Genomic DNA, 288,358 nt, shown 5'->3' with positions numbered 1-288,358 from the left:
TTCTGGAGGGAGAAGGTAAAGTAGACATAGCAGAAGCTGTCCTGAATTTTTTAATGGAGTTAAAAACTAATGCCAAAATATTGAAAGAAAAAATGGAGCAGAATATCAAACAGATGGCAGATCTATTGGGACAGATGAAAGAATTAACAACCAAGACCTCAGAATTAGAAAAATCAATATCAGAGTTAAAGATGAAACCAGGGGCTTGAGGAATTGATAAAGAAAACACAGGCTCAAAGCAAAGAATTGAGAAAAGACCATGAACCTATGGTCAGTGGACCAAGGGTTTTAGAACAATTTTTTGAATTTGTAGAGGTAGCAGTTTTCAAACTTAACAAAAATAAGACAAAAATTATGGTGAAAAGTATGACAAAAATTGTGGTCAAAAATATTAATGACCAGATTAAAAAAAATGATCTGCAGTTATGAGCAGGGTTAGTGATTGAAAATAAAACTAAATGTTTATGAGTGTGGTTAACTCCGAGGAATATATGTGAAAGTTTGGAGAGAGGTTAAGAAGAACCTAGGAATTTGGGGAAGGATGAACTTGTCACTTATGGGGAGGATAATTGTGATAAAAATGAATGTGCTACCAAAATGTTATTTCTGTTTCAAACAGTACCAGTAATCAGCAATACAAGATGCTTTGAAGAATGGCAGAAAGATATCACTAGATTTATCTGGCAGGGGAAGAAACGAAGAATAGAGTATAAATTATTGACATGCTCAAGAAAGAGGTGGATTCTCCTTACCAGATCTGAAATTATATTTTGAGGCATCTTGTCTTTGCTGGTTAAAGGAATGGATATTATTGGAAAGTGGTTCCATATTAGATCTTGAAGGACATGATAAAAGATTTGGCTGGCATGCCTATTTATGCTATGACAAGGTTAAAGTTAATAAAGCTTTTTTTGAATCATGTTATAAGGAAACTGGTGTATGAAGTATGGGATAAATACAAAAAAAAATACTGGAACACAAAATATCTGGTGGCTCTCTCTACCTGAAGCAGTATCAGTGGAAAAAAAGGAATATGAGAAATGATTGGGCAACATATAAAGAATTATTAATAGAAGTAGATCAAGATTTAAAATTAAGGAGGTTTGAAGATATAAGGGAATTGGTTACTGATTGGTTGCAATCTCACCAACTTAATGATGTGTTTAAGTTGGACAAAAGAAGGTTTTTTTTTTAAAAAAAATGAAACCTCCCAGTTTGAAAGGGAATTGTTAGAAAATAAAATAAATTTCTAAAATGTATAAACTTTTATTAGACTGGGAAACGAAAGAAGTACAGCTCAGATTGGTTATGATCCTCTGGGAGAAGGATCTTGGTTATAATATTGAATTAGCAGCATGGGAGAGACTATGGACAACAGGATTAAAATTTATAGCTTGTTATACTTTGAAGGAGAACTATATGAAATGATGTATTGTTGGTAGTTAACTCCTAATAAATTAGCTAAAATGTATAAATCAAAGTCTAAAACATGCTGGAAATGTAAAGGTACAGAGTACTTTTTATCACATGTGGTGGTTATTTACGGTAAATGATAAAAGATTTCTGGGAAATGATATATAATGAACTGAAAAAAATATTGAAAATAAATTGTCCTAAGAAACCAGAAGTTTTTCTTTTAGGTATTATAGGCCCAGAGAATCTGAAGGGCCAGATGAAACTATTCATGTATGCTGCGTGGATTCTGTTAGCCCAGAAATGGAAAGATGGTACAACTCCGACCAAAGAAAAGTGGCAGATAAAATTGATGAACTATGCTGTGAGATGGAAAAATTTACAGGAAGAATTAGAAACCAGGAAGAGATGGTCTTTAATAAAGAATGGAGAAAGTTCCTAATCTATTTGAAAAACTATTGTAAACAATTACACACATTGGTAGGATTGACAGAAAACTTTTAGCAAAAATTAGAACTATGGAATGATAAAGAATTTATAAGAATAGAGTTATGAGAGAGATGCAGAGGGGGAAATCATTATATTAAGATCCACAATGGGGAGGAGGGAAGTCAAAGGTGATTATATGTTTGTGTTTTAATTTCGCTTGTATATGTGTAATAGAAAATGCATGTATATGTATATGTATATGTATATCACATGGTTATATGAGGCAAATCAAACATTACATTAGAGATGTATGAATAATATCCCCATGATCTGAGGGCTTAAAACAAACAGTACAGAACAGCTTGAGACTGCAACAGGGCATAGAAGAGAAGGAAGGCTGCTTAATTCTTTCTTTTCTTGCCATTAGTTCTCTCAAAATTCATTTAATGCCACAGGTAAGATCTCCAGATTGGCATCTGGTAGGCCCAGTACTCAAAGGTGATATCCACACCATAGATTCAAAGGAAATGCTTATAAGACTGTAACCATTATCCAAACTAGTACTTATGTTCAAAACCAAATTGTGAAGGGAAAGCCAACAAGTTTTAGGAACAAGACAGATGTAGAGAAGATGTCAAGCAGTTCTGGAATGTTTTATGCTTGGCACTAATACGTTGCCATGGGTATGGGTAATAATGTCACCCTTTTATGTCATAACAATTGTTTGTTTTCCATTCATTTCATTTTCTATGTACTTTTAAGTATTAGTCACCAGCCTTTTTATATAGGGACATCTTTTTATAGAGCTAGCCTTTTCCCCCTTGCTTATGCTTTTTTATTTTTTAAAAAACAATAACACTGCGTGACAACCAGCTAGTTGGTGAAATTCAGTACTGTATAATACAGTCAACAAGAAAAAAGGCTCCCTCTCTCTTATCTCTCCTTTTTACCTTCTGCTCCCAGTGTGAAGGAAGATCCATTTTAGAGAAAGGGAGAATACATTAAGAAAGAATGGGGGGGGGTGTTGCGCAAAATTTACTCTGCTTTGCAATATTCACATAAAATGATCTTGCTTTGAAAGCCATTTGAAAATATTTGCCATCATTTTGACAATAACTATTGTAAAGATGGGTGGGTACATTTAAGTTCCATTGATTTCTCTGGAAGAAGCAAGCACGTTGATTGTTAATTTGCTTCGAGGCCTAATTGATGCTGTTTTGGGCCACGAAAGGTCTGAAGCATCCCAGGACCAGGGATGTAAAACATAGCTATTTTAGCTACAAGCCACCAATACCTTTATTCTCAGAGATTTGTCTAATGCTCTTTTGAAGGGGTCCAAATTGGTGGATATCATGACATCTTGTGAGTGTGAATTGCATAGTTTAACTATGAACTGTGTGAAGTACCACCCCCTTTTGTCTGGACTGAATCTTCAGCTTCGTACGATGACCCCGGGTTCTAGTATTATGAGAGGGGAAAACACTTCCCTCTGTCCACTTCCCTCCACATTATGCAGAACCTTTTTTATTTTTATTTGAAAATACCTACTGCAGTGCACTTTTGAAATGTATTTCAGTTGATTGGGTTATAGTTGAATGATACTATAATACAGCGCTATTCTTCTAGAAAAGGAGTTGCCAGAACTCCATGAGAGGTCCAGGGTGTCAACACAAGAACCGGCCTTTTCTGCAGTGGCTCCCCATCTATGGGATGCTTCTGCAGGGAGGTTTGCCTGGCACCTTCATTGTACATCTTTAGGTGCCAGGCAAAAACATTCCTCTTTAACCAGGCCTTGGGATGATTGATATCCTATGCCCTTTTATTATGTGTTGGGGGGGGGGTTATTGGGTTTGTTTTTATTTTGATTGTATATTTTATGGTTTTATATTCTGATTTTATCTGGTGAGCTGCCCTGAGACTTGTGGGTATAGGGTGGTATACAAACAACAACAACAACAGCAACAATTCACCATGAACACCTCCCTTGTTATCTTCCAATGGCAGCCACCTAAGAGGTTCCAACGAGTTATTTCTGATAAACTACAACCCTGCTATAATGAGGTGATTTGGTAATGCTTCAACCCTGCTTTAAATCGTACTTGGCATTTGAAGATTATGTGAGCCATGTTGGATATTTTCTAAATCATTATGGGGGGTGCATGTACACATGTACAGCAAAATAATTTGGTTGACTAACCATATTTCATTGGAAGACATTGGTCTTACAACTATTTCATGCTGGCTGGGTTGTATGCACAGTATTTCATACAAAAATGACAACGCAATCTCTAGTGCTTACTAACTGTGGAAGCGAAATAGTCTCCTCAATAGTGGGGCACCTGGTTTTAGCCCTCAGGTTTCTGCCATTTGACATCTTAAAAGAACAAACCAGCCCTGAAGATTGCTAGGTAAGTTTTTCAATTATGCAACAAACCATTTAAAAACCTGCTTTATGTTTTCTCTCTAAGGAGCAGTAAAGCCTCCAAAATATACACTTGAATCAATTTTTAATATAGTTCTGTATAAGAGGTGTTTCCCGCCCTCCTCTGAAGTGATAAGCACTTGGCTTCCTTACAGATCATAGCTACTAGCTGGCCTAGGGTTTCCTCCGAGAGTGAGGGGGGGGGGATTTATCTGTGAAATCTTTACCAAAAAAACACCCCTTCTAATATAGGCTAGTTCCTTAGCTCAAAATATTTCCTGCTAAAGAGAATATGGAACTTATTTCCTTAAGAATATAGCTTGCTCCAGGATTTCTTTTGAGCAAGTCCTAAAGATATTTCTTTTTCGATCTGCTTTAGATAAGGCACATTGGGGCTGCCTGTTAATGTGGATACTGGTCTTGTATTGGGAACTGGTGGAGCTGGTTTGGTGATTTTATGTGGATGTCACCATCTGTTGCTACATTTGCTTTTACATTTAAAGAATTTTAAATTCTGCATTGATTTTAACCATGGAGTTAGTAAAAGGTAAAGGGACCCCTGACCATTAGGTCCAGTCGCAGATAACTCTGGGGTTGCGGCGCTCATCTCGCTTTATTGGCTGAGGGAGCCGGTGTACAGTTTTCAGGTAATGTGGCCAGCATGACTAAGCCACTTCTGGTGAACCAGAGCAGCGCACAGAAACGCCGTTTACCTTTCCGCCGGAGCGGTACCTATTTATCTACTTGCACTTTGATGTGCTTTCGAACTGCTAGGTTGGCAGGAGCTGGGACCGAGCAACGGGAGCTCACCACGTCGCGGGGATTCAAACCACTGACCTTCTGATCAGCAAGCCCTAGGCTCTGTGGTTTAACCCACAGCGCCACTCGCATCCCACATATGGAGTTAGTAAACATTGCTTTATCGGTTTTGTCAGTGATTCTTCTATTAACAGCTGCTTTGAGAGGTTCTGTGATCCTAAAAAGTAACACAAAATTCATTTAAATAAATACTAGCCATTTTTATATTTAATTTCTAGGTGTAACTTCATGAATTAAAGAAGGCTAATACCAGTCTTAAGGTGTAAGATACTCATCATTTTTGACAGCATGGGCTTATATGTCTGACTTATTTTGCATTGCTTTAAAGTTACGTGCCAAGGCCCTGTGACCTGCAGTTCCCTAGTGGATAATAAACACATGGACACGAGTATTTAGGTTTATGGGTTCAAATATGCCACAGTTTTATTGGTTATAGATGTGAGCTGTTTGGCTTAGGCACTAAGTGAAGCCAGGCTATATCTCGACTTCTGCCCACCTGCAGGGAGTCCGTCTAAGGGTAAATCACCAATAGGGGGAGCCCTATGACTTGCACGAAATCAGGGCCCCCCCCCCCCGAGGGATCCCTGTTGGGATTGCGGCATGGTCCTAGCCCACGTCTGGGCATCAGACAGAATCCACACCCCCAGATCCCTTTAACAGAATACCCGTAATGAGGAGGGGCAGGCAGAGGCTACAACCATCCCTCCATCCAAACAAAGGCTTACCCAATGCCTAGACTCACAAAGTTGTGGCGATTGCTACAAGGTAGGCAAAAACCAAATGGCTGGTGCCAATTTGCCAAGTGGAAAAAAATGCCTACCCAGCACCAACCATGTGGCAGTATGATGTTTGTTCATAGCAAGGTTGTTTTAAAGCAAAGCAGAAAAAGAGGGTGTGTGGGTTGGAAGATCTGGCAAAGGGTGAAAGAGGAGGTGTCCTTAGCTGCACCATGGTTTAAATCTTCCATGACCATGCTACCAAGCAGTATTGATTGGTCACCGGGGCCTCGCCTGGGTGGAGCCCTGCCCAGCACTGGTGGTGCTGCCAGGATAGCAACGAGGGGGGCGTTAATTCCCTCCCCCTGCCAGATCACTGCAGGGCCCTGGATGCCTGGCCTCAATGCCGCCCACCAGGAAAGATGAGTGAACTTATTACAAAGGAAACCAGAGACGACGCATTCAGGAATGCGTTGGTGTCTTACTTGCTTTACAACAACCAGTGTTGCTACCTAAAGTACCAATGGAATAGGACCCACATCACTCAAACAAATGTCATTCTGATTTTGGAACCAGTACAAAACTCTGCCCAAATATTTTTCAGAAGCATAAATCCTGTTATGTCATCAATTAACTATAAATAACTTTTCAGGTGTAGACATAGGTGCTTGGTCAAAAAGGGTGAAGGGAGAGATCAACTAAAAACTAACAAAATAGCAAAGGAACATAAAAGGAGCCTGCTGGATCAGGCTAATGGCCCATCTAGTCCAGAGTCTTGTTCTCGCTATGGCCAGCACAATGCCTGTAGGAAACCCATAAGCAAGACCTGAGCATAACAACACTCTCTTCCCCTGCAGTTTCCAGCAACTGGTATTCAGAAGTATACACTTCCAACCATGGAGACGAAGCATAGCAATCATGGGTAACAGTCACTGATAGCCTTAGCATTATGTGCATCATTTCCTTATGACCTGCCACTAACCTAGTGACTTGTCACTGGCAGAAAGATGTTTCAAGTATATATTGCAACTAAGCACCATATATTAAAATACAGTCTATGCTGCTTAGCCTTGATCGTTCACTTCTCAGATAACCTCTTGGTTGCCCTTTTCCATCATGTTTGCTTAGGTTTGTAGTCATTAGATCTGACATTCATTCCATAAATTGCATACTTCAGAGAAATGTACAACCAGACAAGCAAAGGGCTCTCCATGTCCTTAAGGGAAGAGAAAGACTGAATAATGCTTATTACCCATTAAGCACTGAAATGCTTGTCCTTCAGATGATTTTCTCCCCCTAAGATGCTTTGCTCTTCTGTAAGGGTACAGGTTATGTTTCAAAATCCAATGGAATCACTTGGAAGGGGTATTAATAGCATCTGGATCAGACAACATGAACGGATACTTAAAATGTAGCAAACAGAAACCCTTCTTTGGTGTGACACTGAAAGGTTAATTAAACCACAAGGTGGTCAGTGAGGCTGGGTGCACAAACTCCATCCATTGCCACTGTTTCTGGCGGAAGGGAGCCATCTGCAAGGAGCAGCTTTTTGTAACTATGGAGACTCCCCATGCATTGGAGACCCTGGAAAATCAGACTTCTAAACTGAATGGTGACTTCTGGATACAAAACCTCCTGCCTGCAGAGGTTCATCTTTCATGAGTTGGAAGCTGAGCGGAACAGCAATGGGGGTGGAGCTAGCATGTTCACTTTGGCTGCTATAACCTCATAAGGTAACAAAACCAACTGTATGTCTGAAGAAAGGACCACAATGGGAGTTACACTGTTTCTCCAAGGGAGTTCCTTTCTCTTGAGCTTTGCTATGCATTTAGTCTTTGTCCTCAGGTGACTACATCCAATTCATACATGACAATATTCTGTTGTGCTGTATTTACTACAAGTTCTTTACATCAGTAGGGAATCTAACTAATTTATGATTTGTGAGACAATAGACACATCAAAACACAGTTGCCCATCAAAATTCACACTTTCTGAATTTTGCAATGCAGTTCTTCTCTCAAGCAGTGTGGACAAAAACGTATATGCCAAGTAATGTGTGCCTAAAAATGCACATATTGGTGAAAATAACATCCAAAACTTTATTATATTGGGGAAAATTGCTTGCAAAAAATGTATATATTATTTAAAAAATGCTTACAAAAATATGTATATTTGGAAAAACTAAAACTAAAATGCTAATGAATTTTCATGAGGTTTTCCAAAAAAAATGAAAGAAAGAAAGAAAGGAAAGGAAAGGAAAGGAAACTATTGTGAAAATATGAAGAAATGAACTTAAGAGTAGAGAAATGGGAAACCGAGTGAAACCAAAAATGACAGATTCTCCCATCCGTACAAATCCGTGAGTCAATTACTGCAAGTTTTCTTCAAAAATGGCTCTGTAGCACTCACAAGTATTCCATGACAGTTAGCCCTTCATGGCTGCCCATAATCGATCAAACAGCCATTCATTTTGTTCAAACTTACTAAAGTATTCCCAGTCTGTTCCCACCACTGCATGTGCCTTTCCCTTCAGTTTCCAATTCAGGCGATTGCCTTGATAGACCCTGGTCTAAGTTTTACATTTATCAGAAACCCCTTAAACAAAAGATTTAGCAGGTAGGCTCAGGTGCTATAATGAGCCAGGTTCACAGGAAGTCAAGCAATCTGGACTTGCCCTTGCCATCCTTCCGGTGACATTTACAGCAACAATCTTACAGGGTTCACAGGTACTGAATGGGAACACAGCTTGCCCTACGACTTCCTTATCAAGCAGGGCACCTGAAGTGCATTCAGAACTAGCTCCTTGTGTTTCCCCGTTGCATTTATGATATGCAAAGCCAGTCATACGGTGAACATAAGAAGAGCTCTGCTAGATCACACCAAATGCCTATCAATCCCAGCAACTTGTTCCCACACTGGCCAGCCAAAAGGCTATGGAGGGACCACAAGCAGGCTCTGGGTGCAACAGCACTCTCTCAGTCTCCCCCACCTGTGATTCTCAGCAACTCGTATTCTGAGACACAGTGCCCCTGATACTGGAGGTAATGTATTGTGACTTTTGCATAATCTCTTCAACCATACACCAATTGTTTTCCATTTTAAAATTTCACTGTATAATTCATGTAAGTAGTACTTGTTACAGTGCAGTTCACACTACTTGCTCCCTAAAACTGGTTACCGTATTTATATCATGTTTCATCCTCATCCTCCTCCCAGTTTTGTGCAGTCCAGAACAAATATTTCCCAGATTGAGAAAATGTTGTCAGATACTGTACTTTTAGCAGACAAAATGGCAAAAACAAAATAAAACAGAATCTCATTACTGGTGAATTCCTGTTCCTGAGTCCATATATGAATTAATAAACCATTGGGATGTGCAACAAAATGTTGATGTGTGAAGTTCTGTTTAGGGTTCCAAGGCAGCAGCCAATACTCACCAAGATGTTCCATTAAATTTCCCCTCCCCCAACTTTCTGTCACCCCACTCTACAAACATTCAGTATTCCATATCCACTGAACATGCACAATGCTTATAAGGCTGTTTTGGGGGGGGGGTGTCTCCTCTTAGTTCCCCCCTCTTAAAGATTTTTTCATTCATCTAAAAAACTCATGGTTTCCTCCAGCCTCCTAAGACCTCCCACTTCTATATGGATTTTGAGAAAATGAGTTCATATATGATGAAAATGAGTTCATATATGATCAATACTGAGCTGTTCTACCAAAAATAAGGGCAGATAAAACATTGTCCCCTTCCATCAAAAGTAATGGCATATCTGGCAGAATCCAAAGTACTTACCCACTAGACAGATAACAAGTGTCTTCTGCTCTGCAGAACTCTAATTGTTATTTCCTTTTCCCTCACTGATGCATGAGGGGAAGGTTTCCATTTCCTTAGTTTCATTAGCCAAAAGAAATTACTGTACAGATTCTGCATCAGTGAAAACTTTTGAGACTCCATTAAGACTAACCTTGAGCACTGCTAAGTGAAAAATTCTTTCTGTGAAGCTCATCCACATTCTTTCAGAATAAAATGCACACAGGCAAGAGATGGTTGTTCCAGTTGTTATGGCAATGGGGGTGTATTGCCCCTGACCCCATTGCCTTAACATCTGCCCCAATGCTGTTTCATGAAGTAGTGTGAAAAATTACCCCAAATGAGGCGCTTTTCACAGGGAAATGAAATAGTTTGTAAGCCATGTGCCTCCATTTTTGCTACCTTCAAAACTTGAAGAATGCACCTGCTATGGCTGCTGCAATGGTCACCTTGCCCATACTCCTGAACATGTGTTGCATTATGATAAAATAGCCAGAATTCAGATTAATCTTCAGCCATGCCTGAAATTTCATTCTTTTTCTACTTTTCAGCTCCAGATCATATTTCAGCAGATACATAGTGAATCATTCCAAGACAGAAACGATAGCATTCAAGAGGGTCAGGAAGGACCAATGGTAAAGTTTTCATTTTTCACTGTCTTCCTTGCTTTATAAATGGCACACAAAAGACACAACCTGGCAGAAAACAAGACTGCAAAAACAAATTAATACTTGTTTGCTATCCTTTCATCTAACTTTGAAGTTAACGGACTAAAAGTAAATCTCATACAGTTCCTAGTACCTTTCACTAAAATACTATGTAACAAAGCATTTGTGTTTCACCTTTGCAGCCAAACATTTCCATTTCTACTACAACCATATTGTGATAGAGGTTTAATCATACAGATCCAAATATATGGCTTGACAGTTTGTAGAAGTAACTTTGCACCATAGGTACTACCTCTATGGGTCCTGAGCCCTTTGCCCCAATAAAATATTTAGGGGGGCCACCGCCAAGATTTTCTGCAGGCTGGCACCTTTGTCACTTGTGTTTGGAATCAGTGAACCTGGTTGTGGTGATTTTGACAGTTCCAATTGTCATCTATCTTCTGTCCCTCATCTCCCACTTATACTCCTTTGACTTTCTATTTGGGAACAGGTCCAACTGGATAGCTTATTCTTATCTTAACACTTTCTTCTTAACAAGGTTAAGTCCAAGTATTTCTGATTCCTCAGAATACAGTGGTACCTTGCAAGATGAATGCCTCGCGCAACGAAAAACTCGCTAGACGAAAGGGTTTTGCGATTTTTTAGGTGACTCGCAAGACAAATTTTTCTATGGTCGTGCTTCGCAAGATGAAAATTTCAATGCATTCCTATGGGAAACCGTGCTTCGCAAGACGAAATTTTCGCAATACGAAACGACTCACGGAACGAATTAATTTCATCTTGCGAGGCACCACTGTATAACTATAACATAGTCGTGGCTTTGTTGTCAGCTTTTAATTTTTGTTACTTTGGGGTCAAGAAGTTTATCACGCTGCCACAGGGCCCAAAAACTACAAAACAAACACCTGCTGGATTTGTCGAGATGGAACAGAATGTGCCAGAAACAGAGTAGACATAGTCAGGCCAATTGTCAGTTTTGATCAATGGGGCCCATGACACCATCCTGGGAACATGCTGAATAGCAGGCGATAATCCTGACAAATAAATTATAATATTTCAATATGCCCAATTCAATTGTAAATATATTTCTGTTGTTTAAATATTTCTTAGATAACATTTCAAAAAGCAGGAATTGTTTGTCAATGCGAAAGAAAATCTAACCTACAAATGTTTACCTCACATTTTAATGACAGGTATTAAAAGTGTGCATCTGTGAAAATCTACATAGTACCAGCTCTAAACTCAAAAGAAAGTATTTTTGGCAAGACCACATTTACAAGATAGGCAGCAGCAGAATATTGTCACATATGTTAGCTATTTTAGGAATGAACCATAATCAAACATTGTTTCCAAGCAACAAGCATTTAAAGCAGTTAATTGAACTGATGGTGAATGGATTTTGGGGGCGGGGGTGTCTTTCTAGGGTGCATTTTAAAAAACAGCTCATGAATACCTGCAAATAACAAGGTTCACAATGTTACAAAGCCACAATTTTGGGCTGCTGAGTTTATAAAAGATTAACTACAGTCTTTAATTCCCACTTCCCTTTCCTAAGCAGTGAATGGAAATCCAGCTGACAATTAACATTTTTTGCTTAGTTTGGTGTGTGTTGGTTCATTCAATATTATCAATTTCCTTTAATTATTCATTTGTGTTTCTCTTGTAGTAAAAAAGGCTTTGATTTTTTAAGACTACATAAATCATTACTTTCACACATGTATTGCTGTATCAACAATGTAAATATTGTGAATGGAAATGGAAGTGCTATGATTAGGGTTGAGGTCATTTTCCCAATCTTAAATTCAATTCTCCACATTTCCACAGAAATTTTCAATTTTAAAAAAATCTTCAAGAACCTTTGTCAGCATTTTAGTGTGAATTTCTCCTAATTTACAACAACAACAATCTTTATTACGGTCCAGAGACCCAACAATTACACATTTGTGCTATTTTACACATTTGTGCTATTTTGATTAATGTATACATTTTTGCAAGCATTTTTCCTAATATATTTTTGCATTCATTAATGTGGAAGATTTGTTGCATTTCTGTATGTTATTTTCAGAAATATATGCATTTTTTGCACATTTCCCCCTAACATACGCATTTTGTACATGCTGTTTGATTTGAGAACTTTATGAAAAAAAAATCAAAGTGTACATTTTCAACGACAACTGATTTAAAAATTAGGTAGTTTCTCATTGATCTGCAAGCACAACCAAACTTCTCTGTCAAATTGATGTATCATAAGAACAAACAAAGAATATGTATGTTACCCATTTCAACAAGCAACTTGGAATCAGACACATTGAAAGTATCATGGATTTAGTACTGTGCTGAAAATATCAGCAGCAGCAGCAGCAGCAGTAGTAGTACTTAACACAATCATTTGCTATCAATTCAAAAGGAAAGAAATCACATTCAAAAGTTGTGAAAGGGAAGGAAACAATATAATGAAATTTTCAAGGATGGGTTGCAGGGTTTTTGTTGTGCTTGCCTAACTTTCAAATGGGCCGAGGGGTGTTTGAGACTGCAGACTTCTGGGATGCTTACTGCTAACTTGCAACTATACATTTTGGCACAACTGCTATGAAACCGCGGGAGTTGGAGGAGGCTTGAGAAATGGAATCCAAAGATCAGGTCCAAAATTGGTATAGTGCAAAGATAATTCATTCATCAGACGAAACCCCACTTCTCTACTCTAGCTTTTCCTCTCACGCACAACATAAATTGTTGCAGGGGAGCCAGAATTGTAGGGATACAGAAGTTTCAACTTAGCATATACAGTGGTACCTCTAGTTATGAACTTAATTAGTTTTGGAGGTCCGTTCTTAACCTGAAACTGTTCTTAACTAGAGGCGTGCTTCTGCTAATGAGGCCTCTTGCTGCCGCTGCACCGTGGGCACACGATTTCCGTTCTCATCCTAGGGCAAAGTTCTCAACTCAAGTCAAAACAAAATTAAAAAATCCTTCCAGTAGCACCCTAGAGACCAACTAAGTTTGTTCTTGGTATGAACTTTCATGTGCATGCACACTTCTTCAAGGTAACTCTTCCAGGTTAGCGGAGTTTGTAACCTGAAGCGTTTGTAACTCAAGGTACCACTGTACTACAAAAATACATACTTAAAACCTCATGTGCATTTCTCACAACCACACAGATATCCTTAACCTCCAGACTAGTTCCTCCAAGGATTCACTACCATCAGTTCCTCTCCCTGTTCCAACTAGGCATCCCACCATGTAAACAATGGGAAACAGAGCCATATCTATCTTCCCTCCTCTGTGAAGATAAAAACCCTCCTGGGAGAGAATCTTGGCATTCATATTTGACTCCTAATAAGTGAATGTTTCCCCTCTCCACCCCCACCCCCTAGCCATGTCAAGGAACAGATACAAAATATGGTGTGAACTTTAGCAACTGAGACACTCCCCCCCCCCCAGATGAGAAGCCTTTTCTGCTAGGAATCCTAAGGAGAGGAAAACATCCTTTATACCAAAGCACCTCAACAAAGAGTCATCTGAACAAATGAGCAAGTGCTCAACCTTGCTAGATCATCACAAGTTTTTATTTATCCCTGCTCTGCTGGGAGATTTCAATAATCCAAAAAACAAAACAAAACAAAACAAAACACCACCACCACCACCACCAACAACAACAACAACAACAACAACTAGGAACAGCAAATGAATGCAGATCAGTATTTCAGACCCAAATATTCCTAAGCGTTTTTAGTGTATAGAAGTTGAAGTCAAAACTTTTGTCAACTAGGCTCTAACCACAGGCTCAGCGAAAAGTAGCAATTCAGAGAGCTTTGAACACCAGGGAACATGAATTGGGGTTTGAGATCAAAATCCTAAAATTGCCACTTGGATACATCCCTGGCTTCAACGTTAGATATACAAGGGGATGATTCTGCATCATTTAAAGCTATTATACCTGTCCCGCTGATTAAACAATAGAATTTGAGGCTTTTGCTGTGATGAGAAGGGGGAAATCATGCACCAGGGTGTTCAATATATTCCGTTCCCTAACGCACTGTGGTACATTGTGCTGCTGAAGTCTGACAAGGGCAACCTTTTGTATTAATCCACATGGAGTGCCAAACAGGATAACATTGAAAAGTTTTCAGTACACTCTGTAGCCTTTTTTTTTTTAAAGCAATCACACAGGAGGTCTGAGGAGGTTGTACTGGATGTAATAATGAACCGGATTAGAAGCACCTGCTGCTCGCTCGTAAACAGGAGCAAACCACAGGCCTGCTGTTAACATTCCACTTGGTGGAACTTGGAGCTTGATCAGATAAATCAGTTTATTAGTATTAAGCAAATGCTGCTTATATGACAGGAAAATCAGTAGGTATGTCTTGATAGTTTGCCTCAAAACGCTTATCATTTGTAGGCTGCCCTGTCATTTTCTTTAAATGGAACACTACCGCGGCTTGAGAAGACAAACAGGAAATGCAGATAGAAGGAAGTTAATGAAGGCACACAAAAAAGCCGTTTGGATTGGTTTTGATACGTTCTTGATCCATAAAACAGTTTCTCTTCTAGAGAACAGATCTCAAATAAAATGTTTATTATTGTTAATAACAGTTAGTTATTAACTATTATTGTTAGTTGTTGTTAGCTGGCATTATTTAATTTATATACTCCTTATTGCCAAAATAAGGTTCTAAGCAGTTTACAAGTATAAAGTCCTAGTAACAGCAGTAAGGCAGTAACATAAGAGGAGCCTGCTGGAACAGGCAGTGGCCCATTTAGTTCAGCATTCTATTGCAGTGGCCAACAAGATGCTTGTGGGAAGCCAGTTGTTTTCCCCCCTACTCCCTTAGCCTACAGACAGACAGCTCCTTTGAATATTGGCTTGGCTTCCTCATCACCCCTAACAATGAAATGACATTAATGGTATAGTCTCAGAGTAATAGGACTGTACCTTTAAGGCCAAACTTGTAAACTGTTTGGAAGCTTATTTTGGCATTAAGCTATAAATTAAATAATAATGCTAATTAATACTAATAATAAATTAATTATGAAGAGCATTTTATTTAAGAGCTCTTAGTGCCCCTTTCCAGGAATGACCATTAAATCACACAGTCTTAGAAGAGAATCCTTGCCACTGCTGCCCAGCCCATTTCAGACCAGAAGACAATCTACTCTAGGAATGGCTAACCTGGTACTGTACCTTCCAGATGTTGTTGAACTACCACTGCCACCATCCCTGACTACTGGCCATGCTGGCTGGGGCTGAGATGAGCTGGAATCCAGCAACATCTCTTAGGTGTGTTATAAAGGGCACTAGAGAGGCTTGGGAGGGCTCCAGTAAAGCCATTTCTAAGAGACCAGAGAAAAATCCTGGGTGCAGTTTCAGGGATTTCTGCTTAGTTTCATCTATAGAAGATTAGTTTTAGTATTTTAACTTATGTATGTTTTAAAGGATGGTTGTAATTTTTGCTTGATTTTCAAGTTTGATCTTTTTGTAAACCACTTTGAGACATTTCTTTTACAATCAAGAGGTGCATAAATTTTATGGAATAAATAATTTCGTAAATAAAGAAGATGAAATAATCTTGACTTCCCATTGGGTGTGGAACACTTCCTTAAATATTTTCAGTTTAGAGGAATATAACTTGAAAGAACTGAACTTGTACTTATTTGAACCTATTCAAGTTCAACAGGGCTTGTGAGGAGATAATGAAACCACCCTACCAATCTCCATTGTTCACTAGGTGTTACGGGGTTATTGTCTGCAGCAGGGAATCCTCCCGTACTCATGGAAGCGCCTGCACATTTTGAAACCCTCAGAAATCACAGCTGTTGATGTCCAACCTCTATGCCCAAGCTCTACTCGCCCAAAGGTCTGCAGCCACAACTAGTTTCCTCAGCAGTGTCCTAATTGCAGCATCATTTACTGGAGCAAGAGTTGTCACAGATACCTGCTAAGGGGGCATGGGAATGAGACATATGCCTTGCTTATTGGAGTGAGTGATTGTCTCAATTAAGTATAGAAGGCTGAAGAGATTAGTGACAATATGAAAGTCTAATGAGCAGAGATCAAGAGGGCTGCCATTTTCTCCCCATGTGTACAACATCTGATGGTCATATCAATCTTCCTGTAAGCTGCTTTGATGCCTGAGAGGTGGATTGAAATGAGATAATGAACCTAACCTCATAGGAACCTCCATTCAGCTATGTACTGTTTACAAGACCTGGCAGCATCTCTCTAGGGTTTCCCAGCCCTACCTGGAGATGCCAGGGATTGAACCTGGGATCTTCTGCATGCAAAGCTGATTCTCTGCATCCCCTATCCTTTTACTCTACTTTGCCCCTTTCCCAGTGCAGATACACTTCATAGAGTCTTCTTTAGTTTAGTATAGGCATAGGCAAACTCAGCCCTCCAGATGTTTTGGGACTACAACTCACATCATCCCTAGATAACAGGACCAAAACATCTGGAGGGCCGAGTTTGCCTATTTTGTTTCTTTCTCTAAAAACGAGGTGCGCCCTATGGTCCGGTGCGCCCTATGGTGTGAAAAATACGGTAGATTAGAATGAAAACTACCTGGTCCAGTCAGATGCCTTTGAGAAGTCCACAAGCATAGCATGGAAGCCATAAACCTCCCTAAGCAACTGATATTCAGAGGCATATTGTTTCTGACTATATAACCAGGTACAGCCATAGCTGCAAAGGAACAATCAGGAGCATTAAAGTGCACTCCCAATTATTCCTCTGTAAGCAGTGCTTACGTTCACTGACTTTTAAATTAGGCACCAACTAGGAACCTTGCCATTATGGTTTCTCTTGGGAGCCTCCCATTACAGCCAGTTCCTGCTGCAAGCATGGCTTGCTTTTGACACTGGATTCACATTCAGCACTGGATATAAGATATATATGCCCAATAATTCCATCTTTATTAATATTTTTCTAACAAGTTACCTGAAACACACATTTACCGGTAGCTAACTGGCCTCTAACTTCCTCCTGCTGATTCCAGACCTAAAGTTTGCTACTCTGTACCCTGTTAAACAGATAAGTTTTAGTGACATCAGTACTTCAGAGTTCTTTAAGCACTCAAATATTAAGTGATTTCTTAACTTAACTATAACTTCATGCCTTACACCTCTATTAGATTCATTTCCTCCAATGTCCATTGGGGGGGAGGTATCGGTAATAGTATTAGTTACTGGCTGGTTATGCTGCTCAACCAAATACCACAGCAGCCCACCAACAAGGCATACAGATGACAGCGCTCTCCTACTTTTGCTCCCTAGGAATTGGCATTTGGTGGCATATTGGCACAGCAGATCAGGCTCCATTCCACTACTTCTGTAGCAAAGACAGGTAGAAATTGTTCAGTTTACCTGTAATCTCACCATCCTCCTTTAGGAATCCCTTTACTCCTTTGTTGTCCACCTGTAAAGGTCATTTACAGTTGCCTGCACATTCCTTTGTGCTGCACCACCAAGAAATGTAGGCTTCAGAAGTTGTGTTGGATAGCAGGCGGTGCAGTTCTGACCTTTATATTCCATCAACATTGTGATTTATTTTTAAAATCATGATGGCAATTCTCTCTACTAACCTATTTTATATCTCATGTGCAAGCTGGAATATATTGTGAAATGCAATGCGTTTGCTATCATTTTCCCTAACACAAAATCAATGGTAAGATACACACATTGGAACATGGTTGTTGTCATAGCTCCTGTGAATGCACAGCACTACATATTTCTGCAACTTATGCATTATCAAGCTGTGTGGTGCCTGGAAAACTGCCAGGATTTTCACTCCTTTATGTAATGGAGCCAGTGTGGTGTAGTGGTTAAGAGTGGTAGACTCGTAATCTGGGGAACCGGGTTTGTGTCTCCGCTCCTCCACATGCAGCTGCTGGGTGACCTTGGGCTAGTCACACTTCTTTGAAGTCTCTCAGCCCCACTCACCTCACAGAGTGTTTGTTGTGGGGGAGGAAGGGAAAAGGAGAATGTTAGCCGCTTTGAGACTCCTTCGGGTAGTGAAAAGCGGGATATCAAATCCAAACTCTTCTTCTTCTAATGGTTCTCCATTTGGGTAGTCACAATGGTCACTGGGATTTGCTGAGCTGCATCACATCATAACTCCCATAATTACATTTCCTAATCATTTCATGTGGCAGAGGTTATGGAAAACATAAATTTGAAGTGAATATTATCAAACTCCAAAATTGTTTTTCCCCCAAAGGAAGTTACCCCTTTCCTGTTCTGTTGATTCTTGTGTATTAACAGACCCAATAAAAATATCTTTTTTAAAAAAAAAACCAAACAACTTAACTACAGATTGCCACCATACCGTAGTTACATATAATGTAGAACACCCTGTTCTATCTGCTGAAAGTACATCAGGCAGAAGTGCACTTAGCAGGAAGGAGAGCAGGGCAAAGGTTGGGTATAAATGCAATACACACATAAGTTAAAAATCTCAACCTGGTGTACAAAAATATAGCATTCAAGAACAACACATTTGTGCTATAAAAACAAAAATTGGGTGATACTGAGGTCCAATTTTACGAGTCAAGGAAAGATGGGTCTTTACAAGACACGTGAAACAGCTGGAGGATAGTATTTCATGCATTCTCTGTTGAAAGCATGGAATGATGTGAGAGTCATCACGACAATTCTGTGGGATTTTATTCTGTGTCTATTGACACACATAGAGGTTTTAAGGCTGACATTTTAATTCTACCGCTGCCTACATTCAGGTTCCTTAGCCACATGCTGAGTGAATGGCAATTGAACATTAGAGTGCTCTGTCATGCTCCTAGGGAAGCAGACTGATAGGATTACTTAGTGACAAGCTATAAAAATCCTATCTAGTACAATCCAGCATGTATGACTAGGAGTGGATTTCCCTTTTTTCTTTCTTTCTTTGTCTCCAAGCTTTATTAACATAATTCTATCACATAGTCTTCTAAGAGGCAGAAATCATTGTCATAAACCCAACGAGGATCTCACTTTCTGTGGGTTACAAACATTTCCATGTGTCAATAACCATTACTGTTTGCATGTGAAATGGCAAAACATGCAGATACAAGAAATCCTATTTAAACAGCTTCGGCTATTACTTAAAACAATCATAGGATAAATCCAGAGAAAATATTGCATTTGAAAGGATGCTGTACTAGGTAGGGGTGGGTAATCCATAGCTTAATAAGTATTTCCGCTTAAGTTTATCTTTATCACTGACCATTTATTGTAATGCAATGAGGAAAACATGCTGGACACATAATATGGATTTACAGTGAGAACCTTTACAACTTTAAACTTGATCCTTTTCAGCTCTGGCCCTGGCCTGGTGGAACGCCCTACAGCAAGAGATCAGGGCCCTGCGGGATTTGACATCTTTCCACAGGGCCTGCAAGATGGAGCTGTTCTGCCTGGCCTTTGGGCTGGACTCAGTCTAACCCCCCCCCATTCATTCATTCATTCATTCATTTTTTGATGGAACCCCTTATATGGGATTTGTATATAAATTTTCCCTCGCCTCTTTTTGCTGGCCCATGTAAGACCAGCATGGATAGTTGACCCCAGTGAATATTTGACGTTTTCTCCCCTTATGGCTTTGATCTATAGGCTACCACTAAAACGAGGCTGCATTTTAAGCTGCATTTTAAACTGTATTCTAGCATATTTTAATCAACTGTTGTTGGTTCTTTTAAATGTTTTTACTGTATTTATATTCAGTGTTAGCCACCCTGAGCCCGGTTTTGGCTGAGGAGGGCGGGGTATAAATAAAGTATTATTATCATCTTCATCATCATCATCATCATCATCTAAAATGATGCATAAAGGACCCGGGTGGTGCTGTGGGTTAAACCACTAAGCCTCTTGGGTTTGCCGATCGAAAGTCGATGGTTCGAATCCCCACAATGGGGTGAGCTCCTGTTCCTCTGTCCCAGCTTCTGCCAACCTAGCAGTTCGAAAGCACACAGTGCAAGTAGATAAATAGGTACCACTCCGGCGGGAAGGTAAATGGCATTTCCGTGTGCTTATCTGGTTTTGCCAGAAGCAGCTTAGTCATGCTGGCCACATGACCTGGAAAAACTTTCTGCAGAAGCAGACGAACGCCGGCTCCCTCAGCCTGTAAAGCAAGATGAGCACCGCAACCCCAGAGTCGTTCATGACTGGACTAAATTGTCAGGGGTCCCTTTACCTTTTACCTTTAAAATGAAGCATATTTTTCTGGGATCTGGGAAAAGAGCATAATCAATCATTAGGTGCCACTGATAATAATTATGCATGTTGATTTATGCAAAAGAGGATGAGAGGTTCTGAAAGACAAGTCTTTTTTTTTTAAAAAAAATACAGAAGTAAGCTCCGTGTTACTGAGAGTGATTTAACATCTCCTAACACAAGTAGTTCACAGCTTCCCTCTCAGAAAATGTCAAAAAGTGAAATAAACCATTTGCTACCTAATCTTCCTCTCCTTGTACCACTGTCTGCTTCTGACAGTAATCCTCCAAGTCTAATAGCATGATCCACCTCCAAACAAAGGACAAGGTAAAAGTAAGCCTCCTATTGGAAGCAAAGGTGCAGTTCTGAAACTAGATCCAAAGATTGGTATAGGTGGGAGATGCGTCATCGTCTAGACTGGAATTGATTGTGTTGACAGTAAGAGATACTTGGCTCCTGTTTGCACTAAGCATACCATTCCTGAGCTTAACAGTATATTTGCCCCCATAAAGGACCCTTAACCATGGTATTCATCACAATAGCACAGCATAAAAATTAGTCACTGTGTTGAGGGTCTTTGGGGCTCCATGTTTCAAACTGGTTAAGAAAGAGATGCCAATAGTGTAACACTGGACAGAATAACTATTCTTTTGTTCATCAGTCAGCAACAAAGAGACATAACTCTAGCCAACTACCAACAAGTGGCAATACCGAAGATCAAAACTGGAAGCTTGTCATGGTGAACTGGAGAATTCGTGACAACCTGAAGCTCAGGCCTGTCTTGTAAAGAGCTCACACTGATCCACCTTACTTGCCCAATTCATCTGCCACAGTTGGTTGGTGGCTGCAGGGATAGGAAGGCCTGTCTGCAGCAGTTCCACTACTTTCAGGGTCAAGGAATACTGGAATTTGCAGCATCTCAGGGTGCCAGGGACCCTGGGACACAGAGTTTTCCATGGCACCTGAGTACTTGGTAAGGATGTCGAACTCCTGGAAGCTACATGTTCCATTTGTCCTTTCCTGCAGGATGCTGTCATGAGGATGAGCAGCAGCACCCCAGACTTAAGGAGCCATGGGACATGCAGTTTGCAGGGTACCTAAAATTACTCTTTTGAACCTGTGGTGGGAAAGCAAGGTTAAATATGCTTGACTAAACAACAACAACAATTATTGGGGTATTCAAAAAAAGACATGGAATGTGTTGTTTTGATTGGCACCTTTGGATTTTTAGATAAGAACAGGGGGAAAGCCTTGAATCCATTTTATAGAGAAATAATTATTAGCATTTCTCATGATAGTTGGATATAGTAATTATTCATTATTTGCTTTTTATGCATAAGTAATCTCCTTTTTTCCTGACACATGATAGATAATTGTCCTTAAGAATTTGCAAGTAAAATGTGGCATTTGCATAAAGGTTTCCTTTTTAACTTGCTTTCACCTCCACGCTGCTGAGTTTCAGTCTGATGGAGAAAGGCACCTGGAAAGCAAAGTGGCTTTTAATGAGGGCATGTCTGATGGTGGAATAAATCAAGTAACCTTTGACTTCTGATGGATAGCTTGTCGCCTTGTACTAGAATGCAAACTCTGTGTAATTGTAATTCTGTGACAGTTGCCTCCATTGAGTAATATACTATAATACACTTGAAAGGAGGCCACTGGAGGCCTAAAGATGGAACAGGAAGCTTTAAAACCACATCCAGAGTCTGTTTATGATTTTTTGAGCATAATGAGAATAGAGGCAGGAGATGGTAGAAACCCCAAGTCAGTTCCTAAGCTCCTTCCTGAACAATTACATGCTGTTGAAACATGCACATCACACATTTAATCAGGAACAGGAGCCCTTTGGGTGAGAGCAATCTATCATCTGATAGACATGGATTGTGATAGATGGTGGAATTTAGGAGAACCTGTTGCCCAGCTTGCATTCCAAGAGGTACCCACTTCTTTGAAGCATCCTTAAGGCTGTTTTCACACCAGGCAGTTAATGAGAAATTTAGCGTGAGGCCTCTTGCATCCTATTTTGCCTCACTTTAAAATATCTTTAGATTCAACAAGGTGTGCACAGCACACATGCTGTCACCTTTGGAAACAAAAATGATTGGAACTGAACGAATGTTCATTAATTCTCACATGGAGTCATACGTAATCACTATGGGCAAAAGCAAATTATCAGAGCTGTCATATGAGTGTTCTAGGATTGTGCCAGCTGAAACAACAGCAGGAAAAAACCTAATGTGCACCACACACTGGCCAAAAACCTTTCGTCAAAGAGAATAAGATCATTATCATCACCAGCACTACTACTACCACCACCACCACCACCATGATTAAGATGTGTGTGGTGTAGTGGTTAAGCGCAGTAGACTCGTAATCTGGTGAACCGGGTTCGATTCCCTGCTCCTCCACATGCAGCTGCTGGGTGTCCTTGGTCTAGTCACACTTCTCTGAAGTCTCTCAGCCCCACTCACCTCACAGAGTCTTTGTTGTGGGGGAGGAAGGGAAAGGAGAATGTTAGCTGCTTTGAGACTCCTTAGAGTAGTGATAAAGTGGGATATCAAATCCAAACGCTGCTTCTTCTTCTTCTTCTTCTTCTTCTTCTTCTTCTTCTTCTTCTTCTTCTTCTTCTTCCTACAAAAATCAAACCAATTTAGGAGAATAACCAAGCTAAATATTGGCCCTGGAAATAAGTGTCAGCTAAGGAAAATACCGTCTGGAAATTGGCAACACCTTTGGGGAATAAAGTTGTCAACCCAGAGACCTTAAGCAAGGACAGCAATGGAATCAAAGGAAAAAATCCCTAAAACAATTGCAAGATGGAGCCCCTTTAGATGCAACATCTGCCAGTTAAAATCGATAGCACAAAAACAGGACATGATGGTATGACAGCCATTTGAAATCATAGGACTATCTTATATTTATGAAGAGAAACACAATACTGAGTCTTTTCAGCTGGTCACATGCAAAGAAATGCAAAAGGGTCTGAGCTTATATGGTTCCAAAGACTGCACAGTGCACCAGTTTGGGGTATTTCAGTGGTGCAAAAGCACAGACAAAGTCCCACTGGCAGCACTGTTAGCCTCAATCCTTTCACAAACCACTTGAAGATGGGGCTTTATGCTCTGGCAAGGATGAAGCCATCCCACGTTAACATCATCTAACAATGAACTACAAAAAAAAATAAAAATAGAAAAAGGGAACCAAAGGCAGTGCCAGACCGACTGTGTAGCAGCTATGGCAGCGCAAGACACTTAATGGAACTAAGAGGTGTTCTTTAAGTAATACTTCAAAAGCTGAGGCTTGCCACTTAAGAATATCAGCTAAGATTACTTCCTTCCCCACCCTGCACCAAAGTACAGGCTAAATTGATGTGAAGAACTATCACTTTTAGAAACTAATGGTGAGATTAACTCTTGACTAAGTGGTTATGGAGGAACATTGGCTATTTAATATTCCAATGGCAATTTTCTAATTATCTAAGCAAGGAAACATTAAACAGGTCAGTGTGTGCATTCGTGTGTGTGTGTGTGTGTGGGTCTCACACACAGCTTGCTGGTGCTGAATCATTCTTTCTTTTTTAGCACTCCATTAACACCCTAGATTTTTAAGTAGAAATGAGCTAAAACTTCTAAAAAGGCTTTTTTCTTTTCTTTACTGAAAAATGTTTTGAGATTTTATTTTATTTTTTCTCAGCCCTGCTAGAAAGAAGCAGCTACTTTGCAGCATTTTATCCAATAATTCTCTATCACCTTTTTTTGGGGGGGGAGTGTGTGTTGGGGGGGTAACAACTACCACTTCCTCCACCACCACTCCTACTGTCCTGGAATAGCACAAATCTGAAGTAGCAGCAGCAACAAAAATAGACAAAGGCCTTGGGGTAAAAGAAACTGCAGCCATTCCCTTGCCGATGAGCCTCATCCATGAAAAATTGTTGAAAATTTTCTCCTTCCCTGAACAAATTCGGTGACTTTGAATTTTGAAGTTATTCTAACTTATATTTGGATGTGGTTCTTTAAATGCTCAAAATTTGATAAAGTTAAGTTTGCAAAGGCAGGATATAGAGCTTAATGTGCATCCTCACTTCAGTGAAGTGTTTTCAGTTTAACTATATTTAATTTAAAGTGTTTATTAAGAAACAGTGTTAATAAACACGATTGTAAAATCCTTTGAATACTCAAAGCTAGTGATTTTAAAAACGAACTGAATGATTGAATTTTTGAGCTATTTGTTGTCCTGGCTGTTAGAATTATCATGAAGTAGATGCTTTGAATTAAATATGTTATTGGTTATGTTTCAATGTATATTTGTAAGCCATTGTATTAAGGTTGTCTCTTTAAAAGCAGGTTATTAATCTGGTAAACAAAGAAACAACAGTTTCACTTCAAAATGAAAGTTTATTATGAATGCCACTTTTAAACTTTGGGTGCAATTTTAAAACACATCCACTATGGAGTAAGTCTTACTGCAAACATAGGATTGTGATTGTGTGTTTGTGTGCGATATCTGTCCTTTTACTACTGTTTCAGTTGAGAACTTACGTAGCGAAAGAAAAAGGAGAAATCTAAAGCAGTGGCCTGTGAGAACCTCCTCCCGCTATTAGTGATGGGGCAAATGAAAATGATGGATCAGACCCAAGACCTAATGAAAAATAGTTCTGCTGTTCTCTCATCATACAAAGCACTACTTTTGAAATGCATCAATTGTAACCTAGGCTTGAATTATTTCTCTCCTCAATACACCCTTTGGTTGTTTGAAAAATGGGGGGTGGTGGTGGAGGGAGAATCACTTTTGTCAGTCACTCTTTGAATAGGGGTCCTTATGTTAAATCGTCGTCTTGGTTTGCTAATGGCTGCTAAGTCAGCACTGTGTGAACCTTTTAGCAGACAAGTAGAAAATTAGATAGTTTGCTTTTTAACACGCACCTTTTCCCCAGTACCCTGAAGGAGCGTGAAAAGTGGACTTTAAAGAGCATTGATGGTTTGCTTTTCTGTGGGGCAAAGCTATAAATATGCAGGAAAATAGAAGTAGGGGTCAGTTGGGTTGTCTGAAAATCAGCAGAGGCGAAGAGGTGGCTCTTAAAGCATATGTGTGGTTACAGACTAAATTGGTTAGGGATAGAGATGGCACGAGACTCTGCCTGAACCTGGCTCAGATTTGAACTCAGGGAGTTCAAACAACCCAAGTTCAAAGCAGATGTTGACCTTTAAGCAGGCCCTAGAGGTTGTGGGCCCCAGCCATGAGTCATTTGTGGCCATTTAAAGATATTCAAGAAAGTAAGGCATACATTTCCACTTCTACGTGTAAAGCTGCAATGAAAGTAGGCATTCCTCACTCCATAAGAGAAATATATAAAAGCTGGTTAGAATTTATAATTTAGCCCTTCCTGCATTGAGAACCTGAGATCTCGTTGGAGGAAGGGGAGAAGCAGAGGGAAGAGGACACTGCAACACATCTCCACATTGACAGTGACCCTGAAAAGACAGGCACCCCTCCTAGGATTGGGCCTTACCACACCAGCTACCCATTACTGGGTAGCCCATACACTGCTCCCCTTCTCTCCCCAGGCACACAGGAGCAAAGGAGGAGACTAGTGGGGTAGGAGCTTCAGCACCACTGCTGAAGTGACCAGCTGCATGTCTGGCTTACTCAGGAGGAGAGAGAAGCACATTGAAGTACCTGCCCAGATCCTGGCGAAGAGCCAAGAAGGAAGGGGTGGAGCCTTCAGATTCTATACTTAACTCCCAGTCTGAGATGCTTCTTGTTGAAGCAACAGCTTCCGTGCATCTCCAAGATTCCTGATCCAGGGAACTGGGCAGAGCCTTATTTTAATCTGCACTTCCACTAATCCTACCATTTAATCTCTATCCCCTAGTTCATGTATCTAGAAGCAGCCATGTTCATGGCCCACTCCTAGCCAGACCTATTAAAATGGCTGAGAAGTCTGTAGAAAATACATCAGGAGGAGGGATAGAAATGTCCCCCTCATACCCAATGACAACAACAAAGCCAAAAGTTCAAGACTAATTTAATCAGAAATATTTAAAATCAAGTAGGATTTTTGTTGTTGTTGTTTTAGCTTGGCCTTTTCAAGAAAAAAAGCTTTGAAATAACAATTTACTCTTTCTCGTGTAATGGAGGGGGGTGGGACTAGGAATTCTGAGATGATTTTGTTAACTGTCTCTTTCCTGACAGATGAAAATGATTACTTTCCCCCACATTTCACGCATCCCTTCCAATCTTACTCATAAAAGGTACCAATTGCATGTGAGTCTGCTGCTTCCTCAAGTCGTAGCCTTGTATTTTAAGTGTCACAAAGCATAAATATTCTGAAGTATGTTTGATGATGCCTAACCACAACTCCAAGAAGGTCACACCAATTACCTCATTCAGAGTAATAAACAAAGTAGAACAAAGCCTTTTTCACATCGAGTTTGCTTGATGGGAAAATGTGAACAATCAGCTTTTTCTTAAATGAGTGTTTTGCAAATATATGTCAAAGATGCCTCAGACCATGTCCATTCTAAGTTCACTTCTCTAATGGTGTTGTCAAGAGGTTAGACCCTGATATGCTACAATTTTAAAGCAATACTTTCAAAGATTGAACGTGGGCAACAACATTTGCAGAAAGCCAGCTAACAAATTGTCTCCCAATTTGGCCAAAGAGGTTATTTTGGCCAAGCCTTGCCCACATGCCCCAAGCCTGAGATATTAGGATACCAGGCAGATAAAGATGTGTTTGAGCTGGACAAGGGGTTACACCTGCACATTCCTCTGCATAGCGCTCTGGTCTCTTTGCGCACCCCAGCAACCAGCTGATCAGTACCTGTGCAGTGCTTTGAAGCCCCTGCAATTTGGTTGCTGGGGCTTCAAAGTGCTATGCTTTCCACACAGGTTAATGTCAAATTGTGCAGATGAAAATGGGTTACCTGGCATTATTGTAAAATCAGGGGACAGACAGGTGGGCAGCCCTATCCACTTGTCAAACTTAACTCCCAGGGTAGGGGTGGGGAGATCTGGGCCCAGCCCGCCCACCAGATCCAGTTGCCCTTCCCTGGCCTGGTGAATACAATTAAAGCTTTATGCCCTGATTACAATAATAATCCTCTTCTGGTGTTCAGCCTCAAGTGATAAGAGGAGTACAGTGATAAGAGGAGTACAGGACCCTCGTACCTATGGGACCACCTCTCCTGGTATGCCCCGCGGAGGACCTTAAGGTCCATAAACAGCAACACCCTAGAGGTCCCGGGCCTTAAGGAAGTCAGATTAGGCTCAACCAGAGCCAGGGCCTTTTCAACACTGGCTCCAGCCTGGTGGAACACTCTGTCTCATGAGACCAGGGCCCTGCAGGATCTGATTTCTTTCAGCAGGGCCTGTAAGACAGAGTTGTTCCGCCTGGCCTTTAGCTTGAAATCAACTTGATCCCCTCCCCCTCTTTCCTTTTTCCTTCTGTGACAGAACTCCTATTGGGGACTTCCAGGGCTTTTTTTCTGGCCCACGTAGGACCAGTCTGGATAGTTGGTCTTGTAAAGATTTGACGTTTTCTTCCCCAAACAGTTTTTGATTTGAGTTTCTACTGAAATGAGGCTGCATTTTAATGTTGTGTTTTAATCTTGTTTTTAAGTTGTATTTTAATTTAAAAAAATTATACCTGGTGTTAGCCGCCCTGAGCCCAGTCTTGGCTGGGAGGGTGGGGTATAAATTATTATTATTATTATTATTATATTATTATTATTATTATTATTATTAGCCCTCTGGCCTCATATGTTGAGAAGAGAGCTTTTTCTCTTCCTGGAGCCTTCATATACAATTGAAAACCCTGGAAACATACCAGTGTTTATAAATCATGTGAGAAGTCGACGGGACTACAAAAAGGGGCCTTGCTCTACATTCAGCCCTCCATCTCATGGGGGGATGAGGGGACTGCTGACGGAGGAGTGGAGCTGGCATGCTTCTCCTTGCACACAATACCAATCACATGGGGAATTTGAACTCCAAATAGGGCTAAAATAAATCATTCTACTCTTCTGTTTACTAAGAACCAGGTCATATGAAAGGTTCACGGAAAGGAGAAATGGGCATTTAGCAAAACAAAGCAAAGAAAGAAGTGTGCATGCACACGAAAGCTCATACCAGAACAAACTTAGTTGGTCTCTAAGGTGCTACTGGAAAGGATTTCTTTATTTTATTTTGTTTTGTTTTGACAACAAAGAAACGGTAATTCACCAGAGCAAAATGCATTTGTCAGAGGGAACATTTACCCTCTCCTTTATGCAACCTGAGGGCAGAAATCACTCTGAGGCACCTGCCACAAAAGGTCTCCAGAAGAACCAAGTCTGTGTATACATCACATCCAAATGCACCATAGGCTAGGTTTCCTAGGAACGCTCCGAGTGCTAAATGGTGCTATTTTGTTGAAGGATTCACAAAATAGACACAATTTTTTTTTATTTTAAAAACCCTCTAATTCCCAAACTATCCTGGTTCTTTTGATAGACAGTAAAACTGTTGTGTCGTGGGTTCTGGTAGCAAGAAGTCCAGCTACACGTCTTAGTGAAAACAGCTCTTTATTGTAGGATTAGACAAGACTGGGGATAGGGGGTAGGGAAAGCTCTATTTATAGACACATTGGGACTGAGGGAAAAGATACATTTTAGCGGGAACCAATAATATTCAAACTTTCTGGCGGGACCCAATCAGGCTGTGGATTGTGATTGTACACTTCAAATTGACCAATAACAATACTTTACCCTGCTGCCAGAATATCTTATTTAATACACAACACTCCCCCGCACCCAGTTGATACTATACACATAATCTTTCAAGTGTTGCGGAGGTCTTCGAGTCCTACCGGATCGCCTAACCCCCGGTGTGTCACTCCTTGGACTGTCCGTGGTCAGACTTCTCTCCCCAATAACCTCGGGTACCTCAGCTGGAGCTGTGTCACTAGCTGACTCTCTAGGCTGACTAGTTGTCCCCGGGTTAGGTTCATCAGTGGTGATCTCGGTTTCCTGACTCTCTGAGCCCTCCACCTCCTGTGGCCCGGAGTCATCCTGACTAGACTGCTGCGATTCACTGGACGCCGGCAGAGTTGTGGCGCGGCTCCTCCCCACTCGGGCTTACCCTGCTTGAACCCGGCGCCTTAGCTGGTCAATGTGGCGGCGCATTACTCTGCCATCCTCTAACGTCACAAAATATGACACTGGCCCACTGGGTCGGGTGACCACCCCCGGCACCCATGCTGGTCCCCTTGCATAGTTCCGGACCCAAACCAAATCCTCTGTTGTCAGGTATCGGGTTCTGTCACCCTCGGCAGCCGGTGGTTCTCTTGTATCGCGGCCCGGCACCTTGTCAGGGTGGACATAGTCTAGGATTGTGGCCAACCTCCTTCCCATTAATAATTCAGCTGGGGACTTGCCTGTGGATGCACACGGCGTTGTGTGCTGCAGGAACAACATCCTTGCAATGCGAGCAGACCAATCCCCTTCCAAGAGGCGTGCTATTGCACCCTTGGCTGTGCGCACCATCCGTTCGGCTTGGCCGTTCGTGGATGGATGAAAGGGAGCCGAAGTTACCCCCCTAATGAAGTTATCAGCCAGGAATGCCCTGAACTCTTGGGACACAAAAGCCGCCCCGTGTCTGATACTATGGTCGGGTAACCCATGCGTTGCAAACAAAATGTGAAGGGCCCTGATTACAGCAGCTGAGGACATGTTTGGCACAATTGAGACCTCCAGCCATTTCGAGTAGGCGTCTACTACAATTAAGAACACCTTTCCCTGATACGGCCCTGCAAAATCTACATGGAGCCGACTCCACGGTTTCTTAGCCCGCTCCCACCAATGCACTGGTGCTCTGGGCATTTCTGGGTGCACCTCCTGGCACGCTCGACAGGTGCGCACCCATTGTTCAATGTCCTTGTCCATCCCTGGCCACCACACATAGCACCTGGCTAACGATTTCATCCGAACCATGCCCGGATGACCCATGTGTAATGTGTCTAACACCTCATTCTGTAGCGACCTTGGAATAACCACCCTATCGCCCCACAATATGCAACCCTTATGGAGGGACAGCTCATTTTGTCTTGCCATGAAAGGTCTAAATTTCTCTTCCTGAGTCCCACTTGGCCATCCCCTCCCCACCCACACAAGGACACGGGCGAGGACGGGGTCCCTTTTAGTTCTCGCGGCGATGTCGACGGCAGTCACGGGTGGTCCGGGAAGTGTCTCCATCATCATGACGTGCTCGGCCGGAGCTGGGTCGTCGTCGGCTGCTCCAGGTAGTGGTAGACGACTCAGCGCGTCCGCATGGCACAACAGCTTACCCTTCACATGACACAGTTCGTATTGAAATCCATTCAAAAAGATGGACCATCGGAGCATGCGTGGGGACAAGATTTGAGGAGTTTGTTTACGCGGGCTGAACAAACCCAGCAAAGGCTTGTGGTCCGTTTGAATTGTGAAAGGGCGGCCGTACACGTAGTCATGGAACTTCTTGATTCCTGTGACTATAGCCAGTGCCTCCTTATCAATCTGGGCATAGTTCCGCTCTGTGGGGCTCAAGGTTCTGGAATAGAATGAGATTGGACGCTCCGACCCATCCGCCTCCCTGTGACTCAAGACAGCCCCCACGCCATATTGTGAGGCATCACACGCCAGCACCAATGGTTTAGCAGCATCATAGTGGGCGAGTGTACTTTCCTTTGACAGCACGCCCCGCAGCGTTTCAAAAGCTCTCTGTTGCGGTTGCCCCCAACGCCATGCACACTTCTTTTGGAGTAGCCGATGCAGTGGTTCGGCTATCGATGCCTTGTGTGGCACAAAGGCGTGATAGAAATTGACGAGGCCCAAGAAGGACTGCAGCTCAGCCTTGTTACTAGGTGTCGGTGCTGCGGCGATAGCCTTAACCTTGTCTTCCATGGGGTGGATGCCAGCAGCATCAATTCTGTACCCTAAGAAGTTCACAGCTGCTACCCCAAAACTACATTTCTCTTTTTTAAGTTTCAACCCCGCATCCCGGAATTTGCATAGGACTGCCTGGATGCGTCCCAGTAGTTCTTGAGCATCCTTGCCCGCGATTAACACATCATCAAAATACGGCAGGACACCTGGCAGGCCCCGTAACAGGCGCTCCATAAGACTTTGAAATATGCCAGGTGCCACGCAGACTCCAAACTGCAGCCTATTCACCTTAAAGGCGCCCTTGTGCGTCACAAATGTCTGGATTTCTGCGGACGCTGGAGTCATTGGAAGCTGTTGGTATGCCTGTGCCAAGTCAATCTTTGCAAACACCTTGCCCCCAGCCAGCTTCGCTAATAGTTGGGACACTACTGGGATTGGATAAGAGTTGCCCCTGATGGCCTTATTAATCGTACATTTGTAATCCGCACAAATTCGTATTTCCCCGTTAGCCTTCAGGGGTGGACAATGGGTGTTTCCCATTTAGCAGAGTCCACTGGTGAAAGCACCCCTTGCTGTATTAGCTTCTCCAATTCAGTCTCTATTTTAGGCTGTAGCGCAAATGGAACCCGCCTGGGTTTGAGGCGGATTGGCGCAACCCCCGGGTCCAGTTCTAAGTCAATTGGAGGCCCTTTATAACATCCTAACTCTCCATTAAATAGCTCCCCAAATTCCGTGTACAGGGTGCTAAATGTCTCGGAAGCTATCTGGACCGTGTTCAGCCCTGAGATTCCCAACCCTAAGGCCGGGAACCAGTCCGTACCCAGCAGGCTAGTGCGCTTCCCTTTTGCGATCACAAGCTTTAATACGGCCTCCCTCTCGCGGAACTGTACGTTCACTGCGCACATCCCCAAAATGTCAATGCGGCCGGCGGAGTAGGATTGTAGAGTAGCCGGGAAGGGCTCCAATCTCGGAAGCTTACCTCTAGGAAATAACGATCTGGCCGTGTCCTCCGAGACGATGGAGAATCCGGATTCGGAGTCCACCTCCATGTTACACGGCTTCCCTTCGATTAGGACCCGCACAGCTGGTTTCCCTTGGGCTGGGAATGGCACAGTTCTGCCCTGGATTTGCGTGAGGTAGTTGCAATCGTCGAGTTGGTGCGTCGCTGTGGATGTCCTCTGACCTCTTGATTTCGCAGACCCCGACGTGCCACTCGACTTGCAGACCCTGGCTATGTGCCCCATTTTCCCACAAGCATGACACGTAGCATCTCGGAACCGGCACTTTCTTCTCTCATGTGATCCGCCGCAGCCAGGGCAGACCCCCTGCCGACCTTTATTGCTGTGCTCTCCTGTCGCACCATCTCTATTCCCCACAGGGCTTTGGTTGGGGCTGACATCCTGGTTGTCCACGGTGTTGGTTGACTCTCCAGCTCGCTTTTCGGCTCGCTGGCCCGGGTTTTGCTCCTCTCTCTCAGCACTTTCTGTCGCAATGGCCTCACGGAGCGCTGTCGCGAGATCCATGTCTTGTTTTGCTGCAATCCGCCTGCGGCCCTTGCTGCTGCGAAGACCACACACAAACCGATCCAGCAGGGCCTCCTCCAAGTTAGCGAATTTGCAGTGTCTCGCCAGCTTTCTTAATTCGGTGAGAAAAACTGCTACCGTCTCGCCAGGTCGTTGTTGCCTCTTATGGAATTCGATGCGCCATGTCATCTTCGACGCTGTAGGATTAAGGTGACTCGAGAGGTGTTCCGTAATGCTCGCGAACGACGCCTCCCGCAGGGTTGTGGGGGCCAGAATTGCCCGAGCCAACTCAAAGGTCTCTGCCCCGCAGCAACTCAGGAACAACGCCTTTTTCCTTTCCTCGTCGGTGACCCCTTTTGCAGCCACGCTGAATTCAAAGCGCTCGAGGTAAGCATCCCAGGCCTCAGTTGCTCCGGGCTTAAATGGTTCCATGAACCGTGATGCAGCCATCTTAGTGGACTGATCTGTCCTGTCAGTCACAGGGAGTCTTGTCGCCAGAATCAGGTCGCTAGGGTCAACAGCCCTCAGCCGGCCTAATTCAATCCCATCCTCGTCGCCAGTATGTTGTGTCGTGGGTTCTGGTAGCAAGAAGTCCAGCTACACGTCTTAGTGAAAACAGCTCTTTATTGTAGGGATTAGACAAGACTGGGGATAGGGGGTAGGGAAAGCTCTATTTATAGACACATTGGGACTGAGGGAAAATACATTTTAGCGGGAACCAATAATATTCAAACTTTCCGGCGGGACCCAATCAGGCTGTGGATTGTGATTGTACACTTCAAATTGACCAATAACAATACTTTACCCTGCTGCCAGAATATCTTATTTAATACACAACAAAAACTACCTCCTTTCTCTGTATTTGGCTTTGGATTAGAAGGGGTTCCCCCCCTCACCCCTCGCCCTTCATTTCCCCAAGCAGATGAATGTCTAGAAGGATGTAGCTTGACAGTGCTGAGATTTCTGGCAAATTATTCTGGGGAGCTTTAATTGCAATGCAAAAGGGAAACCAGCCACTGCCCCTATGCCCGGGACACAAGTGAGCAATGTTCATCACTGCTTACTTTCAATTGATACAAGAAAATTCCTAGGCAGGAGCTTTCCCAATTAATGCATGCGAAGTAGTGTCACATGTCTCCAGGTAACTAGTCGCTTTTATGATTGTTTCCTGCAGGCATTAAAATGCAAATGTCCGTCTATGTGCTCCCATAGGATGAAAAATAAACTGCTTAATCAATGGCGGCGTGATGGGTAGCAATTAAAGAAAGGCCTCCCTTATGTCAGTTGTAGCACAGAGGCCGTTCCAAGGGCTGCATTTAGAGCGGTCTATTTTCGCATGTCTGTCATAACATACTTTTAAAATGTTCTCCGACCCAGAGCCATCAAACTACGTGCCTTCCATATGCTTTGCATTGCGCCGAGGTCTGTTCTCATGCTGATAAAAAGAAAATTAAATGCATTCTATGCTCAGGTTCTCCATACCCACCCCCCTCACTCTCATAAGAGCTGCCTGAAAAGAGTCAAAGTGAATAGCAGAGTCAAATCTGAATCAATTTTAGTTAAAGGGAGAACTAATTATTGAAGGTTGATTTTTTTTATTTTTTGAGGAAGCATTTTTCAGGGATGACAATAAAAGGTATCATCCAAAGGAAAATGCCAGGGGAGGTGGGAGAGAACGGTTTCATTTTTAGGTAGTAGCACTCAGTGTCTAAAAGGTGTTTGATATTCATTAAAAGAGGGCGGCAGCTCATAGTAACTGATGTGTGATTAAACTTGCATAGAAGTACAAGATTAAATTTGGTCTGAATAGGAAAAACTCTTTAACCAGAGCTGTGCTAAATTGCTTAGGCAGTAAATGAAATGAATATGTGTTGCATGTAATCATTTTGCTCTGGCAAAACAACAGATTACTTCCTGAAAGAACTTGCGGTAATAAGTCAAATAGCTCTAGCTGGGGCGTAGAGGAGAGCCCGAATGGGGACCTGATGTTTGCTGACATTTTTACAAGCTCCTATCAAGCATCCCATTTCTCTGCAATTACTCAAAGTATGAAAATGTTTGTGGAAGAGGAAACATTTCTCCAGTGTTAACAGAGCTAAAACACAGTGCTCACTGAAACAGGGAATGTTGTCTTGGTTATACTGGTCTCTGGGATATGCTTCTTCTTCCCCACACTGTGTATGGGCAGATAACTGAACACATCTGCCATCAGAGAAGTCATCAAATATCCAAATATGATTGGCAATGTGGCCACACGACACGCTGGCTACATGATTCCTGATTGGCTGGGATTATCTCCTGAGAAAAATGACTGCCTTTTATCCAAGTGATGATCTGCACCACAATTTCAGTTCCACATGTACTTGAATATACTGAATTGTCACTAAAAACTGCTGCCTACGCATACCTTGTCACATAGAAACTGAGAAAAATCCCACAAACCACACAGTAAGTTTGCAAACGACATAGTCACAAACTGAGAATTTAAAAATGGTAGCAACTTCCTTCCACCTATTTAGTACAGAAAGAGAACAATTATTTTATTTAAGGCCCTACAATACATTCCCCACCCAAGGAAGGACATTTACCCCATTAAATGTACTAGCTATATAATTTGTAGAAATTTTTAGAATTTGATTACCAGTTTAAAACTAGTCATGTCAGTCTGAAGACTAAAATTAGTAATTATTTCACTTACCAATTTCTTATTTAGCCTGTAGACTCTGCAGTGTAGAGTAACATCTTAATAACAGTAGTTCAAATGACATTATTAATAGGTAGCATAAAAAGGGAAGCACGTGCACAACCCAACACTTAAAACAACCCACTTAAATTAAGTGAATCAGATTATGGATTGAATATGCAATTTATACATAGTTTGAAGTTGTGTAAAGCTATTCAGGCATCTATTCTTAACACAACTTGTGAGACACCATGGATAGTCTCTGCAACTATATTGAATATGCATGAGGGTAATTTACACACAGAACCCTTGATAGGTCCAATTCACCCTTGCTTTCAAAGGCAGCAAAATCTACATTCATTAACCTTATTGCCTTTTTCACATTGGAGTTTGTGTTACTTGTTGAATTCATGGGAGAAGCCTGGATACGGATGTAAAAAGCAAGAGTAGGACAGTTATTCAAATCCTGCCGCTGCTGCCCTGCAAGTACCTCTGCATGTGTACACCAAAGGGAGTCAACCATGCCTCCATTCATAACTTGAAAAGAAGGAATATGAGATTACAGCTACTGTACATTTTGGGAAATTTAACATTCTTCTTTATGGTGTTGGGAGATTTAACATATAACTGCACAATCACTATGTCTTCAATTATGTATTCAATTTATTTATTGTGTGCTATGTAAAGCATTCCAACGTGGCTTACAAAATCTTAAAATCATGAAGCATAGCATAAAAGCCAGAAATTATTGGGGGGCATGTCAAATTTTGAGCTTGGACAGGGTATCATATCCATGGTCCATCCCTGTGCTGAGTTTTGCTTTTCTGAACAGAAATATGTAACCCATCAATAATACCTCCCATTCTTTCACCTTAGTTAGAGAGTTGTCATTTGTATGGAATTTAAATCTGAGGATGCATTCAGATTTGAGGGTTACTGTATCAGTTCTCCCAATTATAATGCTAGCGCTTCTATCCCACATTTCGACATTCCTTTTAAATTGCATTATTTGTGGGACCATGGCTTCTTGATCAATATACTGCCACGTTGTGCTAAACTTTAAATGGCGGGAAAGAACTGTATGCCAGGATACCACCCCAAACTTCATTATTTGAAATTACAATGCAAAACTCCTGCAATTTTCTGGGTTAATGGGGCTGCAAATGGATTTTTTCTGGAAGGAAATAACACAGAAATGAATGCTAAGCTTCCACTAGATTCCACTAGTTTTCCAGAAGTAGCTTTTACCTTGTGTGAAGGATAACGTAAAATGTTGACATTATCAAGCAAGGAGACACCAGGAAAATGGAATGAAATGCTATCTGAATGCAGCCGAATTCTTTCCTTTGAAATGACTTCTTGTGGGAGTCATTTACTCTTGGCTGCAGTATTAAGCGCATAATGTTCCACTCGAAATCATATGAACTATTGAATGACTTTGCTCGCAAATTTTCGTCCACTGACTTCATAGGAATTACATTCTTTGGATTGGGATCATACATATTTCCAGCAAGGCAGGATATCTACTTATCAAAGTCCTTGGGACCACCACTTGCTTCTACATTGATTAGGTTATTTTGTAACCTCTCCACAAACAACAAAACACCCCCTCCTTCCCCCGTCTCTCCCTAATGGCTCAACAACCAAAATTGATCTGTAAAAATGTTACATGGAAAAATGCGAGAGACATTGTACCACTTTTAAAACCAAGAAAATCTTTAAATTAAAAAATTAAAACACATAAGAACAAACTGGATTTTTAGATGAAATGTGCCTAATTTCTAAGTGTAAAAGTGTAAAAATTAAGATTTTTTTTTTAAAAAGCATAATATCCATGATATCCCTGCTCTGGATATTTTGGTCTAGTGTATAATCTCTATACACACTGCTTCTCTTCCGCTCAAGTTGCCTAATATTATGTTGCAGTTCACATGTTCTAAATTATCCTTAGGCGATGACACCCATGTGTCATATTGTGCATGTAATTCAAGTGAAATTCATTCATGTTGCAGGAAGTACCAAGCCCCAGATCATAATGAAGTTGACTGCAAACCAGCAAATTGCTCTATTTACAACAGAGAGAAAATGTTTTCTCTCTTTCCTGTCTCGAAACACTAGAACTTAGCATAAATGAATGTTACTGGATTACTCTAGGTTCAGAACAGCACAAGTACACCCTTATGCTCATAGAACTCAGGGGTCTTGGCCATGATGGCTAAAAACAGAACCTCCTTGTAATTCATTTATTTAGATGAATTATATACCGTCCTGTGAAATAACTGCAGGGCAGTTTACAACGAAGGCAACTAGCATAAAACACTGTAAAATAACAACACATGACTCAAAACAAATCACACAACAGCAATTTCCTAATAGTTGCACTAGCAACTAATCCAATTATCTCATCATTTCTCTGCTCCTGCAAATTTCATACAGCAGCCTAAAACTATAGAGAGATGGGACTGGACACTTCTCAATAGGGAAAGATATCCTCACGCAAGGTGCTACTACTGAAAAGGCACTGGGCAAGTAACATGGGATGCCATCATAATCATCTGATTTGTAGTTTCCCAGAGTGAATGGCTATTACTGGAGTCACAATGCTGAACTAAAAAGTGAGACCAAATGAGGTTCTCAGTTCAGAAGTTTAACAGCCCCTAGGCAGTGTCGCTGAGGGGCTCCTAGAGTCTGAGGGTTACCTTCTTGTGTGCAAAACATGAGGTCCACTTTCATAAGTGCCCTGGAGGGTAGTGCCATTGTGGCTCAGCAAGGGGACTATGCCTAGGGCTGTAAAACTTCTGAACTGAGCTCAGTGGAGTGGGAGGCCAGCCAACCAGTCTCTGAGGTGTATTTGCCTGGAGGCAGGGTCTGCATCCGAAGTCAGGTCCAGTCCTAGGGTCAGCCGAACAGCAATCCACGTGGTCAGATGGTCCAGGGGTCGGGGAATCTAATGGTCAAGGGTCAAGGTGAGTAGGAAGCAGCAATGTAGCACCAGGAACTACAAGTGTGTTACAAGCATTTGGCTACTGCTAGAAGCTCTTCTTGAGGAGGCTGGAGCCAGCTGGTTCTCATCAGTGCCTTCTTCTCTGTGTCCTTGAAGGCCAAACAGCTGCAGGTGGAGTCACTCTGCCTTCTTCCCCTTCAGGATGTTGTTCAGCAGGCGAAGCTGACTCCTGGCCCATGACAGGCAGCAGAAATCTCCACCACTGTTGTTCTCCCATGAAGGGAAAAACTGACTGTGGTGGACCCTGAAATGGGACAATTCTAGAGGAGGCCATGGATCCAGAGAATCCTGCACCTCTTTGTTCCTCCGCATTCCAAAGAAAAAGGCCAGTCCCAAACCCAGTGCACCTTAAATGACCTTGCCAAGAAAGAGAAGTGGGGGACAAAAACCAGCAGACTGTAGGAAGTGGCAATTTCCTGTACCACATAATTTCTGTTCCAGGACCTTTGGATTGCTCTGTCCATTAACTGCATCAAATCCCCGCTGTAATAAATGATCTGTACATTAGACATGACTAATTTATTTCAAGGGGACCGAAGTGTGACTAATTTCTGGATCTAGCCCAGTGTTTTATGTGCTGCTATTCAGGCTAACATGATAGACTACAACTGTGTACACACATGCATTAAATATTCAGTTATTATTATTTCTTATTTTAATAATAAAGTTCATACCCCTCCCTTTCTTATAATGGAGCCTAGAATGAGATAAAATAGCACATTTAGAGAAAAAGCCTGGGAACTATAGTTTACCTCTCACAGAGCCTCAGTTCCCAGGATTATTTGAGGGAAGTCACACATGGGATGCACACAGCTTGTTTACCACTGAAACCTGCTTCTGGTTTAATGAAAATGATGACCTGTATTCCTTGTTCATGAAACATTTTCTCCCTTCCATAAAGTTAAAATTATGCATTAGCTGAGCCTTGCCGTATTCCGATGCAGTGTTCCCTCCATCTCTATTTAATCCTCAAATATAAAATAAAATGGTGGGACAATAAAAACAGTAGCAGAATCTCTAATTTCAGTACCCAAGTATGTCAACAGTGCATAAGGACATAAAAACTACAGAGCTAAACAGAAGTAGGTGTACATAAGCCCACATCTGGTACATAAAAGGAATATAGTTGTGGGAAGTCCAGATAAATGAGGTGTTACTTTATGTACAAATGCAAAACATTGCAGAATAGTCAAATTGCCAAACAGTCCCTTAATGCTGTAAAGACCCTGCATAGGCACTTCCAAATATTCATTCTTCAGTTGCATTCATCTTTAGAGTATAGATTTATAGAACAGTAGAGTTGGAAGGGACCCCAAGGATCAACTAGTCCAACATCCATCCCATCTGCCAGCAGTGCTATGGAGCCATAGTGTGAGATAGCATTCCCATCTTCAATCTCCTTGAATTATTTCCATTTGCTCTCCAATATTTTTTGGATCCATGTCGGTGATAACAGAATACTAACTGTAAAGTGGAAGCGCCCCCCCAGGGCCTTGCTGCTTGTACCTTCTCCTTTTGAGAACCTGGTGTCTCTAAGCTGTGGCGGACTTTGGCTCTCAAATTCAGCGGTGCCTTGTGTGAAGCCAAAATTTGTGCCCCCTCACCTCTTGCCTTCCATGCTACATCATTGTTGTAGGCGCCCCCTGTGGCAGTTTCTCAACTCGGCACCCAGCCGGCTGAATTGGTTACGCTCCCCTAAATGTGCCTCTGCTCCGAGTTAGGAAATTCCTGTAGATTCCAAGGTCTGAAAACATGTTGCACTCTTGGCCAGCTGATAACATTGCCCCTCTTCCAGGGGTGCAACTTATGGGTTCAATTATGCCTATGGTTAGATACTGACAGCCAAGGTCCACTTCTCCCTGCAACTTTCCTTGTATTCAAACCTCCATCCACAGGCAACTGTCACTTGGAGCAAGAGTAAATGTGGGGGTGGAGCAGATATTGGTGTGGGGAAGCCTAGGGCACAACTGCGGCACGTTGCCATGGCCACAGAATGGGAGCCGATTGTTGACATGCTTCATTGCTATGTGAACCTCCTCCTGGTTTTCTTGTGTGGAAGATTAGAACTGTAGGACAATCATACTGGGTGTGCATGCTGTAATCTGTTGCCAAAATCATTTTTCATATTGCCCAGCCAGAAGAAAACACACAGTGCCAAATCTGAAATGAAAAAAGGACCACTGCTGTTTCCATTACTATAGCAACAACACTGTAGTCTAATATTGTTAGGCTATGGAGAAACCAATGCCTCAACCTACTCAACCTTTTCTCTATATCTGATGTATCACTTTAGTCTCCCCTTTAAACCTTGTGACCTATTCTGGCATGTTGCTGAAATCTGCACATCAAATTCATTGATCTGTGTGCTAGTCATTTCTTAAGCAGTGGATCATGAAGAGATAATACCTGTCTTGTATCTGAATAGTTTTAATGTTTTATTTAACTATAGTAATGCGAAAACGCTTTCCCCTTTATGCAGATTTCACACATCACTACATGTAGTGATTGTGCAAGCAGTAATGGATTATCTCTCATAAGGGAATGGTTGTAGCTCAGTGATAGAACAATTGCTTTGCATGCAGAAGGTCCCAGTTTCAATCTCCAGAGAGATGCCCCATGCCTGAAACCCCAGAGATCCACTCCTAGCAAGTTTAGACTGTATTTGGCTAAATATACCAATGAGGGCTAAATCCAACCAAAGTTAACCTCTTTTAAAGTTTTGCTGGTTTCAATGGGAGAAATATAAATGTGCGCCTAACTCTTCAAGGTAAATAACAGCAGTTGAACCATCTGAATTGTGCTCTGTATTTCATTTCTACATTGGCAGTTGTCTTCATGACTAAGCAGAATATGACATCAATTGCACACATCACTATAGTTAAAAAGTACCACTGCTGGTTGCAGAATCTATTATTTAAACAATACTCAAAGTATCAGATCATATTCAGAAACAGCCAGACAATTTTTTCTCAGTGCCTCAGATATTATACATTCCAGTCTGTTTCATGCATTTTGAACTTTGCTTTAGAGTCTAAAAGGATTGCCTACCCAATTTCTGACATTTTGCTTTGGGGAACAACATTTCTCAAGGAATCTTTTTACTGTCTGCATCCACCATTGATGGTGGATGTTAATAGTACAGCAGAAGTAGCTAACATTTTAGAGCCTCTATTTTGTAGTGTAAGCATCCCTGCTGATCTGCTTTGGAGCAAAGAGGCCTCCCTTACCCATAAAAAATCATCCCCCATTTTCACCTGTCAAAACAGAGTGAGCTAATGGGCCACTCTGATAAAGCAGAGGAAGAATGGTCCCTTTTTCACATTTATTTTTATTTCTTCTACTCTTCCTTGGCCTTTTACAGGCAATAAAACACATAACAAACCTTTTTCTGGAAGTGCAAGAAGTTTTAGAGGTTTTATTTGAACCAAAATCCATGCTTTAACAAGAAAGGTGTTACTAAGTTTCCCTTATAGGTCAGGCTTACTGTTCAACTAAGCACATGTTGTGAAGGATTAGTAAAGGTGAACATAGCTGTTTCTCTTCAATTCTTAAATAGTTTAAATTTTGCTTGAGGCTGAAGATCCCTAGTATTCTATGGACTGAGAAAAGATAAGAGGGTATTCTATTTTGGTACCATTTGTCCCACTTTGAGACGTGATCTTCCAGAAGTTACATACGTAAAAACCAAGACAGAAACTGTTTAAGTGTCACTATCAACATTCAGGAGGAATTAAATACATTAAAAAATGAGAATGATGGAATGCCCATTGGACTCCACAACAAATTCTCATCAGACAGATGTAGAAATGTAGTTTGTGTGCCTTTTGCCAGCTCCATCTGGTTCACCAACTGTGACCATTCCTGAACAGGGATAGCCTAACTGTTGTGGTACATATGTTGATAACTTAAAAGCTGGACTGTTGTGATGTGCTCTGTCTGGGACTGCCCTTTAAACACCTGCTGAAAATGTTCTATTCTGCCAGTGCAGGAAACTTTTCTATTCTTCCAGGCCTTGGCAGGCAATTAAGAATACACCTTTCCACAATAGTTTACCGATGTCTGGTTTTAACTTCTTTATTGTTAAGGTTTAAAGTTCTATTGTCATGATACATTTTTACGTATAGCAACATACAAATATTTCTTATACATAAATGAAGTCTATTGAATATTCTTTCAAAGACATTCAGGTAAGTTTTCTTCCTTTTATTTTAACAAGAAAAGAAGAGAGAAAAGCACATGTATTTGTGATTTGCTTAGATTTTGTTTTTTTTAAAAAATACATTTTTATTGGATTTAACAGAGTATAACAAGAACAAACATATAAACCTAAACACATAAACAATAGAAACAATACTACAAATAAAACACTTAAATCTTAATAAACCTATCTTCCTTTCTTATCATTGTAGATTGACTTCCTCACGTCCTCTCTTCCTGCGTTCCATGAAAATCATCTTTAGTAATTTCTTTACATTATTAAAATCATTTTTTATTTCTTAACCTTAACATCTCTTCTTTTTTTCCTACTATCCTTATTGTTTATTCAAACAGTTATAAACCTTAAATCTATCTTCTGGATCTACAGCCTATCTTATCTTTCAGCTTACTTCTAATCTTTAATCTTACAATAGTTTTTTAAATAGAGTTTAAATTTCTTCCAATCTTCTTCCACCGCATTGTCTCTCTGGTCACAAAGTTTCCCTGTCAGCTCAGCAAGTTCCATATAGTCCATCATTTTCATCTGCCAATCTTCTATCGTTGGTAACTCCTCTGTCTTCCAGTTTTTAGCTATCAAAATTCTAGCTGCTGTCGTGGCATACATAAAGAAAACCCTATCACATTTTGGGATTTCCTGATTTACAATACCAAGTAAAAAGACTTCTGGTATCTTACTGAAAGTGTTTTGCAACACCTTTTTCAATTCATTATAAATCCTCTCCCAGAAGTCTTTTATCTTTGGGCACGACCACCACATATGGAAAAATGTTCCTTCTACTTGCTTACATTTCCAGCATTTATTACTATGTCCATGATACATTTTTGCTAATTTAACCGGTGTTAAATACCACCTATAAATCATCTTCATAACATTCTCTCTAAGAATATTACATGCTGAAAATTTTAAACGTGTTCTCCACAATTTTTCCCAATCCTCCATCATGATGTTGTGCCCCACATCCTTAGCCCAATCTATCATTGTTGATTTTAGCATTTCATCTTTTGTATGCCACTGTGATTTGCTTAGATTTTGAAGGCAGAATTAGATATGACAGATATACAGGCAGCTGGTGATGAAAACATAAGCTGTGTCTCCCCAATCGTTTTCTCTAATACAAATTATCCTTGTTTGTGTGCTTCTCTGGCCCATTTTAAATCATTGGCTACTAACAGAATATGGCACAGCACACAATGTTATGAAATCCGCACATGAGTATGTGTACTAGACATTATGGAAGAATGGGGAAACCAAACACACAGCTGCTATTTTTGGTGCCAGATGCCTGTATACCATCAAGTTTAGTTCCAGCCTACAGTGCTTTCAAGATCACAGTTTAATTTTAATTTGCTGAACTTCTGACAAAGACTAATTAAACAACACAAAAACCTTATCTATTCATATGCATCTGAATACCATCCACTGCTCTCCCTCTGCTGTTCGTCGCTGACTGAATGATGTACATCGGAAAATTAAATTGCCAAAGTCCTTGATATAAGAAGCACTGTAATGTAGACACGAATCATAAAGATGTTTACCCTGGAGAAATTGTGTCCTAGAATGCACTTGAAAGTTATATGCAAGCTGACCCATAGAGTGAAATCTCTTTAAACACTGCCCTGGGCAATGGCATGACCTTAAAGCATATTACAGCTCCAATAACTTGCTTTGCATTTTATGGAACTGCTTGGAAGAAATAATGCTAAAACAAAGAATGCAGCCTAGATCATAACAAGCACAACACTAACAATGAGAAATAGGAGACTAATTTTGTTTGGTTATTTTAATTTGAAACATCCTAATTCACACTTTCTAAAACAATATGTAAACTGGCACACAGCTATCCTTTGAAATTCACTCTTATCTGAATTTGTGTTGCTGTTCTCCAAATATTGTGTACAAAAATATGTGTGTGGATTAGGGGGAAGTCTTCATTAAAACTGAATATTTTGGTGAAAATAGCAGACAAAAATGCATATTTTGGTAGTTAGAAAAATGTGTATTTTGGTGACCACGCTCCTACTATGGGCATAGACATTGCCACTTGAGTCAAAGGATCATAAACTATCACAGAATGGATTTACTGGGAAAATCCATAATCAAATTCTGTAGAATCCCTTCCAAAGTAGTTTAGAATCTAAAAAAAGAAGTCAAAACCAAAATGGAAAATAAAGGCAAAGAACAAAACTCTGTGATTGATGGAATACTTATACAGTATTGAGTTTGGGAAGTGGAGTGCATCAACCACAACATTATATTTAGATTCCCAGTTGTTGCTGGGAAATGTTTAAAAACACTTTAGCACATACAAAGAAGAGAAAGGCATCCTATTGAGTATAAGCCAATTTGATCAGCAGTAAATAGAAAGGTATTATTAATAATGTGACGAGGTCTGCATGCTCAGGGACAGATGAGATTTTATTTGTGTAACCATTGTGAGAAGCTTCTGGGAGAACAATGAAGAGGTCCTCAGAAGGCCTTGTTTACGCACTATCACCATACCATAGAAAGAGAAAAACATGATAAATCAGATGGGGGAAAAGAAGTTTTTGGAACTTCAGAATACAGGAAGATTTGGGTTTATTAACAAGCAAGAAACATGAGCCAATTAGGATCTTGATGCAATTCTGTTCTTCAACAGAAAATGAACAAGAAAAACAATGATGTGCTTCTCAAAAATAGCATGCTACATAAAGGAAGGCACAGATCTGATAAATATGGATGTACTCAAAACTGGAAGGAATAGCAGTATTTTTCACACACACTCCAGAAGTAGTAACATAAAAAGACTTGGTTATGCACAGCATAAGCTGATGCCAATGGAAATTTGAGCATTTCAAAAAGGACTTTTGCTTCCATCTTTGGAATATACTTCTCTGTTCCTCTGCTCTGACAAGATATTACAGAGAAGAGAACCACTGGCATGATTGATGTATTTGGAGGGCATGCTTATTTTAGAAAACAAAAAGAAACGACAAGAAGCCTGCTTTCCACAGTAAATTGAGATAGGGAAACAACCATATTGGATGAACATCTCAGAAGAATGATTGAGCTATCTGAATTTTGGTCGAGGAAATATGGGGAGTGTTGGGGGTTTTAAGGAAGGTTACAGCTGCACTGTGAACACACCTCTGTATACAATAACAACAATATGAACAATTTCAAAACGAGGCATAAACACTTATTATCTGAACCTTCCCAGAAACAGTCAAGTTGGGTTTTGAGTGTGATTACTTCATCCTCTCTTCTTATTTATAACAATAGCATCTACTGGTAGCACCCTTCCGAAAAATTGTTCTAGCTGGTTATGAGCTTAAATGATGAGCCTGGTGCCTACTATTAGATGCGAAGTGACCTCACCAGATGCTAAGTGACCTTGCTCTTTCTTCAGTTAACCCTTTCCTTCCTTGATTTGCCACTGTGGTAGCTAGCCCCAGAATTGCTGCCTTTTTCTTCCTCTCCCACTGCAGTAAGTCTCCTGCTGTTCCTTCCCTGCCCTTTGCTTTCTTCCTGCTTGGAACCCATACTGAACGCTCTGCCCTCCACACCTTTATACTACTGCTAGTTGAGTGTGTCCCTTCCAGTACAGTTGCCCAGCCCAGCCTTCTCCGGTCTGTTTGGCTCACTTCCACAGCTGACTGTAGGACTGAGAGCATGGGCAGGAGGCTGCTGCACCACCAACCACTACTGACCATCAGCCATTATGGCCACTGTCACTTAACCTAACCTATCTCAACAAAGCTGTTACCAGGATCAAATGACGACGACAACAAAATAATACTACTAATAATAATTTATTATTTGTACCCCGCCCATCTGGCTGAGTTTCCCCAGCCACTCTGGGCAGCTTCCAATTGAGTGTTAAAACAATACAGCATTAAATATTAAAAACTTCCCTAAACAGGGTTGCCTTCAGATGTCTCTTGAAAATAGGATACCTGCTTATTTCCTTGACATCTGATGGAAGGGTGCTCCACAGAGTGGGCACCACTAGCAAGAAGGCCCTCTGCCTGGTTCCCTGTAACCTCACTTCTCACAATGAGGGAACTGCCAGAAGGCCCTTGGCGCTGGATCTCAGTGTCCAGGCTGAACGATGGGGGTGGAGACGCTTCTTCAGGTATACATGACCGAGGCCGTTTAGGGCTTTAAAGGTCAGCACCAACACTTTGAACTGTGCTTGGAACCATACTGGAAGCCAATGTAGATCTCTCAGGACCGGTGTTATGTGGTCCCGGCAGCCACACCCAGTCACCAGTCTAGCTGCTGCATTCTGGATTAATTGCACTTTCCGGGTCACCTTCAAAGGTAGCCCAACATAGAGCGGATTGCAGTAGTCCAAGCGGGAGATAACTAGAGCATGCACCACTCTGGTAGGGTCGCAGCCTGCGTACCAGATGGAGCTGGTAGACAGCCGCCCTGGACACAGAATTAACCTGTGCCTCCATGGACAGCTGTGAGTCCAAAATGACTCCCAGGCTGCACACCTGGTCCTTCAGGGGCACAGTTACCCCATTCCAGACCAGGGAGTCCCCCACACCCGCCCACCCCCCGTCCCCCCAAAACAGTACTTCTGTCTTGTCAGGATTCAATCTCAATGAATGAGAGTTTATGAATAAGGACGCAAATGGATGGATGGTAGGCCCTCCATCTTATGCTACAGTATGGCTTACCGGTATATGAAAAGATTATCACCAAGATACAAAACACCCATGCTTTTTTATTTTCTCTTCTGTTATCAGATTTTATTCTTACTATATCTCTAACATATGAGGTACAAATGATAAGAAAGCAAGGGAATCAAGATCAACATTTTTGTTTGATCCACCTTGCATTTGGTGTATTAGTAATGACTGTGGTATTTTCTTTTTCAAATATGTAGAATTTCTGAAACCACAACAATGTTTATGCTCTCATCATGTTCCATGTTTGCACTGATGCTTCATCATGCTTTTATTCTTGGGGCTTCTCTTCCCCTCTTCACTTTCTTATATTATTTTCATAAATCTTCATTTTCTTCTAATTTTAAAACCTCAATAAAAATTATCTGAAAAAATGAAAGGGGTTGGAGTTAATCACCTATGCCACCTTGAGATCTTTGGAGGGTGTACTTGAGAAAAATTATGAATACTGTAAATTAGATTTGTCACAATATGGCAAAGTATACCTGATGGGCTAGCAAGTGAGAAGATAAATTTCTGGTTCCCTGAATTTCTTGTTCGTTGGACCTTCTCTTGTTCATTTATACCCTCTTCTCCCCACCACCTACCAGTAGAAACACATGCAAAGCTGTAGTCACAGAAAGAAAAGAAATCAAGTAGCTGTAAGGCCACTGTTTGAGAAAAAGGGAGAAGAGGTTTTAAAGTGTTATACAGATAGTGACTGGGGAAATTTGCCTGACAGGAAATCTGTAACTGGTACTGTGATCATGTTTGGAAAGTCACTTTTTGGCTGGAAATCTAGGAAGCAAAGTTTGGTCAGCATGTCTTCAACAGAAGCCGAATATGCTGCGTTAAGCGAGCTGTGTAATGAGCTTGTGTTTTATAAACAGCTGCTGCTGGATTTGGGTTTTGAAAATGTTTGTCCTGTTAAAGTGTTTGTAGACAATCGAGCATGTATAACTCTGAGTGGGATAGAACAGTTCAAAAGCAAAAGTAAACATGTTCATTTGAAATACCAAAACGTCAAGTTTAATGTACAGAATAATACCATTGTGTGTGAGTACAGTGGTACCTCGGGTTAAGTACGCTTCAGGTTAAGTACACTTCAGGTTAAGAACTCCACTTAAGAACAGAAATCGTGCTCTGGCAGCACAGCGGCAGCGGGAGGTCCCATTAGCTAAAGTGGTGCTTCAGGTTAAGTACGCTTCAGGTTAAGAACGGACCTCCGGAACGAATTAAGTACTTAACCCAAGGTATCACTGTATGTGCAAAGTGCTGAAAATGTTGCCGACGTCATTTGTAAATTGGAATATGCTGTGTCAGAGCATGGGTTTGGAGATCAAAGTCGGAGATAATATTTTGTCTATGCTCAAAGACTAATTGCACTTTGTAAGCTGTGAGGGGGTGTTGAGTTTTTGTGATGAGAGTTCTGAGAGTCTGTATATAATAAAAGCTACTACAAAGCAAGTGACTGTTCAGCAAGTTCTGTTCCTGAGTCCTGGATTACACCACCACACTGTACGCTATGCAATGAAGGTTGTGTTGAGCTGCTAAATTCTCTGCTACATCAACAAGATGTGTGCTTCCTGCATCTGCAAATAAAGACAAAATAAATTCTGCTCCAGAAGTTGCAAATCTCTTGAACACTCTCTTCACTATTCCTTCCCTCCTCTACATTAGAAGTATTCACTATTATAAGTTATGAAAAAGCATCAGATGATGTGATGGCTAATAAACCGAGCAACTTCATTTCCACCACCACAACTCCAACATAACTTAAATGTGGATGTGGTAAATTACATTTGTTTGAGATAACCCGTGAGGTAGACTTGGACATCTTGAGAGTCCTATATGCCGTAGAGTCACTATTTGTTTCAGTTTAGCAAACACCTTCAGGGTCCTGATGAAAAGTAGAAGAGAAAATCTTCTCTGAAATCCTGCAAAGTGTCCTTAATGAAACCTCTTGATATCATGTACCTGTGATCTGATTGGCAAGACAAGGGACAGGTTACTTGGCTTCTGCTCTCAAGCATGGGTGCTGATAAGTTCACATGATTGTGTATAAGAAGGTGGAGATGACTCATACTAGCCTTTGAAGCCCACTCTTAAAATTATTTCAGAGCCTTCCAAATAAAAGCAAAGCAAAATAACACATGAGGACAAGGAATCTTAACCAACAATAAGAGCTAGTGGAGGCACCCACATTCATGTAGGTAGATAATAGCACAATTGTCATCATGGAAACGCGATTTGTAAGCATACCACTTCATTCTCTCTGTCCTATTGATCTTGAAGGGCCATTATCTCTTCCATGCTTACTAAAATATAAAGTTTTACAAGCTCATATTTATTCACAGTTGTCAACCACTTATGCAACTTTAGGTATGTGCCATAGAATAACCTCTGTTTATAGTGACTCAAGAGTACAGAGACCTATAATATGAAGATAGCTGAAGTCACTATTTCTCAAGCCAATATTCAAGACCTCTTACAAGTTTTGTTTGTCTGTTGTTATATTTTCCTTTCAATTTTTAAAACAAAGCAGACTAGAAGGGTTTGGAATAGGTACATTAGCTTTGGGAGAATTGTCAATTTGACTATGGTAAGAGAGCAAAGGTGACTTTTACCCCACCTAAGATCTTGTTTGCCAGACTGGGGAGTAATTATAACAATATAACTTACTGAGATTTCTAGATATTAATACACCCAGGTAGCTAAATAATTCCACTCAAGGCAGTCAAAGGCCTTCAGAATGTCAAGAGCCATGTCTGTCATAGAGGACCTTTTTTTTCCTTTTTCCTTTTTTGCTATTTTCAATGACATTTAGCAATTTTCTAATTGGGTCCATTATGTATTGGCATGAAACAAAGTCAGCCTCATGCAAGGCAACCAATTTGTTCCAGAAGTGTTTTATATGATTGGCTAGCACAAAAGTAAATATCTTGTAATCCTGATTTGTAATTATCCTTGTAATCATCCTTTGGAGGACTTTTTAGGTATAGTAACTATTTTAGAGAGAAACCAGGTTCTGGGAATTTGAGTTTCTTTTAATCTATCATTAAAGAGATGGAGCACATAAGGCATTAATATATCCTTGAATATTTTGTAGAATTTGGAGCTAAAACCATCAGGTCAAGGAGTTTTGTGTAGTTTCAGGTTTTTAAAGGTGGCCTCAATTTCTTTTAGATAAATAGGGCTATCAAGAAATTGTTGTTCACCGCTGACAACTTTGACTAAGTTGTCAGAGATAAGTCTGCTAAGAATTGATTAATGTCTTAACTATTCTGACTATGCGAAGTATGATTGAAATAAAAAGCAGAACTTTCAGAACATATATCTTTTGATGAAAATGTTATGCTACCATCTTTTTGTGATTCTATGTACTTTTGTTTTGTATTTTTTTTTCTACATCTATTAGCAAGCAATCTTGAGTTTTTGTTTCCATATTCATAAGAGCGCCTCTTACAAGTTGGCAGCACTTATTTTGGGGAGTTTGTTTGTTTTTGCTTCTCTCGTTTTGCAGCTGTTATTCCTATTTATTGAACACATTTCTCCCGACTCTCTTTTTCGTTCCTTATGATCTGCATTGCATTTCTCCCTTCCTCTGAATATATTCAATGACAAACCTCAGCTGTTAGCCCAGGCAGAAGGATCATTAGTGATGAAAAAGCTAATCCGTCACAGATATAATGCACTATGTATGTTTCATATGTCTCATAAATCATCAATTAGTCTAAAGAACCTGAAGTCCTCCCTAGAGGGTAGCAAATTCACAGGATGTTCTCAGACGGTTCATTTAGAACTTTAAATGAGAATGCAGTGCAGTATGTGTGCTCAGCTATGCATCTTCCAGGGAATTTTTTTTGGGGGGTGGGGTGGGAGTCATTTACCTGCAAACATTTTCTGCTGCCTCCAATGTATCTGTCTGTGTCTTCAGAAAGGTACATCACGGTCACCAAGGTTGGATGGACAAGTAGTTAAATCCCTATGAAAAGGTCTCATGTGAACCAACCAGCAATCACCAAATTACCAATTCAGATGACGTTCAAATAGCATAAACTGGCAAATAGCTCTTCCTATTGAATCAGCACAGAATCAAGGGTAAATGAAATAGTAAACATCTCATGTTCCAAAATTCTTGTCTCTCACTTCCATGCTTGAAGCCTGTTGGGAATGTTTACATGTAGAAGAATGACTACATGGCACAGTCTGCAAGTTTCTGCTGTTTCAGTCCAACTTTGGAAAGTCAATAACCCACATCACTCATGGGCACAGACGGTGTTCTGGATATTGCCCATGGTATCAGTGGAGAGCCCTGAAGACATAATTGCCCTGCATGTTCCCAAAGGCTATCATATGGTAGGCTATCATATGATACAGGACAAGCAATTTAGATTACAGCTCAGGTGCATTTTAGCTAGCTTTACAAGCTCCCTTTTACTCATCTTTCTACCCCCCCAAAAAAAATTAGATTTCAACCTGAACACACACCCTAAAAGCATGCCTTTACATAATAGCCCTCCATAATGCTCCAAAATGATTAGTACATCTATTCTGCTCAGAACTACTGTACTGTACTTCCAAACAATTCCCAGTCTCCCTAGCAGTAACTCATTCATGATGCAACTTTGAGCATATGGTTCAAAGTAGATAGATACAGAAAATAATATTTTATTTAAAAATATTTTAATGAAAAATAAGAACAGTCCTGGTCTATATTTCAAGCCATAATTTGGTCCTTATCACTCTTTTCTTGCTTTTTGAAAACTTAATTTCAGATTGGGATAACTTGCTTACTCCTTACAGCCCTGCCCTGCTTCATAATGGAAGCAAATACCTAGCAATATAGGCCAGTGAAGCCTGGATGTGAAGAAAGCTGTGGCAACTGTCTGCTGTGATTTCTAAATGTTATTTTCCCAGAAATGCAGGCTCTCGAAGAATGAACAAGAAGATCCTCAACCCCCACCTCATCACTGATGGTTCAGTGGTAAAAGTATATATATGGTTCTGACCTTTAGATGACTCCCTTCAGGATTCCGTCCTTGCCATTTCTTTTGAAATATGAAATTAAATTCTGAGTCTAGCTATTGAACTCTTGTCCTACAATTGACGAGCTTGGTTCGGAACAGTGGCGGGCAAAACTCATCTGCTTTTGCTGGCAGCCCTTATGCTTCCGGGTGGAGCAGCTGGGAGTGGGAATCCCCATCACAACTCAAGAGGCGTTTTGATGCCCTGCTTCAGTCTGATCCTCCAAGAAGACACTAAGAGAAGTGCATTTCAATCCATGCCCAAGGACACCCACTGTGCTAGAGAACGAATTTTAACCTGATTTCCTCACTTCCAAATTCAGCACATCACTCACAAGGGGGCAGAAACCTTTCTGTGCCTATAGGTCACATTTGCAAACCATAGAAACTGTCTTGGCACCATACACACTCTGCAACGAGTGTGCGGCAGTGTGATGTAATGGTTGGAGTGTGGAACTCAGACCTGGAAGATCAGGGCTTTAAGCCAGTGTAAAGCCAGTGTAATACACTATTTAAGAATAGAATTAGAATAGAATAGAATTAGAAGGGACCTTGGAAGCAAACTATTTAATTAAATCACTAACAGTTTTATATATTGCCCTTCGCTAATAAGGCCAACATTGGTTTACATCAATTAAAATATAATACAATTCAAATCATGTATAACTTTAAAAGAGCGCCAAAGTTCTGCAACTCCAACAAAAAGAAAAATTCTGCATTACTTTTATTTATAAAAGTATTTATAAAATACCATGGCAGTTGTACAGTAACATAAAAACATAAAAACCATTAATTGCAGTTCAATAGAATTGTGAAAATGACTGGCTACTCAAGAAAAGTTCCTCACTTCTGTACATATCTAACTGTGAAAAGAAATCAGTTAGCAAATCTTCACCCCCAACTCCTCCTACAAGTATATATATAATGTATATGTGTGTGTATATATGAGTCCAGAGATACCTCAGTGAAGAGAGAATTTCACAGAAGTGGAGCAATCACCAAAAAGGCCCTTCTCCAGACCCCCTCACTGCATACTTCACCCTACACAGGGACCACCAGGAGGGTCTCAGAAGTTAGTTAAATTCCTGCACAAGGAATGAGATTACTTGCAGAAAACTAGATTCTGTAGATAATATGCTGTGTGGTTCCTTCGCTGCAAACATTTTGGAGCATGTGGACTTGTCTACCCCGGCCCCGACCCCACATTTTCATGAAGGTAGAAAATATATATGGTGATGACACGACCTTCGTAAATGCTAGTTTATGAAATATTACAGGTCTCAATGTGTCAAGGTAGAATCTTCCTAGAGAACAACTCTCAAATGTTTTGCTGTAACTGGCAGCTCATACTCTGAAAGATTTTTCATGGAAAAGTAGTGAAATCAAACATATGGGCAATGTGTTTGCTTGCCATCTGGATTCACAGGTTCGGGTTTGGACTGTGAAGGCTTTAATAGGATTAGGTTTCTCTGTTGATACGAGATTATAGTACAGAAGAACAGCCCACAATAATCATCGTAATCATTATGAGCTTGTCAGGGATGGTCCTTTGTTGGCTGCATCTTAACCTATTGCATGCCCATTCTTGTATCTTAAGGCCAACAATATTATTAGCCTTCTCACATAGAAGCTATTCTTTGGGTGCCTATTTCTCACCACTATTTTACGGAGCAGAAAGAAGAGCAGAGGAACTGCCAAGCCCTACAACATTCTGGGGGAGATTTTCTGTTGAAAGGCAATGGACAGAAACCCCTTTCCCAATATGACTCTCTAGACTAGGGATGGGGGAATCTGTGGCCCTCCAGATGTCGTTGAACTACAATTCCCATCACTACTATTGACTCTCTTGGCTGGTGTTGATGGATGCTGAATGCCATCCATCATTGGGGGCCACAGGTTCCCCAGCCCTGCTCTAGACTATATCATATGTATAAAAGTGACACCATTTCTAATTTTATGAGGCTGTCACCCTTATGTGAATGAGCACACTGAAGTCATCAGGTGTCTGAGAGGTCTTAAGGTCAGGTTCATTGAGAATTTTTTCAGAAGATTCTCAGATCCCCAAGTAATGAATCCATTCCCACCCCCAGATTGATTATTAATCAAACTGTGCTCCACACATCATGACCTTTAAGGAAAACCTAATAAAATATTGTAAACTGCCTTTGAATTTGATTATGGTATTATATAAATATTTAGTTTATAAAGAACAGAGTAAGTGATAGCTCCAAGTAGAAGAGATTCCCTCATACCTGTTATGTGCATCATGTTTGGAAAGAAAGAAGTTACTGTTACATTTCAAAGGGCAATTCAAAACACACTGACTGTAGGCAGTGTATGGTGGTCACCTTGCAATTCTTGTGTGAGTAACATGTAATATTAACAAATTGAGAATGTATTTGTTAAAGATTTACAATACCTTTATAAACATTCCTTTGGGGAAAGTTCATAAATGAGACATGCCCTGGCTGTTGCATTCCAGACATAGTAAATGGTAAATATACTTTGAAAAAGTTATTAATTATGACTTATTAGAGTTTGTTCCACTTAACAAGTTCCCAGTTGGACTCAAGGAATTATGGAGGAAAGGGATCCCAAGGGGCACCTGTTTTACACTTGAAAGCTTTCTCCAGATAGTGACATTAGCTAATGGATCAAAAGTGTGATTCAATTCCTGTGCCTGGCAACACAAAAAGTTGAAATTTGAGTGGAATGCTTTCTTTGAAATAATATGGCTAAAACAAGAATCCCTCTATGTGAAATCAGCCTTGCAAATACTTAGCTGGCCACACACAGTGAACAAAAATTGCTCCCAATTGATTAGGATGTGTTGGGGGATATGAGAGAGAGAGAGAGAGAGAGAGAGAGAGAGAGAGAGAGAGAGGAACTCAGAGACTATTTTGTTGGAGTATCAGATGGTGACTAATTACTGCTGAGCAGGACATTAGGATTATAAAATTATTTTAATATCAGCAAAAGAAGTCCACTATTCCATAATAAAACAAATTTGTACACCAAAATACATGAAATTCATTTTAAAGTTTTCTATTTTAATGCAGCTGGTGCTTCCTTTTGTCATTTTTAGAAATAACCTCATGCTTTACAAACTAATATCATAAGTTGCCTCCAAAATCTGGCATATACTATTGTTGCTGCTGATAAAAGGCTGCCTGGCTTTTGAGGGGGCAGAAGAGGCAGGATTTCATCATCTATATCAGGGGTAGGGAACAGAATACAGCCAGCAGGCCACATCCTCTCATCCCCCACCATAGACATCTTTTGTAGGTGGCTTGGGCCTTCCACCTCCAATCATCTGACATCACCATGGTGTCAGATAACCCAAATTCAAAGGAAAGAATTAGAAGTCCACTTGAGTGTAGAGTCATACCTTGGAATCCGTTCCTCAAGTCCGTTTGACTTCCAAAATGTTTGGAAACTTCTGATAGGTTGCTGGAAGCTCCTGCAGCCAATTGGAAGCTGCAGAAGCCCCGTTGGATGTTCGGCTTCCAAAAATAGTTTGCAAACCAGAACAGTCACGTCCAGGTTTGCAGCGTTCAGGAGCCGAAATGTTTGCGAACTAAGCTGTTTGAAAACCAATTCTTTTCATTCTTCTATTGCAGCCCAGCATGAACTCAAGCTGGGGTGCAAATGACGATCACTGCCCGTCAGTACTGACTGAAAACCTTGCTTTTGGCAAGGGACTGGCCACACTCAGGAAATCCTTAAGATTGTACAATAACGCTATGAAACAATAGAACTTATATAAGGGATGTTTCTTTTTCACTGAGGCTTTTTCAATTCACGTTCTCCATTTCTTTATTCTATGCTGCAAAGGCGCCGCCGTTTTGCATGCCACTTCCTAAATGCAGCCTTGTTTAAAAAACAGGAGAGTTCTTAGGGCTGTGAGTAGTTCTTTTACCTTCAGGATGTAAAGTTATGAGGAAGGGTGACCTTCTTTCCAACCTTGCACCTAGCAGATCTGAAAGGACCCCCTGCAGTAGAAAAAGGTATGGATGCACACATTGCAAAGAATTCCATTACCAGACTTGGAGGAATTAAGATGCAGAAGGCTGTGTAAAGCTTTTTGAGCTATATAAATAGCTACATAAAGGTGTGATATAAATAGTTCCATTAAAGGCAAATTGTCCTAGGTAATGCATGGTTAATGGGCCCGGAAGAAAATTTGAATTAAATAATTTCTGAAAAACTGAGGCACTGATGTCCGTTAAGTATCAAGCAGTACAAAACATTCCAACATGAAGATACCCAGGGCTTTCTTTTTCAGCTGGAACTCACAAGAACTCAGTTCTAGCATCTCTCAGGTGGGTGCCACTGCTATTATAAGAGAACAAGGGAGGTGTTCATGGTGAGTTCCAGCACCTCTTTTTCCAGAAAAATAGCACTGAAGATACCTTCTTCCAAACTATAGCTATGAAGAGCCTAATACAGGAGCTTCATTCAAGTGGTCCATAGTTTGGGTGTAAAAATAGTGTTAAATCATACAGCATCTAGCACAATGTGCTATAATTGTTGCAACAGACAGAAAAAAATTAGTAGGACCACTTAAAAGGTTTGGGAACCACTGGTCTAATGGATAACACTTGAGTTTCACTGTGTTACAAATCTCAGCTCCGTGGACTCAGAGTGGCATTGGGTGCACCATTCCAAATAGTCGTCTTCTTCTTTGGCGATCACTCGTAGCTGAGTAAGATTGCCTTCCATGAACATGGATTTAACAGTGAGTCCATAAGACACTATGCAGGCCAATTCTGGATCCACATGTCCTTCCACAGTGGGGACATAGGTTTTTGGGTGGGAGTTGATCACAGTGAGGATTTGCCAAGTGTGCCTTCCTCTTAGCACACTTCTCCCTTTCAAAGCCCATGACACCTTTGGTAAAAGGCTGTTCTCCAAGGAGCGCTCGCAGGCCAGTGTTTCCCAGTTGTCGGTGCTTAAACTACATTTTAAAGATTTGCCTTGAGGGAGTCTTTAAAGACTCTCTCTAAATAGTACTGACCAAGTAGCCTATAATCATGTAGGTGGGAAAACAAATGTATAAAAGCTTTAGGGTAGTGAAGTTTTCAGTTGAGGTGATCACACTTTGTGACTTGGTATAAGGCACAATATTGTATAACATCATAAAATCCACAATCCTTCCCCCCCCCTTAAAAAATGCCCCCTTTAGCAATAAGCTTGAGAACATATGGGTGGTATCAGGTGAACTTTCAAGAAGCTAGAGCAGGATATCCAGGAAGCGATCCTCACCACTCTACCTGGTTCACTGTTCATTCTCTCTGGGATAACAGAAATGGAATTACAGAGAAGAAAAACAAAAAAACAAAAAATTGAAAACACTTTGATAGGCAGACTTTATTTAAATTCAATAATTTGCTTTTTCCTGATAAAGAATTTGAATATGGGTCAGTGCTAGGTACATACAATTCTGTTTTCCATAGGCAACATTGCAGATGCCATCTCAAGGCATGTGAGGATGGTGCTGTTCCGGTCAAAGCATCAGAAAAGACAACAATGAAAACGTCACCCAGAAAACTGAATCTGAACAAATGATGCAATCACAAAGTCACCAGACACGGTTAATCAAGATAAATAGGGAGAAGTAGAAGTAGAACTGTTTTGGCACTTAGCAGAGGGATCCTGAAGCTAGCAAGAGACTTTTTCCTCTACCACTGGGAAAGGAAAAATCACAATGAAAATAAAAACAGAACAGCAAAGGAACATGGCCAGTCTGTGCAAGCAAAGACAACGACAAGAGAAATAATTTGCTGGGCTGGTAGCAACTGTATGAAGGAATTATAATAACACAACTAAAACAATTACTTTGAAAGAAACGTTCAAATTAGCAGAGTCCTGCCTGCAGTCTTACAACCTGTTTGTCTGGCTTTGATCCAGGCAAGTAAGAATTTTGCAACAGATTTTGTATCATGATATCTCCCATTCAAGATGAAGCCAGAACATTATAGAAATGCAGAATTTCAAGCAAGGCAGAAAAAAAACAAGACATAATTCAAGGCCCATTTAGACACAGTAAAGGAACCTGCATATACTGCTTTTCCTTATACTGCTTTTAGGGATGAGGGAATAATTGATTTGGTTTCTTGTTTTGTTTTTTGGAATGGTCCAACCCAACCTGACACACCTGAACTTGCAGGTGGATTGGAATGCCCGGTCAGATTATGCACTTCTCCAGATTTTGCATTTTCTGTGCACAAAAGTACACAATTTATGTAAAAGATGTGTACAAACTGCATATTTTACAGATGAAGAGCACTGAAAAATGTGCACTTAATGTAAAAAGGGCAGGCAAAATGTGTACAATGGGACAGAATGAGTCTGAACAGATGGGCTAGACCAATGATTCAGTGCCAATGAGACCTAAACAGAATGGAAATAGTTGCTCAGCCAATCCCTAACTCCATGATGGCCTATCCTTTCCTTTGCAGCCATCATCCCAATGTCTGGCACCAATGAGAACTTTGTGCCTAATTGCTGTCTGAGTGGGATACATTTCTTCGCGATCACAGCTGATATGCTGCAATCCCTATGAAAACTGACCTCCTGTGTTTAGTACTGGGTGGGCCTTTTGAGTTCCCATCTAAGTGGCTATAAGTTTCAAGGGCAAGGTGTCTGGTGTACAATCTTTCCATCTGTGCAATTTTAATATATGAGATCTTCAGTAAAGTCTAATAATAAAAGTGGAACATATTATTACAATAGTCTAAAAAGCCTTTCCCCCCTGAAATCAATATGGCTAAATTAAAATGTTTTAAAAATTAAACTATTCTCAATCAAATGGTGGTAAACCGAACAATTCTGGTTTGAAATCAGCCATCGACTTGAGTACTAGAGTTGCTTCTTTTGTAAGATCTTTGTTCAGGTTTTCATCTGGAATCATCACCACTTGCATTCCTGCTGTCAGTGATGCCTTGACTCCATTGGGGGCATCTTCAAATACAAGACACTGAGAAGTAGAAAGAAAACAGAGTACCATAATCAGAAAATTGATTCTACGTGTATCCAGCAAATGAAAATTATTTGGCTTTAATTCCTAGGTCAAATACACATATTTTACAGTCTTTGGGGAATACTTAGGAAATAGTTTAAGAATGCAATTTTTAAACATATGCATATACGCCAAAAGAGATTTATTCACACAAGTGCATAGTTAACCTATGGAATTACCTGTTGAATTGTGGAACTGTGGCTTTTTTTATCAACATACCACAATGTTACACTTAATTTCATTAACGTTAGTAGCCGTAGTGTGACACAAAAGCGGACATCATTCAAAAAGTCACCATTTCCTTTTCTGTGCATGTGTGCTTCTGTTTCCCCATGATTCACTCATGAAAAGGCAGGAAATAACTATATGCCAGGATACTGCCCCCAATTTCATCCTGCAGTTTTCCTTCTTAAACAGGTTGCAAACAGATTCCTTTGGGAAGCAATTAACATGGAAATGAGCACTAAACTTTCCAGATTTCCAGAAGTGGCTTTCACGTCATGTGAAAGATCACATAAAATGTGGAAATGATCCACTAAGAAAACATTGGGAAAATGAAATAAAGTGGTGTCTGAATGCAGTTGTAATGATGACCACCAACTTATCATGGAGCTTAAAGCTATCATTGGCTACTAGCCATGATGGCTATGCTATGCCTTCATGGTCAGAGGCAGCATGTTTCTGAATATCAGTGGCTGAAAAGTGTAGGAGGGGATAATGATGTTGTGCTCAGGTCCTGCTTATAGATTTCTCAAAGGCATGTGGCTGGTCATCGTGAGAACAGGATGCAGGACTAGATGGGCCATCGGCCCAGTCCAACAGGCTTTCCTCCTGTTCTTAGCTTCAGACAATGATGCAGCAGAAGCAGGGAAAGGCAGCGAGTAAAGTCCTTCAGACTCGTTTGGGTAAACAGCTTCTAACAACAACAACAACAACAATAGTAATAGTAATAATAATAATAATAATAATAATAATAATAATAATAATAATATATTATTTGTACCCCACCCATCTGGCTGAGTTTCCCCAGCCACTCTGGGTGGCTCCCAATCAAGTGTTAAAAACAATACAGCATTAAATATTAAAAACTTCCCTAAACAGCACTGCCTTTAGATGTCTCTTGAAAATAGGATAGCTGCATATTTCCTTGACCTCTGATGGAAGGGTGTTCCACAGGGTGGGCACCACTACCAAGAAGGCCCTCTGTCTGGTTCCCTGTAACCTCACTTCTCACAATGAGGGAACCGCCAGAAGGCCCTCGGCGCTGGATCTCAGTGTCCGGGCTGAACGATGGGGGTGGAGACGCTTCTTCAGGTATACAGGACCGAGGCCGTTTAAGGCTTTAAAGGTCAGCACCAACACTTTGAATTGTGCTCGGAAACGTACTGGGAGCCAATGTAGATCTCCCAGGACCGGTGTTATGTGGTCCCGGCGGCCACTCCATCACCAGTCTAGCTGCTGCATTCTGGATTAATTGCAGTTTCCAGGGCACCTTCAAAGGTAGCTCATTAATGTGCCAGCTCCTACATGCCAGTTCCTTATAGAATCGTAGAGATGGAAGGACCTTAAGGGTCATCTAGCCCAACCGGCTGCAATATAGGAATCCTGCCCACAGCTATCCCTGGGTGGGCTAAAACCACCAACCTTCTGGTTAACAGCCAGAAGCACTGACCCATTTCTCTACAGGCTCTCATGCCAATTACACTACTGACTGACTGCAGCCTCCACACTCAATGCTGTTCATGGACAATTATGACAGATTTCACCATAAAAACATTTGATCTAATAAGACAAGCGGCTTTTTCACATAACATTATTGCAGTGCTGTGGCGAGAACTGTGCATTATTGTTGTCATTACAAAACAAGAACATTATAGCTGAAATATTTCTTATTCTTTTACTTATGTATTCCTCAGTTCTCAACCAGATACAAATTTTAAGAGGGACAACATTTTATTTCAGTCATTCTTATTCTTTAATAGGGAACCAATTCTTTATTAAGCAATAAATACACATCAGACCTGTATTGTGAAAATTAAATGAGCTCATTTTGTTACTAAAATATCACTGTTCTGTATCCTCTCCCTTCAGTTAAGTTGTAAATATTAGAGATTTATATCACCACAAGAGAACAGAATCTCTTGGTCTACAGTTTGTCTCAAATGATGTGTTAGGACTGTAGAAAGAAAAGGTCAGAATAAAACAATTTAAGTGCTAACTATGAATTTATAAATTGAAAAGGCAAGGCAAATATTTCAGTAAAGCATACTACACACTTATGGTTTTTTAATACAACAGTTTAGCTACCATTGCATACTACAATCTGAAGCAAAACATTCCATATTAATAGACAACGTTTCATTTGAATGCGACAAAAATTCAGTGCCTATTTTTCTTCCGATTTCCTGAAAAAAATAATAGAAACCAACAAATGCATTTGCTCAACAATCTTATGGAAGGTTTGCATAAGATGTAGAAGTCCTTCAGAAGCTATTTCTTCATGTGTTGAAATGAATTTTTGTGGGGGGGGGGGCTATGTGTGCTGGCCTCATTCCCACTGTTCCTGCCAGCTCAATCCCCAACTTTTGTGTGTTGACTGAAAAGTCTGAAAAGCAAAGCTATGAATGCATGTAGGCTCTTCCACACAATCTGAAATTTTGCAAGGGCTTTTAGGAAGAGAATGATCTCTGAACTTCTTGTCGTCGTCCCCCCCACCATTTTGGGAATGCTTTCAAAGACTCAAGGGTTTGACTCAAAGGTGGGGAGCCTCTGGCATGTGGATGAAATTAGACCAACCAGATTAGAAAATTTGGCCCGTGCAGCCGCTTTTGGCGATGCCCACCTGCCACTTACCTGTGCAGGACAGGTAAAACAGCAGCTGCCAAGAGACCATCGACATCACACCTGTGCACTCCCAATGATTCCTCGGCAGCAAGGATTACATTTTGTACTCTTTAAACCTGGCACTGAGTACAAGACCTGCTGGGATTGGTTTCAATTCCCCAATTCTGGTTTCAGTGCTTGCAAGAAAAGAGCACAAAGAGAGAAAGCAAACGGGGGGGGGGAGCCATGCACGAGTGCTTTGAACAGCTACAGTCGGCATCCTTCAGCCTTACCTATTGCGCAGGGCTGCTAAGAAAAAATGGGCTAGCTCCAAGTACACTGCTCTGAGCTCCTAGTTGGAAGGCAAGTGATAGTGATGTGATAGATAAACTGATAACCTTGTTCAGAAGGCATCTGAGGAACTCTGGTGGTTCGCCTCACATTGATTTTATAGAACAAATTAATTATGTCAGGTGCTAAATATGTCAGTACAGGAAGGTGCAATATATTAAGCAGTAATTAATTTCACTTAAATGTGAAAGTTTCTAAAAGCTTTATAATATTCCCTGAAATACGGATGTTCCTTAATAAATTAGTAATCAAACCAACATCTAGTATTCAAGCTTGGCCATTCAGTGCTTTGGTAAGACGTTTGCCTGTATCTGTGCATTGCTAAAAGGGTGTTCTGTTCTCGTTGATAACTCTATTTGACTTTTCCTTTCCACAGCCTAATGTGGCAGTCAACAGTACCCTTAAGGATGCAAAATACTGATACATGAAAGTATTTTAGTCCTGGATCAAAATTAAGAAACACGGCATTTCCCTCACAGACTTTAAATTGACTCCTTTGTGAATAAATGTAAGAAGTGTTTTCCTTGCAGACTGTAAATTGTCCCCATTGTGACTAATTATTCATATAAAAAATTCTTGGAGAAAAGGAAGAGGACATCTGGGACACTGATTAGAATCCATATGTATTCGGGGCAAACATTCTCCCCAACAGGGAAGCAACACTTCTGAACGGCATTGATAAGAGGGTAACAGGATGTCTGTAGGAACAATCATGCCCCCTGCCATTAAAAGATTCTCATGCTTCTACAAAGCCAGGGCACAATGAATCTTCTGTTTTCATGAATGCTGCATCACAGGTGAACCTGCAACAACCTAGCTACAGTGATTGTGCAGCCTGCTGTAGGGATGCAGCAATCTGTTCATTTGCAGATCATAATAAGGCAGGGCCAGCACTGGACAAAATTCAATTCCTCTGAGTTGGATGCATTTCAGAGTCTATCCAGCTAGAATCTGGGCCCTAAGCTTGTGCTCATGTAAACATGTTGTAAGGAAGGAAGGAAACTTTGCTTCTACCACCCAGGTCTGAAATTTCCAGAGGTTCAAACTAGGAGTAGAATATGCTCAGTAACTGGGAACAGCAGCATATAGTTCAACAAAACTACAGCTATAAATCTATTTGATTTTAAAGTGGAAGGGTGATTCCTGGCAGCGACACTGGGGAAAACAGAATTTTGCAAATCGAAACTGCTGAATTTCCATGCAAACTTTGAGGATGACTCAATACTGACTTGTCTCTGAGTTTGGCTGGCAATACCAATCTGAGCACATGTCGGAAATACAAGGACATGGCTTTAAGTGATGAAACATCCCAAGGAGATGGATAATCAGAGAAGCACAAAGGAATTTAGAAGCATGCACCCCAAAGAGCCAAAGATATTGAATAGAGAATAAACAGGATTTTAGTTCACCATCTTTGGAAATAATACTTTATCCTTCAAAAGAAAATCGAAAATTCTTTCTAGTAGCACCTTAGAGACCAACTGAGTTTGTTCCTGGTATGAGCTTTCGTGTGCATGCACACTTCTTCAGATGAAGAATGCACACGAAAGCTCATACCAGGAACAAACTCAGTTGGTCTCTAAGGTGCTACTAGAAAGAATTTTCGATTTTTTTTTGACTATGGCAGACCAACACGGCTACCCACCTGTAACTGGAACTTTATCCTTCAGTTGGTGAGGTTACCATCAGTGGCGAAGCTGCATGGTATGGCGCGGTGCGGGGTGTGGCACGTGTCCAGGGGGGCAGCCATGGTGGTACCCCCTCCCCAATGGTGCCGGGGGCGGTGCGCTCCCCCTGCCTCCCGCCAGTGGTTACCAGCTATGTCTACTTAATCAAGCCATAGTATGGCAGAGTTTCACTTAAAAGGTGCATGAATTCCTGACCCAGTCATGACCATAAAATATATATCTCCCATATTGCTCAAACATGGTTTTAGCCCAACCTGTGGAAACTGCAACTGGCGCTGCTGAGGGGGAAAGAGAGAGGCATAAAAGAAGTGAAGTTTGAAGGATATGGATGGAGATGTCCTCATGCTATTTGCAACCACTTCATTTAATGCCCAATCTTTTTACATGGACTTATCGAGGTTCAGTCTTGCTAAGGTGTTCCCCAGGAAGTCTCAAGTATCTAAGCCAGTCTTCCCCAGCCTGGTACCTTTGAGATCCCTTCGGCCACTGGCCAATGTGTTCAATAGTGAGGGATGGTGGATCCCCTTCCCACAGGAGGCAATATGGCCACCAACTTGGATGGCTTTAAAAGAGGACTGGGAAAATTCATGGAGGAACAGGCTATCAATGGATACTAGTGGTGAGGACTATGTTCTGCCTCTGTAATCTGAATAGCAGTTGTTGAAAATGCTCTTGTGCTTTCAGGTTTCCTACAGGCATCTGGTTGGCCACTGTGAAAACAGGATGTTTTTGGAATAGATGGGTCACTGGCCTGATCCAGCAGGCTCTTCTTATGCTCGTATGATGGAAGTTGAAGTCCAAAACGTCTAGAAGACACCATGTTGCAGAAGGGTGCTCTAGGTGCTCTTGCTATTAGTCTCAGTGGAAAAAAACTCTCAAAAAATATCACCTGTTTCTAAGCAAAACCCAGGACCATCACATCTCTTCTCCAGGCATTTCCTGTTCCCTGCCATAACTTGGCACTCTCGGACAAGTGCTTCTTTTGCTCATGCTGAGATTACAATATGAGAAACACACACAAAAAGGCCAGACCCATACCGACACATTTATTAATCATCAAGTTTCAAAAGTATGCATCTAAATGGATATAAATGCCATAGAGTCATGGAGTTATATAATAGTAGTGTTGGAATGAACCACAAGGGTCAACTAGTCCAATACTCTCCAATTCAACCCAAAACCCAGAGATTAAGAGTCATCAGAGATTAAGACTCATCCTCTACTGACTGAGCTATCCCATCAACGGTTATCAGCCCAGAAACTGCACACAGCACATTTATTTGTGCCTTATCCATCTAAGGACAGGCTTCTTGTGTCCATCGATATATCGGCGAACAACAATGAAATGAAATTGATTTCTAAAGAAGTCTTCTCAAAAAAATACAACAAACTGAGACACAAAACCTTACAATCTGCTAATATGAGTTCTTTTCAACTTTTTAACTTCTCCCTTCACAAAGCATCTTTCCATTTTCACTAAATTCTCTTACTTACATTTTCATTTCAAGTTGAAGATTAAAGACATTTTCACAAGAGATACTAAGAATGCTTTAAAAATATCTCAACTTAGCCACTGGCAAATATTAATTTTAAAATATTAACATACATTCTGGGTAATGTGGGGTTTTAATTTGGATTACAAATGCCAGCCGTCCCTACCAACATCCCTGGAAATAACTGAGGAATTCCTTGTGATAATGCCTTAATATTCTTTCAGTCAGAGACTACTGACTGTTGGTATTGCCAATAATAAGGACCCAACAAACACTGCTAGGCTTTGAACAGCTGCTGTAAAATTCTGGAAGAGTTCTCCTGTCTGTGGGCTTTGTGAACAATCTAGCTAGTCTGAGACATAAATCCACACTCTTCAATTTCCCACTGCATTCAGAAAGCAGAAAAGGGAACAACTCTGACATACTTGGCCTTTAGATCCTTCTGCGTTGAACAAAACACCATTATCAAGGCTGTTCAGAAACTTTTTCTTTAATCCACAGTATAAATAAATATACTTCCGTGCGTCCCTTGAAAGATCTAATTGACTTCCATGATGTCATTAAGCTTATTGTATGAAAAACGACAATGACTGTGGAATGCAATATGCATAATGGAAAAGCTTAACTAATTCTTTGGAACCGGAGGCAATTAAAACACTTAATTACCAATAAGCTGGGAAAATGACCCATAATTACGGTGCCTTTAATGCTGCAACAAATAAATGCACCTAATCTTCCTTCAGTTTTTATTGGTAATGACACCTATTGTCAACATCCCAGCAGTATTTTGAATCAAATGATGGGAGTCTTGCAGAGGTCACTAAAAATAAAAATAAAAAATGGACTCACAGTGATGACCAACTGCCCTTTTCCCCTCCCTATTAATATACTAAATCCAAGTATATGAACAGTTAATAAGAGTGCAAGCTGGAATGCTACTTTGCCTATCAAACTGATATACTTATATTTTGCTTGTTGATGTTTTCTTTCTCTGTACCTGAATCCAACATGACTCCTTTGCCTATTGTAAGAATAACAGTTGGGTTTAATAACACTTTTTCTTATAACAACAAAGCACAGAGCCAAGACAATTAAGCATCATTTTGTGGTATCAAATATGTCCTCCACATTGGTTCTTTGCTCCAACTGAGGCTTCTGTCACTGGAATGGAGAGGGAGGCAAGTTCTGCCAATTCCCCCTGGCACCACTGCAGCACCTCCAATGCTTCCTGGAACAGATTTTGAGGAGACAGAAGGTGTGCTGAGCAGCTAATTCCATCCCTGACACTTTATCATAGATTTGTCCTGTCCTGATGTGTGCCACAACATTCAATCTACACAAAAGTTAGGCATTTCAGGTTTGACTCTGAACTGTATCCTGCCTGATGGACTTCAGACTTGGTTACTTGGATTGACCCTGAACCTCGTTTCCTGACCTTTTGACTTTGGATCAAACCTCAGATTTCGAACTTTGGACTTGGCATACCGACTTGCTGCCAGGTAGGCCAGGGGTTCTGGACAGAGTGCTTTAAACATATAGTGTGTATGCAGCCGCATATCTTTTTCTCAGCTAGTCTATATGTTCAGAGTTTTTATTGTCGATAAAATCTTCCCACCTCCAAAGCAGATTCTGCAACATCTAGTGGGGCTGTACAATGATCAAAGCATCTGTTGATTAAAGTAGGAGTCCTCAAGCTTTTTGGGCCAGTGAGCCCAAATTTTAAGAAAGTGTAGCTGCCATGTCAAAAAAAGCAGAAGAAAGAAAACAAATGCTGTTTGTGTTTGTTTGTTTTTTCATTAGCAGCAAAAAGTTACCTACATAAACCACTGCTGCATTGATTCGCCCAGCCTTTGCTCAGAATGGAAGGGAGGTGGGTGTCTGATTTTGCATCCAATGAAACGCGAGCATGTTTAAAGAGGTTTTGAGACATGTGGAAGAGTCTGAGCCTGTGCAAATGGGACCTCAGCAGGAGTAAACAGTCTCTTATACACTGAGAATTCTGAGATTATATTTACTGAGAACTTTCCCAGTGGTGGCACACTGGCACTCACAGGTGACCCACAACAGTTTTTAAAACATGGAATTTGATTTTGAAATAGAACTAAAATAATGACAACAAAAACAAAAGAAGAAAAATAAGTGACAGTACAACAGGACCACTGATTTAGCAGGAATGTAAACTCACTGATTACAGATCTTGGGTAAAGGGACCCCTGACCGTTAGGTTCAGTCGCGAACGACTCTGGGGTTGTGGCGCTCATCTCGCTTTACTGGCCGAGGGAGCCCGCGCTTGTCCGCAGACAGCTTCTGGGTCATGTGGCCAGCATGACTAAGCTGCTTCTGGCGAACAAGAGCAGCGCACGGAAACGCCGTTTACCTTCCCACTGGAGCGGTACTTATTTATCTACTTGCACTTTGATGTGCTAGGTTGGCAGGATCTTAGTATAACATTAATAAAGTTGTGGGACAATTAGAGTAAAATCCTAAAGAGAATCACTGACCATTGACAGAGTTTGAATGTGTAAGTTACGCAGCTAAAGCATACTCAGAAACAGGTATTTAATTTAGTAGCTATGTACCTCCAATTTTACAACTGTAGGAGGATATAAGGACGGAAAAATGCCTAGTGAAACCTAGCAAGGCTACTTCTTCCGCACAGTAATTTATAAACACTATTTTCCATTTTTTAAAAAATAAATAAATAATATTTTTGCTAGGCTGTGTACTAACTCTTTCCAGCATTGGGATGCATAGAAAACAAAATGAGAAAAAGTTGATGTCTAGTTTATTGGGAAACTCATAAATGGCTTTAAAGACTCTTAAACAGAACAATCTTACTTTCTTAGTAATCTCACTCTTAATTTTATTTTAGTGCTTTCTAGACAAGTTATTCATATCTAGTACCAAGAACAATCTTAGTTTTCAGTGCTGTCCTTCACTGTGGAGGGATAGAATACTGCGATAGTTTAACTGGATTTCATCTAGTCCTGCTTGAGTGCTATGATTAACAGCTATTGTTTTTCATAATTTGAAAAAAGGCAATAGGAGAGGCCTAGAAATGTAAGTGTAAAGCCAGGGAATGGGTGGGGGAAATGGTTTTGGTATACCGAATACAGTATGATCGCATCTTGTGCGAGGGGATGGTGCATATATGCCAAAACACATATACTCAAAGTGCCCCTTGGAGCTGTCCCCATGTGAGCATCCTTGTTTTCTGGAGCTGGCATACCAAGCGGGCTCGGGGATGCTCTCGCGAGATCTCACAGGGTCATCCGAGTTCCCACGGAATCTCACGAGAGCATTCCAGAGCCCGTATGCTGAGCGGGACTTGGCTTTGTAAGCAAGGAGGAAAACTTAGACGCACTTTCTGTGCTGGGAAAACCCATCCCCAAAAGAGCTTCTAAGCTCCTCACCTTGCAAGCATTTAATTTGCCCAGTTTCAACCAGCTGGCCTTCAACCGCACAAGGTTGAAATCATGCAAGTGAATTGTGCCGAAGATGCAACTGTACTATATACTGCAATAATTGTGGGATCGTGGATCTATAGAAACCAGGCTCATTAGCTTAAAAAGTGAAAAATGTATTTTTACATTTTATTATTACTACTACTCTTAATATCATAAATTAGGTAAAGAGCATACAGCTTTTTTCAATCAGCCTAGTAGCTACCTTCTATAGAGCTACACTGCTGATATATATATTAAGCTCAATAACATGGTTTGATAGCTATGAAAGCTAAGATTGTTCTTGATACTGGATATGAATAGCTTTTGTCTAGAAAGCATTAAAATAAATTAAGAGTGAGATTACTAAGGAAGTAAGATTGTTCTGCTTCGAGTCTTTAAAGCCATTTATGAATGGCCCAATAAACACTGAGAAGGTATAGTAGACATTCCATTAAGCTTTCGATAAGAGTGCAGACACAATGAACATCTCTATGCAGCTATGACAATAATTTGGAAGTACTGCATCAAAGCAATTGTGCAGTGGGGAAAAATTCTCCCAGCTGTTTCATATCTGAAAATTGGTCTTAAACCTGAAGAAGTTTTTAAGACACTTTGGAAAAAAGATGAATTTAGGCACTGGCACAAGCAGTGGGAATGAATTTAAAAAAGTTGCTATACTGATACAAGACCTAATTTATACTGATATAAATTTGCTATACTGATACAAGACCTAAGGATATGTTGACAGAGAGGGACACGACATCAGAAATACAGCTTGTTCACCAACCATGATAGCACACTGATAGCACGGTATGTATCATTTTCTATTAATCACTAAAGTCCTTTGCAACAAGAGCTGTATAAATAGTGTAGTGTGGGGGAATTGGTGAATTCTACTAGCGCAGTACCCTACCAGTTGATTACTATGTCACCTGCAATTCTACAAAGAGCCATGTATACCACCTTGAGCCCCGTGAGGTGGGCTGCTACAATCTAGTCGTCAAAGCGCTTTTTGGATCTTCTGCTGGGTCCAACTCTGGAGAAGTAAAAGGGGAAGGGTCGAAATGCATTTTTTACCTTTTAAATCAAGGATTCCATTAAGACGGAAACAGTCAGCTGCCTAGATCCTGTAACTAAGACTACATCAACATGCAAGGCATCACAGTATGACTTCATATTGGCACACAGTTGTAGAACACCCAGTATATGCGTTGTAGATACACCACCATTTGTGGGTCTAGCTATTGATCATCTCCCCTCACATAGTTTGTTGAAGCCAATCATTACACCACAGTCACAATCCTCCTGCAAAAAATTATTCAGTGCCCTTTCCTAATCACATACTCACTGTGAAAACTTTTTTTTTTTAAATGCCAGTGCTCTGTAACCTATGGGCAATTAAATGACTAGCTAAAACCATAAGCTCCCACGCACATACAGGCTATATTTGATATTTGGCGAGGAGATAGTTCAGAGAACTCCTACCTAAAATAGAGTCAGGAGTTTGAAGTTAATATTCTCTACAAAATTCTTTTTAAAAAAAAGACCTTGGAGACAGCAATTTCAAAATGAGCCTATACAATCTGTTTCAATCTAGAGCTGTGCAAGTTTCTTTAACTGCTTGCAATGTTTTGCTATTCAAAAGGTATAGACATGTGCCCGAGTATCTTTTCATTCCTCAAGAGCAACTACAAAATGCTTGGCCCAGTTCCATTTGGTCAAATTTCAACCTAAAAGATGTAACACATGATTTTGGAGCTGGAGGCTATGTAATCCTAGACATATGACAACAGATTAAAATGCTATTTGAATGAGCTCTGGGTTACTGTTAAGATAGTTTTGAGATAATTTAAAAATAAAGAGCTGTGCGCTGCCAAGATGTGCAAAAATAGTTATTTGTACATTATTTAAGAAGATACAAAATGGAAATTTGAAGTGCACAGTTTTAGTAATGTCATGATAAACCTTTGTATTATTCAAGTTCTGCTTTTGATGTATCTAGAAAAAAAAAAGGGAGAATGTGTTTGAGTGACCCACTTAACAGCAGTCCTATTGAAGTAGTAACGAATAAATGAATTTTAAATAGCTACAATATTTGCAATTTGGGGCTCCTGCTGTGTAAAGCGTCTGAAGAATTAGGTTTTAAAAGAACAAAAATGCTGCTTATTTTGGTTCCCCAAAGGGTGCGTCTCTCTGTTTGTGTGTGTATGTTTCTGAACTTTCTCCCTGTCCAAGACGAGTCTGTAAACCCACATAAAACTAAATGTGTGTTCCTGAACATTCTAACAAGGGATTGAATATTAGGAAGGAAGGAATAGCAAAAGCGACCCAAATAGAGCTTCATATACAGATGGACAGAACCAGGCTCTTGAGTATGTGGGAATAATCCTATAGACTTTTGAGGTGGAAACCGATTTCCACAGAACTGCCAAGGGACCTGTCAGATTCCAAGAGAATCTATAAAGAAGCTGCGTGCTCCACTAAAATAACCCCAAAGTGGAAGGTTGAACAAGGGGGGTGAGTGCAGTCATTGAGTCAATTTAGGTGAAGGCTTCACCTTAAAGGCTGAAATCTTTGAAGAACAGTAAGCTGTCGAAACCTTGAGTTGGCTACAGGACTCCAATCTGTTTCTTTTGCATACTCTGTTGTTATTGCTGAAGCCTATGTGACTGTCAGGGGATATTTTCTATACCATGTCCATAGCCATCATGTATGTATGAAATGTAGCCTGGCTGAATCAGGATGTTTTTGTTGTGCACTTGGGGTTCCACAGATTGCACAGAACCATTGTTGTGACGCTGCCCTTTTGACCATCCACTGGAGCTGCAGCGCTCTCTTATCTCCAGGAATATAGCCATTCCTTTCAGTCAGCATCTGAAGTCCAATATATCAAAATGCACACTTCATAAACAAACATGAGGAATTCCCATAATCAACTCACAATGTGTAAATCATAGAAAGGTAAAACTGTTTCATAATTGCTGGATTACTCTGATAATCAGATGTTTACATAAAGGTGATATTTAGGTAACTGCACATCGTTCTTTTGATCTCTATATTGAGTTACTGGCACTATACAATGGGGAAACTCCATGAAAACAAACTAAGCAGTAGCACAGATGCAAGTTTAAGGTGAGCATCATTTGAAGAAAACAAGTCAGCAGCACAGAAATAGAAATCTTTACATTTGCATGTCTTGAATGCCCTTCAGTGAGCTGTTAATTACAATACTCGGCAATATTCGCTGTTGCATAAACACCACTCCATTTTGAGGGGAAAATAAGCAGCTTTTTTTGTACAGAGGAATTCACAGAATGTATTCTTACAAAGGTGTAAGGAGGGAGTCAGAAATAGGGTGCAGGGAGAAGAAATGCTAACTTTATTGTGTCTATTTGTGATGTAATCAAGTGAAAGGATGTATTTCTTGAGTGGCAGTTGGATAGAAATGATGTGATTCTAAAGTAACGAGGTCATATTACAAACGAGGTTATCCTGATTCTTCCAGATGGTTGCCACGTATTGCTTAGAAGACAGCACTCTCAAATTTATTTGAGACATTGCGTGTGAGGAGTCCCTGCAATATTTCTATGACTTTCTGGGTCAACATTTAATTATGCCAGTAGCTTTCCAAACTGTATTTCAGGAAACAAAGGGGTTTCTCAGGAGCATATGGGGCAGATATGTTTCTCTGAATGGTGCCTTGCTATTGCTCTTTCCTTGGAATTCACATCTGCAGGGCAGTGTTTATGACCAGTTCATGAATAACTGCAATGAGGTCCAATGGTAATGGCAATGTCCTAAATGAATTGAAAAGGGGATAAGAATATTGCTCAGTGGTAGATAAACCAGCTGGAACCAGTCATAGCTACTCTTATCCCTTCACAAAGCTACATTTCCCAGAGTCATCTGGAAAGGGGACTTGATTGTTAAACCACTCTGTCAATTGTTACTCTGTGAGGGGAATAGGGATCTCCTAACAACTCCCAGCTCTCTTGATAAACTACCAGTTGCCAGGATTCTTTGGGAGAAGCCTTGACTGTTTAAAGTGGTACAGTGCTGCTTTAAATGAGTGCAGATGAAAAGCTACTTTTAAAACTGAGGAAATATTTGAAGGCCAGTTTGTGATGACTGTGTGGAAGGCCTGAACTCTAGATCATGACATTTTTTCCACTTACAAAGATACTGGAAAACGTATGTCACAACGCAGGAACCTTGAAGTAAGAAACTGGAAAACTCTGGTCAAGACAAGGTTCAGGCTGATCACGACAAGGTTCATGGGTGGATGGGGAAACTGTCTTGTCTGAAGGGCTCTCCCAGCCAGATAACACAGCTGATGCAGTACTTCAGTCTCCCTGACCTTAAGAAGGGAAAGATTACAGAATAAGTCAAAGGCCCCTTAACAAGCCAACGAAGCTTGCGTGGCGATGTCCCGACCCTCCCCGTGGTAAATAAAGACACAGGACACAAGAAGTAAGGTTAATGGGCATAAAAGACCACAACTTTATTGGTTACGGATGATGAGCGGTATTGGCTTAGGCATTGGAACTAACTGACTATATCTGACTCCAGCCCGTTGTGCTGGAAGTCCGGGAAGGGTTAGCCACCAAGAGGTGAGCCCTGCTGATGCACACTCTGGGACCACCGATAGGGGGCATGCCTTTGGCCCTAACCTCCCTAGGCTTCGGACAGGGATGGGAGCGGGAAGCAGGAGGGAGAGTCCCGTCCGTGCCCCCGCTTAAATGCAGCAGGCCACACCCCCAGAACAACCGGATTGGTCATTCTGAGCATTGACGCGGCCGGGGCTCCCCCAATAGCACAGGGGCTGGCCAGCCATCCCCTGTGCACATGAAGGGATCGTGCACGCCCGCAACCCCATTTCCTCGCTAGGGCAGAAATGGCTTTCTCAAAGGAAAAAGAACCTTCCACATTCCAGGTCTTGTCTGCCTACATTTCCATTTCCATGCAAAGAAAACATCTCCTGTAGCATGGCCCTTTGGTGCTGTCCAAGGTACTGTTCCTTTTTGGTCTCTTGCTTCACTGGAATTTTGAGCAGAACATTGACAGCTTTCCCAGAAAACCTCAAGCTCTCACAAGAAACATCTCCCATTTTTCTGTGTGTGTGTGTGTGTGTGTGTGTTCAGAAGTCTGCATTTTTTGTAAGCCCCCTTCATGACCAACCTCTCATTTTCTCCCTCCCCATTTTTGGCAGGGGAAACTTTCAGAAAAAAGACAGACTGTACACAGTACCAATCATGCATTGATTTAAAATAATTTGCACATTTCCCTCTGATAATTCACGTTTTATGAGAATTTCCCCCTCCCTGGGGTTTCTATTATTTTAAGTTCCGAATTCACTTACAGAATTTGTAAGACAGTTAGCACCTTCGAACGTGATGGCATAGAGGCAGTACCACTGGTTTGGGTATGATGTTTGCATGGTGACAACTGCTACAAATGCTTCATACATTCTGCTTGCTGTGTGGGAACTAATTCAACTACAGCCTAACATTCTTAAAATATGAAGCATTCACAGAACTGGCACATATAAAAACTGCCATAGATGAATCCTTCCAATGTCTGCAGGAAATTAGATTAGAACAAATACATGCTGATATTAGTATGAGATTTATAAACAAATGTTGTTCTCCATCATTCACATCTTGCTCTTCAGAAAATGCTTACTGCTAAGTATATCAGCTCTTATGCTTGACACACCAAGCCTGCAGACATAATTAGAATCTATTACACAGAAAGAAATATTGTTTAAGAAGTACATAAAGTTGTGTGCATACAGAAAGTTATATCCCTCTAAAATTTTATTTTCTCATCCTTGAAACAGATGCATCAAAATGCCTTTTCTATAACTATACCAAGCTATGGTATTCACTATTTATTTTTAGATACGATTTTATTGTGCACAAGGACAGTGGCCTTGAAGAACCAGAAGCCTGGATCTAAATTTGCAGCAAGGAAGTCATGGGATTTCCTGTAGATATATTGACTGACCTTCACATATTTCTCCATTCATTCTTATATCATTTTAATGCCATGGTGCTAAAAAGCAGTGTAATTTTCATTAGTTTCCTCCTCTAGCATTTAGATGACAATTATGTTCAGTCTTCAATGTTTTGGGTTTTCTTATCACAAAGTCTATTTATTGACCTTCCCAGTTGCTTGTCTCAAAAGAGATTTGCTTCCTTGCAGGGGATTATTAAATTCCTATTCTCTTTTATAGGTGCGTTTATTTTATGCTGCCTTTACGGTCAGTTTGAAGTCAGTGAGCCATTAACAGGGGATCAAGGACACAAGTTTCCTTAAACATTTACAAGGGCAAGGTACCGAAAGGGACAAAATGAATAGGAGACAAAATGAATAGGAGATAAAAAGGTCTTAACTCTTAAAGCAATGGGTGTCATGCCATTTGTTCAGGTGAAATGGAAGCATTCGGAGGCATGCGAATATCAGGTACTTGAAACAAACGATGGGGAAGAACTGTTGTTGATTGGGGAAGAACTGTTGTCGTTGATGCCACTCTTCTTGAAGGCATTCTTGCTGGTCACTGTTCAAAAGACCTTCTTGAGAAGAGATGACTGTTTTGCTCATCTCCAAAGAAAAGGTTCAGCTGTGCTTTGAGTTGGAAGCTACCCCAGAAGCATCTTACCCAAGCACGGGAAGTTAGCAATCCATCAACAGGAAAAATGAAAGAAAGACACTTGCCACCTGCCATAAGCAGAGCTGAATATAGCAGACATATATACTCCTAACCAAGAACACTTCTGTCTTGTTTGGACTGAGTACCAGTTTATTAAGTCACATGATTCAGTTCATTAGTGATTCCAGGTACCTGTTCACAACATCCACAGCTTCAACTGAATTAGATGGAAAGTGAAATAGAGTTTATCAGTGTGGAGATGGTATCTCAGTTAAAATCCCTAGGAAGACTTCATCACTAGTTTCATGTAGATGCTAACCAGATTATGATAGAAGTCAATCTTGTGAACACCCACAATCTTGTGGGAGAAGACCAGTAGGACCTCTATAGGAATACTCCTGTAGGCTGAATGGAAGTGAAGTACAGTGCCCCAGCTTCTATCTTAATCTAGAAGATACTTGAATTGTGTTGAAAACTGCCCAGAGAGATACAAAATCAACATAGACACATTCTCATTGTCATTCTTCCAATATAGGATGCCCACGTATGGTGGTCAAATATAGATGGGATATTTTCTTAGCTTAGATAACAGGTTTCATCCAGGAATGTTTGATGCTTGATGACTAGCATTCACTGAAGTAGTAGCAAAGGCTAGCAAATTCAACAATAAGGAAGATGGTCTGGGTTCAAGAAGAAGAAATTAAGGAAATGACATGTTGTTGAATATAAGAAGCTGTCCAGCAACAAAGAAAGCATATGATTCTTCCATTATTTAAAACCTTACTTATCATACAAAGTTTAACTCAACAATCTTGAATTGCAAACAGAAAACCTGGGAAGGAAACTGTAGAATAAATTTTAGAAGTTGCAAGAGAGGCTGTTTTACTAACCGTATTTCTGAAGAGCAAATTAAAACTCAAATATCAGAGTTGACAGGTTCGTGCAAAAGCTGCTGAAACAAACTGTGACTGAAAATTACATGACTAGCCTTTATTTTTTTAAGCCCTCAAAAACGTGAGGTTGCCAAGGAAATATCCTTGCTCCCAATAGCATTATAGGAATAGCTGTGGAAAGGGGGATGAGAAAAAAGAAATTAGGCATGTGATTCCCTAGAACTACAAAAAACATTTCTGAGATCAATGAGGCTTTACATTTCTCATATAGCAATCCCAAAATTAAATAGCCATGTGTTTTGAATCTAAGGGGAGTCTTCAAAAGCAGCAAATATGCAAGTCCCATGTATGAGTCTGGGTAGGAAACTAAATCATGCCCCTTGATATCATGTCACTGAACAGTGCAAAAGAATTTAAGATGAAAATTCTTAACCAATAATAAAAAAGATAGGAACTTTCAAACACACAAGGGGAGAATATTGAAGCAAGCCTTGATTATCAATCACTTTAGGTAGACTAGGAAGATTTTTTCCCAAAAGCTTGAAATATATTAATTCTACCACCATGTCTAGGCATTAAAAAGGGCAGAAAAACATTGTTTTCAAAAACATTTACAAAGTAAATCAAATATTTTTTGGCTAACAAAAAATGTCTATATATCTATAATGGCAAAATGCAAACATTCTCTTTAAAAATCTAACATACTGACAATTGTTTATGAAAGTGATCAAGTTGTTCCACAGCGATTTTTAGAAGTAGTTCATGTAAAAAGCTCAAAGGTTTAGATATTGCTTTATATATCTTTAAGCTTCTCAAAGCCATACCTCATAATAGTTGGCTTTTGCAGTTCCAGAGATGGCAACAGCAAAGATAAAATCTGTGATTACACAGAGGTAAAGAGCAGTGCTAGTGTTTCTGTTCTTAAAAATAAAATAAAATGTTATCCTAGCAGTATTGAAGGGCGGAATTTTTATCATTTAAAACAAACTTTTCCAGGCTGCAGTGTATTTAATCTGATACATGAAACAAAACAATTAAAGCTTGTAGCAAATAATATTATGGATAAGCTTTCAAGGAGGAAAATAAAACATGAGCTGGATAACTCAGCTGGTTAGAGCTGGTGCTGATAACACCAAGGTGCTGGTTTGATCCCCGTATGGGGCAACTGCTATTCCGGCATTGCAGGGAGTTGGACCAGATTATCCTCAGGATCCCTTCCAACTCTACAATTCTCTTATTCTATGTGGAAGCTTCTTTGTGAGGTTTGCTTTGTGTAAGAAGGGATGTTTACACTGTTTGGGCTAACATAATCCATACCGGTAAATACACCCCACTGTATATAAATTTAATTGTGTTCACTTCTCGGGAAACACAAAGCTAGCTGGATCAGGTGACTGGGCATCTAGTCCAGCATCCTGTTCTCGCAACTGTGGCTCACAGCCAGATGTCTATGGGAAGCCCCAAGCAGGGGTTGTGAACTAACAGCACCCCTGCGTGGTGTAGTGGTTAAGAGCGGTAGCTCGTACTATGCTTTGCAAGAGAACACTCGACAGTATTTAACAGGGTGCCTGAAATCTGGCTTCTTAGGGGTGTCCACGGGGATTTTTTCTTTGCTAAATTAGGACACTGAGCAGAGGTTTCCCACCACCAAAGCTACAGTTCCCCACAAGAATGACCACAGCCTAGTATCACTATGCAGTTTACCCACAAAGTAATTCAGCAAGATTCTTCATAGTAACGATACATGAGCTTTGACCACAGTGACAACATCAGTTGTCTAGGATTTCTTCTATGGCCAGAATTGATACAAAAATGGACTAAGAGCAAGGTGACCACAAGGCAGCATTGTCCTGTAATTACACATTCTTATAAATGTACCACTATGCAAGGAAATATAAAACCACAGGGGAACATTTACTGAGCACCAACTTTGCATTTCCTGTACTTCTGTCTCCAACATAAATTTGTTTCATTTCCCAGCCCCAGATATTCTGCAGTGCAACGGTCATCTCAAAGAAAGATTTCCCTGGGAAACCGATTGTATACTCATGCTCTAAAATGAAGCAAGCAACAGAAACTGGCCTTGTTAAAGCAGGTAATTAGAATCACACTTTTTGATACGAGGTGCTTAAATCATGGGCAAAAAGTATACTGGTTTAAATACCCTGGGCTAAGGGGTGAAATCCTATGCACACTCAACCTGGGAGCAAAGTCTATTGAACTGTGAGTAGATATGTACAGAATTGCACTGTTAATTTCCTTTAAAGCTATATCAAGTTAGTGGCAATCATGCAGAATTGGGTGAACCAGTACTTTTTCTCAATTAGTCACTGCCACTATTATATTTTTTTTTAAAAAAGCTTTGGATTAATCTAATCAATTTAAGCATGCAATCATAACCAGAACAACCCTATAAACCACTTACATATAGCATTTCTTATTTCACTAACCTTCTCAAGCTGTTCTATTTCTGGTGGAATTGAAGTGTTTGTAGCAAAAAAAAAAAAAAAAAAAACTTCTTGCAAAGCATAAATGGAAGCAAACTTTATAACACTGGTGAAACCTCCCCCTTAATAATAATAAAAACCCCTGATCTATTCTTCTGTTCCACTCAAAATGTGTTACAATTCCATTCCTACAGATGCATACACAGTGACAAAAACAAATTCTTTGGAACAGGCAATGTCAAATTCTGAAAGGTTGGTAGAGTTAATTTTTTTTTTACAGTTCACAACACAACTGATCCTGGAAAGACCTTATAATGTCAACAGAAGGTCAGCATTTGAACATCTGTACTGAGTATGTGTGATCTGGGTGTTCAAGAACAGCAGTATTTTAAAGAGAGTTTGCCAATTAATGTCATCTGGTGTTTTGTACCAAAACTGCAAATCAGGAGGAATCTCTGCAAATAGTAGTGGAAACATTATTGTGTGGTGTATTTATTAAGAAACACAAAAAGAGTAGCAAACAAAAAAGTAGTGGAAACGTTATTGTGTGGTGTATTTATTAAGAAACACAAAAAGAGTAGCAAACATTGTTGTTTTGTCAGGCTATGCAAGCTTTTAATATCTCTAGTCATTCAGACTTTCAATTGAGATTTATTAACCTGTCAAAACAAAAAGCAATTTTAGAACATACACAATTGCAGTTCATTTTAGCACATTTATTGCTCTATAAACAGTACATCCAGTCTTGTCTTTTAAGGGGGCTAAACTCAGGTTTCTCTTCTTGAAACAAGCAATTTCTATAATAGGAAAGTTCTGAGGGGGATGCCAAACACAAAAGCAATGCAATGCACAAGGTACATATTAAAATAAATTGAATTATATTTTTTCAGAATTTCTAATACAGAATCAACTCGGATTTTATAGGCCTACTTTCAGGGCATATTAACAACGTAATCCTAAACATACCTACTTGGAAGAGAAATCAATAGAACCAGGGAATCTGTGTCATATAACTTTCAGAATATGGGGGGAAAGCCAAGCAATAGTAATTCTTACATCACAGAAGCAACCCAGGTTATTGCTTCTATGTAAGCATGCACAGGATTGAGGCTAAAGTGATATATTGAAATAGGTACCCCTAGGCCATCATGCAGCAATTAAAGAACATCATGCACAGTATTTTGAATACTGAACATGGATATCCATTATATTGAAGTACAGGTATCCCTTGTTCTTCCAACACCTGCTCTGCTCCTAAAGCTACTATTCTTATACGCCAAGGTTTTGTTCTGTACTGACACCAAAATCCTTTTATTAGAATATAAAACTTTCACAGATGAATTTCTTCATCCTTGGAGTGACATTGAGCCTGAAGCGCTTTCCCAGTAATCGCTTTACGCAAAGCCAAAAAATCACATACTAGTCTCGCGTGGTGAATCGAAGGATCAGTCATAGCGATTGCTTCTGTTTTTAACAACTGGGTGAAAGAGGAACTTTAGATCTTTTAAAAACTGTTTTGAGAAACAGCACTTTCCTTGCTCAAAAACATTCATTGTTTAGAAAGAGGTGGTTTAAACCATTTCACATCTCTCTTCTTCCTTGTGTGTATCTTAACAACTCTGCTAGGAAAGGAACAGCTCGATAGAATTTTAGAAAAAAAATTATCTAAAATACGCAACACAAATACGACCCAGCATAACCAAAATCCACATATTTTTGCTTGTTTCAATAACCAGCTTTTTTGGTTGCCACCCACCCAGCCCCCATATTCCCTGGCATGCATATGCTTGCTGACTGAGAGAGGTCTTTCATGCTCTGTGATACTTAGTGGGGTGTTTTTCATATTCTGCTGGGCTTTGGGGCAGGTGGCAGCTGCACTTCTGTTAGCTCCAAAGAACAGCATGACATAAGGCAATTCAGGGAGTCAACAGGCCAGGGCCAGGAATTGATAGATGCCTTCTATTTGCAAATAGAAGTCTTGCAAATATTCGTTGAGGCATTTTGTAACTTGACCTTCCTCCAAAAGGAGCTAAAGTAATAGGCTGCGCACAGCTCCCCGCTGCAACAATCCATCTCATGGTTCCAACAGTGCAGTGTGTGTGTGGGGGGGTTAACCCACCCTGGGTTGACCTGGGAACCAACCCGACCCAGGGGGAGCAAGGGGGCGTTGAGGGTGGTCCGCCCCGGGTGCCACCCTGGAGGGGGGTGACACTCGGCACCACCCCCGCGACTCCCAAGCTGAGCCCTGCCGCCTGGCACCCCATCCATGCTGCTGCTCGCGCCCGGGAGCCTTGTGAGCGGCAGCCCGGACAGACTGCACTCCGTAACGCACATGCGTCGTGACGTCACAATGCATGCACACTACGGAGTGGCACCCCGCCCCCTGGGGGAGCCCCCGCGTTTGCCGCTCTGGGTGGCCAAGCGGCTCCATACGCCACTGATCCCACCCTGGACCCTGTTCCTTGTATCTCCTCCATCCCTCCCAACCAAGATCAGGGGTGCCTCCCTGCTCAGAATCAACCCTCTGCTCAACAGCTGCAGAGGAAAATAATGTGTACATTTTCAGAAGAATGGGAGCAAGGACTAGGCTTGTGTTCTACTCAACTGGCACCAAAAGTCACAACTAAGCCCAAAGCTAATTTGACCCAAGGGGATATAGAGGCATGTGACACAGAGGCAGGAGACTTGATTATCTAGCATTTTCCAAACAAGCAGCAGAACTAGAAAAAAAGCACAGAACAGACAAGAACAAGGTGATACTTTAACATCCCTTCCCCCAAATTTCTATGGTGGGAAAGTTCAAGATATGATCTCTTCAGTTAGATGGTTGGTCACTAAAAAGCATTCCCTCCCCTCACTATTGTGCTTTCCTTATAAAGATTGAAAAAATCTTTCGGTTTTTCAGACTCATGATACGCAACATTTTTTAAAACGTACAAATCTCTGCAGCACTTTGCCTCAAGATCCCACTTCAGCTCTAATAAGCGCCAAATCTTTCCTAAGTGGCCCTGCTTCATTTTTTGATTCGGGATTTGTACAAATATTTTGCATATACAACTATACAGAGCCAGATATTTATGTATCCATCTATATACAAACACAAAAACTGAATAATGGATAACAATGCAAGCAGAATAAAGTAGGGTTTCGGCTTGGTGAAGGGGGCTCCATTCCTAATCCCAGTTACTTGGATTAAACTCCATTGAATTCAATAGGATTTAGGTCTGCATAGACATGGTCAACATTGTGCTGCTACTTCTTTCTTTATATTTAGAACTCATCTAACACAAAAGAATTGTTCGGGTGGGAAAACCAACGTCTCTAGACTGTCAGCAAAACTAAATAAAGTTTAATATAATTTAAAATCTGTGATATTTATTCCCTGATTTAACCCTGGCCAAACAAGCAGGTTTCTCTAGCTTGGATTTTGGTGGCCCCAGAATAGGAGGAGGTTCCGTAACTGGGGACCAGCCACCCAAAACACATTTCTTATGGTCTTTCTGCTTGAATCTGCTTCACAGATAATAGTATTAAGGTGAAGGGTTTGATGGATCAGGTATTATTATACAAATAGGAACAGGGAAGATCTCTGGGCTCTTCAGTGATTATTATTACAACTATTCAAATTATTATTATTATTGTTCAAATCCCATTATGAAAAATTTCAGGCCTTTCCCATATGTACAGTACATAGCAAAGAGAATTTCCCAGGTTTCATAAAACTGAAGCCTAGGACGCCTTTGGCCGTCACAGTACTTTATAAATTACAATTTACAATCATCTTATAATTGCACTATATTCATGGCTGCTGTCTACTGAACTAATATAAGATAAGATACTTTGCCCTCTTTACACAATAAATAGTTTGTTAGTGTTAATAAACTATACTGTGTATGCAGCTTTGTTGCCAACTAAGAGACAGTAATATAGAACAATAATAATAAATATAGCCTTGGCACCTCATAAACTGCAGACATGTAAGAGAGAAACACGGAAACCCAAATATGAGGATACTTTTAAAAGCAAGTTTTTGCAATATGAAATTGCTATTTTAAAAAAAGGTATTAAAATAAAGGCTACGGCAACAAAACAAAATGCATTTGGCCTTTCTGAGTTTTCTGCAGACCCCTCTGGAATAATAAATTAAGAAAACAATAAAAATAACGCTTACAGAGCAATTCCTTGTTTTAGTCGGCCTTTGTTCTAAACCTGTGGAGATGCGCGGTTATGACAAGCACTGGGGCAATTAAAAAAGCAACTTCACCTATAGAGGGAAGATCAATACCCTGAATCTTTTTAAGAAGAGGATTAATTCATTGCTTGCCACAACCCAGAGCACCTCTTAAAACATTTTATGAGAGAATTCCTGTAAATTAAACCTAACTATTCAATGATTGTTCTGTTGGCAATGCCAGAAGTGCTAAGGGCCTTGGAAAGAGGAAAAGCACAACTCAGTGAGTAGTTTATCATGAAATAAAGTGGGTTTTTTGTTTGCTTTTGCTTCCCCCACCCTCCCTCCACAGCTTCCTATGGATAATATGCGATAATATATGTAACGAGCTCCCTAAAACCATTAGTAGCGTATCTCCAGCGACCTGCTAATCTGAATATAATGTTGTTTTTTTACCAACCACTGCATGCTTTCACACCCACATCACGTAGAAGGGGAAGAGGGTTACAAAATGTAATTTAGTATTCTGCCTCATATTTCATCAAGTCCCTTACCAGCTGCTTGATGTATTATCAAGACGAACGCAAGCACATTCTCCCCCCTTGACAGGGGCACCCCAAAGAATATAAGCAAATTGTAACTCTTTCCTTACATCACCACTAGCACCTAAGAGCATGGTAATGTTGACCATACTTTCGCTTTAACAATGGCTGGCGTATTGTGGATATGTAACAGAACCTAGGCCAATGGTTAAATTGCTTTCAATGCAGGCAATATCTCATCCCACCACTCAAATAAATAAAAAGCAGGCCAGCTGGAGGTGAGGTATTTTGTAGCTGAAAGTCTTATAATTGAAATGAATTGCAAATGCCTCCAAAGTCAGTTTAGATCAGGGTGGTCCAACACATGGCCCTTGAGACCTTTTTTTTGTGCCCCTTGGCAACTTTCGGTGCCCTCACGTTGTCTTCCCAAGTTGGGCTGCTGGGCTTTGGGAATGAGGCGTGAACGGTAACAATGATGATGAATGCAAGCTTTAAAACACAAGTCAATGTCAGGTACAAAGATAACCTACAAAGCTTTGAATAACTCTTCTGTTGGGCATTTGGTTGTGGAATGAGGCGTTGCATTGGAAAAGGGAAATAGTCTCAAACTGGGGAGATAAACTTTTCACTGACAGCTCAAAACTGGTAGGGATTTTTTCTCCAAAGGGAAAAGACATGCGGCTCTCATATCAATTTTCTATAGGTGAAAAAAACTGCTTGAGGTGGGAAATTTTAAGTTTAAAAAGGACACAAAATGGTTCAAAAGCCATTTTCATCAGCTCACACACAGCATACCCCAGGTTGCTTTGGGTTGGAGTAGAGAATCCAGAACTCTGGTATTCATGTGGTTTAAGCCCAAGTGCCTCAATTCCTATCTTTAAAATGGGAATGAATACAACAAATTCTACAGTTTTAGGCTGAATGTGAATAAGGTAAAAATAGTGAAGGAGCATATGAAAATGTTTTCTGCTCTGCTACCAAGTTAGGCAACTGCTTCTTCCTTGCAGTACCCTGCGTTAGGTTTACGATTTGCCAGTTTCTGCTAATTCTGAAGAAGTGTGCATGCACACGAAAGCTCATACCAAGAACAAACTCAGTTGGTCTCTAAGGTGCTACTGTAAAGAATTTTTTTATTTTGTTTCGACTATGGCAGACCAACACGGCTACCTACCTGTAACTGCTAATTCTTAGTACTCAATAGTGACAAGCTCTTGTGAAACTGAGGCAGTGAAAGATATTGGAGGAAAACATTCCATATTAAAAACCAAGCGTTGCACTCGATTTAAAATTTAAAGTGGGAAATGTAATTGTCAGAAAGTTTTAATGGCTACAACTAACGGGAGTTGCATTAGGGCAGCACAAATCAGCCCATTATACACAGCTTGCAAACCATGCATCCAGAGGCATATAAATAAAAAGGTTTGGAATGGAGAACATGCCTGCAAAATTAAGACATTTATTTAGTGCCAACTTGCATTCAACAGTTCAGTTCAGCTCTCTGATCCAATGCAGAGTTTCCCAAACTTGGGTCTCCAGCTGTTCTCATCATCCCTAACCACTGGTTCTGCTAGCTAGGGATGGTGGGAGTTGTGGTCCAAAACCAGAGATCCAAGTTTGGGAAACCCTAGTCTGATGCAATCTATTCAAGGGATTATATAAATAAGTAAAAATGAGTTTTTGACTTAAGCTTCATACTGTTTCAAGCACTGTGGGGCAGGGTTGACATGGACAGGGCTCCCTTGTTCCAGCTATAAGTAATAAGCCCCAAACCAGGGACAACACTTGCCTAGAAAGGGGTGAGGAGACTTGGTTCAACGTCTTGAACTAGTGGTAGCCAGCCTGGTGCCCTCTAGATACTACCACCACCCCCAAAAAAATCCCTGACTACTGGCCCTGCTGGTAAGGGGCTGATTAGATTTTCTGAGTCCACCATGTTGAGAGTACCATATTGCCTTCAGCCAACTGAAACCTACACTGCAGAACAGAAATTTTGAACCATATTATTTCTCTCAAAGAATTCTGAGCATTGTAATCTGCCCTTCAGAGAGTTATAATTCCAAGCAACACTTAGCGAACTGTAGAAAAGAAATTTAGTATCTATCATCTAATCAATCACAAATGCTTTAAAAAGTTACAGCTAATGAAGTTGTTGCCCATTTGAAAACCCAATTTTGCATTTTGTTTCTTTACTGTTGGGCTCAGGAGGCAAACGTCTTTACTCTGTTTCAGATACAGGACATACAGAAATAATGTCATGTTCAACACTCAAAACAAAAACATCATGAAACATGTTACAAAATGTCCTATTCTGAACATTTAGAAGAGATTGCTTGCACTCATACACAAGATCTCAAATGTTGCAGGTGGAAAACTCGGTGTCCAAACAGTTAGCACCCAGATTTATAAATATATTGGACACACTTAAAACACTCCTGTTCATTTGTAGTGTACAGCAGCAAATCGATACACATTTGCATTGCAAACCATTATACACAACGAAGAAACAGAATCTTTGCCAATACTTTCCCACTTGTTTTTTATAGCTGCTATCAAATCTCACATAGAACTTACTATATTATATAAAAAATGAAAATCAAAGCATGACCTGGTATTATACACTGCCGCTTTTATTACTATGATTATTCCTACCTTTTCTGGAGGCGGAGGAGGGTTAAATCTCTTTGCACAGACTAAAAACACATCAGGCTGTGGCTTGCCAGCCTTCACTTCAGGGTCATCTCCCAACACAATATGATGAAATAAATTAAAGAAGTCTTTGTGTCGACTTGTTTTCATTTCAAATGTCACCCGAGATGAGCTGGTGGCAACAGCTATGGGTATGTTGTGTTGATGTAGATGGCGGATTAGTTTTTCAACACCTGTGAAACAGAAATATGAAAGTGTTAAAATACACTTGTATGAGCAAAAACAGAGGAGCTAGATTTACTGGAGTTGTTCACCCCACCTGCTGAACTTGATTTAGTTAGTTCTCTCTCCTGCCTTTGTCAAAAGACTAATGGTTGATAATAGACCTATTTGGATGTTTGTACCTTGTGTTTTCGTTGCTGCCTCCTGTATAACTCTGTATAGCTCTTGAGAGTCCCATGGACTGCAAGAAGATCAAACCTATCCATTCTTAAGGAAATCAGCCCTGAGTGCTCACTCAGGAAGGACAGAAGCTGAGGCTCCAATACTTTGGCCACTTCATGAGACAAAGACTCTGTGGAAAAGACCCTGATGTTGGGAAAGATTGAGGGCACAAGGAGAAGGGGCTGGCAGAGGACGAGATGGTTGGACAGTGTTCTCGAAGCTACTAACATGAGTTTGACCAAACTGCAGGAGGCAGTGGAAGACAGGAGTGCCTGGCGTGCTCTGGTCCATGGGGTCAAAAAGAGTCGGACACGACTAAACGACAACAACCTTGTGTGGATTTTAACTGTGTGAGGGGTAATATGTGGCTGCACCTTCTGCCACTGACGTTACATCATCACTGGCTGCACCACCCACCACCCATTTATTTTATTCCTTGTCCATAGAAGTTCCATCTCTCTAGTCTTGCATAGGCTTTAAAAAAAATAATTCAGCAGTCCCTAGGGCTGCTAGTGGTGGAAAAATGCCCCCTCCACAGAAAGAATCCTGTTGCCCTAACAGTCCCTTGATGCTGGGCTGCATTCCTCATACATCAGTTAATCCCTGTCTAAGTCAATGGAGAGTCTGTCTCAATAAACTTGCACAAGGGGAGGGAGTTTGTAACCCAAAAATTGGTGGAGCAAATGCCCCTAAGGACCTTTAAAGCAACAGAAATCTTCATCCCTACAAGCTGATTTCAGCACTATAGCATTGCTTCTGTTTAGCAAGTGGAAATACACAGTACAAATGAACTGAATCCGAACTTTTTTTTAAAAAAAAAAATAGGTGATGGATTTTTTTTTAATGAAAAAAGAAATAGCAAAAACAATTTTGAATATGAAACATGAAAGTAAAAAAGCAAAGTTTTCTACTGCACATCCCTGCAGGTGTATAGAAACCACGAAGTGCATCATACTACATAAAATCAAGATAGTATGCAGAGAAGACATCTGTAGAATAGGAGGAACTGTGTTGTAATACATGAACTTCTGGCCAAAAAAAAACCCAAATAAAAGGAAGGGGCGTAATGCATATTTAGTAGGTCTGATGTAGTTAATTAAGCTGAAAGGATCAAAATTAAACCTCAAGAACTTTAAACAATAATTAGTCACATGCCAAATTTAGAACTCTGAACACAGATGTATTTTTTTTTTTAACAATCCTGACAGAATTGAAGTATTTCTCATGGGACAATAGGAGCTTTCAGAAAGGAATAATTCAGCATTTTCCATTTGACAGCTCTGAAAAATACATAAAATAACACAAATTAAACTTTTTCTTGTGGCTTTATTTTCCCCCTGGTGCTTCTGCTTTCTAGTCTGCTAAAACTCAAGCAGCAGCAATTATTTTGGTGAGAACGATTCTCTTATTTACATATTTTGCTTTCCACAATGTATTTGCATTTATCCTCTGATATTAAGGATACATGTGGGGCTCCTCAATTCAATGGGGGCTTTCTTTTGATTTGGAATGCACAGCATTACACCGCAAAGCATGCCCAAAAAATTTGTGTTCATTTATGTATTATTTCCATATATAGACAGCTTGCTGCCTGAAGATCTTGAAGCAGTTCGCAATAAATAAAATACATATATAAACACAGTACGTACAATAAAAACCGTGTCAAATTATTCAAATAAAAACTGAAATATAACCGTATACATAAACACAGTATCACTATAAAAGGTCGAAGAGCTTCACACAGCAGCAAAATGTAAAATTCCAACAAACCAACTTTTCGCACAACCACTCACTCAATCTCATTCACCACTACTTTCGCACAACCACTACAATCATTCACTGCTTCATACATTATCTCTGAGACCAGCTAGCACATACAATATACCACTTGTACTCAACAATATGACATACAAATTTATTGAAATGTTAGTATTATAAGCTTTTTTCTAGCAACTGGTCTGTCCTTGTTTTTAATGTTGCAATGCATATCAGTATGCTTTCTGGGGCCCTCCAAAACAGCAAAATAAGTTTAAAAACCCAATTGCATGTCTTGACAGCAGAAAATCCAGGTCCCTTTTGTTTAAAAAGGAGGGGGAGAATGTTTAGGAGGCATTCACCCTCTATGCAGACTATAATTAATGCAGTGACCACTTTACAGAGGTCATTAAACTTCTTTGCCAACTGTTATTGGAAAGAAAAACTATCACTTTATTCAAAAAGGAATAGTTTAGCTAATGTTACCAGTCTTTCCACTTGGGACTTTTGCAACCCAGGTGAACGGATAAAAGAATTACTACATAAAGCCTCAGGATACATACATGAAAAATGAAGCAGTCTGCACATCACTTAGAATTGATTTAAACACTTTAAAACCCCTTCACCTTTTTTTTCTTGTCAAGCGGGTCTCTGTTAAACATTTAAGGTATTTACAAATACTGTTGTATCTGTGAAGCTGTTGGGGATAAAACATAACTGATTAATGCCAGGGTGGGTTGATTTAAATCATGCCCTTTTAAATAAATGATTCCAGTCAGGTTTCCCACAATATTATTTTTCAACCAAGTATGGGTACTAATTACTTCCTGTAGCAATTTTTGAATATTGGTATGCAACTAAATATATCCTGTATACTACCTAGGAACATAATGCAGAACTTTAATCATACGCCCCCATGTGCCTTTTGCACTACAAACGTATCTGAGTAGTTGGGGGCAGCTGAATTCTGAAATGAGTGGATTTCTGAGCAAATCCAGGAGCACGCAAGTGCCAAGAGATTTCTAGAAAGGGCTTGTAGTTATTGGGCATAACATGAGATCACAATCAATAGGCCGCCTTGTTTGCTTAGCAGTCACAGATAATCAAAACTGATTATATTGCAGACCTCATCTATTTACATGGATCTTCCAGGTTTCTCTTTCATTTACTTAAAAAACCTGGTTTTGACTAACTTTGTTTTCTATTGTGTCAATGATTCAAAATAGACTTCAACATGTTTCCATTACATTTAAATTTCACTGCCGGGGTGGGGGACAGGGACGGGGACACCGTGGGGTTTTTAAAGAAGGAAAGCAGGTTTTGTTTTGTTTTTACAAAAGCAATTCTGATTTCCAGTGCCGGATTTATGTCTAAGCTAAACAAGCTATAGCTTAGGGCCCCACTCTCTTGGGTGCCCCACCAAAATTAAATATTAATATACTTCTTCTTAATTGTATTTCAGTTCAGCAATTACTTGGATAAAATACATATTATGTTATGTGCAAATGGCATTTAGATACCTATAAGGTCCATAAATTACCATATAGCATATATTCAACACAAAAAACAGCGACAATTTGTTGTTGGCAAAGGACAGCTGGACATATAAAGTGCCCCATTACCTTCAGTAGCTTAGGGCCTCATCAAACCTAAATCTGGCCCTGCTGATTTCTGATTGACATGAGCTTGCTCTATACTTGATCAGTTTGGAGCATCAGTAGGAGTAGGTACGAAACTAGCATCACATCCCACACCATAACTAGAAGGAGTGGGTATCTCAGATTTTAGGATCACAAATGCAGCACTCCCAGACTTCTATAATTATTAGCCCTTTGGACCTCTCCCAGACTGTAGTCCATCTCCTTAGAGAACTTCACTGGCACTGCCCCATTCTTCTGCCTAGCTAGAATGTGTCCCTGAGATATGATAATGTCCCTGAGCTATGACAATGCATCTTCTTTAAAGGTATATTGTTTGCACAAGGGTCTGGTTGGGGGATCTTCAAGTTCCAGGAAAAACAAAGTAGATTTGGCACACCTTTAACGGCCCATATTCTGAAAGATCTACAAACAATTTCTACAAGCTGATGTTATGTTAACAATACTAGTTAACACATATTTTTCTCTTTCTTATATCTCACATTTACACCTTTGAATTGCATGGAGCATACGATGTGTACAAGTCATGTATTTTCAGTCCACCAGATGACCCAAAATCCTGCCACTATAGCATTAATGTTTGATGCTTAATTTTTCTAATGCTCAGATTCTCCCAGCTACAGCAAACATCACTATGAAACTTTGCTTACAGGCATATTCAGCATTGCACTGACTTTGGTAGAGGGTCGATTTTTTTCAGCTAGAGAAACAGAAGTGGAGATAATATTGAGAGGAGTAATTTGTTTCTGACACTTAAAAACACACAATTTACTAGCTTTACTTATGATTCAGCTGGGCTAAACAAGCAGTCTTTAAAGGGTATTCACATCCTTTAACATATCAAAAGCAAGTCTCTAGCACAATTTTTGACCAGACAGTAAGTTAAGATAATGTGGCACCAGGCGCTGTGCAGTTGGTGCTGACCCGTGACAGGGCCTTTTCGGTGGTGGCTGCATGTGCTCCCTAGTGATGTCCATAAGTCTCCAACATTATCAATTTCAGGACAAATACTCAGGCATGAAAGGATTTTAAAACTATTAACTGTTTTAGTAAGTTTTTAAAAAACAAAAATGTGGATGTGTTTGCTACCCTGGGCTCCTTTGGAAGGGAAGGATACAAGTTCAATAACAATATCTATATAGGAAGGCCGATACAAAATATGGGAACACTGAACTTCCATCATGTTCTTACTTGTTGACCAATCAGACTTAATTTCTCTGTCAGTCTCTGTCTCTCTGCATTTCCTATCAGATAGGGCTGCTAGGCTAAAATTAGAAATCTAGATAAGTTTGTGTAAGAGGCACTTAGTCATATTCTGCTGCTTAAGACAGATGATTAAAAACTGTGTCTTGGTGGTGCAATAGCTCCCAGGGATTTAGACATCAGTATAATAGAAAATGTAAAAACCGTAGAATCTGTTATGCTTTGGTCTTAAATAGGAACAGATGCACCAGAGATGGATTCTCAACAGGAACACAATCAATTATCTATTTCTTCTGTTTCTTTTAAAGTAAAAAAAAATAAAAATAAAACAGTCTTCATCTACAACAAATCTATGCAAATCCCTAGAACTGCAGGCTTGAAGCAGAGAGCCACCATTTTTAAATGTGTGACAAAGTATCACAAAGTAGTTCTTGGAAAATCATTAACACATCCATTTGGAAAGTTACTCACATTTCAACAAGCAATATAAATTAAAGCATTATTCCCAGTGGAAAATCCAGTAAGCAGCAATTGTCTTTTTAACTAGCTTAGGAAGTAGAACACAATAAACAGCACCAACAGAAAACATGGAAATGATGGCAGTATTGTGGTATAGTTCTCTGCTATATCCTGTAGTTTGCCAAACACCACTTTATAGGACAATTACAGGTTCAAGTTGGGGGGGCTGGGGCGCATAGGTTCCCATAATTTTGGAGAGAGGCAGACTAGTAGCTGCTGAGTTGCATATTGGTTTCCCATCACCAAGGTAAAATAAATTTAAAACTATTTGGAAAGTGCAATGGCCTTAAATAATCTTTCCAGAAAATCAGTATTTTCTGCTATCATCATCATCATCATCATCATAATCAAAACTCCCATTAAAAAGTCAAATATAGGCATATTATTGCATATTGTCTTTTTTGCACCTTTCAAAAAGCATTACTTTATTATGCATGACACTGGCTTTCAGATTCTGGCATGTAGAAACTTTGCATAAGAAGTGGTGAATTAAGAAGTTTAAATGCTCCATACTTGATTTCCCAATTATTCTTTAATGTAGAGTGACTCTTGGATATGACAAGAGTTAATTACAGTAGTACCTCAGGTTACATACGCTTCAGGTTACATACAGTTCAGGTTACAGACTCCACTAAGCCAGAAATAACGCTTCAGGTTAAGAACTTTGCTTCAGGATAAGAACAGAAATCGTGCTCTGGCGGTGCAGCGGCAGACCCCATTAGGTAAAGTGGTGCTTTAGGTTAAGTACAGTTTTAGGTTAAGAACGGACCTCCGGAACAAATTGAGTACGTAACCCGAGGTACCACTGTATTTGTATGTAGGGGTCAATCCACAGACAGGCTATATGGCCTATTTATGTCCGTGTGATGTTTATGCACGTGAGTAGGAAAACATCTGAGTGAAACGACTGCAGCCATTTTCATGAACTGGAAAACATGCAGAAAGGGAGAACAGAAGCATCTTCCATTCCATAAACTTTCTTAACATACACTTAATATATCTGCATTCATTTTATATATAAATTGATTTTTTTAATGAAAGAGCAATAGTTTATTTGCTTAATATAGCTATTCAAGCCCTAATTAATACATGGTGTGAACTCAAAGGTCTAGAAATGTGAGCATAGCTTACTAGCTGTGCATTATTTTTACTCATCACTGATGCCTTCCTTCTTCCAAGTCCTCTGGAATAAGCAGAGAGCTTGAGCAAGGGAAGCTGGGGTCTCTCATATTATGATAAACTTTGGCAGGAGGCAGAAGCCAGGAGCAGGGGGACTTATGCCACTTCTCTTCTTCAATGCCCAGAACAAAGAGAGAGAATAGACAATCTCTGTCAGGGATTACCCGGGGCAGAGGTATTCCTTGTGAGGAGCGAGGGGAGAGAGGTCCTCCTCCTGAGGAGAGGGACAGGAGGACTACTCAAGAGGAAGGGCTGGGAGGAGGTCTTGCTCATGAGGAGGGCAGGGAGAGAGGTCCTCCTCGGGAGGAGGACTGGGAGAGCAGCCCTTCGTGAGAGGAAGTCTCTCTAAGTTACAGGGAACCCCAGCCACTTCTGTTGACGCACTCCTCCTCCTCTAGCCTTTCGCCTGAGCTCTCTCCAAGGGAGGAGGAGGTGCAGAGGCTTGGATACTCTGGGCAAAGACCCAGCAACACCAGCCAGAGAGGATCTGAGGAAGAGCTGCCGCTTCCGGCACCAGCACAACATTGGGGGGTCAGGAGACACCGCAGATGTCGTTTTAGGGTGCCGAGACTTTGGTGCTGGGCGGGAAACAGGAGAGCGGCACTTCCGGATTCTCAAGTGACTGAGCGGTCATGTTTGGAACTAACTCTACACTGTACGGTAAATAGAAATGCACAATAATAGTCTTAGTAACTGAAGGCTCTGTTGTTACTCATGAGCAACCCTGGAAGGATCCTGACAATCTCCTTCTCCGAAGTTCTTTTCCCCCCCAAGTTTGTGATGTGTTTTTAAGAAAGCAGGAATGATGCAAGTCACTCTTGTTGCTTCTGCAAAAACCCAGCCAAATTAGTTATGTTTCCGTTGTATTCTGCCCGGCTGGCACTGACCCTTAAAAGGACTTTCTCATTGGTGGTTTCCCATTTGTGGAATATCCTACCTGGTGAGCTGGACCCCTCACTGTTAACATTCAGGGCGAATTTAAAAACATTCTTTTTCACCCAGGCATTTGGTAGCTTTGAGATATAAATTGAGAGAATGTACAACATGTTGTTAAAAGTTTTTTAAATGTTTTAATTGCACTGTTTGCTGTTTTGTAGGTCCTCCCCCCCCCAAGATTCCTTTGGGAGGAAGAGCCAGCAGTACAAGTCACCCCTCCCAATGCACATGCCAAAATACTTGACAGTGGGGTCATGCCTGACAATGTGGAAAATGAACACAGACACACACCCTAAAGACAGAATTCCCTTTCATAGGTAGAGGGCAGCTGGGGAACTTTGTTTCTGGGCATCCATGGGAAACTACAGAAGGTGTGGAGAGGCCTGTGAAACAGCTATCAACAGCTTAAAAACACACGGCAACTAACCATACACATATTCAGAGCTGTTGAGTAGAACAATATCACATGTTCTCTCCCTCCCATATGCAAGAGACAGATGGCATTGCTGAAAAGTGCATCATATTTATTCTTAGAAGACACCTCAGTGGGTTTTTTTGAGAAATAATAATAAAAAATTTAATCTTCCAAGGTGACGAGGAAACAACCAGGCACCAGAGGAAAGCATTTTGTGAATGCAACTATTCAAATTCAAACTGCAAAATTTAATTGGATATTCACACATTTGATTAGAGGAATACAACCTGGCATCAATGCAGCTGTGGGGAACACTTTTTCTTGCTTCGTTTTACTTTCATGCAGTAGTTCTTCTATGGTTATCGGAAGGTCCAGGGCATCTCGCATGATCGTTAATCCCTCCAGTGTCTTTTTACCCATTGCTAAGGATTTTACATCCAGGTATAGGTTTTTCCAAAGCGGTTGCAGATTTCTTGGAATACAATAGTATAAAGGCGTTCAGTATCTGAGGAAAGAAAAGGAAAAAAAACAATATTAGTGGCATGATGTCAGAAAGGGGCGGAATTACATAGTGTGCTTATGTGGCATTCTTGGAGGGAAAAGACAGCGCCCCTATTGGTGAACATGTTGGCAAGGATAAAAGACAATACAATAGGGTCTTGAACTGTTGACCATAAGAAATTCATCTTGAACATCATGTAAGCCTTTTCTGACAGGCAAAACTAATAACTTCTGACTTAAGGTCACAGCCAGGCCACCCAAATCAGGGTGCCACACAACCTTTACCATTAAATACACGGCCACAAGATTATAAATTCACATCCACACTGCTATAGAAGGCAAACCCTCATATTTTCAAAACACACTATTGCGGTCTGCAATGCACAATTATGTGTTTGGAACATACCGGGTATTTGGGCAAGAAAAGGAATGCCTTAATTGGGAGGTAATCTTTATCTTGGAACTGAAGATAACAAATGAAGAAGGAAATCTGGTACTCAGGGGATGTTATTACATATTCTATTTAAACTATAAAGTAATTTATTTGCAAGCCTTTGAACAGGACTTTACAAGTTCTTCAAAAGATGCCACAGTCTGTATTATATTGCCAGTGGCACTGTTACATTTACATCTGACTAGATTTCCATTGCAACCTATAACCTATAATCAAGGGGGTTTAAGAGCAAGTAAGTTCTCTTCAGGCCACACTCATGCATATAAAGTTGCAACCCAAGGAACCAACCTTCTCCTGAATTCATTAGTTCGAAAAAGGCGAGCAAACATAGCCATTATGGTACAGTTTTATTGCGGGTCTTAAAAGCAAAGTTGTTGAGCACTTGTCCCCCAGTAAGGTTAAGGGGTCTATTTAAAAAAAAAAAAAACCTGAGGCCTACTATGCAAAAACACAAGGGTAGGTTAACACCACTGGTTCACGTGACGAAGATTCATTGCTATCCATTAGTCAATTATCATGGCACATTGGCCATAGCATTCTTGAATTCTTCTTAGCATTGCCTGAATGTACCAGTAAGTGTTCAATTATACCACCGCAACTGGCAGTGGTCAGTTTCCAGTTCTTGAAATATGAAATGACATAACTGGATGTCAAAGGATCTCATTACCTTCAGCATCATCTTGAATGCTGACAATGTAGACCATTTCTTATACTGTAATTCCTTGGAGAAAATAAATATAGTTTCCCCCAAAAAGCATGTCCAACTAATCCATTAACAGTCATTTCTATTTGGCTGCAGTAGAGCTGAAGACCAGCTTAGCTGAAGTGTCATTGGCTCTTCCTCTTCTCAAACTGTCTCCCTCAATGGCCATATAACTTTAACAAGTATTAGTTCCTGAATTCGCTTGTCTTCCTGTTCCCTTCCCATCTTCCCCTCACCTCTGCTGTATTATAATCTATTTATGAAAAATCTACAATAAGCAACAACAACAAACGGTGCATGAGCGCCACCTGTTTACTTCATGCAAGTTTCCAACTCCCAAGTGGCTCGCAACTCAACATTTCTAGATTCTGCATTCTTATCATGAACCTGACCTTAGCTGCAATAATTTTATGCAGTAAGCATTTGAGGTCATTTCAGCAGGTCAATTTGCTAGTGCCCAATGGAAGGGTGATCCATATACCTCACAGAAGCCATTACATCAGACTGTGATAGAGTAGTGAAAAGACAAAAGTGCAGGGCCACCATCAGCTCTGCTGAGAAGCTGTCATCTGGCAGCAGACATTACATCAGGCTGCAACAGAAGGAGGAAGAGAAGGGATGCAGCCTCACTCTGTCATCACAGCTGAAAGACCAGCAACTCTTGAATCCTCTCCCTGAACTTTTACAACTTTTGCTATCAGAATCATGGATTCCTCCAAAGATCACAAAGTCTCAGTCAGCACTATACCAGTGACTAGGCTCAAAAAGATGCCATGACTGATAGCCTGATGATGCATGCAATAAACAAACAAACAAACAAACAAACTCATACCCTGTTCATTTGGCACTGCATGATGCTCTCAGCAAGCTTATGTGGAAAGGAATTGGCAACATCATTAAGATATTTCATTCTGAATTGTATTCTTATTTTTAGTGCTGAAAAAGTTTTGCTTCAATCTTGGTTGTAGGGAATCACTGATCTACCAAGAGATTGAGGATGACGCCTTTCTATTCTTATGCTCTTCAACAATATACCAAAATATAATGATCACACAGAAATGACAATAAATCCTAGATTTCATATTCAGTCTAGATGCAGGCCTATTCATAGAAGCAAAACTCTCATGATGAAAAAAAATAACAATCTCCTAAATCTGGGTTTGAAAATAGATGGCCTTTAATTTCGGAAATTTGTTCAGAAGCATCTTCTGCTAGATTAAAACAATTACACCAGAGAGACCCAACAGGCGCAATGACAAGAAAGAAGATTCCACCTAAACATTAGGAAAAACTTCCTGACAGTGAGAGCTGTTCGGCAGTGGAATTTGCTACCAAGGAGTGTGATGAAGTCTCCTTCTTTGGAGGTCTTTAAGCAGAGGCTTGACAGCCATCTGTCAGGAATGCTTTGATGGTGTTTCCTGCTTGGCAGGGGGTTGGACTGGGTGGCCCTTGTGGTCTCTTCCAACTCTATGATTCTATGATTCTATTAACACTAATTTCCTCAGTTGGGTTGTGTGATAAACTGCCCCCAGTGTAACAAGCATATCTGAATTCTGAATATTGTTTCAAAGTTCCTGTAGCACATGCTACACATATATTGTGAGTGGTTTAGTTTAAAACCATTAAACAGGATGGAACCTCAAAACAATTAGCAACCTTTGAATGATGAGTGAAAATTCTCCAACAATATATTAAAAGACAGGTGCAAGCTACACATATTGCAGCACTTTTTTGATAAATCACTTCTGAAATAAATAATAATAATGTGATTGCCAGCAACTAAGGATTGCAACTAATTTAATCAAGCAATGATTTGAAATTAAGCTTTTTGATTAACACTCAACATAATTCAATGAAAGTATCTATAACTCATCCTTATGGGGAGCAAGTATTGTAATCTTTTAGGCTTTAGCTGCTGCAAACAAGTTTTTTGCCATATTATTCAAGGCAGCAGAAGTACTTGCTATAAATACCGGTAGATGCTACTGTATGCACATTATGTTTACTGTTGGTTGGGTGTAAAAAAATGTTTGTAGTTTGCTTCTTGATTTATTAAAAATGTAATTCACTACTGCAAGAGTTAAGTTGTTCAAATACTGTAGTATTGTCACCAACTGTTGTCCCAAGAAGGCTCAAGAAGAGAATTATTATTCTTATATAGTTAATCCTTAAAATATAAAGCATAATCACACAAATTTAAAGCGTACTCACACTAATTCATTTAACTATTTTTACTGTATACAATGGTGTTTGGCTAAGGAAGTTTGTAAATTTAAGAATTTTTCAACCAGGCAGCTTTTTGAATAGTCAGGTCTCTTAAAAGGCAGAATGGGGACTATTCATACTTTTTCCTACTTGCATCTCCTGGTAAGGGGGTATTGGTAAAGGATAGCCATGATTCTGGTATCATGAAGGTTCAAATTTTGACTTAGATCTGCACCACAGTTATCAATTGATGATCTTATATCTGAGGGTTGGGACAAAATCACAAAAAAATATTTATTTTCAGTAGGATAAAACTTTCCCACCACACGCCCAACAATGACAATACTGGTTACAAAGTAACCAATGAACAAAGTAGCACATTGCAAACAAGCCATGTGCTTCAGCCCCTTATAATCCTTTATGCAGTTTGGTGATCTTTCCTCTCTCTGGTCCCAGAGAGAGATCCTAAGCTTGTTCATCATTGCAGACCTTTTCTGTTACTAGCTGCCTCTGAATTCAAGTTCTGCTATGAGATCTGCAGCTCAGGTTTCTGGGGATGAGTCACCATGGATTCTTTAGCACTGCAGGGAGGTGAACTAGATCAGCCTTGTGGTCCTTTCCCCACTCTACAGTATAATTCTATGATTCCAATATTAAGCTGTGATTATTAGCCATTTTAAAAGATCTATAATGCCTCAGTGGTGCTTTTTATTTAGTTATCACTTTAAGGATATAGTAATTATTATTTAATTGTACAATGATTGTCACCCTCAAATCCTTTTAAGGAAGAGCAGTGTAACAATGTTTAAAATAATAAAATGCGAAGCACATTCTACCCATGTAAAATGGGCTACTTCAAAATCATCTTACCCAACCCCCCCCCCCTGCAAGCCAAAACAACCAGTTTCAGATTAATGTGAACCAATGATTCATCCACCTTCACGCAGAAGTAAAAAGAGCCAAGTGAGAAAAAGGAAAACAAGACCACAGTTCTTACAGATATATATTAACACTTAGATTCAGACGGTGGTGCTGTAAGACAAGGAGAAGAACTGCTAGAAGTCTCAAAAGCTAGGTTTACAGTGCTGATTTGCCCTTGCCCAAAGCACACTGGGGAGCTATTGTAAAGCTGAATGTGCACAAGTTAAATGTGCGTAGATTGCAGGCTTGCTCTGTACCAAAAGCCAGAAACCAACCAAATAGCCACTTGAACCACTGGATAACAATGCACAAAGGAGGACAGAGTGAATGGACAAAAACCTCAATGTTTATCTTCATCTTGATAGAGGCTGGAGAAATACCCATATTATAACTGTTGTTGGGGAAGGTAATGGAGGGATTACATCAAGCTAAGATGAAAAAGAACTTGTGACAAAACCATATCAACAAATTTCCAGACCCATATGACATTTGTTCTTTTTATTTGTCCAAGCCTTTTAGAAGAGCTTTATTTGAAGTATTTTTTACCTGGCTCTTAAATATTAACAAAGAGCAGCAGGAAAGTTATTTGACATTGCTAAATTTTGTTATTCTAATGTTTTGTTTTGTTTTTTTAAAAAAAGTGTTAGCCAATTGGGAAGGCTATTCCCCTGAATTTAATATATAAAATAAATAAATGATATTTTTACATTCTTAAAAGAGAGATGAAATTACTTGTGATTTTTAAAAGGGAAGATTTTAGCCAACTAACCAACTACATGATTGGAAGTTAGCTTAAATAAAACTTACTTTTAAAATGTGCTTGACACATTTTAAATGAATCGCAAACAGAAGAACAAATTATCCCGTATCACTAACATGTTGATATTCTTTTGAGTGTCAACATGTATGTATGGAAGGACAATGTGGTATATACAATATATACTTGCAGAGAGTCCTTCACCAAACGCTCCTAAGAAGACTTAGCACTCCGGCATGGGATAAGAGGAGAGAAAACTGGATAATGAATGAGAAGCAATGGGCTTCCTTTTGTCTGGTTATGTGAGTAAGTGACCATTGCAATTGCTTCACACAGCCTTACATACAGTGATATTAAACACACTAGTGTTTAAGACCCTAAACAACATAGGCCCCAAATATTTGAAATACCACTTCCTTCTGTACTGACCCCACCAGGTATTAAGATCAGCAGAGAAGGCCTTCTTGGTAGCTCTGGTGTTCTTAGAGGTTCAGGGTGGGTGGTGGCTCAGAAGAGGGCATTGTCTATGAAAGCTCCTAAATTGTGGAATTCCTTCCTCACAGGTGTGTCTGGCACCTTTACTACAGTTTTCAGCAAATGATGGAAGATATACATCTTCATTCTGACCTTTGACTCCCGGCATGTGCGTTTTTAAGAACCACACTATTCCCGTGACTGCAATTATTTTTAGCTGTTTTTAAACACTGATTTTTAAATTGTGGTAACCTGCCCTGGAACCTGCTAGTGAAGGGCAGGTAATAAATTGAATACTACTACCATTAATCCCTGTTGGATCGAAAGTCCCATCAACTAAATTCAAATTATGCACTAGTTTCTTGTCAATTAGAATTCCTTTGCAGATACCAAATCAATGTTCTAGAAATATTTTGCATGTACCCGCCATTTCAAGCAGGCCCCACTCTAGTATCTGCATGCAAACATAATCGGAGGGGAACAGTCAGTACAAAAAATTACTCAATGAAATAAGAGGAAAAATACTGCAGCAGGCACCTTTTTTTGCTTCAAAAACAGGCATGCAGAGCTTTTACTGGCCTAACCTTAACAAGATGAGAGTCTCATAGGCCATCTATTTCCATTAATTAGGCCTCTAGGCAGCAGTTCTCAGAGAGAGATGGGAAACTGAAGCACAAAATAATTATAACAAATTCCATTAACAAAATTGTTCGGTGTGAGGGCTTTTTCCAACTGCAGCTCTAGATGATATTAGTATACTCTAAGGAATAAATGTCTACAATACAAAGAAAGAATACCTGAACATTATGGGAAAACCTTCTACTTTGTTCTCCCTGCTGCTATATAAAGGATAATTTTAATCACCATTTTTGTTCAAAGCTTCTAAAGATATATTTTTTTTCCTTTTACAATACAGACAGTTTCATGTGGTTATCCTTGATGTTGTGTCAGCAAGTCCTTTATAAACTGCTATTGTATTAAGATGTTTATCACTTGGTAATAAGAAGCAAAACAACATTTTTAAGAGTATGGGGAGGCATTTAAGACAAGCTAGTTAATTCAGAAAGGTGTATTACTCTGCCACCACTGCATTTTTAGTATAGAAAAGGGGGGGGAAAGGATCTAATTCATAGATCTGATTTAACTGGTACTTATTACAATGGGAGTCCGATTAATGGCTCAATGGATGATAGCTGGATTGCCATAATAGACAAAATCATTACACTGTACCATTCAACAATATTCAAAGAAAAATTTACTGGGCAGCATAACTGATCAATGAGCTTCATTTTAGCCAGCCAGCTGAATAACCCTTATGGCTTTGCTTTACTATAACAACTCTCTATCATATATACCCGGTACTCACAACAAATAGCTTCTGAAGTTATCTGCATTTAGTAGACTGGTGGAGCTCTGCTTGTCTGTTACTGTCAAGAACTAATTCTACTCTGGGGGACATTTCAAAACACCAGAATTTCTCAGTGTGTGTCAAATAAAATTTCAAAACAACTTAAGACATAGCTCTATAATTTCCTACTTCAGCAACCCTCCACTGTGATTGTCCTTTGGAATTACTGCACCTTTATACATTACAGGAAGTCCTTAAGATACATAAGGAAGGCGCCAGACGAACCTCCCTGGGGAGAGCACCCCACAATTCTACATTCTCGTTCTCGGGTTACCACCCTCTGGACCTTACATGGAGGAGACACACAAAGAAGGGCCTCGGATGATGAATGCAGAGTCCTGGTTTGTTTATATGGGGAGAGGTGGTCTTGGGCCACTTATTGCCAGTGCTTGCAAACCTCCTTTGGGCCAAGCAAGTTTTTTTCTCTGCCCTGCAACTGGTGACATAAAATGCCAGGAGCAGGACAGATGAATGTGGCTTGGCCAAAATAGCCTTGCAGGTCAAATGGGGAGGACTGGGAGGTCCAATTAGGCATCAGGCTGGAGATTCCACACCCATGCTCCAAAGGATACTGTACTTTTCACCAGCAAAGTTCAGATCATCAGATTATTATTTTTTTAGGCTTGGTTATGTATAGAGTAGACTTTTGGGGCCGAATTTAGGTGTGTTAGCAGGAGCCAGTAAAATGAAGTCTCCCTCTCCACACACACCGCTCATAGCAATCAGAGAACACGAAATGTTTGTGTTGGTGGGACAATTCAAAGTGTGTGCCACTAATTCATTCCCTTTGAAATAATTGTGGCTTATGACATATGGTCTTAACAGTGTGTTACTCACAACTAACTAAAGTCCCACTGATTTCAGTGGGTCTTTCCTAAGAATGGCTAAACCTAGACCCAACTCATTCTGTTTCAAGAATTTATTCAAAATACCCGCTTGCATGAGATGAAATGTAATTGCCCACAGATAATTAGTCTATTGGCAACATGAACTTCTGCCTTCCCTTCCCACCACACAATGCAGACTGTCAGCCCAACAGTTCCAAACCCATCAAGCCAAGACAGGTATTTGAGAAGGCTGTGGAAACAGAAGCATTATTGTTGCTTGCTGTAATGAGCCAGTGGAGAGAGCACCTTTGCCCTTTAAAGCCAGGAGAGAATATGTGCTTGGTTCTTGCAGTACTACTATGCCCATTTCAATTTACCACATCATAAAACTAGAGCTACCAAGACAAAAAGACTGCAACAGTGACAAAAAGATGTGAACCTTTTTAGCCATTCAACACAGTGGTTGAAGTCTTAAAACTGTCTCAAGGTTTACATTACAATTAGTTTTTGCTACCAAATACATGCTTTGGAAAGCAGAAACTTCCGACTTCTGAAAAGTTAAGAGACAGAAGCCCTAGTCTTAACTTTTCTTTCAAGGCAGTGGGATTGAGTCATATGGCATTGTATCCCCAACCTGCAGTTTAGGGTTGAAGGTTAGAAAAGGCTATACACATGTCACTGTTCCTAATTGTGCATTTAGTAGTATACGCAGCCTTCTCTTGTTTTCAGCCTAACCCAAGGAGGTTGGAAGGTCCATTTAAAAAAATAAAACCCCACAAATATCTGTTAGGCGCATTTCTAACCCACTCTTCATCCTAGGGTACCAGAGTAAAGTGTAATAATTCAGCAAAACAATAGAACAATTAAAAATTCAATCAAACAACCAACAAATTAACATATACCATAAAACATTAATGCATTGAACATGATGATGATGAAAAGTTTAGATAAGAACTAACATTCCTCTTTAACTAGGTCTTTGGCTTATTAACATCTGATGTCCTTTTAAATGTGTTGTGGAATGAGAAATAATTGGGTTGTCTTTGTCCTTATTCTTACTATGCATTTTTTTGCTTTTATATTGTAATTTTATGTTGTGAACCACCCTGAGAACTAGAGGTAGAGGGCAGTATACAAATTTATCGAATAATAATAATAAGAGGCAATTCACACATTTATGACAACAGGAGTGACTGCCTGCCTCTATGATGGGCTGGGTGTTGTTAATGTTAATTTGGTTGACTGACCAAACCCAAAGAGTACTCATTAACAGTTCCTCATTATCCTGGAAAAAAAATGACAAGTGGGGTGCCGCAGGGTTCTGTCCTGGGTCCAATGCTGTTCAACAACTTTAAAAATGACTTGCATGAAAGAATTGAGGGGATGCTCATTAAATTTGCAGATGTCACCAAACTGGGAGGCAGGAAGAACCAGATGCACAAATATAGGATGGGGGGCCACTAGCAGTACATGTGAAAAGTATCTAGGGGTCTTGGTGGACCACAAGCTTAACATGAGTCAACAGTGTGATGCAGCAGCAAAAAAAGCTAATGCTATTCTAGGCTGCATCAACCGAAGCCTAGTGTCCATATCAAGGAAAGTAATAGTACCACATTATTCTGCCTTAGTCAGACCACACTTGGAATACTGTGTCCAATTCTGGGCACCACAATTTAAAAAAGATGTTGACAAGCTGGAACGTGTGCAGAGGAGGGCAACCAAGATGATCAAGGGTCTCAAAACAAAGCCTTTTGAGAAGCGCTTGAAGGAGCTGGGTATGTTTAGCCTGGAAAAGAGGAGAGTGAGAGGAGATATGATAGCCATCTTCAAATATCTTAAGGGCTATCACGTGGAGGAGGGAGCATGCTTGTTTTCTCCTGCTCTGGAGGGTAGGACTCAAACCAATGGCGTCAAGGTGCAAGAAAGGAGATTCCGACTAAACATTTGTAAAAACTTTCTGACAGTAAGAGCTGTGGAACAGACTCTCATGGAAGATAATGGACTCCATTTCCTTGGAAATTTTAAAACAGAGGTTGGATAGCCATCTGTCATGGATGCTTTAGCTGAGATTCCAGCATTGCAGGGGTTGAACTAGATTACGCTTGGCGTCCCTTCCAACTCCCAAGATTCCATGATTCTATGATTCTATGTATTGTTTCAGAAGCCAGGAGAAGAAAGCATTTCTCAGGGCAGAACCACACAACTGTAACTTCTCCATACAAAGCAAATTTCTCACGTCTGCCCTTTATAAGCTAGAAGAAATCAAAGAGATGGCTATACCTATAACTTAGGACTGCAAGTGTAAAAACAGTGGCAATGTGGGCAAACATAGCAGGGTGGGCATTAGTAACTTTATTATTTACTTCCTGAGATATATGCATAATGGCAAGGTGGAGAACTATGGAAACATGCAATGCACTGCATTTTCTGTACAGTAAAGGGGGCAGATAATTACGATTATTGATGGGAAATGTGTGTGTGAAAGGACTGAATAGCCCATTCTGGATCATATTAAATGAAAATGCCTCACCTGAAAATAATTACCTAATAATTGCATCATTTGTAAAAACCAAGAGAAAATCAAGGGCTTATTCAGTTACAAAGAACTTTGTTAAGTACAGGGTCAATGTTTGTAGTTAGGATAATTTAAGCTTCACTGTCAGTTTTAATGCCTTTGATTGTCACGGCGAAGGTAAGCTTAAAATCGCCAAAAAGAAAAAAGCACTGTGTGAAAAGTCCCTCAGAGATGTATTCAGATTAAATCAAAATGTAAAAACTACAGCAAAAAGAGAACCCATGAGTGCATAACGGAGGAGGGTCAGTTTATTTATTGATCGGGGCTTAGGTTCATTCCCTTTCATTTGCTCTAATACTACATTACAGCATTTTCTGCTGTTTGATTCTTTTCACCTGCTGACTACAGTCTCTTTGCAAATCTATACCCTTCAACGGATTTCTTTAAAAAAACAAACCAAACAAACAGGTAAGGCAATCTGTCAAATCTTCACGAAGTATAGAAATATGCCTCTTAGTCCAAAATCAAATCAGAGGAAGGCGAAACGATGATTTACAAACCCCCTTAAATTGATGCAGTTACGACCCTTTCAATGGCTGACACTTTATTTCAGTGGAAACCGGGACCGCTTCAGACATTACTTGTATCGCTATTGCCGCAGGGCCAACTGCTATCAGGGATTTCAAGTTGTGCTGCTGTTACTCATTAGCAACAAAGGTTTGCCTCTTCAGAACATAAAAACACTGTATCCATTCCAGCAAGTCACTTGCCCAGGGTTATCAGCAGCAAGGCAAGCAGCATGCCAAGACTATCATTCTCTGATAAATAGGTCAGCATGGACGGATGAGCTGCTAACGTTTTTGATCATTTTGTTTTCTTTTCGTCAGTCGTTACTTAAAAAGTAACTCTGAGTTTTCTGCTACAAGTACAGAAAGTCAACTAACTCAATTTCCCATGCTTATGGAAAATACCAGAACTATCTTCTGATTAGAGATGGGAAGGCCTGGAAAAAACCCGGGAATTTTTTTTTGGGGGGGGGAATCCGGGTTTTTTCAAGGCCTTCCCATCTCTACTTCTGATACACTCCTAAATAAGGAAAAGGGACACAGTTATGTTATTCAGCCACCTGAACAGAACAATGAGGAACACAATTTATGAAGACTGCTACTTTAAAGCTTAACAAGATTAATTGCATAATAAAGAGCAATTTACAAAGAAAGGTGAACTTAAACTGAATTGGTACTATTTGCTATGCTGCAGGAGAAAATTCACCTAGGAACCAAACTCCCACATAGAAACGCATACTAACTTGATACACAATAAGACTGTTATCCATTTCCTTCTTAAACAGCCTCTAGCACAAGTTCCGTAGAAGTAAGAGGCCTAATGAAATTCATTTGTTTGAGTCAAGTAGGATAACTGTATTGATAAAAGAAAAAAAGAAAATGGATAATTCAAATTAAATACACATGTAGAAGAGAGCTATTTCTGTAAACAAGACTGCTGTAATTTTTTCCCCATTCTGGTTCTTTTCGCATTAGCTATAGCAACAAAAGCGAGCTAATAATGTGAACGCCAGGCTGAGCTAAGCTTAAGCATAGTGCACTTACACTTTTCACTGAAAGATACAATATCTCAATAAGCAAAGCAGCTCTTAATGTCCACAATTTCATCTCCACCCTAGGAATACAGAAATGTTGGCTTGGTTGACCAGCTGATTGCATAAAGCTAACTCCTCTATTCTGCAATGCCCATCAGAACATGCAGAGGACTTGGAAATAGGTATGGTCTTCTTTAACTTGAGAAGGTAAGGAACTTAGGGAGTCTCTCATTAAAGACACATCAATTAAGAATAAGTAGCTCTAATCAGGAAACTAGAAGAACTTGATCAGGTGCTCTATTACTCCAGCTACGATCCATTTATAAACTTCATAAGAGATTAGCCAACTAAGTTATACTCACTCGACCTACTAAAATCAATGGATAAGTGAGCCATGACTAACTTTGATTTTAATAAGTATATTCACAGTATGAATTAGTCAGATATTACCTGAAGCTTTTGGGGTCCTGCTGTTAACATGTTCGCAAAATTACCTTTCTTTTGTATTGTTCAAATACACATTAAAAGCAAGTGGTCCCACCTGTCCTCATCAGGGCTCCAAAAATGATTTACTAGTTTGTATGCGTGCATTAACTGGGAACAGCAGAAAACTGATTCTGATTACTCTAGCTCTACGTAGAAAGGTATCCACAGAACCAACATTTAATGACATGCCCTCTGCTTTTTGGATAGCCACTATATGAAATTACCCTTGGAACAGCATCGTTGTGCCTTTTGTAAAACTGACACAGAAGATGTTATCCATTATATAATACTAGTGGGTATTATGCCCGTTAAATTAACGGGCGCTAGAACATATGTGGTCAAACATCTTGCTGCGTCCCTGTTGACAAGCGAAAAAGGACACTGCATCACGCTCGGCTGCACGATCTCGAGCCGCAGGCGGGGCTGCGAGAAGCGAGCGGCGCTGTTGCTGGGGAGGGGGAGGCGACGTTGACGCTCTCAGCCCGGCCTCTTCGGCGTGCGTGCCCAGCCTTGCAGACACGCCCCCTCGCTCTCGTCCCCGCCCCTTCCCGCTCTCACGTCCGGGCATTCCCTGGCTGGCTTGCCGCCTCCTCGCTTACTGACAGCCAGCCGGCCCCACCCTTCCTTCCTCCCTCCCTCCCACCTTCTCCTCGCGCCGACCTTTCCCGAAGTGTCTCTGCATTCCAAATCCCAACGGCTGTTTGTGGGGCACATGCACAGTAGCGCAAACCCACGGACACAGGGACTGGACACAGAGACACTTGGGACTTTATTATAGTGGATTATTCAGTGTCCACTTTACAAAGGTCCCCATGAAAAATACTTGCCGGAGATTAGTTGCAGGAAGAACTTTGCATGTTTTTGATGTTTTGATAGTTTTCATTATATTACTTTGTGTGCTTCTTAATTTACACTGATAGCCAGGAAATTAAGACCTAAATTTCAGACTCAGCTCTGGTTTGTTTGTTTATTTTGCTTCCTATTTTGTTGAGGTTTATAGCTAAACAAATATAATTAGTACTTACTCAGCACTGGATGCTTGACACTGATACCATTGACAGAACCATTCCCTCCAATTTGTCATGGGACTGAACGACAGCATATTTCATAACATTAAAAAAAGGAAATTTAGATTTTCATTCACTTAGGGATTTTGAAGAGCAGTTGCTGTGCATCATTATGTTGGTCTCTACAGCCAGACACATGCACCAAGTGCTAATTTCATCATACTACTTTCTATCCAAATCTTCAATGTCAGTTTCACATTCAAATGTCTAGATTAGCCAGAGATTCCATAAACCCCAAGTGCTATAGAAAAAAAATGTTGCTGCAAGCTTTGGAAAGCTCCAGCACTTACTTGGGATTCCATTTTATCCAGCCAGCCCACAGAGTAAAAGTGAACATACAAATATGCTGTTAAATTTAATTGTAGTGCAACCTAACAATTTTTTCCTCGGTTGGGGGGCTGCTCTTGTAAAATGTAACTTACCACCTATGCTACAAGTATTTACTAAGAATCGAAATGTTTGCCTTTCTTCTTCCGCCCCTTCTCCCCTGCCCACATATACATAAAGATCAGCTTCTCTTCTTTAAAATTATTCAGCAGTACATCAAAATTTTAATTCAGTTATTCCTACTCCCCTGGCGCTGTGCTACACAGTAAAGTGTGCTCTGCTTTTAAGCTGCCTAGCTAAATCTTGTTGCATATGCATTATAGAAATTAGACTTTGAACAGAATTTTAAAACAGCATATTAGAATTCAGATAGACTTGTTCTGCAATTATAGAACTATTCAGGTTTCCACTAATAATAAAACACTAATAATCTTAGAAAAAGTGGGAAGCTGATGTAGCATGTTTTCTTAGCTCTAAAAGTTTAAGGATTTTTATCATTTAATCCAGTGTTCCTTCTAATTACTTATAATGAGAAGGGTGCAATCAGATATCTTAGGGGTAGTGTGCCTCATCTAAGGGAGGGAGGGGGAGAAAAATAGAGAGAGAGAGATCTGGCTTTTTCCTGATTTGAATGTGGTCACAACATTTTTTCCTGTGTCCAAAGAATAAGAACTGTAATACAGGTGAAACTCGAAAAATTAGAATATCGTGGAAAGGTTCATTTCTTTCAGTAATTCAACTTAAAAGGTGAAACTAATATATGAGATAGACTCATGACATGCAAAGCGAGATACGTCAAGCCTTTACTTGTTATAATTGTGATAATTATGGCGTACAGCTGATGAGAACCCCAATTTAACAATTTCAAATTTGGGGTTTTCATCAGCTGCACGCCATAATCATCACAATTATAACAAACAAAGGCTTGACATATCTCGCTTTGCATGTCTTGAGTCTATCTCATCTATTAAACTCCAGTAGCTAATGAAAACAATTGCTTACATAAATGGACTTTTCCACGATATTCTAATTTTTCGAGTTTTACCTGTATTTATCCAAGATGTTCAGGAAGAAAACCCTATAACGAAAAGAAGTCCATGTAAACACAGAGCAGCACCAAGTCTGGAAAAGAAGTCCAAAAGTATGGAAAGATCAGAAATCAGTTTGAATGAAGAAGAGGGATGCTAGAAGAAGAAGAAGAAGAAGAAGAAGAAGAAGAAGAAGAGGAGGAGGAGTTTGGATTTGATATCCCGCTTTCCACTACCCGAAGGAGTCTCAAAGCGGCTAACATTCTCCTTTCCCTTCCTCCCCCACAACAAACACTCTGTGAGGTGAGTGGGGCTGAGAGACGTCAAAGAAGTGTGACTAGCCCAAGGTCACCCAGCAGCTGCATGTGGAGGAGTGGAGACACGAACCCGATTCCCCAGATTACGAGTCTACCGCTCTTAACCACTACACCACACTGGCTTAAATACAGAGAGCAACCAAATGCCAAACAGTTATGGAACCCCTAGCAGACTGGGCCTGATGAGAGGGGAAAGAGAGGCAAACACCAGCTACTGAGAACATGGAAAACATGGACTTTTCAATCAGCATCATAGCTGAGAAGCACTGGGTCTGTATAAATTAAGTAAGAAAGATTAAGTGATATTAGGAAATTAAATAACTATTTTATCCAAATTGCACTCCCACAACCACAAATTCCCACAAACATCTGTGAAAAGCATATCGCATTCTTTGACAGTATAGCACTCTCTTCAACAGTGGATTTAAACAATGGAGTTGTGGTTGTTTTTAACCATTGCACATATTGTTTAATTAATGTATGCAAATATTGTCATTAAATATACATTCTTTATTGAAGAATATGCTGCAACACTTGCACCAATACAAGATTCACTAGAAACCAGCTCTCTATAACATCCGAACAACTGGATAAAACAAGTTTTCACAACACTGGCAGTGTCCAAGATGCACCACATTTTGCAGAAACATCAACTCCTTATTTTACCTACTTACAAAAAAATACCGGTACTTGGTTGAAGTTGTCAAAGAGCTCAATAATCCATATGTTATTCAGTACCTGCTTAGATATATATTCAAGTCATTATCACAGCATCCTATTGTGTCTGTGTATTTGGAATAATGTGGTACATTCTAACCCCAGTTATGAACACTCTCATTTCCCCATCATAAATATTGGTTTAATTATGTTTATAATGTATTTTTGGTAAATAAAAATGGAAAAACTAGTGAATCAGTTCTTCAAACATAAAGAACCACCCAAACAAAAGAAAGAAAGAACACTATTTCAACCTAACCTATGTGTTAATTCAGGCTTCCTCAACTTCGCCCTCCAGATGTTTTTGGCCTACCACTCCCATGATCCCTAGCTAGCAGGACCAGTGGTCAGGGATGATGAGAATTGTAGTCTCAAAACATCTGGAGGGTCGAGGTTGAGGAAGCCTGTGTTAATTCATACACTGAATGAGTAAGAAAGTATCAAGGCTAATTGTGGCTCAGTGTTTGCGAAGTTATGGAAGAAGAAGAAGAAGAAGAAGAAGAAGAAGAAGAAGAAGAAGAAGAAGAGTTTGGATTTGATATCCCACTTTATCACTACCAGAAGGAGTCTCAAAGCGGCTAACATTCTCATTTCCGTTCCTCCCCCACAACAAACACTCTATGAGGTGAGTGGGGCTGAGAGACTTCAAAGAAGTGTGACTAGCCCAAGGTTACCCAGGAGCTGCATGTGGAGGAGCAGAGACACGAACCCGGTTCCCCAGATTACGAGACTACCGCTCCTAACCACTACACCACACTGGCTCTCAATATGAATAATGATCATTGCCAAGTAATAATCCTATGGAGGTTTGGGATTAGGGATTGGCATGGCTATGGTTTCTATGTGGATTTTTAAGAAGGTTGGTTCAGAACCATTTAGGCATAAATAACTGGACATTGTTGGGTCCTGAGTTGAGTTTCATGGTCCTGAGCAGATTTCTGAAAAAGTTGGTGCAAGGTATACTAGAAGCAGCTTCTCAGGCTACTCCTGAATAGAAGTAACTGGAATACAATTCCATGGTGGACAGATTGATGCAGTAGGGAGCACAAAGCAGCTTTCTAAAAGGTCAGGCATATGTTGGAGGGGAAGTTTTAATGGAATACCAATGACAAACAGCTATAGTTAAAAGTGTTCTCAAGAAGGCTAAACAATATAGCTGGAGGCAAGTTTGTGGAAACCTCTTTATAGATACACCAATTGTGTTGCTTTACAGGCAGATAAGGAAACTGAACGTTATCCAGTATTTTAACTTTGATTACCGAGGATAAGAAACTGCATATAGCAAATGTAGAGAAAACTGAGGTGCTGGTGGCTGTTCGAATGCACAAATATCTGCATACACACTCAGTAGGAATGTGTTCATAGCAAGATGGATAAAGTGGCCAAGAGGAAATTAAATTGAAGATTTAAGTTAGGAGAAAGGGTTGTGGGATTCTAATTTTATCTGCGCAAAACTCTGGGTATGATGCTTTCTAGGGAGATTACATTCTAGGGAGATTACCTGAGGGGATTGCATTGAATCTTTGTTTGGAAAACAGATACATATAGTCTCAAGTTACAAATTTCTAAGTCATACACACACACACACACTTGGAAGCAGCATATTTTGTATACAATAAATAGATGTAAAGTGTTACCAAATCCAACGAAGAGCTTTTCAGTTAGTACATGATGGTGGATAGGAAAACACTATTGATGTTCTAGTGTGCATTTATTATATCTATTAAGGAGTACTGCTGTCAGGCACATGTATCTGCCTCAGGGTCCTTATTGTGGAAACTTAATTCTATTCATACAAAGGTGTGATATAATGTGTATAGGTGTGGTATAATGTGGTGCAAAATCAGATTGCCCTTTAAATGCCTGGTTGTTTGCTTTATGGGTGGGGATGGGTGCTTTTGATTTGAGTTGTGAACTGAGGGGTCAAAAGTCATTGTAGACCAGTAGGGTCCAATAATAACCATAAAGTATATTTTTTCCTGGTGGGATGAATGGTGTTTAACATATACAGATGGGTCCTGGAAGCCATGGCATGCACAGCTGAGTATAGCTTTTCTATGTCCCAATGTTTAGGATTCTATTATCCGATTGCTTTTCAATAGCAATGGTCAGGATGCTGGTTAGGGAAGGAAATATGGTTGCCGAATTCAGAATTACAGTTAATGGGTCTTTGAGTCTGCTTCTTTTAAATTCTAACTCACGTAGCAATTGCTAGTAATGAGATAGCAAATCAGACATGACACTGTGTTGCCTTTGCCCTCTCTGAAAGTAAAATTTTGGGTCAAGAGGATGAGTGATGATAAAAAATTATGGAAAGTAGATCTCACAAGTGAGAGGTAATTTTCTTTGCGGAGATTTCTGGATCTTTAACCAGCAGGAAAAGATAAAACAAGTGGGCCTGTTTAGGATTTTGGCATGGCACTGTACGCTTTTGGAGTAATTTATTCAATGTCAGATAGACTGACACTTTTCTTGTGACATCTGTGAGATGGAAGGAACAGTTGACCATGTGGTATGGGATTGCTTGAGAAACAGGGGATGAGAAGAAGCCTCTCCCCTGGAAGCTGAATGGCCTGGGCATTATACATTTAACTTTAAGACTATTGCACAGAAAGGGGGCAATATTTGAGATCCATTTTGTCAATTTTGTGGACATTCTTAGGTGATAAAGTACTATACTTTTTGAACAACTGTAGCTGAGTATTATATTATAACAAGGGTCTGGCAATAACAGGCATTCTCCTTTTTGCTATTAAAATCTGAGGAGGAGGATGGGGAGATTTCAAGTTGTTTGTTTGCTTCTACTGTCTTAAGTTTTGCACCCACCTTGTGTTTGTATCTCATGGCAATGAACATGGCTCATCATTTGGGATCTGGAAGGTTTTTTTGTTTTTTTAAATCAACCAGCTAATTAGGACTGGACACATCACATTTTTCACCTTTCCCAGAGCCAAGGAGGGCTTCTGTTGCACTTGGTTGCCTAATAATTCATCACAACTTGGCAGATGTGCTGGTGGTGGATGAAGAGCCAGCGAGCTGATTAAAAGGCAGGAAATATCACTTGTGGCATGTAGAAGAAGTTAGGACAGCTAGCTGACCTGTTGTTGCTTTGATAGTGGGGAAAATGTCAGACAGGTGGCATTGCTGGGTAGCTGTCATATCCTCACAGAATGTTAGCGGACTTGTCAACAGGAGCAGCTCAGCTCTGTGCCAGCCCCTGGAGGCCATTTTTGGTGGGACAGCCAGGCCACAGGGGCAAGAGCTCCATCAATGGCCTAAATTGTTTGGGCAAATCTTGTGTAATTAATACCTTGCCTATTAATTAAATTAATAGAACTGTTTCCCATTACAATCCAATTAATTTATGTGTGTCTTTCAATGGTACGCTTAAATCATTAATACCCAACATGGGTTTACCCAAGGCTTTTTATTTGCACTTAAGGAGATATCCTCAAGCACAAAGCAAACATACATTGTAGCATGTACAAAGGGGAAAACCTGCTCCAAATGCAGCTGGTCTTTCAAAGGACTGCAAAAAAGTAGCCCTATAATTTACCACTTTAAGGAATTTTAAGCCGTATCTGTAAACCATGTGTTGCAGCCTTCAAAACAGATGCAATGTGTAAAAATCTTGTAGTAATTATGAATGATCATAATTGTATGATGTATCTGAAGAAGTGTGCATGCACACGAAAGCTCATACCAAGAACAAACTCAGTTGGTCTCTAAGGTGCTACTGGAAAGAATTTCCTATTTTGTTTCGACTATGAATGATCAAGTACAAGAAATACTCCTTTGTTGCAATATTGCTGCTTCCCCAATTTGAGATTTTAAGGCAAAGCAGGTCAATAAATTACCTAAATAAATAACATGTTAATACCATACTGACAAGTATCGACCATACAAAATTTCTATCTTCTACAAATAGCTTTGCTAATATTTCTATGTTAAGTATATATGGGGAGAAACTTGTTTTCACTATATTCTGTGGGCACAGCATACTTACTACAAGAGTGCCATCCAGCAAACAATTACACGGATATTCTATTCCCAAAGTGAACCAATGCCCTGGTTAGCATTGCAATCCTGAAGGCCATTTAATCGCAACTGCAAATTTTTCAAGCAAGCGCTCTCATTGTGATCAATACCAAACAAATGCAAGACTATCTTTTCTGTTTACAACTCTATAATCAAATACTAGGAAACATGCTGCCATTGCTGCCTACTTCACAACCTTATGTGAACAAGTGAATACAGTATAGGATTACAGCATCTGTTTAGAATTGTAATCCTAGACACGTAATTGCTATCAAAAGTCCTGTTCATTTCAGCAGAACTAAAACTACCATTTTAAAAGTCTAAAGTCGCCTCCAGATGACCCATTTATTTATTATTTTATTTCATAAAATTTAGATGCTGCTAGATTGTAAAAAAAAAAGTTCAAAACAGTTTACAGAAGGAATAAAATTATGAATAAAAACAGTTTAAAACATTCAAAAGATAATAAAATCAACAATAAGCTAAATACAAATCAAAACACTTGTCAACAATTTACATATATAACATATATAAACAATAATGTTTTAGCAGGTGCCAAAAGGAGTACACGTAGCTGTCAACTTTCCCTTTTTTTGCGGGAAATTCCCTTATTCCAGCGCCATTTCCCAATGCAAAAAAAGGAAGGTTGACAGCTCTGGAGTACAGTGAAGGCCTGATGTCAATAGGCAGTGAGTTCCAATGTGTGAGAGCCGACACACTAAAAGGCAGATTTCTTATAAATACAGAGCAAGTATTATGTGGAACCTTTACAGTTCCAGTTTATTGTGCATTTCTTAATTTGTCAAACCTGCGTTAAATCAGCTCTTTGTTGAGCCTCCATTCTGAGTGTTTGCAGGGAGGTGAGAGGGCACTGCATCATGAATCATTGCTATCCAGTGCTACGTCCCCACCCACCCTATCAACTTTCTTTGCTATAAAAAGATAGATTTGGAGAGGGAGGCGGAGAGCAGGAAAGAGAGAAGCTCCCTTTCATTCCAGTTCAATCGGGCAAGCTGCGTTTGCCGCTACGTGACCGAATCCCATCCAAAAAAAACCATGCAAGAAGAAGCACCCCAAGTGACCAAACCGGGTTATCGCGATCCCCATCCACCCCACCCCTGTAAGCGTGTGCACCGTTCTCCAAAACCTGTCCTTCCTTTTATCTCCTGTTTGCGGAAGTCACGCTCTAGATAGGCGCAAAACCATTTGCACAGCCCCTAAAAATAAATGCAGTGGGACGACGACGACGGCGACGACAGCCTGGGCAAATGCATTAAAATTCCTGGAATTGGGCGCGGGGGGGGGGGGCGGGGAGTGAGCATGTCCACACACTACTCATCTGCATTTTCAGACCAGCGCCTAAGAAATGGGAAGTAGGGCCGGGTGGTGCGGGGTGGGGAACTGAAGAAGCACCACATGAGGAGGAGGAATATCGCCGCCCTTCTTTGCACTTCTGCTCCGTGACCCCGCCGCCGAGGGCAGCCCGAAAGCCGCGCGCCCGAGCTCTCCACAAGCCCCGCGGCGGCGAGAGGCAGCGCGCGCTACTTAAGTCCCAGTTACTATTACTACCCGGGAGCAAGAGTGTGGGGGGGGGGGGAAGGGAGCAGAGAGGGCGGCGCGCTACACACCCAGGAGGAGACCGTCCATGTCAAAGATGAGGTGAGTGACGGGCTGAGGCGACGCCGGAGCAGGGCGAGCGGGAGAGGCCATAGCGCTGCAACAGCGACCCCCCCGCCAACAGCAGAGAGAGCGGTAAAGAGAGCGCCAGGCTCGCGGAGGGAGGGAAAGGGGGCGGAGCGCTGCGGGGAGGCGAGGAGGAGATGGGCGGCCGGAAAGGCTCTGAAGTGCGCGTGCGCCTCTGGCGGTTCCACTCGCGTCCCGCAGATAGTGGGGGGGGGGGGGAGGGAGCGGGGAATAAGGGAACGCCGAGCGGTGGTTTGCTGGCATGCTGCGCATGCGTGCGTGCTTGCTTGCCTGCACTGCCCGGCGGCTCTGCTTTTTTCAGAGACTAAGCGTCGCGGTGGCAATTTCAAGATGAGGAGGAACTGGAAGGGCGTCCGGTTTCGCTGCGCGCGTGCGCACGGGATGGGACTATTAGCATTCGGCGGCCGCTGCTGCTGCAAACGCGCCTTTGGGAGGCGAGGCTGCGGGGGAGGGGGAATGGATAAATAAATGAATGAATACTGTAAATGCTGCGCTGGAGGAGGGGGAAGGGGGGCTTCGCCATCGACACGCAATGCACAAATGCGTAACGCGCGCCTCAAATGCAGTTGCATCGTATAAGCTAGAAACAGCCCAAGGAAGACACATAACAGTTAGACGCTAGGGCATGGATACAGGGAAGTAGTAAGCGGCGTTTTAGGTCCCACAGGTTTTAATCGCAAGTGAATGAACTTGGGAACGTAGCGCTAAGGGACAATAGCGTTTAACTTCGGGGTGTTTTCAGGTGAGCGTGAAGGCAGCGTGTTCCAAAAGCATTATTATGCAAAGGGTGAGATCCGCGGCTGCTTAAGTGTGGGCAGGTGGAGCTCTCAAACCAGGAGAGCTAATGTGGTTTGAACTACCGTATGTGCTTTTCCTTGGGTGCAGAGATGCTACCTAACAGTGCAATCCTATACATGTCAGCTTAGCAGTAAAACCCAGGTGAGCAAGTTTAGGATTTCAGTTTTGCATATCAGAAATTAACGATAAAAGACTTCTAAGGTTGCAGTCCTAAATACACTTCTCAGGAACTGAGCTGAACACAGGGATGTGTCCTTAGGAGCAAATGTGCAATCTGCTCAAAAATAAAGTTGCCTAATTTCTCGCACAGAGCCAGCAGCACCCCCGCCGCCGCAGATGCTTCGTTTCATTATCTCACTATCGTTTGAATCCCATTTGCCCCCGAGTAACTCAAGGCATTTATAAAGGGGTGTTTCATACACAACAGCTGAATACTGAGATACTTAGGTTGAAAGATTGTGAAATGAACTGGTAAGGCTGCAGACTTAAAAAAAACAACTCATCAGTAAGTCTCTTCGGTGACGCTCCCTTCTGAATGAAATGTAAGGTAGGCTACCCAGTGAGTTGTGGAGCTGATCAGGAACTTAAACCTTGGATTTGTGTACCCACACACCCACACCCCAACACCACATCTATCTTTACAGAAGGATGGTCTTTTATTTTAAGAGGCACATTGTGTGGATTGGGCAGCAGTTGCCAGCTTTGGGGTCCTTGGGGCACCATTGGATATTGAAGAAACTGCCATGATGAACACCCCACCCCACTACAACCAAGGACACACACTGCAACCTATTCTGCCTACAATGGAATATTTGTTTCAAGTCTGATTTTAGTGGTGGGAGAGGGATCCTTCAAGAAGCAAGGAAGACTTCTGTGGGTATTTGAGTGCCTGCAGGTACCTCACTGGCAACCCCTGGTTACTGTGATAATTGTGATTACACTGTGATAATAAAATGGGCGGAACTCATGAGTTCCTTGGGTGGAACTCATGAGTGCATTTAGAGCACTATGATACCATATGATTTAGCCATAGCTTCCCGCAAATAATTATATGAACTCTAGTTTGTTAGGAATGATGAGGGTTGTTAGGAGACCTCCTGTTGCCCTCTCAGAGCTACAAGTCCCAGAATTCACTATGAAGAGGGATTGATGGTTAAACCACTCTGAGAATTTCAGGTCTTTTAGGGTCTCCTAACAACTCTCAGCATTCTTGACAAACAACAGCTCCCAGATTTATTTCTATCAAGATTTTATGTGGTGGTATGGTGCTTTAAATGTATGGCATGAATGTGGCAAAGGATTGACTGAAAATGATGCAGGTAGAAAATTAAATGCATGTGAATGAATTCTATACATGCAGTCGGCCCTTTAGAAAGTGTCTTCTTTATAAAATTGCTTGGGGAGGAATAACTCCCTTCTGCATCATTCTGTTAACTAGAGATGGAATATAATAGGTTATGATGTAGCACCCTCTCCCTCACCAAAATATCTTTTTGAGTGTTTGCTACATAATAATTCTTTGTTTTGGATCTTGGCTTTGATCCAGAGAACAAGGGACATATTTATGGGCCATTGCTGCCTCCAGGAAACAAAAAACCACGAGTGCCTGCTGTTGCATAGTAGTAACATTTATAGGTAACTACTAGCTTCATTTATGGAAGAGTCAAATAGGACTGTGGACTTTAGCCACTGTATTCTTCTTGCTTCCCTCTTTCAGAGGGAAATGTTTCGAAATGTGTTTGTTTTCCTTTGGAAGAATGCCAGTCATTGCTTTGAGTAGGGGCATGACTTGTCACAGAGAGAGAAGGAGGGATTAAATTGGTTTCCATTAGTTCAGGTTGGCTGTGTGGGGCTGTTTTCACAGAAGAGGTAAGATAATTACATCAATGAAGCTTCAAAGTGTGCTGTGTGCTGTTCTGTCTTTTCAGATTCTGGACTTAATCGTCTTACTGGGCAGGGAGTAGGATAGGGGAGTCTCTAAGTGGTAACGTATATTACTTTTTTGTTATTCAAAATGCTTTGTTTTGGGGCTCTCCTCATTCTGCTGAGTGAGACCCAGGGCATCTTCTACCGAAGTCTTCCCTTGATGGCACCACTGAAAGCATGTTTAGTATTTGTTGCTTTCACAGAAAACAGCCGTCATGTGAAGTAAATGCAGCTGCCCAGAAAATGAGCCCCAGACCTGGAGGTTATCGCTAGAAAATTCTTTTATGTCCAAGCAATCCTGAATATGTCATCTAGCTTTTATCGGAGCGATGGCTACAACTTGATAGCATGGCACGAATACAGAAAACTTTTCCTTAGGATATAATGAGGCATGACCTGTTTCAATAACAGTTGTGGGAACATTCGGTGTAGGGAGAGAAGTAGAATAACATCTAATGAGCTATAGCTAATGAGCCATACCCCTTTACCTGTTGTGTGCTCAGTGAGATAGATGGACATGAGCTACAGAAATATAATTTTGTATTTATTCTCTATTGGCAGGTCACATCTGAAAACTCATTTATATTTTGCCCCATATGTGCAACGCTTTTTAAGCATTTAAATTTTATGTCATCAGCTTTCAACGTGTAATGTACATCCCGATCCTATGCATGTTTACTTGGAAGTAAGTCCCACTGTGTTGAGTGGCATTTTCTTGCAGTAAGAGGATTGAAATCATACTTGGCATTTGGATACCACCTTTTAATGGCAAAAAAAACCCCACCAGCTAGGCAGTTTTGAAAGAAATGGAAGATTTTACTTTTTAAAAAACTCCTCCAAAAAAACGCTTCTAATAAAATCAAAATAATCAAGGCAGATAATTAAATCAGAGGACAAGGGGAGGAAAAACATCACCAGGAATAACATAATCTTGCATGCCTATGAATTTAGCTAAATAAAAATGTATTGCAGTACAATATTGTGTGTATCCTACTGTGCCCAATGAGGCCATACACCTAGTTAAAATTACAGTCTGAATAAGCCTTCTAAAGATTCTAAGATGCTAAACTTGGTAGACCCTACTAGAGAGGCATTCCCTAGAAATTCCCATAGCTGTGGTTTCATCACAATAGGACATGGGTACCCAACATGGTGTTCTCTAGTGGTTGGACTCTGGGGGCAAAGTCAAACCGCTGTAGAATCACAGCACTCACCATGGCTGCAGAGACCCATAACTCATAACTGCTGCCTCCCTTGTTGCTTTTGCTGCAGGGAAATGTGTATGGAGCTCCTGGGCTGCCCAGATGACAATACTCTTTTCTGGCCTCACTGATGTGGTCCAAAGGAAAGCAGACCAATACATTTGGCACCAGGTTGGGTGAAGGAGTTGCCAGAAGGAGGCAAACAAGACACCACCCAATCATCTTAGGGATTGTGTAGGGTTTACTCCTTTGCCTTCTCTTCTTTCAAGTATGTCCCACAAGGCAGTGGGAACAAATTTTTCCTTGGGTTTACTCCCAAAGCCTTTCTCACAAAAGACTATAGCCACAAGGCAATGGAGGTTTAGAATCAGAGTTTCCCTTTTCCTGGGCTACCTTCCCAGGTTTACATGCCCCATCTGCCCCTCATTTCCCTTTACAGCACATGCTTCAACTGACTTCTTGACTGTTGGACGCACTGTTAGTCTTCTACTGTCTTCACATGCAGAGGAAGTTCTTTACTCACCAAGGGTTTGAGACCCATTGGCTATCCAGTCAAAGCCATTCCCAGGGTGTGTCACATGCTGACAGCTTCTAGGAGCCAAAGGTGAGAACTGAGTGCATGTTGAGGAGCCAAAGGTGGACAAACTTTCAAGAACTTCTGTATGTACTGATGGGCCAACATAGGTCTTTGGGTGTGTAGAGACAATTTGGACCTGTGTTCAGTGTGACATGTGAACAAGCCTAGAATTATGGTATATCAAGTGGTAGTTTCCTCTTTGGAGCAGATGCAGAGCTCCTTAAGGAAGACAAATGTCTGAGGCAAGAGGCTTCCAGCACAAGCTGCACATTCTCTATATACCAAGTGCTCGTACTTCAACAAATGGCTATTGTGCCTGACATAGGATCTGCTGATGGTGCAAATGCTGATGGCTAACTACCATGGTCATTAAGATTATTAATTGAATATTGCCCCTTGTTAAAAGTGATCACAGTTAACCAAGCACTTAATATGAAATATAAAATAATTTGTTTAAGCATCAAATATGATTGATGAATTTATTATCAATATCATGATGTAGCTATCTCTCTCATACCCGGAGCTGCTACAATAATGATGTGTTGTATAATTATTTCATAAATGTTAGACATGCCATTTAAACCAGTCCTTACCAGAAGCTGTAACAAATTAGTGTTGTGTTTAACAACTATATTTGACAGCTTTCTTTCACATTCTAACATAATAGTTTTCAATTGAACATTTTAGCCTAACAACTTTGCCCTTGTCTGGAGCAAAAACAAATTAGGTTAATGTAATTTTTAAAAGATGAATTAAATAGCAAGATGTTCAACATTAATATTGATATATGTTCTAATGAAGTAGGAAGACCAACATCCCGAGGCCAACTTCCTGTGTTATGATTATCCTTTCTTATATTGTGAACTGCTTAGAAAGTAGGAAAATGAGATATTTTGAAAAGGAAATTTCAAACCTAAACAGGCTCTTCTATCAGTCTTACCAGACATTTTCTGGCAGACATCCTATTCCTTCAAAAGCTATATAACCAACAAAAACATCATGCTTTTCCAGTTACTGTCTATCCATGCTGGAGAATGTTTTACACATCAAATCTATGTCTCTCATACAGTCGTTAAAGATATTTCCTTGTCAGAAATTGTTACTGATGCGTATGATCTGTCAACAGCAGCAGCAGTAAAATCTTGGTGGTTCATTTTAGGCAGGAGGCAGATGTTTTTTTTACAGAGAAGTAGTTTGAGTAGAGGCATCACCTCCTATAATGTACAATGCACAATTGTTTTGTCCAGCTGTTGACTTTGGTTAAAAAGATTTTTTTCAGGATTTTGTCACAATTCAAAAACTGTTTACCAGAGTAAAGTTGGTTTGAATGCATCTGCCAGATTAAGATGAATGTATTGCTGAAAATGTTATTTTTATTTCAATGAGTCCCGGTGATAAGTAACACAAATTGTTTTAAGGATTGGCAGGGAGACATTTCAAGATTTATCTGGAGAGACAAGAAGCCAAGGATAAAATATAAGCTATTAACGGATCTTAAAGAAAGAGGAGGCTTCTCGCTACCAGATACAAAACTGTACTATGAAGCCCCTTGTCTGTGCTGGATATGGGATTGGATAACATTGAAGAATGTAGATTTACTAGATTTAGAAGGACATGACAATAGATTTGGATGGCATGCATATCTGTGGTATCAGAAGGCTGAGGTACACAGAAGCTTCCAGAATCATATAATAAGAAAGGCAATCTTTAAAGTTTGGGGAAAATATAAATATCTACTGGAACATAAAACACCATGATGGCTTTCACCACTGGAAGCAATAGCATTGAAAAAAGTAAATATGAAACCCAACTGGGGAACATATAGAGAGCTGTTAATGGAAATGGATAATAAATTAAAATTGAAATAATATAATGAAATAAAAGAAAAGGTAACAGATTGGTTACAATATTTTCAATTATATGAAACATTTAAAAAATGATAAAAAGAAAGGATTTGCATATGAAACCTCAAAATTTCAGAGAGAAATAATAGAAAGTGATTATAAATTATTATCAAAAATGTATAATATACTGTTGAAATGGGAGACAGGAGGAAGAGGTCAAATGTGTAATGATAAAATGGGCAAAAGATGTGGGACACAATATACAGTTGACAGACAGATTATGGAGAAATGATATAGTATTCACGACATGTACGGCACTTAAGGAGAACTATATGAAAATGATGTATAGATGTTATTTAACACTGGCTAAACTATCAAAAATGTATGAAACAAAAGATAATAAATGTTGGAAGGGTAAAGAGGTAGAAGGTACATTTTACCATATGTGGTGGCAATGTAAGGACACAATATACAGTTGACAGACAGATTATGGAGAAATGATATAGTATTCACGACATGTACGGCACTTAAGGAGAACTATATGAAAATGATGTATAGATGTTATTTAACACTGGCTAAACTATCAAAAATGTATGAAACAAAAGATAATAAATGTTGGAAGGGTAAAGAGGTAGAAGGTACATTTTACCATATGTGGTGGCAATGCAAGGTCATAAAAAGCTTTTCAGAAATGATTTATAACAAATTGAAAAAAAAAAAGTTTAAAATAACCTTTGTTAAAAAACCGGAAGCGTTTTTAATGGTATAATTGAAACAGATATACCAAAAGAATATAAAGGTTTATTTATGTATCCAACAACAACCGCATGAACATTGATAGCCCAACAATGGAAAGAAGAACGAGTCCCAACTAGAGATGTGAAGGCCTGAAAAGAAACCAGAAAAATTCAGAAAAACCCCGTCTGTCCCCCGTCCCCGTTTTTTTCTGAAGCCTCTTTTGTTTTTTTTCCAAAAAAAATGGAAAAATGGAAAAAATAAAAAATAGATTATGGAAAGTTTTATTTTAACATGATGAATAAAATATTTTAAGATAAGGGGTTCAAATATTTTATAAATCATTTCTAAAAAGTATGTATGGTATGTCAGATTATTCTAATTTCTGTGAGGACAAGCAAGTCCTAGGTTACAAACTGAACTCTCCAATGCAAGAACAAGATACATTTCTTCCTTTATTGTTGTCACCAGAAAAGAAAAAGGTTTCAGTTTTGTTTTTGCAAGTGTGTGGTATGCATTGGTTCTGTTCCTCTTCACTAAGCCTCAAAGCATTGGAAGAAAATATAGAGCAACAAAAAGGGCCTAAAAGTATATACTTAATTACAGCTCAGAAAATGACTATGATTAAATTTCATGCCCATTTATTGAAACTTACTCCCACTTATTAAAAATTGTTTTGTGGAGTTTTTTATTTTATTTTGTTCCACATAAACTAGTAAACAGTTCAGGAGATTGTTGCTCCATTTGTTACAAATACAAATAAATATTATTTTTAAAGTAAATTCTGTTTGTATTGTTTGGATACACTATATTTTTAATATGCTAGTTGTGATAATTTTATGCCCAATGAAAAATGTCCATAGTTATATTTTATGTTTCTAAAGTAACAGAATGACTTTCACTCTGCAAAAGAAAAAAGAAGTGCTAATGTAGCATTTTTTTTCAATTTTTCCAAAAAATTTCGTTTCGCTTCAAAATTTCCGGAAATTTTACATCTCTAGTCCCAACTAAGGAAGATTGGCAATGTAAATTAATGGAATATGCTGAAATGGCCAAATTAACTGGAGGACTAAGAAATCAAGAGGACAGCAAATATAAAATAGAATGGAAAATGTTTATTGCATATTTACAAAAGCATTGTAAAGAGGTTAACACAATAGCAGGGTTTTTAAAAACACTTGTAATATTAAGTACAATGTTTGATTTTGGAAATATTTAAAGATAAGAAAATTATAGACATGTATAACACAAAATAACAGAAAAGAACTGGGGAAGGGAATGGAGGGAAGTCAAAGGATCAAAGGAATCCCAAAATATGGATTTAATATGGTATGTAAATGTCTTATTTTTTATTTTTATTTTTATTGCATTTGTTTATTAATGTAATGTTTGATTGTGAAAAAATATTTATATATATATATCAACCATTGGCTGTGGCAGCACAGGAACTCTCTGTCTCCTCCCCAACATGATGACCAAATTGTCATGCTGATGGTTTGTTTTGAATTGTTCCAGGAAGCGTTCAGCTGCTGCCAGGACCATATAACACTGGTCCTAAAAGATCTACATTGGCTCCCAGTACGTTTCTGAACACAATTCAAAGTGTTAGTGTTGACCTTTAAAGTCCTAAATGGCTTTGGCCTTGTATACCTGAGGGAATGTCTCCACCCCCATCATTTAGCCCAGACACTGAAGTCCAGTTCTGAGGGCCTTCTCGGTAGTTGCAACCATCCTGTGGAATGCCCTCCAATCAGATGCCAAGGAGATAAAAGACATCTGAAGGCAGCCCTGTATAGGGAAGTTTTTTAATGTTTGATGATTGACTGTGTTTGATGTTTTAATTATTTGGATGCTTACTAGAGTGGCCGGGGCAACCCAGTCAGATGGGTGGCATATAAAGAAATGATGATGATGATGATGATGATGATGATAGGTCTATGATTATTTCATCATTTCACTTGTTCAGTTTCCAACTCAGTCATGTTTACTAGGCTTTCTCTTCTTCTCTCAAACCAGTTTTGGTAATCTTGCAACCGTATTGTAAATATGAAATTAAATGAAATTTATTACGGTCCCAGACCAGATTCACATACCATACAAAGCGAACATAAAACACAATAGAATTAAGTTTGAATTAACAATTGAATATGGCAATAAACAATACGAATATGACAGCCATTAGAAAAGGCTACCTGTTGTAAATATGGGTTCAGAGCAACGGGCCAAAATCTTCATGGATTATTAAACTCATATTGGAAACAACCCAGTTCAGTCGTGTGGGTCTGATGCTTCCTTCCAAATGTGCAACAGTCAGGAAAGTGGCTAGGTGCAACACAGTCCATCAGAGGCTGCTCCATGAGGCATATCATCAGCTTCTCCTTGCATACTTATGGTTTTATGACACCACTTGCACTTTCCCCCCAAATGTGATTATGCCATGGTATGGTGGTACTGCAATAGGCACATACAGAAACACTTTATGAAATCAGGTTGCCAGCTCTGTACTATTACCTTGCTATGATTCTATGTGATCCCAAATGGGGTCATTATTTCTGTGAATCAGTCATAAATGAAGCTGTGGGGAGGTTTTATGTGACTCTGTGTTTCTTTGTTTTGTTTTTATATCTGGTATCCATAAGGACTAAGTTCAGGAATCCTGATCAGCCTTGAGCTGAAACTGATGCTTTAGATGAGTTTCCTGCACTGCAGGGGGTTGGACTAGATGACCCTTGTGATCCCTTCCAACTCTACAATTCTATGTCAGAAAGGTGGCAAGGAACCCATTTCTTTGCCTCCTTTCTTTATTTCTTTCAACTGGAAATGTTATGTGATGTAAACAACCCCTTTATTATCCCACTAACGCTGCCACCAAATGTGGAAGATTATTATAGCTACCATTGTGTATTGCTTATTATGTTCTATATTTCTCCACTGCCAGCGTATATTTAAAATACCATCCAATAATAAACCTTAGTTCACTCACCGTGGGCTATGATTAACTGTGGTACAAAACACTACAGGCAGGCCCAGCTTAAAGCACACAAAAATGTAAGTTGTATGTTATTATTGATTAACTGAGAATATAAGCAGGTGGTTATGTTTAGCTGGGAAGGTTACTAATCATTTTATCCGTATCCCATCTTTCTACAAAAGAACTGTGCTCAAAATGGCTTACACAAGACAGAAGAGCAATAGTAAGACAAGAACATAATAGCCACACACATAACAACATACAAAGATATTTCAGTAATATAAATGTAACATTAGACCTCCAAGCAGAAGCAAAAATAACAAAGGAGCTGGACAGTTTCATCTTCCATGCTCTCATCTTGGACACCCATTCTGTGGCCAGAGGATAGCCATTTTGCAGCTCCAAAGACAAAGTGTGGCTCATGACTATCCTACTTCTGTGCATCACATTCCTCCAGGGAGGTGAGTCTATTGCAATGGGCAATCTTCCTCCTCCCTAGGGGGCACCACATCTGTGGTGTTGTTCCATCACAGTCAGCTCAGCTCTATTGAGATACACTGCAGGTTGTCCTGTAGCTCAAAGTGTGACTAGGCAGGCCTCAAGTTGCTGTACTTTCTCTTCCAGCAAGACAACCAGCTTGCACTTGCTGCAAGTGTACTGTTGCATGTTCTCCGGCAGAAAGACAAACATAGCATAGGTGTTGCAGGTCACTGGAGCAGCTCCCTCACCCTCCATGTCTCTTGGTCCTATACACACTGTGAGACAGTACTCTGGACCTCCCTTAAACTCCTTCACTGTGAGTGGAAGAGGACCCTCTTCCCATCCTTTGGATCCCCTGGGGAAACTCAACAAGCCTGATGTACCTGGAACTGGGTGTGGAGAGTGCAGCTGAATTGGACACAGCTGTGGACAACCTAAGGAAGTATCATCCACCTTGGGCCTGCCCATAAAAAGCAAATCTAGAGAATTCAAAGAGAGGACTCAGCTAAACTGAGGCAGGTATAGGCCACTGAGATTAAGCTTCCTTTTTGGACTAGTGGTCCTAATGCTTAGCACCAGCCTTCACTATCATTTCTAACCAAAGCCACTGGTATAAAAAATATGGCTTATAGAATTTGTGCAAACAATGCATTTTGTTATTGATTACAGCTTTATTCTTATACTTAATTGTCTGGGAATAAGCCCTATGGAACTCTGTTTTGCACTCACTTTTGAATAGACTAGCGTAAGATGTCTACAAAGCAAAAATATATGATACAATTCATCACTGCTTTTATGTTTACCAACTGTTTTTTCCTGCTTTCACTTAGTTCTAATCCTGCAGGTAACTTGCAAATCCTAGATCAGATCAAATCAGATCAGATACAGTTTGGGAACAGGTTTTATGAAAGATCGTGGATCCATGAAACCAACCTCATCCTTTTGTAGGCCACCTAGATAATTTTATTTATGGACAGTTATCTAAAATTAAATAAGAGTAATTATAGTAAAAGACTTCAGCTTGTGAAAAATCAGGTTTGGGATAATAAATAGTATCTCTTGATTTTTGTTTTTTTTATTATTTCAAATTGGACATTAATAATAAAAAACCCATAGAAAAATATCTAGAAAAAAGCACTGAGTACATTCCAGTAGTTCCATCTGTTGGGAAGATTCCAAATTATCTTCTCAGAAACTTCTCCTATACCCCATGGCAATTGGTATATGGAATGCCACATTTTCCCATCTTGTCTCCAAAGCTATTTAGCATCTATATGAAACTGCTTGGGGAAAGTGTGTGGGATTCTGAAGTGTCATCAGTATGCTAATAACACCATGCTCTGTTAATCTTTTTCATCTAATCCAGACATAGCAGCTGACATTCTGAGCAGGTATTTGGAGTCAGTAATGAACTGGGTGAGAAAATAAACTGAAGCATAACCCAAACAAGACAGAGGCGTTGGTGGTAAGTAGTTCAACAGTTCTGGATTTTTGTTTTCACTTCTGAATGGGTTTTGCTCTTCCCTTTAAGGATTGGGTTTTGTAGTTTGGGAGTGCTTCTGGACCCTGCTCCATGTTGTTCAGGTGGCATCCGTGACCAGGTGTGATTTTAATCAGCTTTTGTTGATTCACCAGCTGCGTCTTCTCCTGGGAAAAGAAAATAGTCATCCATGCCTTAGTAACTCTAGGTTAGAATACAATAACATGCTTTCTGTGAGTCTGCCTTCAAAGCTTCTATTTCCCCACACCTGGTCCAAAATGTGGAAGCCAGGGTAGAACAGAGAGGAATCATTGCTTTGAACATATTGCAATAGTGCTCAAAGATCTGAATTGGGTATAATTTTGCTTCCAGGCACATTTAAATTGATGTCTACCCTAAGCGTAGTGGGCCCAGGTGCTTGAAGAGTCACCATATAAATCTACTGGTGTGTTAAAGTTGTCACTGGAGGGCTTTAAAAAATATTCACCTGACATCAGAAGTGAGGGGGATAGCCAAAAGTGAGGGATAGTGATGAGGAATACAGCCTTCTCAGTGTCTGGATGGAAGTTACTTCCTAGAGATGTACCAAAGACACCTCCTTTCTCTCCATCCAACAATAAGATAAGGTTGCGTGCCAGGGTCCTGTACCCCACAGTTCCCCTAGCCCATGTTCAGGCTTTGGACAGGATCCACACACCCAGATCCCTTTGACAGGATACCCTTATCGAGGAGGGGCAGGCAGAGCCTACAACCTCCTCTCCCTTAAACAAAGACTTACCCAATGCCTAACCTTACAAAGTTGTGATGATTGCTAGGTAGGCGAAACCCAAATGGCCGGTGCCAATTTGCCAAGTGGAAAAATTCCTACCCGGCCTCACCAGTAAGGCAGCCGACATTTTTCCATAGCAAGGTCGTATCATCCCAAAGCTTAAAAAGAGGGTGGGTGGCTTGGGAGATTCAGCAAGGAGGTGAGAGAGGGTAGCCCTCCCAGCCATGCCATTTCAATGACTGGCATTCAGAGACACATTGCCTCTGATATGTTCCCTGTAAAATTTCATTTTACGTAATTTTTTTGGTGAAACTCAGTTTTGGCAGTTAGAATCTGAGGGTGGATTATTGTTATTGTTGTTATTGTTGTTGTTGTTGTTATTATTATTATTTTGGTAATTCCAGTTACAGGTAGGTAACCATGGTGTTGGTCTGCCATAGTCAAAACAAAATAAAAAATAAAAAAAAATTCCTTCCAGTAGCACCTTAGAGACCAACTAAGTTTGTTCTTGGTATGAGCTTTTGTGTGTATGCATGGTATCTGAAGAAGTGTGCATGCACACGAAAGCTCATACCAAGAACAAACTTAGTTGGTCTCTAAGGTGCTACTGGAAGGAATTTTTATTTATTTTTTATTTTGTTTTGATTATTTTGGTAAGTTACTTTTTAAGTTACTGTGGCTTGCCCTGGGACCTTATGGTGAAGGGCAACAAATAAATAATAATTATTTCAAAGGTTTTCTAATGGTAACGTGTCAAAGTTGAAATAATTCCCATGTTCCCTTCAAAAAGTCACATCTTAAAAAGCATTGATCATCAAAGTAAATTTCCCAGATAAAAAGATATTCTGACAGCCCATTCTTGTGCAGAATTATGCATGCTCAAGTTGGTTGTTCTAGAGCAAAATAAGGTAACCAGAGAAAAATCCAATACAAAACAGTGTTGGGTGTGTTGGGTGTTTTGTGTTACAAGAGGCAGAAAACCCTTTCATAACTTTTTAGTCTGATGGTAGAGATATATGGAAAAAGCAGTGGGATTCCTAAGAATAGCTATTGCCTGCTGTGAGACACTGATTTTTTTCCAACATTTATACCATCATATGCTCAAAAGGGTGGGGGAGTTATATTCAAGAAATGTGTAATTTTTACCTGGAGATTGATTTTCCTCAGAGTGAAAGCTAGTAGGTTGTAATGTGCTTTCTTAAGATATGCTGTGTCACAAGCCTTAAGTTGTGAAATATGTAATGTTCCTTGACTACATATGTTATATAACAAAGTTAATGTGTAATGTGACCTACCCAAGGCTTTCTGATCACGAATTGGTAATAAAAACAGATTTGACATTGTTACATTATGTGCATGGTTTTGGAATTTGGACTGTTCTTTCTCTTACAGGTCAAAGCAAGATAAGTACAGTAACTGTATTGAGAAATTGTCCATAAAATGTGTTAATAGAGCAGAAGAGGAAAAGGTGAATAGATTTTTTTAAAATAGAGGATGTTTTAGTACACATGCAAAAATGCCAAAAATACTTACATATATCTTTCATCAAAATGGAGAAAGAAGTTCTAAAAGAGAGCACGGTGTATTTTATCATCTTTAGGGAAAAGTGGAACCAACATATTGTCATTTCAAGTAAAGTGACTCCCATGATGTAATCGAGATCTTAGAAACAAAAAAGACACAATAATGCATGTAGGTGTTTTCAGAATGGGACTATATTATTTGGTTTTGTTTATTATATTATTTATTATTTTGATTATTATTTATTAAATTTATATGCTACCCCATACCCGTAGATCCCAGAGTGGTTCACAACCTAAAATTACAAAAATTGTTTAACATTTTTATGTTGTTGTTGTTGTTGTAAAACCACCAGCAACAACAGCTCTAGGATGTATCTAGAATGACACTAATCAAAACAGGTGCCATGGGGGGGGGAGCCGAGTGCCCCCCAAAAAATTTTTTCAATGAGGATGCCACCCCCTACCCCCGATATTCTGCTGCCTTTGGCTGGCTTCCAATTAATCCCTCTCTCAAACATAAATTAATTCACAGTGGCACCATAGCCAATTGTTTTCTTACTATTTCTGAACTATTGTTTCAATATACGTAAAGGCCTATTTGTGTCATAAAGAACTGATAAAACTCTCTGCTAACTCTGTCAAACTTCTTAATGAGAGAAGTGAAGCAATGCATTTTCACTCTTGAATCTTCCAAAGAAATATGTAAATCTTAATACCATAAAGATATTGTTCATTTCTGGATAGAATCGGTTTTGTTTTGTTTCGTTTTTAATATGTTTTATTATGGCTTATTTCTTCCAGGCTTCGCAATACCTATTTGGCCTTTCTTCTGATTCTTTACTTATGGAACTTATTTATTATCTTAAAGACCTTAATACTTTAATTCTTGGGTTTATTTTCCTAATCCTATTATGTTTTCATTTTTATTTAGCTAATAGTTTGCCTAGTTAAACAGATTCAGTCATTTTATTATTCATAAATAAGAGAGTAAGCCTATGAATTCATTTTTTTCGCCAGTGTTCTATAGCTCAGGAATATGGAGTTCATTTAGGAAGCAATCCTGCATATACAGGCACCCCCCAAGTTACACAGGGGTTACGTTCCAGGCCCCTGAGCACATAAGTAAAATTGCGTAATGTGGGGAGGACACTCTAAACATACTTTAAACACCCTAGCTGCTGTTCTGTCTTCAATCCATAACCAAAAAAATGCACCCATTAATATCCACAACTAGAATTGAAGCTCTGAGGCTGGCAGAAGCATGGTGGATGCACGGGAAAGTGGGGGCTGCTGTTAGGCAGAGAGGCTGAGCAGCCTAAGTAAAGCCCCACTGTGCCTCTAGTCTCTTTGGGGCTCCCTTCACCCTCACTGATGTCCTCTTTGGGCTCCATGGAGGGTCTGCTCACGAGCCACAAGGACTCTCCAGCTCTCTCCCACCATTGGGGGGAGGGGGATTGAACAATTAAATTATTTCCTGGCACAGCACGTATACTTATACGTATACGTATACATGGTCATATGCAAGTCAATCATGTGTAAGTGGGGGGGGGGGGGAGGCGGACGGCACACCTGTACTTATCTCCAGATAAAGCCACACAGAATTCAAGAGGACTTACATCTGAGCAGGCATGTATAGGATTGTGATCTTAAATGGATTGGATCCATTCATGCCCAGCGCAGATCCACTGAAAGCAATGGGTCTTGTCAGTCATGACTGGATTCAGCCCAGTGTGTTTATTCGAAACTTAAGGGGCTTAGGTTTTGTTGTTCAGTCGTTCAGTCGTGTCCGACTCTTCGTGACCCCATGGACCAGAGCACGCCAGGCACGCCTATTTTCCACTGCCTCCCGCAGTTTGGCCAAACTCAGGCCAGTCGCTTCGAGAACACTGTCCAACCATCTCGTCCTCGTCGCCCCCTTCTCCTTGTGCCCTCCATCTTTCCCAACATCAGGGTCTTTTCCAGGGAGTCTTCTCTTCTCACGAGGTGGCCAAAGTACTGGAGCCTCAGCTTCAGGATCTGCCCTTCCAGTGAGCACTCAGGGCTGATTTCTTTAAGGATGGATAAGTTTGATCTTTTTGCAGTCCATGGGACTCTCAAGAGTCTCCTCCAGCACCATAATTCAAAAGCATCAATTCTTCGGCGATCAGTCTTCTTTATGGTCCAGCTCTCACTTCCATACATTACTACTGGGAAAACCATAGCTTTAACTATACGGACCTTTGTCGCCAAGGTGATGTCTCTGCTTTTTAAGATGCTGTCTAGGTTTGTCATTGCTTTCCTCCCAAGAAGCAGGCGTCTTTTAATTTTGTGACTGCTGTCACCATCTGCAGTGATTATGGAGCCCAAGAAAGTAAAATCTCTCACTGCCCCCATTTCTTCCCCTTCTATTTGCCAGGAGGTGATGGGACCAGGGGCTTAGGTTAGTCCCAACCAACAAGGATCACTGCTTTCAAACTTATTTTCCACAAAGCAATGCTGCCATCTGGGGGTTGCGGGGTGGGCAGAGGGGGTGCCAAATCCCTCGTTTAACTATCCGGGCAAGTCCTGGGTAACAGAATCATTTTACATTCTTAAACATACATTGTGTTTCTTAGATGGCAGACTCAACTTAATTGCTACAGTTTTATGGATTATTGTGTGGCTTTCTTTGTAAGTCTCTCCCCCCCCCCAAAAAAAATTAAGTCATATTTCAGGTGTAGGAAATAATAATAATAATAATTTATTTGTACCCCGCCCATCCGGCTGGGTTTTCCCAGCCACTTTGGGTGGCTTCCAACAAAGATTAAAATACATTAAAATGTTACACATTTAAAACTTACCTAAACAGGGCTGCCTTCAGACCTTTGACCATGCAGATATTGCTAAACCTCAACTCCCAACATTCCTAGCCATTAACTATGCTTGCTGGGACTGATGGGAGTTGTAGTTGAGCAATATCTGCAGGGCAGGCTAAGTCAGTTTATTGTGTTTTAGCAGACAGCCATTATACACATGAAAATGATAATGATGATGATGATGATGATAAAGATTTACATTTCTGCTTCTTAACCTATAAATGTTCCTTATATCTGTTACACTTCATGCTCTTAAAATTTTGCAACAAGTGACTAAGAAATTAAATGTGTTGTTATTGGTGTTGTTGTTTAGAAATTCTTTCTACCCACAGTTTTGTTGAGCTCTTTGCAATTGGCAAGTTGAAATATGTATGTCTTATGTAGTTTAACATTTGTTTAATTAAAGATTGGTTTAAAAGCTGACAATGATTTCTTCCTTGGATATTTTCCATAATATAAAACAGCCATAATCTCTTTTCTAATGTATATATGTAATTATAGCTGTAGTTTACAGGTAATTAATAGTGTTTATGTTAATTGGGCTCCATACTGTCTACTGAAACATTCTTTTAGAAGGTTTGTTTGTAGAATCAGGATATTAACAGGACTTTTAATTAAATTGTGCTTTGATGAATATCAAATTCACATTTTATTTGGGCAACACAACAAATGATTCTTTGCTTGTGGAAGGCAGAGGTTGAGTCTCCGGTTTTTCAACCCGGGACTAATTTGCACTGCAAATAAACATATTTGGATTAATGTATTTGGTGTTTTCTGCGAACAGGTTTTTGTTGGTTTTGTATTTTGAAACAAAGTGGTGCACCAGCAAAGCATGTCCACTTGTGTCTTGAATTAATGATGCATCTCCTTTAATGGAAACATACAAACATTAAATGTCTAGACAGATTACAACATTCTGTATTATTGTAGAATTATGCAAGCCAACTGGTGCCATTGCTTTGACTATACACCCATCTACTTTGGCAAAGTTGTTTAAGACATTAAAATTCCCAGGACGTCAAAGGAATGTGAGTCTGTTGTTATTCATATAAATCTGCCTTTCCCAAGCTGGTGCTCTCAATGTACTTTGGTCAACTTCCATCAGCATCCCACAGCAAAAGCAATAGACAGGGGTGGTGGCAGTTATAGTTCAAACAAGGTTGGGGAAGATATAAAATCTGAGGCTGCTCCATATATCTGATTAAATGAGCATTTGTTGATTTATTTATATAATAAATGTTCACTCTTGTCTCTCTTGATACCACAGTGTTGTTGTACAACTGTAAATCAGATCTAAGGCATTCCATATAGCCTGGAAGTCCAGTAGGTGCATGGAATTTCATTTGGCTTCTCCATCATGGATTCTTCTCCTTTCCCCTAAGAGTAATTTAGTATTTTCATAAGATTCTTCTTTTATCATGCAATTCTGTCTTTCAGCAGTCACAAGCCTGACATAAGCACTCTTAAGATTCTCCTCAAGGCTAGTTGCCCAACCTCATATTCAGGCACTGGAACCAGACTGGCATGAGTGAGAGGTGGCCAACAGCCCAGAGGAATAGGGCAGGGCCATAATAAGGAGGTTATTCATTTCATCCAGATGCTGAGGAAATTACATTGGAGAAGAATATCCTTGAGAGCAGCAGGTAGTCTCCTACAAGGGCAGAGACTGTGAGGATAAGCTCTGAGACTGGCTATATCCAGAATTTAAACTCTGTCCTGCCTGTAGTATTTTTAGGACTGGATGACATGTCGGATATGGACAGAGCCTTCTAAAGGTAGGATTGATCAGCTCCTATTCTAGAATTCTGAAGGGTTGAATGCTCACCATCTCTATACTCTATGCTAACCAGAGCCACAAATTGAGTCTAATCGGCTCCTTCTCAGCCAAGACTTACTGAAGAGTTCACATACACTAGGGGTGGACAACATGCTGCTGTCCAGATGTTAGAGTACAATTCCCACTTTCCCTGACCTTTGGCCATGCTGGCTGGTGTTGATGGGAATTGTAGTCCAACAACATTCTGGCTATCCATGACACTGGCTGATCTGATCTTTTCGACTCGGTGTAGAGAGAAGTGGCAGTATATTTTGAAAATTTGCTGATGCTCATTTGTTTTGTGGAGTGGATTAAAACACATACACAAATGTGCACTCACCTGAATGCTTTCTACATTTGTTACCTTATATTGTAACGTGCTCCATGCTTCCCTGAGTATAATGTTTATAGACCAACACTTACTTCAGTGTGGCCTCCTGTGGAAGGAGATGCACACATCACTCCCCTCTGACATGGTTTTGCCCCAATGCCTTCTCTATCAGGAAAAGAAAAAAAAAAACCTGTGTTTGTATTACGGTGATGACATTGGTTGAAGCCACATGTGAATCTTGAATGTATGCCCTAGGAGTAGACCAGTGAGAGAATAGTCCCTCCTATGTCCTGCCCCACAGTGCCCCAGGATGCCATCTGTGTCATGTGATTGGCACCTGAGGTGACTTTGAGTTACAGCACAGCCAGATCCTGCCACAGATCATGCATGGGAGACAGTCTTCTAATTGCTTCCTTAAAATGAACTCCCTAGATAAGAGGATACCCAGAACCTAGCTTCACATGTCCCAATGGGCAGAACATAATAAGCATATTTGTTCAAACAAACAGATGCCCATTTTTGGGTGTGTGGCCCAATTCTTATTCACTCCATGTCACTCCATGTACATTTTTTAATTCAAAAATTAATTATATGTGATGGTTAGTTATAGGCATTCCTAGTGTAGTATGGAATATTTTATTTTGTCAAATCTGACAAATTTAATACTTGCCTTTCCTAGATACTCTTGATAACTCCTTGAACCTATTAATTTCTCATGGTTCCTTCTGTATTTATATGTTGATGTATTCCTCTGAATATTGATTCTCTTAGTAATAACATCTTACATGCTAAACAAGAAAGCCAGGAGCAACACATCTAAAACACTTATGCGGAATATTGAATTAAAGAAACATTGTAAAAATCAGGCAGTTATTCATTGCTTTGAAAAATGTGTTAGGGGGTGAAAATGGATTTGAAGGTTCTTCAAAACAAAGTGGGCTGCATCTGCTATGTGTTTCTGGAATGATCAAGTGATGACAAGCAGCTAATAGGTGAGAAGACTGAGCTTACTACTTTCTCAGCCTGTGGAAGTATGTGTACAGGATTGCAGATACTAATGAAGTGTCAATTTATTGTGTAGAAGACCAGAGGGGAGTGGGAAGATAGCAAATATTAGAGAGATCATTGTAAAGGAAAAAATAGTATAGTGTGGCGTGATGGAATCAATCTCTGAGCATTCTTAGACACAGGAGAAGGGGAGAAAGGTTTTGTATTATAGGTTGAACATAACACTTCCCATGTAGCATCTTGTATTGTTTGTGCTATGTTGGCTCAAGGGTGGTTTCTATCAATGGGGGTATTTCAGTAACTGATGCTGGGACTATACAGTAATATTTGTTTGAAAGCAGGTTTACTATCCCCGATATCAAATGTATATTCAACAGGTTGCAATAACATTGATCCCTCCTGCCCTTATCCCTGGGCTCATAAATCTGTTTGGGATATCAATATCCTTTATACTAATAGCAGACCCATTATCTGAGTACTGATCCGTATTAAGCCAACATGGCAACATCAACACAAAAGGGAAATATAGCAACAGGCTTGGAGAAAACTCAAGCTTTGCATAACTACAAAAAAACTGTAGAAAAATATTGAATATCATAGTACCCACATTTGAATAATATGATCCTGCATTGCAGAGATGCTGTGTGAATAATGTTATGCAACCACATGAACAGGTCGGATCATGTGGCTATTTGCCACTTGATTGGCAACTTCCTTCCCTGCATCCCTTCTCTCCAGGGTCCATATTGCATGAAAAAAGACCCACGCAATCAATCCCTTCTATGTGTTCATGCTATCTGCACACCTAAACCTGACTGGTGGGATAGTACTACAAAGAATAGATTTCTCATTGCACTAACACGTGTGTGAAACAGCAGCATAGTTTGCCTTCAGCTGTGGCATCCCCCCCCCCAACATTTTATTAAAACTGGGAATCCTGTCCACCACCAGAAAAGTGCATTGCTTCTGGTGAAAGTCTTACACTAGAAGTGGTTTCGTTACAGGATAAGTTAGCAGCTAATGCTTTTGCTTGCTTGTGAATGTATCATTTTGCTTAGAGTGTGGCAGACGTCAATTATTTTTAATTTGACTGGCAAGCCCTTTTCCTTGAGGCTGACACAGTGACACCTACGAGGAATATTGTGCTTCTCAAACAGAGGCATTCTTTGCTGTCATCAAGTATGCACATTGCTTTATTGTTATGGAACATTGTGCAGTACTGTGCAAACCGTGCTCTTCAAAAGATCTGGCTGGTCTTCAGGACTGCAGTTTTCTTCCCCAGAAAATATGAAAGGAAAAGGAAGACGAAGCAATTGCTTCTTGCTGAATCAACATTCACTGCCAAGAGTATTTCAAGTTTTTCATCCCCTTTCTTCAGGCACAAAACACACCCAAACTTGAACCTGCTTCAGATGATTGTTTATTATGTTATCCATCTATCGTGTCCCTCCCTTGCTTCAGCCTGATTTTATGCATGGATGTTTGAGTAGGGAAAATCTGCAAGCATACAGCTGTAGGCACATAAACTTCCATGTGATCTGAAACACCAAATACTGTAAGTGGAACCCAGTTCACATGGAAGCTGACACATGTAGGTTTTTCTTTCCCTTTGATGCCCCTCTGTTTAATTTTGCAAGCCCTCTGTCTGTCTCACACATGTGACCCCTGATCACATCTTTAGTACAAGTTCAGTGCACAATGTACGTTTTTTAGACTGCCGTGTGCTCCCTAATCTTCCATTCCAAGAGAATGGTCTGTTTAGGTCTTCATATCCTGCTCCTGTGTTTGGGGTTTCACAATTTTATGGGCAATTCTATGGAGCTCTCAAGAAGCTGTTTGTTCACTAGTTTGGACTGCACTACTTTGGGCTTGGGCAATGCCTTGCGTGTCAAGGCCCTGAGCGCCCCCCCCCCCATTTGATGAATAATAAAACACATGGACACCAGTATTTTAGGTTAATGGGAGAATCAAGGCCACAACTTTATTGGTTACAGAATGTTAGCGGTATTGGCTTAGGCATTGGAATTGAACCGACTATATCTGACTCCTGCCTGCCATTCAGGTATCCCAGTAAGGGTCAACCACCAGTAGGGGGAGCCCTGTTGATGTACATCAACTGAGAGCTCCCCCAGGGTCCCTGATAGCGTCGTGGCATGGCCCTAGCCCATACCCGGGCTTCGGACAAGATCCACAACCCCATATCCCTTTAACGGCTTACCCTTAAAGAGGAGGGGCAGGTGATGGCCACACCCTCCCCTCCCATGAACCAGGTTTTACCAGTGCCTAACCTTACAAAGTTGTGACAATTGCTACGAGGTAGGCGAAAACCAAATGGCTGGTGCCAATTTGCCAACTGGAAAAATTCCTACCAGGCCCCCTCATCAGGTGACCAGCTGAGGTCCATAGCAAGGCCAAGATGTCGAACGCATGAAGTGAGAGTGGGAAATCTGCAGAAGCAGGAACCAATAGGAAGTTTCCCGGCCGTGTGGTTGCTTAAATGCTGTAAGCCACGCCCCCTGGCAAACTGGATTGGTTAGCCGGGGAGTGTGATGTGGCCGGGACTCCCCTATGACGCGGGGGTACTTCCAAGCCCCCACTGTGCACGGGGAGAGCACGTGGCCTGCCCACAACACCATCCCACAGGGAAGTAGAGTGGCCGCCTCAGCTTCCTTAAACAGACTATCATTATCACCAGCATAAACAACTATTGGATTCTTTAGGAACCCAATGCCCTGTTCATATGGATGACCATATGCTGGTATGGTCATGGCATTGTCACCACCTGGCCTGCCTCTCATTTTGTGATATTTGTAAATATGTGATATCCTAAAATGATGTCCTCCCCTTCACCTAGATGGAAAATGTGAATATACCTTAATACTCCTTTATGTCAGATGGTAATTCCACATACATATATTTTTTTTTGCCAAGAAAGAACATTTCGGAAAAAAGTATTCAAAAGTCCTTGAACGTCATATAATATGTGCAAGATTGTTTGCTACATTTCAGCTTTTCTCTTTCAGCAAAACTATGAAAGGAAATATATTAAAATGTTTTCAAATGCAAAAGGTCAGATTCAACAGGCTGCTTCTAAACTTTAATAACACGAGTAATTGCTAGAACTATTAAGAACTGTGTTTCCTTTTCATGGTGTTCTCATTGTAATGGCAAGTTCAATTATTATGCCGATTATGAAAATAAATATAAAGCAACATTTTATATTGTTTTATATAAATGTATAAAACAACGTTATTTTATCAAGCAGGTAACTTTTTGAAGCACCCTTGCCCTAAAACAGCAGAATGATTATCCTCCTTCCTGTGATGCTTTATCTGTGGCCTGTAAGCAATGCTATTAATGAAAGGATTTCAAAGCCCAATATTGTATTATTCATGGCTGATGATCTTGGCATTGGAGACCTGGGATGCTATGGAAACACAACTTCAAGGTTTGCCAACACACTTGATTATATATATGTACATAAGGCTTTAGCTTCAAAAGAGATTGTTCTGGGCAGAGAGCTTGTGGAAGATCACAACCACAAATTGTATTAGGAAATAGAAACATGTCCCATGGTTTGGTTGACTATGCCTGATTCTTGCAAGTGCTGGATTGGTGGTAGTCCGATCCTAATCCAAGTAAGGATTGGTGATACTGGTCTCTTTCCCTCCACTCATGCCACTACTGATAAAAAAAAACAAGAGTAAAAATCCAAAGGGCAGCTACCTAAGCAGCAGAAAATAGCACAATATTATTATTATTATTTAAAAAAGGTGTAGCAACAGACCCTCCAAGTGTCCCTATTTTCCAGGGACAGCTCCGAATTTATAAAACCCATCCCGGTTTCTGATTTGATCCTAGAATGTCCCACTTTTCCTTAGAACATCCCTATTTTCAATGGAGAAATGTTGGAGGGTATGGAATTATATGACCCCCTGAGCCAAGGAGATAAGTAACTATACAACCTTTAGAAGACGTCTGAAGACAGCCCTGTATAGGGAAGTTTGTTTAAAGTTTAATGTTTTATTATGTTTTTATATGTAGGAAGCTGCCCAGAATGGTTGTGCCAACCCAGTCAGATGGGTAGGGAATAATTATTATTAATAATAATAATAATAACAACAACAACAATAATAATAATGGAATATGAAATCCCAATTTTCATTGGAGAAATGTTGGAGCGTATGTAGTCAATTAAAAAGCTGCTTTACCTAGATGCGAAGCACATGAGAGTAGGCACCAGGTGAGCTTCCCTGGTGAGCACATCTTACAAGACAGCTGCCACCACTAAGAAGGTCCATTCTCGCAATGCTACCTATCTCACCTGAGGAAAGGCCACCAAATATTATCTCAGTGCATAGGCAGGCTTGTGTTGGAGGTGATCCGTCAGGTAACCAGGCCCCAAGCTGTTTTAGACTTCAAAAGTAAGCATGATATTACTGTATTTATTTGTTCATAAAATTTATACACTGCTTGATTGTTAAAAAAAACAACCACAACCTAAAAGCTCAAAACACTTTACAAAAAGATAAAACCAGGGAAAATTTACAATTCATTAAAATGTACAAGAGTTAAAATTCTAAAACAGATTAAAATTCACACCAACATTTATAAGCATTAGGAGTTTGAATCATGCCCAGAAAGGGATTGGAAGGGCAGTGCAGCTGTTTAAGTTCTGGCAATATAATATGTTTCCATATTCAATCTAGCAGCTGGATTTTGAACTAACTGCAGAAATTCCAAACTGTCCTCAAAGATAACCCCATGTACATTACAGTAGTCAGAGCACAAACACACACATATAGACTGAGAGAACAAAATTGTATCAAGAAAATACATCTTCCTCTCCCAAATATTTGAGCATAGACTAGAAGAGTGAAGAAATACAATGGATTGGGAAATATGAGTTACAGTTTGTTTCAGGACATATAGCCCTTAAAATTTAGATTCACTTCATGCATCAGGTTGCAAGATTAAAACACAGACATACAGTATAGGTTCTTAGTGTATTGATTTTGATTCGATGATTGAAATGTTAAAAGAAAAAAGGACTATGGTCTCAGCTATACAGCTGCAAATAAAAAAATCTGAAGTGTGTTGTAAAGTTCAATATACAAATGTGAAAATAGATTGAGCCAGTGAGCTATGCCAAATTCAATGTATTTTTCAAAATGTTTTTTTAAAGCATTTTCACAGTGTTTTTTTATATGTGTGTAGATTCCACCTATAACTGGCTGCAACCCTAGACAAACCCTAGACAAATGTAGATACACCTAATTGCATTCACTCCAATGATCAAAGGTGCACTCAATTCACCATAAAATTTGGCTTCATTTTGGATTTTTATGACACCAACTGATACACTATAAGCCATAACGAGAACTTTAAATAGTCTGAACTTACTCGTGTTTACATATTCAGAATAAAATGCCCCTGAATGTGTCTTCTTCTTTTTCCCCTCCAGGACTCCTAACATTGACAAGTTATCTAAAGAAGGAGCAACACTGACCCAACACATAGCAGCCTCACCACTATGTACCCCAAGCAGGGCATCTTTCTTGACAGGCCGCTATTCTGTCAGATCAGGTAAAGGATTTTCTTGCGCCTTTGTTAGATATCAGGGCACAGCAATTCAAAGTAGGGGTGGAGAGGAACAAAGACCCACTACTGCATCCCTTGTACTGCTGGCTCTTGGCCAACACAGAAGGCCACCACACCAGCTCCAGGCTGGCATAGCTGAGGAGTCTGATGATCAGATCCAAACTTGCCCTTGCCCTTGCCCTTGCCCTTGCCCTTGCCCTTGCCACTGCCCTTGCCCTGCCCCCAGCCCAGAACACCTTGTTTGGGGGCTGTCAGTGGTAGCTTTCTGGCTTGGCACAGTTGGGGCTTTTGATGTGAAAGAGCCCCCACCAATACTGGTGCTCCTCACTAGTAGGCGTGCATCTACGCGGGTGGTGCTGTAGGTTAAACCACTGAGCCTCTTGGGCTTGCTGATCAGAAGGTCAGCAGTTCGAATCCCCATGACGGAGTTAGCTCCCGTTGCTCGGTCCCAGCTCCTGCCATCCTAGCAGTTCGAAAACATGCCAAAAGTGCAAGTAGATAAATAGGTACCGCTGCGGCGGGAAGGTAAACAGCATTTCCATGCGCTCTGGTTTCCGTCACAGTGTTCCGTTGCGCCAGAAGCGGTTTAGTCATGCTGGCAGATGACCCGGAAAGCTGTCTGCGGCCTGAAAGCAAGATGAGCACTGCAACCCCATAGCCGCCTTTGACTGGACTTAACCATTTAGGGGTCCTTTACTTTTACCTTAGACATGCATCCATTGGTTTCAGTGGGTCTCGTCATCTGACTATGACCAGTGTTATATATCACCCAAAGTGTGTGCTAATGAAAACTGGTTTGCCTCCTATTTGAGAGTAATTTTTGATTCCTTCAGGAATGGCTAGCCTGCACAAAGTTGGGGTCTTCTTGTTTTCTGCTTCTTCTGGTGGACTCCCTATGGAAGAAATAACATTTGCTAAACTTCTCCAGCAGAAGGGTTATTCTACAGCTCTCATAGGTATGACCGATTAACATGCATCCTTTTTCTATTCGTCTCAAGAAATTTGTATCCTGCTTTTCTAATCCAGAATTGTCCCTCAAAGCAATCTACATATTAAAGATGGGCTATCAACTAAGTAAATGAAGCAATTAAGGGGAAAAAACTGGAAATGCCTACAGCAATTCCAAATAATAAAATATAGTCACTGAGACCTTCTGAAATAACTCTTTTTTGAAAATGACTTTTCAGTGCAGGAGACAATTGTTTGGGGTGAGGTTAGCCATTAGTGTAGGGATACGGGTGGTGCTGTGGTCTAAACCACTGAGCCTCTTGGGCTTGCCGATCAGAAGGTCTGCGGTTCAAATCCCCGTGATGGGGTGAACTCCCGTTGCTTGGTCCCTGCTCCTGCCAACCTAGCAGTTTGAAAGCATGCCAAAAATGTGCAAGTAGATAAATAGGTACCGCTCCAGTGGGAAGGAAAACAACGTTTCCGTGCGCTGCTCTGCTTTCACCAGAAGCAGCTTAGTCATGCTGGCCACATGACCTGGAAAAACTGTCTGCGGACAAACGTTGGCTCCCTTGGCCTGTAAAGTGAGATGAGCGCCGCAACCCCAGAGTTGTCCGTGACTGGACTTAACTGTCAGGGGTCCTTTACCTTTACCTTAGCCATTAGTAGTAACAGCAGCCCCACACCTTGCCTAAACAGGAAATGACAGCATTGGATCTGTGAGATGGTTATAGTCCACCTGAAAAGAAGATAAAAAGCATCACATCCCACTGTGATCAGTGATCAGGAATACCTAAGCCAAAACTAAGCTTAACGGGAAACAGAACATTCAGTGGCTGTGCCCCCTTTTCTAGGATCAGATACATTAACAACCAAAAATACTGGCCTAACTTTTCCAACCTGATTTACTTTCTACCATGAGGGTAAAAAATAAAAATAAAATAAAAAATAAGGGCATCTGCATTTCCAAATGCTTTTGAGGAAACTAGGCACAAATTTAAAAATGAGAATGTTCACTGAAAACAACTGATAGCCTTTGCATTTGCTTGTGGATTCAAAAGTGAACACACTCTGCAGTTTGCATGGATATTATGGTCATGGAATAAAAAGGTGGGGAGCGCTGCAGGTATAAAGGTACTGGATCCATATGTTAGTAAACTTAATCTTGAGTTACTGTTTCAAGATCCTATATGATTTGTTTGCTTCATTTATTTACATTTGAAGAGTTTATACGTTGCTCTCCAAAGAGTAGTCCTTTTGCTTGGCTAACATACCTCTCAGTCAACGTGACAACAATAAAACATTGATCGCTCACATAAACAGAACCAGAGAATAATAGTAGCAAGATTAAAAGAATGGTTTGTTCTTGCTAAAATATTAGATAAATATCTGTAATTTATCCTGTTTTATTAAATCTTTTCTAAAGCATTTACAAACTGCTCAATGTTTTAAAATCCCTATGCAGTATGCAACATGAAAAACCCAATATCATTAAAAACAAACATGCAGCATAAAAGCAGTAAAACAGTAGTATAAAAACAAAGAAAGGGTCTGATCTAGTGGATCAGCGAAAGCCTGGGCAAAACGTATGTCTTTACAAGATTTCTGAAGCAACTAATTGTAACAGCTTGATTGCAGCCCATATAACCCAAATGTATCACATATGGAAGATGGAAGGGCATATAAGGGAAACAGCAGAAAATGCTCATTTTTTTATAACTGCCCTATGATGCTGTACTGCAAGTAGAATTTTCCCCAGAATATTCTAATTTACTCTCTGGAAGCTAAATAGATGTAATGCTCAAGTTGTCCTTGGGTTACTAAATCATGTGTGCTTTCTTGATGGGAAAACTATAGTATGGATCTTGAAAGCTCTGTTAATTTCATTATTACAGTCATCTACATTCACTTCAATTAACTTATTCATGGAAGCAGCTTACAACTCACCTTGCCATCTAGCTGGCTTTAAATTTACTTGCACAAAAGCAGTCATTTTAACTTGAAATGTAATGTTGATATAGCGCTGCACTTTGATGATATGCGGCGTTACTGCTCTGCCTGATACCCTGTGAAATTCCAAATTAATCGTAAGAATCGGAAAATTCTCTGAAGTGTAAGAACAAAGACCAGGAGCATTAGAAGAGCCCTGCTGAATCAGGCCAAAGCTATCTAGCTCAGTATCCTGTTCTCACAGTGGCAAACCAGTTGCCTGTGGGAAGCCAGCAAGCAGGATTGAGCATAGTAGTTCTGTAATGTCCTGTAGAGTGATGAAAATTTGCACAAAAGAGGAAAGAGGTGTATATCAATAAATATATACATACAGTGGAAAGGTTACAAGTCTACATTTTATTTAAATATCTGTGAAATATGTGTGTTTCCCCTGCATTTAGGAAAATGGCATCTTGGGATTAACTGCAACAGCAGTGATGACTTCTGCCACCACCCTTTAAATCATGGATTTGATTACTTTTACGGGGTGCCTGTGAACAATCTCAGGGACTGTAAACCTGGTCACGGAAGCGTGTTTAGCGCTGGACTGAAGATGCACACTCGTGCAGCACTCCAGACCACGGCGGTTGCTCTGATCTCTTTGGCGGTTCTGAATTACGTTGGCTTTGTCAGAGTTCCCCACAGAGTGCTGGGCTACTTCTTCTTAATAGCTGCAGTGATAGTTGGAGTTTTGCTGCTCTTCTTTTATAACTTCCAGAATCTTAACTGCTTCTTGATGCGGAATCACAGTATTATCCAGCAACCCTGGAACTATGAGAACCTCACTCAGAGATTCACAGAGGAAGCCAAAAGATTCATAGGAAGGTAAGGGTGTTCAGTTTTAAAGTGTCTGAATTTCAGAGTGATGGCTTGTTTACAGAGGTGCCTGTGACTTGGCAGGTGAACAAAGCACCACTCATTTCCCATCCCTTTGTGTCGTTATTGTTGCTGATATTAATTTGATGGTGCAGTGAACCGGACTTTGAGAGCCAACCCAGACTTCCTCCAAAATTTCATGGGAATGCAATATGGAGGGAGATACCCTGAACAGAACCAACCCCCTGTTTAGAGATACAGGTGTGGCTTCCCAGTAGGCTTGTCATTTTTATTTATGCAAGAGAAAGTGGTCTAGGACAGGCATAGGCAAACTCGGCCCTCCAGATGTTTTGGGACTACAACTCCCATCATCCCTAGCTAACAGGACCAGTGGTCAGGGATGATGGGAGTTGTAGTCCAAAAACATCTGGAGGGCTGAGTTTGCCTATGCCTGTTCTAGGAGGTAAGTGTGGTGTAGTGGTTAAGAGCGGTAGACTCGTTATCTGGGGAACCGGGTTCGCGTCTCCGCTCCTCCACATGCAGCTGCTGGGTGACCTTGGGCTAGTCACACTTCTCTGAAGTCTTTCAGCCCCACTCACCTCACAGAGTGTTTGTTGTTGGGGAGGAAGGGAAAGGAGAATGTTAGCCGCTTTGAGACTCCTTCGGGTAGTGAAAAGCGGAATATCAAATTCAAACTATTCTTCTTCTTCTTCTACTCTGCCAGAAAACTATAATTTGGAATAGCATTGCACCCTGGAAGTTGTGTTTGATATCATGGTTTTGACTCTGGCACAAAAAATGAGATGCCTCTGAGCATGTGCAGAGTACTTTCCCCACTGTACTGCAGAACCACAGCCAACCCTCATAGATCTGCAATTAGAGAAAATGACTTTTGGGATTTGACTTCCCAGCTCTGGGCTTCTGGGAGGTGTCTTCTACCTACACATTTGCCATCAACCTGAATCTCTAATGTCTTCGCCACCATCCTGACTTGCCATCCCAGTCCTGTAAGCAGCAACACTGCTGTACCCAGCCTCATGCACCATTGTTGCTCTTTTGTATCACCTGTTTTGCTAGCCATTGAACCTGGGGTCTCCTGCATGCAAAGCATATATTCCAGGTATGGCCCATAGCTGTCAACTTTTCCCTTTTTAAAAGGGAAATTCCCTTATTCTCAATAGGATTCCTCACAAGAAAAGGGAAAAGTTGACAGCTATGGTATGGCCCCATGCTGGGGTAGCTGCTAAAAACTAGCACGGTGAAGATGCATTTTGCTAAAGTGAGCACCTCTCTAAAAAGGAAGACAAACTAGATATACACGAGTCCCAGTTATATCCAACAGAACTTATTATTTTCCATCTATATAGCACATTAATTTCAATTTACAAGTGGTTAATGGTGTAAAGACAGCAGCCCTCATGTGTTAATTATTTTAATTAACACTATAGTCAGTGCATTTGACACTCATGCCTTACTAGAGCAGTCTTTAGGAGATGTTACCACATTTAAAGGGAATTTACTTCTTTCGAATTAGTCTAGAAGCTATTGTTTTCTCAGTGCATTTCTGCACTGGGATGACAAGCCACTACTGTTGGAGAAAAAGAAACGAAATCACATTCACCTAAATCTAAATAGAAAAAAAAGAATGCTTGTTAAGAACTTTCCTTTTAAATATTGGTGAAGCTTCTGATTTCTCTGAAATTTTGTGTGGCAAAAGCTTAGAAAACCGTCGGTGGGGTAGCCCACAAGAATTATGAGTAAAACATTTGTTTTATATTTGGGATAATAGAGAAAGGAGTGTGTGTGTGCCTTTGCAAGAAGAAGAAAAGTTGGACATTTGCTTGAGACTGACAAAGCCTGTTTATAGTCTCACAGATAGCAAAGCATATATCATTCTCTGGTGCTGTATATCTGAAGATTTAAGGCTGTGAAATAGGGATGAAAAAGTAAACGTCAAAAATGCATGTAGCAGTTTGAAGGCATAGAAAAATGACTCTGCATAGGAATAGATAACTGAGGCATACAATTATTTTGTTTAAAAATATATAAATCTTAACCTTTGAATGGAAGCCAAGCTCTTCTCATTTCTATTCTATATTTGAGCAAGATAGTAAAACTCAGCCTTTATTTGTTCCTGACACTTCAGGTTTTTATTTTACACTCATGTTTTAAATTTAGTCCTACTTTTAAATGCCATTTTGATACGACATACTTAAAGCTATAAAATAGGAGCTGTACCAACACCAAACTCTCTTTGGCTTAAATAATATTTTGTTTAAATGGCACACTTTTCAGTTTTATAGTTACAAGCAGGGTGTTTTTTTCAGCCGGAACTTGCTGGAGCTCAAGAAGGTGCCATTGCCATTGTAGGAGAACAAGGGAGGCGCTCATGTTGAGTTCCCGTGCCTCTTTTTCTAGAAAAATAGCACTGCTTACAAGTATATGTAGTTTACTAGTGAGAAGGCCATAAAGCGTTTCTTTTTGAGGTATGAGCTTTTAAAAATAATAGGATATAACAAGCAATTCCATAATTAAAGAGTGCAAAATGAGTACATAGGGAGGGCATTATTGGAACCTGGCAAGTCTCATATCCTGGCCTGCTGTTCTGCTTTGCTATTTCTGCCTATTCACCTGCCCTCTACCAGTGAGAGAAACAAACAAACAAACAGAGAGTGCAGCAGGGTCTCCATGCCTTTTCTTACTATGTGACATTGTGACAACTGTGCCCTTTAACAAAGAAATAAAGGGAAGTGAGAGCACTTAGGAAGAGGAGGAACCCAAACATGGAGAAGGTGTACCAACAGCATCCTATGGTACCCTCCAGTTGGCATGGTAGAGGCATTCCGTAAGTCTACAAATCTACATTAACCCATAACCAGTGGACCCAAAATCCATTTTCCAGGTACTTTCTTCCATCCCTTGCAAGGCCTCCAAATATTTATCGTGAGGCATTTTAATCCAATTATCAAAAAGGGAAATGGTCAAACTTTGACCTTTAAATTCAATTCAAGTTGGAATTCAGAATGTATTTTTGAGAAAAATTAACAGGATTCCCCCCCCTTAGTATTCTTACTTTAAACAAAACAAAAAAATAAATAAATAATTCCTTCCAGTAGCACCTTAGAGACCGACTAAGTTTGTTCTTGGTATGAGCTTTTGTGTGTTATCTGAAGAAGTGTGCATGCACATGCAAGCTCATACCAAGAACAAACTTAGTCGGTCTCTAAGGTGCTACTGGAAGGAATTTTTTTTAATTTTTTGACTATGGCAGACCAACACGCCTACCTACCTGTAACTGGAACTATTCTTACTTTATTTATATTTGTATTGTTTTGCTGCTTTGCCATTCACCTGTCTGGTGTCCTTAGGTAGTAAGTGCGAGATTGAAATGTACTAAATAATATTAATAAGGATAGCAATATGGCTCTTGGCAGATTATGTCTGAGGGAATGCAGGTCTCGATAGAAGAATTGTTGCTAATCTCTGTTGTAACGTCACCTTTATTTGGTTTAAGGAAGCTTGGCGCCAGTTTCAACAGGCCTGGCACTCACTAGACATAAGCAGTACGAGGGAGAGTAACTACAGCTACTTGCTGAAACAGCAGCTTGAAGGTTCCTTTCCTCCATTCAAGCTTTGGGACAGTAATAATAGGAGCCATGTTGGACACCAGAATGGTACAATTCTCAGAACCCTTAACAAACATAGTTCTCAGGATTCTTTAAGGGAAGCAATATTGCTCTTTAAATTTGCCTTGAAGGTATGGTGTAAATGTAAACCATTGCTAATGGAGACCACTTCATTTCAGACTTATTGATGCTTCTTTCCTTTCCATAAAACAAGACATACATGAGAAAGAAGGGGGGTTAGTCAGGTTCTTTTTATCTCAGAAATATGACACACAAACACACACACACACACACACACAGAGAGAGAGAGAGCCCCAGAGACAGCGCGCGAGACACAGAGAGACACAGAGAGAGAGCGAAATGTATTTAACCACCATGAAGAAGAATTATTTGTATGTTAAACAATGTTGTACTGGGCTTCTAAGGTTTCATGGCCATATGAATGTGTATGATGTTTTCTTTATTCAAGCTCAGAGTTTACTTTATTGTCCCCTCAATGAATAAAACTTAAGATGTGTTGAGAAAGGAAGGTCTGTCTTGGTAAATTGTGTAGAAGGGAATGGCAATAAATTTTCAAAGGAGCTGTTTGCTGAAGTGCTTCAGTTAATAAAACAGGACTTTAACTGTTATTGTCAAATCTCCCTCCCACTTACAAGCCGGTGTGCCATCCTATTTTCAAGGTTACAGAAGAGGTAATCAGTCATGATTCCCCACCAGGGTGTGGTGTAAGAAAAATAGCCACCTCTGATTTTCTAATCTAAAGGATATTAATAGGTGAGATTCTTCACCTGAAAGCTAGCTGTCAATCAGCGCTGGTAGACTGAAAAAAAGCAAAAGCAGTGAATGATTTTAAATCCATTGGTATGAACCATTGATTAGATACCTGTTCTTGGAGTAAGAACTCTGTGTTGTAGTGGCATCCTTTATATTGCTTCTGAGGTTGTTATCTCCTGAAAATGGGCATTTGTAATAGAAGTGGTGACTTGTACCTGTCTTGTATTTATCGCTGTAATCCTATGTTCCCATTAGATGCCTGTTGCAAGAGATATAAGTCCTCCTTTGCTACTGTTTTTAATCAACCTGCCTTAGTTATTTGGTCCTACTACATGGGAAATGGGATTGCTGTCTTGCAGTTTTAGCTTTGGGCTCTCAAGATCTCTGTTTGATTCATTACTATGTGGTAGATGACAAGAGTTAAGCCTTTCCATTCCCAGTCACAACTTCTTGCATGGGAAGGAAGATGATAGGAACATCGCTGTCTGGATTATGTGTATAAAATGATTTTTCTGTACAAGGCAAATTATGCAATATGTAATTGTTTGTGTATTGTGTTCATTATTATTTATAGTGCAATCCTATACAGGTCTACTCAGAAAAAGATTTCACAGGTTTCACTAAGACTTATGGGTATAGGATTAGAATCTTTATCAATTAATAAAATGTACTTATTTTCAAAATGTATGCCCTGCATCTCAAGGCAAAGAACCCTTCCATTGGTGGGTGGTGTGAGAAATTCAGGTCTTGATCCTCAGTGTGAGAGAAGGGATATGTTATGAATCATTGTTCTCACTCCTGGAACACTCCTGGAGCATGATTTCCAATGAGAAAGCCATTTACTTTGTTGCATGGAACTTGTTGTTTTGGGTTCCTTCAGGCGGAAAGGTTGGATATAAATTAAATAAATAAATAAATGGGAGTCAAGTCACAGAGAAATGACCTCAAACATATCTGAATGGTGGAACCAGAATGACCCAAGAAGGTTGCTCTAGAAGGTGACCAAGAGAAAAACTCCAAAAGCTGGCTTTTATTTGTATAAGGGTGGCAATGGTTTTTATGTATGCCTTGCATTGCAATTCACTGCATATTACATTCTCTCCTCTCTCTTTCTCTGTTTCAGGAACACCAATGCACCATTTCTTCTGTTTGTGGCTTATACTCAGGTCCACACAGCTCTTTATGCATCCCAAGCTTTCAGAGGAAAAAGCAAACACGGTTTATATGGAGATGCCCTGGAAGAAATGGACTGGAGTGTAGGTATGTTATGTGGCTTTACATCACCTGAGTTAATTGCCTTTTAGAAATATACGTAGCTTTTTATTTATTTATCTGAAAGCATTGCTAAACTGCTTAATATGTCAGAATTCTCCAAGTGGTATTTATTTCACAACATGTATACAGCCCTTGGTTGTAATAAAACCTCAGAGTGCTTTTACGAAAAGAGTAAAACAATAGAATTATCAGTAAAAAGCAGTTAAAACAAGTATTCAGAAAATTAGAAAAATAATTAAAATCAACAATAAACTAAAAACCAGATAGAAACACAGGACGGCTTCTGAACTTGTCTGAACAAGGCTCGCCTGAGCAAAAATCTTAAGCAGGTACAGAGGAGGCGCCTGCCTGATGTCAATAGGCAAGGAGTTCCAAAGTTCCTGTGCTGCACACTAAAAGATCTATTTGTTACAGCCTTCCCTACTGTATCCCTTTTCACACATACAAATGAAGCACCGGCGGTCAGCTGGTAGAGATTGCACAGGTCTCTGCCGGCACTTGCAGCATCTAAACCTACCGTCAGCCTAAGTTCCCTTTTGAAATCAATGGCAGCTAAGTGTGCTTCTCCTTCTGCTAGACTGTATCCATTAGTTAATGCTAGTTATTATTTTGAATTCTAACATACAAATTGGTGACTTTTCACAAAGGATGGCATAAGACAAACAAGAAAGAGCAAGAAATTGCTCAGGGCACAGAGTCTCGCAGTGCACAGGCTTCCGAGGAGTGCTAATCTACCCATTTCTGCAAAGGGTCCTGATTTATTTGTCAGCGTATTGTAACGGCTCTCCATTTCTAGAGGTAATCATCTGTGAAAACAAGTTCGTGCTTGAAACAATCAAGCTGAAGAACAGCAGCACTAAAAGATAATATTCACCTTTCATTCCTCCCACCCGTTCACCTCCAACTCATTTCTGGTTCAATAAAGCAAAGTACAAAATTATTTTCAGTAAACAATGCCATATTTATTAAATTACCGCAAACTGACTTTCACCTCTGCAGTAGATGCCTGCTTTATAAGGAACGTTGAAATGGCACGCTTTGATTGCAAGTGCACAGAGTTCAACCTCATTCACATTTCTAGTCCAAATTTAGCACCAAACGCCCGCTTATGAATTGCAAGAGCAGTAGAAGGCTACAGAGATGGGTCCCCCCCCCATAAAAAGAATGTAGTTTTCTCATGGCAACTAGTCTTAATATAGGAATGTAGGAAGATGCAGGAACGTAGGAGATGACGAGGATTGATGCTCTACCCAAAATTACTGTGTAATCTTTATTGAAACACAGGAAATAGTTGTCTACCTCTCAGTATTCAGTAATTTTACCAATTTTACCAATAATTTCTCCACGATTTAGTTGGCTAATACTGTAAATCTTCTAACTCATATGTTTCTGGTGCTCCTTCTCTTTTAGTCAGGAAAGCAGTAGCACTCCTTATCCAGTTTTTCAGGTAAACCCATAACTATACTGCAAGGTTTTGAATACAGGGACCTGTGTGCATTCTCCCATTTCATTGTAAAATCAAGTTACAGTTTTTGCAGAGAAATTGTAATGATACCAGTTCAGTGTGGAAATATATCATTCGTGAACATTCAGGCTTACTGAGTTTTATTTTTATTTTTGAAATTCCTCTGTAGCATGTGTGATAGTAAAAAAAATGTATATTGGGCAGATTGGATAATATCACTGAGTACTGTGGTAGCAATTAATCTTGAACAAATCTGACAAATAGTTGTATTGTTCAGAAAAAAAATGGGAGGCACATTTTTGTTTGCATAGTCATTTATCAAATCAAGAGACTTTTTGATACAATTGAAAACAGCCAGTGAGTGATGAGATGACCAATAAATTGGAAGGGAATAAACCAACATATCCAAAGCTATGATGGATGTTCCCACTCCCTGACTGTTAAGGTATTTATGAATTGCGATTTGAAGTAGTTTGAAAAGTGAGACTACAGTCATCAAACAATGACTCTTGTAAGCAGTGCTGGATTTACATATAAGCTAAATAAGCTATAGTTTAGGGCCCCACTCTCTTGGGGACCCCCAAAAAAATTAAAGTAAAAAAACCTGGTTGTACATTTCCAAAATATAAGATCAAAAACAAATAAAATAAAACCTACATACAGCAACAGTGTTTTGTGTTGTGTAGGCTCCTATGATGTAAGTAATGGGCCCCGCCTGCTAGCCTGCTCCCTAAAATATCACTGAATTGCTCATTTCTATATATAGGGTGCCTACATTCTGCATGTGCAAATGGCTTTATATACCTATTAGGTCCATAAATTACCATATAGCATATATTCAACACAAAAAACAGTGACAATTTGTTGTTGACCAAGGACAGCTGGACATATAAAGGGCCCCATTACCTTCAGTAGCTTAGGGCCTCATCAAACCTAAATCTGGCCCTGCTTGTAAGATTACTGAAGAGCAAGTAACTTGAATATAACTATTGCTCAATACCACCATTCATCGTTGTATTAATATTTGGTTAAAACTTTCATTGGTTGTAGATCTGTTTCTTTAAAAACCTACATTTCTATGGCCAGAAATGAGCGTACTTGTGTACTACGTAGCAGCACTCATGACATTGTTCTGCTGGTATATATTTTTCCTCCTTTTCATTCCCTGAGAGAAACTAGAGGATTAAGCAGTCTCTGATGGTGATAATCTATTCTAAAAGTGCTAAAGTCTGCGACAGCCCCAGTGGTATCCATTGCAAAGCTGTCAGCTTGAACGCCTTTGCTCAAGCATGCTCAGTTTTTCCCAAAGAATAGCAATGACCGAATTCAAGTGAGTGCAATCTGTAAAGGTTGTGAATGCTTATTTTTGTACTGGGGTCAGAAGCAGTGCACAGCTATAGGTACCATCAACCACCTAAAACAGGAAAGCACATAGAGTCCGTTGTGAAGGCCAGCTTTCCACCTGCAGTTCATAGGATAGGATTGCAGATATGACAATGTTATAGCTGTTTCTACTGTTTCAATGGCAGTTACAGTTCTGGGTTGTGCAATATGGTATAGGTCCTCTGAATATTTGTGGCCTGTTGTTTTATTTAAAGCATTTGAACCTTTACACCATAAGATATTTTGCAGTTATATTTTTTAAATGATTTAAAACAACAACAACAACACCCATATACATTTAAAGAATTCTAGGGATCATGCAGTCATGAGATAGTCCTTTCCACAACGTCAACTTAACAGTGAACATAAACAATGGTTCCACATACAAAAAAATTGAACCGGTGGAATCCTTTTCATGGGAAACAAAAGCTCTTCTTGTAGACCATTAAGGGCTTTATTCATCATGCATCCAAGTCACAGTTTTGTAAGATTAGGCATTGGCTCATTGGTTTGTGGGGGAGGGGAGGTCAGCCATCGCTTGCCCCTCCATTGATCAAAGGTATTCCATTAAAGGAATCCAGGGCCTGGATCCTGTCCGAAGTCCGCTTGAGGGGCTAGGGCCATGCCAGGCCTCTGGGGACACCGAGGAGAGCTACAGGCTGGTCCCCCCCCCAATGTGGCATCCTCTTTGGGTGGTTTACCCTTAATGACTGCCTGCAAAGGGGGCAGGAGTCCGATATAGTCCTTTGCCAATGCCTAAGCCATTACCGCTCACATTTTTGTAATCAATAAAATTGTGGCCTAAAATTTTGCTCAGTAACCTTAAACCAAAATTCTGTGTCAGTGTGAATTTTATTCTAACGAGGGGCTGGTTTGGGGGCCTTGCCACGCAAAAGGATAAACTTTGGACAGCCAGTGATGTCTTAGTTCTGAACTTTAGAAACTTGAAGTTAGAATTTGCCTGTCAACTAGTTTGATATACAAGGCTATTTTTTTGCTGACAGGTTGCATCAGTGATGATATCCTAACAAATGTATTCATACATTTGCTTTTAAAAGTTGGAGTATTTTTTTAAAGGACATGGTAAAGTGAATCAAAGCAAGCTATTATGATACTGCCAAAAACCTCAAAGCTGTTTTGTAAGAACGAGAGCTTGGGGGTGGGGGGTTGTATTTAAGATTCCTTCTTGACACAGCTTTGCTTTTGTTAATTGAGTTACTCTGTAAACAGTGGACAAACGGAATCTTCACTTTGCTGTATCAATAATGCAAAAGCATGGTTCAATTTTGTTTTTTTGTTTTTGTTTTTGTTTTTTTAAAAAATACAGAACTTTTGCAGTCCTGTGCATGCTTCCACAACCTGATGCTTCTTTGGACTGCACTGAATGGTTCAGTGAGCATTTCCTGGAAAAACTTTATGTGCTTCACGAGGGTGGGGAGGATGTGTTCTGAAAACTCATTGCTCTTACATTTCCCCGCAGCATTATTTTCAGATGTTCATAGCTCAAATTTCAGCGGTGCCCTGTGCAACAGTGAAATCTGGTGCCCACCCCCACCTTCCATCCTGCATCATAATTGTGGCACCCATGAAACTCTGTACTCAGCAGGTTGCACTCCCCTAAATCTGATTCTGTTAGCATGAATTGGATGTATAAGTTGAACTAGAAAAACAATAATACGTGTACTGGACAAATTTTTGCAAATATTTATTTGTTGCTGACATCTGTAGAATTGGTTGTTGCTATCTCTAGAAAATTAGATTCCGATTGCTCCATTGCTGAGGATTTTTACTCAGAAATGCTCTTTCCCTTTTCAGTCAGCACACAGGGATTCTTCAGATTGCGGAGAACACATATGTGTTCTATGGTACATCCTGTAGGCTATTCATTGCCCATCTGATGAAACAGTTCCCTGTATAGAGAACCAACTATAGTAATTAATCTGTTCATGCATAGATGTTTATTCGGGGGAAAGAGTAAGATGTATTTGAACTATATACCTTAAAGCAAAATGATCAGATCACATAAAACTAATATAACACCAGTGATTTGGGATGACCTGTCCCATCTCAAATTTGGCTGTCTTGTAAAATGCACAGCATTCCTTTAAGAGAGCTTTGAAATGCACGAGGCATGAGTGGTGCTTATTTGGCTTCGAGGTACAGCAATAAAGTCAGTGGTGTGACAACCAAGTAATGTGACCTTCCAAAAAATATGTCCAAGATTGTGCAAGGTCTATTTCTGTCAAGGATTGGCGAGGAAGATAAAGCAATACACGAGCAGCTTTTTGTGGATAGTTTGCAAGAAGCAACACACATATAGCTGCCAGATCCCTTGTCATTAGAGGTTGAAAGTATGCTACTTAGCTCTATAGAGAAGTATGTGCTTTGCATATAGAGGGTCGCAGGTTCAAATCTCCAGCATCACCATTTCAAAAGATATTTTGTGGGAGGGCTGGGGCAGAACTTGATCGGCCAGTGCTGTCAGTCAGAGGTTCAGACAGAGCTTGGCAGCTTCACCTATGTTTGAAAGGGGGGAAATAGAAAACTGAGATCAGAGCAGCAATATGATCAGTCATAGAGCTTGAGTTTGAGATGCCATTATTTTATTCTTGCTGTAGGGATCCAAGGCAAAAGCAATTCACACATAAATCGTGCCATAGGTTGCAACTCATCCTGCAGGCCTATCCTTGGTGGCACGGGTGCCAGCTTGAATAAAATATTGGCAGGGGGGCAGGTAAGCCCCACCCCACATAATCACAAGACATGGCACCATTTGAATTGCAATGCCCATCAACTTTGGGAGGGCGGCCCCTTCAAACATTTTGTTGGGGGAGGGAGGGACCTTGACCCTTAGGAGTGTGCTTCTTTGCTTGGGGGGGGGGGAATCATGCTGTATGTGGGCCTTCATCTCTCCCCCTGCCACCCCTCATTCTCTTCAAAGTGATGGGGGCAGTGGTGGTGCCTCCTCCAACCCCCAGCTAACTTTTTGTGGTTGGTTTGCTGGTACTTCAGCAAAGGCAGCATCTTTCTGTTATTTTTCCACACAACCTGATGTTGTGACCCTCCAGCACACATACTTACCCAACATCCACATAGGAGTAGCTGCCATGCTCCCCTAAGGTGAGTAGTGTTGTCCTGAAAGATCTCCTGGGAGCAGTCTGGAGCAGATGGAGTATGCAAAGCGACTCTTGGTATACAGATAAATTTGGTACAACGAGCATCTCCCTATTTTTTTTCCTGGAAAATATGTGGAAGGCATGCTTCTGCCTACCTAGACTTCTGCTGTCTTCTTTATGAAGTCGATTTCTTTCCTACTCCTTCTTCCCTAGATCATATTGGCCGCCCTCTGTGATGGTAGAGAAGTTTTGCCAATATCTGCTGGAGTGTCACCATCACTACTGCAACCAAATCCTTTAGCACATATGTTGGAGTGCTTTGGCAGATAAGAAACTGAATGCAGCTAAATCTATTGCTGCTTCTTGCTTCTTCCTAAATCCAAATGTCAACCAGAAAGACAGAGAGCAAAGTTTACCTTCAGCAATGTGAGACTCCCCAGAGGGGAATTCATGATTAGGCTTCATTTTTTCCCCTTCTTAACAATGTCTGCAAAGAAATTCATTCACAGCTTGCATTGTATACAGATGGCAAGTACAGAACAAGCTTCAAGTGTCTAACAGCATTAAGATATACAAAGCTAATAGGGCAGTGTAGTGCAAGGCAAAGATGCAACAGTGTCGGCACCTTTGTGAACAGAAGGGCAAATTAAGGGAGGGAAACACAAAAGCTGGCCACAGTTTCTGCGCCAGAGTTACACACTGATGGTAATGAGAGTGATAAGGAGAAATAGGGAGGTGGGGTGTAAACTAGCAGCAAGATTTTATAAATAGTATAAATATTGCATAAGTTGTTTGCATATGCAAAGCAGAAACTTATTTCTAGATATACACACAACAAATATGGATTACACAGCGATTGCAACAATAAATATTCAACCTGCTTCCCTAGCTCTGTATTACAAGGTATCTGTGGGTATCCTCATTCATGAACATCCCCTGTGGGTGTTTTCTGTTGCATATTGATAGTCAGTTTGAGTCCCACTGTGTATTGGGCCACATATAAGACCACATATTAGACCTATGGAGGACTGCTCAGTGCATGCTGCTTGCTTTGAGATAAATAAGGGTTGTAATAGATGAGCTCCTAAATAAATAACTGTGATGTGTACAGGATGCCTTCATTATGTCAGTAGGCTCAGTGTTGTCGTGACTTAATGAGAAATTAATGTAAGATCTTCTTGAATTCAGCTTTTCTCACCATAACCAGGTATGATGGAGTTGTAGTCCACCCAGAGGCTAACAGGTTCCCCATCCCTGCTCTAATACACAAGGAGCCATGACACATTCATGGAAACACAGGAACAGCCAACACTTTCTCCATTGATTCTTATATATAATTATATAGGCTGGAGGCAAATGAAGCTTTGCTAAACTGATTTCTTCTGTTTATCAGTGATTTGCATGCAAAGATGCTGAGATTTATGATTTAGAAACCTGAAATGCAACCACTGAAGAAAGGGTTGTATCCTCCAGAGGTTTGTGTTGTAGTTGGGGATTCTGTTCCTTGACAGGTTCTAATCATGGAAGAAATGGACAACCTAAGCTGGGAAGGTCATGTCTTTGGGGGCAAATCTTAAGAACAACTAATATTGACTGATGTGTAGGGGAGCCTTCATGTGCCTTCTCAAGAGGACGGTGAGGGAAAGAGTGGTGTACACTTTGGCCCGCTAAAACACTTCCAGTTTACAAGAAATTGTACTGAATCATAGAACTGTGGAGTTGGAAGGGACCCCAAGGGTCATCTATTCCAACCCCCTGTAATGCAGGAAGGTCAAGTAGACAGATGGCCAGCCAACCTCTGCTTAAAAACCTCCAAGGAAGGAGAGTCCAGCACCTCTCATGGGAGTTTGTTCCACTGTCAAACAGTTCTCATTGTCAGAAAGTTCATCCTGATGTTTAGTCGGAATCTCCTTTCTTGTCACTTGAAGGCATTGACCCAGTTGCAGAAAAGGAGATCCATGATACTGATTCTGCTATTGGAGCCATGACAGTGTCTCCCTTGAGAAAGGTCTCGGTGAGTTGCCTCTGTCTTGCAATTATCCCGCCACCTTCAAATCTCATAAGGAGATTGCCATACTCAAGGGCATTTCTTCACTGTACTTTCCTTTCAAAAGCACTGCCCATCTTCCCCTCTGTAATTCCTCTTGATTCTTCAAGAGATACTTCAGAGTAGATGAAACTGCAAAGCTTTCCACTGAGGGGGAAAAAAAATCAGTACTAGAGCTTTATGTGCATCGAATAGCATTGAAGAAGAAATAATTTTAGTATGTGCTGCTCGTCAACTTCCAGTGCTATGGTGCATTGAAAAAGCGTACTTGCCATAATTCCAAGCCCTGGTATTTTAACTTTCCTTGGTATATCTTTTCCCCTTCCATATGCACAGGACTGAACTCATCTGTATATATCAGGGATGAGGAACATGTTGCCTTCCAGATGTTGTTGGACTTTAGGGCTCCAACAGCTCCAGTGGTCAGGGATGCTAGAAGTTTCAGTCCTACAACATCTTGAGAGGTTCCTCATCTTTGGCACATATTCATCTTTCCTCTCTACTTCAAGTGCATACATCTGAATATGTTAAGGTTTTGTTTACAGTAGCTGATGCCTCAACACAATTTTAGCTAATGAAATGCAAAAATGTTCTTGCGTGAAAATGAAGTATTTAAGCGTCAGAAGTTCTTCTGTATCAGTACTGGGCTTAAGGAATTTTGCCATTCTTATTCTTAGCATGCAAAAAGAGTTGCCATTTAGAAAGGTAGCCTTTCCTCCCCTTTCCCATCCTGTCACTGTGTCATCGTCTTAGGTCTGTGGGTGGTTATTTCCCAGGAGTGCCCCAATCTCTAGGCAGTTCCACAAACTGGTAAGTGCATAATGAAAGTAAGGATATAAATGGTCCAGCAAAATAGCTCAGTTGGTCAGAACATGGTGCTGATAATGTAAAGGTTGCAGGTTCAATCCCCATATGGGAAGCTGCATTTTCCTGCACTATGGGGGGTTGGACTAGATGATCCTCAGGATCCCTTCCAACTCTATTGTTCGTTGATTCAACACACAAAGAATTCCAAATGCATTAATCATTTTTCCTACAAAGAAAACTGTGCACTTTGCACTTAAGCACTGTGTTAAGAAGTCTAATGTAGTTATTGTTCGATTGTTGTTTTAAAACTATTACAATAACAGAGCAGGGCTTTCGTAGCATTATATCAGAATCTGGACAAACTGTGGTTACTCTTACTTATGGTTGAAGGAAGCCAACTTCAAACCACGGTTTATATGAAGCTAACTTGTATCAATAGAATCTAGTTTAAATTAGTCATAGTTTAGCACTGTGTACAAATCCTAAACTAATGTGAACTGAAGATTGCAGCAAAACATTCTGATCTCCCACTTAGAGATGCACCAGAGGTGGAGAGAGTAGGTGTGAGTGCAAGAATCTGAAGCTCACTCACGATCCATTAAGGTTAGATCATAGTTTAGCATTAACTCAGAATGAGGCCATAGAGTATCTTGGCCTATGGGCACCTTTATGAATTGTACCCGCTCTACCTTTCTGTGGGTGGTGCTGTGGTCTAAACCACTGAGCCTAGGGCTTGCCGATCAGAAGGTTGGTGGTTCGAATCCCTGTGATGGGGTGCGCTCACATTGCTCAGTCCCAGCTCCTGCCAACCTAGCAGTTTGAAAGCATGTCCGAGTGCAAGTAGGTAAATAGGTACCTCTTCAACGGGAAAGTAAACGGTGTTTCCATGCACTGCTCTGGTTCGCCAGAAGCGGCTTAGTCATGCTGGCCACATGACCCACAAGCTGTCTGCGGACTCCCTCGGCCAGTAAAGCGAGATGAGCGCACAACCCCAGAGTCGTCCATGACTGGACCTAATGGTCAGGGGTACCTTTACCTTTTACCTTTGTGCCAAAAATCTTTGGATATAGATTGTTGTGAGAAGGGCCAGTGGTTAGATAATCTGGGCTTGCAGCAGAATGTTGGACTCTGTGGTGTTTTCTTCTTCCAGTCCAATCTTTGAATGTATCTATTTTTCTAGGTGTATTTTTGAGTGTATTACATTTCTTCCTTGGATAATAATGTAAAAGTGAAACATTCTCCAAGCCATCCCAGAGGCCTCTTTAGGTTCTATTGTGTCACAGTTCTTCACTCTAAAAACTAATGAAATTCAGGCGCAAAGAGACTTTTCATGAAACACCACCTGCAGGTCTGCCACCTCGTCATAATTTAAGCAAATGTGAAGTAGGATTTAAAGAGACTGCAGGAATGATATTTTCTCCTTCAGCACTTTGAGAAGGGATGTACTTCTTACTGCTTTAATTCTTTAATTCTTACTGCTATTACTGACATCAAAGTCAAGCTTTTAAATACCCAACCCACTCCATTAATGTATCTACTAATTAATAGAACTATATTTTAGTAGTATGTGCTCCAGTTTGAGATATTTAAATCATGGGCCAACTACTCAAAGGAAAATCTCAATACCACAACCTGTTTACTCAGTGAATTGTGTCCTTCATGATGTGTGCCTTGCTCACATAGGGTGTGTGTGTGAGGAGGGGGAGAGATATTTGCAACTTTTTGTTTTCAGAATTTTTGCTGAAGAATAAGTGTTATTAATGGATGGAATAACACAACTGCCACATCTAACACTTATTCCTTCAAATTTGCATTTGGTCTTGCCTATATTCATTTTAGGTTTTATACTTTTAGAACATAGCATTTGTAACTTAAAAAGCATTTATCTAATAAAAGCAAGGGAAGAAAAAACAAAGATGAAATGCAACAAAAGACAGGGGTGAGCATTTTATGTCAGTATCACATATATTCAAAAATATATCCTTTATGGTTCCCCCACCACCACCATCACCACCATAATATGGAAAAATGTAAAGCTGTCATTGCACAGCTCTCACTGGACAATTTGTTATACTGCATCACAATCCTGAATTTACATGAAGTCAGGATGGGATAAGGGAGCAAAAGGGAAGGCAGACTACATAACAACACTAGCGGTCATGGTATGGAAGTGAGGAAGGGGAGCCATAGAGGGGAAAGTGCTGGTTTAAAACAATGACAGAAGTTTAATTAAAACAGGGGTGGAGGAAATTGAAAATAAAGTGGCAGCTTTAAACAGTAATAGATGTTTGACTAAAGCAGGGATTGAGGAAATTGAGCAGAAATAAGTGGTAATTTTAACCAATGACAGGGGTTTGAGCAGAGTGAACAGGGAAAGACTCTGAGGGGGAAGAGGCAGTTTAAAATGAGGTTTGAGTACAGCAATATGGAAGTTATGAAAGGCTCTGTTGTATGAGCTTTTTGGTTTTAGCTTCTGTGTTGAACCCATTTCTGCTATCACAAACTGGTTTGTTTGTGTTTTGTTGGGGTCTCTGCCTTCTACCCTACTAGTTTCAATAAACACCAGCTACCACTGGGCACAGGGACGCAGGTGGTGCTGTGGGTTAAACCACAGAGCCTAGGGCTTGCCGATCAGAAGGTTGGCAGTTTGAATCCCCATGTCAAGGTGAGCTCCCCCCCCCCGTTGTTTGGTCCCAGCTCCTGCTCACCTAGCAGTTCGAAAGCACGTCAAAGTGCAAGTAGATAAAGAGGTACCGCTCCAGCGGGAAGGTAAATGCCATTTCCGTGCGCTGCTCTGGTTCGCCAGAAGCGGCTTAGTCATGCTGGCCACATGACCTGGAAGCTGTACGCCGGCTCCCTCGGCCAGTAAAGCGAGATGAGCGCCGCAACCACAGAGTTGTCTGTGACTGGACCTAACGGCCAGGGGTCCTTTTACCTTTACCTTATTGCTGGCCACAGCTTTTCCTATATGTTTCTCCCCATGCAGGACAGCGACTTTTCTCTCCCTTTGTTGGGCAAAACTATAGTCCTCTTTACTTCAGCAGGTGGAAGTGAAGTACCAGGCTTTGGAGAGAAGCTTCTGGGTTGTACCCACTTCAAACATATTTTGACATCTTCATAGTGACAGGAAGAGTATGTGATTGTACTTTTTCAGGAAGCAATCCTTTGTGATTTGATATGTGACAAATTCTCTTAGACTGCAAACAATCCATGCCCACTCCCCTGGGGGCAAGCCCAACTGAAGTAACCTGTATAGGTTATTATACAGCGATTGTGCTATCATTGACAGAAAGCTTCCTTAACTATTTATTCTTGAGAAAGAGCCATATGAACAAAATGCGTTAAAATTTACACAATTGTAAATGTTGTAAAATGACTTTATTTATTTTTTAAAGTGAACATAAAACATTTACAATAGGACTATGAATATTGTTACCAGTATTGTGTCACTGCTATATAAGTAATAGTTGTAAAAGCACTTAAAGGGCATTCCTATATAGTGTGTGTGTGTTTGTAATGCATTCATCACAGAGGCTCATGTATTACATTTCTATAATGTTGCTCATTCCACCTGTCACCTCGCAATACTTCTAAGCTCATTGTATATAGCATGATCATAAAAAACACCCATTAGATTTATTTTCACTTACAAGATGCAGACATTGTCTTATTTGTCCTTTGTTCATCCACCCCAGTGTTCACAAAGGAAATAAAGAGGCAAGTTCTATCTTATTTTCATGACACCTATTTCTGGGGAGCAACAAAATGTGCAGTTTTGAATGTCGTCACATGTCAAATACAGATGAGAAATGATTGCTTCTAAAAATAACTTGTCACTTTATCAGGGTTTTTTTTTTATTCTTCACTCTACTGCGTCATAACGAGTTCACTTGCTTCTTTCTTGTGTTACTGGGGCCATTGGTAAAACAAATACAGAAGCCAATGAATTGCCCTTTGATTGTTTTTCATGAAATACTGAGGTCCTGACCAGGTCATACTTCAACAATATATTCTTTCCGCATCTGTAACATGTCTAGAATGTGGAGATGTGAAAGAAATTTGTTTCGGTTTACACCTCAAGGTAAACCTGCCTACAGTAATTCACACTTTCTGAAACAAAAGTCCTCATGAATATTCACCAGCATTTTAGCACAAAATTGTGCTAAAACACTGATGAATGTTCATAAGGACTTAGAAAAGAATAAGATATGCAAATGTGGAGAACTGAATTTAAGATTCGAAAAATGAGAACAAAGAGAAACCAAAGTTGACAGTTTCTCCCATCTGTACTAGTATGTTATGGCCAAGCCAATATTGGCAACGGCATTGCTGCCAAGGAGATGTAATGATCTCCATTCAGGGAAGGAATTTCATCCTAACCTTTTCCCCAGCACCTGGATTATTATTTGTTATTTATAGTATTTATTCATCATCTTTTCCACAAAGTAACCCAAAGTGACTTAGACAATAGTATAAACATTAAAGCCAATTATAAGAAACCAGAGCATATTAAAAACCTAAATAAATAAGTAAATTCCATACATATAAATGACAGGTCTAATGCATACAAGCCTGAATTTCACTGAACACTAATGGGAATAAGATACACTTCCAAACATCTAATCTGCCTGATCATTTACAGAGAAGTGATCCATCTAGCTCTTGTGGATCCATATCAACCAGCTACAGAATGTTTCTCTTTTCACCTATACACACACACACACACACACACACACATATGAAAAAGCTGATGTGGTAAGTCTCTTACTGCTCATTTATGGAGTACTTGGTTGTTGTTGTTGTTGTTGTTGTTGTTGTTGTTGTTGTTGTTGTTGTTGTTTTATTGATATCTATGGTAAGGTAAGTGTTACCGGTCCCCACTGGAGATGCATAGTTCCACAAAACAACGAAATGGGCAAAGAGAGAGAAATGTAACAAGTCTATGTGACAAGGAACTGCCTGGCAGAATAAAAAGTGAAAAAGCTATTAGGTCTGCACTCTTCTGTGAGGAAGAATGCTGGGCTCTGAAGTTGGATGGGAACTGGCTTGAAATGGAGTACAAATGGAAATGTCATGATGAATCCTGAGAAGTCTGAAGATGCACTACATTTAAGCTGAAACAATTAATAGAATTGTGAATGTAGCAGTAAATGCAGAAAAAAGGGAAGGATCTTTTTTGGGCATGCAAAAAGATACACACACGATGAAATACTATACAGTCTTACTTTGGAAGTATAACAGCCTAGTTCTTGAACGTTTTGGCTCCCAAACAATCAAAGCCCGGAAGTGTCTGTTCAGGTTTTCGAATGTTCTTTTGGAAGCCAAACATCTGATGGGGCTTCTGCACCTTCTGCTGGCTGCAGGAGCTTTTGAATGTTTTGAAAGTCGAATGAACTTCCGGAACGGATTCCATTCGACTTCCAAGGTACGACTGTATATCTATTTAAAAGTAAGTCTCATTGTGTTCCATGGGGGTAAATTCCCAAATAATGGGGTTGTAGCCTAAGCATAGATTACAGGAAAGACTAAAAATTAAATAGATTTGATTCCCTCCCCTCATGTATTAGAAGTAGTGTAACTACTGGCTGGAAAGAGCATATGCATAAAAGGCTGCTCTCTCCATCAGATATACTTATATGACATTATATCTTTATTTTTTGGCTACATGTTGTAGTGCCTAGAATGCAGGCTTTACAGCAAGGTTCAAAGGTCTTCTCGGATATATAGCACTTATTTACTTCATGGGGTATCTTTTCGGCCATTTTATTTCTAATCAGCTTATTACAAAAGCATTTATCTTCATTCTGTCACGTTAAACACTAACGTCTAGGGAGCTTTATCCTGAGATGGTGTTTGGGCTGGTGTTTGGGACTGGGATGTTTGAGCAAATGCTGAGGCCCCAAAATCAGGCACCAGAAACTGAATCCACCCACCTCCAGACTTCTAGACTTAAGCATCCACTTCTACATGACACCTCCAAATTTCCTGAGATTTTAGTACCTCTTTCAGGATGCTAGAATCCAGGGTCATCCAATGACGCTGAATGTTGAAAGGTTCAGGGCAGACAAAAGAAGGTAGTGCATGGTTAAACTATGGGATTCGCTCAGTTGGTTACAGCATGGTACTGATAGCACCAAGGTTGCAGGTTCAATCCCCAAAAGGGACAGCTGCATATTCCTGCATTGTAGGGGGTTGGACTAGATTATCGTTAGGATCCCTTCCAACTCTGATTCCATAATTCTAAGATTCTAAGAAGTATTGATGTTAACAATTTGAATGGCTTTAAAAGTGGATTAGACAAATTAGTGAAATTTAAGGTTATCTGTGGCTACTGGCAAGGATGGCTATGTTCTCCTTCCACTGACAGAGGGATTTGATAAGTTTTTATCACCCCCACTTTTCCTTATATTTTTAAAGGGCAAATACTCCATGCGTTAGATCAATGGCACCTACGTGAGCAGACTCTTGTGTACTTCACATCTGATCATGGGGCACATGTGGAAGAAATATCAGCCAATGGAGAAGTCCAGGGTGGTTACAATGGAATATATAAAGGTATGAGCCATTTACTGTTCTTACTATTGTGTTTTACAAGAGCTGGAAAAAAATTGTTTGATTAGAACTTTCTTCTTTGGTGATCACTCGTAGCCAAGTAAGAACATGGTCTTAACAGTGTTCCATAAGTGACTGTGGATGCCAATTTTGGATCCATACATCCTTCCACAGTGGGGACATGGGTTTCTGGGTGGGAGTTGATCGTGGTCAGGGTTTGCCAAACGTGTCTTCCTCTTAGCACGTTTCTCCCTTTTGCCCTGAGTGTGAGCATCTTCTATGTCCATTACGCCTTTGGTAAAGGCTATTCTGCTATCAGGCCAGTGTTTCCCAATTGTCGGTGTTTATACTACATTTTTTAAGATTTGCCTTGAGAGAGTCTTTAAACCTCTTTTGTTGAGCACCAGCATTACGCTTTCCATTTTTAAGTTCAGAATGGAGTAGTTGCTTGCTTTGGAAGATGATAATCAGGCATCTGAATAACATGACCAGTCCAACGAAGTTGATGTTGAAGAATCATTGCTTCAACACTGGTGATCTTTGCATCTTCCAGTACACTGGCATTAGTTTCCCTGTCTTCCCAAGTGATGTGAAAATTTTTCAGAGACACCGTTAATGAAAACTTTCGAGGATTAGAACCATACTCGAATGCTCTATGTTTTTTCATGAAAGTGAATATACATTTAGTATAAGACTGTGAATATTATTGCTTTTGGGATGTCACAGACATATAAATAATAGTTGTAAAGCTTGAAGCACATATATTAAGTATGTGCATTTAAGTAGCACATTTATCACTGATATTCAAGTGATAAATTTTATACAATGTTGTTTATTTTAACCCAGCTTCTAGTATTCTTACTGTGTAGCTTCTGTTAACATGCATAAAATCTTAAAAAGACACCCATTAGATTTACTTTCTCTCAGAATAAGCACATGCTCTCTTACAGTGTAATTCTAATGACCTCCACTCAGAATGACCGTTCCCCACATCAAATGGGGGGAGACGTTTGCATGGTCACACGCAGCTCCCTGGATTCCAGTGTGACTCCTGGTAGTTCGGGCTGGCGTCGCCTTCCCCTAGGCAGGATACCTGGGGTCTCCGCCTACCTCAGTTAACCGCCCAATCCCGCCTGGGGAGGTGTTGCCAGAGGATTGGCCAGGTAAGGGGAGGGACCACCCAGCCCACACAATAGAAGGCATAGCCTGCCCAGGAAGCGGCATGCTCTCTTACGGTGTAATCCTAATGCTTCATCTTTTATTGGTGGGTTATTTTGAAATTGAGACCTGCAGTTTTAATTGAATTTTAAATTTGTATTTTAATCTGTTATTTTAAATTGATCGTTTTTATGTTTTTTGTTGTGATTTTAATTGATGTTAGCCGCCCTGAGCCCGGTTCTCTGGCTGGGAAGGGCGGGGTATAAATAAAATTATTATTATTATTATTATTATTATTATTATTATTATTATTATTATTAATGACCTCCACTCAGAAAGAAATCCTGTTAAATTCAATGGGGCTTACAACCATATGAGTGGGGTTAGAAGTTTAGGTTTATTTGTTTGTATCTCACTGATCCATCCAAATCTCATTCTACAGGAAGCAAATAGTGATGCAGATTGTGCGTTATTTGGGGAGAATGCCTTGCCTAATGAGACCGGCTGCCCAAAGAACTGCAATCTTGAACAGCCTTTTCCTAACTTCAGGCTCCTAGATGTTGTTGGACTACAACTCCCATTATTCCTGACTACTGCCCCTACTGGCTAGGGATGATCAGAGTTATAGTCCATCAGGATCTGGAGACTCACGGTTGGGGAAGGCTGATCAAGATAGTAGCATGAATTTGTAAAAAACATCAGCAGTAACAAAAACTCTTGATTTGAGAGGACTCTGTCCAGCCAATAGCCCATCGAGTCCAGCATCCTGTTCTCACAATGGCCAACCAGATGCATCTTGGGAAACCTGCAAGCAGGATTCAAGCACAAGGGCACTCTCCCCTCCTGCGGTTTCCAGCAATTGGTACTCAAAGGCATTACCGCCTCCAACTGGGGAGGCAGGTCATAGTCATCATGGCTAGTAGCCTTTGATAGCCCTCTCCACCATGTATTTGTATAAAACTTCTTTAAGACCATCTTGGTTGATGGCAATCACTGCTTCCTATAGGAATGAGTTCCATGCTTTAACTATGTGCTACATAGCTTTTACCTGTCTTGAATCTTCCAACATTCCACTTCATTTGATGCCCACGAGCTCTAGTGTTATGAAAGAGGGAGAAACATCTTTCTCTATTTACCTTCTCCATGCCAGGCATAATTTTTATAAACTTCTATCATGTCAACTCTTACTCTCTTTTTCTTTAACTAAAAAGTTCCTAACTCTGCAATCTTCATAGGGGAATTGCTTCATCACCTTGATCATTTTGACCGCCCTTTTCTGAACGTTTTCCAACTTACCCTTTTTGAAGTGACACAACCAGAACTGTATACAGCATGGCTATTTGATATTTAATAAGCATACAAAAATCACAGTAAACCACAAACGTTCATCCACTAGTATTAATTCCATTTTCACTTCTTACATTATTTTTTTACTGTAACATTTCATACATTTAAATTCATAAATTAATGTAAGGCTTGTTTTTTTTCTTTCCTATCAGAAGAAGCAGAACTACATCAGCATCTGAATTGAGTACCTAATTAGTTTAATGAGCTTCCCAAGCTCGAGAGAAAGTTTAGAAAGCTATATAAAAATCTGGTTGTGCCTGTTTATATAGAGTATTTTTGGAATTTAATTTTATTTAAAAAATTAAACAAATGAATGGCTGTGTAATTCCATATGATCCAACGTTTGTATGATTAGGTAATTAAAAAGGACATTTTGGAAAACGTGATCCAAATGTTTGAATAAAATTGCTAATTGCTGCTAGAAAAGTAAAACAGAGGGTCCCATCTCTTAAGTGTGAATTTGTATGTTACCATAGTGACATGGTTGCTATTTCCCTGTGGAAACAGCACTGCTCTGTTAATGTCTATAAATAAATAAGAACATGAGTTGGATGAATTACACTATTCCTTTCTATACTAGCTTTGCTCCTCTAACAACAAATGAGTTAGCACTATAGAATTTTGGATATCGTGATAACAGTGGCCAGAATAACATAAGAAGGCCGATGATAGATCAGAACAAATGCCTATCTATTCCATCATGCTGGTCTCACAGTGGCCAACCATATGACTATGGGAATCCCACAATCAGACCATTAACTCAAAGCACTCTCCCAGTCAGGTTTCTGGCATCTGGTAATTAGAGGGGCATATTACCTCTGTTACTGGAAGTAATATGTCCATTGTGTTGTTGGATGACTAGAGTGGAATTCAGCACCACATTATTACTGTTGTTCCAATGATGATGAAACAATCTCTACTCACCTCTTCCCTTGTGCTGATCTGGGGGTTCCCTCAACCCTCAAGAGATTATTTGGGGTGGGGTGGGGGAGTCTGGAAAGCCCCATTGAACTAGTGGAGCTCGTTATGCTGACTCCTGCTAGCGCTACTGTTTAATCGACTCCTCCCCAAAGCTCCAATATCCCTAACCATTGATTGGCCTTGCTGGCTGGGGCTGTTGCGTATTGAGTCCAACAACATATGGAGACCCATAGATTCATCACCTCCATCATAGGTGCCAACTCCCTGGGGCCCTGGTTGCCTGAGCACCTGCAAATTTACCCATGAAGGGACCAGGCACCCACAAATTTTGGTGCCAGGGCAATGCATGCTGTATGGCACCCACAGCCCAGGGCACCCACAGTCGCAGGGCCAAGTTCGAACTCCTGACCTCTAGCATCCACAAACATCTATTTTTCTGTACATTTTCTGGCCACCCAGAGTCAGACATAGAAGGCAGGTTTCGCAGTCATTGCATCAGTGTTGCCAAGTCCTTGACTTTACTTTTCCATGAAGATATGACTGCCACCCATTCCTTTTATAGGAGAAAGTAAAGGATTGCACACTATTCGGTTGGGGCTTAAAGCTGCTCTTTGCCCCGTGACTCCAAATCTGCTCCTATATTATTATTTATTAAATTTATCTACCACCCTTCATCCAAGGATCACATGGCAGTTTACAATATAATGACAGAAAATATATGACATAGTAACAAACGAAACACACACACTTCCAGCAATTTAAAAGGGCATAGATTGTTTAATTAGCCAAAGGCCTGGGAGAAGAAGAATGTTTTTGCCTGGCACCTAAGATGGTGCCAGATGAGTCACCCTGAGGAGAGCATTCCATAAGTGAGGAGGCACCACAGAAAAGGCTCATTCTTGTGTTTCCGCCCTCCAGAACTCTTGTGAAGGAGGGACATGAAGGAGGGCCTCAGCTGATGATCACATAAGCCAGCAATTTATACCATTCTGTCCCATTCTGAGTTATTTTTCTTGGTCATGCTAGGATGAGGAAGACTGCTGGGAGCCGTTCAGCTACTCATTCTATTTTCTTTGCTTTGAATGATGTTCACCAATCCTGGGAATAGTCGCTCACCACACATTTCTGTTTAAATATTCAGAACCATATTTACCTTTTCCTTTGTCTTGTACCATTTGCTCAATATCAAAATATAATTTCATCTTCAATGTTTAGATTAAGAAGATTGATTTCAGAAAGGTCTCTGCGTGTAGTTAAATGTTTAACTAAGTATGCCCAAGTTTATACCGATATGTTTTCCCTTGGAAATAATGATTATTAAGGCCTAAGGTCCAACATATCATACATTTTCTACTCTGGACTATAGAAAACCAGAAGAGAAAATAAAATAAAATATTGCATATGTATTGTTTGTGAGTTGAACCATGTGGTTATCGGTTTCTGTAAACAGAAATTGTAGCATAATCTTCTATAAGTATAGTGTTTGCGATGAGGATTCTCAATAATGTATCTTCCATATATGAGTATGTGAAGATCAATCCAATCAATTAACCCTCTCATCGGAGATGCCACTATCTGCTCAATAGTAATTGGCACTAGCCTAACTCAAAAGCTCTCAGTGTATCTTCACAATTTGAACTCAATCATTTATCATCATACACAGCCAGATCAGAACCAATAATGAAGCATAAGAGCTTTTGGAAATAAAGTGCCTGGCTGCAGCTAGTGGGAATCGGATAAAACGAAATGGCATCAGTTGTGTGGACTGAAAACTCTGGTTGTGGGGATAGTCTCAACGGAACATTTTCAGCTGAATTTATTTATTTGTAAAATCAATTATATCTTGCCATTTGGCACCCAAAGGTTCCAAGGAGGCATGCCATAATTTTTTATATATATATACATGGTTAATATAATAACACCTGAGAGCACAGTTCATCATCATATATGCATTAAACCAGGAGCCAGAGCATTATAACCAAAAACTGTAGAGAAGAAGAAAAAAATCAGCACAGGTCCAAAGCCCAGCAAAACAAGAACTTCTGGACATTACTTAAAAATGAATTCCTTCTGTGCTTATGAAACATTGTTCATCTTGAATTTCTATTTTGCACATTTGGGATACCTTGAATAATCTCTAGTCTCTTTCAAAGTCTGGTTAGTTTGGTTTCAATGCTGTTGTTGTTGCAACTGCTGTTTTTATTGCTGCTGTGAATATCATGCCATTATCATCTGTGTTCTCTTTCATGGTTATTCTAGTACTTGCTCATGAGACCGGATATCCTAAGTATCTCAATGTTAGTTGAGTCAGAGGTTATTTAGACATAACCTGGTCATAAACACAATTATTGTCAATTTTATTTCCATTCTGTTGAATCCAGTCAAGGTTCATTGAACCTAATCAGATCATTAGAGCTTAATTAAAACAGTATTTTACATTTTATTTTCCCCTACTTTGTGACTGAAAAGCAACTCCAGCTGTCTCCGTCCCTGTATTCTTATGAATGCCTTGCATTATCTTTCACTTTCTGTACACTAGAATTAAGTGTTCAAAAGCCCCAATGGCAGGACTTCAGGGTTTCGTGAATTCCCTGACATACCTCAGGGATGACTCCCCCCCCCCATCAGGTAAAGCTGTGTCAGATGTTGGGGGAGCAGGAGAAGCTCCCCTGTCATTCCAGTCTGTTGGAGGAACGAGCTGGGTATGTTAAATGACCTGTACTTGTTATGCTGCTGTCACAATTACAGCAAAGAGCCCTCTCATGTCACCAGTGCTGAAGTAATATTCCGCTGCCACTCCAGTGGGCTTTTGCATGTGGAATGCGGGGGAAACGATGTTGCCTTTTGCCTCAGGCAACAATATGTCTTGGGCCGCCCTGACACAGCTCAAGGGCATTCCTGAGACTTGTGAGCAAAGCAGTTTGGCATTCCATGAGCTTCGCAGACCATGCTCAGGGTAGATTTATGTATTTCAACATTAGTGTGATGTCTTTCACATCTGACCCTGCCAGTGCAGCTCGCAACGTATTAAAACTATAAAACTCAGCAGAACAATAAGGGTCACCATCTACAGTACAACACACATAAACACACAATTGCACCACCAGCCATTTAAAGCATTATATACCTTCAGTCAGCACAGCGATAAAATCTCTAAACCATGGAACCAAAATTATGACAGATATTATATTTATGTACAGTGGTGCTCCGCTAGACGAATGCCTCGCTAGACGAAAAACTCGCTAGACGAACAGCATTCGTCTAGCGGAAGCTGCCCTGCAAGACGAAAAAGTCTATGGGTTTGCCTCGCAAGACGAATTTTTTTTTTCGTCTAGCGAAAACTGCTATTTGCATTGGTGCTTTGCTAGACAAAAAAATCGCTAGATGAAAATACTCGCAGAACGAATTATTTTCGTCTAGCGAGGCACCACTGTATTATGTAAACCTGGCCCTGCTAACAGTTTTGCCTTACCCTGACACTAAGGCTGGACTGAGGTGTGTTACAGAGTGCCTAAACTCTGCCAGAAAAACTCTGGAATTACATAGCTCATTTGTCCTGAAAACATGGCAGCCTCTTTGGGCTGTGGGTTTGGGCTATCTCAGGATTACACAGTTCCCAGAGCAACAGGGTTGTATTCAGCTAAATCATGACGCACATGGGACAACTTCTTCAAGTACCATGGAATGTCCCCTCCCTCTCCTCTTCCTGTGAACCCCTGCACTACTCCCAAATATCCTCCAGATAGTTGGGGGAACCCCTAGAGCAAATCTGAGGAGTTGCAAGTGGGGGGGGAGGCTGGGGCAGCATAGGGGAGGGAAATTCTGTTGTGCTTGTGGAAGTTGCTCAATGCACACAATGATTTAGTTGCATTCAACCCTTGGAACCAACCTTTGAACATTTTTGTCTGAGCTATGATTGGTCTTCAGGACTTTGGCAAGAAAAAACAAATGCACAGCTTGATTCTGATACAGCTTGCATAGCCGTTCGACAATAGTTTCTCCCTTATCAAACAGGAAGGTTCACACTGAAATTCAAATTGAAACTACTAAATATTCAGTGCCTTAACTGCCCAATAAGAGAGATTGAAAGCAGCTGAAATTTTCACATTGGGATGTTCCCCCCTTTTAAAATTAGTTTAGATTTTTAAAGGCATTTTTATGGGTTTGATCCTTAACATAGTTGTCATCTTCAAACTGCACACAATGTACTATTTGTGATCAAAATATAACAACACAGCTGAAATGAAATAACTCGTGGACTTCACTGGCCCTGATTAATTCTTTTAAATTTCCCTGTTCATTTCTACCGGGCTAGATAATAGAGTAGTTGGAACATTGCTTTGAACATTTTTTTAGTGTGGTTTTAACTCCTAAACTTCTCAGCTGTTTCCACTTGTGATAATTGCTATATTGACATGAAATGAAAGACTGCCCTTGATTCAACATTTTAACTCACTGAAGAATATTGTGTTCCTAACCCCACATTCAGCCACAGCAAAAAGAAACACAAACTACTAGCATATTGAGTCTAAATTTAATTCATATTATACTGTCAAGAGGATACACCTATTGTTGCTATCACTTGCTGAAAAATATGGCACAAATAAGCCTTTTCATTTCCTGAAATAATTGATCTTTCTACCAGTTCTTTGGTTGCCTTTCGTGAAATTCTGTTCAGATTTTTTTTCTGGCCAACACATTCCAAGCAGATTGTGTGTGTGTGTGTGTTTGTGTTTGTGTGTGTCTTTGAAATAATGCATATTCTGTGTCCATTCTACATTCTCATACTGTGTTGTTGTCTGCCTCACAAAAGAATGCTTGCTATTCATTCTCACTCATGAAGTGGGGCTTTTCAGTTTTGCTTCTTTCTCTCTTCACCCCTCATGGGGTGTTGGCACTGAAGGTGACATGCTGAAGGAATGTTTGGTAAGGTACAGAAATGCAGCAAACAAAGGTTTTGGCTGCAGTCACACCCCAAATGAAGAAAGAGAAGCCCTTCTTAAATTGCATTAAATAATGTTAAGTGTGTAAAATGCATTTGCCAGTGTTCTTTTTGTTGTTGTTTTTTGTTTGGAGACAATTAATTAACTACCTTACTGGTTCAGACCAAAGACCCTTAGGCTGCAATCTTATACTCATGTTCCTGAGGGTAAGTCGTTTTGAAATCACTGGTGCATACATTTGAGTACACATAGGTAGGGTTTCACTGATAGTCCACTATTATATCTGACATCTAGTTGGTTTTGGAAGGTCAGTCTGACACTAACATGTGGAATTAAGAGGTATTGTAGCTCTGTAAACACGGACAGAGTTCTTTCTAATCCCCTTTCAATGTGTGTGTGTACTCTTTCCAAACATCCATAATTTTAATAAATCTCTAGTATATTTCTTGTGGGATAATTGAGAGAAGGCAGCTCATGCAACTATGCTTTTATTGTCATCATCTCCTCTAAAGAACCCAATACACCCCCCCCCAAAAAAAAAACCACTCTCTGTCAGCATGCTGTCAGCGGCTCCCGGCTGGTTGCCCGGGAAATTATAAAGACAAGGGATACTTTCTTACCATCCTTTTTTATTTCAATCTTTACAGAGAGAGGCTATAGAACCCAGCCTCTTGGATAATGGTGTTGCCTGAGTGAATCTCCACCGCCCCCCGTCTCTCCCACTTCCTCATTTGTCATTCTCATCATCTCTATGAGTGTTGTTACATGCACTCTGTCTTTGAGCTCTTTGCTCTCCTACTTTTAAGGCTCGCCAGGTTCTGGGAGATAGAGGGGTCTGGAATGCTTTCTAATAACAACGTGTCAGCTGGGTGTTGTTCCAGCTGTCCCATGATTTCCCAGCTTTTCCCTTCATCTGCCTCTGAGCTGCTACCTCCCTCACCCCCCCTGTTGTAAATGTATACTGTATTCCTCTTCCTCCTCCCTGGAAGGGTTAGGATGGGGAGACAGTTTCCACCATTCCTCCTCTGCCCAGTCCTTGACATTCTCCAAGGTCAGTTCCTCACCCATCCAGCAGTGCATCATACAGGGCTGCAGTGGGAGGTAGGGATCACTAAAAACTGGACAAAGGGGTCATGTGTCAATAGACAACTAGAACAAGATGCCTTCTCCCCATTTCAGGCAATGCTCTCCTTGTATTACAGTCTCAGCCTCTCTCCTGATAAGCACAGCAATGCTGTTGATGTGGTACCCTTCCCTGGCAGCTACCTCCTGCTTGAATGTGGGTGGTGGCCAACCCCCTGGAGAAGGTTTTTCAGAGGAAGGAAGGGAAAATAAAGATACACAACCATCAAAAACCATCTCTGAGCAAGGTCCTGGCTTACCATTAGGCAGAATGAAGCAGCCACCTCAGGGGGCAGATACTGGGAAGTGGGCAGCAGCCATGAAGTGTTGAAGAACAGAACTGCCTTGCAGCCCCTGAGTAGTTTGCTCTCTGAGCTGTCTTGGAGAACACTGTCCCATCATCAATGCTAAATTAAGGTTCAATTAACAGTCCAATTGTCTTATTTATGCAGCATGTGGGAGGGGGCAGACTCCATCTTTTCCTTCAATGCAGTCAGCAAAACATATTGAGCTTGCATCGCCTCATGGTCATCTTTATTCTAAATAGCCACAATTTCTTGGCAGGAAAAGATCTCAGTCTCCTCCCCACAATAATCATCATCTCATTATATTATATCCTTTAAAAAGAAAAGAAAAGTGGGTGATGGCAACTGCACACAGTTCAGTGTTCCAAGTGTTGCTGCAGCATAGATTTATAGAATGCAATTATAATACTTGCTGCTTTGTTTTTTCCAATCCACTCTAATATTTCCCATCATTTTCAGTGCTGCGGCACATAGAGAGGTAATTTTTGGCCAGCTAATAGCATCACAACCCTAGGATTACTTTTGTGTGGGGTCACGGACAATTCAGCTCACAACAGTATTTAAGTTAAATAAGCATTTTGTGGCCCTTTTGGGAGAGATGCAAAATAAGCTGGAGTTTGTACTTAAAAAAATAATAATTCTTCAGTTGGGCAAAACTTCCACTTTTTAAAGGACGTAATTTTGCCATTGTGGGACGCGGGTGGCACTGTGGTCTAAACCACAGAGCCTAGGGCTTGCCAATCAGAAGGTCAGTGGTTCGAATCGCTGCGGTGGGGTGAGCTCCCGTTGCTCGGTCCCTCCTCCTGCCAACCTAGAAGTTTGAAAGCACATCAAAGTGCAAGTAGATAAATAGGTACCACTCTGGCGGGAAGGTAAACAGCATTTCCGTGCACTGCTCTGGTTCGCCAGAATTGGCTTAGTCATGCTGGCCACATGACCCGGAAGCTGTCTGTGGACAAACACTAGCTCCCTCCGCCAGTAAAGCAAGATGAGTGCTGCAACCACAGAGTCATCCGCGACTGGTCTTAACGGTCAGGGGTCTCTTTACCTTTACTTTTAATCTCGCCATTGCTTCCTTGCTTCTGGTACATAGGCTTGTGTCTTTTGGCAAAAATCATCAATCAGGGTTGCAGTAATGATGAAAAACTATATAGCTCATCAGGTGGTGGAATCCATTATCTTAAATATTTTTATTCAAGATGCTGCCAGAATGGTGGCCTTACTTATGTGAACAGAAATTTGGATTATATAGCCTTCATGAGGGATGGACATGAAAAACCCACCCATCCTTTTTTGGTACTTAGACTTCTCTCTACATGGTGATGTTGTTGTTTTGAAGTATGTCTCACTATGGCTAGGCTGCAAAAGGTTTATCAATTAGGAAACAATGCAAAAACCAGAAACCTAGTTTCCCCTTGAAATTTCAGCTTTCCACTACAATTATTACAATATCAGTGGGTCCACACTAAATAAAACTTAGTTGACTACCTTCCTTTGTGCCCACTTGCAGATTGGGCAAGCTGCATGTTTTATCTTTTCAGAAGAGATGTATAAGAGTGCAACCTGATTTAATAAATCATGAATTGATTATTCATTTGAGTTTGGGCTGATTTGTCCATTGATTAAATTTATGCAAGCAAAAATAATCACTGTAAAGCCAAAAGTGTGCATCCTTTGTTAGTAGGCGGTGTATGGGAAACATTTTCTTCCTTTGTGGGGGGAAAAAGGAGAATGTCTCTTTTAAGGTAGTGCTTGCATCTTCAAGTTTCCAAGGACTTTTTATTAAAAACAATGCTGTTTTTTTTAAAAAGATCTGCTTCATGATTAATCATGGTGCTGTATCTAATCATTGAGACAAGAGTAAGACATCAAACATTTTACTGTAAAAGCTCAAAGGCAGAAACAACAGCAAGACTGACTTCTAAACAGTGGCTCATAATCCTGTCCTTAAACTAGCGAGGCTCCCAGTTGTGCTACAAAGTTAACAAACAGGGTACCAGTTACAGGTGGGTAGCCGTGTTGGTCTGCCATAGTCGTTTGGGTTGATAACAAGGTTAATGGATCAATCTGGCAAATTGTTTGATTGGAATACAGGGATGGAGAACCTGTGGCCTGCCAGATGTTGTTGGACTACAGCTCCCATCACCCCTGACCATTGGCCATGCTCTCCGTGTATGATGGGAATTGGAGTCCTATAACATCTAGATGTCTTCAAGTTGCCCGTCCCTAATCTTGACCAATTGAATGCTGCAGTGTTAATAGCTGGAGGATTTTTGTGATCCTTTTTCTCTAGGTGGAAAGTCTACAAGTTGGGAAGGAGGGATTCGAGTTCCTGGTCTTCTCCGCTGGCCTGGAGTGTTTAAGCCTGGTACACATATTGATGAGCCCACAAGTAATATGGATATATTCCCCACAATAGTTAAACTTGCTGGAGCATCACTGCCCAGTGACAGGTATGGAATGTCATGTTTCATTTGTCATATTTATTTATCATGTCTTAAACCAGTATGTGTCAGGCATTTCTTCAACTAATAACTGGTTCATAGTTGCCGCTTCTTCTTTCACATTGTTTCAAAACCTTCTCTGTTGTCTCATTCTGAATTTCGTTGTTTCAGCTCCATAATAATTGCATTACTTAAAATTACCCCAAATCAACTGCTCACCTTAGATGTCTCACTACTAACAGGAGATGATGTATCCTGTGAGGCAAGTGGTCATATATAATGTGTAAATATCTCCATATTCATAAAGCGGGCTGAATGGCCCTGTGGGATGTTCTATGCACACAGGTCATCATAACTGCTTCAAATGGGTTTTTTTTTGGGGGGGGGGGTTACAGTCAAGCTGCATATAAATTTTATTAAACAAATAAATACAACCAGACAGTAAAACTTTTTTTCTGGGATTCAGCAAGCAGGTATTGCTGAAATTCCTCCATATAACTTCCTGCACATTTAGCATGGGAAGTCAAGGACAAGGATTACAGTTTACCTTTCTCTATGATGTGTTGAATTTCTATGGGAATTGTATATACATTTTACTTTCTTATGTCTTTTGTTAGTACTTGCAAAACATAGCAGTCAAGTCATTACTTCATTATTACTATAGTTTCCTCACTGGGGCTATGATGGGCAAAGCAAAGTAAGTTTCCATATTTTATTTTACTTTATTGGTGGTAGTAGTAGTAGGATTTGCCTAAGGGGGCAGTCACTCATCTAACTAACCCCGCTTTCCCCCACTGAAGTCATTTTGAATGCTGCAGGGCTATTCTAGAGTGAAAGGTTATCTACTGCTGCTTTATTAGTACAGTTATGTTTAAGCTGCAATCCTATATCCACTTAGATGGGAGTAAGCCCAGCTGAGCTCTTTGGGACTCAGATCTGAGCAGTCATGCATATGATTGCACTGTCAATAAGCATGTTGTAGTGTAATACATGATGTAATCCCCGGGATGTTGGGTTTAATTTTGGTGGTTTAGGTTCAAATGCTTTCTGATTCTGGATCACACATGCAGGTCTACCACTGGTTGTTGTTGTTGTTTAATCGTTTAGTCGTGTCCGACTCCTCGTGACCCCATGGACCAGAGCATGCCAGGCACTCCTGTCTTCCACTGCCTCCCCCAGTTTGGTCAAATTCATGTTAGTAGCTTTGAGAACACTGTCCAACCATCTCGTCCTCCGTCGTCCCCTTCTCTTTGTGCCCTCAATCTTTCCCAACATCAGGGTCTTTTCCAGGGCATCATTTGATGATTTTGCGAACATTGAAAAATGAGGTTGACATGAAGCTTCTATCTGTACTGTATTCTCTCTGATGGCTCTTTCATGCAGACCATTTTGCTTGATTTTGCACTTGTCAAGTGCTTAGGTTGCATTTGAAAATTCATTGTAATCATTAAACAGAAGGAGTAAACACTGAAGAAGTCACTGTCTCAGGCCAAACTATGCTAGAGGGTTGATGTGAAGATAAAATGCAATAAGGTTAGGTGGTATACCATAATGTTACCTGAACCTTTTGTACAGGACATCAAATGAGAACATGCAGCATTAGACCTGCCTTTAACTTTGCTATGGCCATATCATACGCAACACTATTTTTAAAGCTGTTCTTGCCAACTGCAATGATTTGTCATTTCCACAGCATGCTAAATAGCTGAACTTTTAGGTTCTCTATAAGCCCTTCAGGTGCTTTGATCTTTGAGTTCCGTAATAGCATCAGTAGGAGTGTTTTAATTACTTTTTCTCTTCTTCGCTGCAGAAGATGGGTCTTTCTTCCTGACAGTACTCTATACCTACCTTACACATTCCTTTTGATCAAGTCATAGATGCTTGGGCGTGACGCCAACATCATTCTGCTCTTTCTTATATACACTCAATAAATCACCAGCTGTGAACTTTCCCCCTGCAGATCTAAAGTAATACTAGCCTGACAACTGGTGTTCATTTACATCATGCAAATTTAAAAGTCATCCCCCTGATCTAAATTCAGAATATCTTTTCTACTCTTTGCTTCAGCTAGCAAGCTCGTTCAGAGCAGACTTGCCATATGCTGCTCTAGGCTGTTTTTCGGGTTCAGTCATTTCTCCAATTACCAGTGCACAGATAGGTGACATTTGGTTAGGACTCTAATAGTTCATGGCAGAGTCCTGGGAATCCCAGAAATGAAAGCTTTGTCAAGAGGGTGGAAATGTAGCTCTTATGGTTGTAGGTGAAAAGTGAGAAAAAATGTGTTTTAAAAGTTAGTTTGCTCTTGTTATGAACCCATTGTCCTGCCTGACATTAACATATTTGGGCCTAAAACTTATTGGGTGCTATTCAAGTAAGTAAACTTTTTAAATTATTAGACCTGACTTAGTAATATTGAATAATTTCAATGGGTCTTAGGTGAATACCACCAATGAGGAATGGAAAACTACACATATCTGGCACATTCTATTTTTGAAGTCCCATGCCCAATAATTGACAATGCAATTACTATTAATATTTAAAAGATGATCTATTTATTTCTTATTTACAAAATGTCAGTACTCAACACATCTTAGGAGTAGCTTCTTTGGAGATCACCTGTAGCTAAGATTTATGTCCTTTAGCTCTCTATATTTTACAAACAGGCCAAACCCTACGCCAAAGGATAAAAAGGTAAAGGTAAAGGGACCCCTGACCATTAGGTCCAGTCGCAGGGATTCGAACCACCAACCTTCTGATCAGCAAGCCATAGGCTCTGTGGTTTAACCCACAGTGCCACCCGTGTCCCTTACACCAAAGGATAAATGGACATAAATCTGACATCAGGAATCACAAGACAGAGAAACCAGTAGGAGAACACTTCAGTCTCCCAGGACATTCTATACAAGATCTCAAAGTAGCTGTCTTATTACAAAAGAATTTCAGAAATAGACTGGAAAGAGAAGTTGCTGAAATGCAACTTATTACCATACTTAAAACCAAGACGAGACCTGGTCTGAATAGAGACATTGGATTCTTATCTCATTATACATGATATAACTATTTTTAGCCATCTCACCCCTTGCTTTTTCCTGTCAGACCAATTGCATTCGTTAACAGTTGTCAACAGGTTTACCACACCTATCAGCCAATCGCCCATTCCCACCACCCTTCTGAGTAATACCCCTCCCCACCCTCTCACTATATATAAGGGTCTGGTGACTTCTGTTTCAGTTTATCTGAAGAAGTGTGCATGCAAACGAAAGCTCATACCAAGAACAAACTTAGTTGGTCTCTACGGTGCTACTGGAAGGAATTTTTTATATTTTGTTTCAACTATGGCAGACCAACACAGCTACCTACCTACAGAATTGAGGGACCATTTCTTTGGGCTGCCGGTGGTCCTGGCTCTAATAATTGAGCTGCCTGAAGCAGAGTCCATATGATGCTCCCCTTCAGGGCTAACACAACTGCTCTGAGAGTGCTCCACTCTCCAGGCACCAATTAATCTCCCTTCATGGTATCACCTGAATCAGACCATTTCAAACTGATGCATAGCAGGCTGCTCCTAGACAGTATCTGTACCACCAGCTGCCCCCAAGTCCATCTGCAGCTCTTTTGCTTCCTCTGTCTAGAGGTCACAGCCTGGAATCTGGACCATATTGCCAGAAACTAGAATAGGCTGCCACATAAACCTTCATATTCTTTTAACATATAGCGCTCCTGTTTGTGGATTATAATTGCAAGCTGTTTTGTCTGAAATCTTGGCTAAAATGTGAGATAATAAATATAATGACTAAATGAAGCATAAAACACACACACAGAGGAGATATTGCAAAATCCATTATGGACTTGAACACAGTATTCTTGAAGTCACTAGTGAGGGTTGGTGCACCACTATGTGATATTTTCAGGACAAAAAAAAAATCCTTCCAGTAGCACCTTAGAGACCAACTAAGATTGTTCTTGGTATGAGCTTTCGTGTGCATGCACACTTCTTCAGATACACTGGAATGGAAGTCACCAGAACAAACTTAGTTGGTCTCTGAGGTGCTACTGGAAGGATTTTTTTTATTTTATTTTGTTTTGACTATGGCAGACCAACTATGGCTACCTACCTGTAACTGATATTTTCAGGGTTTATGTTAAATTGGTTAGGGCCATTCTTTACACTTGTTTATTTTCCTTTTTGCCAATCATTGACTTGCATTCTTGAAAAGTTCTACTGGTTTCTCTGTCTTGTGATTCCTAATGTCAGATTTATGTCCATTTATCATTTGGCGTAAGGGACGCGGGTGGCGCTGTGGGTTAAACCACAGAGCCTAGGGCTTGCTGTTGGTGATGTGTTCAACCAAGCATTCTGACCGTTTTCTCCCATTGTTTTTGGGGATAATAGACTCTGAATCGCCCCTCTTCTTCCCATTTAACAGATTGAAATATTGATTCCAATCCAGCATTGCAATGGGTTGGCCTAGATGACCATTGGTCCACTTCCGATTCTACAATTCTATGATTTGATAATATAGACTGTGCTAAACCACACAGAGAATTCTTGCTGATGCTTAAGCACCTGATCATTGCAGAGCACAACCCTTTATGATGGTTTACTTCTTTCAGTGTTGATTTATTCATAACACAGTTTTAATGACTCCAAACAAATTATCCAAGCATTGGCAGTCCTTCTTAATCCCACTCTCAAATGTGACTGCTCCAAAGGCTGCTTGCCATGCAACCAATTATAAGATGCCCACTTCAGCAGCCAATTAGCTTTCAGGTGACCTAGTCCATCCCGTTTTGCTAGGGTATCAAACTATACTGAGGGCAAAAAGGGCAAGGTCACTTTTACTTTTATGCAACACACACATATACAAAGCACCAGCTGACAGACCAGACAGTGGCATTTCAGCAGAATTGCAGTCAAGAGACACTCTCGTACAACTGATGATTTATCAAATGCCTGTGGGAAAAGACAGGACTGGAAGGGTACAGGATATGAAAGATTAGATCCATCATTGCCTTGGGACATCCAATATAAATAGTAATTCTGTCATGCTTTCATTTGTCCAGTCATCTCGATGTGTACAGATTTCATGGAAATACAATGCCTTTCTTCCTTATGCTGCAACACTGTAATCATCACTCTATTTTTTTTTCAAAGAGGCAGTCACAGCACTAGAAAAAGTGCTTTCCCTATTATTTGTTATTCCCTATTTCCCTATTATTTGTTCCATGCATTTGTTAAGAAAGCGGTGATTTAATTTGAGACATTGAGAGACATTGGGAGTAGGCATTCTTGGACACCTGAAAAGGCCCACACCTATGCAGGATGCCCGCTGTCAACTCTCAGAACCTTCATTTGCAAAAGTAAGGAGATGGAGAAGGATCCTCTTGCTCTTCTCTGGGTGACTGCACTATCAAATGGGCAACAGTCAGTGACAGTGGGATGGATCTTGGCCCACGGGGGGAATCTTAGCCAAGGTCACCCAGACCTGAAGCCAGCACTGCGTATATATGAAATCTATTACATTGGTCCTGGGGTGCAAGCCCTGAGTGCACGATTTGCATCCAATATGCTTCAGAGCATCTTCAGACTTTTAATATACAATACGCTTCAATCAAAACATGTTCCAGATTGAGTTAATTCTCTGTAAACAGTTGTAAATGTTGTGATTCGCACCATGCCAAAACTGTAGCTTCATTTCCGTCCTGTGAGTAAATATTAGATATTTGAGAATTTAATGAATGGAAACATGTTTGGTTTGCTTATAACTTCGACTCCTACCTTCTCTGCCAACAAATAGAATGCTGTACTCTCTTATTGAATGCATGAAGCAATTTGTTATGTTATGAATTGCATGGGGCTTATGCATGAGTATGAGGGGTTTTTTTAAAGCCAAAATGAGCCCTATAATCAGGAATATGAAGGGAAGACATAGCCAATATTTTAAAATGTACACCTCAAATGTATCCTATGAATGGGACAGATGCATCTCTGGAAACACATGAATTATACTGATCAAAAAGAGTTAGGCTTGGCTAACAACCCCTACAAATTCTAACATCTCCCAGCTCCCTATTTATTGATTTTCTTACACAGAGGTTAGATTATATTTGGACTTTATTGAGCATTCCTTCTCATTTGTTTCAGAGGTGGTTATGCATTCATCTTGATTTGCTTGTGGGATGTTTACACATCATCCTATTAATCAATCTCTTTATTATCAGTGTTTATACAAAGAAAGTTTGTATAAATGCATAAATAATACTAAGCAAAACAAAATAGAGAGCCGTAACAATAAAATGGCTAATAACTGTATTATATTATAGAATGCCAGGAATATAAAACAAAATTTCAAGTTTGCTAAAATTAGTTCTTGGTGGGTGGTTGTTTTTTTTACATGCAGCAGCGCAATATTTAGCTACCCTGGAAGAAATGAATATGTTCTGATGTGAAAGGAACAACAACAACAACAACAGAAACCTCACAAAATGCATCTGGGAATTTCCATAAAAATGGTTCAATAAAAATCTTATGTATATCATGATAAAAAAGAGCAGTAGATAAGGACATGAGTTGTGGATTCTATCTCTTCAGAGGCACAGGGACATTTGCATTGATAATAGGGGAATTTTGGGGGGAACTTCCCTCCAGAACTGCTGACATCTTCCCATTAGTCATTCATCAACTCCACACTTTTGACTACATTTCCCTTTCACTTTACAAACTGGAAAATGTCTGGAGTTTTTTGCTTATTTTTTTTAAAAGAGGACTTGTTTAATCCACTTGAAATGTGCAAACTGAGAGTTCTTGTTGCATCTGAATTACTTAATCCTGATAGACTGGAGGTGACCTAACTTGGTGCATGAAACTCAGGTTTGCTTTAATGTAGTGTGATGACTGTTCCTAACACTCTTGGTGCAATGGTAGCTGTAATATTTATTTGTTAAGAAATGGAATTGCATACTTGGAATTTCTTTTCAGGCAGGCAGCTTATGGGTTCTGCTCCCTGATTTTGAAATGCTTTCTCATTCAGAATTATTGATGGACATGATCTGATGCCCTTGCTTCGAGGTATTGCTCTCCGATCCAAGCATGAATTTCTCTTCCATTACTGTAATGCATATTTAAATGCAGTGCGCTGGCATCCAGGAAACAGTAAGTAAAATTGTCTGCTCCCGTTTTAAATATTTTATGCAATTTTTATTGCGGCTTGAAAAGAATTGGGGGCGGGAGAGAAGGAAGGCCTTGGGCTATGGTTACAAATAAATTGCTTGAAGTGCCTAACCCTTCTCCTTATTTCCTTTATCTCTGCTATTCTTTTATCTTAGTGAAAAAAGCCTGTTTCTATAAAGGAAACAATTTGGTATTGGATAATTAATTTCATGCAGTGTAACAAAGTTTAACATTGTCACTGTGCTAAAGCCTCTAGTATCAGAATAAATTTTAAAACTTTGGGCAGAGTCTGTTACATGGGAATACGGGAAGCTGCCCTATGCCACCTCAGCAATGAAGAGGCCTTCTCCACCTGGAGATTTTGGTTCCTTTTTAGTAAATCCCTGAAGGCCCACTAGGTGTGATATACTGTACTTTTTAGTCTGGTTTATTTTGACCTCTGCCTTTCAACCCAGAGGTTTCCACGGCCAACAGCATAACAAAACAGCAGCAGCAAATAAAATAAAAAAGTAAAACCTAATTATAGTTAAAAACTTTAAATTACAATGAGATAAAAGCAAAAACAGCAGAGCAGCAAAACGATAGCCATAAATGCAGAAGACTATAATGACAATAACAACAGTAAGTGCAATCAAAGCACAAGGCAGCATGTAAAATATCATGCAGTAAAAGAGAATGGGATTTAATTTTAGCTGGCAGCCAACAGGGTGAGCACCAGCTGGATGTTCCTGGGCAGAGATTTAGATCCCAGGGTTCCACAACATTGAAAGGTCTATATTCAGTCACCATCTGCCTAACTGGGAGGATCCTCAGAAGATCCTGAGAAGATTATCATAAGAGGTGGACAGGTTTGCATAAGGGCAAGTGATCCTTCACATACCTATCCCCAAGCCATGTATTAGGAATGCCTTCCACCAGCTTTGGATGGTAAGACAGCTACAGCTGTTTCTGGACTGGTATAGCATCCAGGCTGGATTATTGCAATGTGTTCTATGTTGGGACGTCCTTGAGGTTAGTCTGGAAGTTGCAACTGGTGCAAAATATGGTGGCCTGACTGCTTGTTGGGTCAGGATATCACCAACACAGCAACCCACCGTTGAAATAATTGCACTGCATGCTAATTAGCTAACGGGCTTTATTCAATGTGCTATTTTTACCATATAAACCCCTATACAGCTTGGGATCAGGATACCTGAAAGATAATCATGCCACTTATGTACTCAATCCATCACTGCACTCTGCAGTTGAGGAGTTGAAGATGTCCATTCTGCACAATGTAGGAATTGTGCCTTTAGTGTTGTGGCACCAGCCTTTGGAATCCTCTGTTGCATCTGTCAGGAATGCTTTGATGGTGTTTCCTGCTTGGCAGGGGGTTGGACTGGATGGCCCTTGTGGTCTCTTCCAACTCTATGATTCTATGATTCTATGATTTCTGGTGCTCACTGAAGACCTTTCTCATACAACAAGCCTTTTAACTCAAGTCCTTACCCATTCTGCATCTGTATTGTAATTATTTTTAAGTTGTTTCTTATTGTTTTATCGCTTCTGTTTTGCTACCCTACGCTTCTGTTTTGCTACCCTACGCTTCCAATTACCGCTTAAGCCAAAGTGCTGGCCACCATATTCTCACTCAGTTGATGGTTTGACTGCATTGTACATAAGTCTTGAATCGCCATCCTATGTGCAATGCATTTCAATAATCATCTGGATATTGCCAGGGTGTGGATAATTGTGGCAACCCTACTTCTACCCAGGGGGGACTGCAGCTGGTGTTTTAAAACTGTCGAAAACTACTTTGTACCAAAGGTGTTGCTTGACTTCCAACATTAAGACCAGTTCTAACTCATCCTTCAAATTTTATCTTGACTTCCAACATTAAGACCAGTTCTAACTCACTCTGCAAATTTGATCTTTATGGGGGACTATTGAATTATCTACTGTTGTCTGGGTTAATCACTCTCTCTCCTGTTTACTGCATTTTAGCATCTATATAAAGCTACTAAGAGATGTCAGTCAGGGAATTTGGAACATGGTGTCCCCAATATATGTGGATGACACTCAGTGCTGTCTTTCTATACTCTGCATATTTTCATAGGCATCTGACTGGCCATCTGATTGACCACTGTGAGAACAGGATGGTGGATTAGATGGACCAGGGATGAGGGAGATGGCCTGTTCTAGATTGAGTTACATTCCCTCATATACCAGTTAGGGTCTTCTTGATAATAGCACCACACCTGTGGGATTCTCTCCTCTTGAAAGTATGGCTGTCACCCTCACTACTGAGTGTTCAACAGTACCTTAAGACATATCTCTTCACTCTACCCTTTGGAAGTATTTTAGGTCAGATATATCTATGTTGCCTTCTGCTGTAGTGGTTTAGACACTGCTTTACAGTAATGATCAAGGTTTAAACATTTAAAAAAATAAAAATAAAAATGGATGTATAGTATTAACTATATTTTGTAAACTACTCGGGAACCTTAAAAGTTGAAGTGTGGTTTAAAAACTGAACAAATAAATGCATTATTGATCCTAGGCATCTGCTTCGCACTTCTATACCCACACATGTGTTGGATGAAAAGGAGTGAAAGAGTTGTGCAAGCTTGGAAATGAGATGTCATGAATATCAACAAGCATGCTAATGACATCTCACTCCAAATCCAAACTTGTCAGTAGGCAGAGCCAGGTCACCAGTTCTCACAAGTTCACAGAGACTGGGAGAGAGAAGTACAGGGACCTAGGAAGAGGAAAATGATGGCAGGGTATGTGTAGGGGTAGAGATTTAGCCTCTCCTAAAGAACACAACAAAAAGATCCAGGATTCAATCATTCTCCTCCACTTCCCTTTTTGATTCCTCTGAATGGTTTCACCATAAGTATCATTTGCTGCAAGAGAGAGAGGGATGTTCTTCAGACATCCTTCTGAGTTCAGTAATATGTTTCTAGGAAGCCACAGTGGGGAAAAGAGCCTTTCCTTGGCCTCGTCTCAGGTCTTTTGGAAAGACATAGCAGATTTCCTCCCAGCATGTTCCCAAGTGCAGAACCTGCTATTCTTCTTCGTCCGCTTGAGCTTCTTCACACTGTGTAACAGATAGATGCCTGGCCGATTGTAGCCCTGATATTTTCACATTGCTTTATCTTGGGAGCAGAGGCAAGCAGTAAAACATTGTTCATGCCTCTTTCAAGCTTCTAGCCTCCAGAGAGAACTTGAGCGACTGGTCTCTTGTCCAGTACTGATCTTCATTAAGAAAAAAACACCTTTCCCCTGTGGACACAATAGAAAAATGTTCACAGAGAACATTCTCAAGATACCAAAAGGTCCTCCATCTGGGCTTATCTCCTTCCAGCACACTACAGTTATACAAAGGAAATATCTCTGCAGTTCCTTAGCTCTCTTATTCTGATGTGTGGTTGATTTTATCAGTGTGGGCATTCACAGAATTGCTCTTTGTGATGGTTTTGTTGTCATCTCTCTGCCTTTCCAGTTTTTCAGCTCTACTGTACAACACCGCTGTCATGCTGCAAAATGCTGTTGGTAAAGAATAAGAAAACCGCAGCATAAAATTATGGCAAGGAAAGGCATTGCTCGCAAGTAAAGGCACTGAATAGATATGGTACCAAATTTGTTGTTGCTACCAAAATGGCAGCCGTGCACTTCGTTCTCCCACCCTCTCTTTAAAAAACTGAGCATCAATACATTACCTTGCTGTTGGTTTTTGTTAGGGGCCATGCATTAAGTGTCTCATTTACTTTTGCCCCCACCTCTAAACACATTTACATCAAAGTAAACCTTACACTGATATCAGCAGATGCTACGTCCAGGTAAATTGTGTTTAGGAACACATATCCTTAGCTTTTCAAATGTGATGTACAAGTTTTAGTCATCGTCATCTGTTTATTTCAGCACCATCTGTTTATTTGTATGTTACGTCCCTAAAAAATTGTGCCCCAAGTGGCTAACAGGCAGCATATCAAATGAAGGATAATAATAATGATAATGATAATAATAATAATAATAATAATAATAATAATAATAATAATAATAATTTTTAAAAAGACCCATTGAACAGGACTTTCCCAGATAAGCATGTATAGAATTTCAGCCTTCAGGTGTTTTTTTTTGTAACTTACCTAATGTGCGGTATGCATTCTGTATATGATAATGGTTTTGAAAATTATCCAAACATCCTAGAAACATTTGACTCTCCTCATTCTCCCTTTAAATGTAACTTTTAATTTTTCTATTTTTTTCTAAGTTTCTTTTCTTTTCTTTTCTTGAAGTTAACTGTGAACACAGTGGACTTTCTGGGCAACTTCTCACTTCCATATATTAGATCAAATTTCATAATGTTATGCTAAGCATTCAAAAGTGACTGACAACACATACATCTTCCACCAAATCTTGCTCTTAGGCATGGTCATTTATCATATCTAATAATCATAGTATGTGTGTCAGGCTTGCTCAGGATTCCTCTCACAGGGTACTGAGAACACATGTTCCTTAGGCTACACTCATGTTCACCATGCATAGGTGGTTGCTAATATCTGCACCAGCTTCTTCCCCAACCCACCCCGCCTGGATGACGCAGATGCTTTAGGCTGTAACAGTCCAGAGCCACAATGGGAGAATTTCAGAGCTCCTATTAGAACAGTGCTGGGGCTAAGACTCTACCAAATAAGGAATACAATAATAAGTTGTTAGCGCAGATCTGCCTGAATGATTCAACTTGTTCTAAGATGAGAATGCTTCCCCCATTTTCATTGTTCTCTCTTCAGTGCAGATTGCGCCATTGTTGTATATGCTGTGCTCATCGTGTATCAGAAACTCAGACAATCTTTTCCTCTTGTGGTATAATATAGGGTGCCCGAGGCTGTGTGCGCCTTTCCATTTGCAGTGCAAAGAAATCGTTTTTCTTAGTATGGAATTGTGCCTGCACATCTTCAACATGCTGCTTTTAATCTAGATTGGTTTTAGATCCTGCCATCTACAACGATGGCTGTGGTTACTTGATATGCATATGAAAACCCTCCCCTTGATTAAGTTCTCCACACCACTTCTTCCCTGCACTTGCCCCAGATGAATGAGGAAGGAAGTGGTAACTGTGAGCGTGGTATACACCCACCCACAATGCCAATGGACAGTCTGGATATACTCCTCCATCTATTTTCAAATATACCCACTGGGAATCAATCTGCACTGACATTTTATTTTTTGAACAAAACTAACTTTTTCTAATGTGCTTTTCAGGGGCATAAAATGTGCACCAGGTCCAGATTGTGTGTGGACTAGGTAGAAGAAAAGATATTCATGTACACTGAATGTGGAGTGTAATGTCATGTATAGCTTTTTATTCTTCTTCTTCCAAGTGCCTTAGTGAAAGGAGAAACTGCATGTGGTAATTCCCCCATAACTATTTTTTCAGCCTTTTTTTGTACCCAATCCTTTTCAAGGTCTGCATTTCCCTGTTCTCAGATGCGATTTTTATGTTATGGTTGAAAAAATTAAAATAAAGGAGTAGGGTTTTAAAATACCATGAGCAAAAGCTCTGGAACTTTATTGGCCTATGAATCAGAGTTATTAAAAATGTATTGCTTTGACAACTTCATTACAAGGAGAGCAGTCACCCGATAAGGAGCAGATCTGTGGTTACGTGGGACATTTGCATCACTCAAACTCAGGGGATCGTTTAATGGCCATTTACAGAGTTGTACTCATATTGGAGCAAATGAGTCTATACTAATGTGTATGGCCGCTGAATCTCATTTTCTTAGGTATTTTTTTCTCACTGAAGACAAACAAAGTTAACATAAACAGATATACCCAATAATTCCTTTGTGTCTTGTAAACATTCTTTGGAACTATGCATCAAAAAGATTTAATAAGTCTAACTGGTTTAGTATTCATAAGAAAAGCATTATTGTAATGCTGATAAATGCCAAGACAATTGATTCATCAACAACAGTATATCTGGGTTTATGTTACCTATCAAGATTCCTTTTCTATACTACAAAATTCTATTTTATTAAGAAGAAATAAATATATTTCTCTTTTATAGCACATGCTTATATCCTTGGGGGGGGAAAACAAGCAACACATTTTTTTAAAAAAAAAATCCAGCATAATGTAATCATTAGTGCCAAAACAGGATTGAGAAGCCTTGGTTCAAATTCCTACTCAGTCACAGTGTGTGTGTGTGTGTGTGTGTGTGTGTGTGTGATTTATTTAAAAGAATTATACTCTGTGTTCCCCTTCCAGAAAGGAGTTGCTCAAAGTGGCTTAAAGACATAAATGGAAATGTAAAAACAACCCTAATTCCACCCAATAAAACAAATTATCAAACCAGGAACATCAGTGGAACACAGGAACACAAATTGCATCATTCACAAACAGTACATTAACCAGTAACAGAATCAAAAGCTTGTTTGAATAGAATTGGGTTGTATCCAGGGCTTTTTTTCAGCTGTGACTCACTGGAACTCTCAGGTGGGTGCCATTGCCATTATAAGACAACAAGGGAGGTGTTCATGGTGAGCTCTTGCACCTCTTTTTCTAGAAAAATAGCACTGGTTGTATCCAATGCTGTGCACAGTGGGACTTCAATTTCCTTTTCTTCCCGTTTTGGAGGGGTCATGTTATGAACTGCCCTGAGACCTCCAGGTATAGGGCAGTATATAAATTCATTCAATCATTCAATCAAAATATGGAGGGCACACAAGGGGCTCAGGGGGATAGGAGAGAAAGTGGAAATTCCAACCAAAGTGGAACCACATCAGTGAAGCCACCTGGGAAGGCCAGGACCTCCTTTCACACTGCCCAGGCTTGCTCCCCAGGGAGGTCACTTCGGTGCTGCTAATGCAGCGGTTTGACTTCTCCCCTGGAGGCACACTCCATCATCTCTCAAGACAGATGGATGCCAGCACAACTGGGGAATGCTCCCTTTTGTTATTAGATAGTAATGCCCTCTCTCTCTGTTTGTGTAATCAATAATATGTGATTTCCACAATCAGGACATAGCTGACTTCCTATGGTAAACAGAAGTTTGTCAGGTTTGGTTGTCTCTCTAATTTTGTGTTATGCCATGTTCTCCCTGGCAGCAATTTTGGGTTATACCATGCCCCCCATAGCAGTCTTAGCTTAGGCCATACATTGCATGGCAGCCATTTTGGGACTCCCTCCGTGACAACCTTCTGCCTAAACTTGAAATATTCTCACTAGTCCAAAACAATTAGTGACCCCTGAGATACCAGGTGCCACCACAAAGAAAGACTTCTCATGCATTGCCACCAACTGTGGCTTGCACACATGAGTGGGATGCAACAGCTGATCTTAAACAACAGATTCCTTGACGAGGAGAGAGTCCTTCAAGTACCTTGGCCTCAATCTGTATAGATTGTATAGAGACATACAAAGGCCAGTGTGGTCAAGAAATATTCAGCCCATACACTATAGCTAGCCATGTTATCTGTTTTCGATTACCAGCAGTCACTGGTAACTGCTAGTAGTACTAGTTGCAGCAAGCTGATAAATTCCCATTTCTGTCTAGTCCAGTTCAGTCCTTCCGGCTGACTGTTCATCTTAATAGAAAAAACACAGTTACTAGAGCATACTTTTGCTTCCTTGAACTTTATCTAATATTTTGGTCCATCAAATGCAAGAGTAAGAAATAAGGAAGCAGTACATTTGATTCACAAAAAGCAGATGAAGTTCTAAGGATATGATATACCGAAAGGTTGTTAATTGTACTTGCTGTCATCTGGCAAATGAATGCTACAGTAGTTTCATATGTGAAATGTCAAATGTATTCATTATGTTTACATTACTACACAACACAGCTGAACGGTGCAACAGGCTTCTCAGAATGGATATTGCCTCTCTCTTTTTGTTGTTGTTTCAGTTTTCATTAATCTCTTTTAGAGTTTTCATTAATCTCTTTTAGAGAAGCAACTTCTCCCCCCACCCTAGGATTGTTGTTACACTGATGCTGGGCTACTGGGGATGAAGCACAAAAAAATATCGAGCTTATCTGGTTTTCAGGTGTTGGTTAGGGCTCCACATGTAGCCAGAGATAAGCTAGCAGGTGAAGACAGGAAAGGAAAGGGGAAAGACGATGGACTATCCATTCCACTTCTGGATCTTCTGCATGGGTGAGAACAACATAACCCTTGGCTTTTTAGTTTTGTAGCAGAAAATTTCTGTTGGCATGAGTTGTTCCTGTATGGTAGCACATTGTTTAGGGGCCTATGCATATGCCATCTGGCTGTGTTCTTCCTGGAAGTACCTACAAAATGCAGGCATGTTTCACTTGCAATAGTATAATGATATTCCAGACATTCCCCTTCAAAGTTGCCATCTGGATATACTCTAAGGAGCTTCCAGGAGATGTTTTTCTCCTGGGTAGCTACAGGCTGACTTTGCAGCTGCCCTGGAGAAGCTAACCAGGAAGGTGTTCAGACTTCCCAGTGTCTGTTCCACAAGGCCAAGAGAGCATATCTATAATTTAAAATATGGGTAGTCTGGAAATGGCCTGAGATACTCCCACTGTGCCATGCTATTCCTCAACAATTAGAAACAAGTAAGTATAATGAAGGTGGAGGTGTACCTCAATAATATGAAGAGGATCTAACACATTAGAGAAACAAAGTGGAACTTATTATATAGAACCTGGCAGGGTTGTTGATGACAGCCATACAACAGTGCTTTAAAATTCATTTATTAGTGATATTTACTGAGGCACTGAATGGGTTCTGAATTAACACAGCATAATTAATTGATTAAAGTTTAACGCAGTGGGGAAGTGCTTTAGAACTAAATACTGTTTCTAGCATCAGTTTGAATTAAAACCACCCTGAGCTAAAACCATCCAAAGCTAAATTAGGAATGTCTGTGAGGAGAGAGAAATGTTGACAGGTCTGAATTATCATACATCAACACAGATGTTTTAAGGAGGCTATTTCATTTTTAAAAAAAGAAAAAAACACTGGCACTGTAAAATATATTTGTGAAATTTTCTTTCTTTCTTTTTAAGTCCAGCCTGTTGAATTGTAGATTTACATAATAGAGTTTAAAATAAAATAAATCATTCACAGGCATTTGTTGCAAACCAGAAAGGACAACAAACATAATTAATAACTGTGTAAATTATTTATTTTACACCATTAATTATATCATTGTACATTATTACTTGAACAATTTATATATCAGTTTCCTCTCGACGAGTTCCCCGGGAACAATATGCTGGTATGTTGAATACAGAGCCTTATTAACAGCAGAGTTCATTTCAAGCATTTGAGATGCAGATATTTACAAGTGGAAATCTCCCACTCATTCCTCTTTCCCAATACTGATACTTTTAACCTGACATATTGCTCTGTGCACAGTTCTTCCCTGATTTTCTGAATTAACTCTATTAGCACCATTTTCAAACTTAAAGTGCAGTAGATCCTGTGCACTTTTCCAAAATATATTTAATATTTTTTCTATAAAGCCTTATCTAATACCTAAATACTTTTCTATATAAAAACAAGTTCTATGTAGCTGTTGATTTTGGAAAGATTGTTTTATTTCTACCAGGAAATTGTCACAAATGCCACAAAATGTACATCAAAACCTATATATATTAGGAGAGATTTACATGCTGATGAATTTTGATGTATATTTTAAAACAAATAAAATTGTTAGATTCAGCCACCCCTGCTTCCAAAAATAGATTTGTGCATAATCCACTTTTGTGAACAGGGGATGGAGTTACTATAGATGAATATCTTTTCCATGGTCTAACAGTTGAATTAAACAGGGTTTTAGTTAAACCTATAAATTCTTCCCGAGCCTTGCTTCTCAAATCTACTAATTTGGAACTTACGAGATACTAAATTAACCAAATGGCTTTTAGTTGCTATATTGGCCAGGTGGGTTTTTCTAAAAGTGCTGCACGAATTCATGGAGATGAGGAAGTCCACTTTGAGCCTTTATGAGATTAAAGTGAAATGAAAGAACTCTGCCAATAAAACGTAAGCACCACTATCTTCCACAATAAAAGGAAATGAAATATAGTAACCTGAAAGCTTTATTAGAAATCTTCATCCATCAAGGTAGACTAGGCAATGTAGTGTGAGAACTGCAAGTGGGATTTACCAGGAAAATAATAGTGTGTTCCAGTTCTGTAACCCTTAAAAAATGTATAGTGTATTTTATTTACATGCACAGTTTTAATAAACTAGTAGAACATAACTGACGGCGGGAATGGGGGCTGTCCAAGGAATGGATTCTTGCATGCAAATTTTCATTTTTAGGGGTGGGTTATGTTGAGAGTGTCAAGTTCAACTAAGTTTCAATTAGAATAGACCCATTGAAATTAACAAACATGACTAAGTTAGGTCCATTCATGTCAGTGGGTCTACTCTGAGTAACACTTAGTTGAATGCTGCTTAAGAATTGCAAAAGGGACAGTAGCATTTAATGCCAGGCAATTCATTTAACCTATTGGGGTGGGTAACGAGTAAAAAGTTAGGGAGAGGTTGTAGCTGAATGGCAGAGCACCTTCTCTGCCTCCTAATGGTCTCATGTTCAAAAATGAAAGCATCTTTCATGGCTTCAAATAATATTCATATATTAGGGAAATCATGGACATAAATCTTTACATAAACTTATTTAGTGCAACATTATTGTTTAAAAGAAAAGATTGACTGAATTACAGAATGTCTGGATGCACATTCAACAGCATAAACTATGGAATGAAGAAACTTAGAGATTTGTGTAATATCCCTTTACCACAACCACACCAAGAAGCAAATGAGTCTTGGGGTGCATGCCGTGTTTGCCTTCAGATGCTTGAGTCACCTGGGCACCACTCATTCTACAATTGTTATTTTTATTGTACTTTAAATTTAATACAGTCGTACCTTGGAAGTCGAGCAGAATCCGTTCCAGAAGTCTGTTCGACATCCAAAACGTTTGGAAACCAAGGCGCGGCTTCCAATTGGCTGTGGAAGCTCCTGATTGGAAGCTCCTGCAGCCAACAGGAAACCGGGGAAGCCATGCCGGACGTTCGGGTTCCAAAGAATGTTCACAAACCAGAACACTCACTTCCAGGTTTGCGACGTTCGGGGGCCAAAACGTTTGACTCACAAGGCGTTCGTCAACCAAGGTATGACTATACGGAAATTTAATGGTTGAAGGTTTGGCACTGGACTTAAAAGACTCTCTCTCTCTCTCTCTCTCTCTGTGTGTGTGTGTGTGTGTCGGTGTGTGTGTGTGTGTGTGTGTTTCTGTGAAGAGCTATGCCAGTGTAACCTTATATAATTGGAAGTTTCTTATTTCTGAATGTCTGGTTATCCCATGGGCTATTTTGAGATAAATGAGTTCCAAAGCTTCTGTTCTACCTCCACAGGCATGTCTGGTCAACATTTTTTCTTAGAAACATGCTCTTCTCTTGTTTTCTTTTCTTTTTGAATTCTTTCCTTGACCCCATAGGAGCTTAGTTTTAGTTTTCCTCTACATGAGAAATGAGGACTCGTAGCCCTCCAAATGTTGCAATCCAGCTCCCATCAGCTCCAGCCAGCATGGCAAAGAGTCAGGGATTATGGGAGTTGTAGTACAACAACATCTGGGGGAACCACAGGTTACCCCTCTGTTCTCTGGACCTTGACTTCAGCCTAAACTTGTCTAGAAAACAGAAAAGTTAGCATAAGTATCAGAAAACCCAAGCATGACCCTCACTGTCAAAACAGCTAAAAGAGGCAAAGCAAATGGGAGTGCAGCTTAGCTAAGATTCCTTATTATGCTTTTTAATTTTTCCATTTAATGGCCACCGTGAAGCAGCCATGGAGGAATTTGTGTGACACATTTTGGATATTTGACTTGGTAACTGTGAAATTACATAACTGTCAAAGGGGGAGGAGAGCATTTCTAGTTAAGCAGATATTGTCAAACTGCCGAGATGGAGTCTAAGAAAAATTTCCTCTAATCAACTGATGCATACTTCTTCTCACGCTATTTTCTGTGGAAATGTGTTTCTCTTGACAAGCATGAAAAGCCGTCATATGATAGTTTATTGACTTTGCTCTGTGTTATCAGAGGCATTGCAATTGTTCAGCCTTGAGGAAGACTTATTTATATCCTGATGCATTCTGGTCTTATTTGACTGCTGGTCATCTTCCCTCTGTTTCAGGAAAGTAGCATACCTAAAAATAATTAAATTGTAGTTTAATTATATGGATGCCGGTTATATTAAAAAAAAATTGGCAGACCTCAAATAAATGTATTTTTTCTCCACACTAATGCTGTTTATTACCATCTTCAACTTCAAACAAGCAAATGCACATAAGACATTTTCCTGCTTTCCATTTGCTGGTCTGTGGATGCCGAATATCATGTGTGAATACTGTTAATGAGTGAGTGGAGAAGTAGATAGGGTAGACCCAGAAAGTTTTGCTGACATCCCATAGATTAGAGCAACCCTGGTTTGGTTTGGTTTTGTTTTTCTTTCCTGAAAGCCTGCCTAAGGCTGTAGTCCTAACACAATTGCCTAGGGCTGGGAGTAGGCCCCATTGAATAGAATAGGACTGATTTCTGAGTAATGTGGCTAGGATTGTGTAGTCATTTTGCACCTATTCATTTAAGTTGGTGCTCAATGAAGTAGTTCCATTTGTACAAGGATGTCCATTTGTGCAACAGAGCTTCCCCTCCCTTTCTTCTCTCTGTGCAGCCCTGCAACCCCCCTCCCCCAATTTTTTTCTGGAAAAAGCAAAAAACACTTTTAGGGGGCACACAGGGAGACAAGCGTGCCAGCTTGCACCCACAGTTGAGGGGAATGGGGCCGTACGCATGCCGTGCATGCTGACATCACTCGTGCACGCTGCGTGGCATCCTGACATGTCATGTGCACAACCGCCGTGAATTTTTATGGGGGTGCTGGTCCCCTCCTTGAAAATTTTGGGAGGCATGGTCCACCGCCCCACTAGATGGCACCTTCAGGGAGAGGAGAGGAAGGGACACTCTTTAGCACATCCATAAGTCCTCGCACTAATGGAACTACTTTACTGTATGTTGTATATGCAACTTTGTGTCATGGGCCTTCTGCCCCAAGTCTTCGACTTGACATGCTGGTTTAAGACACTTATGGAACAACCTACTGAAAGCCAGGGGTGCCCTGATGCACCTGATGCCATTTTCGAAAACAGAGAACATTTTTCTATTTCTTTTTTGCAGACTACAGTGGCACACTAGGAAGTAAGTCTATGTGTTAAAATAGTTTGATTCTTCGTTTACGATTGCAGATTTCATTAAATAATGGCATTGAACAATTCCAGTATCTAATGAAGCCTCCCTCTTAACAGGAATTTACCAGAACAAAGGGATTATTAATTGCTGGAAGATTAATTCAATCCTTGCAATGATCTTCTGACACAATGAGATTATATACCAGCTGGGAGACGTACAGAGAGCAGCCTTCCTTTTAATGACCAGCCTTATAACAGTTCATCAAATTTACAGATTACAATTCTGACAGCTCTTTGTGTCTGACAGCGTATTATATTGGTCATTCCACTAAAGCAGCATACAGCTAATGCATTTTACTTTTCTATAATGACGAGAAAGGCATCTATTAATGCTCTGTTGCTGTTGTCAAGCATCACAGCAGCATTTCACAATCACATAATGCAGTGGAGCATTATGACATTGCTGTGGAGCTGAAGTTTATTTCCCCCTCACACTCCTTGTCCAGGTCTTACACTGTTTTGCTGCAGCTCCTACCTAAACCAGTTTCTCTGGGCTTTTAGCAGGCTTCTTATCTTCCCTCTTGAATCCCTTATGAAGCTTTATAGATTGTTTGCTGCTTCCTTTGACTCCACTTACGGGTATGTTCAGCCTACTTTATAACTGTCTGGATTTTGAAGACAGTTCGAACTCTAGAGAAGAGAAAACTCAGAATAACACTGCTTGTCCAACACAACAGTACTTTTCAATGCATTGCCATATCTCTGTCATTGACCACCTAGATGTTTAAATAGTTTTTAGCTAATACTGTAGGGACGCGGGTGGCACTGTGGTCTAAACCACAGAGCCTAGGGCTTGCCGATCAGAAGGTTGGCGGTTCGAATCCCCGCAACGGGGTGAGCTCCCGTTGTTCAGTCCCAGCTCCTGCCCACCTAGCAGTTCGAAAGCACGTCAAAGTACAAGTAGATAAATAGGTACCACTCCGGCGGGAAGGTAAATGGCATTTCCGTGCACTGCTCTGGATCGCCAGAAGCGGCTTAGTCATGTTGGCCACATGACCCGGAAGCTGTACGCCGGCTCCCTCAGCCAATAATGCGAGAAGAGCGCCGCAACCCCAGAGTCGTCCGCGACTGGACCTAATGGTCAGGAGTCCCTTTACCTAGCTAATACTGTACAAGTGACAGTTTAAGAAGCAGCATGAATTGCCATGCAGTGAAGGATTCTCCAACACCCACACACCCCACTCATACCTTTTCAGTTGGCATAAAGGGGGTAACACAGGACTGAGCCTTCAGAATTGGCTCCTTGAAAAGGAACAGGCTTGCTTGGCATAGGAAGAAGGGGCTTGCCTTTTATTTGTAAATAGGCTGTTTTCGAACCTAATTACAGTGGGAGAATGTTTCTAGTGGAGTGGTTAATGTGCCCCATTAACCCTTCCCTTCCCAGATGTGACCCCAACTCCAAAATCTCCCCACACTTCAATTTGGCTTGCAAAAACCTTCCTATATGGCTTTCCCCCACCACACACCTGGTGCTGTGTAGGACCTGGTGCTGTGTAGCTGGTTGGAGAGGCACCAGTGCTGCATCGGCCCCAAAGGGTTATCAATTCCCTACCCCTTCCCTAAGATGACTGTTATTGTCAAAGCTGACCATACTGGCAGTCCTGTTTTAGGATTTAGGGTCCACCTTCCCCACATAACCATCTAATAAGTGAGCGTTGTTTTTGAAGTTTTACAATCCCAATCATTTATTTGGCGCAGCATTGCATGTGAGGGTCACTGTTTCTGTACCAACTTCTTAGTGTCTGCATGGGCAGGAATACAATAATTACCCAGTTTTCATTCTTAGCACAGTTTTAAAGGCACAAAGCAGCACCTAAAACACACTTTTCTCCATAGACATTTATTTCCTCTACCTCCTGTTATTCTGAAAGTCTCTTGAACAAAGAAAGAACATGAATTAATATGTGGGAAATAATCTATCTCGATGGCCTGGCATGCTTTTTCAGAATAGGAGGGCAGAAGAGAATGCTGCTTACATTTGTTCCAGCAAGGCAACAAGTGAAACCTTGTTAATGCCCCTTAGGATTTTAAAAGTGTGATTTATTGTCTGCACGGGCAATTCAGTCTCAGAGATCCTCTGCATTTTCAGATATCCAAGCTGCGACCAGGGCTTTTGTTCCCTCATCTCCTGTAGCCCTCTCACCCACAAGACCTTGATTATTGAGTGTAAGTGCAAAGCGAGTCAACGAGAAATTTCTAAGCTCTGTCAGCTTGTCACTGAAAAACTTTCCCATAGCTTACATTGAGAGCAATGATGTATGATAGAAAAATGTCTCATGTGGAATTAACTCTTGAAATACATTCACTGTGAGTATTCCGAGCTCACATTTTCATTTGATTAAAAAAGAAGAAGAAGGCAGTTTGCAAATCTAATGTTAAAACCAGCTCCAGCTTAATCCACTTCATCTGTTGGGAAAGGGAGAGACGTGGTGTTGTGATGTTCCCAGTTGTATAAATAGTTTAAGGCACAGCTTAAAAAATGCATTTGTTTTCATTTTTGATTTAAATATACAAAATACAAAAATCCATCTAAAATGCCTCAAGTACAACAAAAACATATTAAAATAACAATAGATTAACTGCCTTGGAAAGTCAAAACCATATTCACCTGATGCTAAAAAGATAGTAATGTTGGCGCCAGGCACACGTCTTCGTGGAGGAAGTTTCATAAATGAAATTCAGCTCTTCTCTTTCTAGTCACCATCTAGATCCTCTCAAGTGATAGGGGCACCTGAAGGAAACTCCCAATTGAACTCCCAATTTCTTACTTCCTTTTCTCTCCCACTTTGTGTGTTGCATAGTGAATCATAATTTTTGGACAAGACCATTTAGGGGGGAAAATATTAACATTATAGTTGCTTAGCAGATTGCAGGGGTTCGGTGCTGGAGCTCCCCGTGCGTGAGCCTAAGCTGCCCACGCACGAGGTACCAGTTGCGGGGGGAAAGCGGCCAGCGTTCCACGTGCTTATGAGCACGGGCGCCGGCCAAGTCTCACAATCTGAAGGAAGCTGAGTAAGACGGAAAATGACTCCGAAGGTGCGTAAGTTGATGAATGCCTCGGAACTAAAATGATGCCTCGAAAACTAATGGATGCCTCGAAAAGTAATGGATGCCCTGAATCTGAACTGGGAAAACCAAACCAAGGACGTTATCTAAGTTTTGGTTAAAATTAAAAAATCCTTAAAACCTTTACCCTTTTCCCCAAAGGACGACAGACACCGAGTATATCTTTAGTGGCTTTGGCAAAACCCGCGTAGGCTCGTTTCTTGCCCTAAGCTAAGTTTCCCTGAGCTCTCAGTCCCTGCGCGCCCAATCTTCCGCGATACTAAACTAAATAATACTAAACTGAATATCTTCCGCGAATCTAGCCCTAAGCTAAACCTAAAAGCCTAACTAAAATCTCACCGAAATATCTTCCGCAAACTAAACCTTAACTAAAGGAAAAACCCATCCAGCCCATCCAGCCCGCTCCCAAAACCCTTAAACTAAACTTGACCTAACTGAAATCCAACTAAACAAAACGTGCCCAAGCGGGGAGCCTCAGCCTTTTATTAGGGAACAGATGTGACATCACGATCAACACCCCAACCAATAAAACCACTGTTGCTACCCTCCAAAAAGGCGGGAAGCAGGGTTAACGTTCATAGATAACTTTGAAACATTACCGGGACTACAAATTAAAGGCGGATTAATCTTATTGGCAAACCGACTGTTCATTCTTACTTTCACTTTCGCTTTTACGCGTAAGGATACTAAAAGTAGTTCTCAATAACCATTAAAATAAACAATTAACCGCGGATCTTTTAACGGATCCACGCAGTGTATTCCGACAGCAGATAATAAGCATGCATTAGCTGTGGTTCTAGTAGTATAATGCAGGATTCCTATCTGTATAATTTACACAAGTAACCTTACTCTTTGGAGATCTTAAAACACAAAAACAGTTACTTGGGGAGATTGGAGAAGCTGTGATTAAAATGCGATATTCATAAATGTGAATAGTAGACATGTTGTTCCTGTGAAGACACCATGGAGGGCAGATAGGATTAAGTGCAATGGAGTTTGAGATTACAAGATGGTGAGGGAGATCTCTTGCAATAGAAGTGGCGTAAGAAGTTTTTGGGGAAATCCCCCCATTTGATCAAGTACTTTCTCCCCCCCCCCCTTTTTAAAGAAACAACAGCTTTATGAAAACACAGCTCCACTCACCTTCTTCACTGCTGCTGCCTGCTGTTCACAGTACAGTGCTGGCAGCAGTGTCAGTGGCTCTTGGGGAAGTGAACATTTTAGAGGACTCCTGTTAGCTACTGAATGTCAGAAGCAGGAAAGGAGAGGAAAGAGATCTTGATCTCCCCCGCCCCCCCAGCCCCGATGGTCAGAACACCATCCTATCAGTGACTAGATATATGGGGTTGGGAGGCAGGGAGAGGAGCCTTGGAGGACTGATCAATGGTTGGGTTGGGGAAAGGGGTTCAAAGTGTGCAAGAGGATCTGAGGAATCGTTGGCCTACAGATTCATTCTTCATTGGCTCAGATAAAAATCTGAGCTGCACAAAAATGGTTGTACAGTAATGCTTTCCTTTCCATTTGTTTCCTACCCTTGCCATCCCCAATGACAATGTTCTCTCAGGACATGACATCTGTGTGTTCAGTGGAAAGGAGATTCTATGCACATGCAAAGGAGTGAGCAGTCCCGTAGAGAGATTTTTCTCATGGAGATGTTTCTGTTCTTTCTGAGTAGTGTTGTGGGAGCAGATAAGAGCATAAGAAGAGTCTTGCTTGTTCAGACCAAATGCCTGTCTAGTTCAGCAACCTGTTCTCGCAGGTTGTGAGGGCAAAGACACACAAAGAGGTTTGAAGGGGAGGTTGAATGGATAGTCCACACGGCTTGCTTTCATGTGTCAAACACTAAAGCCTAAAACTGAAAATCTGCCAAACACTCACATCCCTTGAGTCTTTTCAAGAACTGGTGATAACCAAATCATAGCTTCACATTGAAAATCATTGATTGTTTGTCAGAATGAAAGATGCACACACAAGAGAATTTTATATATGGCTAATGTGTGTGTTCTTTCATTTCTGATTGTTCGCATTTCTGAATATAACTTTGTGACATATCTTCTATGGTTATTTCTCTTTCCCTCTACTCTATTCTTACAGGTAAATCTATCTGGAAAGCATTTTTTTTCACTCCAAATTTCAGTCCACGAGATTCCAATGGCTGCCATGATGATCATGTGTGTTTTTGCTATGGAAATTCAGTCGCGTACCATGACCCACCATTGCTTTTTGAACTTTCCAAGGACCCAGAAGAAAAAAACCCACTGACACCAGAAACTGAGAGTCATTTCCATGAAATCATTCAAGTCATTCAACAGGCAGTGAGCAACCACACCAAGTCACTGGTCATGGTTCCAAACCAGCTTTCCCTGGAAAATATTTTGTGGAAGCCTTGGCTTCAGCAATGTTGTTCTTCTTTCCTCCAGTTTTGCTATTGTGACCGTGAGTCAAGAGAAAACAAGAAATTGCCAGAAGCATGACATCGCTAATGTACAATCACACCGATGCTTTAGGGATAAACAAGATGAGGGTGGGGAGCAGATCATACTTTGACCTTAAAAAAATGTAAGGATGCAGTATGGTTTTGCTCGGTGGTTTTGCTCAAATAGTCAGTGGTGTGCAGTGATACTGTGCTGTGCAAAGATTGCTCTCTCAGATTCACAGTTCCATAAACAGGTTGTGCGTTTTCAAGGATGCTTGCAGAGGGACTGATGAAAGTGTATACATTTTCAGAGAAAAGCAGGTATCCAAGGAATGGAGCAAGTAGCAGCAGCATTATTATTAACACAGTGGGGACACCATCTTTTTTTTATCCACAATGCTTCGGTGTCATGTCATGATGTAGCATCATTCCCAACAAGTTATTATAGGAATATATGGCAGCCTGGCTGACTGGCTGCAGGGCACAGCTGCTTCCACCCTATTAAAATGGCCAAGACATTTTTATTTTTTATTTTGTGTCGACTACGGCAGACAAACACAGCTACCTACCTGTAACTAGCATCAGAAGAGTCTGCTGAATCAGGCCAATGGCCCATTTAGTCCAGCATCCTGTTTTCACAGTAGCCAACCAGATGCCTTTGGGAAGCCTGAAAAGCAGGACCTGTGTGCAACAGCATTCTCCCCACAGCCCCCTTTAAGGACCATCAACTGCAAGGACATTAACATATTATCAAGCATTAGGTTCAAAGGGTCAATGCAACTATCTTTGTGGTGGCCAAATGACTTGAAGGGATGTTCATAGTTGAGTCAACCAGATTCCTATTCCCTTGTTACCATATCCCTTCTACTAACTTCAGTGTCACGCCACCCAAAGGCATCTTATATAAAGACAAGGGCTTGCCAAAAACATTTGTTACCTGAGGCAATGGACAAGATGCTTCGTCTCCCTAATTCCTGATTACACAGGCAGCAGAATTTTATTTCCACAGTGAACTTGAAGGCAGCAGGACAGTTTAGGGTGAGCACGGCAGGCTGTGAGACACACATAGACCCGTCTCCCATGCCCAATCCCCATCACCCAGCATTTGCACCCGAAGGTGGCCACCTCATTCTACCTAATTTTAGGGTTGGCTTTGTAACTTGAAAAATGAACATACATACTTTCTTCACAGTTTGAAAACAAAATAGGGGAAAGCATCAACTTATGACTAGGATGAATAATATTTCATTAGATGATTGGCACTGTTGGAGAATGGCAGATAATATTAATTATTCACAATCATCTCTGAACAATGTTATAAGCACTTTATTTTACAACACGAGGCATTTTCATTATTTTGTAGTGCAGAGTGCCAAAACGCATAGCTATTTGTAAATCTCTTACCTAACTAATGTAAATTATTCAAACTATTGGGTCATATTCAGTGGCTTTTGGAAATGAAATTTTCAGGACATGGACAGTGCATGGCTACTCAGAAGTAAGTGCTATGGAGTTCAGTGGAACTTGCTCCCAAATAAGTGCACCTAGGAATTCAGCCTAAGGGAAAGGCAAAATTAATAAGCACTTATTTTAAAAGCCTAAACGTAAAACTGCTCATATTGTTGAAATTAAATAATGGTCATATCATAATAAATTGACAGATGCTGTGATTATGCAGCCTCTCTTAATAGTTTACAGAGAAATATCATGGTAGACAAACTGGTTGCTATTGGATGAGTTGTTCTTATCCAAGATAAAGGATGGGAGAGGATAAGAGAAAAGAAAAGAAGTAATAGCTGAGAAAGTGGTTGCAAAAGAGAGCAGAAAGGCCTAAGAAAGGGAGGCTGGTCCTTGAATCATCCCACCACACTTGTCATCCTCTCCCATCACATCAGTGTGGTGTGTCACACTTTTGAGAACCACTGCCTTAACCTAAACCAAAGCTTTCCAAACTGTGTATCATGACATGTTAGTGTGTCAGCTACAGTGTGTAGGTGTGTTGTACAAATACTCCCTGCGCTAGGAAAACTGAATTACTGTGTCACAAAATTATGCATGTCTAAAAAGTGTGGCACCAACATGAAAAGTTTGGAAAGCTCTGACCTAAACCCTTGTCATTCCAGATGCATACCAGGCAGGTAATTATGATATCACAAAATAATTCTCGGGTAACCAACGCAGTCTTTTCATATATTGCCATTGAAACATAGGTGACGACCATTCAGCTTGCTTGAATGCTTTATTTAATCACAGGATACATTGACTACATGGAGCCTTGATGTTTGTTTTCTCTTCTTGCCAGAATTGTAAGTGCTTTCCTGCTGTTATCTGTGTATAGATGCAGTAGGTGTTTAAAAAAGGCATTGTGCACCTTCTTAGCTTATTGTGCTTACATCCAAAAAAAGTAAACAACAGCAAAAGCTGCATATCTTTGGAAAACCCACTTGCACTCGTTGAAGCAAAAAAACAAACATTTTGTGGATTCTCCCTGTGGTCTTCCTGACATCCTACTTGGAATACGATACCCTAGTTTGATACAAAAGAATATGCAACAAGCAGGAAATTCCCATTACAAAAAAAAAAGATATGGCACATTTATTTCACTTGCAAAGCTTCAGATCAAATTCCAATCAAGTTCAGGTACCTGTATTTCTTCCTGATGCCAATGTGTATGTCATATATAACTTATATATGATACGATTAGTGAGCTTCTCCTTAGGGTGTTTATTCTAGGGGGCTCACAAGGCTGAAAGACTAACTGTGCGATCCGATTCATGTCTACTGAGAAGGAAATCCCATTAAGTACTGTGAGGCTTGCGCCCAAGTCAGTGAGTATAGGATTGCAGCCAAGAGATTGAAATGGGTGAGCTTTTTCATTCTTGTTAGTGATTATATTGTATTATTCTCTTTGTGTGAATTCTGTTGCCTGTTTTTAACTTTATTTCAAAATAAAATAGTGTGATGAAGAAGAAGAGGATAACGAGGAGGAGGAGTGCTTCGTTTGTCAGAGGTTTGCTTGATTTAACATTTGATTTTGTTTTCAAAGGCCTCTGCAGCACCCTGTCCTGAATAGCCTGCCCAGCTCCATGCTGGAGATTTTAAGCCAAGAAGAAATAAATTCTTGTTACGCTGAGAGAACCATGATAGTGCTGAGCTTTAAAGCCCTAAATGGCCTCAGTCCTGTATACCTGAAGGAGCTTCTCCACCCCCATCCTTCAACCTGGACACTGAGGTCCAACTCTGAGGGCCTTTTAGCAGTTCCCTCAATGCGAGAAGTGAGGTTACAGGGAACCAGGCAGAGGGCCTTCTCGGTAGTGGCACCCACCCTGTGGAATGCCCTCCCTTCAGAAGTCAAGGAAATAAACAACTCTCTTACTTTTAGAAGACATCTGAAGCCAGCCCTGATAAGGGAAGTTTTTAATGTTTAATGCTGTATCATGTTTTTAATATTTGGTTGGGAGCCACCCAGAGTGGCTGGGGAATGAATGAATGAATGAATAAATAAATAAAATTATAATTATATATGCTGAGGAGTCCTGCTTCTTGTAAAGAGTTATCATGGTCACTCCAAACATTCATGGGAATTTGGATGAAGTGGTTGCTTTTTCTGTAGAGGATGACAACCACTTATACAATGAGCTTATGCAGCCAACCGAGTGACATTTCTTTTTCCACATAGAACTTTGAAAGCAAGTAAATAATGGGTGAGAACCAAACTTAGCCATACAGCGGGGCCATTGAAAGCAATTGATTTAAGCTATTCCAAGTACAGTCGTTGGATATCACTCAAAGTGGCTAAATAATATTCATCAGAAACCTCAATTTCTTCTTCATTGCTATTATAAATACTTTTTTCTCAAACTTATAAAATAAATTTAATTGCCATTTTATTGGAATGATTTTTCTTCCATACACTAAATTAATTCAAAGCCTTCTATGTCTAATGCCCTCCCTTGCGCCGACATACCAATATAATGCAAGTATTACAAAGAACTAGACAATAAAGCAAATGCAAAACACAATATCAATATTTTAAAGAGCTTGTGGTGTATTTGTGCTGTAGTGACATATTCAACATGGAAAGATGAAGGGAGGAAATAAATATTAATTAGTCAAATAGAATAGCGATAACTTGTTTCATGCTTCGCCACTGGTGAATAAATCCAAATTTTTAAAAGGATGTGTATGTTTGCATATGTGTTGTCTGGTTTGATATGAATAAAATGATCATTCTAAGGGTTTTTAATATGCAAATGTTTATGTCTTCAGCAGTTCCTTTTCATTTTTAGGAAAGGAAGAATTGTAATGGAGGCTAAGAAAATGAACACAATCTATTGCCACTTGGCAAGAGTCTGCAAGAGTCGATCTTAGATAACATGTTGGGAACATTTGATAAATGCCCTTGTCCATGTAAGTGTTTAAGCTCCGGAGAGATGGTTAGGAATAGGAAATCCAGGCCATAGCACCTCTCTGTCAGCTACATATGAAAAGTGCAGCAATTCATTGTCATCTCATCATTCACTGGGCTTTTAAGAGACATATTACTTTGCCGAAGGACCATCTCGGTGTTCCAGCCGTCTTCATTCTGATGATTGCTAAAAATGAATGGTGATCCTTTCTGAGGCGCTGAGATTTATGCAGCTGAACGGCAACCCTCTTTGATTATCTTTCAATGAGATGCTGTCATGAGCAGGCGTCCCTGGAAGCTAGATGGCATGCTGCCCTCTCTGGAAATTCATGACAATGACAAAAGTGTTTCCCCATATACCAAACAACTGCTTTCATGTGAACTGTGCAAGCAGCGAATTATATTTCATTCCCCACTTCACAGTTTAAATCATCATCATCATCATCATCATCAACCTTTTATTGGCATCAAGCAAAGAAACATACATACATATAGAACAGTAGCGAAATAATACTTTCACAGTGGGGCAAACTGTATTAGAAGAGGAAAGAGACAAGACTCCACTGTCCACGATCACATCTCTGGGACTCCTGATAACTCAGACGACTGCAGAGCATTACGACGAGAAAAGAGCAGATGAAGGTATTGAGCTACCAGTTTGGTAAGCTCCTGGTCAGATCCCTTTAGTAGGAAATGCAATACTTCCCGCTCTGGTCTCCTTCTAGGGATACAGAGCTGGTCCAGGAATTGGTGGCGGAGATCGACGTAAAGTTTGCAGTGAAAAACCATATGAATGAGGCTTTCCACCTGATGGTCATCGCATGGACAAATCCTCTCGCCCTCCACCCTGCCCGAGAACCTTCCCCATAGGAGGTTCGATGGATTTGCGTTGAACCTGGCCAACGAAAAAGCCCTTCTTTCTGGGGGGTTCAGTAGAAAAACAAGATAATTACAATTTGTTTCGTGTGCCCACGGAAGATGAAAATAGAGAGGGGAACATGTTTTGTCTGCTGCCTCTATGAGTTCTTGGCGCTCGATGTCCCACAACCTAGTTTTTATTGTGGCCTTAGCAGATAGTAAGGGCATTGAGCGCAGAAATTCCACTGATAGCCCCAGTTGTTGAACCTTCCTTTTGAAGAGTTGTAACCCCGAGGGGAGGAAGGTGTCCAATAACATTGCCTGGAGGAGAGGGTCTCTATCAGAGTCAAGGCAGATATTTAGCCAGAATGAGAGAAATCTTACCCAGGCAACAGACTCCACCTTATGTTGTGCTCCCTCTAGGCATAAAACTGCATATGGTACACATCGTGGGACTGAAAAAATCTTGTAGAGAAAGATTGATTGCACTCGTTCTACTGTCTGAGTGAACCCTGGGATCCAGACTGGAATGCCATAGAGCAATTGTGCGATAATTTTGGCATTAAAAACCTTGAGAGCAGAGGGTATATATGAATTACCCCTTGTTGTAAAAAAGCGCATTATGGCCTGCATAGCCAGCTTACTGGCATTCACCGCCGAGTCTCGGTGTGGAGACCAAAGGAGCCTATGGTGGAAGGTGATTCCTAGATAATTGAATTTAAAGACCTGCTGGATGGAGTTACTTCCAAATACCCAGCTGTAATTCTTGCATGAATTACCAAACACCAGGATTTTACTTTTTTCAAAGTTCAATCGTAATTTCATTTTGGACAAGTACTCAATACAGGCGTTTACCAGTCGCTTTAGGCCTATTCTGGTCCGTGACAGCAAAACCATCTCATCCGCATAGAGAAGAATGGGCGTACTTATGGCTTGTAGCTTCGGACTGTGAGCGTCCACCTGCTTTAGTAAGGGGGCAAGGTCATTAAGAAAAAGATTAAAGAGCGTAGGAGCAAGTACACAGCCCTGTTTTACTTAAATCAACAATTGCTGGAATATACAAGGGATCTATACCATAGATAGATAGATAGATAGATAGATAGATAGATAGATAGATAGATAGATAGATTATAGATAGATAGATAGATGATAGATAGATAGATAGATAGATAGATAGATAGATAGACAGAGAGACAGACAGACAGACAGACATACAGACAGATGCATATATATCCTGGATAGTTCTTTTACTTCCAGGCACAAAACCTCAACGTATCAACAACCAAATCATATTCAAAAAAGCAACTTCACTTGACTGTTCATCTTCATAAGAAATAATATGAAGAAATATGCATGTTAAAGTGTTTCCCCACAAATACCATTGCATGAGGAGGAGAGTGGAAATACACTCATAGGGCCTTCACTATATGAAATTGAAACAGTAATAGTATTTGACATCCTAATGAATGAAAACATAACACAAGTTGTCCTAGTCTTTCTTTCTCCAGGTTTTTTTTTTTTTTTTTGGCTGTATCCGTTCTTATCAGTTTCCTGTGAAGTAATTTGGACTAAGCTGATTGAACATCCATACCTTAAATTTTATAGTCTGGATCAGACTCTTTAATGGTGGGTGACCTTGGGCTAGTCACACTTCTTTAATGGTGGGTGACCTTGGGCTAGTCTCTCAGCCCCACTCACCTCACAGAGTGTTTGTTGTGGGGGAGGACGGGAAAGGAGATTGGTAGCTGCTTTGAGACTCCTTAAGGGGAGTGAAAGGCAGGATATCAAGTCCAAACTCCTCCTCCTCCTCCTCCTCTTCTTCTCCTCATTCTTCTACCCTAGCAGAGATTAGGAACCTGTAATCCACCCAACGTTGTTGTACTTCCACTGGAAACATGGCCAGTGGTCAGGGATGATGGCATTTGTAGCCAGCAGCACAAGGAGATTCACAGATTCCTGCCTCTGGTCTAGGCATAGCAATGATATCCCTGAGGGTTAGGTCTCGGAAGCTTCAATACCTGCTGCACAATGATAAAGGAACATGGTTTCCAGTTGTCCCTGTGCATGTGCACCCCTCAATGTGGCCTTTAGCTCCACAATCAGTGTTTCTCTGGTCATCCTTTTGAAGTGGAGGGCTCAAATGGGGAAACTAATGCTTGTAGAATTAAAGGACCATCAGGGAGTGAGGCCTTTCATAGGATCAACTCTTTCTGCTTGCATGAGTATTCACCGGAGAAATGGATAATCTCTTTGGCATTCTGGCCATGTTGCAATTGAAATAAACAATGGTTTTTTTTAATCCAACAGAGTTGTCCCTTTACTGCAAGGACTTCTGTCTACCCAGTGGGACTTCCTCTTCCTTTTCTCTCTCCACATGCCCCCTGAGCTCTCTCCACTTCCCACAATTTGCTCCAGAGTGTTGAGGAAACACCCAGAAGAGATTTGGGGTTACACAGGGAGAGAAGAGGAAGATATAACTCTTTGCACTAACAAGATGACTTTATCAGATACATCTTGAAGAATGTAAGTGGCAGCAACTTGACAAATAAACGTGCTATATCTCTGAATAAGAAATCGGGGACTTTCCCAGTATGAGATGTTCAAAATACTGTTTATGGAGAAGAAGATAAACACACCAGAATATATTGGCAGAACCTGGCATGGTGGAACAGAAAGGACTCAACCCACTATTCAAATACTCAGAGTATCATTAACTTCAGTGGCACTAGTATAGAGTAAATTTGTTGTGCTTAGCTGCTTAAGGATCTAAGAAATTATACTAGCTCGTGTGCCTTTGAAATCATTATAGAAGATATTAGTGACAGAATTTTAAAGAAGGGCTGCAATTATGTAGGTCAGGCAATTTGTTTTTAAGGTCATTCTAATCATTCAGTATGCCAACATTTTAATTGGGGCACTAAGATGAGTTATTTCAGACAGAATAGAGTTTGGCCCATAGTAAATTAAGATCTTTTCAAATTTACATTAGCTGTTAACATTAATTATAAACAGGAGTCGTAGTGATGCCATCCATTCATCCACGCAAACAGACATTTTGTTCCTTAGCTGACTATTTTAATTTTTTATTCTTATCATAGAAAGGGAGATTTATGTTTTCAGCCATCGACTAGATATGCTGTGACAAAACCCAAGTACCCATTTCACATTTTTATTTTAGGGCTCAAAGTCTCTACGCTTGTGGTAAAGTAAAATATAGATGTCTTCCACTATTATAATTTGATTTAATGAAGGAAGATAAAAGTCTTCATTAGATGCTGAAAAGAAAACTGAGATGGTGCCTGTCTAATATTGAATGGGAAGGAATTCCAAGGGGTAGGCGCCACAACCCTAAAGGCCTGATTCCTATATTTCACAGAAAAGACCTCCTAATAAGGCAATAGATGCTGGAGGCCTTTACAGAGCAGAACACAGTGATATTGTTGTAAGAATGACTAAGACAATATCTGTGAAGAGGTTTGAGCACCCAGAAACTACTTTATAAATTCAGAAGACCACTTACCTTCTCTTGAGGAAGTGGCTATTGTGGTATGGTGCGACTTGCCACCAGGGCAGGACAAGCGATTCAAATGCCTGGTGGGGTGTCATGTCCTCCTATGCTGACCCTAGGGATTATGGGGCCACCATGCAGCTTTAGCCAATCACAGGAGGTGGTGGCGGTGTCTTTGAGAACGAACTTTGAGAATGAACCTGACTGGAGATTTCCCATCTGGGACATAAATAATCAGCACAGGAGGTATTGGCAGCTTGGTTGGTGGATAAAGCATTGGGATGGATTTGGTCAAGGCAGTGGGGAGGGACTCAGAAGCCTCAATCCCCCCCCCCCCCAAGAATGGGTTATCCTGCAAAAGGGGTCTAGAAGGAAGAAGCTTCTGTCTGGATGTCCACACAGGGGTTGATGGGCCATAGCAATCCCCACTGTGGTGATCCTGGTGGGTCACACCTGTTTAATGCATGCTATAGGATGGTCCTTAATTCAGAATCAACCTCACTGAACAGTCATCCATATTTTTTTTACTGGTTTATTCGTGGTTCTTCTGGTTCTTCTGCTGTGCTGTGCATGCAAATGCTTCATTTTATGAAACAGACATGTTTTATATTGTTCAGGCTTTTGTTTTAAACTGGAAAAGCCTCAAAAACAGTTTAGCACTTGAAAAACACTAATGGCGTCCAGCAATGCTTCCTGCTGCGTTTCCCTGCTGCTCCAGTGCTTTTGCAGAGTTGTTCAAACTTCAAACTTCTTCTTGCGCAACGGTGTGTGTGCCTTTCTTACCAGCAAATAAACTCCACAGAGTCCAGCTTGTTGTAACCAAGCAAGCTTTATTTACAAGCATAAATCACTTCCCGGATATACGGACGACATGTCTGTGCTCCGGTCAAAAGTGAAAGCAGAACGGAAAATAAACAGTGCGTCACATAAATCACATAGACTTTGCATACAGCAGAACTACCTTGGATGTTGTGACATCATCCTCCCTGTGGGAGGGGTGAACATTTGAGCTTATTTAACCCTGAAAGCTCCAAACCTCACATATATAAATATACAAGTTGTGAGCATGGGGAAGCATTAAAACATTTGACAGACAGTGGAATATACTTTGAATCAGCATCTGTTGAACTGTCACCTAAAAAGGGGTGAAAAAACAGAATGCATGTGCTTAGAGACCATCAATGTGCCTTCTTGAAAGTCAAATATAAAACTCAGAATTCTGTCTTTCATTCAGTACATTACATCTTCCAATCAGTCTCTCTCTCCAATCTTTACTCAAGTATGTGGGGGTGTACCTTAGCTAGATGCCACCATATAATAACTCCAAGCCATCAAAAACAAACATTTCAACTGAATTTTAGTGAGCAGTTAATACTGAATCTTAATCATGTCTACTCAGAAGGAAGGCCCATTGGATTCAATGGAATTTACTCCCAAGAAAGTGAGTCTAAGATTGAATATTTATTTTCACTTGACATAGTACAACAGGATTTGTGTTACAATATTTTAGTGTGTCTTTCCCTCTTTAGGGCTGGCTAAATTGATCTCATATATTTCTGTTAAATCTGCAGCATTAAATTTTTGATATGTCAAGCAAATAAGCACATACTTGACTTATAGCATATTTTGCTTTCCACTTTATTGCTACTCCAGACAATCAACAATCACAAATCAAACAGTCATTTTTCTTTGTATTTGTCGCCTGTTTTGTGGGGGTGGGTTTGTTGTTGGGTGTGTGTATGTGTGTGTTTTGTTTTGTTTTTGCAATTAATAGGGTTGGTTTTTTAAAAAGCTAAGGTAAAAGCACAACACATAGGAGGGACAGTGTGGTGCAGACTGAGGTTCTAGTGCCCTGGTTTCTTAAAAAAACAAAAAACAAAAACCCTTTCCTCTGTACTTTCCACAACTGAAAGTAATGATCCATATTATTTTTGCCTCACGCAGAACAGAAACAGATATAACCACAAGGAGCCTATATGCCTTTCTCAGTAGATCACCTGCCTAAAAAACAAAATCTAGCCCCCTTAGGGCACATGTTTAAAAGCTACCTATACCAAGAGTGGAATTTCACTTCAAACAAATTCAACACTGGTGTCAGGAGAATGTCCATTGCACCTGAGGGCGGTAGGCTAGTACAGAGTAGGCTGCATTGGCAAACTAATCTTTGTCCTCAAACCCCTTGCTGCTGCTCCCAACCCTCTAGTATCCAATGCCTGAAGTGGCTACCTCACTTTTCCTTAAAGGTAGAGCCAGGCTTGACAGAGCAAAGAGCAACTTCTGGGAATTAAAATCAGGAAATGGTACAAAGAAAACACCATATTTATTTGTTTCAGGCATTTATTTATCTGTACCTCTTAACATTCAGAATGTCTAACTTCTTGATCCAATTTGCCCTGGCACCTCTGTTTTCTTTAATGGTTTTATTTTTAAAATGTCGGGATTTTTAACAGATTTGTTGTTCTCTATGAATGTAATGAGCCACTTTGAGGTCAAAACGAGAGGTGCAAAGCGAACAGATCAATAGATCTTGAGTGGTCTGTAAGAAGATCCAGGTGCCTGCAATTTAGACATTATGTTGTAAGCAGGGATTCAGAAACATGAAATATTTCCACTTCTAGAATTTCTGTTTCAATGTGATGCCTGAGTCAGTCTACTCTGTAGGACTAAGTGGAGGGGGAGTAGAAAGGATTACTATCAGCTAGAAAAAGCACTCCATGCATTGCTTAGAAAGGAGGCCTCGGGGAAGGAATAGCTTATTGTAAGGGAAAAGTGATGAAACCTGACTGAAGCTATCACCAAGATATAATTTATATAGCTGACTGTTTGATAGGAGTAAGTAGCTCCAGATACAGAAAACTTGAGTGTCAGTTTCACACTGCCAAATCCACCCCGTGTATTTATTTAATTATTTGCTATTTTGTTTTAAAAGAGCATTAGACAAATCCATGGAGAATAAAGCTGGCTGCTAGCCATAATGACTATTTTCTACATCCACTGTTGGAGGCAGAATGTTTCTGAATACTAGTTGCTGGAAATCAGAATTGGGTAGAGTGCTGTTGCTGGGCTCCCTATATGTAGCTGGGCTGGCTAGTAGAAGAGCAGGATGTGGTGCTTGATGGGTCTTCCATTTTATCTTAGTATTTTCAAAGGTAAAGGAAACAACATATTGGTCACCAGTGCTTTTTTTAAAAAAAGTTTAGAGCGACTCTCATTTTGACTCAATAAAAACAACATTTTATAGCACAAATCGGAAAAAATGAATACAGTCAATGGACAAAAGTACAAATATTCACAAAATGTTTAGGAGTATGTGTACCCCTGCGTACCCCCAGAAAAATGTGCTGTTTGTCACTGAGATCCAGGGAGCAAGTCGGGACTTAGAAAAATTGTTAAAGCAATGAAACAGGAGAGGTGTTTCCAGCGATGCCACACCTTGCTCAAGGAAGTCTTATAAGTAGTTGTGGCCCCACTAATGCCAGTTCATTCTCAGTCAGACCCCCACCCCCATCTGTCTGCCTCCTTACTTGCAAATAGTCTAAGGGATGGCACTGCCAATCAGTACTCTACCTGTATACGAAAAAGTGCTTTCAAAAGGAGAGTAAGAAAAAGGAGTGCCAGCTCATTGAAACAAATCACCCAAGGAAGGGTGAAATGAAAAATGAAAAGACATTCTTCTATATACACTGTTAGAAACTTGCTAAAATGAGCATTTGCCACCATTGGAATAAATCATTGTTCCGTGAAAATAAAGCATATTTGACTTTATGGTGGAAAGATAAGAACATCAACACCAGGAAGATAACAATACCCCCAAAATGGCCAGAGACCTGAACAAACAAGGAAGAAAACATATATCTATATGAATGAAGAGAGACAACTTAGAATAAAATGGAAGCCAAGCCATACGGACTTCTGTGTGCAGAAGATGATCTAGATTTGTTGAAAAAGCAAAACAGAAGAGCAGGGTGAGGAGAGAGATGCAAGTAGTATCTGCTGTGACATCCCAGGCACAACTCTTCATTATCTTCTTGTACAAGCCACAAATTCACAACTCTTGCTTGCCGGTTTGTTATGCTTGTTGTTGCCTTCCATATTACTGAGAACATTATGGAGGATCATTGAAGAACTGCCAAGAAAATGTTTGTTGGCGCGTTACAATAGAATATTTATAGAATTTGTTAATTATGCATGAGAAGTAAGATCCAGAACATTTTTTCGTGTTACATTTCAAGGATATAAGGGGATAGTTGGCAAGCATCCTGATCTCTTACAACATGTGAACACCATCCATGAACACCATGTGGCACTGATGTCATAGGCAGTGAGAGTGTCACATTCATGGCACCCCCTGCAGAATATCTAGAGCTATGCGGTAAAGTGAAACCTGGTGTGCTCACAGTTTCATTTCCATCCATTCCAAAATAAATGCAGGGGATAATTAAGGAATAATATGGGACTTCTGTCAAGGATTTCCAATCATACAATTTAAGAATTGAAGGACTTCCCTTATTTCAGTAGTGGTAATAATACTAACTTTGGCAGCCATTTCTGGTGGCTGCCATCCGCTTTCCCCATAATAAAAACGGGCTTTTCATTGTTCTGTGGCATTTTGTTGAGGAAATATGTTAGTCCCACCAGCAGTCACCATTTTTGTGGTGGCTGCCATTTTTGATCTGAAATGCCTCACACCTAGTGTTATTCTGTGGCATGGGGTACTTGGAAATGTTGATCAGACAACAAACTATCTTTTTTTTCTGACAAACACCATTTCTAGGGCATTCGGGAGAAAAACCTGGCTGCTGAGAATCCACCACCCAGTTATAGACTGGAGCTGCTACCTTGCTTCGAGATGACTGCAATTAAATGGTATATATACACTGTCTAAATAAATAAATAAGGTAATACATTGCCTTCTTTTGCTTACACTGTTACACATGACAGCCAGAAAACTGTGAAAGTTTGAAAAGGTTGCTGGATTTAAGCTGAACATAAATAAAACTAAACTCATTGCCAAAAATCTCACCTTAGAAGACAAAGAAGAAATTGAAAAAATAACGAAGCTTAAAATATGCCAAAAGATCAAATACCTGGGAATTTGGATAACTAACAAGAATATAAATCTCTACGAAGATAATTACACCAAAGCATGGGCTGGGATTAAAAAGAACATGGTAAACTGGAGCAAACTGAGAATATCCTTTTTGGGGCGTGTTTCAGTGGTCAAACTAAATGTTTTGCCTAAAATGCTTTTTCTGTTTCAATCTATCCCTGTTACAGGGAAAACAAATTGTATCGAAAACTGGCAGAAGGAAATATCTAAATTTAACTAGTCCGGAAATAGACCAAGAATTAAACATACACTTCTTATAGATCATAGAGAAAGAGGGGGTTTTGGGCTGCGTGATTTAAAATTATACTACGAAGCAGCATGCTTCTCCTGGATAAAGGAGTGGTGCCAGCTTAAAAATAACAACCTCCTGGATTTAGAAGGGCTTGACAACTGTTTCGGTTGGCATGCATATTTAAACTATGACAAAGCAAGAGTGGAAGAGACATTGAGCGCTACTGGAACCAAAAACACCCAAGTGGATTTCCCCAGTAGAAGCAAAGGCTGTAAATAGGAGAAATAGGAAAGGAAGCTGGCCAATATATAATTCATTACTGGTAGAGGAAGATAATCAATTAAGTCTTAGGAAATATGAAGAGGTTAAAGATCAACTTTCAGGCTGGCTTGATTACCACCAACTACATAAAACCTTCAAACAAGATAAGAAAAAAGGATTTCCTACTGAACCTTCTAAATTCAAAACAGAAATTTTAAATAATAATAACAAGATAATATCAAGGATGTGCCAAATCCTCTTTGAGTGGAAAGTAAAGGAGGAGGAGGTTAAGGAAGTTATGATTAAATGGGCACAAGACATCGGCCACCCTATAATGCTGAGTGGGAAAAACTTTGGAAATCTACAATGAAGTTTACAGCATGTTATAATATTAAAGAAAATATACTTAAGATGCAGTATAGATGGTACCTGACGCCCTCAAAGCTTTCCAAAATGTATAAAAATATTGCTAATAACTGTTGGCGATGTGGGGAAAGCAATGGAGACATGTACCACATGTAGTGGTCGTGCAAAAAGATCAGAGAATTCTGGAACCTTGTATATGAGGAACTTAAAAAGCTTTTTTGGGTTAACTTTCCTAAAAAAGCCAGAAGCTTTCCTTCTAAGTATTATAGGTAAAGATATTCCGGGAAAAGTAAGAGATATATATCTATATGCCACAGCAGCAGCACGAACCCTGATAGCGATGTACTGGAAGGGGGGAAATATCCCAATGATAAAGGACTGGCAAAATAAGCTACAGGAATATGCAGAAATGGATCAGTTAACGAATAGCTTAAGAGGAAATACAAGACAAGTTTTTGTGTTAAAATGGGAAAAATACAGAAAATATCTACAAAGCAATAACAATGGTATAAAGTCTATGGCGGCCTTTGAGTGACCCTGGAGTTGAAAAATTTGAAGGAGACAAGTCAAGGTTAAGCTCTGTTCTAAGAATGTATTAGAAAGGTTATAAAGGAGAAGTTAACAATGTTGAGTACATTCGCAAGTAGAAAAGAATTGTTCATTGGGGAATGATAGGAATTCTAAATGTTTGTTTGTTAGTTTTGGTATTTGGTTGAGTAGAGGTGTTTTTTCTGTTTGTTTTGTTTTTGTTTTTGTTTTTGTTTTTTGTGGTTTTATTTTATCTTTGGTTTTTCTGAGAAGTTGCTGAAACATAAAACATACATATATAAATTGTACTTTTATATCTGTTTTAAAATTGTTAATTGGTATTTTATTTTTGCTGTTTGCTGTTAAGTTTGCAATAAATTTTGTTGGGAGAAAAGAAAAAAAGGGGGGGAACTGTGAAAGTAAGGCAAATGGAAGTACCAGAATAAATGCAGTGTCAACGAACGAACAAAAGAACGAATGAATGATAAAACAAATTAAGCTTTAGTAAATTAATAACAAAAATGAATATTGTGAATATTGTGTAGCACTCCAAGAAAAAAAATCCTTGCACAAGTCTACTGTTTGTCTTCCCCCTGGCTAACTAGGCTAGGGGCACAATGACTTCTAGACACAACGGACTGCGTAAGTTAATTGAGTGCATGCTAGGGTAGCAGTAGATCTGGAACCACAACCACAACCACATACACACCCCACACATTGGCCACCCATGATATAGAAAATGGCTAATTTATGATGGCCACACAAAAATTGTACATTGTTAAGACAACGCTATGGTTCATGATGGTTCATGATGACATATTCCCCACCACCAAATCATCGCTGCTTTTGTGTAATCTGATATTTAACTGTTCTATATATTTATAGGTGTATTGGTTGGTTGGTTTAAAAAAAAAACTGCAGTGGAAACTATTCTGGGAGGACTTGTGCTCAGAAAGGTGAGGTATAACCTTTGCAAAAATAAATAAAGCCTTCCTGTGACATCTTTTTTTTAAAAAAATTATGTGAATACAGGCCATGATTTTCGCTGGGATAGCTGGATTAAACAAGAGCTTGTATTGTAACCACTGTAGGGCCTTTTCCCTGCTTTTTACTCAAGAAGAGGTAAAATCCATTTCATTTATTAAAAAAACTAGAATGAAATTCTATTTATATTAGTCCACATTAGTGTCTATTGTGTCAAGAGTTCATCTATATTTATAAGCTCAAGTCAGTTCTGGCACATAACTTACATTCACCAGGAAGGGGGGACACCCTGCATAATTCTAAAAGCTGGCACAGAGGAGCAATAACATCACGTGTCGTATTTTTACATTGCCTGCATTATTATCATTGCAGAGGACAGTGAATTTAACAAGGGATAGCACTGTGGCTTTGAGGTTGCAACCTGACCCAGATAAATGATGCTGGAAGGACCATTTAGCCCTAATTAACCACATAAACTGGCTGCTTTCCTCACTAATCAATCATAAAGATAGTAAATGCAGATGGAGAACCTGCAAGATGGGAGCCTTGAAATAATATGCTCAAAATTGTGTGTGTGTGTGTGTGTGTGTGTGTGTGTGTGTGTGATCACTTTTTCATAAGCTCAGAAATGGAGAACATGGACAAACAAGGAAAGTTGAAGTTCCCTCTTTCTTATGCATTACTAATTATCTTAACAATAATAACACGGGCACATCAAGTTTCATTATAAAGTTTAGCAGCATATTAATTTATTTAAAGATTGTCATACCATGAAGCTTACCCAATGTCTCTGATTGTTTAGAAGAGATAATTCACTGTCTACAAGTTCTACTAATTGCCTCGAATGAAAATCATGTCTAATGATGAGAGACACAGCACATGGGTACGTTGACTGTGTTTCAACATTCATTTACATTTGCTGCTCCTAATTGAAATTAATTGTAGTAAATGTGTCAAACTGTGAAGCTGCCAGCACCCTGTTTCCAGCAGAAGGATCCAGCCGCCATGCGTACAAAAACAATTGTCCTCTCCCCCACCCCCACCCCGTACCATGGCCTCATCATAGAGCACATAGAATCAGGCAATTGGTCACAAGCTCTCTCTTGCGAAAATGAAATGCTTCCTAGAAGTGGAAACTGGAAACCTTGCTATGTAAGTAAAGCTTTCCTCCATCTCCGAAAGGGAGAGAGAAAGGTTCCGATAGAATTGATTACATGTGTATTACATTAGTTGTCATCTTCACAATATGGGGGCTGGAACCAGCTTTTGAATACATTTCAAACACTTCCTTTCCACTGACAGGACTGTATGGAGTGGTGATGCCACAGAAGGTCAGAGGCAGATTTAGGGGAATGTGACTGGTTCTGTAAGACTGGGTGCAGAGCTTCAGGGTCCCTGCAGGGGACAGCGCAACTATAATTAAGAATGGAAAGCAACAGGTTGGGGGGGGGCTGAATTTTGGCGCCACTGAATTTTGAGACTCCAAGGTCCACCACTCCAGATGGTGTCTGGGGTGGAAGGTGTGAGAAGACAGTAAGCACATGATGCCCAGATCAAATCCCTTGCCATCACACATTGGCAATGAGACCAGCTCAGGTCCCAACAGATTCTGGGGCAGATCAGCCCTGGTCACTCCCTGTCCTTCAAACACTCCATTTGGGGGCTTTCTGCTGGCTCCCATCAGCAAGAATCCCATCAGCAGAACTACTTGCCACTGCATTATTGCTAGGTGGAAGGGAGAGGTTGGCACCAATGAAGTAATTTTTGTGTCACCCCATTGGGAGTGGCTGGCAGAAGGTTGGCTTAGTTGGAAAAGCTGGGCAAAGAGACACCTCTGCCCATCAGCAATCTGATGTGTCCCCTCAGGCAGCCAAATGTATTGGGGCAGCACTGGTGATTCTGAAGCAGCTCATGTTCTAAAATGTGCCAATGTGAGTCCCTTAAAAAAACAAAACAAGTTGCGAGCAGAGGAAAAGTTGGTGTCTCCCACAGAACTGCAATAACAACGAAAGCATTCCAGTCACATTTCACCCCAAACAATTTAGCTTTCTAGAAATGTTTAAACACACAAGTGCAGAGCTTTCTCTTCAATTTGTACTTCTTCCACAGTTGTTCCTGGAGAAGCCGTCTTTTATATGTTTGGAATTATGTCCTTAAAACTGTCAGCCCTGATACAGTGGCTGTCAATAAATTGTTCAATATCTTTAAATGCATATGGATTGCAAAGATTCGGCAAGCATTTGAAGAGGATTTATTCTCTCAACTTTGTGCTCAGCATGTCAAAAACGTTGAGTTCTCTGTAATCAGAGTGCCCTAGAAATAGCTTTTGTGTTCATGTCGGCAGGATTCAAATTCTTAAAGAACCATGGGGGAAAAATGAAGTTGATTGATATGACTTTGTATGCTTGAAATGAGAGGTTATTTTTGTCATTGTCAGTTTGATTGACCAGAAAAGTTGCAGAGTTAATGTGTCTGAAAACAGGTACTTCTTACAAAAGGAGCGGGTGGTAAGCAGGGCATAAAAGACAGACCCCTCCTGCCCCATGTTCTAGAAGTCCGGGGTGTTTTGCAAAAAATAAATGCCTTTGTTCTACTGTATTATCAATGCATTCGTTTCCTTTAGCAACAATATGCACATTGTTTTCCGCAGTGATGGGAACAATAATGAGGATTGGGATGTTCCCTGAAACGTTCTCTTGCTTTGCTACTGGGCGAGGTGGAGCCACTTTGTTAACTTCCCAACAGGTGGGTTACTATTGTTTACTGAGAAGAGCAGGGCCAGGAGGGAAGATGGAGAGGTTGGTGAGGTGCACATGTGGTGCCAGATTGCCTTCGTTGGTTTATTTGCACTGTGCCAACCTCTGCACTGCATTGGGACCCACCTGACAGGAAGCTAGTGTTGCGGCTTCACCTAACCTGGTGAGCCACTTCACTTGCAGCTGGCAGAATGCAGCTGGAAGGGGGAGGTTGGCACCAATGGACTGGTGCTTATGATTCACAAGATAGTTCCCCCATATAATTGCATAGACTCTGTGAAAACAAAATCGAAAATTCTTTCTAGTAACACCTTAGAGACCAACTGAGTTTGTTCCTGGTATGAGCTTTCGTGTGCATGCACACTTCTTCAGATACACGGAAGCTCATACCAGGAACAAACTCAGTTGGTCTCTAAGGTGCTACTAGAAAGAATTTTCGATTTTGTTTTGACTATGGCAGACCAACACGGCTACCCACCTGTAACATAGACTCTGTGGTAAGCAGCATCTTTGGCCGCTACCACTAACTGTGCAGCATACTTAACATAAAGAATTAGCATGGTTTCCTGAGTGACACCGTATAGTGTTAAAGAGAGAGGGGAGTTCTAAGGCCCATATGGGACACCCAAAGTAAACAAGAAACACCAGCCTCAATTTAACGTCTATGGCTACATCTGAGAAGCCATCCCTGTGTTGTTAAAAATGCCGCATGACAACCCGATCTTTTGAGCTGAATCTGTAATTGATTTTGCACCTCTAGTTGCCATGACACCCAGAATGAAAGGTTTGCATACTTTTCCCTGGGGGCAAGGCATCAACTAACATATTTGAAGGACGTCACACTGGTTATATAGTTTGTTTCTGGCATATTGATGGGAAACTCTTCCTTTTCAGAAACTTCTCTGTAAGTACAGTTCTCCCAGGTATTCTTAAAGAACAAAACATATGAACACTCCAATCTCTGCCAAGCAGTGCACAAGATTCCGAGGGGTCTTGGCACTCAACCAAGGTCTGAGTTCCTTTGGGGAAAATAAGGCATGGTGGAGTCTGCAGTGTCTTTGAAATATAATTTATTTACACATATTTATACCAGAAGCTTTCAATTGAGAGAGATTTCACAGCATTCACATATTGGGAGGAACCTTGGTATGTGGTAGCTGCTTAATAAAATTAAGTTTGTGCATACCTGTTGCAGTTATTAAGAACTGAAGATCAGCCATATTGGATCTGACCATCCAGCTCATCATTCAGTTTTCTGCAGTAGCCAGCCACATTCCTGCAGTAGCCATCAAGATACAAGTGCAATAGATAAATGGTTCCTTGACATATTTTAATAGTTGTGAGCCATTCCTTTCATCCACAAAACCCCCACATATTATTGATGGTATCAACCTGACTTCCTCAAAAAATGTGGGTGGGCAACAGAATTATGAGTGCATAGTCCCTTATGTAAGCATTCCACAGTGCCAACCACTGCTTGGATTCTGGAACGGTACATTAAAATATCCTATGTTAATTTTGTTTCAGCCTTTCAGAAGTGATCAGTGTGAGAAATGGTGATGTGTTTGTCAAGTATGAAATCTGAAACAAGCATGGAAATATTATTTCTTTTCTTTTTTTCTTAAAGAGCCACAAAACTCCTTATTTTCCTGCAATAGACAAACACAGCTACTCCATTCGAGTTGCACTTAGATGACATTTTGGTGCAAAGTGAAATTTCTCTTTGCATCCATTGAGATTAACAATGTATATTAGGAAGTGGGATTTTTATTTATTTAGCATAACTGTCTTCTGACAATGTCATTTTCATTATCACCCCTTATTGCTGATAGTATATAAAGCAGATACAGTGGTGTCTCGCAAGATGAAAATAATTCGTTCTGTGAGTGTCTTCGTATAGCGAATTTTTCGTCTTGCGAAGCACCAAGGCAGAATAGCGGTTTTCGCGGGGGGGGGGAATTGTCTTGCGAGGCAAGCCCATTGACTTTTTCGTCTTGCGGGGCAGCCTTCGGCTAGCGAATGCCTTTCATCTAGCGAGTTTTTCGTCTAGCGAGGCATTCGTCTAGTGGGGCATCACTGTAATTGTTTTTAACTCCCTGTGCCAAACCTGAGATTTATTATACTGAAAGCCTGTGTTTTCTAAAGCCACACACTGATGAATCAACTGTGACCCTCTCCCGAATTGACTACAATTTACTTGAATCAATTAGGGTTGACATAATATTTTGCATGTCACAAATGCCTCAAAGTGTTTATCTCCCGCAAACCGCTGTCTTTAGCCAAGCAGCAAATACGTTGCACATATGAAAGCAGGTTTCCATGGACACTTCTGAGATGGGATCAGGAATGTGAACAGGTGTACACACACAGCTTCGAGTGCTGGACACCCTCCCCCACCCCATTCACTGGAGTCAGTCCCAGTTCTTGCATTGCTAATTACTTGTTAGAAGATAAAGGAAACAGTGGTGGCATTGACCCTGTTGTATTTCATTTTTTTAATTGTGTGTTTTTGGGCTGGTTGTTGAAGATTTTCCATTGAAATGTCACCCAGAAACAGAACAGACTGGACTTTAATTGGTCCATTCATCTCTAAAGGTAAAGGCACCCCTAACCATTAGGTCCAGTTGCGGACGACTCTGGGGTTGTGGCGCTCATCTTGCTTTACTGGCCAAGGGAACCAGAGTTTGTCCGCAGACAGCTTCCGGGTCATGTGGCCAGCATGACTAAGCTGCTTCTGGCAAACCAGAGCAGTGCACGGAAACTCCATTTACCTTCCCGCCGGAGCAGTACCTATTTATCTACTTGCACTTGACGTGCTTTCGAACTGCTAGGTGGGCAGGAGCTGGGATCGAACAAAAGGAACTCATCCCGCCGTGGGAATTCGAACCACCGACCTTCTGATCGGCAAGCCCTAGGCTCAGTGCTTTAGACCACAACGCCACCCGTGTCCCTCACCATTCATCTCTAGAGGAAATCAAACATTACTGGCCTAACAACCTGCTGTTACTCAGTAGCAGTGGCGTAGCATGTGTTGCCACTGCCCGGGGCTAAATGGAGGGAGGAAAACAGACAGAGTACACATGCTCATTCAACTGCCAAACACTTTCTGTGTCACCCAGGAGATCGCAGCTGTAGAGATAACAAAAGAAGAGTCTTTCTGTTTTCTGGAGAGGTCACTTCCTAGTTCACATTGAGAAGCCATTTTCAATGGAGCCTGTCAACGGAAGTGCACAGCTGTATTGAGGCAGTACCGGGAATTTTATTTTTGGTGCCCCTAACAATTTTGCATCTGTGGCTCTGCCCCATGCTATTCCACTGCTCAGCAGTAATATCAAGATTCCCCCCCCCAAAAAAAGAGGACCTGGTATAGGTATACCACAGTTGCCAGCTAGGTCTGCCAGTTACCTCCATTCTAAGAAAACTTCGTGATTTGTTTCTTGACTTTGAGTGTTTGAAACATGTATCATTAAACCAATAAATTCAGATTTGACAAGCAATCCCTGAAACAAGTTTTAAGACTACAGCACAATCCTAACCACGTCTACTGAGAAGTCCTATTGGAATTCAATGGGACTTATTCCCAGGTATATGGGGTTAGGTTTACAGCCTTTGCTCTTTTGCAACCAGGCTTCCCCCCCCTGAAAGCTATTATTTAGAGATAAGTGAAATAAATGTTGCCAAACAGAAGCTTGCCTAAAGTAGATTTTGTCCTTGGATAGTTTCCATTTGTATTCATTTTAGAGTTTACACTGTTAATTAGAAAAGGTTATAAGATTATTAACTAGCCATTGCTAATATATGCATTGGAATGTAACTTTGAGTTGATGACCCCCCCCCCCTGCTCCAAAGAGGCTTTAATGATTATTTCATACAAATTAGAGCAAGCACATCTTTGTTACCCTTCAGTTCTGGTATTTTGTTACTATTCTTAATCTTCGATTGAGCTCAAAATAAAGAAAGCAAATTATCGTGCTGTGATTTCTATGGAATAAAAAACCTAATTGTTCAAGGCAAATTTAATAGGAGACTGGAGTATAACCTGATGATTGGAGCAAGCCTGTCCCTAGGATAGCAGTATATATTATTTTGGTGTCAATCTTCAGGATGTACCTTGAAAGCCTATATCCTGTTCCTGTCCTGTTTTCTACACAGCCAGGTAAAGCTGCTATCAACAGGACTTAACACAGGGCTGACTAACCTGGACTTACTTTGTCCAGTGAGCTTCATGGCCAAGTGGGGATTTGAACTCTGGTTTCCCAGGTCCTTGTCCAACACTCTAACTGATATGCCACATTGGCTGTCAGTATTAATTTGTGTTGGTTCAGGGGCATAGCAAGGTAAATTGGTACCCGGGGGCAAAAAAAAATTCACCCCCCAGAGGCATAGGAAGGTCAGGTGGTACCCAGTGTGGAAAATTTCTTGTCCCCCCCCATTGATTCCCCCCTTGCAAAAATGGTTTTACATTATTTAATATTTTCTTACAAAGGAATAATAACAAGTAATAATAATAATAAAAACTTTTATTTATATCCCACCCTCCCCGGCCGAAGTCGGGTTCAGGGTGGCTAACATCAGATACACAAAATTGGTATCAAATCAAACAATAATTAAATTACCTCCTAAAAACATCTCAAAATCAAATTAAAGTCTAATTAGATGGCTTTCCACAGGGTTAGGGTTGGGAACAGTAAGTGCTCCACTGAACTGAAATTTCAGCCTTCACGACATAGGAAAACAGCCAAGTAAACAGCTATTTTGGTGGAGGAGTATTAAGATATTAACCGATATGCATATAATCTATATAATCCCTAGTATAGTAAAATAAGACATTTGGAGCAGGCCTTTTTTTTTTTTTTAAAAAAGGTTTTTTTTATGAACCACCCTAGTAGGGCAGTAATTGTTCCTTGATAATTTGTCACCCCCTCCATTATGGAACATGGGGCGCACCACCCCCTAAGCCCCCCCTTGCTATGCCCCTGTTTGGTTTGATTATCCCACCCTGGAGAGGAGATTGAACCTCCCACTGCAAGTGTTCAAAGGCATACAACTGTTCTTCTCCACAGTGACAATGGAATATAAATATGTGTTTTCGTAAGTGGAAGGGAAAACAAAGTCCTCTTTGTTCCATTTCCATGAAATTAAAAGACCAGCATTCTACCCTGCTTGATGGGAAAATTCAGTCTGTTCTCTCCCCATTATAATGCCATTAGAGTTCTCTAAATTTAATGTGTAAAAATAGCTTGTATTAAACCATCCCCATTACAGTACTGAACTATATTACAGTTTTATCGAAACTCAAATAACTTTGTCATAAAACAGGAATATTAGAAATTAAATATTCATGCTGCTACGTCCCAAATATACCACTTCTCCAAGCTCCAAATAAAACCAATAGATCATCAGTGACATCCCGGTGGCAATCTCCCATGAATACAGTCAAATTAGCTAACTCGCCGCTTGCACGAGAGAACCTCAGCAACAAGGCATCACAACTCTTGTGATTCTCAACAGGTAATTGGAAAAACCACAATATCTGGACTTCACATCATTTAAATAAAACCACTTTGAAAATAAAAACCCTAGAAAAAGACTGGAACGCATCTTTGTTCTCTTATAATGGCAATGGTGCCCACCTGAGAGGTGCCGGAACTGATTCTGACGAGTGAGTTTTGACTAAAAAAAGCCCCCCACACACACACACACACTGGTACCTTTGTTTACAAACTCAATCCATTCCGGAAGTCCATTCTTAAACCAAGGCATGCTTTCCCATAGCAGCGGGGGACTCGATTTACAAATGGAACACACTCAACAGGAAGCTGTTCTTATTCCAAGGCAAAGTTCACAAACCAAAACACCTACTTCCGGGTTTGCAGCGTCCTTAATCCAAGTTGTTCATAAACTAAGCTGTTCTTAAACCAAGGTACCACTGTGTGTGTGTGTGTCCCATCAGCTAACTGGGGTGTAGGATTGGATGCCTAATGCAATAAGCTCTTAACTTTGAGGAAACAAGTTTCTTCCTCTGAAAGCAAGATGGCTCCCTGGAAAAGCTAAGAGGTGAAATGTTCAGGGATATGCAGGAGAAATCCCAATCCCATGTTGACAGTTCTTCTGATGTCACAAGAGAATCTTGGACCAGGAATGTAGACGAGGGAAATAAGGCCTTTAGATGGTTTTGTTGGTTGAGGAACAGATATCATTACATCCCAAAGGTGAGAAAGAGTTTGAGGGGTTCTGGCCATGGAAAATTTATTAGCTATATGCACTGGTGGAGGAAGAGTGTGAGGAGAGCGCACCGCCCCCAACAGCACGATCCCGGTGGGGTGCCATCGTGGCTGCCCCCCGCCCGCGCTGGGTGCCACGCCACCACAGGTGGCGTACCATGCCCCCAGGACGCACGCCAACCCCAGCCCCACCTGCTCTCTGCCCCCGGTGCCGGAGCATGAAGCTCCACCACTGGCTATATGGAATGTTTGTGATTGGGATGTTAACCACATGGTAACTTTCCTGCTTGGTGGAAAGGTTATGAACATCATATACTGTGCAGATAGGGTGCTAGGGGAAGACAGTGGTTTATAATCCCTCAAGTATTACCTTTCTTTGCAAATAACTAGTATTCTGAGAATATCACAGGAAAGTTAGTGCTAACATTGTACACTAACAAACCAGGACGTAAAAACACAATTGAGGAAAATTATTAGTATGAAACAATAACCATGGCAGGATGCACACACACACACACACACACACACAATGAGCTAATGATGACATACCCTGAAATGCCCCAGAATTCACTCGCCATTGTATGTCTGCAACTGCTGGTTTTCAATGTGACAGATTCATTTACTCAGAGCTACAGACAATCTCTGTCTGTATCTAAAAATAGCTTAAACAGCTGTACACTAGGAACAATGGGGGGGGGGGGTAAATGAAAGTAAAAGACGTCTAAGAAATGAACTGGAGACAGACATGTTCAAGGGCAGGTTTCTTTCATTAAGAAAAATTGTTAGGAGCATCTGGTAGCTGCTGCTGCTACTTAATTCCACCCAGTTGCTTTGTTGCATGAGTTTTCCCATTTACAGAGGGGTACAGATGACACCCCACCACCACCACCACCCGCCACGTGCCATGGGACACATAAAGGCAGTAGCAGGACCCCATTGCTGTGAACCACAGCCACGCTCTATTTTGTGTTCATACACCTGAATGGCCTTTACTTGCATATTAACCTACATTCAAGAAACCCTCCCCATGTGAGGTGCTGACCCTGGCCCAATCAGACACTTTGCATAGAGGAGTCCGAAGCACACCTTTGCACACCACACAAATATGAAGATGTGTAGCCACCTGCCAGGAAGTATATGAAAAGGCAGGTAGTCCACACAGTCTGCAATACCCATACATGTTCTTTCAAGGAGGGTCATCTGATTATCCCTCATCATCCACAGAACACAGGCTAAGATGCAAGTGGTTCACAAGGACACCCAAATGCATGCAATTAGGAAAGGGGTGGGGAAATGTACTGAAAGGGCGTTGGATGAACAGGAAGATGTATAAACACCACACAAGCAAATCAGGGTGTATTCTCATTGTCCTATAACCTCCTCACAACACTCAATGAATGAACAATCAATAAAGACTGTCCATAGTCTAAACTCAGTGTAACTTTGTGCAAGTATATATTGGGATGAATGCTCAGACAGCACATGGTCTAGAGAAGCCCTCTGTTTTGGTTAAAGCCGAAGCAACACTTTTCAAATGTCAAATACTGATATTTTGCTTGATAATCACTATGGGGTGGATTACCAGGGGTGAAGGGTGGTAGGGGCAAACCTGGGTGGTGGCTTTGGGGGTCATCGAAGCTACTAACATGAGTTTGGCTAAACTGCGAGAGGCAGTGAAGGATAGACATGCCTGGCGTGCTCTGGTCCATGGGGTCACAAAGAGTCGGACACGACTGAACGACTGAACAACAATAACAACAACAAACCATGGGAATGGTGACATTTCTTAAGACCTCAGGGAAGGCTTACTGTTGTGGGAAGAAGCAGCTGCAGCAAGTCTCTTCTAAAAATGAATATTTTATTTATTTATTTATTTTTACTATCATCAAGATGGTGGAAAAGTTGGCCTAACCATTCAGCAGAGTAAAAAGGCTAACACAGGCAAATGATTTTGAGTGTCATGCAAGGGCAGCAAATGTCTTAGTTGTTTAACTAATTATTGCTGTATTTTTACTGCTGGAGGCACTTTGAGGATTTCCAGCTTCATGTGGCCTTCACCTTGATGGTGGAGGTACAGAGGAGATGCAGAAAGAATGTGGTTGCTCAAAGGCACTCTGGACTCGAAAAGGTTGAAGACCACTGTTTTAATGGGTCTACTTTTACACATGATCTATAAACCTGGTGAAAGATTCCATCCAAGGCCAAAATATGATTATGAATTCCACAGTGATGACATAGGGTGTAGGGGTGATTTCTGAGTAGGGTTTACTCTGCAGTTAGACAGAGTGAGGCAACTGCCTCAGGCTGATGATTTTCAGTTATGAAAAGCCAGCAAATGGTTAGATAGTTACTGTATTATCAGTATATTTTTAATGCCATAGTCATGGAAACACACTTGCAGATTATTCTGTCTCAGGTGCACCAGGTACTACTATAGATTATAACTGGCTGGGGAGGGTTGTAGTTGTTGCTTTGCCTCAGGGAGCAAAACATATTGGGCTGACCCTGTTTACAAGTACACTGAGCTACCCTTCCACTATCTAGCAATTTCCTTTTCACAAACAGAATACATTCTTCCATGTGTTATCATGCCGGTGAATATATGTGGAATTATTAGCAAAAGGTCAATAGAAACAAGAAGAATCAGGGTGACAGGAAACAAAGCACATCACACTGGTTTAAAGGGTATATCAAAAAGGCAAAGTTTAAAATGCCATATTTATTTATTAGCTTTCGTAAAAAAACAAATAGGCCAAGTCCACCTGTTTGAATTCAAGAGCTAAGGCTGCACTGTTATGACTTGATGGAATAAATCGTTTTACTTTATGAATACGTGGCGATCACCTACACAATGTAGCTCACAATATTGCAAAAAGATGCACATTTTAAGTGAATATCATACTACGAATCCTCCTGAAATCTCAGAATCTTTATTTTCGGAATGTGTGTGGTGGTGGTGGTGGGGACCACCTGTGGTGGGAGTGTCAGACTCAAGTTGGGGAAACACTGTTTGCAGAAATAAATCTGATCATAACATGATCCTTATGGCCAATCCTCATCTTGGCTCTTTGGAGCATTTGGGACAATCCCACAGCTGGTAGTTATAGTAAAGAACTTATAAGATACCATAGCTACAAGAAGGCTAGTAGCGAAACATTGGAAATATTTAGAAGGTGTAAACAAAGGGAGTTCCTGCATGGATGCAGAGAAATTTACCTATAAGCCCAGATTCAGCAGAGGCCAAATGATTATATATATATAATCTACTACTTTGCAATACTTTATATTTCATGTAAAGGCTGAACAAATGTTCACATTATTCCTGTACAATATGCCAACATCTGGAACTCATAACCATCTCTCAATACTGCACAAACAATTTGCATGTTACATTTGTTTTTCCAAAAGACCTCCAAATACCCAGGTGAGAAAGATAAAAGTATACCTGTGAATTCTCATTGATTTTCCAACCCGACAGAATACTTCTGACTTACCTTTAATGCTTTTATTTATTAATACAGTATTTGTTTTGTAATTTGTGGATTTTAGCCCAGGTCCATGCAAAGGACATTAACTGTATTTTTCTTTTGTGCATTCTGTTACCGGTATATCTTGTTTCATTTATTAAATAAATATATTAAAAAAATAAATGAACTACTATAAAATAACATCCTTCCTAAACCAAATACTTGTTGGGAGCAAAAATCACACGGGGGCGGGGGGAGAATCTCCTTAGTAAATGAGAAGAGGGATGAAAAATTTTGTGACTAAAAAAGGAATCAGAGGTATCCAATTATTCTGAAAGCTTTCCTTTAAATGTGTTAAATGTGGTGCTCTTAGTGTGGTGACGTCTGACACATTGTAAATGGAGTTTAAATGCTGGCAGTGCCTTAACATGGCTTAATCATGGCTTCAATGATTCTTCCTTCTATCGGAAGAAGATAGTTCACTGGATCTCCCTTTATAGCACTGTATGACTCAACAGCAGCATTGCATGGAATTTAGAGAAATTGAAGAAAGAAGAGACTCAACACAGAAATATTATTATTGTTGTTGGCAGAGGCAGAGATGAAGAGAGAAGGTAAGAGGTGAGCTTGTTTGTGTGTAACATCTACAATTGTGAGATGCAAGTTTTGATATCCTTGATTCAACACTCATGTCAGCCATGAAGTTCTGGGATGAAGTTCAGAAAGCCACTATTGGCCTTGGTTTTCAATTGCAGTGCAGTACAACAATGTAGGCATACTAATTTGTCATAAGGACCGCTATGATTTAGTAAAGAGATAAAATGCTCTCATACTGCAGATATTTTCAATAATCAAGGGAACATTTTGAGGATGGGGAGCATTAAATTCAGGACTTCACGTGGCTCCTCGTGGATACTATCTTCCACTTTTAATTCTCCCAAATGCCATGGAATGTTACTATAGCATTTTAATAGCAGTGTGAAGCCCACTTCTCACCAAATGACACTGAAATATTTCTATATTGTGATGAAACAGGAGAGGCAGTTATACACCTCTGTTGATGCTTAACATCCTAAATAGGAGCCAATACTTTGGGTCAATACTGCATCAAATAATGTATGTGAAATACATTCCTTTTAGGCTACTCTCAAGGAACATAAAAACACATGCACATTCATTTTTAGAACTATAATGTTATAACTGGGGTACCAGAGTCTGTTAGTGAATATTAGAAACTAATAAATGGTAGTATTTAGATAATATTTGAGATATGAAGGGGAAATACAAGCTGTGGAACTATGCCAGACAATGAATTCTTGGTTTAGCTTATGAAAACCAGCCTGGGCAGGTTAGCTAAGTGCAGAGCCATTAAGGAACAATGGGGAACCAAGCACTGAGCCATTAAGGGCCAATGGCAATGCAAAAGAACTGCCAACCTGCCCACCCCCACCCTGGCAAGGAGGCATGATGTCACAGGGGGAAAAATTGTCCTTTTCTAATCTAAAGGTTTGTTGAGAAGCAGAAACAAAGAGATAGTGAGTAGGATGCCTCTGAATGCAATGCCAGGTGGCGGGGAAGGCTAAGCCGCTCCCGAGATGAGAATGTTGCACTTCCTTCATCTATACTCAGATTGCACATATATGTTAATAAACCATATTTCAAAGACACTGCTGACAAACAAACCCTGGTTGAATGCCAAGGCCCTGAAATCTCATGCACGGCTCGGTGGAGACTGGAGTGGCTTGTAACAATAAGATTGAAAACAGATTTTGGAAAAAACAACAACACACCACATTGTTTATCTCTAAACCAGTTCATTAATGGGCCCAAGATGGGCAAGGTTGTCAACACGAACTTTTCTCCTTTAATTTTGATATCATTGCAGTTGTGGATAGTTTGAAAGGCAATCAAATGGAGATGCTCAAAAGCGCAGCAGAAATTTGATAATCTTATCAAAGCTCTTTCAGCTTTCCTCACATTTGGCAACAGATAAAGTAAACGGTAGCTGTGAACAGGATCAGTCAATGAGAATATTCTCGCAATAGGATTTTTGTTTCTTTCTTTCTTTCAGCTCCAATATTGAAATGGGATAACATTTAATGCAGCCCTAGTGCATGGCAGACTCACTTTACTAAGCAGACTGAACATATGACACAGTTTATTCATCAAGTTTATAGTTTACAGAAGTGGAGGAACCATTGCATTTAGCTCCCAAGAAAGCCAGGAAGCTGCTTTAGCTATTGTCAGTAGAAGAGGTCACCCAGAACAAGTTGTGTTACACACCAAAGTAAACGCTAAATTCCAGAAGTCACCTAAACCAGGGATGTCCAACAGGTTGATTGCAATCTACTGGTAGATCCCTGGGAGGTTTTGGTAGATAACGGTTGATCACTGTCTCCCTTTCCTTAGGGTTGGTAAACTCGAATCTGGCCCCGCCTCCTCACCCCACCTTCCATTGTTGCACAACCTGCAGAACGGAAGACGGAGTTTACTCAGTGAGGGTGTTTTTTTCCTCAGTGATTTGTTGGTGAGTGGCTGTTTCTGCCCTCAAACCCTTAAAAACATGGCTCTCCTCCTCCCTAAAAATAGCTCAACAACTTTGACCTGGACCCCCCCAAAATGGGGATAGATCACTGCCAGTTTTTAATACTGTAATTAGATCGCTGTCTCTTGGGAGTTGGCCACCCCTGACCTAAACCATCTCCAGAAATGGCTGCTTATCTTCCAGCTGGAGGGGAGCGCTGGTTGTGCTCTGGCACAGCTGCAGCTTCAGTGCGGGCAAGGGAAGATGTTACTTCCTCCTCTGCTGGCCATGTTGATGTTAGAGCTTGACCTCAGTTGCAGCTAATCATGGGCAAGTTATCATTTGATAACTGCCATTTGAACATTGACAATGATTAAACATTAGATCTATCTTGAGCCTCTCAGCCTAACACACTGAAGGTTAATTGTGCAGCAATTATTAACTAACAATTAACAATGTTAATTGTTCAATTGTGCAGCATAGATACATGCAGCCTTTCCCAAACTTTGTGTTTGGTGGATAGAACAAGAAATAACTTCCTAAATAACTTTCTGCAGAAAGGTAATATACAAGCAAATGACTTATTGCAATTACGTGACGTGAGTTAAAAATGCAAACAGTCCGTCAAGTGTTCATGGCTGCTGAGTAACTACCTCAGCTCCCATTAATTCCCTCAGTTTAACAAATTAAGATGTACTGTCCTTTCACAGGGGCACATAAAAGAACTTAAGCAAATGGATATATGTGGCTGTCAAAACTCACACCATGAGAAATAGATACCTTGCAGATAAAGTCTAATATGGCATCAGTCTCTTCACTTGTTTACTTAAGGCTCAAGGTACATTTCAGTTTCCTCCCCTCCCCATTCTTCAACAACCATTGTAATCAAATGATAAAATAGTAGAGAAAAGTAACATTTGGCTGGTTTTGACTATTCATTTTTTAAAGTGGCATCTCTCAAGATAAACTCAATACTGAAGATACAATCCAAGAATTCCAGCACCACAGAACACTTGTCCCTTGTTATAGGATGGCAATCCACTTCACATATTAATGGCACCATTGGACCTGCTCACATTTATTCATTGCATTTGCAACCCATTCTTTACCCAAGGTCCCAAAATTGTTGTGAAGTAAGTTAGTTTAATAAACAGTGACATACCATCAGCTATTCTGGCTTATTAAAGAGTTGAAGACAGTTCATCCATAGCCTCTTGCTTAGAATGGGATGGAGTCTTCTGAGAAAATTCACTAGTCCTATTGAAATGCTTTTTCGATTTGCTCAGAATTCTCATTCTTTCCCCAAGTCAGAACCCACACATTTGATTTGACATATATTTAAGCAAAATCAGTGGTAACTCTCATTGAAGTGCTATATAGAAAAAGCCTATAAAGAAAATAGGTTGATCCAGACACCTGTCACATCCACTGGTTTCAGCGAGTCTATTCTAACCATGACGAAGTCTGGATCTAACCTGAGAAGAAAATGCATTAGAGAAAAATGAACACAGAGTTATTCTGCCAAAGCAAAGAGTTATTTCTGCTCATTCAAATACTGGTAGGTATCCTCCACATTGGTGGCACACATGAAACAAAAGTTGCCATTTTGTAATTCACGTTGTCCTAGATCCTGAAATGACTGCAATTATAAAGCAAGGCAAGTTTAAGAAGTACATTCAGTCAAATAAACTAAAGAGTTGTGCAGCACACCTCAGGCAACAAACTTCATTTCTTGGCGCAAAGCTGCGTTTCTGGAGTGTTCCCAATAGAGGAGAAACACCTGGTACTCTAATTGTAAGGTCCTTGATGTTAATGTACCTCCTCAGGCATTTCTAACAGGCAGAAAAATAGGCCAGAATGGTGTTCTATGCAAAATCTATATATAGTGTGTGGAATTCAATACTAGGCCTACTCAGAGTAGACACACAAAAATTAAGGAACATACCGGTAACTAAATTGGATCCATTAATTCCAATGAGACCACACTGAGTCAACATTAGTTGAATTCCACCCTGCTTTTACAACAACACCATACTTGAAACAGGCAGCTGTGTTGCTGTTAACACAATGGAGGGTGCAGTTTATCTATAGAAGGAAGAACCAGGATTAGAAAGAGTAGATTAGCATCAATCTCCTGGGTAGGAAGGAATATGTTTCATTGCAGAGGTCAGGCAAGATTACTTTAAGGTCAGTTCTAGTTTGGTATTGTGACTCAAGCATCCTTCTGACATTCCAATATGCAGCTGTGAATTTATTTGCTAATATAGTATACTGTATATCAGTCCTGAAAAGCCTGCTCTGGCTGGAGGGGAATAATTTATTTTGATGAGCAATTAAAATCTCATTAGTTTTTCATTATTGTGGTAAGGGTGACAAAGCAAATTCTGTACCTTGGCTGGTCAATTTCCATGTTGATTTTGCAAGACATCTGTACCTGCCCATTGGCCTTATTTTGGTCGTGCTGGCAATCAGGTCTGCGAGTTCCCAGACATGCTGGACTCATGTTCATGCAACATAAGCACATTATTGCAAGTCAGTAGCCTTTGTAATAAAACTGTCAGGGCCCGTTCTCCACACATGTCATGCTTTTTCACAAACAAGTTGAAGCCTATAACTAACTATCCATTTGAGAGAATATCTAAGTTAAGGTGTACTGGGAATGGCTGAGACAAGAGCCATGGTCTGTGCTGATTCATAAATGATGAGTAGACTCTCACCAGTTAGAATTCTTTAGGTTTCTGGTGAACAATTTATGCTTTTCATGCAATGTCTTTGCCTGTACAGCCAAATCTCTGGTCATCAGCAGAAGAGAAAAGTACCCTTTCCCCATTGCATTGCATCAGGAATAGCTCGTGTTGGGTGGGTGGGGGGCAGTACTGCAGAGTCACCCTCCTAACCTTGATAGTAGATAGATAGATAGATAGATAGATAGATAGATAGATAGACAGATAGATAGATAGACAGATAGATATAGATGAGAGAGAGAGAGAGATCTGACATTAGGAAAAAGGTGCCATAGTTTTCCATGTTTTCTGTATAGAAAAATATAGTCCATGATGTGCCATCTCCTTGCATAATTTCATTGTATTTTTTCCTCTATATGAAATTTATAGACGTTGAATTAACCAAAGCAAATCTTTTGATTTCTGAAATATTTGTTATGTTGCTTTTTTTTTTAATAGCTTGCATGGATTCATAAAGCTGTTTTATATGAAGAGTTAGTGCAGATCTCACTAAAGCTGGTTTCACCATGACATAACTACTCCCACAACCTGAGTATTGCTGCTGTGCATTCTTTACGCCATGTGCAGTAAAGCAAAACAAGACTTTGGCTCCTTGCCCCCCCCCTTCTGACATGTGAGTCCAAACTCTTACGATATGTGAATCCTTAAGGACACACAATATTCTCTGTGACTGGGCATAAATCAGGTTGCCTGGATACAGGAGTGCAACTTTTCATATGTTTTGAATGGTTCTCTCATCTATCTCTAGCTTATGAAAACAGAGACATAGACTGCTGTGCTTCAACACCCATAAACAAGCCAGCAAAGAATTTAGATGGTAACCTGGGAGTAAACCCCATTAAATGCAATGGGACTTACTTCTGAGCTGACAACGTATAGGATTGCACAGGGAGTAGCTTAATCTTCTACTACTGATTTAAGATTAACACAGTAAGAAGCATTCAGAAACCTTCAATATATCAACTTGATGCAAAGCACGGCATTTATACCTGTTGTGTAAGGGATAAACAAGCGAGTATAAAATAATTACTATTGAACCAACCTTTTGCCTTTATTTTACCACTTTCTCTTTGTGTGTGGGGGGGAGGGATACACTTCAGATTCAAAATAAGGGAGTGTTTCCGATACATATTTTGAGCCATCCTGCTTCCCTTTGGTAGATATGCAAATCAGCTTCTGCCTGCAACAGGGAGGTACAGGTAATTATCACCTTCATACCTAGTTGTTGAGCACATCACTTGAAGAGCAAGAGATGAATAGTAATAAACTCCAAGCATGCCACTTGGAACAAACAGAAGCCTACAAGTTTGCTATCCTGCCTGCTAAGGATGGCATATGCTGTTCTTTATTTGGCTTGGAGTAGTTTTTGATTGTGGGTGGGTAGAGATTCACTCCACTACCCCTCTTTGTTTCTCATCCCTAGCCCTGTTTTAAATGAAATGATAGCTTTCCAGAGACAAATCTACAGGAATGGACTCCCAAGAGAGGTGGTGGAGTCTCCTTCATAGGATCATAGAACTGGAAGGGACCCTGAGGGTCATCTAGTCCAACCCCTTGCAATGGAGGAATCTTTTTGCCCAATGTGGCGCTTGAACCCATAACCCTGAGATTAAGAGTATCATGGGAACATAGCAAATGCTTTCCTAAAAATATATAGTTACTATGTCTCCCCCTGTTCCTGTACCTTTGTTCTGGAGTATGAAAAGGAACCTACAGGTGTGATTGACTCAATTTCTTTTCCTTTTTCCTTTTTAATACTTCACATTCCCCTTCTCTTGTTAAAATATTGGTGTGTTTTGATTCCCTATGTTATTGGCTCTATTGTTTTATGAGATTAGTTATTTCTTTAGATGGCTTTTTGTCTGAATTTGTTTTTAGATGTTCTTAATTGTTTAAAACACTTTAAATATATTTTCCTTTATTTTAAAAATGTATTGTTTTAAAATGTATTGAAAGCACACCCAAAGAATCCTGGGAACTTTAGTTTTCCCCTCATAGAACTACAATTACCACTACCCTTAACATATGCTTTAAATGTGTATTGGATGTGCTTTCAATGTATGGCGAGTATCTATCTTTCTTTGCAGGGAAGAGTGGGATTGAAATAAGTAACAAAATGTTCTTTTGTCTTCGGCTTTTTGTCCTTAAGAACACTTGCCTCTAAGTAAGTTCTGTTGAAATAAATAAAACTTATGGCCAGATAAACACGCTTGGAATCACAACAGTTCAGTAGTTTCCCCTTCTTGGCTTCCAGCGTGACCTGCATTAAATTATTGTTATTTTCTGCACACGTACGCAACAGCCAAATCTTTCACACTGCTCTTAGGAGGTCATCCTTCACAGCTGGTAGCAGAGCATCTTTAAAATGAAACAAAAGCAAAGAGTAGCCTTTGTCATTTCCAACTGTTAGTAGCCTTTGTTACCTTGGTGCTGTCATGATGTCTTTTCTAGAGCTGTTACCCATCAAGCAACAAGGTGAACTTTGTGATTTCCTAAAAAATGAACACTCAGATTTATCCTTCTCAGCTGTAACACCACCATTTTTTTATCTGGAAAATTCTCTCCCCTTTAGTATTTGGTAATTTCACCTATGTCCCCCTTCCCTTGTTCAACAGAAGTTTGATATGAACTATGTTAAGACTGGGTTGCATTGCTGAGAATGGTGAAAAAGAGCACGGTGAATGGATAACCATTTCCACAGGGGAAAAAGATGTGTTTCTTAATGCATGCTCGACACAACTGCTTTTGTGGCAGCATGAGATGAAATAAGAGGAACCTAAAAAAAATGACCTGGATCATCAAGGCTGACTATATTGTGAATTCCTTCACTATCACACATTTATGAGGGCTTAAAAAATTCCTGCCCACCTAGCAGTTCGAAAGCACATCAAAGTGCAAGTAGATAAATAGGGACCGCTCCGTCGGGAAGGTAAACGGCGTTTCCGTGAGCTGCTCTGGTTCGCTAGAAGCGGCTTAGTCATGCTGGCCACATGACCCAGAAGCTGTCTGTGGACAAACGCCGGCTCCCTTGGCCTATAGAGCGAGATGAGCGCCGCAACCCCAGAGTTGGACACGACTGGACCTGATGGTCAGGGGTCCCTTTACCTTTACCTAAAAAAATTAGTGGCAAATTATCTGAAACACAATACAGACTAGAGTGCTTCCTGCACCCTCTGCCCACTTCCCAGTGAGCTCCAGAGCCTCTGTAACCTTTCCATTCACAAACCTTCATGGCAGTGATCATGGCAATACAAACTCACAGTAATAAGTAACCCCCTAGAGTGTATGCAGGTAAGGTAGAGGTTTGGAAACTCTGAACTAGGGGCCAAATGTAGACCTCCAGGTACTCATAACCCCCTCCTCCTCTTGAGCCCAACCCGGTTCTTTTTCTTCCTCTACATTTCCTCACACTATGGCACCCTGAAGGTTAATGGGAGGGGGGAGGGCGGACCCCCAGAGAGTCAGTGCAATAATTTGTAGCTTACAAGCTGCCTACACCGTCATCACCAACGACAACCACCAAAAGCTCTCTCACGCCAGCTGGCAATTCAAGCCCTGTCACCTGGAGGGGGGCAGACAAACTTGGAGACTCCATGTTGGCTCGGGAGGCCTGTCGATCCAATAGTGACCGCCATTGCTATTTTTCTAGAAAAAGAGGTGCCAGAACTCACTATCAACCACTTCCCTTGTTCTCTTATAATGACAATGGCGCCCCCCTGAGAGGTCACTCCCTGCCTTCACCACTGCAACACAGTGTAGAAAGCAAGAAGCCTCCTCCCCTATATCATATCAGGGCTGTCAGTGGTTTTGCCCAGTAATCTGCCCAGTAAACGACCCTCTCCGTTTCAATGCCAGAGCCAGGGTGAGAGGTTGGCATCATTGGGTCACAGGAGGGATAGGTCAGCCAATGTCAAGACTACAGAGGGAAAAGCCATATTAGCTACAGTATCCCCAACTGTGGCGCCACATTTCTTTGCCCCAGGTGTTCTAAAGTAGTGAGCATACTAGCATCCCACCACCACTGCTGTTTTCAATTAACTTGTGTAAGGTGGTTTTGTGTGTGTGTGTCACAAGTCTTTTGCATCTGTGGAAGTTCACCACATGCTCTGGAACCCTGATATCTTCCGAGTGTGAAACATGTGAGGAGCCTCCACAGATTAAAAAAAGGCAGTCCATTGTGGATAGACACCTTCATTGAGCTGGAAGGTACTGAAACAGAAATGGTTGGGGCAGTGGAGCTCACACTTGTCCCCCACTGCCCCCTCATGTGTTTTTGTTTTTGTTTTTTTGTTGCCAGTTTGGAATACTTCAAGAAGGCTAGAGCTATTCATTTACAAGGGAAGCATTTTAAAAGGCATATTCAGTAGGACAACAGAGATGGGGCTATAACTGTCTCCCATGCCAAATGATAGACAGGTTCAGCACCCTCTCTACTACATGAGGCATTTGAGTTGCTTGGTCACGCAAGAGTATTATGGGGTGTTGGGAAACTGTCCTTTATAGAGAGATTCAAGATGGAAAATGCAGAAGGACAGTTTATTAAAGAAGAAAAACAGCATCCAAAGTCCTTGAAAGATTTATAGAAACTTCAGGGCTTGCTATTATTGGAATTTGCTCTTGCTGTTTCTTAGTTCTTTTCTTATTTCCAAACCACCTTCATCTTCTGGGAGCACACTGAGATAGTCATGCCTCCCAACTATCACTTATGTGGCATTTTCCTTCTAGAGGTAATGGTGATAAAAAAAAATGAACCATGAATTGAAATGTGTGTATTGTTAACATACTGATAAAAGAAATGGACCAAACACCGGGACACCATAAAGCATTTAACTGGACACTTCAGAAACACTGCCCCCTAAATTATAGCTGCCTTTCTACTACACTTTGAAAAAGAACAATGATATCCCCTCTGACCTCCTGAATGTGAGGCTACTCATTGTTGCAGAAAAGTGTCTTCATATAAATAAAGCAAGAAGGATGGAATAGATCCCAATTCAGTCATTATTCCTGAACATGGTACACCAACTCTGTAGAGTTGGGGTTGCCAATGCCAGTCACCCACCAGCAAAAGTGTGGTTATTGATCACACACATTGCTGTCTCTATGCCAAACTAGGTCACCTAGGCTGTTCCTAGGTACTTATGGTTAAGTTTTGCTCTGGCCAGTGATCATACTGTAATGACTTAGATGCCAATAGAATAGTTCTCCCAAAACACCTGTCATTTCCTCTCAAGAGAAATTGTCCCTAGACTTTTATTACTTCACTTGTTTTAATTTCCTTAACAATAAGTACCTTGCCAGATTGATTTCCAGTTGACTGTTCTGTACTATAATAGAGCATGTTCTTATGACCAGTGGTGAGTGGTCTTTTGTTCAAATTCATGATTTGAAGGCTGCCCCTCAGTCCATGGCATGGCTGAAAAGGAAATATTCAGCAAGGCATGAATGCAAAGCTTTCTCTCGCTCCCAATATGGATTTTTCTCCAAATTGAGTCATGTGAGCCATTAGAGCTTAGTAAATTGCAGGCCACAGTAAAATATTCAAAGCAACATCAGCTGCTGCTGCTGTGAAGGTGATGGGGTTGAGGGGTGAGTCTTAGAATGGCACAACATCCCAAGTTACGTCACTGCACCAGTTGGAGCCAACAGTATCAGAGAGCAGCACGGAGCCTTGGCAATCACTTTCTTATGTTATTCTCACTCCTTTGGCACAGGGGGAGCAAAATCATTTCAGGCATCTCCCCCACATTTGTTAAGTTGGATAAATGCATTCCTTGGGACTGAATGTTTATGTTGCAGAAGTCAACATAATCTTTGAGGCACATCATTTTATTATTTGTGAGGAAAGAAAAATACTTGCGGGGAAGTGTTTAAGCATTTAAAAAAGGTTATTAAAAAAGACTCTTGAGAGTCCCATGGACTGCAAGAAGATCAAACCTATCCATTCTTAAAGAAATCAGCCCTGAGTGCTCACTGGAAGGACAGATCCTGAAGTTGAGGCTCCAGTACTTTGGCCACCTCGTGATAAGAGAAGACTTCCTAGAAAAGACCATGATGTTGGGAAAGATGGAGGGCACAAGGAGAAGGGGACGACAGAGGATGAGATGGTTGGACAGTGTTCTCGAAGCTACTAACATGAGTTTGGCCAAAATGCGGGAGGCAGTGAAGGATAGGCGTGCCTGGCATGCTCTGGTCCATGGGGTCACGAAGAGTCAGACACGACTGAACGACTGAACAACAACATCACCACATAATAAAACCAAATAAAGTATTTATACTACCCCAAAACATGGGGTAGTATAAATACTTTAAGAGTGCAATTACATAGTAGAGATCTACTGGTGGAGGGGCTGTAGGAATCACTGGGTGCCCACAGAATGCCCAATACATTGCCAAAAGATGCTGGCAGAACATGTCAACACCAACACCAGGGAGGTTTTCATCTGGCAGAAAATCTAAAACAGGATGGAGTTTGCCCCACCCGTGATTGGGACAGGGGTGAGAAAAGAGGAGGTGCACATAACCAAATCTGATAACTTACGTCACATTTTGATAGCATCACGTTAAAGACATGGTCCCTGATTAGCTGTGCTTGCTATTGAAAGAAGCAAAATCCAGTGGGAAGGAGTGATATTTGCAAATAGCCCCCAAAATGCATGGTTAAGGAGGGTTGGTGTTTTATTTAAGAGTGGGGAATCCCTTACACTGATATTGCTGCCTTTGTGTTGAAAACACATTCAGCAAAACGTTCAGTACGCATACCCCTAAACATTTTATGAATCTAAGTTTGGCCTCATTGAGGGGCAGCATTTCAATATGAGTAGGAAAATGAGAGTACCCGTAATTTTTTTTTAAAGCAGTGAGTAAAACCTTTGTTTTTCATGACTCTATAAAGGCATTTGTAGTGATATTCCTACTGTATCAATATCTAATATCATAAAACAAAAAGTTCAGTCATATTTCTGTCATGTAAACATTCTGCTTTCTGCAGAGTCCCCCCCCCCTTATATGCCTGAGAACTAGTTGAGATTCCTTTTCCTTGCTAGAAAATTGCCTATTTATCATAGTTGTAGATACGAGATTTTTTTCCCCATTGACCTTTCATTAATATTAATCTTGGAAAGGGAAAGTTGAGTTTTATGTGCAGTTGTAGCGTATGCTTGCAAGCTGTCCTAGTGGAATAGTAAAAATTAAAAATGTATGAAGCAGCCTTCTGGATACCATGTATTTCTTGTACACACCAAAGTTGTATCAAGGTTTCTTCAGATTCAATAAAAAGAAGTCAATGTTCCGTGAGAAGAAGAAATACACTAGCATTTAGAACATGGGACAACACTTACATGTCCCTGTGTGAGTTGAAGACGTCTGGAAGCTGCCTTGTGGTTGATGAAAGAAAGGCAGGGGAAATCAGGCTCACACCAAGAGTTTCTAAGGTCTGCCTTGAAATAAGCTGCTTGTAAGTGATGACGCGGGTGGCGCTATGGGTTAAACCACAGAGCCTAGGACTTGCTGATCAGAAGGTTGGCGGTTCGAATCCCCGCGACGGGGTGAGCTCCCGTTGTTTGGTCCCAGCTCCTGCCAACCTAGCAGTTCGAAAGCACGTCAAAGTGCAAGTAGATAAATAGGTACCACACCGGTGGGAAGGTAAACGGGGTTTCCGTGCGCTGCTCTGGTTCACCAGAAGCGGTTTTGTCATGCTGGCCACATGACCCGGAAGCTGTACGCCGGCTCCCTCGGCCAGTAATGCAAGATGAGCGCCGCAACCCCAGAGTTGGACCAGTGGCGTAGCGTGGGTTGTCAGCACCCGGGGCAAGGCAAGTAATTTGCGCCCCCTAACCCGTGGATTTTAGCACTCGAGTCAGAATTGTAGAGTTGGAAGGGACAATGGTCATCTAGTCCACCCCCAGCAATGCTGGAATTGTTTTGCTCAATGTGGTGATCCAAGCCACAACCCTGAGATTAAGAGTCCCATGTTCTACTGGCTGAGCTATCTAAGATAGATAATTAGATAAATGGACAGTAGAGGTGGAGAAAAAAACGAGAGAGAAAGGGATGATAGAGAGCGACAGAGAGAGAAAGGGAGGTAGATCACAATAGAAAGAGTGGGGGAGAGAGAATGAATGAGATAAAAATATACCGGTAGATTGATAGAAGATAGATAGAGAAGGGTAGAAAGAGAGAGAGAGAGAGAGAATGAACCTCCAGACCCCTAGAATGAAGCATTTGTAGAAGAACCCTTTTTGGATTACAGATGTAAATATTTTGATTTTTTGGCAATACAAAATGGATTAGCATAATAAGCAAGGGGGGGGGTGAAACCCCAATATTTTTTTCCTATTGTTAGGTTAATATCGGGTGTATTGTTATAAACAATAAAGCAGTAAAGAGATTTTGGGAAGTGATATGGGAAGTCAAAGGAAAAAACAAAAAAAGTTATGTGATCTGGATGGAGCTATGTGACAATTTAATAAACTACAGTAAGTCAAGAAAGAGAGAGAGAGAAACAGAGAGGGAGGAGACAGAGATACTGTAGGGAAATATAGCTAAACGATAGATACATAGAGATAGAGGTAGATATAGATGGAAAGAAATAAAGAGGGAGAGGGAGAGAAAGACAGAAAGAAAGACAGAAAGAAAGAAAGGTAGAGGTGGAGATAGAAAGAAAGAAAGAAAGAAAGAAAGAAAGAAAGGGAGAGAAAGACAGAAAGAAAGACAGAAAGAAAGGTAGAGGTGGAGATGAAAGAAAGAAAGAGAGGTACAGATAGAAAGAGAGAGAGAGAGAGAGAGAGAGAGAGAGAGAGAGAGAGAGAAAGCGGTAGAGACAGAAAGAGAGCGAGAGCAAGATAGGCAGAGATGGAAAGAAAGAAAGAAAGAAAGAAAGAGAGAGAGAGAGAGAGAGAGAGAGAGAGAGGCAGAGATGGAGGGAGGGAGAAAAGGGAGAGGGGGCTGGTGGAGAGAGAGAGAGAGAGAAAGAAAGAAAGAGAGAGAGAGAGAGAGAGAGAGAGAGAGAGAGAGAGACAGATCAGCTCCCCTCCCTGATACGGAGGAAGCCAGTCCCTCTTTCCTTCCCCCCTCTGAGCCACCCCACTCGGCCTGCCCCCAGCGCCCCTGTGCTTCTCTCGGCGGCGGCGAGGCCTGCCTTTGGGCGGGCGCGGGGAGGAGCCGGAGGCGGAGCCTCCCCAAAGCCGGCTGGCGACCCGGACCAGCGCGAGAGGCCGGCGACGTCTTCGGCCTTTGGATATGGCGGCAGCGACGGCGGCGACCTGCGCCCCCGTTTGCCGCCTCCTGCTGCTGCGGAGAAGGCGCCGCGGAGGCTCCCCGCGGCTGCCGTCGGCCGGCAAACGCCTCAGCAGCAGCAGCTCCCTCAGCAGCGGCAGCGTCAGGTGCGGGAGGGGAAGAGAAGGGCGCCTCTGTCATGGGAGGCGGGTGCCGAGGGGGTCGTCGTCGTCAGTGCGAGCGGCCCCCCCAGATTTTGCGCCCGGTGCCACTGGCCCCCCCAGCACCCCTCACGCTACGCCTCTGAGTTGGACACGACTGGACATAATGGTCAGGGGTCCTTTTACCTTTAAGTGATGATAAGGAGATCCAGAGTCAGAAAGTTCAGCTGCAGTGAATGTTGGAATGGGTACAGCTTTGAGTCATTTGATGCTATTTATTATCGTTAGTATTACTTCAACAATTTGTTTACTGCTTTATGATAGTTGCCTCTAAGCAGTCTATAAAAATCAGATTTCAGGTAAACAACCTGCTGGAAGAAGAAGAAGAAGAAGAAGAAGAAGAAGAAGAAGAAGAAGAAGCTATAGTCAGCACCAGAAGTTCAACAGGGAGGAGGCCTGTCTGACCTCAACATATCCTTGTGAATTTGAGGCATATACCTGAGCCATGGGGGACCTTGGTGACCAATCAAGGATATAAAGGAGCAGGAGGTCCTGAGGTATTGATTAAGGGGCTGAAAATTAATACAAGAACCCTGAATCTGGTTCAGTAGCATATGGCCAGCCAGTGCAAGTTTTTGAGCACCAGAGTTATGTGTTGGCCACTGTCTGCCTGCATCAAGAGTCTAGCTGCAGTGTTTTGCAGCAGCTGGAGTAATTTCACTCTTTTTTTGGCCATCCACTTTCACATCCAGCCTCACTCAAATATGAGCTGAAAGTTCTCAGTTAAGAATTTTGGGGTAACATTTCCCTCAGCGGGAGGGTTAAAAAACAAACAAACCTGCGCCTAACTATTCTCTTTAATGAGCAATTTTCTTGGGTAGGGAGTGGAGAGAAAAAAGAAAATCTATAGAATCCATTACTCTCTCTCCCTTTCCCTGCACCCATGTTTAAACACCCATTGTTTTAAAAACCAGCATCATAATCCTGTCATATTTCAGAGACATTTCCCCCCAAGTTGTTACATTTATGTCAATATTTAGAGCTCCTGATATGGACTGAAAATGATCCCTGAGAAGAAAAGCCCATATGAAGATGATAGAAAGTTAGGAAGTGTTGCGGCCGAGGGCAATTTTATTCTCATCTGCTTTGGCCACCACCTCCCTCCCCATTCATTTATACAGTGCAAGGTCAAGGTTGGGTTTTAAACACCTGAGTTTCTCATATAGACACTCACAGATGTCCCCTTGCCTGCTTATGGCATCATAAAACAAAGTAGGAGTGAAAGCTCAAAACTGATACCGTGGTACCTTTTCAACCCATTCATGTTCCTCAGTCAATTCAATGTGATTTATCATATGCCTCATTCTTAATTAAGGAAGTTCAATTACTTGCCTTTAAGACTTAATGCCAGTCTTCTTCTTCCCCACTTCCCCGCTCTTACTACATCTCCTTATGCTTTCCATCACAAAATAACAGACGCCTTCCCCCCTTTATGTTTCTACTGCAGCGGTATAAATCTTTCTGTTATCAGCTCTATGAAGTTGTTTGATTGTCTCATTCAAGCAATCTCAGAAGCAACAACATGAACGTAAACCAGTAGCCCAAGGCTGTAAATAACTCCATTTTCTGGCACAGACAAATTAACATAACCATTGTCCTTGGTAATGTTCAAAGACATCTCATCACATAGCATTTTTTCTTGGCGATCAAAATCGCTTGCAGCTTCCTTCTCCACTCTCCCCCCCTTTCATCTATTCTTGTAAATTTTCCCATGCAAGGATAGAGTGCCATATCAGCATCTTAGGAGATTCTTTGTTATCATCATCATCATCATCTAATTATAAAATATGTTCTAGTGTGGGAATGTTGTGAAATTTTTGAAACCCCAATCGCTAATTAAGAGGCCACTCTAGGGAGAAGTGAGTGATGTAATTAAAGACAAAACGTACCATTTGGAGATACAGGCTGATTCATTTCACGTCACCATATTTTTCGCTCCATAAGACGCACATAGTTTTTAGAGGAGGAAAGGGGGAAAGCCCCATTTTTTTGAGGACCAGCTCACAGTTGTGCAGCTTCTTTTGCAAAGGGAAAAGCCCTGTTTTTTAAGGACCAGCTCACAGTTGTGCAGCTTCTTTTGCAAAGGGAAAAGCCCTGTTTTTTGAGGATCAGCTCACAGTTGTGCAGCTTCTTTTGCAAAGGGGGGAAAGCCTCATTTGGGGGGGGGGGGGTCAGCTCACAGTTGTACAGCTTCTTTTGCAAAGAGGAAAAGCCCCGTTTTTATGGGGTTCAACTCACAGTTCTGCAGCTTCTTTAGGAAAGGAAAGGGAGCCATTTCTACAGTTTCCAGGCAGATAATCTAATCAGCCAGTCACATGTCGCTGGGGAAACAAACAGCCTCTATCTGCAGAACATTCAACAATGGAGGCCTGGGCAAGGGGGCGGGGCCAGAAAGGGAGCCAGCGACCGTTATCTCTCTCCCAATCTCTTGCTCAGCAGCTTCCTTTCAACAACTCCTTCTCTCTTTGTAAAAAAAAGAAGAAGAAGCACAGTCTGCTTTTGGCCCCTGGGCAATTTGGCTCCAGGGACCATGCATTCGCTCCATAAGACACAAAGACATTTCCCCTTACTTTTTAGGAGGAAAAAAGTGTGTCTTATGGAACGAAAAATATTGGGGGGGGGGTTGGTTTGTTTTTTTTACTACTCAGCTGCAACGGCAGCAGGCTGGCCAAACCTATGCCTCAAAAACTTAAACAATGTCCATCATGTTAAGTATAGTAATTTAATTAATTGACATTGTAAATGCTTGTATGCATTACTATGTGTTTGAGTTTGATGGGTTGGTAACTGAATTCTAGAGAGTTCTCTGGTAGTTATCATGTGAGTGGATAACTCTGATAACATGGGAGGAGAGAATCCATTTTATGTGAAGGAGAGAATCCATTTTATGTGAAGCAGGATGAGTGTGTTTTAGAATCCACTGTGAAGACTGCCAAGTTGAATAGAGTGTTGGAGTGCTGCTTCTCTGCTTGAAAGAAAGCAAAGTTGCATGAGAAGGTAAGAGGAAATTTCTCTTAGGAGCGGCAACTGTTTGAAACTTAGAAGAGACTGTAAGTCTATGCTTGGATGAGCTTGTGACCTCAGTCATTTAGAGGGTACTACACATATTTGCCAAATGTGTGTACAACCTCCCTGAAGACCTTCCCTGCTCAACAAATTGCCGGTTGGGGACTAAGCATGCAGAACGACATGTATGAGGTTGTTGCAGGCAAGGTTTTCATCTGCACCACCACCCACAGATAGAGTTTGCATAGCCATGACGAAAGTTAAGCACTTTTATGCCCTGTTGATGTCAGTGAGAAATCTATGGTACCTAAAAAGTGCTTAACTTTGACTTGATCATGACATTAATTAAAGTTATGCATAATTCTTCCCTGAATTCTTTTGGAAGTAATTGATTTACAGGATTCAGTCTTACTCTAAATGACACTGCCTTTTCAAATTTAAACGGAACAAATGAGTCCTAATGCTCTTCTTGGAATTGGCAGCAACATTAAAGGAGGATAAATTTAATGGCCAGTGTGATCAAGATGTTGTAGGCTTTTGTATTTTATTAATCTTTTCTGCAAGACCAGTTCACTTAAATGTGAATCAGCCTGATCTTACCATCCGTCTCCGCTTTAACGTTATGCATACATTCATTAATTTTTCTAAATGAAGTTTTTAATCTATTTTGTGTTCTAGTATTTCAGAGTTGCTGATATTAACAGTATTTTTATGTCTTAGGTTTGCATTTTGTTTTCAGAATTTACTAGTCTGTAATGTCTCGTTTATTATTACTTCACAAATGTTAAACCATTGAGACAGCCCTTTTATGGTTTCTTCTATTGACAAATATTCTCTGCAGATGCCTTATATTTTAATGATGGCTATAATGGTTGGCAGGTCCTAAATTTATGCACAATCAAGTTCCCTTTGCCTAGGTAGTTAATTGACATACAAATATATTTTGTGACAGGGCTTTTGATATAAGACCTGCCATTTGCCTTTCAAATTTTTAAGCACCAAAATGAAATTAATTCATTTCTACCCAAGCCCCAACTTGCATATGACACAATATTGTGAAATTTGGCTGTTTCAGCAGAGGAACAAGCTGTGGATCAAATGGTTGATGCCCCCGCTATCTTTATGTGAGAATCTCATCTGTGAAACATGCATGTGTGTGTGGGGTGGGGGGTGGACACATGCCTCATCAGGCACACATTATAGGGTTAAATGCACTGCCAAGGGGACAGCTGTGTAAATGGGCCAGGTCCAACCCCATCTCTGTCACTCTCTGCATGTTCAAAGGTTGATCACCTTCCATGGGGTTTTCCAGGATTCCAAAACATGTGGGAGCCTCCACAAGTGCAGGAGGCATCCCCACTGCAGTCGTCATTAGGGTTGCCACTCGTATCTAGAAAAATGTGATTGTCCTTTTTTTCCCTTTTTTTTTGGAGAAAAGTGTCCCCTGTCCTGTTTGGACTTCAAACAGGACATTTTTTTCATGTATTTGAGCTCCTCCTCATCCTCAAAACTTCATGGAATGAGGGTAGGTCCAGTGGAAGGAAGAGGAGAGAGAGACTGAGAAGGAGTTTGTGTGGGTGAGTCCATGAGGAGGAGAGTTAAGGAGGAGAGCAAGAGTTATCGTGGGATGTGGGCTGGGATGAGGAATTTGAGAAAAAGAGTTTTTGCATGGGCAGAGGGTGGGTTATAATGGTCCTGAACCAATAGTGTATTTGCAGTCACAATGTGTTGGGGAGGCACATAATCATGTATGCCCAAGACAGAAGCCAAGAAGTACAGATTGTGTTCTGGTTTGTATAGTTTTGCCCAGCAACCTTTAGAAAGGCAATTGCACTATAGGAAGTTAGCTGTGTATTTTTTCTGTGTTTTGTTATTATGCATGCCTTTATGGAGTATGTTTTAATTTCTGATCATGCATGATAAAAATTTTGTTTGTATGCTAGATGGAATATCCTGGTATTCACAATATAAAATGCTGGAATATCATAGATTCTTCAGGAGGGTGTTCGGGATTAGCATAATTTATATGGCTTGCAATGTGCTGTTTGTGACAGATGGCTATTTCTGGATATCTGAGTTCTAATTTTGTCTTCAGTGACTGAATCGTTATGTACTAGTTATATGCATAAATTATTATTGTGTTCATAGGCAAACAGCTCAGTGGGGAAACATTGGAGAAGCTGTCCACTTCCCATCTTTCTTGGATATTAATTGGAAAAGCCTAACCATGTAACTAAGACCAGTGGAAAGTTCTGCTAGAAAGCTAATGTCCAAAGATGACAATAGAAGGATATAAAGAGATGGGAAAATTAATTATACTACGAATTACTGGCCATATGATAAAATAAATATATATATACAGTCATACCTTGGAAGTCGAATGGAAACCATTCCAGAAGTCCGTTCGACTTCAAAAACATTCAAAAACCAAAGCACGGCTTCTGATTGGCTTCAGGAAGCTCCTGCAGCCAATCAGAAGCCGCAGAAGCCCTGTCGGACTTCCAAAAGAACGTTCGAAAACCAGAACACTCACTTCCGGGTTTTGATCATTTGGGAACCAATTTGTTTGGGAGCCAAGGTGTTCAGAATCCAAGGTACGACTGTATAAGAAAAACAAAAGACTGACACAGACAAAAACAGAACTTGTGAGAAGCCAAAGAGCTTTCTAAAGCCCACCCTTTCACTCATCTAAGAACATAAAAGGATACTTGATGGAGCAAATGAAAGGCCCACCTACCTCTGCCCTCCATCACAGTGGCCAATCAGATAGCTCTGAGATCCCCACAAACAGGACATGAAGGCAATATGCCTCTACTGTATCATCATTTCTCCCCTAGAAACTGGGAGTCAGAAGAAGCCTGCTGCCCGGAACCATTAGGCTGCATATAGCCATTGTGGCTAGAAGCCATTGATAAATTTTACCTCCATGAATCTCTCTCTTTGCTTTTGAAGTCATCTAAGCTTGTGGGAAACGAACCATTAAATCGGGCTAGTGGCACCAGAGGGTGGGGAGAAGGAAGAAATTCCAGATGCTACAAAATAGCATTTTTTGTGATCTCAATACATTTTGGAAAATTGTTTTATGAAGAGCATTATAAACGTACATATAAGATAAATAAGAAAAAAGATAATAGGTATAAAATAGTGTGAGATATAGCTGGTTATACATTATCTGAAACATGTTGGGCTCACATATATGCTATTTTACAGAGCCTGGAGTTTCTTTCCATTATTATTATTATTATTATTATTATTATTATTATTATTATTATTATTATTATTATGCTAAGTTGGGGGCCATACATGCTGCCTGAAAGAATGCTTTCTTTCATTAATCTCCTGTTTCTCAATTTTGTTAGATGTCCCCAAGTTCTACTTTTGTGATTGCTTGTCTTTCTAAAGCTGCTGTCCTAAACACACTCACCTAGAAGAAAATCCTTTGCACCCTCTAGCACCGCCTTCCATGTAGATATGCATAGGATTGCAGACTATCCTGATGTAGAGAAAAAACAAAGAATTTTCTCATGTCACTTTCTATAGGTTTGAGGCATAAAGAAGGTCTTGCTTTCCAGATTAGGTATGGAAGAAAGATTTGATTCCGTTTACGTTTGAAAGCTGCAGCTTTCAAATCCTCACTTTCTGGAAAAAAAAATGATAACTGAAACATAACCATTCTTCAAAATTCACACTTATCTGAATTTTGTGATGCAGTTCTCCAACAAACCAATATTTACAAAAATGCATGTATTTGGGTAATGTGTGCATAAAAATTCAAATTTAAGTGAAAATTACATTAAAATGCATTCTATCAGGGGAAATTGCTTGCAAAAATGTGTATGTAATCAAAGTTGCATATATTTGTACTAATATTCAAGATGAATTTTTTTTTATTACAAAAATTCACCAAATTGCATCAGAATTGTGGAGAACTGAATTTAATATTGGAAGAATGAGAAACAAAGCAAGCCTGACTCCAGATTTTGTTGGCCTCCATCTTTCATCAGCACCAGCCAGCACAACCAATAGTCGAGGATGGTGGAAATTGTAGTCCAAGGGCAGTTGAGCTAGGGTGACATGGGGTCACAAGGATTGTCTTTTCAGACCCCAAAAGGGTTTCACTATTAGATAACTTTGTTCAGTGTTCATTTTGAAGCAAAATAGAACCTTTATAACATTTTTGTGGCTTTTTACAGTTTTATTGCACACAAAGCTCAAACTTAAGCATGTGTTTTTGAAAAATAATAATAATAAAGCATTCTATACCAGTAGAAGAAAATAATTTTATTCTGAGAGACAGTGGAAGTAGTATGCAAAAAACAACACTTAGCACTCCATCTGGGGCTATATTTAATGTTTTTATGTAGTCATCCTCACATCTCTAGAAGGTGAAGAAGAGGACCTGCCTTATAGGATAATAAAGTTCAGGGATTTATGTAGAATGATGGAACGAAATCAGACTGCTAATTTATGATGTGCAATGTGGCATAACTCCAGAGGAGCCGGCTGAGGGTGGGGATGCAGTACTGTGGCTGGGCAACAAGCCAGTTTGCAGCATCATTTTAATTGCAGATGAAATAATAATTATTTGTGATAGCTTGCTAATCAGGGAAACCTTGGAAAGGGCTGCTGACAAGTGCTATCAAGGTAATTAAGGTGAAGCATTGCATTTGCATAAATTTACACTTTGATCATTGTTCACCAGACAATCTTCTCTCGAAAGTCAGCTGGTTTCAAAAACTAGCAGTAAATCAAAGGCAGGAAAAGCAGCAACTGAGAAACATCAATACTGGCAAAATAAAATGTGTATCCGCCTTACATAGGCAATTACGGTAAAAAAAACAACCCAGCAACACTGTTGTCCTTAATCAGGAGATCATGCTCAACTTACTTTATACCATTAGTAAATATTCTTAATTAATATATGCTTCCCCACTTATGATGCTTTAATTAAACTCTGAAATACACTTAAGCTGAGGCACTAGGAAGAAAGCACTCAATATGCTTCTGCTGCCTATAGCTGAAGGCTGCTTCACACACGCATACACACACATGCACATATATATCCAACAAAATGAGAGACACAGTTCCCAGTGTCATTTCTGACAAGATTGCTATATGCTCTTTAAGGGTTTTTAATAGTAGCCACATCTGTTCAGGGGAAAACATATTGAACTGGTAGTGCAGCAAGCAGGCTTAATTTAAGATCCACCAACAAGCACTTTTCCATCCCTTTCACCTACTCACATTTCTCCCCTCCAGTTCTCAGCACTGGTAGATGAAATGTGCAATCTTAGATAAGGTGAAGGTAAAGGTAAAGGTCCATTTGCGGACAACTCTGGGGTTGCGGCGCTCATCTCGCTCAATAGGCTGAGGGAGCCGGCGTTTGTCCACAGACAGCTTCCGGGTCATGTGGCTAGCATGACTAAGCCGCTTCTGGCAAACCAGAGCAGTGCATGGAAACGCATGGAAATATTAGATATGTGTAATATATTGTTAAAGATGTATTCCAAATGACTATTTTGTCTCAGCTGTGGTGTCAAGGAGAACAACAGGGAAGCAGTAAGAAAGGGGCTGTGAAATCTGAAAAAGAGACGAGCTGTATGAACTCCAGTGGAAGAACCAGCTGCTTTGTTTGACACAAGCCACTTTCTTATACTACACAGATGCAAATTGTGCCAGCAGGCAGACATGTCTGGTGTGTGTGTTGGGGATGGGGGCTAGCCATTTTCCATACAGAGATTTTTAAAATGTGCTTGCATAATGTGAAATCAAGTTTGGAGAAGTATAAGATGAATACCTCAAAGTTATTCTAGTTTTAAAAAATGAAATAATGAGATTCATACACATATGCACATTACCATTTTTTTTTCCTTTTGAAAATGTCTTCTGACATTTGAGGCATGATCATGGGAGGAGATCAGCTTTCTTCACCAGTGCCGTTTCATCATAGGCATGTGGGGTGGCCATTATTCAAAATGTGAAGCCACTGTATGCTACTGGTCCACCTCTTTCCTGCCAAGAGCCCAGTATTCAAGTTGCTCCTGGATGGCAGAGAGAAATATCTGGGATGGGAGCCTGTGGAAGAAAGGATGACTTGATAGTTATATGTGAAACTGTCCTCCAGTCTGAATAACGGGTGGTATTATGTGGTACCTCCTTCATGGATCACTGCCTTGTCATGGCGAAGGGGCTTGAATAACTCAGAGAAGCTATGAGCTATGCCATGCAGGGCCACCCAAGATGGACAGTTCATAGCGGAGAGTTTTGACTAAACGTGATCCACCTGGAGAAGGAACTGGCAAGCTACTCCAGTACCCCTGCCAAGAAAACTCCATGGACAAAGACAACAGGCATATAAAAGGCATGCCTGGCATGCTCTGGTCCATGGGGTCATGAAGAGTCGGACACGACAGAACGACTGAACAACAACAACAACAATTGGGTGGTTCATAGCAGGTGTTGATGAATCTGTCAAATTCAGTTTCTCTTAAGATAAAACTAAGATTGGTTCATCCCATTTCCACGTGGGTTTCCAGGTAAGTGAGGAAAGATCTACATGAAAAATTGTACAATTTTTTCCTGCCTTTTTCATAACGCACACATTTTGGGATGCAACTTTGCCTATTATATGCATTTTTTACATGCAATTTCCACCTACCAGAATGCATTTTGGAGAATTGCATCACAAAATTCAGGGAAGTGCTCATTCTTAAGAAGAGCTGTGTTTGGTTTGCATGTTGGTTTAGGAATGGTTTATTTGGTGGATTTACATAAAAACAATTGAGGCAGAGCATAAAGGATCAGATGGATAAAGGCAAACCATCTTGAATGCCAGAAGACATATCTGAATCCTTTGTAAGTTACTCCATGTATCCTTTGTAGAATAATTTACTTGCCATCCAGCAGTCACTTTTCGAACATGGACCCTAGAATGGTCATCACACAAAAATAAGATTTTAAAAAGCACCTATAAATTGCATGAACAAGGACCCTAGAATGGTCATCACAAAAATAAGATTTAAAAAGCACCCATAAATTGCATGAACACAAAGTAAAACTCAAACTTGTGGTTCATTATTGTTCTGATCTCATACTAACAAGCAAATAAGAATCTATACCAAGAATATTATTTTCCATTGAAGCTGGCAAATGTTTCCCAAGAGGTGACTGCTGTAACAATTTGTGTGTTGTTTTATACAAACCCAGTATCAGGTATCACCATATCCCACTGTGAAACAAGAACAGGAATACAACCAAACACATGAATGATTCAAAGTGAGACAAAGAAAAAAATATAATGTACAAAGTGTTCTTTACACCTCCTGCTATTTAAGTTTATAAATAAAAATAAAGTGCTTGTCATTCCCATCACATTAAAGTGGCCCTTTGTGCTGTTCCTTCAAAAGATTTTGTAGCTACGTTGGATCATTCCAGCAGACTCTTTGGTTGACAGCACATGTTTTGTGGGCTTGAGGTCTTCCTGTTCAAATCCAATGAGCAGTCACATAACAGAAGCTAACCCCTTCCCTTAGACACACATACACAAACATCCTGCCTTTCGACTAATGTAACCAGGCATGACACAAATGTCATGATTCATCAAGCTGACAATATCTAGGGAGGAACAGCTTGTGAAAAGCTGTTGCTGCAAGTTAAAAACGCATCATTTTTCATCTCAAGCCGACTTATAGAAATGGAACTTTAAAAGTGCTCTTTCCACCATTCCCCTGGTTCAAATTCAGAGCCTCTCTCGTGACTTGGCCATTTGGTTCTATGATCAGGGAGCATCAGGGTGGGGTGCATCACTTCCTCATGTCTGAGCTCTTGGGAGTTCATGGCAACTTGTCAACTAGTGATATGCAAAGCCCCTAGGAGGAATTCCATCATCAAGAACATTTCCTCAGTCAAGAGACTTTTTTCCTGTTAAAAATCCATTTGCCCTTCATGTTTCTGCTGTTAGCGTTGCTTGCTTGTTTCGGTTAAAGGCCCAAGATGTTTGAATGCATGCTTATTTTGCTCACAGTCACAATGCATCATGATTTCTGTAGTCTTAATGTGCCTAGACTCTGGAACTTCCTCTTGAGGGTGGATCATCTTATCCCCCTTGTAATGGCTTTCAACCATATGGCAAAGACCTTTCTTTTTATCTCCAGCCCTTTTAAAAGCTCCAGTTACAGGTGGGTAGCCGTGTTGGTCTGCCATAGTCAAAACAAAATCGAAAATTCTTTCTAGTAGCACCTTAGAGACCAACTGAGTTTGTTCCTGGTATGAGCTTTCGTGTGCATGCACACTTCTTCAGATATCTGGTATCTGAAGAAGTGTGCATGCACACGAAAGCTCATACCAGGAACAAACTCAGTTGGTCTCTAAGGTGCTACTAGAAAGAATTTTCGATTTTCCTTTTAAAAGCTGTAATGTTGATGCTGCAATATTCCTTTTGTTTCTGTTTTTGTGACATTTAATTATATTTTTACTGTTATTTGAACACTATTGGATTACGACTTTTTTGAAGGAAAAGCAGGACACTTTAAAAACACACAGACTAGTCAAACACCATAACACTTGGTGGATGAATACAGGAACACAACCATAGATAAACCACCTTTCCCTCAAATTTCACTTCTGACATAATTCAGGGTTGTATGGAATCCATTTTCTCCACCATTTAACAACTGAAAATAGACTGGTTATAATAGTTGCAACTCAAACACATCCAGTAACTATTTTTAATTGAATAGGTGGTCATGGGGAAGAAAAGTATTTGCTAGAGAGACCGTTGGTGACCTAAACTTATGTTTGGTAAATAAAAGGAAGACTATTTTGATGGACAAATTCCCAAAGAACTATACACAGGGCTTAGACAATTGAGCAAGATTCTTCTGTGCTGTTGAGTCATGGGAAGGTGGACAGGAAAGAAATGGGACACAGAACTCAAAGAGAAATATATCAATGAAATACTATTTCATTGAGAGATACTTTTATGATGTATTTTACAACAATATTGCTTTTCACATGAAAATGGGCTTAGAAGCTGTTCTAACAACAGTAGTTTACTTTCCCTTGTCCAAACTAGCAGAAGTACTGTACAATGTTGTTGTTGTTCAGTCGTTTAGTCGTGTCCGACTCTTCATGACCCCATGGACCAGAGCACGCCAGGCACGCCTATCCTTCACTGCCTCTCGCAGTTTGGCCAAACTCATGGTAGTAGCTTTGAGAACACTGTCCAACCACCTCATCCTCTGTCGTCCCCTTCTCCTTGTGCCCTCCATCTTTCCCAACATCAGGGTCTTTTCCAGGGAGTCTTCTCTTCTCATGAGGTGGCCAAAGTACTGGAGCCTCAACTTCAGGATCTGTCCTTCCAGTGAGCACTCAGGGCTGATTTCTTTAAGAGTGGATAGGTTTGATCTTCTTGCAGTCCATGGGACTCTCAAGAGTCTCCTCCAGCACCATAATTCAAAAGCATCAATTCTTCGGCGATCAGCCTTCTTTATGGTCCAGCTCTCACTTCCATACATTACTGGGAAAACCATAGCTTTAACTATACGGACCTTTGTCGGCATGGTGATGTCTATTAAGATTTAGTGTCAGGAATAACGTAGTCCTGGACAAAGCAGAGTGAGCGCAGGTTTTCTGGAAGCTTCTGGCTGTAGAGCATTGACTGGACAGCACAACACAGAAACTCAGCAACTCACTTGGATAACTATATAGAGTATTTATTGAAGCAACTAGTATCCATAAGTTACTATGTACAGACTTTGGAAATAAAAGAAACAAAAGTAAAACCTTTCCACTCTGTCTCTCTCTCTCTCAACCTTCATTAACCAAACTACAAACACCACACACCACCAGTGGCTCTCACACAGAGCTCATTCTTTAGGAACTCCTTAACCAATCAAAGGTTGTTGCTAAGGGTCTGGAGAGAGAGCAGATCTTGGCTTTCAGCCAACAGTTAATTGACATAGGTGGCTAGCTGCACGTAGGCGCTTTGAAATCTCTCACACTATCTTTGCTTTTTAAGATGCTGTCTAGGTTTGTCATTGCTTTTCTCCCAAGAAGCAGGCGTATTTATTTATAAATATAGAATATAGAAATGCAGGAAACAAACTAACTGCTAAGCATTATCTAGTTTTGGATATATCTACTGTTACTAGAATCTTGTGAGTGTCCAGTTATAATAAATTAGATGTGTTCTACTAAACATGTTTGCATGCCCCTCAGTCGTCAAGGGCCTAAGTAGCGTTGCAATGATTGGACCTAGGTACTGTGTTTGTAATGAAATGGAAAATAACTGTCAAGCAGCAGCCTCATAATGTCTTTACACTTATAACCGTGTGCCTATTATCATAATATGCACTTTAAGTCTTGAATTTACATGTCAGCTCATCACTAATCAATGCCATTCTCAGAGTTAATGTCCCTTTGTTATAGAAAAGAGACGTCTTGTAAAATATTGTTCTTGGCTCAATAGAATTGATTAAGCATAAAAGCTGTTACAGTTCTGCACTGGGATAGCTGTTTCCTCGGCTTCACTCGAGTTTGCATTTCTAACAGTTCTGTCACCATGTTAAATCTTTAAACTGAACACTTTGGGAACTATGATTTCAGTAGTATTTTATAGGGGATCATCAATGCAGTGTAATTCATCATAATGTGAAACTTTTTGATGTTTGGGGCAAGGCTATCAATAATGGTGGCTATGTTCTACCTCTACTGTTGAAGGCAATATACTTCTTGAGTACCAGATGCTGGAGACCACAAAAGGGGGAGCGTTGTTGTGCTCATGTCCTGCTTCCCACAAGCAACTGGTTTGCCACTGTGGTGGACTAGATGGGCCACTGGAGTGATTCAGCAGGGCTCCCATTATGTTCTTGTGGAGGGGCAACCATCTTAACAAAACTGTTATGCAGGCCCAACTTTACCAAACGGAAGAAGAAAAACGTTCTAGAAGGGCAGCGCTTACCTGGGTTTGGAGATGTGTTTCACCTATGTCATCCTTAATACTTTATTCAAGGCTCATCCTAATTTTATTTTTTTAAGGAATCCAGGATGGCATCAAATCTCATACATATATGGCAAACAAACTGATCTGTGTAGCTCAGATCTGTGTGAGCCACTTGTTCTTCAGCAGCTTTGAATCAGTACTGAGTGGTAACACAAGATATAGGGCTGTGAGGGGTGGAAATAGTTCCCGAGGTTTGTGATACCCCTACTAGTTCCCTGCCAGGAACTGTGGGGCTTATCATTCCTATGGCTCCTGATACCACATGGATCATCTTAAGGCTACCAGGAGCCATGTGAAAGGCAATGTCGTTATTTCCCGATAACCTAACATTCAACTGAATGATGCTGTCAGGGTGTTTTGTAGCAATTTCTGCTCCAAATTTTGGAATAGGATCAAAGTTATTTGATGGCTCTTCATGGAGGGCAGCAGATATAGGTGGAATGCCACTGGGTTGCTATGATACTCCACCTTGAAGGGGTCGATACACTTCAGGTCTAACTTTTGGCACCACCCTTTCCATGACAGATTGTGGGTTGAAAGCCACACACAGTCCTCCAGTTGGATCACAGTCCCTGGTTGCCTGTGTCCATTGTCCTCTTGTATGCCACTAGGCACTGCTTTCAGCTCCTCTACCAATTCAAAGTGCTCACTGGAAGTGCTCACTGGAAGGACAGATCCTGAAGCTGAGGCTCCAATACTTTGGCCACCTCATGAGAAGATAAGACTCCCTGGAAAAGACCCTGATGTTGGGAAAGATTGAGGGCACAAGGAGAAGGGGACGACAGAGGATGAGATGGTTGGACAGTGTTCTCGAAGCTACCAACATGAGTTTGACAAAACTGTGGGAGACAGTGGAAGACAGGAGTGCCTGGCATGCTCTGGTCCATGGGGTCACGAAGAGTTGGACATGACTAAACGACTAAACAACAACCAATTCAAAGCAATAAAGACCCCTTAGCCACTTCACTTGGGGTAAAGAAGTATGGGGGGGGAGGTTCGTTCTTTCCTAACTTCAAAACATCCAATCAGAAAATAAGATTTTTCATTTGGGGATGGGCAACTGGCAGCCTTCTCCTTCCCACACAGCTATGCTGCACTTTAAATTAGGATCAAAAGACAAAAAACAACCCTATTCAGCCAAATCTGTACATATTTAGCCAAATCAAAGTTTTGTTTCCCCAAGAAAATCTATACTTGCAAATTTCCCAGTGAATTTTGTGATATTTATGGTCGGTTGAGGAAAATATTGTGAGGCATAAACTGAGCCACACATTGTGGAATGTCATTAGCACCAGATTTTAAACCAATATTGTGAGCTGAAAATCCTGTGCCTGAATCAAATGAATAAATGCTTGTGGATTTCGAGGACTGTAGACAACTTTGTTTTTTGCCTCCCAAATTTTCTGTTTTATGACGTTAGTATCAAAAAGTAGTGGTTAAAGACACTCTTTCTTAAGAAGCCTTCAGCTCACTTGGCATTGGCTTCCTTGCTGCTGCTGCTGGCTCCATTCTAGGGACACAGACTCCTGATGTAATGGTCTGAGCTTTTAAGATCTGTTTTTGTCAGGGATAATTTACAACCTGCTTCTAAATATGGTAACTTGGGAAGAGATGGATAAAAAGAGAGTGCACAGACCTACAGCACCATCAAGTGTCAATTACCTCTGTCACTGTAATCCCAAATCCCAAACAGTAGCTCTTAAACATGGCTCTCATTTTTCGCATAACAGTGGTTGATTACATGGTAGGCTGACTCATTCTTTTTTTAAAAGTGTAACCCTTATTGCCAAACCCTAAGCATATTTCTTCGAAATGTAACTTCTTCCTATTCCTTCATACTGCAAATGTAAATGTAGCATGCACATTTCTTTGAAATGTAACCTCTACATATTCTTTTGTAAATGTAATAAGCATATTTCCTTTGAAATGTAATTTCTAATGCATTTAATGTGAATTGGCATACCACTGCAGCCTTAGGAAGTCAACACACAGTTTCTGTTAAATATCACAGCTGCTGATACTGCAAATGGTAAGTTTAATCATGACACCCCTTTCACTACAGGAAGCTAATTTGTAATACCAACAAAAATACACTTATGTCTATTTTAAGGATTAAAACTTCAAATGGTGTTTCAGCAAAGCAGAATCCTAGTGTTATGGGTTAGTGGGGGAACAGGGATTCCCCCAGATCCTTGGGTACCAGATTCCCCCCTCTAGATGCTTGAGTACTAGGGTTTACACTAGAACATCCAGGAATGTGAAATGAGATGTGCCTGTATAACTACATTCTGACATACACATGAGACTGGGTGGCACAAATAAGAGCAGATTCTGTCAGAATTCCCAGCAATGTGATACTGTCAGAAAACAGAAATTATCAACTACACTAGATAAAAATGCACTACCCTAACCCTCTAACACCAGAATGCAATACATGTAAGGCCATTAATGTCTCATTGAATTCTGTGGTCTAAAAAATAAGAGTTTTAATTAAAAAGTCACCTAAACTACTTAAATTAATTCAGTGGCGGGGGGAAGCAATAGAGATTTCCTTCCCCTCAGTAAATGAAGAAAATGTTCGATGCTTTTAACATTTTAAAATTATAGTGCAGTATCCTGGCAATGGACCAGTGATAAGATATTCTCTGTCTGCCTCCCACAAGCCCATGTGTGCATCTCAGAAAGACACAGCTCCCCCAGATGCCCGATCTGCTAGCGCATCTGGCCTCAAAAATGTATTTGTGAGTGTAATCTGCCTGGTGAGACATTGGCTAAATATGCTTTTTCTCTGCAGGACAAAAAAGAGCTTAGTGCAAAAAGAATAGGGGAACGTACATGCCACCATATCTCTTAACAACGATATGGAAAAGTGTCCAGGTAAATGACTTCTGGCAGTTACCCTGTGAAATATAATGTTTTAATCCTGGCATCCTGCAGCTTTCGCTAGAGTATGTGGATATCTCCTTTTTCTTTCAACTTAAAGACTTAGTACCTCAGAGTGTAAATAAGCATAGTCAGAAACATTCTGTCAATGCCAAACTTGAGAGAGAGACTGGCTCCTGCTTGTTCAGTTTTCAGATGAAACTTTGATTCTTCTACAGTAATGTGTTTTTGTGAAATTTGTTGTGTCTGAAATAAATAATAATTTTAAGTCCTCTTAAAATTCAGGGTTGTTTTGTAATGGGATTCCTGAGTCTAGGAACTACGTCTAAAAACAGACCCATCTGCGAGCTGGGTTTCAGGTCTGGAAAAAGGAGTTTCCCTTCTGAAGGGAAGCTGGGGAAAGAAGGGAAATCAGACCTGGAAGAAGGTCTGATAACTGCTCTAGATTGCTGTGACAAGGATGAGGACTGGATGGTGGGACTGTTGAAATGAATGAATTGATATCTGCAGCTCCCTGTACCCTCCTCAAGAAAAAAGGGACTGCAGAGTATCAACTTTTCTTTGACATTTGGCCATCTGTCCACCCTATCTTTCCTAGGACTTCATCAGGTCCTTCAGAGTGGTGGAACTTTACCTCTCATTTATTTACCTAAGGAAAAATACCACAGGGGAACAAAGAGTAACACACCTTAGAGACCAACTAAGTTTGAAACTGGTTCTCAGTTTGAGGCACACCCCCAAACCCCAATACTTTTCCCTCACACAATCATAATGTTAGTTATCAGTGGCTTCGAAAGAGCTGTAGGACAGGTGTGGAAGTTTCCTCAGCCTGAGGGACACAATTCCTTTGTGAGGAAGCTTCTAGGGGTGCATGCCAGTGGCGAATGGAGTCAGAGGCCTAGATGGATGGAGCAATGGATGTGACACTTAGCTTTGTACAGTAGGCTACATTCCAGCCATGCAAAAACCAGAGATTGATACCCACCCTCCTCTCCACCCAGGCAAGCAATGGATGGGAGGCATCACAGTTTGAGGATACATTGCAGCCAGGCAAAAGCATACAGGAAAAACTGAGTAAGACTGGTGAGAGGTGTAGCCTGGAGAGGGGGCATGGCAAAAGAAGAGTCCCAAGGACCAGATAGAGAAGCCTAAAGCCCGAGGCCCCTGGGTCTGAAGTTCTTCAGCCCTACAAGATGAGGACATTTGAAAACTTTGGTGATAGGGAAACAAAAAAGTGTGCAAGTATGTAAGTAAAATAGGGGTCCCTTAGAGACCAACTAAGTTTGTTCTTGGTATGAGCTTTCGTGCGCATGCACACTTCTTCAGAAGTGTGCTGAAGAAGTGTGCATGCACACGAAAGCTCATACCAAGAACAAACTTAGTTGGTCTCTAAGGTGCTACTGGAAAGAATTTTTTATTTTGTTTTGACTATGGCAGACCAACACGGCTACCCACCTGTAACTAAAATAGGGGTGTATGTGCGAGTGGTACCTCTGGTATTTGTCCCCCATTTGTTACCACCCTGCACGCAGCTCCCACATGTGGCTCCTAGAAGCTGTCAGCATGCGACAGTAGCCACACCCTGGGAAATGGCTTCAACTGGACGGCTAAGCCTGACGAGAGTAGCCAATGAGTCTCAAAGCCCTCAGTGAGTTAGGGACTTCCCCTGCATGCAAAGACAGGCTCTGGCAGATTGAGCGGACGAGACCAGTAATGGGTCCAATGGTCAAGAAGGTAGTTTCTTCACATACCGGTACCTACCAACCAACCCTGAAGGGTTTTAAAGATTTTTCTTGCAACTCAACATCTTGAATGAATGCAAATTTGGTAGCAGACATAAATATGAAGGCCAAACATACCAATATCTCGGTAGTTACTTGGTTTCCACTGCTATCCACCTGGCCTCACTTGGCAGCTGTGTTGCTGAAGTAGTAGCTGCATTAAAGATCAACTTGCAAATGGAGCTGGCGTAGAAAGAATTTCACTTCAGGATAGTGTTTTAAAACACTGACATTCTTTTGACATGGGAAAGAGATGGTCCCAGTGACTAGTCTGCCATGGTAGTTAGATCAGACTTAACAGGCCTCCTACCACCATGGATGAAGAAAGTGGATAGAAAGAAACAGACTGGCGTGTGACAGATTTCTGACAAAAAAAGAGGGCTTGGTGAACTGGAAGAGACTCGCGTTTGTGAAATGTGTCAGCTGCAAATGGTGTAAGCAATGATTTCATGTCTCCTACCAAATAATTGATAAAAAATATATATCCCAGGGACACATCACACTCTCTTTATGTCAGCACCATCAAACAGCCCCATGAATGCTGTTTGCGGATTTTTCACAACCTATTTGCAAGGTTATTTTTAGGCTGTGTTGCTAGATATTGCATGGGTGCTTTAGGAATCCTTTGTCTTGTCTTTTGTGGATGTGTTGAAATATGCAATAAAATTTTATTGGCAATAATATGCTGCAATAATACACACACAAAAGTGGTTTGTTTTGAAGAGGCCATCATTGAAGAATTATAAATGACACACACACACCCATCTTAAACATGTCAATTAGAAGGCACTCCAGAATAGCTGGATATTAGATAAAACACCTTCCTGACTGCATTACAGTACATATCTAGTTAGTATACCCTATCCCTCTCTTCCCCTCACAATCTCCCCCTTTTTAACAGCCAGTTGTATTATTCATTATTGTTACAATTATTTCATTTACACCTCCTGTGGAGCATCTCAAAGTGATTCCACAATGCAATAACAACATGTGTAAAACAGCTGCATATATAAAAATAATTAAAAGCCATTACATATATAAAAACAAATTTCAATCCAACAAAGATCTGTTACAAAAATCTCAACTTAGACGGCTTGTTTCCAAGTGGCAGTGAGTGGTGTGCTCTTCAGAGCCAAGGAGGAGCTGGCGAGACTCGGCAGGCAGGGGGCTGTTGAGGCTCCTGGATCGCCCCCCCCCAGCTGTTCCCAGCCTATCACCTGAGGCAACTGCTTCAGCAGGGCTCTTGAGTGGGCTGGCCCCAAGCCTGCAGATTGATTTCCATCCCCATCAGGGCAGTGGGATGGGCCAAGAGGTTAAAACCACTGGGCCCACCCCAGCACAACCTACTATTCCCCCCCCTTTTTTTTGCCCCAGCTGTCGGAATCAACACCAATGACGTATTGGGTTGGGAGCCGAAAAATTTGCTGGGCTGGTAATGTGGGGCAGATCAAGCCCCTGGGCTGAAGTTAGCATCCTAGCTCTACTTAAATGTGCACTTTTTAGGCTGCATGACTAACCTCAGTGAAATCAATCTCTAAATGAGAAGTGGTAAACAGGCCTAGATTGATTAAGCAAGGCATTTTAATCATGACAGTCCCTGGAATTTATTTATAACTCAAGCACAATGAACCTTAATGAAGACTTTAAAGGATTTTTAGGATACTATCATGATGTTGAATGTCAGCAGCCATCAATTAAGAGACACTATAGCAAGCTTTTCACTAAAAACAACCATCCTGTATCGTCTAAAAGCTGACTCTGCCTGTAGAAAAGCTACTTAAAATATGTTTAATTTGGGGAAAGCACTAATAAATGGCTCCTTGCTGAGTGATGTTTGGAATATTATGCCTGGACCTGCCTGCACCAGTGGTCTACCTTCTGTATTTGCTGCATTCAACCTAGGAGGGTAAAAATATACAATCACGAAAGACATGTATTGTATATAAATGACAAGCAGGTGCCCCACTGCCATAACCCTCCAATCAGAGACTGAGCCAGTGATGTAACCCACGCATGGAGAGAGCCAATGAAGTCACTGTGTTGAGGAAATGCACACCCCTGCACCCCCCCCAGCATGCCAGAAGATGCCACTTCATCAGGGCAACAATTAGCAATGACTCCCCTATTGCTAGTTCTCAGGCAGGTAGAAGGTTTAATTTCCCTTATGCTCCTTTCAACTGCTGTTCTATGAGCAGAACACACCCAATGGGTCAAAGGGAGAAGACACCACAGCACAGTACTTGCATAGCTTCCTGAGCAAAGAGCCTGCACAGAGCACACGCACCTCTCATGTGGTGAAGATTCAGGGCTCACCCAGAGAGGGAAAGACCAACCAAGCAACCAAGGAGAGGGACCAGGACACACAACCAGGCCCTAGACACACACTGTAGCACTAGCTCAATTCATAGAGTGTAGGGTTGGAAAGCACAGACATGGGAGCTCAAGCCCCACAAGGGCAATACGACCCCACTCACCTTTTGCACAGCCTGTGAGAATTCATCCCCATAGGAGGTAGGGATGGCCACCATTCTGAATGGTTTCAAAAGAGGGTAAGACATCTTCATGGAACTGCAAGGCATGATGTCTATGTTCTGCCTCCAATGTCAAAAGCAGTTTGCTTCTCAAGACCAGTTGCTGAGCATTACAGCTGGACAGAGTGTTGTTGCACTCATTGTGAGCTTCCCATAGCAATCTGGCTGACCACTGTAAGAATCAGATGCAGGACTATATTGATCTTTGGCTTAATCCAACAGGGTTGTTCTTATCACTGTTTCTGAATAACCTCAGGGAGAATTATGTGTGAGCAGCACTCAGAGCTTTGTACATCTTTAAAACAACGTCTTCTGGTTAATATCATCTCTCTTGCAGACACAGACCTAATCATCAGTGTCACTCAGGGCTCCCATTACTAAACGGTAAGAGTTTTAGTCATGTAAAAGCACATCATCGATTTAATTTTGCACTGCCTTAATCCTACAAGTACTTAAAGTTTATTTAATGTCAGCAGTGTTCTATTTGACAGTAGCTCCATTTAGCGGTTGTGCTCATGCAAGAGTCGACTTTGGTCCACTTTTCCTGAACTGCATGGGGTATTGTGTCTAGAAGCGGGGGTTCTATGTACAATTCCCAGTGTTGGATTCACGTATAAGCTAAACAAGCTATAGCTTAGGGCCCCACTCTCTTGCCCCCCCCCAAAAAAATCACTATTAATATACTTCTTAATTGTATTTCAGTTCAACAATTACTTTGATAAAATACAAATTTTGTTATGTGCAAATGGCTTTAGATATCTATTAGGTCCACAAATTACCATATAGCATATATTCAACACAAAAAAACAGTGACAATTTGTTGTTGACAAAGGAAAGCTGGACAAATAAAGGGCCCCATTACCTTCACCAGCTTAGGGCCTCACCAAACAAACCTAAATCCAGCCCTGACAATTCCCCATCCCAGCTAAGCAGCTGAGGCTGTACATAAATAGCTCCTTAATGGAAGATGAAACCCTGTCAATCAGCAACTTCATTCATCAGGACTCCCTGGCTAAATTGCTGGTTAGCAGGATCCTGATACATTTGGTGGGCTACATGCATTCATCACATGGCTGCTCTTGCATGTGTTTTGATGGATTAAGTGCCTGCATAAACATGGCCACTCTTCATAGCGCTTCTGATCCAAGCAGGACAAAGTTATTTAATTATTTGGCCTAACAAAAAGCAGGTCTGCAGTAGTTCCAGAAAATGCTTTGCAGAAGAAATCGCCTCTGAAATTGAATTTGGAAAGCTGGGGCCCATGTGATGCCACAGACTGCACTTTCAGGCTGTTGCCCCTATGCTGAACTTTAATTCATTCACTAACTCACTCTGTGGTATCTACACATCCATAGAACATATGACTGTGGGCAATGGCTCTGATACTTTAGGGAAGGGAAGTTGTATTTTCCCAGCAATGCTGTATTGGAGTTTGCTGGAAGAGTGTGACACCTCTAAAACAGAATTGCTCCTTTGAGGGAAGAGATCTTGTCTTTGAAAGGGACCGCCCTATGGGCACGAAGGTAAATCAGAGAGCCATGTTATGTATTTATTTCCTACTTGCTTGAACCATGTTCTTTCGACTTGTTAATTCACCCAAAAGCAGGGACCTTAAGCCATTAATCTTTTCCTTGTTCTTGGCACCAAGGTTTACAATTATTGATCTTTTCTTCCAATGAGATATTTTCTGTTGTCCCTTCCCCTTTCCATCCCCCTGCTGCATAAATTGCCATGCAAACTTCAGAGCTGCTAAGTGAATTCTATATCAAAGGATTTGCCCTGAAGTTGTGTGGGGAAACAGTTCTCCAGTTGTTTCATTCCTTTTATGTGTGTGTGTGGGGGGGGGGGTTGGTTTTTTTAAGTAGCATACATAAAACTTTTGAGGCGGCATGACACACAACAAGCAAACCGGAGTGTTTTGTTCATCTGAGCTGCTGCTTTGACAGTCTAAATCCAAGAATGCCATGCCAGTGGCTGTCAAGAACCCTTCACAGAAGAGGCACACTTTCTAAATCAAAAGTGTCTGTTAAAGGATTTGCTAAAGCTGCCAGTGTCCACTCTGTCATTCTTTTAAGAATCGTTCCTAGAGTTACCCAATAAATGGGAAATGACCAGGCAGAGACTCTGCTGTGACTTTGTAGAAATCACCTTCATGTATCATCTTTCATGTTCAATTTTTCAAGCCAGATAGAAATTAGGTCCAGCCCACCTCTCATGATTGAAGGTTCATGTGCCAGTGTTTGCAGCAATAGGGATGACAACCCTGATGTCTTTCCGTATTCCAGCAAGATGTTTTCGCATCAGCCTCACCTGTAATTTCTAGTCTGACAGGCATTTTTTTCCCCTTCAAATGATTGCAAAGGGTCATTTTCTCCATTTGCTTCTAAGCAGCAGCCTCCCCCCCCCCCCGAACTGCAATACAGGTACATTCAGGGATATGTGGAGTCAGAGTTTCCAACGCAGAATTTACCAAGTACTCTGAAATCCCTGTTGAAGTTAAACAAAATATCCTGAGGGTGGATACACAACGTCCCATGATCACAGCGCTGAATCCTGATACAATCAAAGGAAGGTCAAACTCAAGAGATTAAAACAGCAGCAACATGCTTTCTATTGAGCCTCTCTCTGAATACACCTTCTGTTACATTGCTTGGGAGACAGTGATAGGTTGCTAGAGGCCCACCTGTATTGTTAACCTTTGTTACGTGTGTTGCTTTTATTGTACTCATCTCCTTCTTCCATTTTAGACAGTTTAGAGCAGCTCTTCTAAAGTGCTGCTCAAGGCAACGCTTGCTTAGTTTCACTAATACTACATCAGCAGGTTCTCATGACTATTCATGGCTTTCAGTTTTGGAGGATAGATTCATTAGGTCTGTATTTTAAAGTGAACTGGCCTAATTCACCAATCCTGTATTTATAACCTGGTGGAGTGGAGTCATAATGCAAGGTTGCCGGCAGGGACAGCACAATATCTTAGCAAGAAAGGGAGGTCTGGGATACCCAGAAACATTAGCAGAGCCAATCTGGCACTCCTGCCATTGCACCCATACAGCCTGACAGCACCTTGCACCTTCCTCTCTCCTGCTCAGGGCCGGCGCGTCCATTTAGGCGAACTAGGCAATTGCCTAGGGTGCCAAAATGGAGGGGGCGCTGGCCAGGCTTGGGCGGGACGGGCTAGCAGCAGCTTCTCTGCTGTAGCGGAGAGGTGCTGCTTGCCCCCTACACCACCCCCCGGCTCCCGCTAAAGCAGGCTTTGGCGGGGGGTGGGCAGTGGGACGGGCGAGCAGCAGCTTCTCTGCTACAGCGAAGAAACTGCTGCTTGCCTCTCCACCACCTCCACCTTCTGCTAAAGCAGGCTTTGGTGGGGGGGCGGGGGCACCAGAAGGTGGTTCACCTAGGGTGCCAGAAGCCCTAGCACCGGTCCTGCTCCTGCTAGGTAGGTGGTAGTGTCACATTTCTAGGAAGCTAGCATTGCAGATTGCCCCCCCTCCAAGCAATTAGCTTCTGTGTGTGGATCAAAGCAATCAGCTGAATACCATACTTTTCCAGATTTTGTGATATATTTCAGTTATTTTTTTAAAGTGCACATAAAAATCATATTTTACAGGGGGTAAATGAATACAAAAGTGCTTAATTTGGGGGGAGTTATATGATAAAGCATACAAAACCCCACATTTTAAGGGAAGAATGCATACAATTTACGTGAGTAGTTTACACAATTCAAGCGTGTACAATTTAAATGCAAATTTTCCATGCACCTTTAAAAAAACTCCACAAAAATGAGGACAATGAACCTATGATTCAGCACATTCAGAACTGAAAAGGAACAGTAATAGGCTGATCCATTCATCACTACCATTCATCCCAATCTGTGGACCACCAGATGTTGCTCAATAACAACAACAACCATCATATTAACTGATTGGCCATGTTGACTGAGGCCGGTGGTAGTTGGAGTCCCAAAACAATGACACAGGTTCCCCATCCCTGCTTTAGATACAAATGGAAAATCTTTTCTGCTGAAAGCTAACCCCGCCTCCATTTTTTGCAGCTCCTTCAAAGAACCATGCCTTCCTTAGTTTATAAACAGGCTTCTCTAGGCCTGTGGCGCTTCCCTTTTCTTCAGACACTGATGCAGAGTTGAGTGGATGGTACTTTGGCCATTCCAGCAGCTCCCACATTGACAGGATTCAGAGCTCCTGAAAACATGATTTGCTTGCATTGCAATTAAGGGCAGCACTCTAATTTACTCTTGTATCGATCACTTTGAATTTCCTTCTTGCAACATGTGCAAGGCAAGCTATTCCTTCCACAGATGGGAGGAAGAACAATGATTTAAACCTAACTGTGGGCAATTAAGAGCTTAAAATAAATTAACTCTTCATCTAGCCCAGCTTCTTGTTTGTTGGAGCAACCTGTGTCTTTTGGAAATGTCAGGGCGTGTTCAATGGACCTCTGAAATGCTATTTCTGATGGTTGGTAGGAGATACCTTGAAACTGAAGGTCAGGAACAGCGTTCATGATATTCACGATAGCTGGTATTATATGTTTTGTAAAGGTCATTTTCTAAGGTGGGTCCTAAGAAAATTCATGTGTTGTGGGGGCAGGAGTGGAGAATCAGTAACTATATTTTCTCTTCAGTAAGCACTAATGAATGGTATCATCAGGAATATTAATCTTTATTGTGGTACTCTTTTTCTAACTACCGTAAAGCTGGCTCAGAGGAATATAAAAATTCACATCCACTGGGGGAATCCCATCAGAGTTTGACCTGAGTGAGGGTTCAGCTGTCCTAGCTTTCAGCACCAGAGCTTGAGATGATTTATAGTTTCTAGTAGAAAGGCATTGCAAGGAGTCTTAAAAATGCAACATTTATTGAGGTGTATACTTTATAAAGGTAAAGGTACCCCTGACCATTAGGTCCAGTCGTGGACAACTCTGGGGTTGCACGCTCATCTCGTTCTATAGGCCGAGGGAGCTGGTGTTTGTCCACAGAAGCTTCCGGGTCATGTGGCCAGCATGACTAAGCCACTTCTGGCGAACCAGAGCAGCGCATGGAAATGCTGTTTACCTTCCTGTTGGAGCGGTACCTATTTATCTACTTGCACTTGATGTGCTTTCGAACTGCTAGGTTGGCAGGAGCTGGGACAGAACAACGGGAGCTCACCCCGTCACGGGGATTCAAACTGCCAACCTTCCAATTGGCAAACCCGTGTCTTGCTTTACAAAGGACCAATTGCTTGTTCTCCACAGCCCCTTTCAAGGGCTGTGGGCAGGAAAGAAGCAACAGAAAATGTAACTCAAAATCTGGAGCAATGCTGCTTTCCTTTAAGCTAAGGTGCATAACCTGATGCCTTCACTACATTTATTTATATGAGTTATAATATCTAGAGACGCAAATGTTTGGCACTGCAGCAAACACACGCAATGAAAGACTTGTAAGATTTGCTACTCATGTCAGTAGGATAAGATTAACAAATACTACGACTGCATGCCAGTGATGGGGATGGGGCGAGACCTAGAACTTGCTCTTGTTTTCATACATACAGTGTGTTCACAGACAAACCATTCTTTGGCAAAATTTACATGTAACAGCCATGAATGACAGGCTGCATTGCATTAGTGTAACACAGCAGCATTATCCTCTGATAATGTGGAAGGAAGGATAACGTGTCATTGCTGTAACTCCATGTTTGATTTATTTGACTGTCTGCAATTGTGAAAAGGCAAAACAGAATCAAGATGTAGCAATTTGCCCAATCGGCTTAGCTCTATGAAATGAACCAGTGACATTTGTGCCAGCTGTTAGCTTCTGTAGATTTTTGGCTCTCTGAGCGTATTCTTGAATTTTTTTTCATCTCTGAGCATAAGGCAACCCATAGAAATACCTCACTTCCAAAGCTTTCTGTAGTCTTTCCGTCAAAGCTGACATTACAAATGGGGGAACATAAAAAGCAATTGCTTGATACATCTAATGCTTTTCTTAGCCCACAGAGCAACAGTAATTCATAGTTATAAATCAAACTGTGTAAAACTAGTTTAAATGACTGAAGATGTAACACTTAAAAAAAAAGTCACGTTTCTTTCCCTGCAGGATATTTCAACATACATTTTATGTAACATATGGGTGCTCAACTTAAATCCTTTCATGCAGTTTAAGTGTGAAATAAGGGTGCTTGGAAAACATACCCAAATGCTCAGGTTTTCCTTAAACCAAAATTATTTGTTTATATTGTTACACTTTTGCATTTATAATCAAAGATTGAGACCCCACCTGCAGTGTTAGTCACCTGGGTATGGCCATACATCCTACCTTAATTAGGAGTGAATGTCTACAATGAACAATTCAATACCCTTTACTAGTGACTGAGGCCTCTTGGGCCTCCAGGAACAGACCTAGATCCAAAGGCTTTATACCTACTCATTCAGAGCAGACAACTGATCAGTTTTTCAGACACTTTCATTGGCAGTATATAAATTGGGGTGGGGCTGGGTGGGATGAATACCTTCCGTTGCAAACCTGGAAGATGCTAACTAGACCAACACATAACCCTTTCAAAAAAAAAGATGATTTGCATTGGTATGCTTAAAATGCATCCAAAGTGCAGGAAGTGATACTTATTCAAATGCAGAATTCCACCCACATGGTTGCACATAGGATTGGTTTTGTGTTTAATGATGGGGAACCATTTTTCTGGGGGCTCGTGCCAATGGTGGGCAGGGCCAGAAGCAAAAGGGGCAGAGGAAAAAAGAGAGTCAATTTTACCTCTGTGCAGCAGTCTAGTTTTTACATAAACTTACACACTATCATCCATTCAGACAACAAGACTCCAAGGGTATATTTTTCCAGCCAGGCCAAACACACACACACACACACACACACACACACACACACACTAAAAGATGATATAAAGTATAACAAGTGAGGGGCGTGATCTGGGGAAAGAGGATGTGGCTGAAGAGGAGGTGTGGCCTGGGGAAAGTCCTGAGGGACAGGTAAATATGCCTAGACCAGGGGTCTGCAACCTTTAAGACACAAAGAGCCACTTGGACCCGTTTCCAAAGGGGGAAAAAACAACTGGGAGCCGCAAAACCATTGCGACATTTAAAACAAATATAACGCTGCATATATTGTTTCTTACCTTAATGCAATAATAATAAATAATATATAGGAGCCAATGCAAAGTATAATTAGTAAAAACAACAAGAATAAGTTATTACTTTTTTGCATTGACTCAGGGGCGTACCCAGGATCAAAACTGGGGGGGGGGGCAAGCCATGGTCGTTCAGGTTGTGACATTTCAGCACGGAAAGGCGAATGAAACCAAAATTTTAGGGAAATTATATATAATTATAGCAGTGCTTTATTACAGTAGTTATTACAATTATTTGCTTGGTTTTTTAAAAATTTTATTCTAGTTACATGTCTTATACCAGGGGTGGCCAACTCCCAAGAAACTGTGATCTACTTTCAGCAGTGATCTACCCCCGTTTTTTGGGGTTCAGCTCAAAGTTGTTTTTTTGGGGGGGGTGGTGGGTGGGAGAGAGGGCTTCCCCCTCTAAGATAGGTTGGCAAGCGAACTAATAAAGAAAGAAAAAGGGGGGTGGGAATGGAAAAGTGGGGTGGAAAAATATAAATTGGGGGTGGGGTGGGGTGGGGAGAATATCTATTAAAATATGTAGTAGTTTAAAAAATAAAAATAAAGGGGGGAAATCTTTTTCTTCTTTTTCCTTTTTTTGAAAACAAAAACAAAAGGGGAAGAGAAATGAAAAAGGGGGGATAGAGGGAGAAAAGGGTAATAATAAAAATTCAAATAGAGTGGCTGCAGCAGCTGTGGGGGGTGTTTGTTTGTTTTTCGTTTGTTTGTTTTAAAAATGGGATTTCTCCCCTTGGATTAAAAAAGGAGGGGAAGAAGAAAAAGAGAGGGGGGTGGGAGAGCATGCCAAAAAGCAAAAAATCACGCCAGGCACTGCAGCGCGCCGGCCTCGGGGCTCCGGGCCCCCGAGCCGCCCTTGGGGCCGTCTTGAGCATGTACACCGCCCGCAGCGAGCGGTGGCGAAGCACCGGTTGGCGGAGGTTTCAGAAGCAGCCCGGACGTTTTCGCCGCCGCCGCCGCCCCAAAGCAGCTCTACTTCATCCTGTCAGCGACCATCACCGCCCTCCCGTCACGGCGACGCCTGGCCCGCTTGCTCCGCCCTCCGCGCGGCCGCTTTGAAAAGGATTCCGCCCGACAGGGGCCGCTCAGAACAGGGGCCGCTCCAATCGCCGCCGCCACCTCCCGCCGCCTTTATTATCCCGACTCTTTTCTCTCTCTCTCTCTCGATAACTCGCAAAGCCCAGCTCCTTCTTCTCCCCGCCCTAACGCCACCCTCATTGGCATGTTCCCCTCAAACAGGAACAGGCATCCCGGCGGCTGATTGGCCGGACGAAGCATCGCTCTCCCGTGCCCACCTTCCGCCTTCATCCTCAGTGGCTACCTCGGCGGTAAGGCCCCGGCTCCGAGCCTATGCGCCAAGGCGGGCAATCTGTCCTGCCAATTGGCACGCCGAGGTGGTAAAAGCTCAGCCCTCCCCACACGCTTATTGGTGTGAAGAAGTCGCTTCCTCTCTCTGGGAGTGGTCAAGGTGGACATCAATCTTGGGTCTGTCCTCGGGAACCCCGAGAGGGCTGAGAAAGACCACCCAGCTGTTCAACGTTGATGCAGATTATTCATGGTTTTTTTGGCCCTTTTTTTTTTGCCGATAACCATTTAATCATTATTGAAAGGGCATTGAAAAGGGGGCATGCCGGAGCCGCGGGAGACCTGTCAGAGAGCCGCATGCGGCTCCGGAGCCGCAGGTTCCTGACCCCCGGCCTAGAGGGCCACACTGAAAAGAGCAAGTTTCTCTCTTTACTGCTACCTGTTTTGGGGTTTTTTTGAGAGGGAGATAGACATGTTGGTGATATATTTCACTTTTATTTCCATATGATTAATAACAGAGCTGTTACAATGGGCTAGAGGAAGGTCAATTACAGTTGCCATTATAGTGATGATGACTTTTCTGATAGGATTATGCATATTTCAGTAATTTAAGTGGCATGAACATCTGTAAGGGGAAAAATATCTTTGTTAATCTGAGGTTTACCCTTCCTTCCAGCATAAGGATAGTTGCCTAAAAGTCCCGTGTCTAACATTTTCTAATAGAAAAGTGTTATGATAAACCCTTGTACAAATGAAAGTCACTGTGGTCTGGGGGGGGGGGAGAGAATCATTTTTATTACCTATTATAGAGGCAACATTAGGTCTTGTAAAGAAAAAAAGATCCTAAAGGTAATATATATCATATCAAAGTGGACTTGTTTCGTTTCGTTTTTGTAATATTAGAACATTTGTGGTGAACATGTGTAGCTTGCCCTATCAACTTATTTTTAAAGATCTCCATCTGTTAAATTCAGCTGAAGTATCTTCAAAGCATTAACCTAGATTAATTCATACTTCCATTCATGTATCTGGGAATTAAGAGACAGCAGGCCAGTCTTCTGGCCCAGTCTAAAAAGGATGGCGGTACACTGAATTTCAGATTGGCGTAACTAGTCAGTATCCCAGAAGCAATGTTGAAAGCAGAATGGTAGTAGAAAGAGAGCCAACAGACCAATGAAAATAGCCATTCCCACCAAAGCCCCAGCAACACTACCACCACCTACCGATCATACAATTGTTCTTGATGAGACCCTGTGTTGCCCATATATCGAAGACACCAGTCAGTAAGTTATGGTGTTGGGAAATGACTTTATGTCACTACTAAACCCATTATAGACCCTGGGGCAGACTTCAGTAATTTTTCCCAATATGGTGCCCCGTGTGAAGCCAATATTTGGCACCCCAAATGGATTTTCTAAATTGTGGTTCTTCTCAATTTTGTGCTCCCTCAGTTCAGCACCCTGTGCAGAAGAACCACCCACACCACCCTAAATGATGCACTGAAAAACTTTCTCATGCCCAATGCACAATTATACTACCAGCCAAAGCTCCTCCATAAGTACACCAGATGTTGTAGCTTGCCAGATGGATTCTATTCCAGATTTGCAAGGCAAGCAGAAACCATTGTGTGCCAAATGTAGATGAAATATCAAATTAGGAATTGCTCCAAAGCAGAAAAGATGGGCATGAATCATCACACACAAGGAAAAGGAGCCTTGAGATAGGAAGAGGAAGTAGAATGTTATTTGGACACAGAACAATTTGGCCTGCCTGATTATCCAAGGAGTCTATGGACCAGTCATCAGAGGCTAGTAGCAGAGGTAGATCTTTGGATTCAGAGAAGCAGGTGTGGGATCCATTCAGAGATGTACCTTGGAGTAGATCCATCTCCTCCTTGGAGCTTCTGTTGTCAGAGTACTTTGAACCTGAGGATTTCTGGCCTGAAGACATGACAGTAGGTTTTATTCATATTTACTTAACTGCATAAAGCCATACCTATGGCAAAGGAAGTGAATGAGCTGTTTAATAAGCTCTGAAGAAGTGCTGAGAGAGTCCAGGACATAATGCTTCACTTAAATTAAATGTTTTGGGTGCCCATCTGCACACTCATTCCTTTATTATGCTGCATATCTTATAATAACACAGTTGTGCTCAAGTGCTTCCCTAGTGACCATTGACCACACTTTGGCTCATCCTCATATCTGTTGATGAGCTTTTGTTTTCAGAACAAATCTGTGAAGTCTGACTGAACTTCCTTAGATATACGTTTGCACTTCCCGGGGCTGTTGCATAATGACAATCTGCCACATTGTAACTAGCTTCCAGTATGAATTATACATCAGTGTCTGTCCATGATAACCAGGCAAAAAGTGTCCTCGGTATTTAAAAAGCAATGAGAGGACTATAAGGGTAGGATTAGGGGGTTACTTAAGGAACTCGGGTTCAAGCAAAAATGCTGCAAACAACAAAAACAAAGTTGTTCTAATCAGCACATCATAAAGCAGATGAGTCAAGCAGAATGCAAAAGCAAAACTTGTTTTTAGCATTTCTTTGAAAGCCAGCAACTGGCTGGCTTGTTTGATCACCTCAGCCTGTGGTAGCTGTAGGAAAAGGCAATCTCATGCTGACATTTGCCCCAACAGTTGCTTAGTGTCAATGGTGGCTCAAGACAGCACTGGCCTCCTAGGGAATTGTAGTTTGTTAAGGGTGCTGAGTTAGAGGATAGATAGGGAATGTCAGGCTCATGGAGGCCAGATCTGCTGCTTTCCCCAGCTTTCCAGAGCCTGCCACTCTCCCTGCCTCATGAGCAGGCTGGCCCTGATTGGTGTTAGGCTTTGCTCCACATCCAGCGTGAAGACTGAACAACAAGAATCAGTATCAGGTTATATACATTAAAATAACAAAGAAGAGCTTGTTCCCATCTCATTCAACAACTGTGGACAGGTAAAAATAAATATCCTGCCTGCTGAAAATGGCCCAACCATGGTAAGGAAAAAGAAACCTTCATCATCCAGGCTGGCATGATGGAAAGCAAATGCCCTTTTCTCCTATTGGGAAACAATGGGTGTGTGACCTGGCCAGTGCTAGCCACCCTTGCTATGACATATGCCAGGCCCTGAGGACACCAAACCAAGCTGCAAGCTATAAGCCACCCATGATGGGGATGGTTAGTGAAGTGCCCTCCTCCCAGCATGCCTCAGAGTGCTGGCCATGCTGTAAACCACTTAGCTGCCCACACTAAATGCCAATAAGCAAACAGCCAGATCGAAACCCAAGCCCACCAGAATATAACTGAATTAATAGCACTGTGAAGAAAGAGGGGAAAATGTGTGCTCCAAAAAATCCTATTCAGCAAAACCCAAAGAGTCAGGGGGTGAGATGTGCAAGGAGGAAGAGCTTGTGGGAAGAAGAAGACAAAGAAGACAAAGAAGAAGAAGACGATGAAGACGAAGAAGACGATGAAGAAGAGGAAGAAGAAGAAGATTTTGGATTTGATATACCACTTTATTACTACCTGAAGGAGTCTCAAAGCGGCTAACATTCTCCTTTCCCTTCATCCCCCACAACAAACCACTCTGTGAGGTGAGTGGGCCTGAGAGATTTCAAAGAAGTGTGACACTAGCCCAAAGTCACCCAGCAGCTGCATGTGGAGGAGTGGAGACGCGAACCCAGTTCCCCAGATTACGAGTCTACTGCTCTTAACCACTACACCACACTGGTTCCATTTATAGCCAACCTGCATCCCCAAGCCTACAGGCCAATCTCAGCCTCATGAATTGAGCCCTTCCTCCACCCTCCCTTGGGTGGGCTTCTGCCTCTTGTAGGGTCGAGCAAAGTTGCTTCTAGCTTATGTTTGGGGGAAATACTCAGAAAGCTAAGTTGAGCTGGATTTAGTCCAAGGCGAAGAACACAACTTGACATGGAACAATGTGGCTAGAAATCGGCATAGGCTGACCAGAAGCCAGGATGGTTCCATAAAAAAACAGTGTCATTCACATGCTCCTACTCCCATCTTTTATAAAGGATGCATGATAGTGGTCCTGTTTGTCACTGGAAGCTGAATTATGAATTCTGAATTCTGGCATGTTGTACTTTGAGAATGGAGCTGATTTCTCTTGGAGAAGAATATCAGTACCGGCCATGCTGTTCTATAAAAGGGAGATGTTTGTTTTATGCTGCAGTGTTCCACTTGGCTTCTTTGTGTTGATCACCTGGAGCAACTTGTACTTTCTGCAGTACAGTACTTGCTATCTCTTTGTGGTTAACTGTTGGAGTTGATTTATTGAGGGTGTTGTGGGGGGACTGAGTGTTGAGAATGGCTGCTTTTTTTCCTCTGGGAATTGTTCTGATTCACATTTTGGTTTCCTTTAACTCCATGATTCTGCCACGTTTCCTTTACATTCCTCAGTTCTCTGATTTCTATATGCCCATACTTTTGAATAGTCTCCTAGTCTCTGGTGCTCCCTTTAAATTGACACCAGTTCCTGAAACCCCTATAGTAAAACTTAACCACACAACAAAGCACCATGCTTTGTTTGCTTTTTAAGCATAATTTTGTCTCTTGTTTCAGTCTTGTCATCAATGGTCAAAGTGGGGGGGGGGAGATATTCCACTGCATAGCTGACCACTGTAGCTGGTGCTGCCACAAAACCTGTCATTTTTGTTGAAAACTGAAAATAACAGTTAGTGGCATCTACTTGACATTTAAAATCCCAAGAGGATGATGTGACCATTTGGATGCTAGGAGGGTGGCTCTTCAAATGTCAGGCGGAACTTGTCCTCTAAGAGATAAAGGAGAGCGAGAACTCACATTTACCACTATGGCAATGCAGTTTGCTCTTTTCCAGCCCTTTACCCAAGGCTTCCTTGTCCCAGAGGTACTGCTGGATTTAGGTTTCATTCACTGTTGCTGGTTTCCTGATCTTAGACACCAAAAAGCAAAAAAGCAACATCTCTTACAGGTATCCCTGGGCTTCTGATTTGTCAATGTTAAATGTCCTGGTCTTACTTAGGTGTCACAGTTGTGTCACTCGCTTGTGGAATAAGCCTTCATTTAGCAGTCCTCTTTTTTGTGTATGAGGAGAAATCAGGGCTAGTGAATAAAATTTAGTATTTTATGTGGATTTATTTGCATACACACACACACACACACACACACAGTGGATGGATCCCTAGATCTAAACACAGGACAGAGTACTCTCTGGTAAGAGAGTGCAGAGGTTTTGAAAACACAGAAACATGCAGCAAACTGAATATAGACTGTTAGATCTTTTTAATATCCTGTTGTATGTCACAGTGACTTCCCCTTTCTACCCCCTCTGCAGTGACGAGGTCACACAGTTTGGTAAGTTTAAAGGAAGTTTACTTACAAACTCATCAAAGGTTGGATTCATGTACTTTTCCATATAGCAGCAAGAAAAGCTCAGGTAGAAAAACTTATTTTAAAAATATGATGGAAGTTTCTGAACATGTCATCCCCCAAGGATTTCGACAAGAGTTTAATATGCTGTGCAAAGTATATTCAATGGCTTTTTAATTTACCCCAATATTTTTGTGTGTGTGAACTCAGAGAAAGTAGCCCAATCTTGATTCTGTACATTCACACAAACATGCATCAAAATGTGAAGCACGTTTTCAAATTCTCTCCTTAGCAGCTTTATGTAGCTTCCTTTTCTACTCACCCATGGCCATCTCACCACTCCATGCATGGCAAAGCCCTATCCAGCTCATATCCTTTTAAAAAAAATTAAGGGGCAATGCTGAACGCACAGGGGGCAAAGCTCCCAACTGCATTACAGAGATTTCTTAGTTTTTTGGCGGCCTTACATAAGTAACTCAGCACTTAAAAGAGATATGGGGTGGATTCACTGGTAATGGCTCTAACACTTCCCATCCTGTTCTCTACAGCTCAAAGTGACATTAGATAGGTTGATCTTATAACATTACTTGCAACACTGCACTACAGTGGTCAGAAGCTTTTCTGAGACCTTCTGCTTGGAAGAAGCAGATAATAAAGGGCTTTCTAGCATCAAAGTGGAGCCATCAATTCATGAGCAAAGGTTAATACATATACTTAAAGAGATAGGAGCTGATGAACAAGATTGCTTCTCAAAAGGCGACAACATATCGGCTGTAAGTTTGCTCCAGTGATTGCATTTTAGAGCGGTGTGGAAATGGCCTCCCAAACATATCCACCCAATTTGTGGGCTGAGAACTTGGAAGCAACCAGTTCACTTGATTTTTCCAGGGGGGAGGGGGGGAAATCCCCCAAAAAAATTCAGCGGTGGGGCTTGCCATTAGCAGTGCCAATACCACAGCTTCTCTCTCACTTTCGAGTCTTCTTTTCTGTCTCTGCGAGTAGCAGCCACAGATACAGCAATGACTGTGCTGGCAGCCTGACCACCATTTGGGGTGTTCCACTATGTACTGGGCCTAGCATCATACGAGGTCTGTGGGATGTAATCCATTGGTGCAGTCAAATGCAACATTCCTTATTTCCCTAGAGTGGGCACAGGCAGGGGGACATCCAGTCAGTATAACTGGATGTCCCCCTGCCTGTGTCCACAGGGACACCAGGAAATAATCTTAATTAAGAGATTCAAATGAATTTGCAAACTAGCTTCCAGCTATATTGAGGGGAATTTGCTCTGCTGCATCACTCACTAGTGTGAGTGAGGGAGAGATAATAACTTATTCAGTATATTCTTCCTTACCATTCTTAACATTCCCGCAAGGGCTTGGTAGGTGGGCAGAGGTGGTGAAACTTATCTAGATCCTTTTCAGTTTGGTTTTGGAACCAACATCATTCTTGGTCACCCTGGTGGATGGCTTGCACTGGGATATTGTAGAGTAATCAATATGCAGGTGATCCCTGCTATATTTCATTTACATCTGATCCTATGTCAGCAGTAGAAACCCTGGAGTGCTGTTTGCCTGAGTCTACACTTCACTGGGTTTCGAGTAGAGATGGGGAAGAAATTCATTTTAATTCACATTTAAAGAAAAGCTGGCTTAATTTTCACTCTCCAAAATAATATGTGAATTGAAACATAGCTGTCCTTCAGAATTTACACATCTCCAACGAAGAAGAGTGAACAGACATGCACATACTATGGCAAAGTTTGCATATATGTACCTATGTTATTTAAAATAACATACAAAAATGCAAGAATCCGGGACCAGAGGGAGGAGAAGGTGTCACAGGATTGGAAAAAATTTAAAGACTATTTAGTTAAATCAGTTAAATTGAATATTTGAGCAGAATTAAATAGAAGATCGGCTTTAGTAGGTTTATGTTAGGTAAAACTGTTAGGAAGAAATTTTTGTGCGAATGATTTATTTGTTAGAAAATATGTTAAGATTTGGTGTTTAAGGGAAAGCAGTGTTCCCAGAGCCTTGGAATTAATTGAACAATTTGGACTTGTAGCTGGTTTCAAATTAAATAAGCAGAAAACCAAAGTTTTAGGAAAAAATTTGAGTGCAGAACAAATTCAAAGAATACAGGAAGGCACGGGCCTAAATTTTGTCAAAACAGTAAAATATCTAGGTATCAATCTCACAACCAAGAATCTGAACCTGTACAAGGACAATTACGAAAAACTGTGGTTGGAAATAAAGAAAGACATGGAGATATGGACAAGATTGAAATTGTCGTTAATGGGAAGAATTGCCGTGATAAAAATGAATGTCCTACCAAGGATGCTGTTTTTATTCCAAGCCATACCAATCTTGGACAAACTGGACTGTTTTAAGAAATGGCAAAAGGACTTATCAAGGTTTATATGGCAGGGCAAAAAGCCAAGAATTAAGTTTAAGATTCTAACAGACTCTAAAGAGAGAGGAGGCTTTGCCCTGCCGGACTTAAGACTCTATTTTGAAGCAGCGGCCTTTTGCTGGCTAAAGGATTGGTTTAAACTAGAGAATGTGGATGTATTGGACTTGGAAGGATATGATAACATGTTCGGTTGGCATGCATACCTTTGGTACGACAAGGTTAAGATCCACAGAACTTTTAAGTCGCATATAGTTAGAAAATCCCTGTATCAGGTCTGGACTAGATATAAAGACTTGTTAGAGAGAAAGACCCCTAGATGGATCTCTCCAGTGGAGGCCAAAGCCTATAAGAGACCGAACATGTCTGCAAACTGGTTAAGATATATGGACATATTGCAGCAGGAAGGGGACTCTTTTAAACTTAAAAGTTATGATCAAGTGAAAAGCCAGGTCCCCGACTGGCTGCACTATCATCAGGTATATGAAACATTTAAAATGGACAAAAAAGTTGGTTTTCAAGTAGAAAAATCAAAACTGGAAACAGAACTGATAGAATCGAACTTTAAGAACCTTTCCAAAATGTATAATCTTTTGCTAGAGTGGCATACGAAAGATGAACTGGTTAAATCGTCAATGATAAATTGGGCGAAAGATATAGGACATAATATTATGATGGATGACTGGGAGGGACTGTGGCAAAAAGGTATTAAATTCACTGCTTGTCATAGTTTAAGAGAAAATATAATGAAAATGGTTTACAGATGGTATTTGACTCCAGTTAAGATGGCCAGGATGAATACCAAAATGTCAGATGTATGTTGGAAATGTAAACATGCGAAAGGTACCTTTTTTCATATGTGGTGGTTGTGCCCAGCGGTAAATGCTTTCTGGGACAAGATTTATAATGAACTCAAGAAGGTAATGAAAGTTACCTTTTGTAAGAAACCAGAGGCATTCCTTCTGAGCATAACTAATGATGAGATACCCAGTCAGGACAGAGTGTTTTTTATGTATGCCACAACAGCAGCTAGAATTTTATTGGCAAGATCATGGAAAGGCGAAGAGATACCAACGGTGGAAGAATGGCAGATGAAGATGATGGAATACATGGAACTCGCAGAACTGACCGCCAGAATCCGGGACCAGAGGGAGGAGAAGGTGTCACGGGATTGGAAGAAATTCAAAGACTATCTAGTTAAATCAGTAAAATTGAATATTTGAGCAGAATTAAATAGAATAGCGGCTTTAGCAGATATATGTTAGATAAAAGTGTTAGTAAGATATTTTTGTGTGAAAGATTTAATTGTTAGAAAATGTGTTAAGATTTGGTGTTTAAGTTAAAATATGGTTAAGTAAAGCAAAGCGCATTAAAAATTGAGCAAATGTGAATAGAATAAGATATAAAAGCTACCCAGAAGATATATATGATTCTGAAGACAGTGGAGGGAATGGGGGAAGTCCCCCAAAACAGAGAAGATAGTAATAAGAAAAGTAAGAGGATAAGTGTTAGTTTAAAGGTTTGTATATGTTTCTCTTTATTGTAATTGTTTGATTGTGTTTTTGTGTTGTGTTTATGTATTGCATTTTTGTATTGTTATTGTTGTTGTTTATGCTATGTTTTTCTTTTGTCTGAATACAAAATAATAAAATCTTATAAAAAAAAAAAGATTTGGTGTTTAAGTTAAGATTTATATTTGATTAGGTATTTGATTAAGTAAAGCTAAGCATATCAAAAATTGGGCAAATGTTAATGGAATAAGATATAAAGCTACCTAGAAGATATATATGATTTTGAAGACAGTGGAGGGAATGGGGGAAGTCCCCAA

The 288,358-nt window shown here is 40.7% G+C and overlaps 2 protein-coding genes across 7 annotated transcripts; one reads left to right on the top strand and one right to left on the bottom strand.

Annotated features, from left to right (window-relative positions):
• Nucleotides 1-59,246: 59,246 nt before the first annotated feature.
• Nucleotides 59,247-120,781, bottom strand: PUDP (pseudouridine 5'-phosphatase). The gene is given in 6 exon segments (XM_033146385.1): nucleotides 59,247-59,472; nucleotides 86,670-86,899; nucleotides 95,063-95,212; nucleotides 95,215-95,280; nucleotides 116,749-116,919; nucleotides 120,763-120,781. Coding segments are annotated over 6 exon segments (813 nt in total). The 3' UTR covers nucleotides 59,247-59,295.
• Nucleotides 116,709-206,202, top strand: STS (steroid sulfatase). 6 transcript variants are annotated; one of them, XM_033147444.1, is made up of 11 exons: nucleotides 116,709-116,779; nucleotides 128,724-128,819; nucleotides 140,384-140,566; nucleotides 142,583-142,704; nucleotides 143,553-143,675; nucleotides 146,055-146,478; nucleotides 151,993-152,129; nucleotides 167,380-167,517; nucleotides 179,604-179,763; nucleotides 186,786-186,907; nucleotides 205,366-206,202. In XM_033147444.1, the coding sequence occupies exons 3-11, from the start codon at nucleotides 140,421-140,423 to the stop codon at nucleotides 205,743-205,745; spliced, it is 1,752 nt and encodes a 583-aa protein (XP_033003335.1). In that variant the 5' UTR covers nucleotides 116,709-116,779; nucleotides 128,724-128,819; nucleotides 140,384-140,420; the 3' UTR covers nucleotides 205,746-206,202. The 6 variants fall into 6 exon arrangements, with proteins under 6 accessions (XP_033003335.1, XP_033003337.1, XP_033003334.1 ...); XM_033147446.1 differs by having other exon boundaries at nucleotides 140,381-140,566; XM_033147443.1 differs by having other exon boundaries at nucleotides 128,724-128,822.
• The last annotated feature ends 82,156 nt before the right edge of the window (nucleotides 206,203-288,358 follow it).

This window comes from Lacerta agilis, chromosome 4 (genome assembly GCF_009819535.1).
Source record: "Lacerta agilis isolate rLacAgi1 chromosome 4, rLacAgi1.pri, whole genome shotgun sequence".
Lineage (NCBI taxonomy): Eukaryota > Metazoa > Chordata > Lepidosauria > Squamata > Lacertidae > Lacerta > Lacerta agilis.
Note: the sequence above shows the minus strand (reverse complement) of the source record. Positions and strands in the feature narration are given on the sequence as shown.

Bases quoted from the DNA above. Each gene is read 5' to 3' on its own strand.
- STS (XM_033147444.1), top strand. From the start codon at position 140,421: ATGATTATCCTCCTTCCTGTGATGCTTTATCTGTGGCCTGTAAGCAAT. The intron at 142,705-143,552 runs GTAAAGGATTTT...TGATTCCTTCAG, and splicing joins CCGCTATTCTGTCAGATCAG to GAATGGCTAGCCTGCACAAA. The intron at 179,764-186,785 runs GTATGGAATGTC...TTTCTCATTCAG, and splicing joins GCATCACTGCCCAGTGACAG to AATTATTGATGGACATGATC.